This window comes from Delphinus delphis, chromosome 3, assembly GCF_949987515.2.
Source record: "Delphinus delphis chromosome 3, mDelDel1.2, whole genome shotgun sequence".
Lineage (NCBI taxonomy): Eukaryota > Metazoa > Chordata > Mammalia > Artiodactyla > Delphinidae > Delphinus > Delphinus delphis.
Window position 1 is genome coordinate 2,626,770 of NC_082685.1, and position 280,105 is coordinate 2,906,874.

Sequence of the window (280,105 nt, forward strand, 5' to 3'; positions counted from 1 at the left end):
TGGTCCCTTCCCATATCTCAGGCTCTTATCCCATTCCCAGCATCCTGGCCAGCTTCTAGCGTCTAATGAACAGAGATGGTGCGCCACATATGTTAGCTGAATCCAGTTGGTCAATTAAATTAAACACACATTCATTTAAAAAACAGAAATGTAAGCAAGTATCATTGAGAAAGCTTCAGTGAACGGATCCACGACTTCAAACAACAGGTGTTTTGGAACAGTGCAGTTACCTGACCTATATCTAGGGTTCTCGGTTAACACAAAACCTTGAACCGTCTAAAACACCCAGAAAGAAAAAGTTATGAGAATTAAACCGGCCCCAAAACCCACCTCATTTATTTCTGAAAAAAAATGAAAATAACCCAGGGTGTTAAGTGTGCATGCGTTTTAAGTAGGATAAAAATGAGTTAGGAGAACGCTTCTGGCAACTTTAACGCTAATTTACTAGGGAATTTCGCGTTACCCACCCTCGGTTTTTTCTCTCTTGAGGACATCAAGTTTAGTTCTGTTAATCTTCATTTTCGCTGTTTCCTGTACTTGGAGTGCTTTCCTTCCGTACTCCAAATCCACGTGTGAAAGAGAGGCCTTCCCTAATCATCCCAGCCAACTTACCCCCGCCCATCACAATCACAGCACCCCACTTTTTCTTCATAGCGCTTGCCATTAAGTAAAATTTGTTCATTTATGTACTAGTATACTAGTTTATAGTCCGTCTACCCCAATACAAGGTAATGAGAGCAAACATTTTGTTGGCCATCAGAGTTGGTGTGCAATAAATATTTTTCGACTATTAGACATCTGCTGTAAACAAATATCTCTATTACTTTACTCTTATGGATTGAATAAATGAAAGAACGCACTTGTAGGTGGATAGGTGGGTGAATAAATGAACAAATATGTTCAAAGAACGCCTGTAATTCTCTGGTCGCCAGATACCTAAACACAACTGCACCACGTGGTCGACTCCGCACCACATGACGGCTCCGCCAACCCACAAGAGTCCGCCACTGTCCCACCATGCACCGCTCCATTCCGGTCAGTTCTGATTTCCGCCCTCCTTTCGGTCGCAGAGGTCAGTTGCCCTAACGACTAGCTTGTCCCAGCCTCTAAATTGCGTCACTTCCCCCCCACGCCCGCCTAGATAATTGGTGCGCCTGCGCAAAATGAAAGCCCGCGGGTGCTGGCTCCTTCTGCGCAGGCGTCGCAGCTGGGGGGGGGCGGGACCGGGCGGGGCCGCGGTACGCAGGCGCAGCCGTCGGTGGGTCGGGGTTCGGCTGCCTGAGAGGTGAGTGGGGGGTGCTCGGCGCTGAGCTCGGCGGGCCTGAGGTCCGCGGTTCGGGGCTCTTGGGGCTCCCAGGGCTCCGGGCTCCCTAAGAGGACGTCGGTGTGGGGCCGGGGTTGCCGCGTCCGCGGGGTACTATGAGTGGGCGGCGCGGAGGGGAAACTGAGGCCGGACGGCGTCGGGCAGGCCCTCGCCGGCCCGAGTCTCCCTCCCGCAGACCCCAGGCCCGGGAAATGCGGGTTCGCAGGCCGGCGGGTGGACAGCGGGAGGCGAAGCGCTCCGCACATAGTGAGCGCTTGCTGGGTGTCCGCTGCTTTCCGGAAACACGGTCCTTTTGAATCGGGGCCCCCGTTCGTGGGGTTCAAGTCGGGGCTCCTGTCTCGGCGCCGCCACTCTCTACATGGGTGACCTTAGCCAGCCTCTTGGCTTCTCGGAGCCTCAGTTTCTCCTTCTGTAAAATGGGCGTCGTCTCCGCCACTGCCTGGGGTGGGAGGCTTCCGGGAGGATTAAAGTCCCAGGGCCCCCAGCGCGAAGTGAGAGCTCAAAGGGAGCAGCAGCGGTTAGTCTGATTTCACACGGAGGGCCTCTGCCTACTGTGCTGGAGGTGGGAGAAATCTGGGGTCGAGGACCAGCTCGTCCACCTCTCGCTGGCTGTGTAAGCTCAGGGAGATCGCTTCCACTCTCCACCAGCCCTTTTCTTCTACTAATAGGGGTTCTAGAAGTACATGCCTCTTACAGGCATTTTGAGGTTAAATACACGTGGAACATTCTTTACTTAGTTTCCCTCTCCTTGTCAAGAGCTTTCTAGAGGACAGCTAGTTTTGTTATTAGGTGCCAGGAAATGCGTGTGCACTCTGCATCCTCGCTGAGTGATGTTCCCATTTTCCTTTGTTTCTGCCTCACTGGTTATTTTTGTCTGCTTTTCCTCTCTGTAGACCAGGGATTTTGTCCTGTCAGGGGACCCGGGGCCGTGTCTGGGGACATCTGTGGCTTTCACGACCAGGGGCACTCCTGGCACCAAGTGGGTGGGGACCAGGGTTGTTGCTCCACACCCCTCAGTGCACAGGACGGCCCCCACAAAAAATGATCTGGCCCCAAATGTCCACAGTGCCAAAGTTAAATCCTACCCTAGACTAGTGATTCTTCGCCAGTGGGCTTCAGAGGGGGCAGAGGGTGTGAACCCCAAGAAATCACGTGCACGGTTTTGTGTGCATGCCCACTTTTGTGGGATGAGGAAAGTGTATTTTGGAGTTTAGGCTCTGGAATCAGCCCGCCCAGGTTCAAAACTGCCGATTTGCATCTTAGCTGGGTGCCCTTGGGGGGGTGCCCCCATCTCTCTAAGCCTCAGTTTTTTGTTCTGTACAATGGGAGTTAGATTAAACAAGCTGTAACCAGGGGGCCAAATCCCCCTGCAGCCTGTGTTTGTGAATGAGGTTTTGTGGGATCACAGCCCACTTGATTGCATACATGTTATCCATGGCCTGGGAAGCTGAACGTCCTCATTCTGACCCTCCTTTTCAGAAAATGTTTGCTGACCCCTGAAATAGGCCATTATGTGTACTCAGCTCAGGGCCTGGAAAGTCCTGGGCACTCCAAGGATTTCATTCAGGGGTTTATAATTCAGTCTTCCTGAAAGGGTTAGTGGTTCTAAATGGGGTTAAGCTCTGCCCCGGATTGAGAGCTATAGTCTTACTTGTTCCTCCTTTTTTTTGGGGGGCAAGACCCAATGCTGGCCTTGACGGCCCATGCACAGTGAGGGTGAAAGAGTAAAGAGGACGGTTGGTAGGTAGGCTTGTCATCCCCTCTGCTGATGAGGAAACCGAGACCCAAGAGAAACGACCTCCCAAAGGAACCTGGTCACGTGTCTCTGACCATGACAAGGATCCAAGGTTTCTCTGAGTCCATGTGGACCAAACGCCCCTGAGTGCTGGGGTCCCTGGGGGAAGGTGATCTGTCCAGTGGCTCACAGTCGGGTGCAGAGTGGGCAGGCCAGGAAAGAGTCGGAAGGCCTTGTAGGAGATGCTGGACCAGAGGCAGGACAAGTACTGGGCTTTGCTGGAAGAAGAGGGTGTCCAGCTCTGTCTGAGGAGGTGACCTTCTGGCTTGGTGTTGAAGGGGGAGTGAGTGGTTCCCAGATGGCAGGAGGGAAGGTGAGCATTGCGTTTGAGCAGAGCACAGGGGCTTTGGTGAGGGGCCACATGTGCCTGCTCAGGAGGTTTCGGGGGGCTGTGGAGAGTTTTTAGAGTGCAGGACATCCTGGCAGCCCCTCAGAGGAAAACAGGGCTGCGATGTGGGGCTCGGGCTGGAGCCTGAGTTCCAGCTCTTGGGACCGCCCTTTCCTGGGAACCCTAGGTGCCCTGGGAGGGGAGGGAGGAGCAGAGGACCAGCTTGCACACACTGGTGTTGGTAAGAAGAGCTGGATTCGGGGTGGAGGCGGGGCAGGGCACCCCCAGAAGGGGTGGGCAGTCTCAGAAAGAGGGTGCTTCTCCTTCCTGGTGTCCGGGGCTGGGTCACTCATTTTCCTGAGTGTACCCTTTTGCCTCTTCAAATGATCAGTTCTGAGCAGGGAAATAAAAGGAGTAGAGGCTGGGGTGTTTGGGCGTTTTTTGGCCGAGCTGCACAGCGTGTGAGATCTTAGTTCTCGGACCGCGGATCAAACCCATGTCCCTTGCACTGGAAGTGCGGAGTCCTAACCACTGGACCGCCAGGGAAGTCCCGAGGCTGGGGTGTTTTTAATGATAAAATGGAAAGGTGGACGGAGAGCCGGCAGGGGTTCTGAACGCACAGGGAGGAACTGGCACCGGGACCCCTGCTGCAGCCGCACCCCGGGGCCAGCGTCCGTCCCCCGGCCAGGCTTGCGCCTGAACCCCGCACCTGCAGCCAGCGCCCCGGGTGCCTTTGGAACCTCACAAAGCCCTCGCTGTTCGCAGAGAGAGCGGCCTGCCCCAAGAATTCTGTCCGGCAGCCAAAGCCCAACAAGTTGGGATTGTTCCCGAGACCCCAGTGCCCAGGGGCAGTCAAGGAAAAGAGCGTCCTGGCGTTCCTGGGCCTGCTTTGCAGGGAGCGGGAAGGCGAGCAAGGGCCGACAGCTGTTCCGCGCCCAAGAGGCAGGAGAGCGGCAGTCCTCACGGCGCGCCTGTCTTGGACATGTGCTGGGTCCCCGCTGTGGACCCACATCTGCTTTTCTGCAGTCCGGAAACCCCAAATACTCTGCAAACACAGGATTTGCTGAAAGTTTGCAGCCAAGTCGTTTGGCCAGAAACTCTGACCCGTGCTGACTTTTATTTTTCCCACTGAGTGTTTATCAGTGATTTTCAGCTGGTGGTGGTTTGGTGACGTCTGGAGACTTTTGTGATTGTTACCCCTGTGGGGGAGGGGGGCTGCTCCACACCCCATGGTGCCCAGGACAGCCCCCACAGAGAGTGACCCAGCTCCCATGTCAGCTGTGCTAAGGGGGAGGGGCCCTGCATTCATTATTTGGGGAAAAATCGAGTTTGATCCCTGTTCACACTGGACACCAGAATAAACTCCTGATGATCAGACAGTGTAAACCAGGGTGACCCCCAGCGTGTGTGGGTCACCTCCCCTCCCTCCCACTCAGGTGTGGATTTAAATGTGTGTAGCATCCCGGGACCTCAAAGGTCAGACAGTCATGGAACGTAACCTCCGGGGGTCTCGCCCCGAGTGATTCTGCCCCCAGGGGACACTGTTGGACGGATGCCGGGATGCTGTTAAATACCCTACAGTGCACACGCTCCACAAAAGGAGTGACCTCCCCCCGCGCCATGCGGATAGAGCCCGGGGGAGAAGCTCCGCGTGGGGCGCTGGAGTCTCACCACAGCCTCTGTCACCCTGTTTTATAGAAGAGGAAAGAGAGGGCATCGCGGGGGCTCCTTCAGCCGTGACACGAGCATCCCGGCTCAGGGGTGGGGAGGCGACGTGGAGCTGGCCTCGGGTGGAGACGGCTGGACCTCAGGTGCTAAGACTGCAGAGCCCGCTGTTACCCCCAGGGCGCCTCCGGGAGCCCTGGTCTCGGTGCTCACTGTGTCAACTTGGGGGGCCGGCCCTCGGGAGGAGGTCATGTCAGTAGACCAGGAGAAGCCGGGAACCAGGAAACCGGGTAGCGGTTGCCTCAAATGAGCCGTTTAGTCGGGGTGGGAGGGCTGGTAGCAGCATGTACAAAGGCCCTGAGGTACAAAGGGCTGGGGCCCTTGGAAGAACTGAAGCTGTGCCAGGAACGGGTGTGACTTCGTGTCTCAGTTCTCTGCACCCTGACGGTCCCCTCAGAGTCACCCCCTCCGTCCTCACAGCTCAGTCACGTAAAGATCAGATTGCCTCTTTATCCTACTCTTAAGCAAATGCTTGTCACCACAGGGCCTCCAGTAGTTCCCTGTGAGGAAAACAGATCCCCCCACGCACAGACCCTCGAGCCCAGTGTGAAGCCCAGTCACCCCGTACCAGCTCCCGTGGGTCTGGCAGGGGGGCCGTGCCCCTAAGTGCTGCCTGGAACACATCGGGGGAGCCCCAGCTGCCCAGCCTGTGACCTTCCCATGTGACCTGTCAACCTGTGACCCCCTCTGGGAGACCCTGGCACCCCTCCACCCTGTTCGGTGATCGAGAAGTCGGCTGGGAGGGGTTGGCAAACATGAAGGCCCAGGTGGTAAATTCTGTGGGCTTTGGGGCCCTTGAGGAAAACCAAGCATGCTCTGCAGACACTTCTATAACGTAGGGATGAAAAGACATCCTCAGCCAAACAGGCGGCTGCCAGGTGTGGCCCTTGACCCCTGATTAGAACAGAACGTACAGAAGGATCAGGGTCCTGGGGTCTCGGAGGGTCACATCCTAAGAGGGCCACTCTGGGCTTTGAAAACAGATTTTCTCCTAGTTACAGTAAAATAGATATACCGCGAAGTTTACCATCTTAACCATCTTTAAGCGCACGGCCCAGTGACATTAGGCACGTTCACATTGTCGTACAGCCATCCCCACCATCCATCTCCAGAACTTTCTCATCTTCCCAAACTGAAACTCTGTCCCCGTGAAACAGAGTCCCCCAGCCCCTGGCCGCCACCGTCTAGTTCCTGTCTCTATGGATTTGAGCCCTCTAGGGACCTCATGTGAATTGAATCAGACAGCGTTTGTCCTGTGTCTAGTTTATCTCACTGAGCAATCACGTCCTTAAGGTTCATCCAGGTTGTAGCAGGTGTCAGAACTTCCTTCCTTTTTAAGGCTGAATCATATTCCGCTGTGTGGATGGATCACATCTGTTGATCCATCCATGCATGGACATTGGGTTCTGTCTGCCTTTTGGCTGTGGTGAATGATGCCTCTGTTTGTCAAATGTCTGTAAAACCAGAACCTTGTTGATGTTTTGGGCAGCAGCTCGCTGGTTCGGCTGGGGAAGATGACTCACCTTTGGGGGTTTCACTGTCTTCAGAACGAGCGGGTTGTGCTGGCTGGTCTCCCTGGGCCCCTCTGTGTTGCCCCTGAGAGCCTGTGCATCTGGGGCTGGCCGTCTGTCCTCTGGGCTCTGGCGTCCTGATTCCAGACCTCCCAGTTCCTGGGACGCTCTTGGGCCAAAGGCGCTTGCTTGGTAAAGGCTCATTGTATCCAGAAATGGGGGAGGAGAAAGCTCATTACCATCCCCATAATGGGGGTGGCCAGAGTGCCCTGTCCAGCTGTACGATATAGCTGCTTTAAGTCCTTCCCTTTTTAAAATTTGAGATATAATTCACATACCGTAAAACTTAGTAGATTTTAGTATACTCACGGTGCTGTGCAACCATCACCACTAATTTCAGAACATTCCGTGACCCCCAAAGAAGCCCCACCCCCTCCCAGCCCCTGGCAACCACGAACCCGGTCTCTGTGTCTGTGGATTGGCCTCTCTTGGACGTTTCCCATCAGTGGGATCACACACTGTGTGGCCTTCTGTGTCTGGCTTCTCTCCCTTTTTTTAAGTTGTCGATGGATGTAGTTTTCTGTGAACCGGAAACGGCTCTGAGCGCGGCCAGCATCGCGTGTCTTGACTGCACTCACCCGGCGGCTCTGGGCCGGCAGCGCCCGGCCTGCTGTCGGCCAGTGTGCAAAGCCTGGGGGTTATAACTTGCTCTGTCCGGTTTGATTTAGCCGCCGCTGGCCAGTGGTGGGTTAATGATAACTCAGCCAGGAGGCCGCCTCTCGATTTCCAAGCCACACAGGCTGTTCACCCTGCGGGGGCGTGTTTGGGGGGCCAAGATGCTTCACACCATGGATCCCACCCTCCCGGGCGAGCCCTGCATGGCCTCGGGCAAGCGTGGGAGATGGGCCTGTGCAGGGGGCGAGGCTGTGTGTGAAGTGCCTGGCGCGCCACGGCCCACGGGGAACAGGCCCTTCCCACGCCCGTTCTCCAGGCTTCTCGCCTCAGCACTGTAGGGGGCCATCCGCCAAGTTGTGACGACCACAGCTGTCACCAGTGTCCCCTTGGGAGAGTCACACCTGGCCTAGGAATACAGCAGGTTGTAGAGGAACCCAGAGGAGGCCCTGAGGCGGCCTGGGAGGGGGTGTCAGTGCCCTCTGGGCCTTTGGTCTGCTCAGGCCCACCCAGGGGTCCTGTCTGACCCTCGTGGGCGGTGCGTGTCCCCCGGGTGTTCGGGGCCCGGAAACTGTTGGACCGTTTTCTTGTCCAGAGCGTGGAGTAGCAGCAGGTGGGACTGCAGCCTGCCCTCTGTGTCCCTGGGGAGCCCCACGCCCCCCGTCCAGCTGGTGAGGAGGGATGACCACCGTGCCCAGGGCCACATCACCCTGGGGTTAGAGTCAGGCAGGACGGCAAGGGGCTCTGGACCTACAGCCTCAGCGTCTCCTCTGTGAAATGTGGAGAATTCACATGTCTGCCTCACCGTTGTCAGGCAGACACAATTAGCCAGTGAGTTAAAGTGGCTCCTGCCGGGCAGGGCGGGTGCGTGAGGGCAGAGGGGCAAAGGCTCGCTCGGCTGTGCCCGCCGCCCATCCTGTCCTCACACTGTGGACCGCTGTCCGCAGATCCTGAAACCCCCAGACCTTGTCTGCTCCCATCTCAAGATGGATAACAAGAAGCGTCTGGCCTACGCCATCATCCGGTTCCTGCATGACCAGCTCCGGCACGGGGAGCTCTCCTCTGACGCCCAGGAGAGCTTGGAAGGTACGTGCTGTGGGCCACGCGCGCCTCCCAGGGCCTCGAGTCCCCTGCCCGACCCCCCACTTGCATCAGCGCCTAGAAGCTCCGCGGGGTGGGAGCAATAGGCTGGTCCCTGTCCTCGTTTCACAGGTAGGGACGCTGAGCCCCAGGCGGGTGCAGGGCTGCCCCCCGCCTCCCTCACTTTAGGCTGGGCCTCCCGCAGCTGTTCTCTTCTGGAGGGATGCAGTTCCCGAAGGTTTTCCATGTCCCCCGTTGTGCATGTGTCCCTACCGGTCAAAGGAGTGAGAGAGGCCAGGGGTGGGGAGCCCAGCCCAGACCCGGCCGCTAGCCTGCCTGGCAGGAGGTAGCTGTTCCATGCCCACCGGGCCGCACCGAACCCCCGAGGCCTCCCACCCGGGCAGCCCCCGCATTGTGACCCCACAGAGAGGCCTGGCGTCACCACCTGAGCCCTGTGGGGCAGGGACGGCGGCTCCCCCACTCCTCCCGGCCTCAGGGCTCGAGGGGCAGGTCCATCCTGCGCTGCCCGAGGAATCACAGCTGGCACCCATAGGGCCCCGCAGGGCACACGCAGCGCCTGGTACATCCGAGGCCTTAGCGAGCACGTCCGAGAAAGGAAGCGTGAGCGCTGCCCCCCAGAATCGTCAGCTTGGGGTTGGGTTCAGTAGAGCACACCTTTGTCCCCCTGACAGTTGCCATCCAATGCCTGGAGACCGCTTTCGGGGTGACGGTGGAGGATAGCGACCTCGCGCTCCCCCAGACTCTTCCCGAAATATTTGAAGCAGCTGCGGCGGGCAGGGTGAGCCTCGGGCACTGCGGGGCTGTGGTTCTGTCTCAGTTCGAGGGCCTGAGTTACCCCCCAGAGCTCAGCTGTCCTCGGGCGTCCCCTGGCTGGTTGGGGGAGGGGAGAGGGTGCTGGGCTTGGGGGAGGAGGTCAGCGGTTTCCTGCTGCCCCTCAAAGAGCTCATCGTGGCTTTGGGGCCAGGAGATACCACCTGATCTGAGGAGCCCCCAGCGAACCCCACCTTCGGAGGAGGACTCGGCCGAGGCAGAACGCCTCAAAACCGAAGGTAAGGAACGCCCCGCACAGCTGGCCTCCGGGTGCTACGGGCAGAGGCCGGCTGGTCCTGGGCTGTGGAGCGGATGGCAAACCAGCCTTTGGAGATGGGGCCGGAGGGCTTTTACACTGATGCAGAGATGCAGAGAAATCAGACCCTTGACCAGGAGGAATTAAAGGGTAAGGCCGCTGCGGAGGGCGGTCCGACAGCTTCCCAAATGGTTAGATAGAGTGACCATGTGACCCAGCAGTTCCACCCTAGGGTGTGCCCAGGAGGGGTGCAAACGCACATCCACAAAGACGCTTGTGCACGCGTGTTCATAGCGGCATAGGAGTGGAAGCCGCCCAGGTGCCCATCGGCTGATGAGCGGACACACACACGTGTCCCTCCACACACGGGGACGTCACCCAGCCACGCAGAGGAGAGAAGCCCCGACACTCGCTCCAGCGTGGATGGACCTTGAGAACAGGATTCTCAAGGGGAGAAGCCAGACGTAGAAGGACACACAGTGTCTGATTCCGTTGGTGGGACACATCCAGAACAGGCAGAGCCAGACAGAGAGTGGATGTGTAGTTGTCAGGGGCTGGGGGGCGCGGTGACAGCTAATGGGGACGGGGTTTATTTTGGCTAATGGAATGTTCTGGAATTAGTGCTAACGGTTGGACCAGTTTGAATATACTAAAAGTCGCTGAGTTATATACACTCTTAAAGGGTGAGTCTCACGGTATGTGAATTCTATCTCATTAAAACTGCGCTGTTTCTGAAGGAACGAGCAAAAGTGATGGTATCTGAGGCTTAGGTTCCCAAATACCACAACCATGACAGTGACAGCTGCTGCACCAAGGGCTGGCTCTGGCCAGGCCCTGCGCTGGACGCAGACCCGCCCTCCGCCTCGTGCCACCACCCTAGCCTGTGTCTAAGCGTTGCATCCTGGGCCCCCAAAGTCTCGAACTGCCACATGGAAGCCGGGCGAGCCGAGAACGCCATCTCAGAACTTCGGGGTCCGAGGGGAACAGCCGAGGGTACGTTTCCTTCCCTTTCTCTTCAGGGAACGAACAGATGAAAGTAGAAAACTTTGAGGCTGCCGTGCACTTCTATGGGAAAGCCATCGAGCTGAACCCCGCCAACGCCGTCTACTTCTGTAACAGGTACGGCGGGGACCGGTGGGGTCCTGGGCAGGCTGAGCGGAGTCCCCAGGGGAATGGGAGGGGCGGTCGATCTGTGGGTTAGTGATGGCTCAGCCGCTGTCCCAAATAACGAGCCCATGCCTGGTGGCCGGCCAGGCGCGGCCCAGTGTCAGTGGTGCTAGCGGCCGCACTCGTCTGCCCCCACAGCCTCGGTTTCCCTGGTGAACGGGGCGGCACCCAGATTGCTGTATCCTCCGGCGCCAGCCCCGGCGTCCAGCCCCACCGGGCCTCCCATCCTTGGCAACCCTGCCTCTGCCCCACCTGACAGACGGGGAAGCTGCAATCAGCTCCCCGACTGCCCTGGTTTGCCTTCTCCCAGAGCTGCGGCCCACAGCAAACTGGGGAACTACGCGGGGGCGGTTCAGGACTGCGAGCGGGCCATCTGCATAGACCCGTCCTACAGCAAGGCCTACGGCAGGATGGGGTGAGTGCCGCCCGCCCCGTACATGCTGTCTGCCTGGGGTCAGTGCGGCCCCGCACGTTAAGGCCCCAGCCCACTGGGCTGCCCCACCTCACACACCAATCCCGAGTCCAGGCCGTCAGCTGAGCTTCTGACCGACCAGCTGTAAGTCCGGGTTCCCACGACCCTCTCCTTGGGTTCAGCGATTCCCTCGAAGGCTCACAGGACTCAGGAAAACGTTTCACTTAACCTTCTCTGGCTTATCGTAAGGGATGCAGAGGAGCAGCAGGCGGAGGACCGCCAAGGGCGAGGTTGGGGAGGGTCCCGAGGCAGAGCTTCTGTCCTGCGCGGTTCGGGGCGCGCCTCCCACCCAGCACGCGGGGCGGTCACCAGTGGGGGTGGGTTTTATAGCCCGTCTCTAACGCCTCCCTCCCCGGGAGTTGGGGGTGAGTTTGGTCTTTGTGGCCAGCAGCACATCCGGAGGCTTCCTGGAAGCCCACCTCATTAGCATAAACAGGCCTCCTCGTTAGCATAAACTCCAGTGCAGTCCAAGGACACACCTGTGATTCAGCTTGCTGGAGGAGGGAGGAGCTCTGACCACGCCTGCCCCGCCTCCTCCCAGCCCTGGCGACCCCAGCAGTTGGGGCTGCTGGGCCTGGGCGGGCAGGCGGGTGGCCTCCCAGGCCCTCCACGCGCACTGTCCCTCCTGCAGCCTGGCTCTGTCCAGCCTGAACAAGCACACGGAGGCCGTGGCCTACTACAGGAAGGCCTTGGAGCTGGACCCCGACAACGAGACCTACAAGTCCAACCTCAAGGTGGCGGAGCTGAGGCTGAGAGAGGCACCCAGTCCCGTGAGTCCTCTGGGGACTGGCCGCGGGGGCAGGGCGGCTCGGGGTCGAGGGCTGGGCCTGACCCGTGTGGGAGGAACGTCTCTGGTGCCGGGGGTCCGGCATCTGTTTAACGGGGTCCTGTCGTGAGGGAAGAGGCTTATCCTCGCAGAGTCCCCGGAAATGGGAGGGCGTGGGTCACATGGGGAAGCCCCAGCTCGTCAGGAGGCAGAGGGCTGGGGGCCGTGTGGGCCTTGGGAAGGAGCTGGCAGGCTGGGTGAGCAGGCGCGGGATCGGGTAGTTTGAATGGCACCAGGGCAGGGGGGCTGCCCGGGGTGACCAAGGCAGGGGGACAGTGGCCCCAAGCCCCGAAGAGGCTGGTTTGCGCGTGAAAGGTGCACTCGCGGGCCATTTGTTTACCAGTTTCTAGGGATTGGCCACCCCTGGGAGGGGCCGTCCCGCCACATTCAGCATCACAAAGTGAAAGACACGGTTAATATACCGTGCTCTTCCGGGGGACCCACACCGTGGTGTGCGTCTTTCACGAAGCACCCCCGGCCGCAGGGCCTGGCCGCCCGGGTTGCTGGGACGCCCAGGATTCCAACAGGCCCCAGGTGGGACCTTACCCCTCAGTTCCCGGGGGGCCGGCTGTCGAGGTTCTGTGTCGAGGCCCCACTAACCAGGGCTTTTCTCACCCCACAGACGGGAGGTGTTGGCAGTTTTGACATCGCGGGCCTGCTGAACAACCCAAGCTTCATGAGCATGGTAACGGCCCCCGCCTGCCATGTCACCATGGGCCCCGGGCCAGGGCCGCCCCACTGCAGACACCATGGACACTGGGCGCCGTGGGGTGTGGAGCCGGACAAGCTGAACCCGCCTCTCCCAGCTGAATAACCTGGGGAATCTCCACGCCCCTTCTCCCCCAGTCCGGGCCCCCTTGCGGTGTGGCCACGGTGACAGCAGCATCGCTGCACCTGCTCCCTGAGGTGCAGACGAGACACCGCAGGGCGCGGGGGCCCCGCGGAGGAAGGGCCGACCACCTTCTGGTCCAGATGCGCGTGTTCTGCGCAGGGCCGTCCCCTGGAACAGGCACCCAGCGTATCCGGCACATGCCTGTCAGCCCCCGGGTGGTCTCACCGGTCCTCAGGCCACACCGCTGGCTCAAGGGGCCTCAGGGTGGGGGTCTCAGGTCGCCAGGGAGAGAGGAGCCTGGAGCCCCCCCATCAGAGAAACGTCCGCACCTGAGCGGGAAGCGTCTGGCCTTCCATGTCTCGGAGCCTGGGCTGCCGCTCTCGTCCAGGGTGGGACGGGCACGAGGCTGCCAGAGGACTCCTGGCGGCGGGGAGCGGCCTGACAGAGGCCGCTCCTTTAGCCTTGTCCGTCGGGGTCGGCGGTCTCGGTCCCCCTTACCTTCGTGCTGTGCTGTTGGCACCCATCCATGCCCGACACTTGCATGACCGTGGCCTGGACACCCAGCCATGCAGGGCAGTGGACTGGCCGAGGCCGGCTGGTAGCGCTCTCCAGCCCTTTTCGGAAAGAGCCACAGCCTGGAAGGTGCTTCCCTGGCTTCTGCTCATATGCACGTCTTAAAATCGGCCCTGAGGAGCTAATCCCGACGTGGCTGGGGGTGTCAGTGTAGGAGAGATGCCAGGATGATGTTCATCCACATAGCAGAGCTGGAACTGACTCCCAGGTGTCCCTGGTCGGGGAAGGATGACGAGGTTCCTGGAATCTTAAGATGAGAGTCCAGATGGGATCGAAGTGGGGAAAGGGCAGGGTCACAGTGTGTGGGGATGGGGTGGGGCCCGGGGAAGAGGCGGGCCTGGCGCTCTGGGTTCTGGGCTGGAGGCCCACGGTGCGTACGGGGAAACCTCGTCGATGAAATGCGTTTGGGAGCTTGCTTTTTCTGAGAAGTCTGTTTTTTTCTTCAGGCATCCAACCTCATGAACAATCCCCAAGTTCAACAGCTGTAAGTGACCACCGTTCTCCTTTGGGTCTTGTGGTTAAAATTACTGTGGTGCAAGGTACACAAAATGTACCATTTTAACCATTTTAAGGTTTGTGATTCCGTGGCATTAAGTATATTTATGGCGTCCTGTAGCTGTGGCCACCATCTAGTTCCAGACATTCATCACCTGAAAAAGAAACCCTGTCCCATTAGCACCATCCCCAGCCCCTGACCACCAGGAACCCACTCTCTGTCTCTGGATTTGCCTGTTCTGGACGTTTCCCATCGATGGACTCAGACTCTGTGGCCTTCTGTGTCACTGGCATCACCCGGTGTCCCTGAGGGACAGCATTGCCCCGTTAAGAGTCACTGTCTTTAAGCCAAAAAAGGGTGTTGCTGGGAAAGCTGATGGAATTGACAGGCTGCAGTCAGAGAGAAGCGTGGGCTGAGGGCAGGTTCGGGCCCCAGGAGATGTCCATTGCCAGCAGAGGGGAAGGGCCAAGTGGGGATCAGAGGAGGAGGGCTGAACCGTCTGCGAGTCAAGGGCTCTCTTTGCAGCATGTCCGGCATGATTTCGGGCGGCCACAACCCCTTGGGGACTCCCGGCACCAACCCCTCGCAGAACGACCTGGCCAGCCTCATCCAGGCGTGAGTGGACCTGCCAGGCGGGGCTCCTGGGCAGGCAGGGCGTGTCTCCACTCCCCCAGGAAGAGAGACCTGCTCTGTAGGGCCTGCGTCCTCCAGGGAGCGGTCCCCCTGCCCTCGAGGGGCACGTGGGGTGGGCACCCTGGGCCAGGCTGAGCCCGGGCGCACCTCCCCTCCCCGCAGGGGCCAGCAGTTCGCTCAGCAGATGCAGCAGCAGAACCCAGAGTTGATAGAACAGCTGCGCAGTCAAATCCGGAGTCGGACCCCCAGTGCCAGCAGCGACGACCCGCGGGAATGACTGCCCGGTGAGTCTGGGGCCGGGCCCGCGTCGCCGAGGCCACGCAGGGGCGTCTCTGGTCATCAGGCCCCTTGCCGGGGGTTCCCACCCGGATCCCCCACCCCTCTCAGTCCCGCTCAGTTGGGCTGTTTCTCTCTCCAGCCCCCCAGCGCCATCAGGTCCTTCCTGGCTGACCAGAAGCCTTCTCTCACTTTTCCGTCTCTCTTCCCATTGGACCGCCCATGAGAGGAAAAGGAATTGGACCTGCATGTTAAGATGGATTTTTATTATTTTTATTTTTTTGCCTCAGCCCTTCCCTCCCTTTTTGTACTCTCTCACGGCCCCCAGACCCTTCTCGAAACAGAGCCAGCAAGCTGTGAGCACAGACCAGCACCAGTCTCACTCCCAGCCCCCCCCAAAACCCAGTCTCTAAAGTATTTTCTAGAATAATTTGGGGGGGGTCCTTTCGCCGCTCTCAAGAAGCGCCCACGGGGAAGCCGTGGCACGAAGCCCCTTCCGCAGCCCCGCCCCCTCGGCCTGTCTTCAGGGGCCTCGCAGCCCACGAGAAGCTGCTCTCTGCGTCGACCTTGGCCACCCCAGCCACCCCTGCTCGGACGGGCTCCCTGCCAGCCAGCCCGGCCCTCGGACCCGGGTTCTCGCATGAGCAACTCCCGCTGCAGGTTCCCAGGAGCCGGTTCTGTTGCCCTGGGCCTGGGGGCGGCCCGGAGCGGACGTCCTGGGTGTGCAGGACCCATTTCTGGGACTTTTCTTCCAGTCGAGCATCTGGATGGACGTGGGTCTGATCCCAGCGCTCTCTTCCCAGTACTCAAGACTGACAGACCGTGAGGGGCCCTCTCACCACCTTCAGCCTGGCCCCCGAGCCCATCCCGGCCTGGCCATGTGTCCCAGCCACTGCCCTTCTGCCCACAGGTGGTCCCGCTGGCTCGGCGCCTCCTCCCATTGGGAGGGGGGGCTGCAGGGGGTCCTGGTGCCACCCGCCTTGGCCTGAGATTGCCAGGCAGCCACCGTGGATGCCCGGCGGCCCCAGGCGAGGCGGGACGGCGTGGGGAGGAGGGGTCGGCTGGCACCACCGCTCCGGCAGCAGTGTTGGCAGCTGGATCGTCGGAGGCTCCCTGGTGTTGTCGGGCCACGTGCGAGGTGACCCAGCACCGTGTGTGTAGGTAACTAGTAGGGAGACGGCCGCCAGCCACCCGCCGTCTGGCACACGTCCGTCGAGATGTGTCCTAACTCTTGCGTGCTAGCCATGGTGACAAGCATAACGTAACGTGTGGGGAATAAATAGACATCATGACCTCTGCCTGTCTCTGTGTTGACCTCTCAGCGCCGCCTCCCCTCCCTGCCCCTAGCTTCCAGGAACCCCCAGCCTGGACCCTGTGTGGGTCGCCTTGGAACCACTGAACCGGGTTGTGTGTGCATCTCCTGTCACCGCTGAGACAGTCCCACAGATTCAGTGGCTTTTAACCACACAGAGCATCTCAGTCCTGGAGGTCAGAAGTTGGACATGGCCCCTGCCCCCAGAGGCTAAATCCAGGTGTGGGCGGGTCTGCCTCCCTGCCAGGGCTCAAGGGGAGAAGTACCTCCTGCCTTTCCCAGCGTCTGGAGGCCGCCACAGATGGTGTAGGCAAAGGGGGGCGTCAGCACCTGCACTCGGCTCCCCACTGGCCACTGGGCTGTGGGAACACCTTTGGGCCATGCTCGCCTCCTTCAGCCGTGGCCTCTGTGGCTTCTGGGGGATTGTACTTCCAGCTTCCGGTGACCTTGAGCTGCCTTGTCCTGCAGAGATGACTTCCCCGTGTTCCCTGCCTCTTGGACGGTGGCCAACAGGGGATGAAGGAAGTTCAAGGAGGAGGAGGGGTCCGTCCCCGGTGGGTGCCGCTGGCGGGGTGTGGAAGCTCCCTGCCGTCCAGCCCTCCTGTTCCAGCTACCCAGTGCCACCGGGCAGCCTGGCCACCCGCGGAGCCGGCGAGGAAGGCGGGGTCCTGGCCGCCCCGAGTTCCCGATCTGCGTTTCCACAGAAGTTAATGCAGTAAACTGGCATTGACGTGGCTCCAGCTACCTGTCTGGGGAAATGGTTCCTTTAAAAAAAATTGAGATATAATTCACATGACATAGCATTTGCCATTTGAAAACGTACGGGGACTTCCCTGGTGGTCCATTGGTTAAGACTCCACGCTCCTAATGCAGGGGCCCCGGGTTCGATCCCTGGTTGGGGAACTAGATCCCACATGTGGCAGCTAAGAGTTTGCATGCCACAACTGAAAGATCCTGCACGTGGCAATGAAGATCCCACGTGCTACAACTAAGACCCGGTGCAGCCAAATAAATAACTATTAAATAGCTAAAAATAAAATTGTACAACTCAGTAGTTTTTAGTACATTCACCATGTTCTGCCACCATCACCACTGTCTAAACCCCCAAAAGAAGCCCCGTCCCCATCAGCAGTCCCCCCCAGCCCCTGACAACCAGGAACCCACTCTCTGTGTCTGTGGATCTGCCTGTTCTGGACGTTTCCCATCAATGGAATCACACCCGGTGTGTCCTGTGTCTGGCTTCTCTCACTGAGCATCGTGTTCTCAAGGTCCATCCACATGGCGTCATGTATCAAAACTTCATTCCCTTTCATGGCCTGATAACAGGAACCGGTTCTTAATCCTGACGCAACATTTTAATCATTGATGGAGCTTTAGAAAAAGTACCCATAAAAGTTAAGTGTTTATAAAATGTTGCATCTGGCGGGGAGGACATTGACAACCACATCTCCCTCACAGGAGTCACCAGTCGTCGAGCCCCTGCTGTGTGTCAGATGTGTGTAGCACCTCTTCTCCCATTCTTCAGAGGAGGGGTTTTTATCCTGAACCCACAGGCCCAGGTGCAGAGCGTGTTACCTGCCTGGCTCCAGGAAGCCTGTTTGCTTTCTGATACATGGGCCTTCTTCATCCTGCCAAACCCCATCAAAGGCTTGGTATCCGTTATGTATTTCTGCATAACAAAGCGCCACGAACTTAGAGGCTTAAAACAGTACACTGGTTACTTCCTAGTTTCTATGGGTCAGAAACCAGCAGGGCCTCTGCTCAGGATCTCAGCCAAGGCCACGTTCTCATCTGCCCACAGGTCGCTGGCAGACTTCAGTCCTTACGTTGTGGGTTGAGGCCTGGCCTCCCTCAGCTCTGCACCACCAAGGCCTCCTGTGTTCATTTCCTGGGGCTGCCATAACAAATTACTACAGACTCGGTGGCTTAAACGAGCACACATTGACTCTCTTGTAGTTCTAGAAGCCAGAAGCATGAAATCAGTTTGTCCAGTCCCAAAGCAAGGTGTCACAGGGCAGAGCTCCCACCAGAGGCTCCAGAGGGGGAGCCTTCCTGTCTCCCCCAGCTTATGGGGGCTGCGGTGTCCTGGGCTTGTGGCCGCATCACCCCAGTCTCTGCCTCTGTCTTCACGTGGCCTCTCCCCTTTTGTCTGTGTTGAATCTCCCTCTCCCTCCTTCTTATAACAGCCCCTGTGATGACACTGGACCACCCCCCTCGGGTGAGCCAGCATCATCCCCATCTCAAGGTCCTTAATTTAATCCCACCTGCAAAGTCCCTTTTGCCATATAAGGTACCATACTCACAGGTTCCAGAGATTAAGACATGGACATCTCTGGGGATCGATAGTTAGTCTTCCACAACCACACCCCTCCCCCCCATGGCCACTTGCTTCCTCAAAGCCAGCAGGGGAGAGAGAATCTAGAGGGAGTCAGCTAGCAGGACAGAATCTTAGGTACCATGATGGAATCTTGGGAATGGCAGTCATCGCCTATACTGTTGGTTAGAAGTGAGTCACAGGTCTCGTCCACACCTGACGGGAGGGGATTATGCAGGGCATGACCACCAGGAGGTGGGGGTTATTGGGGTGCCTTATAGCCTTCCACCACAGGCTTGAGCTTGGCCAAGTCTTCCAGCCAACCAGAGGGACCTGATTGCCTAGCCTCGCAGCCTCCATAAAGGGCTGTCACATTCAAAAGTGAATCAGCAGGTCCCGGGTCTGGCAGGAGTCCCGGCATCTTGGGTCTTCACTGACCCTCCCCCGTCCCCCAACCTGGCTCACCTCCACATGGGTCCCAATTTACATCAATCCATTTGAGCAAGAATTCTTCAGAAAGGAGAGAGAAAAATCCCAGCATCCTTCTAAGGCTTTACAAACCTTCTAGAACGTGCTTTTAGCAAAATCTTAAAGCTTCATGGTGCCAGTTAAGCCTGTTTCCTCCTTGTCTGTGATTAGTAAGGATTGGCTGGTGGCCCCCAGATCAGAGCGGAGGATTAAGTGGTCCCCACCCGGGCCAAAATCGTCTGAGAATCCTTATCACTGGTACCTGCATCCCGCCCCCATAAACTGACAATTCACCTAGGGTGGATTGTCCGCAGGGGTAACCCTGCCTTCCCAGGGGAAACTGGGCGATATCTGGAGATATTTTTGGATGTCAGGACTGAGGGATGCTCCTGGTATCAAGTGCGTAGGGACCAGGGATGCTGCTGAACGCCCCACAGAGTTTGAGAACTACTGGTCCAGTCTATGTAGTCTCCTGAATTTATTAAGCCAGCCCCCTACTGGTTCTGCTTTTTTTTTGTTGTTTTTTTTTTTTTTTGCGGTAGGCGGGCCTCTCACTGCTGTGGCCTCTCCCGTTGCAGAGCACAGGCTCCGGATGCGCAGGCCCAGCGGCCACGGCTCACGGGCCCAGCCGCTCCGCGCCATGCGGGAGCCTCCCGGACCGGGGCACGAACCCGTGTCCCCTGCATCGGCAGGCGGACTCCCAACCACTGCGCCACCAGGGAAGCCCTGGTTCTGCATTTTAAACAAGCATCTCAGGGGATTGGGACACACCTGTTTGGAGAAGCCCACGTTGAGAGGCACTGGTGAGCACAGGAATAGGAGCCGTATCTTCCAGGGGCATCTACCTATGCCCCTTAGGTCTCCCCAAACGATCTCTGTTCCTTCTCTCCCATCCTGTGTGTCCATCGCTGGGAGGCCCTACAGAGCCTCTTCCAAATTGACCCCACACCCAGTCTAAGTGTTCAGGAAAGATCCAGAAATTTTCTGTTTTGGAACCGCTGGAAGTGTGGGGAAGAGGGAAAGGAAAAAAAAAAACAACAAAAAAAGGAGTAATTGTCAACAACTCATCCCAGAAGCCCAGAAGCCAGCAGCTTCTCTATGTAACTTGATGAGTTGTGTATCACGGAGAATCACTGCTTGATCCCACACGAGCTAGAAATAGGATATTTCTGAATATTGCTGTCAGAAGTGCATTGAGTAAAAAAAAAAAAAAAGGCAATTAAACATAGATTTAGCATAAGTTGTGCCTTGGAGAAAGCTTCCAGGAATAGGTTGAGCCTTGAGATGTAAGGCAGCTGCTGCTACTGTTGACGGGGTTAGAAAGGCTCCGTTCTCTGCATTTCCACAGCCTTGGTGCATAATTCCTAGGAGCAAGACTGCAAATCTCACCCAGATTAAGTCCCGTGAAGCAACAAGATGGAAACAAAGTTTGTCTCTCTCTGTCACAGAAGCAGGGGGTATCACCCGGGGGGCAATTCTGCCCCCTAAAGACACCAGGTGAGGGACTCTCCTGGTGGTCCAGTGGTTAAGAATCCACCTTCCAGTGCAGGGGACATGGGTTCGATCCCTGGTCAGGGAACTAAGATCCCACATGCTGCGGGGCAACTAAACCCACGCACTGCAAATACTGAGCGCTGGAGCCACAGCTAGAGAGCCTGCCACAACTAGAGAGCCCATTCACTCTGGAGCCCGTGTGCCACAGTGAAAGATCCCGAGTGCCACAACTAAGACCTGACACAGCCAAGAATAAAATAAATAAATAAATAAATATTAAAAAAAGAAAAGACACCAGGTGATATCTGGGGGGACCTCTGTGGCTGTCACAGTGGGGACCAGGGGTACTGCTCCACTCCCCACAGGGTCCAGGACAGCACCCCCGCCCCAGAGAATGACCAGGCCTTGAAAATCAGCAGTGCCAAGGCTGAGAAGCCCTGTCCTGCAGTATTACCAACACACAGTAGGCCCTAGATAAATGTGTCAAAGAAACAAATATCCCAAACAATTTTGCCACCAGCAAAAATGTATAATTTATTCAGGGGAACTCTCTGGGGGTCCAATGGTTAGGACTCCCTGCTTACACTGAGGAGGGCCCGGGTTCAATCCCTGGTTGGGGAACCAAGATCCCTCAAGCTGGGCAGAGTGGCTAATAATAATTATAATTATTTGTTCACTGGCTTCAGAGTGCCCCTGTATCTTTTCAGCAAAGATTTCATCCCAACCTAGGTAACGTGGAAACCCCAAACTGAGTTGGCTTCCCCACCCGACCCGACCCCTCCCCCAAATCGACGCCAGCCCTGCAAAATCAGTTATTTCAAAGTCAGAACACACACCGAGCCCTCCGGACGTGACCCCCGTAGATGAGGAGCTGAGGCCACCAGGGGGCGCGCCGGCGCCGCTGCCTCCCCGACGGTGCCGCCTCCATCCCTGCGGGCCACGCGCAGCATCAGGACCAGAAAGAACAAGGCTGAGTTTAACCCTGAAACCACCGGGGCTTGAGCCTAGAAACGGCCCGCGTCCTAGAGACTGCGGTTGCGCGTTTAGAGCTGATTCCCCTTTCAGAATTTTAAGTTCTCCTCACCAGGGATGTTTTGTGAGGCTTTGTGCTGTGGTAGGGCTGCCATCCTGCATTGCATGATAGGATATGGGGTCAGAGATGGGCTCAGAGAATGTGAATCCCTCGGGGGTGAGGTTGAGGGTACTGACCACAAATTCTGCTCAGCTCACGGCTGTTCCCAGGTCTTTGTAAGCTCCTGAGGACTTAGGGTGTCATCCTTCTCTCTCGCTCTCATGACTGTGCTTCCTAAATTTTTTTTTTATCAAAGTGTAACATACAGGCACGAAAGTGCACACATTATAAGCAAAGAGCTCAATGAATTTTCACAAAGGGAGCAACCCCCCTTGTCATTGGCACCCAGACCAAGAACAGACCCCACGACCCCCAAAGGATAAGATCTCCACTCATGACCCCCAAGGGATAATGCTGCCCCAGTGTCTATGCCAGGGGTTAGTTTTGCTTGTTTTTGAAATGTAAACAGATGGAATCTATGAAAGGGAAAGCCAGAAAGATGGCAAAAGAAAATATAGAATATGGACTTCCCTGGTGGTCCAGTGGTTGACTCCACGCTTCCATTGTAGGGGGCATGGGTTCGATCCCTGGTCAGGGAACTAATATCCCACATGCTGCATGGCAAGACCAATATATGTATACACACACACACATATATATAAATATGATTTGAGGCAGGCAAAATTTTCTTGAAGAGAACACAAAAATGCACTGTGGTAGTTAATTTTGTGTGTGCACTTGGCTAGACCACAGCATCCAGACATTTGGTCAAATACCAGCCTACATGTTGCTGGGGAAGTATTTTTAGATGAGATTAACATTTAAATCGGTCAACTTTGGGTAGAAAATATAAGATGGATGGCTAGTGGGAAGCTGCTGCATAGCGCAGAGAGATCAGCTCGATGATTTGTGATGACCTAGAGGGGTGGGATAGGGAGGGTGGGAGGGAGGCTCAAGAGGGAGGGGATATGGGGATGTATGTATACATATAGCTGATTCACTTTGTTGTACAGCAGAAATTAACATAACATTGTAAAACAATTATGCTCCAATAAAGGTGTAAAGAAAAAAACTTTGGGTAGAGAGATAACCCTCTAGAAGGCGGGTGGGCCACATCTAATCAGTTGAAGGCCTTACGAGAAAAGACTGAGGTCTCCCCAGAGAAGAGGGAATTCGGCCTCCAGACACCCTTGGGACTCAAGCTGCAATGTCAACTCTTCCCTGGGTCTCCAGCCTGTCAGCCTGCCCTGCAGATTTCAGACATGCCAGCCCACATGATTGCATGACCCAATTCCATAAAGTAAATTCCTCTCTCTCTCTGTCTCTGCCTCTCTATCTCTGTCTCTGTCTCTGTCTCTCTCTCTATATATATATAGATAGATAGATAGATAGGCATCTTATATTGGTTCTATTTCTTTGGAGAACGCTAATACAAGCTCTAACCATACATTAAGCTCTAACCATACATTAAAAAAAAAAAATCAACAAATTGGACTGCCTTAAAAGAGAGAGGAAAGGTGAGCCATTGAATGGGTGAAGGCATTTGCAATATATACTTGACAAAAATATAAAGTACTCCTACGAATCAATAAGAAAAAGAGAAATAACCCAGTTTTTTAGATGGGCAAAACAGAAAGTCATTTCAAAAACCAGGATATGCAACTGACCAATAAACACATGAAAAGGGACTCAATTTCATTAGCCATGAGGGAACACTAATTAAAACCATAATGTGAGGGACTTCCCTGGCAGTCCAGTGGTTAAGACTCCGTGCTCCCAATGCAGGGGGCCCGGGTTCGATCCTTGGCCCGGGAACTAAGATCCCACATGCCGCAACTAAGCCTGCACAGCCGCAACTAGAGAAGTCCGAGCACCACACAGAAGAGCCCGTGCACCACCACAGAGACCCAGCACAGCCAAAATTAAAAAACAAAACAAAACAAAAACCATAATGTGAGATGATTGCACCCGAATAGCTAAAATGAAAAGACAAAAGCAAGGGTTATTCATCACAAAACTGCATTGGGGGTCTCCAAGACTCAGCAATGATCGTCCTCATGGCCATGGTTTACGAGAGGATATGAAGGAAAATCAGCAGAGGAAAAAGGCTTGGGGTGGGATCTGGGGGACCAGGCACAAGCCTTCAGATCTCTTTCCCAATGGAGTCCCACAGGATGCAATTAATTCCTGCAAAACGAGACGTGAAAGCACGAGTCGGGTGTGGTTCCCAAGGAGGCTCATGGAGACCTGGTGCCCGGGGTTCTCTCTGGGGGGTCTGTGCACTCAGGCACCTCTGCCCAGCACAGCCGAGGCCCCAGACTCTAGGAGGACAGCAGGTGTTCAGCGTAAACGACGTGTTTGCACAGACAGTGTAGGGACAGGGAGCCCCCTCCGCGATGACTGAGGGTGGCAGGTGCCTCCAGAGTCCAGTTGCAGACCCTGCTGAGGGCCTTTGCAAAGACAAAAATCTTAAGCCTGCTATGTTAACTCTTTTCTGCACCAAAAGGGACAAGCCGGCTGTATATGAAGTTCTAAAGCTGAGCGTTTAGATACCCTAGAAACCCTGGATGTACAATTTCCCGCCCCGTGGTTGTCTGCCCAACAGCAATGTGTATGAATCGCCACCCAGCGGCAGGCAGAGGAATGTTGGGAGCAGTGCCAACAGAAAGCCAACACTGGAAACTACCCTGTTGAGCAACCACGGCAGAATGGCGGTTGCTTGGGAGACGGGGCTGGGGAGGGGCAGGAGGACATTTTTTTCAGGGAGTGTAGTTTATGTTCACTATCTTGATTGTGAGGATGGTTTCACAGGTGTGTACATATATCAACACTTATCAAATTGTATACTTGGAATATCTATAGTTTATTGTACGTCAGTTACACCTCAATAAAGCTGTTCAGATGGTGGGTTTTTTTTTTTTTTGGCCGAGTCACGTGGCACACGAGATCTTAGTTCCCTGACTAGGGATGGAACCCGTTCCCCCTGCAGTGGAAGTACGGAGTGTTAACCACTGGACAGCCAGGGAAGTCCCTGTTCAGATGATTTTATTTCCTATTTCTGTGATTATCTGTATGGCTTGAGCATATTTTCCTATATGTATTCACCTCTTGCGCTTGTTCTCCTGAGAACTGTCTGTTCCTTCCCTTCCCTTCCCATTTTAATTTTTTATTTATTAAAAAAATTTATTTATTTTTGGCTGTGTTGGGTCTTCGTTGCTGCGCGCGGGATTTCTCTAGTTGCGGCGAGCGGGGGCTACTCTTCGTTGCGGTGCGCGGTCTTCTCACTGCGGTGGCTTCTCTTGTTGCGGAGCACAGGCTCTAGGCGTGCCGACTTCCGTAGTTGTGGCACGTGGGCTCAGTAGTTGTGGCACACGGGCTTAGTTGCTCCGCGGCATGTGGGATCTTCCCGGACCGGGGATCGAACCTGTGTCTCCTGCATTGGCACACGGATTCTCAACCACCGCGCCATCAGGGAAGTCCCTCCCTTCCTATTTTCATTTTAGGATGTTTGCTTGCTATCAAAAGCTCGGTCTCATCTATTATCAACATTTCCTCCTGGCGTATCACTTGTCTTTTTATCCCATTCATAAGAGTCTTTCACTATGGGAGATTTTTGAAGTATTCAATGTAGTCAGATTTGTCAGTATATATATTTTTTATTGTACTCTGACAGTACCTGCTCTTACGTAGGTCCTGGCGTCTAGGAAGCTTTCAAAAATGTGTCTGAATGAATAAAAGCCCGAAGCTTTGCAGCTTCTTCTCTGAGTAGTCTCATGTTCTAAAGAATTATGAATAAATATTGCACATTACGAATTCTCCTATAGGAGGGAGTCACCCTGTGGGCACTTACCTGGTGTGCTGTTACTATGAACGATCCTTTTAGTTATTGTTGTGAATTACAGAAAACAGAAAAAGAGTCAAGTCACTTTGTGTCTAATAAAAATAGCTACCACACAAAATACAATGGAACACTACTCAGCTGTAAAAAAGAACGAAATAATGCCATTTGCAGCAACATGGATGGACCTAGAGATTATCATACTAAGTGAAGTAAGTCGGACAGAGAAAGACAAATACCATATGATGTCACTTATATGTGGAATCTAAAATGTGAGTCCATTGAGCTTATCTACAAAACAGAAACAGACTTACAGACATAGAAAACAGATTTGTGGTTGCCAAGATGGGGAGAGGCAGGGGAGGGTTGGATTGGGAATTTGGGATTAGCAGATACAAACTATTATAGATAGGATGGATAAATGACAATGTCCTACCGTATAGAACAGGGAAATATATTCAGTATCCTCTGATAAACCATAATGGAAAAGAATATGAAGAAGAATATATATATATATATGTATAACTGCGTCACTTTGCTGTACAGCAGAAATTAACACAACACTGTAACTAATAAGAACCTACTGTATAGCACAGGGAACTCTACTCAATACTCTGTAATGACCTATATGGGAGTAGAATCTAAAAAAGAGTGGATGTATGTATATGTATAACTGAGTCACCTTGCTGTACAGCAGAAACTAACACAACATTGTAAATCAACTATACGCCAATAAAAACTAATTTGAAAAACATTGTAAATCAACTATACTTCAATTTAAAAAAATACCTACCATATATTGCGTGCTTATAATGAAGCAAGCTCTGTGAAGGCAGAAAGTGACATTAAATGTTAAGAACTCATAGACATTTCATACTTAACCTCTGCAAAGCCAGACTTAGACTCTTGACTCCTCCAATGTCTGTGCCTCCTCCAGTCTTTCCTATTTTAGTGAATAACACCAGGATCCATCTAGTGGCTCAAACTAGAAAGCTAGAAGTCATTCCCGACACCTCCTACTCCTACGGCCCACAGACAAACCAGGACCAAGTCCTGTCAATTCACCCAAGATATCTTTCAAATTCATCCACTCCCTTCCTCCTCCCACCTACACCTAAACTAGCATCAGTTCTTTTTCAAATGACCCAACTGGTCTCCCTGCCTTCATTCTCGCTCCCTTACAATCCTTTCTTTACACGGGACTCAGAATAACCTTGAAACATCAGTTGAATCACAACCTTCACCTTCTTAAAACTCTTCAATGAGTTTTCATCATTGACTCACATTGCATCGATGGGGAAATTCAGATGCCTTAAAATGGTCTCTGGGAATGTCCTTATCACTCACCAATATTCAGACAGCCTGGCTTTCCAGTTCCTCCAATATCACAAGCTCCTTTCTACTTTTGCATCAAACATCCTCTCTTCACCCCTTACTTCTCACTGTTCTTTATTTGATTAACACAGAACTGTCTCTCTCTCTCTCTCTTTTTTTCTTCATAACACTTAGTACAACCTACAGTTTTCCCTTTATATATATGTATTGGTTATCTTTTTTTTTGATATGGACCATTTTTAAAGTCTTTATTGAATTTGTTACAGTATTGCTTCTGGCATGTGGGATCTTAGCTCCCCAACCAGGGATCGAACCCGTACCCCCCGCACTGGAAGACAAAGTCTTAATCCTTGGACCAACAGGGAAGTCCCTGTATTGGTTATCTTTTGCTGCATAACAAATTTCCCCAAAACTTAGTGGCTTATGATAACAACGTTTATTATCTCATAGTGTCTGTGGGTCAGGAATCCAGGTTCACTTAGCTGAGTCCTCAGCTTCAGGGTCCCTCAGAGGCTTCAATCAAAGTGTCCACTGGGCATCAGTCCTCTGAATGCCCAATGGGAGCAGGACCCCCCTCCAAGATCACTCGTGGTCATTGGCAGGATTTACTTCCTTGTAGGCTCTTGTGCCAAGGTCTCAGCTGTTGGCTGGATGTCACCCTCACTTTCTTGCAGTGTGGGCATCTTCAGCATCTCAGCTTGCTTTATCAAAGCATGAAAGCAAAAAGGCAATAGAGAGAGTTGTCTAGGAAGACAGAAGTCAGTCTTCTGAAACCTAATCATGGAAATTATATCCTATCACTTGACAATATCCTATTTGTTGGAATCAAGTCGCTGGGTGCAGCCCAGGCTTAAGCAGAGGGGATTATACGAGGACATGAATCCTAAGATGTTGGGATCATTTGGAACCATCTTAGAAGTCTGCCTAATAATATGCTATTATTTCATTAATACTTGTCTCTCCCACTAGACTGTGAACTGTGAGGGCATGGGCTTTTTCACTCCATTTTATTAAAATTTTCAAAAATTGTGATGAGATATACATAACATTAAATTTACCATTTTAACCATTTTTAAGTGTACAGTTCAGTGGCATTAAGTACATTCACATTGTTGTGCAACCATCCCCATCACCCATCTCCAGAACTTTCTCATCTTCCCAAACTGAAACTCTGTCCCCAGGAAACACTGACTCCCCAGCCCCTCCCCCGGCCCCTGGCCCCACCATCTACTTTCTGTCTCTATGGATTTGACTAATCTAGGGACCTCTTATGAGTGCGATTACACAGTATTTATCCTTTTGTGACTGTCTTATTTCACTTAGCCTGATGCCTTCCAGGTTCATCCATATTGTAGCATTCTCCACTTTATTCTTAGCAACTTTCCCTATGCCTGGCTCATGGTAGGCTGACAATAAGATTTTGGTTAACAGATGAATACAGTCCTCTCTTTCATGAGTGTGGTTGCTTTTTTTTTTTTTTCTTTTGCGGTACGCGGGCCTCTCACTGTTGTAGCCTCTCCCTTTGCGGAGCACAGGCTCCGGACGCGCAGGCTCAGCGGCCATGGCTCACGGGCCCAGCCGCTCCGCGGCATGCGGGATCTTCCCGGACCGGGGCACGAAGCCGTGTCCCCTGCATCGGCAGGCGGACTCTCAACCACTGCGCCACCAGGGAAGCCCAGTCTGGTTGCTTTTATGGGGCAGTGGATCAACCCATTAAAAAAAAAAAAAGTCTCCTCCTCACCTAAAAACTATCCATTTGACCCAGCAATTCCACTCCTGGATACACATCCTTAAAAAACCTAAAATAGCAATCCACCACCCAGCACTCTTTTTTTAAAAAAATATATTTTAATTTTATTGGAGTATAGTTGATTTACAATGTGTTAATTTCAGGTGTACAGCAAAGTGATTCAGTTATACATATACATATATTCATTCTTTTTAAGATTCTTTTCTCATATAGGTTATCACAGAATATTGAGTAGAGTTCCCTGTGCTATACAGTAGGTCCTTATTGGTTATCTATCTTATGTATAGTAGTGTGTGTGTGTTCATCCCAAGCCACCTCCCAGCATTCTGATAACCCTTACTGGGCTCTATTATTCCAGAGCGCTTGTCACCTTCTGACATAATTTTATTATTTATTATGTTTGTCGATTATTTTCTGTCTTCTCCTAGCACGTAAGCTCCAAAAGAGGAGAGATCCTTGTTTTGTTGACAGATGTTCTCCTAGAAAAGGTCCTGGTACATAGGAGGCAGAGATGTTGAACGGATAAATCTACATCTTAAACCGACGGGAAGGGCATCAGCAGCGAGGACGCTCCGAGAGAGGCAGTCACCCGTAGCAAATCGTTTTCTGACAATGGCCAAACCTCGATCCGAACGGGATTCAGCACCAGGAACCCCTGGACAGCTCTGGAAGCCAGACGCTGGCGGAACCATTCCGCTAGGGTCGGAGTTTCCCACCGGAGCCGCCCGGTGGCTGTACCCGCCGCTCAGTGGGAGGAAACTACTTTCCCTTGCCGGTAGGAGAGGTGGAGTCGCGGAGTGAGTGGCAGCCGTAACAGCCAATGGAGTGGAGACATTGGCCCGCTGAGCTTGGGGCGGCCAATGGGCAGGGGCGTGGGTGGGGCGTGGGCAGCTGCGCGCCGAGCCGGGACTAGACCGGGAACGCTGCAGTGGGGTTGACACGGCGCGGCGGTTGAGCGGTGGGCGGCTCCGGCGGGCGGGAGAGGACCCGGCGGAGGTACGTGTGGGCCGGGGCGGGACTGGGGGCCGGGGCGGCCCGGGGCCTGGCGGGCTCTGCCGCCCGTAAGCCGAGGCCCCGCCTTTACTGGCGATCTGTGTGATTTGCGTCCGGCTCCCCCGGTGGAGCGCGACTTGTCCCCTCTCGAGCGGGGCGCCCAGTGCAGCGCGGGACACACAGAAGGCGCTCAATAAGTGCTGAGTGAAAGGATGAATGAATGAACCCGTCCCCGCTGCCCAGCCCCATCAGCCCCCGGTTTGAGGGCGTCCAGGTCACCCTCACCCCCACGCCACAGACTGGGGCATCCCGACGCTCGGCAGATATTTATTGGGCGCCTACTGTACCTGGCTCTGGGCTGAGGAAGACACACTCCCTGCTCCCGTGGAAGTCTCAGCCCAGGGCGAGTGATGACATTAAGAGACTTTAAATTATGTAGTTCCCTGTAGCACCAATGATGCCAGGGGACGGGGTAGGAGACCCCTCTCCACTGGTGGCATCTGAGCTGACATGGGGACGCGGGCAGTGAGAACTGGGAGGTTGGGGAGAAAGCCTAAGGACAGGGGAGCAGCCGCAGTCCCTCATTCTAATGGGAACATTTTCGGGTCTATCTAGGGCGAGATCTGCTTTCCTTTGGCTTATTGAGTCCCCGTAAAGAGGTCCACATGCTTCAGCTCATCCGTTTGTTCAGCCAGCGGTTACTGAGCATCTGTTCTGCGCCAGGCCTTGCGGTGGGTACAAGGGATGCCATTTAGGGCAGGGGGAGGCCCTCCTGAGGGCCTGAAAGACAAGCATCATTGGAAGGTCAGGGGAGAGAGGTGGTCCAGGCCAAGAGAACAACCGGTGCAAAGGCCCTGAGGTGGGAACGGGCTTGCCACCGTCAGGGACCACAAAGGCCAGTGAGGTGAGGTGGAGCCCGAGCTGATGGTGCAGAGCCTTTGCCTCAGGGTAAAGCCTTTGGATTTTATGTAAGGGCAGTGGGACCCAGAACATTCTGCAACAATGGAAATGTTCTCTGTCTGTGCTGTCCAGTAGGGCAGCTGCTAGACTCAAGTGGCTATGGAACACTTGAAATGTGGGTAGCGCAACTGAGGAAATGAATTCTACATTTTCTATAATTTTTTTTAATTAAAATAAATTTTTTTGGCCGTGCCACATAACAGGATCTTAGTTCCCCAACCAGGGATCGCACCTGTGCCCCCCGCAGTGGAAGCGTGGAGTCCTAACCACTGGACCGCCAGGGAATTGCCTACATTTTATTTAATTTTAATTAACTTACACAGACACACTCGGCTAGCGACTGCTGTGTTGGACAGTGCAGCCGTGGAGAATTTTCTGCAGGAGACAGGGACGTGTGCTAGGCCTGGAATGGGGTGAAGTACTGGGGGTGATGGGCTTGGTTGCTTTAGCTGGTCAGATAACCAATCCAATAGCTGACGCGGTTGCCCCTGACATTCACAGTGGCTGGACTGAGGCATGAGCCCCCGGCTGCCTGGCTGGGCCCCGTAACGCGTCGTGGGAGGGGAGTGTGCGCCCACACATGGTTTGGCCCTGCAGTGACCGGTGACCGGAGCAGCCCGGGCCGCCGCCATGGTGAAGTTGTTGGTAGCCAAAATCCTTTGCATGGTGGGCGTGTTCTTCTTCATGCTGCTGGGCTCCCTGCTCCCCGTGAAGATCATCGAGACGGATTTTGAGAAGGCCCATCGTTCGAAAAAGATCCTCTCACTCTGCAACACCTTTGGAGGCGGGGTCTTTCTGGCCACGTGCTTCAATGCTTTACTGCCGGCCGTGAGGGAAAAGGTAAGGCTCCCTGGGGTGGCAGCAGCAGCCCTTGGCACCTTATGGCCAGTCGTCTCTGGTGCCTTTTGTTTTTTCTTTCCTTTTTTTTTTTTTTTATAATTGAGATATAGTTGTTGTGTTTTTGTTTTTTTTGGCTGTGCTGCGTGGCTTGGAGGATCTTAGTTCTCTGACCACGGACTGAACCTGGGCTCTCAGCAGTGAAAGCACAGAGTCCTAACCACTGGAGAGCCAAGGAATTCCCTAATTGAGATATAGTTGATGTACAATATTGTATAAGTTACAGGTGTGCAACATAGTGATTCACAATTTTTAAAGGTTATACTCCATTTATAGTTATTATAAACTATTGGCTATATTTCCTGTGCTGTACAGTATATCATTGTAGCTTATTTATTTTGCACATAATAGTTTGTACTTCTTAATCCCCTACCCCTATCTTACCCCTCCCCATCTCTGGTGCTTTTCAACCCTGATACCAAGGTCGGGGCCTTGACACTATAAGGGTGATGGGAAGTAGAAAATGAATTTGCTGTGTGACCATGAGTTGGTTGCGTCTCTTCTCTGGGTCTTATCTGGTAAACAAGGGGTCTGAACTAGACCTAGGGTTCCCGGCTGGTGGGCTCATCAGCCATTACCTGACCAGACCACCTGCCCCAGACACATGCACTTTGTCCTGAAGCTGGCAACTGTGGCCTCTCTTCAACTCCTGTATCGGTTAGCTACTCCTGTGTAACAAATTATAACAAACTTAGCATCTTAAAACAACACGTGTTTATTCCTACACAGTTTCTGTGGGTCAGCAGTCTGGGCACCACTTGACTGGGTCCTCTGCTGCCGGCTCTCATGAGGCTGCAATCAAGGTATCCGGTGGGCTGTGGTCTCATCTCAAGGTTTGACTGGGGATGGATTGGCCTCTGAGCCCGTGTGGTTGTAAGGCGGGTTCAGTTCCTTCCTGGCTGTCAGACTGAGGGCCCAGTGTCTCCCTGGCTGTTGGTTGGGAGCCACCCTCAGTCCCTGGCCACACTGTGCCATTTGCTTTATCCACAAGCCCCATCCTGTGCCTGGACCCCTGACGTTGAGGGCTGGGAGGTGTTTTATGCTGCTAAGCTTGCATTCCTCTGTTACACAGCGTGGGAAACTTGTGCACTTGGCATCAGTGAGGCTGAGATCGGAGTCCTCTCTGACACCCTCTGCACCCTCCCCCCACCCCCCCACCCCCCGCCGTTTCCCACATTCCCGCAGTGCCACCCCTCAGGCCTGGACTGCTGCAATGGCCTTGCCCTTCCCCATCCCCCTTCAGTGCTCGGGGCCCTCTAACAGTCCTTCCCAAACCACTCCTGGGCCGCGCCCCTGCCCCAGACTCCCCACGCCTCAGTGAGCCAGGCCCCTCCTCCTGGCCACCTGCCCGCCTCAGCCAGAGTGTCTGCCTCACAGTCTGGTGTGGCTGCCACTCACCATTCTGGCTGGTCAGGTTTCAGTGAATTGAAGCCAAACACACTTCAACGTGCCAGTCCTCAGCCGCACCAGCCACATTTCAAGTCCTCGTGGGCCACGCGAGGCTAGCGGCTTCCATATCAGACAGCACAGATAGAGGACATTTCCACCATCCGGAACGTTCTATGGGACAGCGCTGACTCAAGGATCTGACGAGGATGGCTGGATGTGCCGGCGAGCCTCATGCTCGTTCTCAGCATGTTCACCCAGTGGGGTGGAGTGGTGGGGGCTCTGGAAACAGCCTCCGGGTTGTGTGGAAGCCAGCCCCGTGCAGGCATCAGGGCCAGAAGCCCTGGCTGATATCCCAGTCTGGAGGCCAGAAGTCCGAGACCAAGGTGTCGGTGGGCTGGGTCCTCCGGCTGTGAGAGAGGTCTATCCCGTGTCCCTCCCAGCTTGTGCGGATCGTCTGCGGTCCTTGGTCCCTTACCTTGTGGCTCCATCACCCCAGCTCTGCCTCTGTTGTCACATGGCCTCTCCCTGTGTGTCTGAGTGAGTTTCCTGGGGTGGCCATAACAGAAGACCAGAGACGGGGGGCTTAAACAGCAGACACTTATTCTCTCCCAGGGCTGGAGGCTGCAAGTCTGAGACCAAGGTGCTGGCAGGGTTTGGTCCTCCTGAGGCCTCTCTCCTTGCTTTGTAGATGGCCACCTCTTGCTGTCTCTTCAGATGATGGCTCTTCCTCTTCCTGTAAGGACAGCAGTCCTAGTGGATTAAGTCCACCCTCACAGCCTCCTTTTAACTGAATCACCTGTTTAAAAACCCTGTCTCCACGTATGGTTAGTTTTGAGGCACTAGGGGTTGGGAGACTTTTATATAGAAATTTCCTTTTGTTGGGGAGACACAATTCAGCCCATCACACCTCAGTTATATCTGCAAAGACCCTTCTGACAAATAAGGTCACATTCTGAGATTCCTGGTGGACATATCTTTTAGGGGTCATGATGCAGCCCACTACACTCTTTTTAAATTGGTTGACATAGTGGACATGACGTGAGGCCTAGTCCCTTTCTAATAGAGTTTTTATTTTTAAATATTTATTTATTTATTGACTGTGCTGGGTCTTAGTTGCGGCATGCAGACTTCTTAGTTGTGGCGTGCATGTGGGATCTAGTTCCTCGACTAGGGATTGAACCCAGGCCCCCTGCATTGGGAGCGCAGTCTTACCCACTGGACCACCGGGGAAGTCCCTTTATTTTTAAATCCGTCAAGGATGAGCCACCACCCCTCTTTAAGACCTGTATGATTTGGGTATTTCTGCTACTTGAAAGGTGACGTCTGAAGAACCTGTTGCGTGGGCAGCGGGGTCTCGGCGGTCGCGCCTCTGAACCTCTGCCCGTCTTTTCCCCCTCTCGCGCCCTCTGCTCCAGCTCCAGAAAGTCCTGAGTCTTGGGCACATCAGCACCGACTACCCGCTGGCCGAGACCATCATGCTGCTGGGCTTCTTCATGACCGTCTTCCTGGAGCAGCTTGTCCTGACCTTCCGCAAGGAGAGGCCGGCCTTTATCGACCTGGAGACGTTCAACGCCAGCTCGGACGTGGGCAGCGACTCAGAGTACGAGAGCCCCTTCATGGGTGGCTCGCGGGGCCACGCGCTCTACGGGGAGCCCCACATGCACAGCCACGGGCTGAGTGTCCAGGAGCTGTCGCGCTCCAGCCCGTTGCGGCTCCTCAGCCTGGTGTTCGCCCTGTCGGCCCACTCGGTCTTCGAGGGCCTGGCCCTGGGCCTGCAGGAGGAGGGGGAGAAGGTGGTGAGCCTGTTCTTGGGGGTGGCCATCCACGAGACGCTGGTGGCCGTGGCCCTGGGCATCAGCATGGCCAGGAGCGCCATGACCCTGAGGGATGCTGCCAAGCTGGCCGTCACCGTGAGCGCCATGATCCCCCTGGGCATCAGCCTCGGCCTGGGCATCGAGAGTGCCCAGGGCGTGCCCAGCAGCGTGGCCTCCGTGGTGCTGCAGGGCCTGGCAGGCGGTACGTTCCTCTTCGTCACTTTCTTTGAGATCCTGGCCAAGGAGCTGGAGGAGAAGAGCGACCGGCTGCTCAAGGTCCTCTTCCTGGTGCTGGGCTACGCCGTCCTGGCGGGCATGGTCTTCCTCAAGTGGTGACCATCCCGCGCCGGGTGCCCGCCCTGCCCCCACCCAGCTGGAGCCTCGCCTCCCCCGAGGGTCCGAGCTCAGCCCCCGGGCTGCGCCTGCGCACAGAGGGGCCGCCCGGGACTGCACTGAGCCCCAGATCCTACACCCCGAGCCTTGGGGCACCGCTACTACTTTTACAAATTCTTCTCTTAAAAGTATTCACCAAAGCTGTGTGGCCATGTCATCCGTGGGCGTGGGGGTCTGGTGACTCGCAGGGGAGGTGGCCCCGGGCGTCCAGGTGGGGTCAGACGCAGACCCTCCCCACCCCTAAACACCGCTGGCTGTAGACGAGTGCGGGAGAGGCCAGCCTCTGTCCTCCGCAGCCATGGCTACAGTGCCATCGCCGTAGCCACCCCCCACGCCTTCCCTGGAGCCCTGCAGCACGTGGCGGGCCTGTCCCCAGGGTGAGCAGAGGGTCCAGTCGCTGTCACGTGATGCCCTGAGGGGTTTCTGAAAGGAGTCCGCCAGCCAGGAGCCTCTGGCCAGGAGCCTCCGGTTCGTTCGTGGTTAGTGGGGGTGATGGGGCTATGATTCCTGCCACCTGAGGCTGTGCTTCTGGGGAGACGGAGGTTCCAGGGATCTCGGAGCCGCCCTCTTCTTCCCTGCTTTCTGGTGCGACCGCCCTGCCCGGAGAGGTTGCTCTCCAGGGGCTGGGGTTCCAGGCCGGGCTGAGCTGCTCGGCTCCCCGAGGCCACAGAGCCCCAGGGCTGCAGAGAGTGCGGGCAGGCCTGGGGCAGCTTGGCCACAGGGTCTCCAGAGCAAGACGACTCCCGCAGGCCAGGGTCAAGGGCCATGTGACTCAGCTCCCCCAGGCCAGACACGAAGCTAGGACCCCCCTCGGGGAGCGCAGGAGCCTAACAGCCCCGTGGGGCTGGCCCGAACCCTCCCCTCCGTGGCAACAAGCTCTGTTAGTGTAGTCATGGCAACCGTCTCCTGCTCGGGGCTGAGCCAGGGCTGAGGGCCCTTCGGGGGGACTTGACTGTGTCTGCCCCCAAGCCTGGAGGCGCGGCCTCGGCTTCCGCAGCCCATCCCATTACTTATACCCTTCCTGTCTTCTCACTTGTCCACTCGGCCATGGGGCCCAGGCTCCTTCCTAGCACCTCTGATTGCCTTCCTCTCACTTGCGGTTGCTGCCCAGACCCACACTGGGGAGACTGGCCGTGGCAGTGGGGCTGTCAAAGCTTCCCGGCGAGGACGGGCCCCTCTGCCCTGTGGCCCTGGGCGCGGCGGGGCCTCCAGCCCGTCACTCCAGCCCTGTGGGGTTCCAGGAGCCGCTACTTGCTTGTCCCAAGGGGCGTCCCAGGCGCCGGCCTGCTGCCACCTGCCCGGCTCCGCGGGCAGGAGAGCACACAACCTCCGCCACGGCCCCAGCCTCATTCGGTGTCGATATGGGTCTCAGGGGGCAGGGCCGTGTGTCCAAGGCCCCCCACCTCCACTCTGTTGGAAGTATTGGGCCCGTCTCCAGGCACTTCTGTCTGGCTTTTGCCAGGACCCACGTCTGAACCCCGCATGGCCTGACCCTGTCCCCATGCTGGGAAAGTGACCCCTGTGGGCATGGGACCATCACCTCCACCTTGTCCTAAACCCACCCTTGCTGGCGACCCCTGCCCCTACTTCACTCCACCTTTGCCCCGGGTGGGCGGGATGTCATGGAGTGGCCAGATTCCAGAGCCTGCCTTTAGAAGGGTGTGGCCCGTGGGACGGGGCTGGGCAGGGTCCCCCAGGGGCCCCGTCCCCCTGAATCCAGTAGGAAGCCCCCCAGTGGGTGCAGAGCAGCCTGCTCCAGGCTTCCCCCACTCCATACTCCTTCCCCTCCGTTAGCTAAAGCACACGCACAGCAGGGGCCCCGCCCTCCCGCCAGCCATCAGCTTCCTGGGATGCCTGGGGACACCACAGGCCTCTCCACCCATCAGTTGCATTTCCCCTTCCCTTCCCTGCACTGGAGGCTTCAGGGTCATATCATCCCCCCTCACTCTAAGCCAGCTTCCAGACCACGAAGGGCGCTGCCACACCAGTGAGGGGGGAAACCCCGGGGCGCCCCATCCGTCCCTCAGACACCGCCACCCCGGTCCCCGGCATCCTCGGATCCCCAGCCTGCCCAGCCTCTGTCTGCCAGGCTCTGGCCTCTCTCTATGGTCCTGCCAGACCCAGCAAAACTGCTTCCAGGTCCCCCAGGGATGGTGGGACCCCAAGAAGTTTGGGGGGAGCTGTGTGTCGTAGGAGAGGACACAGGCTGCCCCGCCAGCACCCCCAATGCCACCCCTCCCGTCTGCTGTGGTTGGAGGGGCCAGGGTCAGCCCTGGGGTCTGCCTCCTGGGGCCACAGGGATGATGGTGTCACTTGGTCATTTCCGGTCAGCTTTCCCTGCTTTGGCCAAGGATCAAAGTTGAAAGCTGAGGTAAGAAGAAAAATGGTCGTCCCATCTGACGGGGGCCCCGGAGAGGCCGACCTCACTCCTGAGGTCCCCCGGCTCATGGTGGCCGTGTCCAGCCTAGACCAGGGTCTTCTCGTCTAGGCCAGCTCAGTGGCTCCATCTCCCCCACACCCGCTCTGACACGACAGGTGCCGTGTGGTGACAGCTCTGGCTGAAGAAGCCTGTGGGTTGGTCACCCACCACCTGGGGCCCTGGACCAGCCCTGACATGGAACTGGACGTTGGCCACGAAAGCCTTCGTCTCTGTGCAACTTTGCGCCATCTAGGATGCGTCGCTTTGAGATCTGTGTGCGTGTCTCACGGAGGAGAGGGGGCACACGCCTGCTAATGACCTGTGTATTGCTTGGTGTCAACCAGGCACAGCCACCTTCACTTGGACACGAGCGTTCCCAAGCAGCACAAACGCCTTTCTGTTTAAAGAAACAAAACTCCCAGCACAAAACGCCACCTTTATCTGGATGTGCCTGGCTGGGTCAAGGCCACCCCTAGCCGCTTGGCTGTGACCAGACAGGCTCCTGGCAGCACGATTATGGGCGCCCAATGCGGGGGCTCAGCAAGCAGGAGGGTTGAGCCAGGACTCGGCTCTGGTCCTTGGTACAGCGTCACCCTCACCGGCCCCGCCGCCCCCGGGCCGAGTGGAGTCGGGGCTCCCAGTGCCAGCCACAGCTGGATGCAGTCAGCCGGGTCCCCCTCCTTGATCTGGAGACAAAAGAGTAGAAAGTTAGGAGGCGGCACCCAGGACTCGCGGATTGAATCAAGCGTAATAACAGTGTCGTGGCTTCTGTTGTCTGCTGTTTGCGTTTCTGGTGGAGAAGTTATTAGTGTGGAGCCGGGGAGGGGGTCGCCAGTTCCCAGCCAGTCTACATCTTCTGGGCCCTGAAAGACAGGCATCGGACGGGATGCTGTGTCCCTGCACGCGGCGCCTCCAGGCCTGCCCTGACCACCAGCTCTGGACCCTCAGCCTTGCCAGGAAGAGAGGGTCATGCAGCCCACATGTCCCAGCCCGTGTCCACCCTGAGCTGTCTGTCAGCTTTGGTACAGAGCCGGTGACCGACCCACCTGACATTTTGAGAGCCTCCTAGAGGCTGGGACTGGGCTGGGACTCCTGAGGGCAGAAGGGGGCTGCTGCAGGGCTTGGGGTGGTTCTGGGAAGACCCTAGAATTCTTCTCCTGGCTGTCAGTTGGCTGAGGCCAGATTGGGCTGCAGAAGGGAGACCCCGTCCCTCCCCGACCCTGACACCCTCCAGGCCTCTGCAGCTCCTGGGGCAAGGAAAGCTGACCTGGCAGACCGCAGTGTTCTCGCCGAGGGCCCAAGTGATTGCTGTGTGCCCGGCCTGGCAGGAGAGAGCCGGGATGGGCAGGTGGGCCGTTTAGAGCCCCCCCTCTCAGTGCCTGGGAGGCACAGCTGAGGTGGTGCGTTTAAAGCAAAGGAAAAGGCCGCCACGGTTCACATGCCCTCCCTTTGAGGGACCGGCTGGGCCTCCTGCCGAGCTAGTCTTGGCTGGGGCAGGGCCAGAGATTTTTCATTTCTTTCTCTTTTCTTTTTCTTTCGGCTGCGCCGCATGGCTTGTGGGATCTTAGTTCCTCCACCAGGGATCGAACCTGGGTCCATAGCAGTGAAAGCCGGCGTCCTAACCACTGGACCGCCAGGGAATTCCCAGATTTTGCATTTCTACCAAGCTCCCAGGGGATGCTGGTCTGGGGACACATTTGAGGTCCATTGCCCTACCCCAGGGTCCCCCCAGCACTGCTGACGTGGGGCTGGGTCATCCTCTGGGGGGCCGTCCTGGATGCCCTGGGGTGTGGAGCAGCCTCCCTGGCCCCACCCACTCAATGCCAAGAGCCCACCCTGGTCATGGCAACCACAAATGTCCCCAGACATCGCCCAGGGTCCCCTGGGGGCAGAATCACCCCCAGGGGAGACCCACTGTCCTGGAACCTAAGGCAGCTCACATTCTAGCAAGGGAGACAGATGATAGATGGACACAAAATGTGATAAGTGCCCTGAAGATAAGCAAGGTGGAGGGAGAGCCACGAAGGGAGACAAAGACTAATTTAGCAGTGTGGTCAGCGGGGAGTCTCTGAGGGCCTCACTGGAGTCAGAAGATGGGTGAAGAGCTTTTCTGGCAGAGGAAGTGGCCTGTGCAAAGGCCCTGAGGTCTCCCTGCATGTCATGGTCCTTTTCTCTGACTGATCAAAGCTGTCCGGCTCTCTGTTAAAGGATGCAAGTGTGGCAGGGGTTCATCCTGCTGATGGCTTAGGCCCCAGTGACCCCACTCCTTGGAGGTGTTGATGACAACACAGCCCCGTATGTGCAAGAGCCCCTCAGGCCACTCCCAGGGGCTAGGCAGGTGGCTTCAGTGAAGGACCAGCATCTTCCACCAGGGGCTGGGGTCCAGCTCCCACAGGAGCTGGTGGGCAGAATTTGGGCTCGAGACACCAGCCCATTCATTTTTTAAGGCAAACTGTGTTTTGACAAATGACCTTCTTGTTTTTAAATGTTGACACCAAAGTTAAAAACAAATAAAAACCTCTGTGGGCCAAACAGCATCGGTGAGAGGCCGTGGCGCCCAGCCTCAGCTTCGCCCACATAATTGCATTAATCCCGGGAGCACAGAAAGAACAGAGCATGAGACCCAGCCACCTTCCTCCCTGAACGGTGGGTCTGGAGAGCGGCCCCCACCCGGAGCAGCTGGCAGGAGGCCCATAGGCTGCAAGGCCAGGCGAGGAGCAGGGACCTCTCAGGTGAGTTGCTGTCCGTTTACATTTGAGAGGACTTCTGCAGATCAAGGACAGCCAAAGTCCAGGTGTGCGTCCCTGGGCCAGGCCCCCAGACAGCCTGGGACAGCAGAAAGGCTGGCTGTGGCTTCAGAACCTGATGGACCCGAGCTCCAGCCCCAGCCCTGTCTCTTCCCAGCTGGGCCACCCCAGGGGAGCCGATCCCGTTCTCTGAGCTGATAAAACCCAACCCTCTCTTGCACTGGTGCATGAAGGCCAGGGCTCTTCCGGCCGCCCACGGGAAAGGGGGCACTGCCGTCCTAGTTTGGGGTGCTCGGGTGGGCGTTGAGCCCCGTGCCTGGGAGAGCGAGGGGGAGACTCTGGGGCCTGTCCTCTCCTGGCTCATCCGGCCCGGAGCCTGGCCTGGGAGCTATAAGTAGCAGCTGCAGAGTGCAGCGTGCCCACACTCCTAGGCATGAGTCAGCCTGCCCCCGCCTGGGCTGGTGCCCGGAGGAGCAGAGGGCCGGCCCAAGGCTGGAGGCCCAGCCCAGTGCCCCTGGTCACTCAGAGACGGAAGCAGGCAGGCAGTCGGAGCCGGAGGGAGCAGGGCTGTCATCTCTGACCTCCTGTGTGCCCAGCAGCCCCAGGAGGGTGGACGTCATGCCCGATAGATCGCTCCCAGCAACGCTGGGAGGCAAGACAATGGTGATCCTCATTCACAGATGGGGAGACTGAGGCTCAGACGAGCGCTTGGCCGGGATGTGGAGATCCACAGGGCTGTCTCCATCGCTGGCTGAGAGCACTTGGAGATGTGGGGCTGGGGCCGGGCCACCCTCTGTGGTGCCCCACATGGCCTAGGACAGGGCAGGAGTGGGGTGTGTCCGGGGAACAGCTCCAGGCAGCCAGGGTTGGATGGGGAACCGGAGGGGAGCTTGGGTCAGGTCGGGAGCAGCTCGAACGCCAGGCTGAGAAGCTGGACCTTGACCCGGAAGTGAAGGAAGCCAGGGGTGGCATGAGAGCAGGGGAGTCTGTGTGGTGAAGGCCAGGGTAGAAGGAGGGCTGGAGGGGGCTGTGCTGGGAGGCCAGGAAGGAGGCGGGTGGGATGGTCCAGGTGCTAGAGGCCGGGAGGTGCAGTGGAGGGGCTGAATCAGGGAGAAATGGGGCCCTTCAAGCCCCCAAAGCAGGACGAACCTCAGAGGCCCGGCCTCTGGGGGAGCCAGATGGTCTTGGGGGCAGTGCCCACCTCTCCAAGGGAGCAGGAAGGGTCTGGCTCAGCCAGAGCCACAGACATGTTGGGTCAGCAAAACTCAAGTAGCCAAGAGCCAGAGGAGCCCTTGGGCTCCAGCCGACCATCTGCTCACACACCTCATGATGGGGAGCTCATCACCCTACAAAGAGCCTCTTTCACCCTCCGACTGCTCTGACCCCAGAAGGTCCCTCCTTGTGGGACCCTTAGTGTCAGCCTATCCATGGAGGAGTGCCTGCTTCTAACAGGCTTGGGCCCTGGGGCGTTCTCACACCCACCCCTGCCTGGTTCAGTTGCTGTTTCCCAAAGCCCAGTCTTCTCTGAGATGAGTCTCCACCCTCCCAGTCTTCAGGAGGGAGGGGTGATGGTACTCTGTTGGCTTAATCGTGGACACACAGAAGTCAACCGCACAGACACTTCCCAAAGGCAAACGTTTATTCTCAGAGACAACTCCTATTTGATGAAGATAACATTTTCCTACCAGAAAACTGCAAATCCATTTTCCTTGTCTCCCTTTGTTCACCCCCAGCTTCAAAAGCAACTGTCCTTCCACCCCACCCCCGCCCCCAGCTCAAGGGCCCAAATGCCATCTCTGCCTTGGTGGCCTGCCCTTAGGGGCACCCACCCAAACCAAGTCCCACCCTGCCAGGACAAATCCCCCCCCCCCCCGCCCCCCGGGATGGAGATTAGTCTCCAGGTACGTCCCCACTGCCCCGAGCCCCCTTGGGCCACCTCTGCCTTCTCATACATCTATTGATTGACTGATTGATTATTCATTCCATCAATGACCTCCCCGCTGGGGGGCCCTGCCCTGGACCCTCACCCCCACCAGCCCAAGGGTGTCCCGTTCTGTTCCCCCAGGCCCCTTGTCTGCAGTTCTGTCAACTGGCCCCTTCTCTTTGCTCCTGGGTGACCTCGGCTCTGCCCCCATCTTGCCCAGCGGCCGGCTGCTGGGTGGCCCTGGGGTGCGCCAGCTTCCTCCCGGGGAAGAAGACCCCACCCCTATGGCGTCCCTGGCAGGAGCCGGTGTTCACCGGGCGGGGGTCCAGATGGGGCGGCGGTGACCTTGCCCGGGGGCGCGGGGCCGGGGGGAGGGGCGGAGCGCGGCGCCCGGCGGCGGGCGGGGACGGGCGGGGACGGGCGCGGGCGCGGCGGCGGCAGCAGCTCCGGCGTGCGGGGGGCGGCGGCGCCCGAGCGGACACGGAGAAGGCCAGCAGCAGCCGCGGCGGCGCCGCAGGGACGAGCGCGCAGGTAGGAGGCCGGGGCGGGGGACCGGGGCGCCGGGGCCCGCTGCGTCCCCCCGCGAGGCCCGCAGGTCCTCTCCCCGCGCGCCCTCCTTTGTCCGAGCCCCACCCTCCCCGGCCGCGGGGCCGGGCCCTCCACCGGACCCCCCTCCCCGGTCCGGCTGGGCCCCGGCCGGGCCGCCCTCCTCGTGCCCACCTTGGACAGCTCCCTCCCGGCATCACCCCTCCCCCGCGGTACTGACGGGCAGCCTTTCGGCCGAGCCAGCCCCTCCTCCGGCCCACAGGAGCCCCCCTGGGTCCCGCTGTCAGGGCGCCACCAGGAGGAATCGAGTGGGCCCCGAGCCCGTCTCCCCGCACCGCCGCCCCGTTCAGCTCTCCTGCTCCCTCTCCCAGCCGAGGCCCTCATCCAGGAGCCCCTCCTCTGGTGGACGGCCCTCCCCCACCACTTAGATCCTCCTCGGGCCCAGGGGAGCCCCCTCTCCTCAAAGCCCTCACTGGTCACGTAGTCCCTATGTCAGACCCCCTTGGGGCAGGCAGCCCGAGCCCCCAGGCCCTCCCCTGGGTGGGGCCTGCTTTCTGCACCTGAGGTCGCTCCAACCTCCCAGAGCAGTGGGCTCCGGGGACCCAGGACCTGGCAGCTTCCCCTGGCCCGGGAGCCTCAGGGTGGGCTGCCTTGCACAGGGGAAGGACCCCAGGCTGTGTAGCCAGCCGGGGCCGGGTTCAAATCCTGCTCTGCTCTGCCACCTCTCTGCTGTGACCTTGAGCCCATGCCACCCCCTTTTGCGCCTTGGTGCCCACAGGCCCCTTCCCCCAACCCCAGCCCATGGGAGGTGCAGGTGGCTTTCAGATGGCACCAGGTGGATTCCTGGCATGGGTTTGCGGGTTATTGAATGGGGCTCCGAGTCAGGGATCCCAGGCCCCGGTGGGCCCCTCCCGGAGGACACCCCTGCTGACAGGCCTGGAGCACTGCCAGGGGGTCTGCACCCAGAGCGAGGCAAGGGCTGGGTCTGGGGTGGAAGAACGGACGGTCACCAGCCACCCCAAGTCCCTCGGCCAGTTGTGGTGGTGACCCCTGGCTGCATGCTGATGAGCTCACTTCTTGGGGTGCCCACCCAGGAGAGGGTAGCGACTGCAGAGCAGGCTGGCAGCCCTGCCAGCCCCCCACCCCCAAGTGCTACGCATGTCACCAAGATGCCTAAAAACAGTCCCCCACGAGTTAGAACCGCTAAAGCTCCTACAAGTTTGCCTGGCACGTAATTTGTGAGGTACGTGTCGGCTGTTACCTTCTCCGTATGTCTTTTTCTGACAAACTTGGTCCTTTTGATCACTGAGAATGTGCCTTCCCAACCCACGGCCAGCCGAGTGCTTTACACCCTGGGCATTTGTGATTGATAACCACGTCCGTCCATCTTTACTGAGGGCTCTGTGTGCCAGGCACCTGGCCAAGGGCTTTATCCAGCTTATGGCACTGCTTGTGCCAGCGGCTCCGTGGAGTGGGCACTGAGACTGCTCCCATTTCACAGATGAGAACATAGAGGCTCAGGAACATCAATTTACTTGCCCGGGTTTTCACCGCCAGGGTCTTTCACACCATTGGGTCTTGCTCCCCGCCCTGCCCTCCACCCCGCTCCCGCCCACCACACACACACCTGAGGGAAGTAGCATGGCCTGGGTGCAATCTTGCCATATCTTCTCTATCCCATTGTAGACTCCGCCCCGTGTTATGGGACCCTCAGAGATGGCTGAGAAGGAGGCAGGGAAGGGGTCTCTGCTGTTTCTATAAGTAAGGACACAGATGCTTGGAGACAGGCTTCCTGCCTTCCCACCCCCAGGTCACAGTTCTTCTCCCACCTCCATCATTTCAGGAATTGCTGTGCTGTGTGACCTCCCGAGGTCACTGGACCTCTCTGAGCACAGGGTAGCGGAGAGGGGTGAAGAGGACCCCCTCGCAGGGAGTTCTGTTCCTACGGACACATCAGACCTGAGCGGGAGGCCAGGGCAGGCCAGACCATAGTCTGGGTTTGGAGTTCAGGGAGAGAGGCTTTCTCTCTTTAGGCTAAGTTTTACTTTTCTCATCTACAGCCTGGGCTGCTGTGGGAAACCCGCTTCATGATTTGCAAATTCTTGAACCTCCAGCATCAGGATCACAGTTATGGGATGAGGGGAGGAGAAGAGCTTTAAAATGCAAGTTCCCAGGGCTGTGGCCCTGAACCAAAGGATTCACCACTTCCAGGGCTGAGGCCCTGCAATCTGCATTTTAAAGACGCCCTACCACACAGCTCCCACGAGGTTGACGAGCCTCTGGGCTGGGGTGAGAGCAGGGAGCCTGTGATGGCTGGAGAGAGGCACCCCTTTACTTATTTTGTGGAGGAGAAACCCGAGGCTCAGGGTGGCAAAGCAGCTTGCCCAGGTCACAAAGCCAGGGAAAAGCCAGTGCCACCTGGGGGCTGGGGGAGCATGCAGGTGGAGAAAGCAGTTGGTGTGCACCCCACGCTGGCATCTCCATGCCTCTTCCAGCCCAGAGACCACTCCCCACCCCCGGGGAAGGAGTTTAGGCCCCAGATTTCGTTGAGGGGAAGCAGACAGGCAGAGGGTCTGGCTCTGAGCCTGTGTGCAGGGCAGAATGGCAGAGTCGACCAAATCAACCGGGATGCAGGAGAAATGCCGCTCCTCTGAGAGGCCGACCTTCCCACCCCCTCCTAGTGGGTGGTCGCTCTTGTCTGACACTCCTCTCTGTGCAGGGTTGGTCTGGGGTTCTAGCAGCCGAAGCGAGCCCTCCCGGCCCCACCCCGCACCGCCGCGTGGAAGATGCCTGAACAGAGCAATGACTACCGGGTGGTGGTGTTCGGGGCGGGCGGCGTGGGCAAGAGCTCCCTAGTGCTGCGCTTCGTCAAGGGCACGTTCCGGGACACCTACATCCCCACCATCGAGGACACCTACCGGCAGGTCATCAGCTGCGACAAGAGCGTGTGCACGCTGCAGATCACCGACACCACGGGCAGCCACCAGTTCCCGGCCATGCAGCGGCTGTCCATCTCCAAGGGCCACGCCTTCATCCTGGTCTTCTCGGTCACCAGCAAGCAGTCGCTGGAGGAGCTGGGCCCCATCTACAAGCTCATCGTGCAGATCAAGGGCAGCGTGGAGGACATCCCCGTCATGCTGGTGGGCAACAAGTGCGACGAGACCCAGCGGGAGGTGGACACCCGCGAGGCCCAGGCCGTGGCCCAGGAGTGGAAGTGCGCCTTCATGGAGACATCGGCCAAGATGAACTACAACGTCAAGGAGCTCTTCCAGGAGCTGCTCACGCTGGAGACACGCCGGAACATGAGCCTGAACATCGACGGCAAGCGCTCCAGCAAACAGAAGAGGACAGACCGCATCAAGGGCAAATGCGTCCTCATGTGAGCCCAGAGCGCCCGCCGCTGGCGCCCTGCTGTCCTGGCCCCAGGCCTCTCCCCACGTCCTGTGCCCCCGCTGCCCCCCTCCGCCTCCTCTTCCCTCTCCTCTTCCTTCTTTCCCCTCCCCCCACCATCTCTTCCACTTCTTTCCCTCCAATGTCTCTGGCGACGAGGCCCTGCCGAGCCTGTGGCAGACCTGGGGCTCCAGCCCGGCTCTGTCACGCCACTCTGCCTTCCCCTCCCTCTTTGCCCCGCCCCCCATCCTGTCTGTACGCCCCGCCAAAGCCAAGCGCTGGAGGTGGCCCCCTTGATCTGCACATGGGAAAACGGGGGAAGCTGCCTGTCCCCACAGGGACTCAGGAAGCCGGTTTTTCCTCCATCTCCGTGTCTCCCAGGACTCCCACCTCTGACTCTGCCCCCTGGGTGCCCCCAGCCAGACCTGCACCCTGCCCCTACATTAGATCACTGTGACCTTGCCGGGGAGGAGGGAGTTGAAATGCACATGGACCTCAGATTTTCTTTTCTCCAACTTGGTGTTTGACATACACTCCCCTCCCCCTTCCATCCCTCATGACCTCTGGCCTGTGCCCCCCTCCCCAGGTCCCAGACCACCCCTCTTGCCCCCGTCCCCACGGATTGGTGGGGGGCCTTGTGGGCTGGGTCTCAGGCCGCCAGGCAATAACCACGGGGCTCACAGCAGTGCCCCGCCAGCCCGGAATCTCACTCCTCGCCCCGCCTGGGCTTGGGGTGCAGGCAGGGGAGGCCCGGGACCGGCTGATGGCCACGGCACAACTCCAGGGGACTGTCTGGAATGAATATGGAGGGACTTCCCGGACACAGCCCGCAGACAGAGATCGAGACAGTTTGTCGCCGCCAAGCCCAGGGCAGGGAACCCGGGGTGCTGGTGAGGGGTTGCCGGGCCCTGTCCAGAGGCAGGCATCCGGACCCAGCACTGGCAGGATCTGAGGGGCTGGACGCAGAGCTCTGCCCAGCCCGATTCCTCCCATCTACGGGGCCCTCCGGGGGGGCGCACCCAGGAAGGCGTGGGTCCCCGCCACCACTGTGAGATTCTGTTTCTGTGAGTGTCTAGATGACACCACACTCACGGGACCCAGTGAGGCCGTGTCGGACAGTATGAAGGTGACCTGTAGGCCTGGGGTGGGGTGGGGGGCACCCCTGGGATGATGCATTGGGCCCCTTAGTGCGCTGGGCGGATGGCTTGTGTCTAAGCGTGTGTGTGGGGCTCCTGTGTGTGTGATGGTCTGTCGTGTGATCCCAGTGTAGGGTGTAGGCAGGGGTGGGTCGTGTGGTTGCCAGGAGGACCAGACACCTGTGACGTGTGAGCCTTGGCACCTGCAAGAGTGTGACTGTGTGCAGCTGCGTTTTCGGGAGTGGGTTACGGGATTTAGCAGAGAGCATCTGTGGACCTGTGTGTCCTGACTGTCTGAGGAGCACCACGCCTGCTGCACTCTGTCGTAAGGGGGCTCTCAGCCCAACATCTGTATCCATCAGCTGTTGCTGGGGAACACAGGAGCGCAAACTCAGCAACTTGCAACAGCACACATTTGTGGTCTCAGCGTGAGGCCAGCTGGGCTGTGGTCTCATCCAAAGGCATGACCAGGGACAGAGCCACATCCAGCTCATGTGCTCCTGGGCAGCGTTCAGTTGCCTGTGGTCTCAGGACTGAGGGTCTCAGCTGCCTGCTGGCCATGGCTGGAGCTGCCCTCAGCTCCCTGCCTCCTGGGCCTCTCCCTGGGGCCACTCACAGCGCTGGTGTCATTAGGTGCAAGGAAGCAGCACGTGTGTGTGTACGTGCGCGTGTGCACCCGCAAAAGAGAGGTCATGTGACCACGTGGACTGTACGTGGGTAAGAGGGACTGTTTGTGTCCATCTTGGTAGCAGTGTGTTTTTTTCCTTCTGCATCTGTATGGCTGTTCACTCCGCAAATATTTACTGGGCCCACTGTGAGAAGGAGGGAGTGTGTGTGTGTGCACGTGTGTGTCACCGCCCGGCGTGTGGACAGGCCCACGGAAGAACAGGTAGCATCCTGTCTGAGCACTGCGGAACACCCCTGTCCTGTGGCGGGTCCAGGGCCCACCAGCAGCTGGTGTTGACCCCTCCCACTTGAAGGTGCCAGAGAAAGTGGGGCTGCGCAGGGGTCTGCAGCCCTTTCTCAGGGACACACCCTGATAGCACAATCTCCCTGGGGCTCTGCCTGCCTCCAGGCCTCTCCTGCCCCAGGCCCTGCCCGGACCCTGGGGTTCTCCAGCAGGAGGGGGCCCAGAGCCTGCCCCAGCTGCTGGCCCGTCCTGCCTCGGCACCGGTGGGTCTGGGGACCGTGCCAGGCCACGCTTGCTGTCTCCACCCCTGCCCCCTCGCCTCCTGCATGTGGGTGCCCCCCGACCCCACTGTGGGGTCTGTGTAGCATTCGCTCTACAAATAGTCTTCCTGCAATAAAGAAGTGGATTCCGCATTCCCCAAAAGTGCGCCTTTTTTGGGTTGGGGAGGTCAGCTCGCCACCTGTAAAGGATGAGAGAGACCAGAAAGATGGGGGTGAGGGATGGGTCTGTGGGAAGAGTTCCGACTTTTGTGACGAGGACTCTGGGGCATCCTGGGAACATTTCAGTGCTTCACCCCTGTGACCCCCACAAGAGATCACACCAGCCCCGCTGGACCCTGTACTTCCTGCAGCCATTGAGGTGATCGGGCAGGCACTATGATCCTCATATTACCTGGAGAACAACCTGCAGGATGTAAAGCAACTATACTCCAATAAAAATTAATTAAAAGAACAACAACAAACAAACCTGCAGGGCCTCAGTTTTCCCATCCACTAAATGGCTCAGGGCAGATTTCGTGAATTTATAAACACGGCCAGGACTAGGGTGAGAGAGCGAGGCACTCACCACGTGTGACAAAAAACTCAGCCATCTAGATACATATTTTACTGCAATATTTAATGTAAAGGAAGCCATGATGCACAGAACATCACTATTTTTGAAATAAAGACAGGATCTGACAGGGCTGGGGCTAGAGAGTAGCAAAGGAGGTGGTTTGCACCAGCGCAGAATCAAATCTTGTCTTTCTTTAAAATTTTAGTTATTTTGTTCATCATGGATTATTTCTGCATTTATTTTGACTTTTTAAAATATGGCATTTATACAGTATTTATCTGGATGGTGAGTGTTTTGGGGTGCCCCCTTAGGTTCAGGATTTGAGAAAAGTGCCTCACTTGCCTCACCCCAGCCCTGCCCTAATCTGTCTTTGGGGCTGCAAGAATCGCCAGACCTGACTTTTCAAGAATGCCTGGAAATCTGGATTTCTCTTTGTGAAACAACCTGATTTTTAAATGTTGGCAACGAATTTAGAATTTTACAGCATTTGCGGGCCACCAGTTTGCAACCCTTGTGCAGACAGTAATTCCTCCTGTGGGATGGAGCTGGGGAGTGAGATGCTGTCCCCAGGCACCTGGTTCTGCCTGTGCACTGCAGGGGGTGAGCAGGGAGGTTCCTGCAGGGATGACAGCAGCCGTGGGGGGGCCCAGCTGGGAGGCCAGCAGCTCAGATCACAGAGTAACAGTGTTGCACAAAGTTCTGGAAGTCCCAGAATACGGTGGCTCCATCCTCCTGTATAGGAAAGTCTCCCCTCCATGACCGCTGGGTACTTTTGGAGACAAACCAAATGTTTCCCAACATCAATGAGGGAGCATGTTAAAAATGCACATTCCAGGCGTTCAGTTCCTTTCAGGATTCTGGTTCATTCGATTTGGGTGGGGGCCCAGGAATCTGCATTTTACAATCAAGGCCCAGGAGTTAGGATATTAAGAAACCCTGGACAGGGTTGGGCGAATGACCTTGAGTTTAACCTCTCTGAGACTCAGTTTCCGCCCCTGTGAAACTGGGGGTAATATCGTCTCGCCTCCTAGCCTTATGCAGAGCGTTCAACGAGAGGAAGCAGTTATTATTATTGTCTTGAAGGTCAAGCGACCGATTAGGAGGGGATATTCTCCCCCCGCACGTGAGGTAGGATTCAGATTTGAAGCCGCGGCCCCACCCGGGATTCGAACTCACGAAACGCCTCGCGCCTCCTCGACGTCACTAAGTCACCTCTGAAACTCGGCTCGCCGCCCCGCTGCGGGGTGCCCCACACTGTACCTATTTGCGTATTAGCATAGCTCCTCCCCCCTGCGCGTTCTCCCCTTGCGGGTGGCCAGCAGCGGTGCCACTCAACGCTCCACCTCCCGGCCCCGCCCACGCCCCACGCCCCACCCCCTCTCCCTGGCGCAGCCTACCCCGCTGCCTGCCCTGCGCCCCGCCCCGAGCCCTGGCTCCCGCCGCCGGCGCCCGCGATTGGGCGCGTTGGGCGCCAATGCCCGCCCCGTGCGAGCCGCCCCCGCCCCCGCGGAGGGGAGCGAGCGCTCGCGGGCCCGTGGTGGGTTCGGCTGCGCTGCGTGAGGGGCTGAGGCGGTCGTGGTGGCGCGAGCGCAGGTAAGGGCGCGTGCGGCCGCGATTTGGGCCAGGGTCTGCCGCCACCGCCTCGAGTGCCGGGGGCAGGGCGCGGCCGGGGCGGATGGGAGGCCCGGGCGGCCGCGGGTGGCGAGTTCTGGAACGGCTGCGGACGGAATCGGGGGTCGGGGTCTGTGAGGAGGGGCCGGGGATCCGGCTTAGGGGTTGGGGTCGGGGTTCCTGAAGGGGATGCTGGGCTGGGGGTTTGGGGTGGAGTTGGAGGCTGGAGCTGGGGGTCGAGGTTAGCTGGGGAGGGGACTGCGATGGAGTTGGGGGTCCCGGTGGCCGAGGAGGGTGATAGAGGAACTCGGGCTCAGGGTGAGCTGGCACAGGGCCAGAGAGCTGAGTTGGGGGGAGCCGAGGGAAGAGGGGGCGTCAGGCTCCTTTCAGAAAGCTTCCGAGGGCTATCAGGAGAAATGGAGAGTTAGGAGTCTGTGAGTGATGAGAAAGGAGGGGTGGGGGAGGGAGGTGGGATAGAAGCTGAGAGACAACCCCCCCCCCCCCGGTTTTGCAGGAGGTTGATTATTCCGGAGGAAATGGGGGGATCTCGGTTAGAAGTCAGTTATGAGGATTGTGGAGGGGAATCCCCCCCACTTCGGCTAATCACCTGGCGTAGAAGGGGGCATGGGGCAGAAACCCCTTGGCAAGGCAGTGAGCTGCAGGAGATGGGCTTTGGACACACTTTGCAAGTTCGGTTTCTGGGAGGCAGGGTGCAAAGGGGAAGCAGAAAGGCTCGTGTTGGTGACCGAATTTTCCAGGAATTTGGGGGCTCAGGAGCCCGGAATCAAAGTGGGAGTTTTGTGGACAATGATATTGAGGGAAGTGGGTGGCGCTTTTATTTTTCCTGGGGAGCGGGGGTTGCTCAGGGCTGGAAGGTGGGCGGTAGAAGACAGGCGTGATGAGCAGCAAAGAGCCTTCCCCATTGCTAGGTGTCAGCGAGGCAAACGCCAAGTTCACAGACTTGTTCAGTCGCGTGCTGTGGTTTTGCACGGGTTGAGAGTGTAGCGGGCTCTGGAAGGTGGGCCTGTGTCCCCATGTCCACTCGGGCTGCTTGCTCGGCTGTGTCGCCTCTGGGGATTTAGTTTACTCCTCTGTAAAGTTGGGATAATAAAATAGGAGCAGGTACCTCACAGGATGGCCGCGAGGGTCAAATGAGGGGATGCGTGTACCTCGCACGCTCCTGGCACATGGCAAGGGTACATGTGCGTTGATAATAATGTTCTAAATTAAGGTTTTTTGGGGGGGAGGAAGGTGGGTGGGTAGAATTACTGGGTTGTCAGGGAGGGGAGAGAAGGAATCACTTGAAGCTTGACACCAGTCCCTCAATCTTGGGGTGCACATAAGAATCCCCTCTGGAGCTTTAAAAAAGAATCTGCAAAAACAATTGTTTCTTCATGTTATTAAAAATGAGAGGAAAACAACAACAACAAAAGCCAGGTCTGCGTGCACCTGCCTGGATTCTGAAACTTTATCGAGGAACAAGCACATCTACTTAAGAGAAAGCTTCTCGGGTGGTTTTGATTAAGTGTACCCCACAGGAGCCATTCGGATGTGTGCCCTGAAGGGGACCACTGGGCCACGACTATATGAGCTTTACAGCTTGGGTTCTCGTGATGGACCAGGGTCCTTCCCCTTGGCAGTGCTGACAAACATCGCACTGCTGGCATTGGGGCTGGGTCTGTGGGGGGCCGTCCTGGGCACTGGGGGGCGTGGAGTAGCATCCCTGGCCCCATCCACTCAATGCCAGGACTCCTCCCCCGCCAGTGTGACAATGACAGATGTCCCCAGACGTCACCCCCTGCCCCCAGGGAGCAGAATCACCCCTGGTGGAGACACCTTTCGGAAACAAAACTAAGTTATTTTCTCCTTTAAAGGTCACACCTCACCTTTGATCCTTAGGAAGTATGGCCATTCAGATTTGGGTTAGTTTTTATATCATCTCGTGTTCTGGTTTTGAGAGGAAAAAAAAATCACACCGCTTTTAGAGAATTTTAGAAATGCTGACTTCTTTCTAGGTGGGTCTTTTGTGTGGCTTTTGAACACCTATACTGATTTTGAATATAGGATTAATTGATTGGCCGCAGTCACTGGAAGACGCCTACATTTGCGATTTGTTTCCTTGGCTGTAACCTAGTGCAGGAGGCTTCTACAGGAGCTTGAGTTCTTCCAGTGGTTCTTGGTCGCCACCTGCAAATAATTGTGACGGAGGCCATTGTTTTCTGCTCCATGTTTCATAAAGCCTGGGGCCCTATAGTTTGAAGGGAAAGACAACTGAATATGAATTCCCTGACACACAGACAGTTCAGCTTCCTGAACTGAATGGAAGCATTTTTCTGGGTACACCCTGTTGTGGTGTAAAAAGTGCCTTCTTCTCACTTCTCAAAGTGTTATTACAGGTTTTCTCATTTGCATCTGGAAACAAATAGTCGTCTTTAAAATTGGATTTCCTATGGCATTTATGTTGTTTTCCTTTGGCTGTGCCGAGGGGCATGCAGGATCTTAGGTCCCCAGCCAGGGATTGAACCCGTGTCCCCTGCAGTGGAAGCGCAGTCTTAACCACTGGACCGCCAGGGAAGTCCCAGGCATTTGTGTTCTTGAAGCTCCTGTGTAATTTCTTAGGGAAGCGTGGTTGGGCCAGGCTTCCATGACTTTGGAACTTTCTGGAGCTTTCTAGAGAGGACGGTACCCAGGACAGTTGCGTGAATGCTGGGTGTTGACCCAAACTTCAACCCCTTGCATTGCTCCCTGCAGGCTGCTGTGTCTTCACAGCCCAAGGGAGATGGGCCGAGCCACGTCTTTGTTCTGGGAAGGTTTGTCTCCTGCAGGCCCCGTCCTTGACAATGTCAAGGTTTGCCATGTTCAATGCTCATTTCAACACCTCTGGACCTCGCTTTTCACTGCTTCTCTCTTGTGCTGCCCTTGGGCATGGCGTCTCCCTCCCTCTCTTCAGGGTCTAGAGAAAAGTGTTCATTCCGTATGTCACCCAGGAGACCTCAGAGACCTGACTGGGTCACTGAAAAGGTGGGTGACTTGTCCCAGGCACTCACATCCCGCCCTCTCCTCGTCCACGCTGTGACGTTGCATCTTGTCCTGCAAGCTGGTGGATAGGGGGGCTTGTGGGCAGCTCTGAGACTCTAACAGAAAGAGTACCAGTTCTCCCTGAGAACCTTGCAAAGGGCAAAAGTCTTACTTTTTTATTTTTTAAATTGAGGTACAATTGCCATTTCATAAAACTCAGCCACTTTAGCACACAGTTCAGTTTTTTCATACGTTTATCGAGTTGTGCAACAATCTCTAGAAACCCGTCTTAGAACCTTCCATCACCTCAGTAAGATCTCCATCCCCACGAGCAATCACCCTGATCCCCCCTCCCCAGTTGACAACCACGAATCCACTCTCTGTGTCTGTGGATCTGCCTGTGCTGGATGTTTCCCATCAGTGGAATCACACACTGTGTGTCCTTCTGTGTCTGGCTTCTCTCTCTGAGCATCGTGTTCTCAGGGTCCATCCACGTGGTAGCAAGTGTCAGGGCTTCTCTCCTTTCGTGGCTGAGTGACGTTCCCGTGTGTGGAGGGACACGTGTTTATCCGTTCACCTGTCGGTGGACATCTCGGCTGCTCCCACATTTTGGCGGTAAAGAATCGTGCTGCTATGTAAATGGTTTTTTTCCTGGGCATTTGACAGCCCACTAAACTGAAGCTCAGAGGTTGGGGGTGGTCATGCGGGCATCAGCACCCCCGGATCTGCCTTTCTCTCTCCCGTCTGTGTTTCTTCCCCCCTTGAGTTAAGTGTTTCCCCGTCTCTCGATCAGAACATCCCAGCTGGCAGATCAGCCTCTGGTCTCTCCTGCTCCGATGGGTTGACCCCCCCACCCATGACCAGAATCTTCTCTCTAAAGCTGAGATTGGTTCGTCATTTTCCCGCCACCTTCACCAGCTCATCACCCACTCGACAAAATCGAGATTGCTTCCTTGGGCCTTGGTGGCACCGGGGAGTTGGGCCCACCCCACCTTCGGAGTGACCTTCACTTGGCCTCCAGTTACCACCGCTCCCGGTCCTCCTGGCCTCCCGCCCAGCTCAGGCCCCCCGGCTTTCCTGGATGGTGCAGTGTGCTGTCTCCTTTGTCTGAAATCTTCCTTCCTTCCTTCCTTCCTCTCCCCAACAAAGGCTGGTTGTGTGCCTATTTTAAGCTTCAGACCGGGTGCCAGGCTCCGGGAGCACCACGTGAATGGGACGCTTGTGTGCGTGTGGGGCGCAGCGTAGAGACGGGGCCCCGGGGCCTTTCTGTCCCTGGCCCGGCTCTCTGAGTTGGGGTCCCTGGGGGTGGCGGAGATGGGGGCCCAGGCCTGTGTGTTCCGTGAGCTCCCCAGGTACGCGGCGACAGGAAGAAGTCTGTTGGGGGGCGGAGAGGTGGGGATGACACCTGTGCATAGGACGTCAGGGGCAGAGGCCAGAGAGAAGGTTTGCACCGAGAAGTTTGCCAGGGCCAGGGTCTCCCCTGTCCCTGGGCACGCTAGACCCTGGGGCTGGTCATCCTCTATCCGGGGCCCTCCTGGGCACCGTGGCTGTGGAGCAGCTCCCTGGCCTCCACCCTGTCGATGCCGGGATGCAGTGCCGAGGGGGAGAAACTGATTTGTAGAAGTTGCTCCCCTTTTTGGAGTTTCTGAAAATTAACTGTTTGGAGATGATAAAAGACAAAAAGATGACCCATCTTTGCAGTATGTCAATTAGTTTGCTTTCCATGACTGTGGGTGTGCATGGGAGTGTGCATGTGAGTTTCCGCAGCTCTTTGCTAACATGATGAGGTGCCGGGCAAGGGGCCAGGTGAATCTGGGGTGCGAATTAATTTGAAACCTGCCTGCCAGCTCTGCTTTGTGACAGTTACTAATGATCATATCTTTTGTCCTTGGTTGTCAAGACCGTGACCCCTGCCCCTGCCTTCTTAAGAAGCTCCTTAATTTGTTGGACAAAAAAGTCAAGAGAAATCAAAAACAGGAGATGAATCCAGCCAAGTCCGTGCAGCTCCCGTGCTGGAGCAGACAGGCTGTGGCTGGGAGGGTCAGAATAAGGCCCCGGCCCCACCAGCCCTGTCTTTGCCTACTTGTGTGACTTTCCTGGGGCCCCCGTAACAAAGCGCCACAGACCAGGTGGCCTGAAGCAACAGAAATCTGTCTTTTCCCAGTCCTGGAGGCCAGAAGTCTGAAATCAGTGTGGGTCGAGCCGCGCTTCCCCTGGGGGCTCCAGGGCAGGGTCCTTCCTGCCTCTTCTGGCTTCTGGAAGGTGGTAGTTTCCAGCAACTCTTGGTGCTCCGTGGCTTGTAGATGCATCTCTCTGGTCTCAGCCTCGGTCATCACGTGGCCATCACCCTGTGTGTCTGTCAAAGAAAACCCAGGGCTGGACGGTAGTTAGAACAGTAAAAACAGCCTTTACCCTGAAACGATTGCAACGGGGAAAAGAAACCTCAGTGTGGAACTAGGCTCCACTCTGAATACAGCACGGACAAGCGGGGACGCATAGCCGAGGAGCCGGTGGGGGTCCGTGGATGGAAAATGGCCAAGAGGAAGCATAAGGGAAGATTCTGGTTAAAGGGACCTCTGAAGATTCCGGCTGCAGGTGGCCGGATCAGACATCACCTGGGGGAGGGGCTGAGGAGCCGTAGCAGGTATTGGGAGTTATCAGATGTCGAGGCTGGGGGGGGTCTCAATCAACCAACTTAGCAGGATCCTTGTTAAAACTGGACGATGCAGAGATGAACACGGGAACCCAAACGTCGAGGTCCCATTGAAAAGTTCAAGGTAGCCTGAGTAGAATCGGGTCAACGAGAGCATCTTTATCAAGGCTCACGCGTGTCCACGTTTCCCTCTTCTGAGGACACCAGTCGTTGGCTTAGGGCCACCCTACTCTGTGTGACCTCACTTTAGCTCGATGACACCCACAAAGATGCCATTTCCAAATCAGGTCCCATTCCCAGCTACCGGGCCTAGGAAGCGCACGTATCTTTGGGGGGGACACTGCACCCCACGCCACCTAGAAAGGGGTCACCCTCATGGGGTGGGAGTCAGCTTTTGTGGGGCACTGTGGTCCTAGTTTCTAAATGCGCTTTTCCCCTCTCCCCCCGTTCCCTCTCTCTGAACACCAGAAAAGTCAACGTTGGCACCATCTGACAGAAAATGGAGAACTCGGGGCCTGACTGGGCCCCTGGGAGGAAGCGGGAGTTTTCAAGTTCTCGGGGACAGGAGCGTGGAGGAGGTCACAGGTTACCTTGCAGCCCCGGGGAAGCTCTTGGTTATTTGTCATCTGGAGGACGGGGCAGGAACACCCTCCTTGGCCACTTCCAGGTTGTGCAGATCCAGTGAGGCGCCTCTGGAGGAGCTGGTGGGAATTTTCTGCAAATATGAGGCGTTCTTGTTATTAACGTGATGGGTTTGTTTAAGGCAGGGTTTCTCCTCCTCAGCAGTGTGGACACTGGGCGTCCGTCCGGTCATCCTCTCTGGGGGGCTGTCCTGGGCACTGTGGGGTGTGGAGCAGCCTCCCTGGACCACACCCACTCGATGCCAGGAGCCCCCACTCCTGATAGCCATAGATGCCCGAGACATGGCCCAGTGTCCCCTGAGGGGGCAGAGTCACCCGCAGATGGGAACCATTGGGCTGAACTATGTCTAATAAGATTTTACAATTCTATGATTGCACTAAAGTAAAAAGATACTTTTTAAACATTTTTAATTTTAATTTTATTTATTTATCTTTGGTCGCATTGGGTCTTCGCTGCTGAGCACGGGCTTCAGTAGTTAGCTGCTCCACGGCATGTGGGATCTTCCCAAAGCAGGGCTTGAACCCGTGTCCCCTGCATTGGCAGGTGGATTCTTAATCAATGCGCCACCAGGGAAGTCCCCAAAGATACTTTTTTTAATAGACTTTTTTTTGCTTATTTCTTTTTGTTTTCTGTTTTTATTTTTTGGCTGTGCCGCACAGCATGTGGGATCTTCGTTTCCAGATCAGGGATCGAACCGGCACCCCCTGCACTGGAAGTGCGGAGTCGTAACCACTGGACCGCCAGGGAAGTCCTTTAATAGACTTTATTTTTTTTTAGAGCAGTTTTAGGTTCACAGCAAAACTGAGCAGAAAGTACAGAGGTTTCCCGTACGCCCCTGCCCCCCATGTGGACACAGCCTCCCCCATCATCACCGTCCCCCACCAGTGAGACTTTCGTTATAATCAAGAAACCTACGTGGACATGTCACTATCACCCAGTGTCTGTAGTTGACCTGAGGGTTCCCGCTTAGTCTTGTATGTTCTACGGGTTGAGACAGATATATACGGACATGTATCCACCTTGACAGTACCATGCGGAATAGTTTCACTGCCCTAAAAATCCTCTGTGCTCTGCCAGTTCATCCTCCCTCCCCATTATTTTGTTTTTATGGGCAAGGAGCTAAGAACAGCTTAGTAACCTTGAGTGCCCGTAGGGACAGGTTTAACTCTGTAGTGTACGGAGTTTTATATGAATTATTTCTCCACGGTCTCCACTCCAAAAAGCCATGCTGTCCAAACAGAAACAGGATTTGAGCCTCAGATGTAATTGTATTTTTAAATTTTTTTTTGGCTGCGTTGGGTCTTTGTTGCTCCACGTGGGCTTTCTCTAGTTGGTGGTGAGCGGGGGCTGCTCTTCATTGTGGTGTGTGAGCTTCTCATTGCTGTGGCTTCTCTTGTTGCAGAGCATGGGCTGTAAGCGTGCGGGCTTCAGTAGTTGTAGCACGTGGGCTCAGTAGTTGTGGCTCGCAGGCCCTAGAGCGCATGGGCTTCAGTAGTTGTGGCGCACGGGCTTAGTTGCTCCTCGGCATGTGGGATCTTCCCGGACCAGGGCTCGAACCCGTGTCCCCTCCATTGGCGGGTAGATTCTTAACCACTGCGCCACCAGGGAAGTCCCTATTTTTTAATATTTTAAAATTTTATTTTATTGAAGTATAGTTGATTTACAATGTGTTAATTTCTGCTGTACAGCAAAGTGAAAGTTATACACATATATACATTCTTTTTTTTTTTTTAATTTTGTTTTCTGTTACGATTTATCCCAGGAGTTTGGATATAGTTCCCTGTGCTCTACAGTAGGACCTTGTTGTTTATCCATTCTAAATGTAACAGTTTGCATCTACTAACCCCAAACTTCCATTCCATCCCTTTCTCTCCCCCACTCCCCCTTGGCAACCACAAGTCTGTCCTCTATGTCTGTGAATCTGTTTCTGTTTCATGGATAGGTTCATTTGTGCCGTATTTTAGATTCCACGTATAAGTGCTATCATACGGTATTTGTGTTCTTTTTCTAACTTACTTCACTTAGTATGATAATCTCTAGTATCAATGTTGCTGCAAATGGCATTATTTTGTCCTTTTTTATGGCTGAGTCATATTCCATTGTATCTATGTACCACATCTTTATCCGTTCATCTGTTGATGGACATTTAGGTTGTTTCCACGTCTTGGCTATTGTGAATAGTGCTGCTGTGAACATAGGGGTGCATGTATCTTTTTGAATTAGAGTTTTCTCCAGATATATGCCCATTTGGTGTGTCGTTTTTAGAGCTACTGAAGTATCTGCAGGTTGAAAATGGGGATTGAGAATCAGAGCATCTTGGAAAGTCAGTAGTGGAAGGGCCCCGAGATTGACCAGTCCAGGGGGCGGCATGGCTTATGGGCCAGATCCTCCATCGCCATCTATTTTTGTAAGGCCCCTGAGCTAAGAATGGTTTTTCTGTTTGTTTGTTGTTTTGGCCCTGCCTCACGGCTTGCGGGATCTTAGTTCCCCGACCAGGGATTGAACCCAGGCCCTCGGCAGTGAAAGCACCGAGCTCTAACCGCTGGGCCACCAGGGAATGGGCCACCAGGGAATTCCCAGAATGGTTTTTACCTTTTTCTTTTTCTTTTTAATTGGGATATAGTTGCTTTACAACGTTGTATTAGTTTCTGCTGTATAACGAAGTGAATCAGTTATATGTATGCATATATCCCCTCCCTCTTGGACCTCCTCTCACCCCCCATCCCACCCATCTAGGTCAGCACAGAGCACAGAGCTGAGCTTCCTGTGCTCTACAGCAGGTTCCAACTAGCTATCCGTTTTACACAGGGCAGTGCACATACGTCAATCCCAGTCTCCCAGTTCATCTCCCTCCCCCGGCCCCCCGCTGTGTCCACACGTCAGTTCTCTATGTCTGCGCCTCTATTCCTGCCCTTCAAACAGGTTCATCTGTACCATTTTTAAATGGTTGAAAAAAATCAAACGAAACCTGATATGTCATGACGCATGAAAATTACAGAGTTCACGTTTCAGTGTCCAGAAGCAAAGTCTTATTGGCACAGATCCACATGCATCCGTTCACGTGTTGCTCATGGCGGCTTTCCCACCACACACGAGACGCTAAGGCTCTCAAAGCAGAAAATATTGATTCTTTGGCCCCTTCCAGGAAAAGTCTGGCCGCCCCTCTAGTCCAGCTTGTGTGATTTACAGATGGCGAGACTGAGGCCCAGCGGTTTCCCGGGTTCATGGCAATGCTGGGACTTGAATTTGGGGTTTCATAGCTTTTATGGTTTCATTTAAGCTCTAGTATTGGGAGAGCAAATAATACTTGACTTCTGAGACGTTGCCTCTGATGCTGCCTAGTTAGGAGCTTGGATTCCCATAGCCTTCTGGGTGAGCGGGGGTTAATGATTTGGGAACAACTGTATGGAATGGTTATATTTCCCGTAGCATTGTGCCCTACTGAGATGGATCATTGATTTTCTGTAGTGTCATGAGACGTGAGGGACACGCGTCTTAGAAATAACAGGCTCTTAGATTTAAAGAACCGTGGCCTCTGATAGCTCAAAAATAGGTCTCATTATAAGACATCAATTATGTTTATTATAACGTTACTTAAAAATGTACAAACATCAAACTTTGTATATAAATGTCTGTGCTCGTAGCTTTTACATAATGAACAGAAGAAAAGCATGTAAAGTAAATGAAAACAAAATAGTAACACAGTGAAGTAATGGGCATCCAAATGCATATTCAGACGAACGCTTGTAATGTCAGGCGATGGGTGTTTTTTAGAAAGATGTTCCAAGAGCCACAGTTTGCCACGCATAGCGTCCCAGAGCATCCCAGGGCGAGCTTGGAAAAGGCCAGGTTGCGGTGAAAACTAGGCTCCCTTCCCTGGGCTGGGGCTCCTTGCTCAGCACCTGCTGAACTTAGCACTGCCTTTCTCTTTAGGTTGAGAAACTGACAGATTAGTTCTTCCAGGCTGACTTGTAAATATTTGAGGCAGGAGCCAGAAATGGAATTTTTTTCTCCTTCAAATTGCTACTTAATGAAATGCAGAGCTGTTCTTTTTTTTTTTTCAGAGTTGTTTTTGACTTGAATGATTGACAGCAGGAGGTGGTGGGAGGAAGCTGGGCTGGTGGGGCTTTGGGGAGGAGCTGGGCGGTTTTTATTGTTTAAAAAAATAGATTGGCTTCGTTCTGTCTCTCTGTCTCTGCCTCTCTCTCTGTCTCTCTTTGTCTCCTTCTGTCTCTGTCTTTCTGTCTCTCTTTCTCTCTGTCTCTCTTTTTCTGTCTCTCTGTCTCTCCCTCTGTCTCTGTCTCTCTGTCTTTGTCTCTGTCTCTCTCTGTCTCTTTCTATCTCTCTCTCTCTCTGACTGTCTCTTTTTCTCTGTCTCTCTCTCTCTGTCTCTCTTTCTCTCTCTCATCAGACGGTTCCAGGAGCTTCTCAGGGGCTGCGTAAAGAAAACAAAGCATGTCCAGTGATGTTCACAAACCTCACATGTGTGTGCAGTTTGGGGCCATGAAGGACAGGGGACCAGGGTTCTGGAACCTCAGGTTCCAGTTTCAGCTCCATTTCTTTCTTTTTTTTTTTTTTTTTTAAAAAATATTTATTTATTTATTTGTTGTGCCGGGTCTTAGTTGCTGTATGTGGGCTCCTTAGTTGTGGCATGAGAACTGTTAGTTGCGGCATGCATGTGGAATCTAGTTCCCTGGCCAGGGATTGAATCCGGAGCCCCTGCATTGGGAGCGCAGAGTCTTAGCCAGTGCGCCACCAGAGAAGTCCCTCAGCTCCATTTCTTATTTCCAAATTGTCAAAGTCCCCCGTCCTCTGGGCCTCCGCTTCCCTCACTGTGAAATGGGGCATAGGATAAGCTGATACTCATGCCCGTCGCTCTGGGTGCCACAGCCAGCACCCCACATGTCGTCTCTAAGAAGGATAGTGGGCTGCATTCTGAGATCTGCTTTTTAAAAAAAATTTTATTGAAGTATAGCTGATTTACAATGTTGTGTTAATTTCTGCTGTATAGCAAAGTGATTCAGTTATACATATATACTCCTTTTCATATTCTTTTCTATTATAGATTATTACAAGATATTGAATATAGTTCCCTGTGCTCTATAGTAGGACCTTGTTGTTTATCCATCCTATATATAATAGTTTCATCTGGCAATCCCAAACTCCCTGTTTCTTTTTAATTAACTTTTTTATTTTGGACTAATTTCAGGTGTCCAGAAAAGTCACAGAGGTAGTACAGAGAGTCCCGTGTGCCCCTCACCCAACCTCTACCACCACCAGCATCCTGCTTTCCAGGGGTGCCTTTGCCACCCTAGGAAATCAGCGTGGGTGCATCACCATTGACTCAAGCCCGTACTGAGTTTGGATTCCACTAGCTTCCCCTGATGTCCTTTTCTGCCCCAGGGCCCCATCCAGGATCCCACATGACATTTAGTCGTCACGTCTTCTCAGCCCCTCTGAGCGATGACAGTTTCTCTAACTTTCCTTGTCTTTCATGCCTGGACAGCTGTGAGGAGGACGGGTCAGGAGTTTTGCAAGATGCCCCTCGGTGTGGGTTAGTTTAATGTTTTTCTCGTGATTAGATCGAGGTTACAGATTTGGGGAAGAACCCACAGCTGAGTGCCTTCTCGTCCTGTCCCAGGGGTCCCTGACACCCACGTGGCATCACCCAGATGTTAACCTTGAACACCTGCCTCAGGTAGTATTTGCCCCCTCAGGTACGCAGAGGCCCGGATTAGTCTCCTCCCTGCCCCCTGCCCCCCCCCCCCCCCGCCACCAGAACTGTTCCCGTCTCCATCCTCTGTGCTGTGAACTTTGCCTTGCATCTTTGCAGTGTGATGTCAGCTTTCTCCTGGTTGGATCATACCCAACAAAGGCTGTGCTCCTGGAAGTGACTTCGGGGAGTTGAAAACTCATTGTCTTGCATGTTGTGGCCGCAGACACTGCTGGGTGTTGGGGAGAAGCGTCTTCATCCTACTGTGAGACACATGGGTCCCACCCGTCCCAAATCCATGCATTGGTGGGGGGCGGACTTGGACGGTCCCGCTGCTGGTGACTGAAATCCCAGCGGAAGCCAGCCCTTCCTGAGTGTTCTGGCCCAGCTTTGCATAGGTGCCATGTTCTGATCAAAGGAGGGGGAGCTTTGAACCCCAGGGTAGAGTTTTTTTTAAAATATGTATTTATTTATTTATTCATTTTGGCTGCGCTGGGTCTTAGTTGTGGCCTGTGTATCTTTAGTTGCTGCGTGCGGACTTCTTAGTTGCTGCATGCGGGATGTAGCTCCCCGACCAGGGATCAAACCGGGGTCCCCTGCGTTGGGAGCGTGGAGTCCCACCCCCTGGACCCCCAGGGACACCCCCGAAACCCCGGGGGAGAGTTTTGGCACAGACAGCCCGAGGCTGGGAGGCCTCCCGAGGGCGCTGCTGCCCCTGCCCTCCCGCCTGGGTCCCTGCCTCTGAGCAGCGCCCTGGGTGCTGGCTCACACTTTGGAGGAGCATCTGGCCAAAGCAGAGGGTTGCTGGAAAGCAGCCTGCTTTGTGGGGAGGTGTTTGGTGTGTCCTTTAAAAGTGAAACTGGGCACCCCTGGGAGATGTCTGGGAGAAAGCGGGCAGGAGTTGCCCCCGCTCTGGGACCTGGGATGGTGAATGGGACCCTTTGTTGCTCCGAAGCCTTTTTTTCAGTGGCCTCTTTACTCAGCCATCAACGTCGGATGGTGCCAGGGGCAGGTGTAGGGACCATCCCATGCATGTTTCCCGCCGCCCCAGGGGAGGGCCCTGCCAGTCATGGTAGTTTCTGGGAATCAATAAATCAGTGTATCACATGCCAGACACCATCCCCCTTCCTTCTCCCCTAGCCCCGCCCCCGCCCATCTCTGCTCAGCACAGTGTGAGCACCCTCACTCACCTCCCTGCATCCACTTCCGCCCACTCTGATTTGTTTTGTTTTTTCATCGTGGTGAGTTACACGTCGCTTTAAATTCACCACTTTAACCGTGTCTAGTGTACAGCTCAGCAGCATTAAGTACATTCACGCTGTTGTGCGACCACTGCCCCCCTCCCGCCCCCGCATCCATCCTGCACCTTTTCATCTTGTGAATTTGCAACTGTCCCCATTAAACACTCCCCTGTCCCCCTCCCCAGCCCCTGACAACCAGGAACGCACTCTGACTCTGTGGATCTGCCTGTCCTGGACGTTTCCCATCAGTGGAGGCACACCCTGTGTGTCCTTCTGCGTCTGGCTTCTCTCACTGAGCATCGTGTTCTCAGGGTCCGTCCACGTTCATATTTTACAGCAGAATAGTATTCCTTTGTACGCATCTGTCATGTTGTTTTGAGGCATTCATCGGTCGATGGGCGTTGAGGTGTTTCCACTTCTCGATTGCTGTGACTCGGGCTGCAGTGAACGTTTGTCCGGCTGTTTTCAGTCCTCTCGGGTGGATAACCAGGAGTGGCATCGCGGGGCCCATCATCTGTTTTTTTTTTTTTTTTTTTTTTTGCGGTACGTGGGCCTCTCACTGCTGTGGCCTCTCCCACTCCGGACGCGCAGGCTCAGCGGCCATGGTTCACGGGCGCAGCCGCTCCACGACATGTGGGATCCTCCCGGACCGGGGCACGAACCCGCGTCCCCTGCATCGGCAGGCGGACTCTCAACCACCGCGCCACCAGGGAAGCCCCCATCATCTGTTTTTAAACCTCTAGATTGTTTGTGCTTCTCTGCCTGGTGGGATTTTTATCCATTTGCTGCTTCTCTCGCAGCTCAGCCCTGGGGGACTCTGGCAGGATTTGAGTTCTTCTGGCTGATTCCATTCACCGGCTCCCCGCCTTCATTCTTGTTTCTGTACAGCCGGCCTGGGGCAGCTTTCTCTGCACTGTTGATTTGTCTCTCTCCTGCCTCTGGGGTCGCACTCCTGCTTCCTTCCCCTGGCCTGGAATGCCCTCTGCTCTCTGTTCTGACAAACGCCACCTCCTTGCTGCCAGCCTGACCCTCCTACGGCCCCCTGTTCCCCGTGCCTGGCTTCAACTTACTCCTGTGTCCAGTGATGCCACCCTGAACCCACCGGACTCCCAGCCACCTCTGCTCAGCAGTCGCCGGGGGACCTCACCCAGTTTTCTTTAGCCTGAGCTTCAGTGTTTGGTTGGTTGGTTGGTTTTCTCTCTAAAGGAGGCTCCTGCCTCAAGGGCGGTCAAGCAGACCACACAGAATGTTATGTCTAGTAGCCAGCAAGGATTAAATGTGCAGAAAAAAATGGGTTTTTTATTCAGACAAAAGCATGGAAGAGTGAAAAAAGCAGAAGAAGCTGTGATAAAGTGATGGCCCCAAGGACGTCCCGGTTCTGGTCCTGGGGCCTGTGGACATGTCACCTCACGGGGCAGAGGGGACTTTGCGGGTGGGATTAAGTTAAGGCCCCTGAGACGGGGAGGACCCTGGATTCCCGGTGGGCCCAGCGTCATCCCAGGATCCTTATAAGAGGGAGGCGGGAGGGTCAGACGCAGAGAGAGACGGGAGATGCTGCGCTGCTGGCTGTGAGGATGCAGGAGGGGCCGCGAGCCAGGGATGCGGCGCCTCTGGAAGCTGGAAAAGGCGGGAACCGATGCTCCCCTGGAGGCTCCGGCAGGACCAGCCCTGCCCACACCTGGATTTAGCCCCGTGAGGCCCAAGTCACACTCCTGACCCCCAGAACCATGAGAGAATCAATGTGTGTGTGTGTGGTTATTTTTTTAACATCTTTATTGGAGTATAATTGCCTTACATTGTTGTGTTAGTTGCTGCTGTATAACAAAGTGAATCAGCTATATGTATACGTATAATCCCATATCCCCTCCCTCTTGCGTCTCCCTCCCACCCTCCTTATCCCACCCCTCTAGTTGGTCACAAAGCATGAGTGGGTCTCCCTGTGCTATGCAGCTGCTTCCCACTAGCTATCTATTTTACATTTGGTAGTGTATATATGTCCATGCCACTCTCTCACTTCGTCCCAGCTTACCCTTCCCCCTTCCCGTGTCCTCAAGTCCATTCTCTACGTCTGCATCTTTATTGCTGACCTGCTCCTAGGTTCTCCAGAACCTTTTTTTTTTTTTAGATTCCATATACATGTGTTAGAATTACGGCATTTCTCTTTCTGACTTACTTCACTCTGTATGACAGTCTCTAGGTCCATCACCTCACTACAAATAACTCAATTTCGTTTCTTTTTATGGCTGAGTAATATTCCATTGTATATATGTGCCACATCTTCTTTATCCATTCATCTGTTGATGGACACTTAGGTTGCTTCCACGTCCTGGCTATTGTAAATAGAGCTGCAATGAACATTGTGGTACATGACTCTTTTGGAATTATGGTTTTCTCAGGGTATACGCCCAGTAGTGGGATTGCTGGGTCATATGGTAGTTCTATTTTTAGTTTCTTAAGGAACCTCCATACTGTTCTCCATAGTGGCTGTATCAATTTACATTCCCACCAACAGTGCAAGAGGGTTCCCTTTTCTCCACACCCTCTCCAGCATTTATTGTTTGTAGATTTTTTGATGATGGCCATTCTGACTGGTGTGAGGTGATACCTCATTGTAGTTTCGATTTGCATTTCTCTAATGAATAGTGATGTTGAGCATTCTTTCATGTGTTTGTTGGCAATCTGTATATCTTCTTTGGAGAAATGTCTATATAGGTCTTCTGCCCATTTTTGGATTGGGTTGTTTGTTTTTTTGTTATTGAGCTGCATGAGCTGCTTGTATATTTTGGAGATTAATCCTTTGTCAGTTGCTTCATTTGCAAATATTTTCTCCCATTCTGAGGGTTGTCTTTTCACCTTGTTTATGATTTCCTTTGCTATGGAAAAGCTTTTAAGTTTCATTAGGTCCCATTTGTTTATTTTTGTTTATATTTCCATTTCTTTAGGAGGTGGGTGAAAAAGGATCTTACTGTGATTTATGTCATAGAGTGTTCTGCCTGTGTTTTACTCTTAAGAGGTTTATAGTGTCTGGCCTTACATTTAGGTCTTTAATCCATTTTGAGTTTATTTTTGTGTGTGGTATTAGGGAGTGTTCTGATTTCATTCTTTTACGTGTAGCTGTCCAGTTTGCCCAGTACCACTTATTGAAGAGGCTGTCTTTTCTCCATTGTATATTCTTGCCTCCTTTATCGAAGATAAGGTGACCATATGTGCGTGGGTTTATCTCTGGGCTTTCTATCCTGTTCCATTGATCTGTACTTCTGTTTTTGTGCCAGTACCATACTGTCTTGATTACTGTAGCTTTGTAGTATAGTCTGAAGTCAGGGCGCCTGATCCTCCAGCTCCGTTTTTCTTTCTCAAGATTGCTTTGGCTATTTGGGGTCTTTCGTGTTTCCATAAAAATTGTGAAATTTTTGGTTCTAGTTCTGTGAAAAATGCCATTGGTAGTTTGATAGGGATTGCATTGAATCTGTAGATTGCTTTAGGTACTATAGTCATTTTCACAATGTTGATTCTTGCAATCCAAGAACATGGTATATGTCTCTATCTGTTTGTATCATCTTTAATTTCTTTCATCAGTGTCTTATAGTTTTCTGCATACAGGTCTTTTGTCTCCTTAGGTAGGTTTATTCCTAGGTATTTTATTCTTTTTGTTGCAGTGGTAAATGGGAGTGTTTCCTTAATTTCTCTTTCAGATTTTTCATCATTAGTGTATAGGAATGCCAGAGATTTCTGTGCATTAATTTTGTATCCTGCTACTCTACCAAATTCATTGATTAGCTGTAGTAGTTTTCTGGTAGCATCTTTAGGATTCTCTAGGTATAGTGTCATGTCATCTGCAAACAGTGACAGTTTTACTTCTTCTTTACTGATTTGGATTCCTTTTATTTCTTTTTCTTCTCTGATTGCTGTGGTTAAAACTTGCAAAATTATGTTGAATAATAATGGTGAGAGTGGGCAACCTTGTCTTATTCCTGATCTTAGTGGAAATGGTTTCAGTTTTTCACCATTGAGAACGATGTTGGCTGTGGGTTTGTCATATATGACCTTTATTATGTTGAGGTAAGTTCCCTCTATGCCTACTTTCTGGAAGGTTTTTATCATAAATGGGTGTTGAATTTTGTCAAAAGCTTTTTCTGCATCTATTGAGATGATCATATGGTTTTTATCCTTAAATTTGTTAATGTGGTGTCTCACAGTGATTGACTTGCGTATATTGAAGAATCCTTGCATTCCTGACATAGACCCCACTTGCTCATGGTGTATGGTCCTTTTAATGTGCTGCTGTATTCTGTTTGCTACTATTTTGTTGAGGATTTTTGCATCTATGTTCATCAGTGATATTGGCCCGTAGTTTTCTTTTTTTGTAACATCTTTGTCTGGTTTTGGTATCAGGGTGATGGTGGCTTCGTAGAATGTGTTTGGGAGTGTTCCTCCCTCTGCTATATTTTGGAAGAGTTTGAGAAGGATAGGTGTTAGCTCTTCTCTAAATGTTTGATAGAATTTGCCTGTGAAGCCATCTGGTCCTGGGCTTTTGTTTGTTGGAAGATTTTTAATCACAGTTTCAATTTCACTGCTTGTGATTGGTCTGTTTATATTTTCTATTTCTTCCTGCTTCAGTCTCAGAAGGTTGTGCTTTTCTAAGAATTTGTCCATTTCTTCCAGGTTGTCCATTTTATCGGCATAGAGTTGCTTGTAGTAATCTCTCATGATCCTTTGTATTTCTGCAGTGTCAGTTGTTACTTCTCCTTTTTCATTTCTAATTCTGTTGATTTGAGTCTTCTCCCTTTTTTTCTTGGTGAGTCTGGCTAATGGTTTATCAATTTTGTTTATCTTCTCAAAGAACCACCTTTTAGTTTTATTGATCTTTGCTATCGTTTCCTTTATTTCTTTTTCATTTATTTCTGATCTGATCTTTATGATTTCTTTCCTTCTGCTAACTTTGGGGTTTTTTTGTTCCTCTTTCTCTAATTGCTTTAGGTGTAAGGTTAGGTTTATTTGAGATTTTTCTTGTTTCTTGAGGTGGGATTGTATTGCTATAAACCTCCCTCTTAGAACTGCTTTTTGCTTCGTCCCATAGGTTTTGGGCTGTCGTGTTTTCATTGTCATTTGTTTCTAGGTATTTTTTGATTTCCTCTTTGATTTCTTCAGTGATCTCTTGGTTATTTAGTAGCATATTGTTTAGCCTCCATGTATTTGTATTCTTTACAGTTTTTTTTCCTGTGATTGATATCTAATCTCATAGCGTTGTGGTAGGAAAAGATACTTGATACGATTTCAATTTTCTTAAATTTACCAAGGCTTGATTTGTGACCCAAGATATGTTCTATCCTGGAGAATGTTCTATGAGCACTTGAGAAGAAAGTGTATTCTGTTGTTTTTGGATGGAATGTCCTATAAATATCAATTAAGTCCATCTTGTTTAATGTATCATTTAAAGCTTGTGTTTCCTTATTTTCATTTTGGTTGACCTTTCCATTGGTGAAAGTGGGGTGTTAAAGTCCCCTACTATTATTGTGTTACTGTTGATTTCCCCTTTTATGGCTGTTAGCATTTGCCTTATGTATTGGGGTGCTCCTATGTTGGGTGCATAAATATTTACGATTGTTATATCTTCTTCTTGGATTGATCTCTTGATCATTATGTATGTCCTTTGTCTCTTGTAATAGTCTTTATTTTACAGTCTATTTTGTCTGATATGAGAATTGCTACGCCAGCTTTCTTTTGATTTCTGTTTGCATGAAATATCTTTTTCTATCCCCTCACTTTCAGTCTGTATGTGTCCCTAGGTCTGAAGTGGGTCTCTTGTAGACAGCATATATACGGGTCTTGTTTTTATATCCATTCAGCCAGTCTGTGTCTTTTGGTTGGAGCATTTCATCCATTTACATTTAAGGTAATTATTGATATGTATGTTCCTATTACCATTTTCTTAATTGTTTTAGGTTTGTTTAGGTTTTAGGTTTGTTATTGTAGGTCTTTTTTTCCTTCTTTTGTGTTTCCTGCCTAGAGAAGTTCCTTTAGCATTTGTTGTAGAGCTGGTTTGGTGGTGCTGAATCTTCTTAGCTTTTGCTTGTCTGTAAAGGTTTTAATTTCTCTGTTGAATCTGAATGAGATCCTTGCTGGGTAGAGTAATCTTGGTTGTAGGTTTTTGCCTTTCATCACTTTGATTATGTCTTGCCACTCCCTTCTGGCTTGCAGAGTTTCTGCAATCCCCTTATGGGGATTCCCTTCTATGTTATTTGTTGCTTTTCCCTTGCTGCTTTTAGTATGTTTTCTTTGTATTTAATCTTTGACAGTTTGATTAATATGTGTCTTGGCGTGTTTCTCCTTGGATTTATCCTGTATGGGACTCTCTGTGCTTCCTGGACTTGATTGACTATTTCCTTCCCCATATTAGGGAAGTTTTCAACTATAATCCCTTCAAATATTTTCTCAGTCCCTTTCTTTTTTTCTTCTTCTTCTGGGACCCCTATAATTTGAATGTTGGTGCGTTAATGTTGTCCCAGAGGTCTCTGAGAGTGTCCTCAATTCTTTTCATTCTTTTTCTTTATTCTGCTCTGCTGTAGTTATTTCCACTATTTTATCTTCCAGGTCACGTATCCGTTCTTCTGCCTCAATTATTCTGTTATTGATTCCTTCTAGAGAATTTTAAATTTCATTTATTGTGTTGTTCATCATTGTTTGTTTGCTCTTTAGTTCTTCTAGGTCCTTGTTAAACGTTTCTTGTATCTTCTCCATTCTATTTCCAAGATTTTGGATCATCTTTACTATCATTACTCTGAATTCTTTTTCAGGTAGACTGCCTAATTCCTCTTCATTTGTTTGGTCTAGTGAGTTTTTACCTAGCTCCTTCATCTGATGCATATTTCTCTGTCTTCTCATTTTGCTTAACTTACTGTGTTTGGGGTCTCCTTTTCGCAGGCTGCAGGTTCGTAGTTCCTGTTGTTTTTGGTGTCTGCCCCCAGTGGGTAAGGTTGGTTCAGTGGGTTGTGTAGGCTTCCTGGTGGAGGGAACTGGTGCCTGTGTTCCGGTGGATGAGGTTGGACCTTGTCTTTCTGGTGGGCAGGACCGCGTCTGGTGGCGTGTTTTGGGCTGTCTGTGAACTTAGTATGATTTTAGGCACCCTCGCTGCTAATGGGTGGGGTTGTGTTCCTGTCTTGCTAGTTGTTTGGAATGGGGCATCCAGCACTAGAGCTTGCTGGTCGTTGAGTGGAGCTGGGTCTCAGCGTTGAGACGGAGATCTCTGGGAGAGCTCTCACCGATTGATATTACATGGGGGCCAGGAGGTCTCCGGTGGTCCAATGTCCTGAACTTGGATCTCCCACCTCGGAGGCTTAGGCCTGACACCCAACCAGAGCACCAAGACCCTGTCAGCCACACGGCTCAACTTGGTACGAGGGATGCTTGCCAGTGAATTAAGGTGCGAAAAAGACACAAGGCATAAATACCAAAGGTGTTGCATGTGGTGCCAACACTCTGGTTCCACGGAGTCCGATGTGTGTGGTTTTAAACCCTGAATTTGTGGCAGTTTGTTACAGCAACTGCAGGAAACTAATGTGGTTTAGGGAACTACAGCACGGATGAAGCTCTGTGTCCTCACAGCTTCTGGTCCGTGAGCTTCTGGTCTGTTTCTGGTCCGTGACGCGGATCACAGTTCCTCCCTGTCATGGGCTGCACTGCACCCTAAAGGGAGTGTGGAATTTCCAACCACACACTTTCCACCGTGTCTGTGGCTGAGCCCGCAATGCAGGATTCTCTCCTGGCGCCTCTTGGAGACGTGTTTCCCATTATAGTTAACGTCAGCTGCATGTCTTTAGAGGGGTTTTTATTCACTCAACCCAGGTTGAATCTTTCAGAATGTGCTAGAATGTGTGTTCTGGGGCTAATGTGCTGCCTTCCTGCCCACAGAGCTGCAGTTGCATCTCTTTCCCCCTCCCTCTGCCCCAGGTCAAGTTTCCAGTGATGTACTGGTCACTGTTGTCTTGCATTTAACTTTGTGCATGGTGGTTCTCACCCAGGGCTGCGTTGGTCCCACGAGCAACTTCTTGCGGTGCCCCTCTGAGGGTCTGTCTTCAGATATGGAAACTGAAGCTCAGAACAGGGGAGCCAACACCCCAATGTTCATAGCGGCACTATTTACAATAGCCAAGATGTGGAAGCAATGTAAATGTCCATCGACAGAGGAATGGATAAAGAAGGTGTGGCGCATATATACAATGGAATATTACTCAGCCATAAAAAATGAAATAATGCCATTTGCAGCAACATGAATGAACCTAGAGATTATCATACTAAGTGAAGTAAGTCAGACAAAGACATATTATGTGATATCACTTATATGTGGAATCTAAAAAATAGTACAAGTGAATTTATTTACAAAACAGAAACAGACTCACAGACTTAGAAAAAAAAACTTCTGGTTACCAAAGGGGAAAGGAGTGGGGTGGGATAAATTAGGAGTGTGGGGTTAACAGATACACACTATTATATATAAAACAGGTAAACAACAAGGATTTACTGTATCGCAGAGGGAACTTATATTCAATATCTTATAATAAACTATAATGGAAAAGAATAAAAATAAGAATACAGATATATTCACATCGTGTATAACTGAATCACTGCTGTATACCTGAAACTAACACAATATTGTAAATCAACTATACTTAAATTAGAAAAAAAAAAAAGAACTGGGGAGCCAAGTCAGGCGGGACCCCAACCCCAGGCTGTACCACCCTGTAGCTCTTTGGTGAGACAAAGCCAGTCATGCTGCCTACGTTTTGCACAGGATTTTTTGTCTTGTTGAGGGAACCAGCCACGCTTCCTTCTGGCTGTGGAATTGGGTGTGTGAAGCTGGCATTGGTGTACCTATCTCCTAGCATTGAAAACTGTGGTCTCATGTGAAAAGATGCTCCACGTCGGTAGCCCTCGGGGAAATGGAAATGAAAACCACAGTGAAATACCCCTTCACATCCATCAGGGTGGCTAGAATCAAAAGACAGACAATAACAAGTGTTGGTGAGGACGTGGAGAGGGTAGAACCTTGTGCCCTGCTGGCGGGAATAGAAAACGGGGCAGCTGACCGGAAAACAGTCTGGCAGCTCCTCAAAAGGTCAAACCTAGAGTTTCCATATGACCCAGCAATTCTACTCCTGGGTGTCTGCTTAAGAGAGATGACAATATATGTCCACACAAAAACCTGAACGTTAATGTTCACACAACGTGATTCACAGTGGCCAAAAATGTGAAAGCCACCCAAATGTCATTTCATCAGCAAACAAGCAGATACATGAAACTGTGGTCCATCTGCACACGGGAGCATCACTCAGCTGTGAAAAGGGGTGAAACCCTGACCCTCCCTACCATGTGGATGAACCCTGAGAACACGATGCTCAGTGAGAGAAGCCAGACACAGAAGGACACACAGGGTGTGATTCCATGGATGGGAAACGTCCGGAACAGGCAGATCCACAGACACAGAGAGTGGGTTCATGGTTGTCAGGGGCCGGGGAGGGGGAGGGGGGTGACTCCTGATGGGGACGGGGCTTCTCTTTGGGGTGATGGAAAGTTCTGGAACTAGACGGTGGTGATGATTTCACAGCTCTGTGGCTATATTAAGTGCAATTGAATTGTACACTTGAAAATGGTTAAAATTGTAAATTTTATATTATGTTTATGTTACCAAAAAAGCCCCCCACCTATTGGTCTGAGTGGTGACATTTCAGGGCGTGAGCCCACTGGCAGTCCTTGACGGGCTGTGGGGGACTCCCGTTTCCGGCTGAGGTCAAGCCCGTGGAGCCATGATCTTTGACACGTTCTCGTTTTAAGCCCCGTCCTTGAGGGTCTGGCACAGGGGCGTGAATTCCTCTGCGTCTGGGGCTGCTGAGCAGTCACAACTTGGACGTAGGTCCTGCCAACCCTGGGCCCTAACCGGCCATGCATGGGACTTAGAAGGACGGCAGATGCTCTGGGGTCCCTGGGAGAAAGCAGTGAGTGAGACAAGGCTGTGGGATTGTTGAAAGTCCTGCCCTCCTTTCAGGAAGGGGGACTCTGAGAGGGGGTAAGGTGTGGGGGAGGTGAGAGGTCAAGAATTATGGAACTTTCTGGAACCTTCTGGAACCTGGTGGAATGCAGGTGGCCTTGTGGCATAGTGAGACTTTGGGGTTGGAGTGATTGCTTAACCACTGGATGACTTTCTCCCTGCATGATTTTGGGCCAGAGGATGAGAGATTTTTGGATGGGGCAAGAGGGCCTTAGGGTGTCACAAGGATGGACTTGTCCTTTGAGCCAAAGGGACATTTGCACTGACATCTGTGGAAGGTTGGCAACGCACAGGCCACGCTCGGTCACTGCTAGGGCAGCGTCCAGTTACCCGGGAGTGGCTGGCGGGCCGGGGGAATATCTGCGCCGTAGACATCTGCGTTATTGTCTCGCAGGTGCAATCCCCGCCGTCTGCATTTCTCGCCCTCCACGCCGGATGTTCTCCAGGCTCGTTGCCTCTAAAGCAGGGTCCCCCCCTCGGCCCTGCTGACAGTGGGGCTGGGTCATCCTCTGGGGGGCCGTCCTGGGCACTGTGGGGTGTGGAGCAGCATCTCTGGCCCCGCCCACTCAATGCCAGGAGCACCCCCATCCAAGTCCTAATGACCACGGATGTCCCCGGACGTTGTCCAGTGTCCCTGGGGTGGGGTGGGGGAAGAACTGGTATGTAATGGGATCAAAGCCAAAGATAACGTGTTTGGAATTGTCGGCTGCTCTGTGATGCCTGTTGACATCAGAGCGAAGCTTGAAGCCCCACACTGACTCAGCACTGCCTGGAATGTTCTGTCTCCAGATGATGTTCCCAAACCGTCTTCCCTAGAAAAATTCTTGGTAGCACGTATGGAAATGTAATTAAGCGGCCGTTTTTCCTCTGCGGGGATGACACAGATTTGGGTCTGTAATAAAGATGAATGAGTCCCTCTAGCCCTGAGGGCCAGGCTGGGTAGGCTTCCTCAGCCTCCCCACAGCCGCTGCGGTGGAGCCGGGTTGTCCTCTGTGGGCCCGTCCTGGGCTCTGTGGGTGTGGAGCAGCATCCCCGGCCCCCACTTACTCGATGCCAGGAGCACCCCAGTTGTGATGACCACAGATGTCCCCAGACATGGCCCAGTGTCCGCTGGGGGCAAAATTGTTTCTCTTCTTCATTGAGAACCTCTATGCAATATATGTGAATGTAAGTTTTTCTTGGTATCCTACAGGATCTTGGGGAGCTGTTTCCCAGCTGTTCTCTGTGGGGCGAAGCCCACATATGAACCAATTTAGGTCATGGCTGTCCTTCAGAGCTGTCCTCAGGAGAGGGGCCACGCAAGCTGAGATTTGCAGTCTCTCACCAGCCTGGTTTGGTAAATAATGTTCCCTGCCTTTTTACCTCCGAGCGAGCGACCTCCTTCTCTCCTTGCTGGCCGGCATTTCCTGGTCTTTGCAGTCATGGGTTTTCAATGGATAACACTGAACTTGGCCATGGCATTCTCCCTTCCACTATTCCCTGAGCCTGGATGTCTCATAAAAGCCAGACTCCTGTTTCCTGTGATGGTCCGGGGGTTTGATGAGGCCCCCTCTGTGGCGGAGACACCCTTTAGTTCCACCATGCACCTGTCTCCAAGAATGTGATCTGTTTCAATTCATTTATGAATATGACCAACTGTCAGGGTGGTTGGCACAGTCAGGACATATTTGAAGAATATAAAGCAGTTTGCAACCCCATAGAATGTTCCATGTGTTAAAACATTGGCAGCCCCAAGTGTGTAAAAATCTGGACTTTTATCTATTCTGGTCTCAGCCAGAGGGGGAGGCGTTCTGGCAGTTCTGTTTTAAGAAAAGTAGTACGATATATATACATATATATAACATAAAGCATTGTTTTCTGAATCAGTTTTTATTTTTGGTGACACACAGCAGCACAGCTTTCAAACCTGGTAATGCAGAAAAACTGCCTGATGTAGTATTTGCTATTGAGTGTGAAAATCTGGTTATGATCATCAGCTAAGGATAATTCAGCACCCCCAGATTTCACATCGAAGCAGGTTGTCGTCTCCATCTTCAGTCACCTTGGGAGACCTTGTCCTTGGAACGTTGCATAGATGTGATTGCCTTCAAGAGCAGGCTGCACTGCTTTTATATTTCAAATATGCAAATTTGTATGTTTCAAATACATTTCGGAGTCTCATCTTCAGAGAGTAGATTTGAATTTGGAAACAGTCCATGTTAGCCTGCTAATGCTGCATAACAAGTCACCGCACACTTAGCGGCTTGAAACAGCACACGTTTATTGTCTCACAGTTTCCGTTTCCGTGGGTCAGGAACCCAGGTGCAGCTTAGCTGGGTCTTCTGCTCGGGGTCTCTCAGGCTGCAGTCGGATTGTCGGCCTGGGCTGCCGCCTTCTCTCAACTGGAGAAGGATTGCTTCCAAGCTCACTCCTGTGGCTGTTGGCATGGCTTAGTTTCTTGTTGGCTGTTGGCTGGAGGCTGTTCTCGGTTTTTTGGCTGTTGGCCAGTGGGCCTCCCCAGCATGGAAACCTGTTCATCACAGCAGCAAAGGAGAGAGTCTGCTAGCAGGGTGGAAGTTACATTCTCACACACGATAGTCATGGAAATGACATCCCCAGCCAATGCCGTATTCTAGCAGTTAGAAGCAAGTCACAGGCCCCGCTCACACTCACCGGGGGGGGGGGGGGCAGTGGTACAGGCACGGGGACCAGGAGTTGGGGGTCGCTGGGGGACCATCTTAGGGTGCCCTCCACCCAGCCAAAGGTCACTCAGTGGTGAGTAAGGTGGACGGCCCAACAGGAACAAGGTTGATTTTGCTTGAATGAGAGATATTATTATTGCCAAGTCACAGGAGTGTATTTCTTCGGTATAAGGTTTTTGCTTTGTCTCTGAAAATGATTTCTGAGGATGCATCCAGAAATGTCATGAGATGGCATATTGCTTGGAAATAGTTTCTCAAAGTGGCTGTTTGAAGAGAAGGATGCCTACTTAGTTCTTTCATGGTGGTTAATCACCCAGCTACTTGCCTTGGATCACCTCATGTGTTAATGGAGAATTAGAGACCAGCCTTTGCTTGTTTCAAGGGTGACTTAGGATGGGATGAGAGGGAGGGAGGCATGCTTGGAGTACTCCTGGATTTGGAGTCCTTCAGGTATGGGTTGCATCCAGGCTGTGCCACTCAGCAGCTCTGTGACTTTGGTAAGTCACTTAACTTCTCTGAACCTCCATCTTCCCATCAGCAAAATGGAGATGTAAGGGTGACACATAGAAGAGAGCCATTAGTGGGAAAACTAGTGAAATCTGAATAAACCGTGGAGCTTGGTTAATAGTAACATAGCAACGTTGATGTATGACAAATGCACCCTGGTTATGTGAGTTAACATTAGGGGAAGCTGGGTGAAGGATAAACAGGAGATATCTGTATTATCTTTGTAACTCTTCCGCAAATCTAAAATCATTCCAAAGTAAAAAATTTACTTAAAAAAAAAAGAAGACTCTACTTTTCACCTTTAAAATGGTGACTATTTTTTTTTCTTTTTTTTTTTTGGTCGCACCCGGTGGCATGTGGGATTTTAGTTCCTCAGCCAGGGATCGAACCCATGTCCCCTGCAATGGAAGCGGGGGTCCTAACCACTGGACCACCAGGGAATTCCCCTAAAATGGTGGCTATTAATAAAAGTAATACCCGTGTTGATGAGGGTGTGGACAGAAGGATAGTATAAGGTGGAAAAGTAATACCCGTGTTGATGAGGGTGTGGACAGAAGGATAGTATAAGGTGGCATAATCTTTCTCAACAATAATTTAGTAGTGTGTTTCCGGGAACCTTAAAAATATGTAACGGTCTCTGATCCCTCAATAACATCTCTAAAATATATATATTAAGAAATACATCAGTAATTAGAGATAATTACTCTAAAGTAATTAGAGTAAATAAATAATGCAGCAGCATTATTTATAAAGCAAAAAGTGGGAACAGTCTAAGTGGCCAATAGTAAGGAAATTAGTTCATCAATTATGATATATTAACTCAATGTTAATATATCATGGGCAGCCATGAAAAACTATGTCTTCAAAGAATACTTAGTGATGTGAGAAAATGCAGTGATAGAGTGTTAAGAGATGTTCTGTATGGTGCCTGTGTCTTGGGGCGCATAGGCTCCTAATGTGAATGACAGTAGATGGGGTTACCCGTGCATTGACTGCCTATGACAACACTGCCGTCTCTCGGAGTTAGATTTCCGGAGCCGAAATCCACACGGACTTCATCTCCACAGAGCAGTCTTTAAAGTACAAGTTGGGGGGCTTCCCCGACGGACCAGTGGTGAAGACTCCACGCTTCGATCCCCGGTTGGGGAACTAAGATCCTGCATACCGGGCGCGACGCAGCCCAAATTGGGAACTTTTATGATTAAAAACAACAACAACAGCCCTCCCAGCTTCTCAGGACACTTGGAGGAGCTGAGGTCATCGGGCCACTTCCCATGTGGTGGCAGCTGGGCCGGGAGCAGCGCCCCCTGCCAACAAGCCAGGTGTCGTGTCTCCAGGGACCCACATCGCCATCACCCGCCCGCCTGCCTCAAACTCGTGACCGTGGGTCGGGCACGGAGCTCAGCGCGCCGCCTCCTCGGGCCTCGAGGGGGAATGTTTCCGGGCGAGCTGCTTCCCAGCACACAGCCCTCCAGGAGACGTTGGGGAGTCAGGGGAGCGTGGCGGATGCCGAACCGGTTACCCGGGAGCACTTTCTGATCGGCGCGAAGGACGTGGTTCGGGGACCGGCATATGTGGGGGTCAGGAGAGCTGGGGCATGGGGTGAGGCTGGGAGAGCAGTAGGGAAGGCCAAAGAGGTGGTGCTGTGGGCTGAACTGTGTTCCCCCCAAAAGATATGTTCCAGTCCTAACCCCTGGTACCTGGACATCAGGCCTCATTTGGAATTAGGGTCTCTGCAGATGTAACTAGTTAAAATGAGTCATGCTGGGGGACTTCCCTGGTGGTCCAGTGGTTAAGACTTCGCCTTCCAATGCAGGGGGCATGGGTTTGATCCCTGGTTGGGGAACTAAGGCCCCGTAGGCTGGTGCAGCCAAAAAAAGAAAAAAAAAGTGTACTAAAAAAAAAAGAGCTATACAGATTTCAGTGGGCCCTACATCCAAAGGATGGTGTCCCTACAAGAAGGCCACGTGAAGACTCAGACACACAGAGAAGAAGGCTGTGTATGACAGAGGCAGAGATTGGGCTGATGTGTCTACAGGTCAAGAACTTGAAGAATTCTTTCAGAATCACCAGCGGCCCCAAAAGCCGGGAGAGAGCAGGAAGCACTTCCTCACAGCCTCCGAGGGAACCAGCCCTGTGGATACCTTGATCTCGGGCTTCTGGCCTCCGGCACTGGGAGAGGATACATTTCTGTGGTTTGAAGCCGCCCCGCCTGTGGTCATTTGCTGCGGCCAACCCCAGGAAATGAATACAGTTGGTGAGGGTCAGGTCATGAAGTAAACAAAGGTTGGAAAACCAAAACAGAACCCCTCAGCAAACCACATATTTGGAGCTTGTCAGGTGTGGAACATCTGGAGGTGCCTGGCGTGCTGCGGCCTGACTTTTGGTTTCACCTCATCTCTGCCTCCCCAGTTTGGTCTCTGAGTGACGGGTAGAGTCCAGCGCTTACTGCCAAGGAGTTACTTTCAACGGAGCAAGTGGTTTCCATATTTGCCACTGGGCCATGTCTGAGGACATCGGTGGTTGTCACGACCAGGGGCTCCTGGCATTGAGTGGGTGGGGCAGGAATACTGCTCCACACCCCACAGTGCCCAGGACGGCTCCACAGAGAATGATCTGGCCCCAGATGTCCACAGTGCCAAAGGGGAGAAATCCTGTGTTAGTTATTTGGAAAAACAATTGAGTTAGGTCCCTAGCTCTTACTAGACACCAGAATAAATCCCCGATGGTCAGATGGTGTAAGCCAGGGTCACCCCCACTGTCTTTGAGTCACCTCCTCTCCCTCCCACTCAGGTGTGGATTTAAATGTGTGCAGCATTCCAGACCTCAGACGGCAGATGGTCTCGGGGCGCACAGCTTCCTGGGGGTCTGTGGGATCCCTAACCCAGGGGGTCTCACTGAGGGTGATTCTGCCCCCCGGGGGACACTGGATGACATCTGGGGACGTCTCTGGTGGTCACGACTGGGGGTGCTCCTGGCATCGACGGGGTGGGGTCAGAGATGCTGCCCCACCCCAGAAAGTGACCGCAGTGCTGATGAGGAGAAAGCCTGGCCAAAGGTGACCTTCAGATGAAAGCGTATTCTGTGGGTCTCAGCACCGGGACCAGAGCTGCACCGAGGCAGCTGGGGCTCCGGGAAGATGAGCTGGGGCAGCTGTGCCCGTCCTCGCTCAGCACGTTCTACCCTCCAGAGGCTGCAGGGCTGACCTTGCAGGGTCAGGGAGACGCGGTTCCCGCCAACACCAGAGCACAGAGCAGAAGCCTGGCTCTATCCCACGTGAGAGCAAGGTTGAGATGACAGCGCAGCCCACGCACCGCAGCCTCAAAGGCAGACAGGCTGGGGGGCTGCCAGCCGCTTATCACCCCGACAGTCCCGCACGCCTACTGTGACACGCGCTCCCTGGGGCCGGGCTGGGGTGGGGTTGGTAGTCGGGGAGTGGGCAGACCCCCTTCTGGCCGAGGAGCGGATAGATCGTGGGGCAGGCCTCCTTGGCCAGAGCCAGGCAGAACCAGCCCGAACTCCTTTCACTTCCAGGGAGGCTGCCTCTGCTGTCTTCACGCCTCCAACAGAACCTTCAGTGAACACTTAGTCTGAGAAGAGAACCCTGCGGGGCTTTGAGGCGGTGAGAGAGGATCTTTGTGCAGAGCCAGTAAACACTATGAAGGGCCAGGGGGTAAATATTTTCAGCTTTATGGGCCAGCTGGTCCTTTGTAGGAGCGAATGTCATAGCTGATGTGTAAGTGAATGGTTGTGGCCGTGTTTCAACAAAACTGTATTTACAAACACAAGGGGCGGGCGGGATTTGGCCCACGCGCTGATAGATCAGCACTGCCCATCTCCTTCCGAGGCTTCCTCCCAACTTGGTGGCCGAAGACTGGCTTTATTGCCTCTCGGAGCCTCAGTTTCCCCATCTGGAGAGTGAGGATAATTACGCTCCTATGGACCCGTGTGTAGATTGTTAGCTCTTGTAGGTCAGTGGTTCTCATCTGGGATGTCCTGCCACAAGGGACACTGTCTGGGGACATCTGTGGTTGTCACGACTCGGGGTGATCCTGGCATCAAGGGGATGGGGGCCAGGGAGGCTGCTCTGCACCCCGCAGCACCCAGGACGCCCCTGACAGGGAATGACCCGGCCTTGAATGTCTGCAAGGCCAAGAGGAAGAAACCCTGATGTAGATAAAAGTGTCCAATAAGTCAACTTGCAAAGACCAGGATGCTGAGTCGTATTAGCTGTCTGTCTGTCTTTCTTTGGACTACAGCTTCACCCTCATGTTCCAGAACTCTCCATCCATAAAACCGCTGCCCTCCCCCAGGCCCAGGCGCTGGCTGCGTACTCAGCAGGCCTCGCTCCAGCACCGCCTGGGCGCCATGGCCTTTCGAGTGGATGCGCCACGTGGCCCGGATCCGCCTGGGATGTTCCAGAAGATTCCTCATGTGAAGCAGCCCCTGTGCCAGGGTCCACCATGGCTGTCGCAGGAGCCACTCAGTCACCTGTCTTTTCTCCCCCTCCTCACTCCTTTCCCGGGAGCAAACTTCCCCTGCTGATTGGCATATCCTGTTCTTAGCGTCTTTTCTTTTCTGGGCTTTATATAACCCTGTCATTATTGCATGCTGTCACGGGGACTTAATATTCCTTCAATCACATTTCAAAGCCTTCTTGAACATAAGTAGCTAATTGTCATCACTCCCTTCTTTCCTTTTTCTTCTTAAATGAACTTTTCATTTCAGACTAGTTCTAGATTCACAGGAGAACTGGGAAGACAGTACAGAGAGTTCCCACATACCCGCCCCCCCCACAACCAGTCCCCCCGCCCCGTTCTTAACATCTTACATCAAATCTGGTACATTTGTCCCAATTAAGAAACCAATACTGATATGTCATTATTAACTAAAGTCCATACTTCATTTGGATTTCTTTAATTTTCCCCTGATGCCCCTTTTCTGCCCCAGGACACATGCAGGATCCCCAGGACACTGAGTTGTCACATCCTCTAGAGGTTTTCTCAGACTCTCTGTCCCCAGGAACCATTTCTCCTTCTAGGGAAGGATTACTTGGGGCCGTTACCGGTGGCGATTTTGCAGACGGTAAACTGCCCTGTCCAGAATGATAAGAAAATATTTTGCTCACCAAGTCGAGCTATTTTGGTTGCCTTTTGCAGCCAAGGTTGATAGAGAGGAGGTATTTGCTAACAGAAGTCGGGTCATGAATTTTTTTCAAGGTGATGGGGAAGCAACAGCCCCTTCTCTGAGTCTAAGAGAAATGACGCCTCTGTGGCGGTGAGGTTTCGTGTTGCAGATGGCCTGGGATGATCTTGCTGGGTGATGGTGAGGGGCACCGGGGTCCTTCTGGTTAGGACCCGGGATCTAGTTTCCCTCTGCAGCGGTGCCTCCGTGTGAGCACCGGTGCCATCTCCTCATAGACCATCGTCCAGTCTGGGGGTCGCAAGCTACAGCCTCTGGGCCGGATCCAAGCCACCTGGGTTTGTAAACGTTTGTCAGCACAGAGCCTCACCCACTGGTCGATGACTGGCCAAGTCCAGTAGTAGCGACAGTGGCCAAAAGTATTTGCCACTGGCCCTTCACAGAAACACTTTGCTGAGCCCTGGCCTTGTCAACAAAGCAGTTAATAGATGTTCTAATGTTATGAAGAAGTCCTACTGATAAAGAAGTTATACGCTATTAACAATATACCAGCACTGATTTCTGCATTTTATAGATGTTCACTTATTTAATCTGAAAAAACCAACCTGCTCAGGTGTGGGGTGCTGATGTCATTGCCATGTCACAGATTTGGAAATTGAGGCACAGGCGGGCCTTAGTCAGTCATGAAGGTGGGTCTGAACGCCACCCATGCTGCCTCTCAGATGCAGGAATATCTATCCCCACCCACCCCCTTCCGGGGGACTGAGTGAAGCTATTTTAATTTTGAGTGGAAAACGAAATCTGTGTGTACATGGTTTTGTTTTTTTTTCTGTCGGAAATTGGTCCTCTTCCCAAAGCAGTCGCCCGTTCCCCCATACGGTACAGCGCCAGGTGGCGGGGGGGTCTGATGATTGCTGCCTAACACAGTGGGGTGATCCTGTCCCCAGGGGAACAGTGGCAGAGGTCTGGGGACGTCTGTGGTTGTCACACTGGGGATGCCCTGGGCCTCGAGTGGATGGGGGCAGGGATGCTGCTGTACCTCCACAGCACCCAGGACGGCCCCCCACAGAGGAGGACCCGCCCAGTGTCAGCAGGGCTGACAGGGGAGACCCTGTATTATTTGGGAAAATACTGAGTCTGTTCCCTGCTCACATCAAGAAGCAGAATCAACCCCCAGGGGTCAGACGGTAAAAAGCAAGGAGACCCCACCTTGTGTTACATGGAGGAGGGTTGGGAGTCTCTAAGGCACCAGGACACAGAGCTGAGGGCAGCAGCCTCCTTCCCCCCTTTCTGCTGAGCCCCCAGAGACCTTTAGCCCCTGGGTCAAGCATGCCAGGACCTTTTGTCCCGTCTGATTGGGGTGTGCTGGCCCTTGATCTCTTCAGTCCCGTGGCTTTGGAGCAGCGTGTCTGCCCCGGGTGCCTCCCTGCGAGTCTCTCCCGGGGCTCAGGAGCTCAGGTGGCGAGGCTCAGGCTGCCATCCCCCACCCCCCAGGCTTCTCCTCCCACTTCATGCAATCAGAGCTCCTCAGGGTGACACATTTAGATGGTTGCTGTGGTGATGAGTGAAGGCTGGGGTGATAACTGCAGTGCGTGTCTATATTGAGCCTCCAGTGAGGCAAGGTGCGCCTGCCACACGCTGGTGGGATGTCGCTGTGGGAAGGGAAGGGGGCTCAGACCTCCCGGGCCCACCCACTCGGTTCTCAGAAGGGGCCTGGGCCGGGGGGGGATCTGCCTGTCGCCAGGTGCTGGGTCCCTGCCATTCCTGCCCGTGAGGGGCATGCCAGAGCAGAGGATCTCCACAGGGGGCAGTCTCGCCTCCCAGGGGACACTGGGTCACGCCTGGGGACATCTGTGTTCATCACAACTGGTGGAGGGGCTCCTGGCATGAGTGTGTGGGGACCAAGAATGCTGCTGCACACCCCACAGTGCCCAGGACGGCCCCCCACAGAACGACAGGCCCCCATGTCAGGAGGGCCGAGGGCAAGACCCTGCTTTAGAGAGAAGCAGATCAAGGCAGTGGATTTGTTCAGTCTCAGAACCAGCTGCTGGTATTTCTTGATGATCTGTGAGACCCCGAAGGCTTCCTTTTCTTGCCTCAGTTGTTCTACTGCTCTCCCCTCGTTGAATTTACTGTGTCCCGTTAGTCTCTTGTGTCCCCCCCAGATGATCAGGTCTATAGATGGGAAAACCAGAAAATGAAAAATCCAATGCTGTTAGTTGCTTGCCGTTAGAAAATCATACTGGTTGAAAAAAATATACATGGAGCTGTCTGGTGAATCAGCCCAGATGGCAGGTGTATCAGTCATCTCTTGCTGTGTAACAAATTACCCTAAAAACTTAGTTTAGACAACCAACATTCACTCTCTCACAGTTTGTATGGGTCCGGAACTTGGAAACAGCTTAACTTGGTGGTTCTGGCTCGGGGTCCCTCGGGAGTCTATAAAGCACACATCAGCCAGGGCTGCCTTATCTGAAGGCTCGACGGGGCCAGAGGAGCTGCTTCCAGGATGGCCCCTTACATGGCTCCTGTCCACATGGGCCCCCATGGTGCTGCTTGAGCCTCCTCACTACATGGTGGCCGGCTCCCTGAGAGCAGACAGAAGCCACACGTCTTTTTTTTTTTTTTTTTAACATCTTTATTGGAGTATAATTGGTTTACAATGGTGTGTTAGTTTCTGCTTTGTAACAAAGTGAATCAGTTATATATATATACATATGTTCCCATATCTCTTCCCTCTTGCATCTCCCTGCCTCCCACCCTCCCTATCCCACCCCTCTAGGCGGTCACAAAGCACCAAGCTGATCTCCCTGTGCTATGCGGCTGCTTCCCATTAGCTATCTGCCTTACGTTTGGTAGTGTATAAATGTCCATGCCACTCTCTCGCTTTGTCACAGGTTACCCTTCCCCCTCCCCATATCCTCAAATCCATCATCTAGTAGGTCTGTGTCTTTATTCCCGTCTTACCCCTAGCACACATCTTTTATGACTGGTCTCAGAAGTGACCTGCTATCACGGTTGTCATGTGGAATTGGTCACGAAGACCCTGACACCAAGCGGGAGGAGACTGCAGGAAGGCCGTGAATCTCAGGAGGCTGGGAGCATTGGAGACGCTGCCACAGCAGGTGAACGTAGCTCTGGAAATCAGTCAGGATGGGAACATTAGTTGCCCAATGTCCCTAAAAAACTGAAGGAAATGAAAGGGCACACCACCTGCCACCACAGAGAGATGCTCTATGGAGTGACCGAGATTGTGATTTTATCAGGAATTAGGGGCACAGTCCATTCCCAGGGCAATCTGGGTGGAGTAGCAATTCCTGGAACCCTACTTGGGATGCCTTTTGTCCACTTATTTTAGCCACTTTCACCCTCCTCCCCGCAAAGCTTTGACGACAGCAACAGGGTGGGTGAAGAACAAGTTTGTATGGTCCCATCTCTGCGTTCCACGCAGTGTGGAGCAGAGGGGCCTCGCCGAAAGCTTCACGCCAGGAAGTGGAAGGGACTGACTCCCAGGCAGGGAGCGGTGATGGGAATGGGTGAGAGTCAGGCTGATGTGCGGAGTCTGTCCCGCGCAACGAGAGAAGGAAAGAGGTTGCCTGCTGCCCGGCGCGATCTTGTGGAAATCAGCTCAGCACTGGCCAGAATATGCTTTCCATCGGCCAAGTGAGATTTGGGAGTAATCCCAGGGCGTGATTCTATTAGGGCCCTTGTCTGATCCGCTTGTGGGGCTTCCATGGTCCCCGGGCCTGGGGATGGCTGCAGAGTAGGTTAATCCAGGCTGGAGTGGCCAGAAAATCTTGATCCTGTTGGTATGATCTTGTTATGATACTGGCAGGGGCTTTGGGGGAAACATAGAAAATCCATTTGGCCAGGATTGACCCAGCTTGTGTCTGGGTCCTGTTCACAACAGCCTGATGAATGGACTGGTCAAGTGTGAGCGCAGAGCTGTCATCTGGGCTATGATGGGCTCCCTCCTCCCTTCCTCCTTTTCTTTCTTTCTCTCATCAGAGTTCCTGGTTCTTGGTATAACCCTCCTAATTCGTCCCTCTTCCAATAGGCCACTTTTTAGAGTACTTTTATTTTTTTTTTAAATTTTTTGTTTATATATTTATTTATTTTATTTATTTTCAAAATTTTTGGCTGCGTTGGGTCTTCATTGCTGCACGTGGGCTTTTTCTAGTTGCGGTGAGCAGGGCTACTCTTCGTTGCGGTGCACGGGCTTCTTGATGGAATGGCTTCTCTTGTTGTGGAACATGGGCTCTAGGCGGGCGCGCTTCAGTAGTTGTGGCTCGCGGGCTCTAGAGCGCAGGCTCAGTAGTTGTGGTGCACGGGCTTAGTTGCTCCGTGGCATGTGGGATCTTTCTGGGCCAGGGATCGAACCCTTGTCCCCTGCATTGGTAGGTGGATTCTTAACCACTGCGCCACCAGGGAAGTCCTGGGGACCTGCTTTTAAATGCAATGTTCTAGGGCTAGATGCACTCACATCGTTGGGTGTTACAGTGTGCAGTAGGCAGAATGATGGACCCCCAAAGACATCCGTGTCCCGATCTCCAGAACCTGTGAATGTGTCACCTTATGTGGTGAAAGTGACTCTGCAGATGGGGATAAGTTAAGGCCCCTGAGACGGGGATGAACGTCTGGCCTCCAAGGCATTCACACCAGTGCGCCTCGCTGCGGCCGCATTGCGAAAGGTCCTGTGCTTTTCCATCCGGGTCCTGCTGAGATGCTTGAGGGTCCCCCCGCCACCCCGGGCTCAGCGAATCGGGAATTAAGAACCGCAGGTGGTTGGTCTCCAGCTCCTATTGCATTAGGTGCGAAGTGAAAAACAACAATTAAAAAAAGGAAAGCAAAAGCATTTTCCTGGAACACCCCACACGAGAGGTGGGGCTGCCACACCCATATGACCTTGGATGGGTGGAGGTCCCTGTCAGTGTCGGCCTCCTGGGTGTTCAAGCAGGAACCCACCCCGCATCGGGTGCAAACCTCTTCAAGTCAGAGAGCTCCGTCCGCTACAAAAACAGAGAGGGTTCCTGGTTCCTACCCTCCACTCCGTCAAAATTGCCCGATGGGTCATTACCTGACCTTCCAAGACTAGGCAGGCCAGACCCATACACACAATAATAATTAGAAAATGCAGTAGTAATAATAAAATAATAGTGAATTATTCCGATAAAACAAATAGAATAAGGAAAAAAATAAAATAATGAATAATTATGAAAGAAGATAAAAATAATTTTGGGGGGTTCATCAGTTTTGTGTTAATTAAGCACAGCTAATGAAGAAATACTTATTTATTCATGTCGAGGCAATTTTCTTTGCCAGATCAGTGAACAGTTTGTAAAGACAGAAAATCACCAGGCTATACCATGGAATCTGTGCAGTGAACAGAAATCACACTTTTGTAAATATGTTCTTCACACATACCAAATACTACTGTTGTTCTTTTTTTAAAAAATTTTACTTATTAAACTATAGTTGATTTACAATATTGTGTTAGTTTCAGGTGTACAGCTTCAGATTCTTTTCCATTGTACTTTATTACAAGATACTGAATATAGTTCCCTGTGCTATACAGTCGGTCCTTGTGTATCTATTTTATATGTAGTAGTATCTGCTAATTCCATACTGCTAAGTTATCCCTCCACCACCCCCCATCCCTTTTGGTAACCATAAGTTTGTTTCTGTGAGTCTGTTTCTGTTTTGTAAATATGTTCATTTGTATCATATTTTATGTAAGTGATATCATATAATATTAGTCTTTATCTGACTTACTTCACTTAGTATGATAATCTCTAGTTGCATCCATGTTGCTGCAAATGGCATTATTTCTTTCTTATTTTTTAAATATTTATGTATTTATTTTTTGCCTGCATCGGGTCTTAGTTGTGGCGTGCAGGCTTCTTTCTAGTTGTGCTGTGCAGGCTCCAGAGTGCGTGGGCTCTGTAGTTGTGGCACACGGGCTTAATTGCCTCATGGCCTGTGGGATCTTAGTTCCCAGCCAAGGGATCACACCTGCGTCCCCTGCATTGGAAGGCAGATGCTTAACCACTGGACCACCAGGGAAGTCCCTCATTCTTTTTTATGGCTGAATAGTATTCCATTGTATATATACACCGCATCTTCTTTATCCATTCATCTGTTGATGGACATTTAGGTTGTTTCCATGTTTTGGCTACTGTGTATAGTGCTGCTATGAACATTTTTAAATAATAAAAATAATACATAATGAAAGAAGGTAAAAATAATTTTTAAATACTAAAATAATGAGATAAGAATTAAAAATAAGTCATAAACATAAAGTAATAAAATAAAGATTTTAAACAAAGAAATAATTAACTAAAAGCAATGCTATGATGTTTGAGTACCTGGCCGAGAAGGGGCGAGAAGGAGAAATGGAGCAGCCACTTTGGAGAACAGTCCAGCAGTTCCTCAGAAAGTCCAGTGTGGACTTGCCAGATGACGCCGAGGTTCCACTGCTGGGATTGTGCCCGGAGAACGGGAAGCTCGCGTCCATCCACACAGAGATTAGCGGGAGAGACGTGCTGCAGTGGCCCCTTCCTGGCTGTGAGGTCTCCTGAGCTCCGGGGCGGCCACATGGCCGGTGGTGGTGGTGGTCCCGCCTGGCACCTGATGTGCTGCTCCCGTGACCCAACGCGACAGCGCTAGGGCGGTGTGCGCACACCAGGCCCCGGGCGGCGACCGCCAGCTTTCCTCATTGCCATCCCTCCTTCACCTGACCTTTCTTTTTTTTGTTGTTTGTTTTTTTTGTTTTTGTTTTGTTTTGTTGCGGTACGCGGGCCTCTCACTGCTGTGGCCTCTCCCGTTGCGGAGCACAGGCGCCGGACGCGCAGGCTCCGCGGCCACGACTCACGGGCCCAGCCGCTCCGCGGCATGTGGGATCCTCCCGGACCGGGGCACGAACCCGCGTTCCCTGCATCGGCAGGCGGACTCAACCACTGCGCCACCAGGGAAGCCCCTGACCTTTCTTGCAGAGTGGCCCGGAGGCTCTAGATTTTCCTAAAATGAGGCTCCAGAGAGAACTCAGTTCAAGAAAAGGGAGGTGTCTAAATGCACTGTGGGATCTGGATGGGATTCTGGGACCGGAGAAGGACATTTGTGGAGAAACCAGTGACATCTGGATAAAGTGTGGAGTTGGTAGTAGTGTACCAATGTTGGCTTCTTGGTGGTGACAAACGCATACCGTGGTGATGGACATCAGAGGTTGGCAAATGAGCCTGGGGGTCAAATCCAGCCTACATTGGCCTGTTTTTAAAATTGTATTAATTAGCTATTTAAATTATAATTAATTAATTTTTATTCTGTAAAATATACATAATATAAAATTTACCATCTTCACCGTTTTTAAGTGTGCAGCTCAGTGGCACTAAGCACATTCACACTGTCATGCAGCCATCCCCACCATCCATCTCCAGAACTTTCTCATCTTCCCAAACTGAAGCTCTGTCCCCATGAAACACTGACTCCCCAGCCCCTGGTCCCCACCATCTACTTCCTTTCTCTATGGATGTGACTCTAGGGACCTCAGGTGAGTGGAATCAGACAGCATTTGTCCTTCTGTGTCTGGCTTCTCTCACTGAGCGTCATGTCCTCAAGGTTCATCCGTGTTGTAGCAGATGTCAGAATCTCCTTCCTTTACAAGGCTGAATAATACTCCACTGTATGGATGCAGTATACTGTTTATCCTTGGCCTATTTCTTTACAGCTTAGGAGCTAAGTGCCTTTTCCATTTTTAAAGGGTTGAAACGAACAAACAGGAATATGCAGCAGAGAGCCTGGAGCTGACAAATCCTAAATAGTGAACATCTGGTCCTTTGTGGAAAGGTTGGCCGACCTCTGCTCTAAGGTGTTAACATGAGGGAAGCCGAGTTGGGGTGTTTGGGAACGCTCTGTACTAGCTTCGCAACTTTTCTCTAAATCCACAGTTATTCCAAAATGAAAGATTTTTAAAAGGAAAGTTTGGGGAATGAGGGAGGTCCATTTTTTAAAAAAATATTTATTTACTTATTTATTTGGTTGCACCAGGTCTTAATTGCGGCAGGCAGGCTCCTTAGTTGCAGGGAAGTCCTTCTGGAGCAAGACGTGAAATGCCGGAGTCGTGACTCAAAACCACCTAGGACTTTGCCTTGAAGCTGCGTGTGCCTTCTCCTCGTTTCTCTTTTTATTACGAGCGTTATTATTTTGTAACTTTGAAGATGATGATGAATCAGTTAGTGTGACACTGCTTCATGTTTGGGACCTCCCCGCTGGAGGATTCCAGGACATGAGATGCACCACCGTGGTTTTTGCAGTGTTTCTCTCTGCTCAGAAACTTTAGGGTTTCTCTGTTCCTGGCCTGCAGAGCCCTCTGGAATCTAACTCTGGTTCAGGGATTGTCAGACTAATTCTGTAAAGTCCCGAGTGTGTATATTTGGCTTTGCAGGCCTCGTACTCTCTGTGGCAACTACCCAATTCTGCAGTTGTAGCGTAGAAACAGGCTCAGACGATCCAGAAATGAAGAGGAGTGGCTGTGTGCCAATAAAACTTTATTTACAGAAGCAAGCAGTGGGCTGGATTTGGCCCATGGGCCAGAGCTTGGCAATCCCTCTTGTTTATCATTTCACCTTTATCTAATATTTCTCATCTGCCTGTCCAGTATTGGGAAATGATTAGGAATTCATGCCTGGGGTCTGTCCAACCTGCCTTTAAGGCCTGGCTGTGCTCACACGTGACCTTGAGCAACTTACTTTCTTCCTCTGTGACTCCTTTTCTTCCTTCATAAGAAGTGAATTATAGGGTCTTCCCTGGTGGCGCAGTGGTTGAGAGTCCGCCTGCTGATGCAGGGGACACGGGTTCGTGCCCCGGTCCAGGAAGATCCCACATGCCGCGGAGCGGCTGGGCCCGTGAGCCATGGCTGCTGAGCCTGCGCGTCTGGAGCCTGTGCTCCGCAACGGGAGAGGCCACAACAGTGAGAGGCCCGCGTACCGCGAAAAAAAAAAAAGAAGTGAATTATAATATTTGTTAGGATAATTAAATGAGCATATACATATATATATGTGTGTGTGTGTGTATATATATATAAAACTCAGCACAGAGACTGGCATGTATGTGTTCAGAAACTATTATTCTACTGTATGATTTATTTAAATAGTCTCCTATTGTATTAGCTAGTGCTGTGTAACAAATCACTACAAACTTAGTGACAAAACACTTTTATTATCTCACAGTTTCTGTGGGTCAGGAATCTGGGTTTGGTTTAGCTGGGTCCTCTGTTCAGGGCCTCTCTCTCACTGGTTACAGTCAAGGTGTTGGCTGGGGCTGGGGTCTCATACAAAGGCTCAACTGGAGAAGTTGCTGCTTCCAAGTTCATATGGTTGTAGGCAGGATTCAGCTCCTGTGGGGCCTTGGTTCTGGAGGCCACCCTCAGTCCCCTGCCACGTGGGCCTCTCCGACACAGCCGATGGCTTCACCAGAGCATGCACACTGAGACGGTGACAATCTGCTAGCAAGATGGAGGTTGATGGCCAAAAGGCACGTGAAATGATGCTCAAAGTTGCTAAATATTAGAGAAATGCAAATCAAGGCTACAATGAGGAATCACCTCACACCAGTCAGAATGGCCATCATCAGAAAATCTGCAAACAGGGCTTCCTGGTGGCGCAATGGTTGAGAGTCCGCCTGCCGATGCAGGGGACGCGGGTTCGTGGCCCGGTCCGGGAGGATCCCACATGCTGCGGAGCGGCTGGGCCTGTGCATCCGGAGCCTGTGCTGCGCAGCGGGAGAGGTCACAACAGTGAGAGGCCCGCATACCGCAAAAAAATAAATAAATAAATCTGCAAACAATAAATACTTGAGGGGGTGTGGAGAAAAGGGAACCCTCCTACACTGTTGGTGGGAATGTAAGTTGGTGCAGCCACTATGGAGAACAGTATGGAAGTTCCTTTAACAACTAAAAATAGAGTTACCATATGATCCAGCAATCCCACTTCTGGGCATATATCCAGAGAAAACCATTATTCAAAAAGACAGATGCACCCCAGTGTTCACAGCGGCACTATTTACAGTAGCCAAGACATGGAAGCAACCTAAATGTCCATCAGCAGAGGAATGGATAAAGAAGTTGTGGTACATATATACAATGGAGTATTAGTCATAAAAAACAGTGAAATAATGCAACATGTAACAACATGGATGAACCTAGAGATTATCATACTAAGTGAAATAAGCCAGACAGAGACAAATATCATGTGATATCACTTATGTGTGGAATCTAAAAAAAAAGGATGCAGAGGAACTTATTTCCAAAACAGGGTTACCAAAGAGGAAAGGTGGGTGGGGGAAAGGGTAAATTAGGAGGTTGGGATTGACATATACATACACTACTTACTATGCATAAAATAAATAACCAACAAGGACCTACTGTGTAGCACAGGGAACTCAATATTTTGTAATAACCTATAAGGGGAAGGAATCTGAAAAAGAATATATATATATGTCTGTGTGTATGTATAACTGAATCACGGTATGTATGTACTATGCTGTGTACCTGAAACTAACATGGTATTGTAAATCAAGTATACTTCAATTAAAGCAAAAAGAGTTACGAAACAATGCAGGTCACAGCCTCATGGAACTTGATGACAGGAGTGGGCCTCGCCTAACACCACCCAGCTGTGTGGGGCTGGCCCGCTCACCCCAGATCCATAGGGCTCTCCGGCCTGTGCCCTTGGCACCGACTGGATTGTGCAGAATCCCGAGAACTAGCGAGCACCTCCTGTGGGCCGGCGGTGGCAGCAGTGTGCGCTGCCGTGGTGAGCAGAGCACACGCTATTCCTGCAGTCTGGGATCTCGCCTCTCTCGGGGGAGACTCAGCTTTGAACCATGTGATGCTGGTGGGCACCAGGTGTCTTCAGGGGGGATGACAGTGTCCCGGGATTAGTGTGATGATGCCACAACCCTGTGAATCTCCTAAAAGACACTGAACTGGACACTTTATTTATTTATAAATTTATTTATTTATTTATTTTTGGCTGCATTGGGTCTTCGTTGCTGCGCACAGGCTTTCTCTAGTTGGGGCGAGCGGGGGCTACCCTTCGTTGCGGTGCGCGGGCTTCTCATTGCGGTGGCTTCTCGTTGCAGAGCACGGGCTCTAGGTAGTGTGACTCGCAGGCTCTAGAGCGCAGGCTCAGTAGCTGTGGCGCACAGACTTAGTTGCTCCGCAGCGTGTGGGATCTTCCCGGACCAGGGCTCGAACCCGTGTCCCCTGCATTGGCAGGCGGATTCTTAACCACTGCGCCATCGGGGAAGCCCGAACTGGACGCTTTAAAAGGGTGAATTTTATAGTAGGTGAATTCTTTCTCAATTTTTAAAAAAGGAAAAGAAAAGGAAAGAGCGTGGATGAGGTGGGGCTCACAGGTCATAAGAAGTGCTGCCCAGGGGCTTCCCTGGCGGTCCAGGGGTTAGGACTCTGTACTTCCACTGCCGGGGGCGCAGGTTCGATCCATGGTTGGGGAACTAAGATTTTGCAAACCGAGCGGCACAGCCAAAAAAAAAAAAGAAAAATAGTCCTGCCCATGACAAGAGTGGGCGAATGTCCTATCCATGCAGGCCTCTGATCACCACCCTTCTAAGTTCTGTCTGCTTCCCTCCAGTGATTTATTTCTCCCTCACAGTGCTGGGCACCTTGCACCTGGCGTTTTCGTTGTCTGTGTCTGAGACTTACCGACCCTGCCTCGTCGGCAGTTCTGAGGGCAGGGTGTGTGGGGGGTCAGCAGGCCCCGGCTTCATGCAACCCTGTCTGCACCCCAGGGCTCTGCTGTCACCGTCCTGAAATTTGTGATAGTTTTTGAACAAGGGGTCCCACATTCTCATTTTGCCGCCAGCTCTGCGGATTCTATAGCAGGTCCTCCTGATGGCCTCGATCCACTGCTGGCCCCTCACGGGGGGCTCGGGGTTCACCCTGATGGGAAAGTGAAATCCTAGCATCTTTGTCAATGAAGATCACAGGGACAGCCTGGCGCCAGCTGGTGCGCCTCGCAGCCTGCTGTCTGTGAGCCCCGGGGACGTGTTCCTGTGGGCACAAGTTTCGTCCTCGCCCTTCTCTGCTCCGGTCTAAGCCAGTCTGGACTGAGCACAGCCGGGGTGGAGGCTCTGTGGTGGTCACCTCACTGCCCAAGTCCAGCTCCAAGGACTAGAGGACAGCCGGCAGTGGGCATTAGAGGGCTGGGGCGTGGGGAGATTTGCAGATGGTAGATGTGAGGGCAGAGAGAGAGACACCATCTCAACAATGATTCATAAGCTGCCCGTGTTCACAGCAATGTGATTCACAGTAGCCAGAAGTGGAAACAGCCCGAACGTCCATCAATGGACGATGGATACACCCACTGTGCCCCTCCACACACGGGAGCATTACTCAGCCGTGAAAAGGACTGAAGCCCCAACACTCGCTACCACGTGGATGGACCCCGAGAACACGATGCTCAGTGAGAGAAGCCAGACACAGAAGGACACGCAGAATGTGATGCCATTGATGGAATCTGGGAAACGTCCAGAACAGGCAGATCCACAGACACAGACAGTGGATTCATACTTGTCAGGGGCTGGGGAGGGAGAGGGGGGTGACTGCTCATGAGGACGGGGTCTCCTCGTGGGGTGATGAGAATGTTCAAAGATTGATTGCGGTGATGGTCACACAACTTTGTGAATGTACAGAAAGACCAGTGAATTGTCCACTTTATGCAAATTGTGTGGCATGAGAATTATATCTCAATAAGACAAAAAAAAAAGGTGCCTGGTTTATCAGTCACCATCTCCAGGTTTGGCTAATGTCCCCTAGTTGCATAAGGAGCTGCCATTGGGGGAATGGGTGAAGGGTGCCCGGGACCCCTCTGTACTAGTTTCCAACTTGTCGTGAGTCTTTCATTGATTCAAAAAACAAAAAGTTGAAGGATCGGAGGCATAGACGGTCCCTGCAACGTTGAGGCGAGTCTCGGCCTCCGGGTCTGTGGGCATGTTGCTCTGGCCCTCGCATCTCTCATCCCTGCAGTCCACTGCTGCCTGGCCCTCCGCGCTCTCCAGGGCGCCCCTGTGGCCTCAGTGGCCAGAGCAGTTCCAATCCTAGGCGGCGGGCCCGGTAGAGCAGATCCTGCTGCTGGAGGAGATTCTAGCCACTCCACGAGCCCAGAGGGCGTTCCTGAGGCCACAGCGCCACCTGCAGGTGACGGTGGGGATGTCGGTTCTCCATCCTGGCCTTTGATTGGCAACAAATTAGCCTCAACTCAGAGAAAGGGAACCAGCATTTAAATTTTTATTTTTTAATCATTTTTAAAATTTTATTTATTTTTGGCTGTGTTGGGTCTTCGTTGCTGCACGCGGGCTTTCTCTAGTTGCAGCGAGCGGGGGCTACTCTTCATTGCGGTGGCATCTCTTGCTGTGGAGCATGGGCTCTAGGCACATGCAGGCTTCAGTAGTTGTGGCATGTGGGCTCAGTAATTGTGGCTCGCAGTCTCTAGAGCGCAGGCTCAGTACTTGTGGTGCATGGGCTTAGCTGCTTTGCGGTGTGCGGGATCTCCCGGACCAGGGATCGAACCTGTGTCCTTGCATTGGCAGACAGATTCTTATCCACTGTGCCACCAGGGAAGCCCTTTTTTTTTTTTTTTTATCATTTTTAACTTTAAATTTTCATATTGGGGTATAGTTGATTTACAATGTTGTGTTAGTTTCAGGTGTACAGCAAAGTGGTTCAGTTATACATATACATATATCTATTCTTTTTCAGATTCTTTTCCCATGTAGGTTATTACAGAGTATTAAGTAGAGTTCCCTGTGCTATACAGTAAGTCCTTGTTGGTTATCTATTTTATATATAGTAGTGTGTGTATGTTAATCCCAACCTCTTAATTTATCCCTCCTCCCCACCTTTCCCCTTTGTTAAACAAACCGAAAGTTTGTTTTCGAAATCTGAGTCTCTTTCTGTTTTGTAAATAAGTTCATTTGTGCCATATTTTAGATTCCACATATAAGTGACGTCATATGGTATTTTTCTCTTTCTGACTTACTTCACTTAGTATAATAATCTCTAGATCCATGCATGTTGCTGCAGATGGTATTATTTTGTTCTTTTTTATGGCTGAGTAGTATTCTATTGTATATATGTACCACATCTTCTTTATCCATTTATCTGTCGATGGACATGTAGGTTGTTTCCATGTCTTGGCTAATGTAAATAGTGCTGCTATGAATGCTGGGGTGCACGTATCTTTTCAAATTAGAGTTTTCTTCTGATAAATGCCCAGGAGTGGGATTCCTGGATCATATGACAACCCCATTTTTAATTGTTTGAGGAACCTCCACACTGTTCTCCATAGTGGTTGTACCAATTTACATTCCCACCAGCAGTGCAAGAGGGTTCCCTAAATTTTTATATATATTTTTAAATTTATTTATTTATTTTTTGGCCATGCCGCGAAGAATGTGGGATCTTAGTTCCCCGACCAGAGATTGAACCCGTGCCCCCTGCATTGGAAGTGTGGAGCCCTAACCACCAGACTGCCAGGGAATTCTCTCCCTAAAATTTTTTTTTTTTTTTTTTTTTTTTTGTGGTACGTGGGCCTCTCACTGTTGTGGCCTCTCCTGTTTGCGGAGCACAGGCTCCGGACGCGCAGGCTCAGCGGCCATGGCTCACGGGCCCAGCCGCTCTGCGGCATGTGGGATCTTCCCGGACCGGGGCACGAACCCGTGTCCCCTGCATCGGCAGGTGGACTCCCAACCACTGCGCCACCAGGGAAGCCCCTCTCTCCCTAAATTTTTTAACTGAGTTTTTTTTAAAATAAACGTTTTAGAATAATTTTTAGAATTTTAGAGGTGTTTCATTGAGAGTTCCTGTCTACCCATCACCTAATTTCTCCCAGTGGTCACGTCATTCATAAGCAGTGCGTTTGTGACAACCAAGAGGTGGACGTGGGTACATTTCTGCGACCTCAATCTACTCTTTATTCAGATTTCACTAGTGGTCACGTCATTCATAAGCAGTGCGTTTGTGACAACCAAGAGGTGGACGTGGGTACATTTCTGCGACCTCAATCTACTCTTTATTCAGATTTCACTAGTTTTCCCTAATGTCTTTTTTCTGTCCCAGGACCCCCTCCAGGATCCCACCTTGCATTTAGTTGGTCATATGCCTTAGGCAAACCCTGGGGCACCCTCGGTCAGGGGGTTGGCTCAGCCCCCTCCCCTTCCTCCCAGGGGACCTTGGGGGTCAAATGATACAGGTGAACATCTTTCATAAACTATCAAAGGTCATGTGAACATCCAACCCTTTCATCCAATTCAGTTTTGGAACATGTGGAAACCTCATCAGGGATAACATTGTAAATCACTAGCAAATCTTTCTGGCAAATTGCCTTTGTTACATTTACCCTCTCTGCATTTTGAAGCATCCTATCTGTGCCGTCCTCAACGTCTGGCAGAGTAACCAGAAGGCCAGGCTCCCAGAGCAATTTTTTTGTTTGTTTTTGTTTTTTTGTTTCTTGCGGTATGCGGGCCTCTCACTGTTGTGGCCTACTCCCGTTGCGGAGCACAGGCTCCGGACGCGCAGGCTCAGCGGCCATGGCTTACGGGCCCAGCCGCTCCGCGGCATGTGGAATCTTCCTGGACCGGGGCACGAACCCGTGTCCCCTGCATCGGCAGGCGGACTCTCAACCGCTGCGCCACCAGGGAGGCCCCCAGAGCAATTTTTATGTCTATTCACAAGCGCACGACTCTTCCATGTGGACACTGCTAACACCCACCCAGCATTTCAGCGCCAATCATGCTCAGCTAACGTGGTACGTTTTTCTTCCAGGGAGCGGACATTGGGTTCCTGAACCTCGGCGCTGAAGACAGCCAGGCCTCCAGCACAGGTCAGTGTCCTGAGGTTTTTCTTTTCTCCACGTTCAGTGTTTGCGCAGGCCTTTGATTGGCGGTTCGGAGCCAGGATGAGTTAAGAGGTTGGGGTTTGCTGACCAGGCGGCGTCCTCGCCGTGCACGCCTGAATCTTCCCAGCTCTGCTTGTTTCTGAGGACTCGTCTTATTCATCAAGAGGGCACGGCAGCCACAGGGAACGTCTTCTGCCCTTGGCTCTGGGAGCAGGGGCACAGAGCAGGGAGACTGGCAGGGTGGTCCGGCAGGGTGGGTCCTAGCGCACCCAGGATGGGCGCAGAGCGGCGCGGGCCTGTCAGTGCCACCTGCTTCCCAGCTCTTAGCTTCCTCCTCAAGAGGCTTAATTGGGGTCTACGGTGCTTCACTCCATTTCCCGTTGGCGTGGAGGGTGACCCTTCGATGGCCATCGGCCAGAGCAGAGCTAAGTCGTGGGCTGCGACAGATATCTGAACCCCGTCACCCACCGCAGTGGGACAGCAGGTCGGGAAATGTGGCGAAGGCCTCCGGAAGGTTAAGTCAGGAGCAAAATAAAGCTCAGTCCTGGTCCTTTAACTCTTGCTCGCTTGTTTGTTTCTGGTCTTATTCCCAAGAGGACTTTGAGTAGCTTTTGTGACATTTGAAGAGGAAATAGCATGAGAATGAATGAGGTTGCCCCATGGCCTGCCTGGTTCATTGACTGTAATTGTCAGGGACCACACTCCGTGCTCCTCTGATTCTGTCACAAAGGTCTTTGCTACTTCCGTGGAGTTTCCCCTTTCAGGCCGTCTTTGGAATAAACTTCCGGTTTCTAACAAAAATACAGATGGATCTTTGATTCAGGTTGTGTTCAATCTAGCAAGAAATTTGAGGGAGATCTGACATCTTTATAACGTATATTCTCATTCAGTGTGTGTGTGTGTGTTTGTATAAAAGAAAACATGTTAGACAAGAAGGCAGACACTAAATGATTCCATTCAGATGATATTTCCAGAAAAGGCAAGTCTGTAGGGACAGAAAGGTGACTCAGGGTTGCCAGGGGCTGGGGCGGGAATGGGGAAGAACTGTGCTTGGGCACCAGGCATCTTACAGGGCGAAGGGGAGGGTGCAGAACTGCGAGGGGTAGGGGTCGGGGTGGTCTCGTGACTTGGTGGACTGACTGCAGAATCTTTGAGTTGTGTCCTTCAAACTGGCCAATTTTATGCTGTGTAAAGTGAAGCTCAGTAACGTTAAAACGTATATATTTTAGCTCAGCTTGGGAGGGAGGCTGTGCCTGCAAAGACCAGAAGCTGAGATTGGAACCCTGGGGTCCGTCTGGCCTGGTTATGCTCCGCCAAGGCCCCAAACAGATTCACAGTGTTAACTCTGTTTCACAAAGTCGCCAAGTGGGAGGGGAGTTTGGAGAGCGGCCCGGAGCCAGGCGAGGTCGCGCAGGGGGTATGTGTCTGCGCAGCGTGCGGGACGAGCTAGCCCCGCTCAACCCTTCTGTGTAGTGTTAACATCTGACCAACTTCTTGTAAAAAGAAAGTGAATTTAGACAAGGACAAAGGAGAGGTAAGTCACCCCAAACCCCCCACCCATCGAGGACCACTGCTGACACCTCAGTGAGTGTCCTTCCGAATCTCTCTGTGAATTACTTCTCCCGCACGCACGGGGTTTTGGAGAAGTAGGATTTTCTGTTTGATGTACGCATTCCCTTGATGGGCATCTTCCCTCATCCATAAAACCTAGATTTCCATCTTCTTTCCTGAAGCCGGATGTTACAGATGAATTATAATTTATTTCATTAAAAAAATTTATTTATTGAAGCGTAGTTGATTTACAGTGTTGTGTTAATTTCTGCTGTACAGCAAAGTGATTCAGTTATACGTATATATATATTCTCTTTTCATATTTTTTTCCATTCTGGTTTATCACAAGATATTCCCTGTGCTATACAGTAGGACATTGTCGTTTGAATTATAATTTATTTCTTTTAAAATAATTTTATAATTGATTTAACTGGTCTTATTAGTAGGCTTTTTTGAGGGTGTTCATTTTCTTTTTCTGTTTTTCTTTTTTTCTCTCTCTCTTTTTAAATTTTGCTACGTTCTGGGGTGGATGTCCTTGTGCAGACTTCCTACATCCTTGGTTGCCCTTTGGGGTAAATTCCTGGAAGTAGGTTTGCCTTGTCTGTGAATTTAAGTCTGAGTGTTCTCATTTACATTTTTTTTTTTTTTTGCGGTACGCGGGCCTCTCACTGTTGTGGCCTCTCCCGTTGCGGAGCACAGGCTCCGGACACACAGGTTCAGCAGCCGTGGCTCACGGGCCCAGCCGCTCCGCGGCATGTGGGATCTTCCCGGACCGGGGCACGAACCCGTGTCCCCTGCATCGGCAGGCAGACTCTCAACCACTGCGCCACCAGGGAAACCCCCTACATTTTTTTAAAATCATATTTTATACATTTCCTATGCAACTTGAAATTCACTCTCTTTTTAAAAGAAATTTATTTATTTTTGGCTGCATTGGGTCCTGGTTGCTGTGCACGGGCTTTCTTTAGTTGCTGTGAAAGGGGGCTACTCTTCATTGTGGTGCGCGGGCTTCTCATTGTGGTGGCTTCTCTTGTTGTGGAGCACAGGCTCTAGGCACGCGGGCTTCAGTGGTTGTGGCTCACGGGCTCTAGAGCGCAGGCTCAGTAGTTGTGGCGCATGGGCCTAGCTGCTCTGCGGCATGTAGGATCTTCCTGGGCCAGGGCTTGAACCCGTGTCCCCTGCATTGGCAGGCAGATTCTTAACCACTATGCCACCAGGGAAGCCCTCATTTACATTTTGACCTTCAGCCGCAAAGACCTCCAGAAACGCACCATTTCCCATCCCAGGGTGCGTCTCCCTATCCTCCCAAGTTCAATTTTAGGTCCTGGCCAACCTGACAAGCCCAGGTGATTTCAGCTCTTGCGTCCGGGCGTCCTTTTCGTGAGCGCAGCCGTTTCTCTAAGGCGAATGGCCCAGCTGCGTCCTTTCTGTTGGGGTTTCTCTCCCAGCGATTTTTTTTTTTGGCCCCGCCACACGGCATGTGGGATCTCAGTTCCCTGACCAGGGACCAAACCCTTGCCCCCCTGCATTGGAAGTGCAGAGTCTTAACCACTGGACCACCAGGGAAGTCCCAGTGATGCGTTTAAATTCTATTTCTCTGTCTGTACGCTGTCCACTGCGAATTTTTTTCTGAGCGTGTCTTTGCACTTTGCTCATCGTGGGTTTTGTCATCGGGCATCTGAAACGTCTCTCGCACACCCACGTTCTCCTTTGTGTTTTGTGTGGCCTTCCTCCACATGTCAAGATTATAAAAAGACAATTCACCTGCGTTTTGTTCATCGTGTATTTTACCCTTAAATCCTTGCACCATTTGAAATTCAGCTGTGCTAGTGGGTCTCACGCAGGCATGATTCTGACCCCCTGCTCCCCACTCAGGGGACACTGGGCCATGTCAGGGGATATCTATGGTTGTCATGACTGGGGGGCTCCTGGCATTGAGGGGGTTGGGGGCAGGGATGCTGGTCCACACCTTGCAGTGCCCAGGACGCCCCCCACAGAGGAGGGCCAGCCTCCTTTTCAACAGTGCCCAGTGACCGCTGGGGGAGACAGAATTGTACCCTGAGCTGGTGCCCACCGCTGGCCTTGCAGGAGTTTTCTGTTCCAAGGAAGCCTACTGTCCTGTACGCGCTCCTGGAAGGGGGGAATCTGGGCTTTTCCTGATTGCTTTTTAGTCTCATAGTCACGATGAGCACATCCTGTTTGCCAGGCCTTGTGCTCAGCATCTGCAGGCGTCCTCACATCCAGTTCTCCACAGCACTGGGGGCGGGCAGGGGGAGTCTCCTGTTGCTGGGCCGCCGCCTTTCCAGGGAAGCCAGGGTGTCACCAAGCACCCCACCCATCCTGATGACAGCACGCTGATCCGCTGCACTCAATTTCTGCAGACACCAGGGCTGAAAGAGGAACCGGAGTTTGGGGTCCGGGGCTGGAGACATTCCCCAGAGTGCTGCAGTTCCCATTGGCGGCCACTAGGGGGCAGTGAAAGTCCACGGGATCTCTGGCGGGGCCGACCTTGAGCCAGGCAGGGATGTTGATGGAGGGGGTGCAGGGGGTGCAAGGGGGCGCCCAGCTGTCTTCAGTCAACCCCTCGGCCCTCCTGGAGACCCGTGACCACCCGTCCACGTTCTCCGAGACATTCTGGTTCAGCCCCCAGGGTCCCATGGTCACCCTGTTCTGGGCACACACACCACACCCCCCTGCCCCTGCTTGCAGACCTCTGTGGGTCCATTGGGTGTAAGAGGGAGGCACAAAACACGGGCTCTGTCACCTTGGCGGGCTCACGGAACCTGCACCCCCGAACCCACCCTGGCCCCAGCACCCTCCAGTGGCCGGAGCAGAGCCTGGACCAGGGAACGAAGGCCAAAGGGTGCGGGTGGGCAACCCCGCCGTGACGACTGGGTCTTGCTTCTGTGACTCTCTCCCCTGGCGCCTGGAGCCGGGTCAGCGGCTCTGGCCCCTGGGGGACTTCCCCAGGCAGCCACCCTCAAAGCCTCCTTGTTTGGAATCTGCCCAGTGTCCCCTGCGGCACCCTTGGGCGTGTGTCACCTCCCAGTACAGTCACCTGGGCAGTGGCTGCCCGGCCTGGCCAGGCACGGGGTGACCCTCCCAAAGATTTCCTCCATCCCCTCAGCAAGGATTTCCCATTGTCTGCCCAGGCCAGGCTCTGGGGGACGCCAGTGAGCAGGGCGGGCAAAAGCCCCAGCTCTCACAGGACTGATGTGTCAGTGAGAATCGTGGACCCGTTTGGGGTCTCTCCCTCTCAGGAGTGCTGACGTCAGGGCCTGGACACTGTGGGGTGTGGAGCAGCCTCCCTGAGCCCCCGGTTGTGACAACCACAGATGTCCCCAGGCATCACCCAGTGTTCCATGGGGGCAGGGTCACCCGGGTGAGACCCCTGCCTCACTGATCCCTCTCTCACTCTGTCTTTGGATGTGTTTAGGGCCCCACTGGGTGGATTTTCCTGTTGGTTTGGAAGCTCTGAGTGGCCGCGACCACAGCCGGTTGGTTCCTGCCTCATGGAAGGGCTTAGCAAGTGTCCCTACGGCGTGGCAGCTGTGCCAGGGCTCTGGTGTGGGCCATCGTGGTGCTGGCTTTCCTTATGGAGGTGCCGTCGTTCTTTGAGCAAGAGCTGGGCTTTCCAATATGGCAGCCGTGAGCCCCAGGTGGCCACTGAGCGCCTGCCTGAAAGGGGGCCAAGGTGGAAATGAGAAGATTTTGCACGGACTGGGGTGATTCTTGGTTGAGAACGATTTCTCAGGCACTTCTCCAGCCCTCCCGCCCATGGTGAGAATGCAGAACTCCATGACCTCCCAACAGCGGGGTGTTTTTCTGATAGCCCCTGTTCTCCCGGGAGTTTGCGAACATTTCTGCTGAAAGCGCCTATTGGAGCCCTTTATCTTGAGAGAGTGGCCCTGGTATGGGGAGCAAACTCCAACCCAGCGCGCAAGCCAGAGCGTGTTTCTTTCTCCTGGTTGGTTACCCACTTCTGATCTGTCCCGGGTGTGTTGAAATGCACATTATTATCAGTTCTCTCCATGGACAAGCTGTTCTCCTGAAAGAACTGCCAAGATAGACAGTTAAAAACCTTAAAACGTTCTGCTCACGGAAGGTCACGGCTTCTGCTGTCCCTGCCTTCCTGACAGCATATATGATACCTATGTAATTATGGGGTCCCGCGCAGAAACCGGCCAAGGGGGCCCCCGCTGCAGCCCACAGGGCTCGGAACCCTCTCCCTGCAGGCTGCAGCTCTGATTCTGGAGAGCAGGCCACGTGGTGCTTCCCATGGCAGCGGGGGCAGTTCAGACATGAGTTTGACCCCCTACAGCAGGGTCTCACCCTGCTGATCCTGCCCCCAGGGGACACCTGGCCGTGTCTGGGGACGTCTGTGGTCGTCATGACTGGGGAGTTCCTGGCGTGAGTGGGTGGGGGCCAGGGAGGCTGTTCCACACCCCACAGTGTCCAGGATGGCCCCCCAGAGGATACCCCAGCCCCACGTCAGCAGCACCCGGTGAGTGGGAGGAGAGACCCCTTCTCCACAAGATTCTTGCTCCCAGGATCAATCGAGATCACTCTCCTTATGCTCTACTGTGAGTTATTACCGTGGTTCCCATCCAGGCCCCACTCTTCCGACCCTGCGGGCTAATCCCCTTATGGACTGGTTAGTGCTGCCACCTGATTCTACCAGTCTGAGCATCAAGGCCCAGAGAGGCTCATGTCTGATACAGCAGAGCCAGGCTTCCTCCCGTGGGGCAGCGAGAACTGGCTCAGCCCAGGCGGCAGCCAAGGCACAGAGACCCCTGTATCCCCAGTCACGGGCGCGTTGCTAGGCAACCACTTGAACAGTCAGCCTCCCTCAGGGCAGGGATGATACACACATGCGGTCGTAGGTAGAGTCACAGATTCAAGGCCTCGTTTGACTCCAAACACGCACAGGGTGACAGTCACATATGATATGTCACATATGAGGCCCAGCCTCATGGTCTCCTCTGTGGGCCCCCTCTTTCCTCAGTCTCTCACTGCAGGAAGGGCCCTGCCCTTGACACCCACGTGATTTGTCCTTTTGATCAACTCAAAGTCAACTGACTCGGGGCTTTAAGTACACCCTCCGAATCCCTTCTGTACGAAGTCTCCTAATATGGGAAATGGTATCACGTTCACAGTCCTGCCCACACTTGGGGGTTGGTACACAGGGGGCAGGGGTTTGGGGACTTAGAATCCTTATGGCCACAAAGGGGGAGAAGGGGGCATGGTCATTCCAGACCCAGCCATGCTGAGCCTCCGCCAGGGCCATGCAGGGGGTCTCTTTACCCTCGCCTTCCTTGCTGAGGCACCGCGGGTGGGTCAGGGTTGGGGTAGAAAGGCGGTGCTTGGAGAAAGCATGCTTTGTCCTCGCCACAGCTAAACAAACCCATAGCTTCACCTGGTTTTATTTATTTGTTTATTTATTTATTTATTTATTTTTGCCACGCTGTGGGGCATGTGGAATCTTAGTTCCCCCGACCAGGGATCAAACCCGTGCCCCCTGCAGTGGAAGCTCAGAGTCTTAACCGCTGGACCGCCAGGGAAGTCCCCTCACCTGGTTTTTAAAAAAAAAAAAACCTTTAATTTGAAATAATTCCAGGTTCATAGGAAGTTGCAAAAACCGTGCAGAGCGATCCCATGCACCCTTCCCCCAGCTCCCCTCAGTGGCGGCATCTCGTGTAACTATTGCACAAAAATAGGAAGTTGGCGTAGGGACTGCGTGTGTGCAGAGTTCTGGGCCCTCTGTCACGTGCACGGATTCGGCTCTGTTTAATTTGTGGGTGTGTAGGACCGTCACATGTCTGCAGAGTGGAGAGAGCTCTTCCTGCTGTGTTTGGGGGGGCTGGGAAAAACAGATACGAACATCTAACCTTGGACGGCACAGTGCCCCACGCTCGTCGTGCAGGGCTGTGCCTCTCTTTTCCCACAATTCTGGGCATCTCGTCTGTTGCCTTATTAGGCAGCTAGCCCTTCCAGTGGGTTTATTCTCTTGGGGGGGGGGTGGTCTGCAATTCTGTGGAGGCTCCCAGCACCAGAAGGCTCAGGTTCAAATCCAGATGCACCCCTCACTCACACGGACACCCCAGGCGACTCACTTGCCCTTTCTGAGCATAGAGGGCGGGCCCGCTGTCACCACCGCGGTCCTGGCATCCACAGGAGGGCCGCCAGAGGGAGGAGTGACGGGGAGTGACGGGGAGGGCCGGGAGTTATAGTGAGGTACCCCAGTTCTCTCAGGGGTGAGAATCGTCCCTCATCCTCCCCTGGCCCTTCTGCCCAGGCTCCGAGGACTGCTGAGACATCCCGTTGTTGGAATCAAGGCTTCCTCAACTTCCCCAGAGTTCTCTGCCGTGTTCTCTGCGCCCTGAATGGCAGGCGCTCCCCAGGCGGTGGGGGCTTGTTGTGTGCTTCTTCCTCACGGGAGCCCATACAGTGGCAGCACCCCATGTCACTGCACCTCCCGTGGGAGGGGGAATTCCAAGATGGCACCAAAGACCCCCGCCCCCCTGGTGTCCACACACTGTCCTATCCCTGCTCCTCAGTGTGGGCAGAACCTGGAATGGATGGGATGCCACTCTGTGGTTAGGCTGATGTGATATGGCCCAAGGGACTTTATAACAAAGACCCCTGATCGGTGGACTTTTGAGTTCGTTCATCACAACGATTGTCTGGGTGGGCCTGACCTAATCAGATGAGCCCTTACAAGAGACCAGAAGCCTATCTAGACGGGTCACATCCACAGAGACAGGAAGTAGATGGTGGGGGCCAGGTGCTGGGGGAGGGGTGGGGAGTCAGTGTTTCATGGGGACAGAGCTTCAGTTTGGGAAGATGAGAAAGTTCTGGAGATGATGTTGGGGATGGTTGTCCAACAATATGAGTGTGCTTAATGCCACTGAGCTGTGTGCTTAAAAATGGTTAGGATGGTTATATGCTTTTTACCACAAGAAAGAGAGAGAGCGAGAGAAACCAGAGCAACAGCAGACACTCTCCTACTGGCTTTGGAAAAAGCAAACAGCCACACGCTGCCCGTGGAGGAGGCCATGGGAGCTGAGAGCAGCCGCCTCCCAACAGCCAGCAGGAAAATGGGGCCTCAGTCCTACACCTGCAGGGAAGTAGACTCTGCCAACCAGTCAGATGAGCTTGGAAGGGGACTCTTAAGTTCCTAGATGAGAGCTCAGCCCGGCCAATCCCTTGATTTCAGCCTTTTGAGAACCCGAGTTGAGGGCCCAGTTAAGCCACAGCCCCGTTTCCTGACACAGAAGCCAGGAGATGACAAACGTATTGTCTTAGACCCTAAGTTGGTGGTGATTTGTCATGCAGCAGTAGCTGATCAATACACCTACCCTGCTGACTTCCCACGCTCGCTCTGAAACTCACCTCAGCTCTGCCAATTAGAGGTAATCATCTCCACATCACAGAAGAGAAACTAGGAGCAGAGAGAAGCTGAGTGTTAACACGATAACTGTTCTGTGACATTCAAATTAGCTGCATCTGTCACCCAGGCCGGATCGTAAGCTCCTTCGGGTCAGGGATCTCTCCCAACTGCGGGCCCGATGTTTAGCGAGTGAAAGAAAGAATGAGGCTCAGGGAGGAATCCTCACCTGACCTCCTGAGCAGAGAGGTGAGCCTGTGACCAGGACCGGTGGCATGGTGGGGCCCGCGGAGAATGTACTCATCGTGCACCGGAAGGAGTGATGACCACACTCTGACTCCCTGGCTGAGTCAGCGGCCGGGGCCAAGGTCTGAGCTGGTGAGCCTCCTGGAATGGGACGCGCCGTCCCTGGGTCCCTGACTAACATCCCGGCCGATTCACAGCTCTGCGCGGATGAGAGGCGAGCTCGGAGCCAGGGCCCTCTGACTGCAGGACTCACAAAGCCAGGCAGCCCAGAGCCACAGAGAGCCAGGCTGCCAGCTGTGGGCGTCCTTGGCTCGAGCTGGGGCTGCGGAGTGAGGACAGGCATGCAGAGTAGGCGGGAGGAGAGGCAGCCGCACACGCACGTGCCCCCGGCAGACCAGCAACCAGGTCTCCCGCGTCCCAGGGCCGAGCAGCAGGGCCCGCTGGCCCCCTCGACACTGTGAACACTGAGGCCAGGTGGTTCTCTGTGCGGGGTCGTCCTGGGCTCTGTGGGGTGTGCTGGCCCCCACCCACTCGATACCAGGAGCCCCCTAGTCGTGACAATCACAGATGTCCCCAGACATTGCCCAACGTCCCCTGGGGGGTAGAATCACCCCAGTTGAAACCCTGGTTGAGTGAGTTGATGGTGACAGCACTGCTTGAGGTGCTGCCTCTGGGGCTTCAGGGAGGCCTTCTTGGAGGAAGTGACATCTTGAGTTGAGCATGCCAGTGCCCTGGAGCCGATTGGGGTGGGAGGGACCCTCCAGGTGGCGAGAGCAGTGTGTGCCTAGGAGTAGAGGCTGGTTCCAGGATGGCGGGCAGGGGTGCAAGGTGAGGCAGTGGGAGCGAGGGGGCCTCGGGCAGAGACCAGCTTATCCTCAGGGCAGTGAGGAGCCATAGAGGGTTCCAGCCCCACCCATGGCAACAACCAATTGACCTTGTTTTCCAGATTAGGAAACTGAGGCACAGAGAAGGTGAGGGTGCCCCAGTCGCCCCCAGCAGTGATGGGCAGAGGCCCAGGGGGTTGCAGGGCCGTTTCTACAATGCTTGGGGGTGGGGCTGGGCACTGGAGCCAGGCCCAAGAAGCAGCATCTGCCTCAGCACCTCCCAGCTCCGAGACCCCTGGTCAGGCGGGCATCTGCTCCCACCCTCGGTTTCCCTTTGGTAAAACTGGGGTGATAGCTGCCCTGGCCACCCTGGGCTGCTGCCTGAGGAGATGAGGTCATCAGCTCTGCAGTCCGTGTCCCTGGGCGGCACAGCGAGGGCTCTGGACGGATGGGAAGCGTGTCCTGTCACCCCACCGTCACTGGAGTTCTCTCACCCGAGCCCCACGCCCTTCCCCTTACTGGGCTCTACCTTCCTTCTTCCTGAAGGTTTCAGGGGTCTTCCAGCTTCTCTGGTATCCATGGAAACCTGGGCCTGAGTGAGGGACCCCCAGGCCCTTCAGCAGGTTGCTGGAGAGCCCTGGACCCCTGCTCTCCGTCCCAGGGCCCCTCCCCTTGACTGAGGGGGAGAAAGAAGTCGGGGAACCATGGGGACAGAACATGCCCCTGGCCCAGAGCCCACGCCCCTGGGAGGTGACCAGCAGGGGTCCACCCTCTGCGGGTCCCGGCCCCGCAGCCACCAGGAAGGACAACAGCCAGGGCAGTGCTTCCATGTCCTGAGCTGACCTTGTTTTCCTGATCTCGGGGCAGGAACAGTTTGGCCAGCAGAGTGGACACGTCTAAGCTCAGTAAACAGCCAGGGAGCCGGGGGTGGGAGCTGAGGTGCCGGGTCCCCATGCCTGTCCACCTGCCCTCCCCTCCGTCCTTGGGAATTATCAGGAAAGCTCAGTGGAGCAGGTCCCTGAAGCCTTCCCTTAGCACTCTAATGTGCTCAGCCACCTCCTGGAGGGTGGGGTGGGGTGGTGGATATGCCGCCTGGTGACGGTCACCTGTGTTGTGAGGCCACCAGGGTTGCCCTGTTTACGCATGGGCTGCGTTGCTGCACACACGCACACCCAGGACAGAGCCAGGCTCTTGTGAACATTTGGAGCATCTTCGTGTGTGTGTGTGTGTGTGTGTTGAAATACAAATGGCAATTAAATTCACCATTTTTAAGTGCACAGTTAAGTGGCATCAAATACGTTCACATTGTTGTGGAACCATCGCCACTATCCGTCTCTAGAACTTTCTCACCTTCCCAAATAGAAGCCGTCCCCAGGAAACACTGACTCCCCACCCCTCCCCCAGCCCCTGGCCCCCACCGTCTACTTCCTGTCTCTGTGGATGAGACTTCTCTAGGGACCTCCTGTGAGTGGAGTCAGACAGTACTTGTGCTTCTGTGTCTGGCTCTCTCACTGAGCATCCTGTCCTTGGGGTCCATCCACGCTGTAGCGAGCGTCAGAATCTCCTTCCTTTTCGAGGCCGAATCACTTTCCAGCGTGTGGATGGACCACGTTTGTTTATCCATCATCCGTCCATGGATACTTGGGTTCTTTCTACCTTTGAGTCCTGCTGCTGTGAACACAGGTGTACAGCTATCTGTTTGAGACCCCGCTTTCAATTCTTTGGAGTATGAGACATTTTTTGGTTCTGGTTTGACACCTTGGCCCCAGCGTGCGGGTCCCCTGTCCGCTCCCCCAGGACAGGGGGAGCCCAGTCCGAGCTGCAGAATCAGGGAGCTGGGCCAATACCTGGCTTTTCCCTCGCCTACCCTCACGCGGGCCCAGACACCCCTAGGAAGAAAAACTAAGTTTTTGCGTAAATAAATATGCCACGGTACAAGAATTCAAAAGGTGCAGATTGTGTCCTGTGAAAATGGTGTCTCCCCTCCCACCAGTGCTCCCAGCTCTCTGCCTCCCTTCCTGTAAACAAGTGACTTACTGGTTTCCGGGTCTTTCCCCAGACATGCTCTGCATCCCAGGCACCCTTTGTGGCCATTAACTTTTGCAGGGCAAAGCTGTGTGTTCCTCAAAAGCTTCCACTGACAGGAGTGGTTCAGAGGGAGGCCGGGGCTGGGGGCCAGAGGGAGCTGTTAGGTCGGCAGGCCTGTGGGGCGTGTCAGCTCTGGATGAGCTCCCCTGCCAGGCGCTATGGAGCCACGGGGGCCCCACCCATCCCTCGCCTGGCCCCCCGCCTGTACACAGTGGATTTTTTTTTTTGGCCATGCCGTACGGCATGTGGGATCTTAGTTCCCCAACCGGGGATCAAACCCGCACCCCCTGCAGTGGAAGCAGTTGTAACCACTGGACCGCCAGGGAAGTCCCACAGTGGATATTTAATAATCATAACCTACCCCCATGTTATGGACTGAATGTTTATGTCCCCCACATTCACATGCTGAAGCCCTAACCCTCAGTGGGATAGTGTTTGGAGGTGAGGCCCTTGGGAGTTGATTGGGGTCAGTGAGGTCATGGGGGTGGAGCCTCTAGGATGAGATTAGTGTCTTTATAAGGGGATGGAGAGAGCTCTGGTCTCTTATAAGGGGATGGAGAGAGCTCTGGCCACGTGAAGTCACAGCAGGAAGGCGGCTGTCTGCAGGCCAGGAAGTAGGCCCTCACCAGGAACCCGCCATGCCAGCAGCCTGATCATGGGCCTCCAGCCTCTGGGACAATAAGGAATCATGTCTGTGGTTTAAGCCCCCCAGTCTGCAGGGTTCTGTGATAACAGCCTGAATGGACTAATATATCCAGTCAAAAATAAAATTTTAAGTAGAAGCAGTCCCCTCAAGGCACTGTGAACGCTTTTGAGGACAAGAGTGGGTGAAGGAGACCCTCTGCTAACCAGAGGGGTGTTTGGAGGACGGACTCTTCCACAGGCTGTCAGAATGTGGGGAAGGGAAACCGCAGAGGGGTGACAGCGTCCTGAGACCACCGTAGCAGATGACCCCAGACTGGGCAGCTTAGAACAACAGAGACTTATTCTCCCACAGTCCTGGAGGCCAGAAGTCCGAGGTCAAGATGTCACAGAGGCTCAGGGGAGGGTCCTTCCTGCCTCTTCCAGCCTCTGGGGCTCCAGGCAGTTCTGGGCTTATGGACACATCAGCCCAGTCTCTGCCCCCATTGTCATGTGACCTTCCCTCTATCTCTGTGTGTCTCTCCTCTTCTTATAAGGACACCAGCATTGGGTTAGGGCCCATCCTATTCCAGCATGACCTCATCTTACTTCAACTAATTACATCTGCGAAGACCCTATTTCCAAATAAGGTCATCAAACTAGTCCGCTCAAGCTGCCACAACCAAATACCACAGGCCGGGGCCTTAAACAACAGACACTTATTCTCTCGCAGTGCTGGAGGCTGGACGTCCCAGATCGCGGTGTCGGCAGGGCTGGTCCCCTCTGAGGCCTCTTTGCTTGGTGTGAGGACGGCCGCCTTCTCCCCATGTCCTCACATGGTCTCCCCTCTGGGCATGTCTGTGTTCTAATCTGTCTTCTTATAAGGACCCCAGTCCCATTGGCTCAGGGCCCACCGTCAGGGCCTTATTTTACCTTAATCTCCTCTTTAAAGACCCCATCTCCAAATACAGTCACAGTCTGAGGTCCTGGGGGTCAGGGCTTCCACACAGGAATTTGGGGGACCAGAATTCAGTTCATATCAGTCACCATCTGAGATTTTGGGTAGACATGAATTTTGGGGGCACACTGCTCAACCCACCGTGTGGGAGCTGGGTGGAACTCAGTAAGGGACTGTGGCGCGGGGGCGGGGAGGGAGGGTAGGAGGGCGGGTCACAGGGGGAGGGGAGCCTGCAGCAGATAAAAGCCCAGTGGACCGGGCTCACTCTTGGCCAGAGCAAGTCATTTAGCCAAAATGTAACCTCTACCCAGAGCGCGATGCCAGGAGGGGAGCCTTTGTGCCTTTGTAAACGAGAGTGGAAACCAGGGCTGGAGGAGGTCACCCAAGGTCACAGCACAGCCTTGACTGGACAGCATCTCCACCACGCAAGTCCGTTCCGTGCACACTACCAGCTGTCCAGCTGGGGGTAATGATGCTGTGGAGACACCCAAGGGTCCCCCAGTGAGGCTGGCACCGTGACCCTAGAATCCCACCAATCGCTGGGACATTTCCTTGAAATCTCTTTTGCCTGTAATTGCTTAAACATGTTGAATTCTTGCCCGAGATCTTTCCCGTTTGCTTTGAGGGAAAACCACTTTGACTTTTTTCCTCTTTATAACATGCTGATCTTGCGGCACGAGCGCCCCCTGGGGGTGCCATGGGCCCTGCCCTGGGGTGCAGTCGGGGGATGGGGTGAGGGCTGTTACTATGTCTGAGGGGTGATTGCAAGGTGGGGCAGTGATTGGGACACCTCGCGTGTAGGACATGGAACAGGACAGTGTCCTGTAGCCAAAGCACAGGGCTGTGGGCTCTTTTTCTTTTATTGAGATATAGTTCACACAGCACACAGTTCATCCTTTAAAGTGTTCAATTCAGTGCATTGTAGTACCTAGTTGTGCAACAGCCACCACTAGCTAATTCTAGAACATTCCATCACCCCAAAAGACGCCCCGTCCCCACCAGCAGTCGCTCCCCCTATCCCCCTCCCCAGCCCCTGACAACCAGGAACCCACTCTCTGTGTCTGTGGATCTGCCTGTTCTGGACGTTTCCCATCAGTGGAATCACACCCTGTGTGTCCTTCTGTGTCTGGCCTCTCTCACTGAGCATCGTGTTCTCAGGGTCCAGCCACGTGGTAGCGAGTGTCAGGGCTTCCCCCCCTCTTCATGGCTGCGTAATGGTCCACGGTGGTGTTTGCTTTTGAAAGATGTAATGCGATGGACATTTCAATGGTACTGGTATTCTGATGTCTGTTGGGATCCCACACCCTGTAGGTTTTGGCCTGATTTTATTTATTTATTTTATTTTTTATTAAAAAAATTTTTTTGGCTGCTCACGGCATACAGAATCTTAGTTCCCCGACCAGGGATCAAACCCTCGCTCCCTGCGGTGGAAGTGCAGAGTCTTAACTACTGGACCACCAAGAAAGTCCCTGGCCTGATTTTAAACAAGCACTTGCTACAAACTTGCTATAATGGAGATCAACAGTAGCAGACTTTTTGGTAAAGGACCAGACCTTAAATATTTTCATTTGCAGGTCAGGCTGTCTCTGCTGAAACACTCAACTCTTGTATCTTGAAAGCACCAGAGACAATACCTGAGGGAAGGGGCGTGGCTATGTGCCGGTAAAACTTTACAAAAAATGTGCAGAGGGCCGGATGTGGCCCTCGGGCCAGAGCTCACCAACCACTCTTTAGGACAGAGGTTCTCCAGTGTTTTGGTCTTGAAGGCGCCAAAGAGCTTTTCTTTAATTCGGGTTATATTTATGAAAAGTCACTAGATTCAAAATTAAAACTGAGAAAAATCTTACGTATTTATTAATTCATTTACAAATAACAAGAATAAACCCTAAATAGCATTTTTAAATGGAAAGTAACTTTTTTTTTTTCCAAAACAAACAAAGAATTAGTGAGAAGATGGCCAGGAAAAGCCAGAGGCTTTCACTGCCCAGAGGTGACTGAGGACACGTGAGTGGCGACAGAACAGAGTGTCAGCATCCTGGGGCAGGACATTGGGGGGAAAAGTAGGGAAATCTGAATAAAGTGTCCCCATGTCACTTTCCCAGCTGTGACAAACGCGCCCCGGGGAAGGGTGGTTGGGTGAGGGCAGACGGCACTCTCTCTACTGTCTTTGTAACTTTTCTGTAAACCCCAGATTATTTCAAAGTACACGTTTGTTGAAAAAAAACAGGACAGGAGAAAACAACTGTGTGGTCAAGTGAGCACTCCACCGCAGTCAGTGGAGGATGAGGATAGCGTCGGGGAAAGTGGCTGGAGAAGCCGGGGAGGGGGTGATGGTGGCTGGAGAGTGAGTGGCAGGTCAGACCGTCAGTCAGAATACCGACCCGGCGCCCAGCACAGGCCGAGGGTGGTCGTAGGTGCCGGCCATGGTGGTGAATGAAGCCCTGCCCTCCAAGGACAGCGCTGGCACAGACACCCAAGCAAACAAGAAGGACAAAACAGGACTTCCCTGGCGGTCCAGTCCAATGGTTAAGACTCCACACTTCCAGTGCAGGAGACGCGGGTTCGATCCCTGATCGGGGAGCTAAGATCCTGCATGCCGCGCGGTGCGGCCATAGAAAAAAAAAGGGCAAGAGGAAGAAATCAGGAAATGTGCCTGGGGGAGCCGAGCAGAGAGATGAGAGCCCCGGGGTCCAGGGAGGTCTCGGAGGAGGTCTCGTCTACGTCCACGCCGGCTAGGGGGCTAGGGAGGGCATCCGATGCAGAAGGCAGGCGCCGAGGGTGAGGGAGCTCCAAGGGCTCCCTGGAGGCGGGGGCTTGCAGGGTGGGAGGTGGGAGGTGGTGGGCAGGGCATGGACAGTCGTGAGGCGTGACGGCCAGGCGTCCTGGAGAATGGCCCTCTGTCCAGGCTGGTCTCGTGCTTTTGATCAAACCGATGGGGGCCCAAGGCTCGCAGCCCCCGAGGCAGGGTCAGAGCTGCAGTGGCAAGTCGGGCTCAGCCCCGACGTGGCTTAGCCCAGCCTCCCCAGAAGAGACCAGTCCCTCGTCTAGGCCAGTGGGTCTCAACCAGGGGCGATTCTGCCCCCAGGGACACTGCACCATGTCCGGGGGATCTGTGGTTGTCACGATGGGGGACAGGGTCTGGCATCAAGTGGGTGGGAGGCCAGGACGGCTGCCCCACAGAGGACGACCCCACCCTGATGTCAGCAGCACCGGGGGGGGGGGGGTGGGGGGGGCGGGGACCCTGTGTTAACTATTTGGAAAAAGCATTGAGTTCGATCCCTGCTCACGCTGGGCACTTGGGTTTAGAGCCAGGCTTGCACGCAGGTGGACTCCAAATCGCTCTCTGCTTGGAAACTCAAATGCCTGTGACCCTGGGCTTCCCTACCCTCCCGCACCCCCATCCTGAGCGTCCCCCCAGGCGCTGGTGGCCCACATGGCGCTCAGAGGGACGAGGCCCTCAGAAACTCCTTCGTCTTGCAGCTGTGGGATCAGCGAGAGGCTCTTCAGGGCCAGGTATGAGATGAAAACCTGAGCCCCTTGCTCAGAAGTTTCCAGGAGATTCCAGACGGTGAGAGCAGAGCATTAAAGCAAGGGTGGGCCCTGGGCCGGCACTGGCTCAGCTCTGAGGTCCAGGCCAGGAGAGGGGAGGCTCTGGGCCCCAGGTCCCTCCCCCTTCCCCTGCCTCATCCCCTGCGGGTGCCCCGCCTACTGGCGAGGCCGAGCGTCTGTCCTTGGCGCCGGGCTGTGTTTACTTCACCCGCCCCAGTGTGTTGGGCCGGGCTAACCAGGAAGGGGCTGGGAAAGACGGTCCTGCTCACGGGGCGGACTCTAGGGCCCTGGCTGCTGACCCGGGGACAGCACGGGGCCCAGGCCGCCCCCGCTCCGACCCCAGCCGCGGGGCTGTGGCTTCTCTCCCCCCGCGTGTTGCTGACGTGCAGACGGGACACGCCACCTGAGTGGTGTGGGAAGGAGAGGAGGCTATTCAGAGACACTGGGCTCACCCGGGTTGTGCTGTCTGACTGTCAGCAGTTTATGCTGGTGTCCAGTGTGAGCAGGGAGCAGGCTCAGTTTTCTCCCAAGTAATTAACCCAGGGCCTCCCCCCTCGGCGCTGTGGGTGTGGGGCCGGGTCCTCCTCTGCAGGGGGCCGTCCTGGGCACCGCGGCATGTGGAGCATCCTCCCTGGTCCCCACGCACTGGATGCCAGGGGCACCCCCCGTCGTGACGACCACAGGTGTCCCCAGACTGTTCCCAGGGTGAGAGCCACCTCCAGTCCAGGCCCTCTGAGGGGCAGGCAGGGTGCAGAAGCCGAGGAGTCCCGCCCTCCCGGGGCAGCTGGGTCCCTTTCGCAGCACCTGCCGGGAACAAGCCTGGGGTCACGCAGAGCCGCCGCGGCCGCAATGCCAGGAACACAGCCCGGCCTCTGCTGGATTTCTTGGCTGTGATGCAGAAGGGCTGGGAACTGTGCTTTCCAGGGATTGGGCAACCAGAAATCTCAGCATCTGTGTTCTCTGTTTCAACACACAGCAGCCCAGCAACCAGCAGCTCCATAGGTTCCTCACTCTGCTCCTCAAATATGTCCGGTGTCCACACGGGGCCCTGGGCAGAGGGGCTGACCAGCTGCTTCCAAAGTCATTTCTATTATTGGACCCAGACGGGGGGGGGGGTCTCATTGGGGCTGATCCTGCCCCAGGGGACACTGGGCCATGTCTGGGGACGTCTGTGGTCATCTTGACTGGGGTGCTCCTGGCATCGAGGGGGTGGGGGCCAGGGGTGCTGCTGCACACCCTGCAGTGCCCGGGACGGCCCCCCAGAGGATGACCCGCCCTGTCTGAAAACGCGCCCTGTCTGAAGCTCCTGCACCCCCCGCACGCACGGCGCGCTGTCCTCTGTGGGACGCGGGGATCGGGGAGGTGGGATGTCGTCCTGACACCCTGTCTCCGATTCCTCAAAGCCCTTTTAGAGCAGCCCAGGGTCTTGACGGCCGCAGCCTTGCACAGTGATGTCAGCAGACAGCTCCGTGGCCGCTGGCCTGCGGCTTCCAAGAAGCTCACACCCGCTCCTGGGAAGGAGCTGTGGGGACCCGCCTGTTTCCAGCAAACTCTGTGTTGGGGAGCCGAGGGAGGTGGACGGGGAGTCAGGGCCCAGCCCAGGCAGCTCCTGCAAACCCCCTCCCAACCCAGATGGAGCTGCCAGGCTACCGTCTCCAGGCTGAGTCAGGGCTGCGTCACGTGGAGGAAAGAAACACCAGCTCAGCAGCCGCAGAGGCAGCCTTAGAAGCTTTGTCAGGTCATGTGACCTCCCTGCTCGGAGTACCCCCTCCCCAGTCTCCCAAGGGCTACAGCTCACCTCTTAGTGGCCACAGGGCCTGTCAGCTTTTGACCTCGCCGCCCGCTGCCCCAAAAGGCATCGTCTCGCCCCAGGACATTTGCACGAGCTGCACCCCCACTGCCACCACCTTTCCTCCAAATACCCACACGGCCGCCCCTCATCTCTTTAGGGTCTGTGCTCCAGTGTCCCCTTCCAGCGAGGGCTCTCCTCTCCAGCCCGTCCTTGAATCTCACCGACACCCACGGTCCTTCTGAACTGCCTCGCTTTTCTCCATGACGCCTCCAAGTAAAACTGTCTCTGTTTCATGTAGTTATTTGTATGCATGTTTCTCTCCCCCATCTAGAATGTTAGGTTCACCGGGCTTGCCCAGAGGCCAGCGGTCAGCACACTTTTTCCAGAAAGGGCCAGAGAGGGAATATTTTCGGCTTTGCAGGCTGACACTCTCCGTCAAGACGACTCAGTTCTGCTCTTGTATATTACCGGTTGTGCCCCGCGTGCCAATAAAACTTTGTTTAGGAGAATTTGTGTCAGATGATCACGGAACGGAACGTGTCTTGGGGAACGTCCCACCGAGGATGACCCGGCCCGGATGTCAGCAGTGCCGCCGGGAGACCCTGCCTCTACCCCACATGCGTTGGGTTGTGACCTCTGGAAGTTTCCACGGTGCACAAACATTGGGTGGCCCACCCCTGAGCCTCACTCTTGCCGCAGCCTTCCAAGTGACCACACGTCCTTCTTACGGTCACACTCGTGACCAGTGAGGCAGGCTGGGCTTATCCTGAGGCTCATCCCGTGCTGGTCCAGCGCTCTCATCTTCCTCACGGGGCACTGGTCGCCGGGCTTAGCCCGTGAGCACTCCTGCTTCGCTGAGTCCGCTCGGGTCGGCCCGGGAGCTGGTGCCGTGGGTCTTGCAGCAGTAACGTCAGCAGCCCCCCGTGGGGCTCTCTTTCTGCCCGGCCCTTGCCCCTGCTGGTGCAGGGAGACAACGACCCACAGAGGATGCGACGTGATCGCCCTGCAGCAGCCGCCTGGAAGGCATGCGGGGTTTGCTGCTGCCCAGCCTGTAACGACATTCTGGGGTGGCTGTCAGGACATGAGGGGACAGAAGTGCCCATTGCTTCAGGGCCACCCCTCAAGGCACATTGCAGGGCGCCCCGTGTCCTTGATCCCAGCAGACCCTCGAGTCACTGCAGAAATCACTGCTGCGAATTCCAGAAACGTTCAGAACAGGCAGATCCACAGAGACAGAGAGTGGGTTCGTGGTTGTCACGGCCTGGGGGAGGAGAGGTGACTGCTGATGGGGACGGCGTTTCATATGGGGGAGATGAGAATGTCCTGGAATTAGATAGAGGTGATGGCTGTACCAATGCCAATGAGCTGAACAGTGCAACGTGATTAAAATGGTAGCTTTTATGTTACGTGCGTTTTCACCCCCGCGCCCCAGGCCCAGATGTGCAGAGGCCCTGCACAGACCTGGTAGGCAGGGAGTGGATGGTGTTCGCGAAGCTCCTCCCTGCGTGAGCCTGCTCAGGCCACCAGGTAGGAGCTGTCCTCCCGCCCTCCCTCCATCCGTCTCTCCAGCTGATTTGGGCCCCAGACATGGCCCCTCAGGCCGCTGTGGCCTTCTCGGGCTGTGGGACCCGTGGTTCTGGCAGGAACGGGTCAGGCTCCCCGACATCCCTCGGAGCCCTGGGGCAGGCCCAGGGAGCATGGCTCCGTGGGGACCTTTTGTGTTGTATGTGCCCGTCCTTTGTGCTTGTGGGGTAGGTCACCCACAGCGTGACAACCACAGAGGTCTCCAGACGTGGCAGTGCCCAGGGGGCAGGACTGCCTGGATGGAGAACGGGTCTAGGGCAGTGCCCCAGGATCCGAAGTGAACATCCAGGAGCTGGGCCTGTGCAGAGGGGGCTGACCCAGCCTGGGCGAGGGGAGGGGAGGCCCCCGTGAGAAGCAACGTTTCAACCAAGGTGGTCCGGGCAGCGTGCTCGCCCCCGTCCATCACAGGAGGCCCGTGCCCAGGGCCCACCAAAGTGCTTTCACTTACGTTAAAATCGGTCAACCAAGAGTGAATGTCTTGAGGAATATATAATAACAACCGAGCCTGGTTTGTATTCATCTTCACACCTGTGCAGTTAATAAACTATAACTTTCCGGGTTGCTGTTTGGAGGCAGGGGCCTACCAAGGCAAACCTGTCTCGGGCTTGCGCCCCACAGGTACACCCCATAGTGCCTGGGAGGGCTGCCACAGAGAATGACCCCGCCTCAATGTCAGCAGTGCCGAGGGGGGGACCCCTGCATTTATTATTTGGAAAAATACTGAATATGATCCATAGCACAGCTTAGTCTCCAGAATAAATCCCCAACAGTCAGCCGGTATAAGCCAGGGTGACCCCCAGTGTCTGTGAGTCACCTCCTCTCCCTACCCCTCAGGTGTGTATTGAAGCGTGTGCAGTAGCATCCCAGGACCTCAGAGGTCACATGGTCATGGAACGAAGTCTCCTGAGGGTCCGTGGAATCCCTAACCCAGCGGGGGTCTCACCTGCCCTAAATCAATGCAGGTTTTGCAGGCCCTCCACCTTCATTCTCAGGCTCCTCGAGGGCTGGAACCCCTCCTTGTTCACCGCCGATACCCAACACCTGGGGTCCGCCTGCCACACTGCTGGGCGGACGTCGTGCTTCCCGTGCAGCCGTGGCCACCAGGTGGCAGCACAGCCCTCCCGCTGGCTGGCATTTCTGGCTCCCGGTTCCAGCATCCCAGAAACACCGCAGTCTAGACGCCCGCTGGCGGGATTCCTCTCCCCTGAAGTCAGTCTGCGGAGACCTTCGCGATCCTGATGTTCGGTCATCATCTCCCACGGTGCGTTTCCAGGCTGTCTCGCCAGGGGCCAGATCACTGGGCTGAGCGGCTTCATGATGATCTGGGCAGGGGCAGCCCCGGCACAGCACCAGGGGCCCCCCGCTTCTCGGAAAGCGGGTGGGGAAGGGAACCGGCCCCACAGCAGATTCACTGCAGACCGCCATCAGGGCCAGCGGGACCGGCTGAGCTGGGGGTGGTGGGAGTGACAGTTTCTGTGTACGACTATGGCCTTTCTCCCATCTGGCCCTCAGCCTGCCCTGGGTCTGTCTTTGAGTTTCTTCCCTTTGCTGCCTTTTGGGAACTGAGAGTCTCAAACTAAGTGATCAGAAGGCAGATGTGCGCACCCTAGGCCACACTGAAACCCAGCCAGCCAGGGAGAAGCATACCCGGCCCGGCTCCAAGCCCCTTCTGAAATGGGGCGGCATCTTGCAGAAGTTACAGCTGGTCTTTGTCACCCCTCCTTGGGCTGCCCAAGCTCACCCTCTGCGGCTGAGACCCTTGAAATGTCTTCATCCAACAATATGTGCCTCTGAAGGTTTGGGGGTGGAGACTGAGCAACGCTCCAGGCCAGGCAGGGCTGAGGGAAGTGCCCGCTGGTGCCACCTACAGAACAAATACTTTTCTAAGAAAGTGCTGACGTGCTTCCTTGAAGCCTGATAAGGTGGCAGTGTGGTGGAAAGTTTCCCGAGGGAAGCTCTGCTGACATGCGGAGAGGCCAGCGGCCTCCTCGCCCCCTCCCCAGCACACACACACCAGGATCGTCTTCAGGCCCTTCAGAAGGGCCTCACCAGCGTGGCACATCCGCGGCAGGTGCTTTGGGGTGGCACAGACCCGCACCTTGCCGCCTGCCCTGAGCCCTCTTCTCCTTCTTTGGGAAGTTTGTCCTAAGGGCCCTGGGGAATCAAGAGGGAGAGGGGCCTGGCATTCATGGAGAACCTGCCAAGTGCTGGCACTCTCATCCCCCAGCAACGCCAGTGATAGGGGCTTTATTCTGTCGACAAGGAAACTGGGACTTAGAAGACAACGCCAGCTGCCACTCCAGACCAACAGAAAACAAAAAATGAACCCTAGCTTGTACCCCATCTCCTGTAGGTCATTCTGCGTTGTGCTGGCCCCTTCCAGGTTCTGGCAGCTGGGCTGATGGATCCTTTAACAGGCAGGACCCTTCTGGGTACCTGGACAGGTACCAGGACATGCTGGGCAAGCGTCACTCCCACCCTCCAGCTCTTTTTGCACAACTGGGATTCTAGAAATGTCCAAAATGCGGCTCAGAGAAGGGAACCTGAGGACCACTAGCAAGTAGTCAGCTGCGCTGAGTTACTCACTCGGATCCATCAGTCCCAAATCAAAGGGCTGAGACCAGGGTGCAGAGAGCCAGGCACTGGAGAAAAATCTAAGGGGGCACCAGAAACCTCGGTGATCAAGATGAAGAATATTGAATGCAAAGTGAAAATTAACTAGTTCACCTTCATCTTAACTTATTTATTTAATCTAATTGGATTTCATTTAAAAGTAAACTGTTTTGACGTGACATTAGTATTTCTATTGAAAATCTAAAAGCAAAGCAAAAATCCATGATGAACTGAATTTCAAAATTTTAAACCAAGACAGGACCAGTCATTCTGATTTTTCCTCTTGACTGGGACTCCAAGATGGATCTCACGGCACCATTCACAATCCTGTCTTGATTTAAAAATGTCAATATCCGGGTTATGGTGGATTTTGTGCATTTGTTTTGACTTTTTTTGTGTGTGTGTGGTACGTGGGCCTCTCACTGCTGTGGCCTCTCCCGTTGCGGAGCACAGGCTCCGGACGCGCAGGCTCAGCGGCCATGGCTCACGGGCCCAGCCGCTCCGCGGCATGTGGGATCTTCCCGGACCGGGGCACGAACCCGCGTCCCCTGCATCGGCAGGCGGACTCTCAACCACTGCGCCACCAGGGAAGCCCTGTTTTGACTTTTTACAACAGCGCATTAAGATATTTATCTTGATCGTTGGGTTTTTGGAGGGTCCCCTTCTGAAGATCCTCACTCCCCATCATCCCAGGGCGTGTAGATGCCTATCGGATAGATGTGCACCCGCCGTTGTAAAGAGTTACACTTCCCAAAAGCCAGCTGCAGGCTGCAGAATGGGGAGGCCTGGTCTGGGGCATTTCAGGGATGGCAAAGGTGAAAAGGGAGTCAGGTGACCCAGTGAGTCCACTCCAAGAGAATCAAAGAGTTACTCAAGCATACACACCCAAGTGTATGTGGAACCCAAGTGTCCATCAGCAGATGATAGACAAACACAAGGTGGTCCATCCGCACATGGGGGCATCACTCAGCCGTGAAAAAGGGTGAAGCCCCGACACTCACTACCACGTGGATGGACCCTGAGAACACGATGCTCAGTGAGAGAAGCCAGACACAGAAGGACACACAGGGTGTGATTCCATTGATGGGAAACGTCCAGAACAGGCAGATCCGCAGACACAGAGAGTGGGTTCCTGGTTGTCAGGGGCTGGGGATGGGATGGGGTGACTGCTGATGGGGACGGGGCTTCCTTTGAGAATGTTTTGGAACCAGATAGAGGTCGAGGCTGCACAACACTGTGACTGCACATGATGCTGGTGGAATGTTCACTTTCAAATGCTTTACTTTGATTTTATGAAAACCTCATGTCAATTGTTTAAAAAGTTTGCAGAAGGAATTGTGGCTTTAGAGCAGGTCCGGGCTGTGTTCACAGGCCTGCAGGCATCTGATGGAGGCCGTGGTGCTGGCCGAGAGGGTGCCAGCAAACCACAGACCTGGGAGGCCCCCGGGGCCACGGTGTCCTGTGCTTCTGTCCACCGCACGGGGGAACTTGGGGACCCTCCCTCCGAGCTCTTTGCAGGGGGAGGAGGGGGGCCCTGAGCACCTCGGCCCGGGATGTCCGGTGGAAGCGAGGGAAGCTCTGCCAGAGTCCCCGCCTCGTGACTCTGGGCTGAGTCCCAGACGGCACACATGTGCCTGCATCGGGCCCACGTGAGCCAGCTGCCTGTGTCCCATCGCAAACCTGCGTCCCTCGGGGAGCTCGTGTGCTGTACCCTAGACTCCCACGGTGCTGGCTGCGCCGGCCACCTCTGTCAGAATATCCACGTGCCCCGCCCCCGGCCGGGTGTGTGTGTGTGTGTGTGTGTGTGTGTGTGTGTGTGCACACGCACACGCGCACAGAAAACCTCCCAGGTCCCGTGTGTCATCTCTGTTCGCAAGTCTGCCCTTGCATGGCATCGGGTTTCTATTTTTCACCGGGCGGATCCTGTGTAGGCAGAACCTTTGCTGAATCAGGTCTTACTCTCTCGTTTAGGCTTCGCTCCTCCTCTGTCCCTTCCCCGCCCCACCTCCCCTCCACCTACTCGCCACCTGCAAACCGTTCTGACTTTGAGGTGTCGAAACTAACGTGTTTTGCGCTGCACGGTGGCCCAGCAGCCAGCAGGCTCTGTCTCACCTTTCTCTCAAATGCCATCTGACCTCAGGAGCCCCTCGAGGGGCTGCCTGTGAGCTCCCGTGACCTTCCCGGCATCTCCTCCGCCGTGGCCCGCGTGCGTGCTCTCTGACAGCTGGCCAGGCAGGAACCTGTTTGCTGCCGTTGGCTGCAGCTGCAGGCCAGGCTCTCTCAGGCTGCTCCCTAGAAAGCCTCTCACTTGTTTTTAGTGGTGACCACGGGTTAATCCTGACACCCACCACGCCGTTTCCCGCAGCAGGTGGCGTCAGCCCCGCAGCTTAAGTGGGGATGGACGGGGCATGCCGCCAGGGTGGGTCCCAGTGCCAGGCTGAGCCCCGGCTGCAAAGCTGACCCCGGGGCGGATTTTATTTTCCAACTTCATTTTTCTTGTTTTTTCTTATTTATTCATTTTTGGCTGTGTTGGGTCTTCATTGCCACGTGCATGCTTTCTCTAGTTGCGACGAGCGGGGGCTACTCTTTGTTGCGATGCACGGGCTTCTCATTGTGGTGGCTTCTCTTGTGGTGGAGCACGGGCTCTAGGCAGGCAGGCTGCAGTAGTTGGGACGCACGGGCTTAGTTGCTCTGTGGCATGTGGGATCTTCCTGGACCAGGGCTCTAACCTGTGTCCCCTGCATTGGCAGGTGGATTCTTAACCACTGCGCCACCAAGGAAGTCCCTTCATTTTTCTTTTCCCTTTTTTTAAAGAAATATTTTGGGCCATACCCTGCAGCATGTGGGATCTTAGTTCCCCGACCAGGGTTGGAACCGACGCCCCCTACAGTGGAAGCGCGGAGTCTTAACCACTGGACCACCAGAGAAGTCCCCTCCCATCTTCATTTTTCAAAAAAAATTCCACCATTTTAATCTTTTTGAAGCAGATAATTCATTGGCATTTAGCACATGCACAATGTTGTGCAACCAGCACCACTGCCTGGTTCTGGAACTCTCTTGTCGGCCCAAATGGGAGGCTTACCAGCTCCGTGTGGAGGCATCCTCCAGGAAGACACCACTGCCTCGCCCGTTGCTTCAGCTGCCTTCTCTCCTGGGCAGGCCGCCTGGTGCTGGGCATGGGGACGTTCCTGTCAGCATGCACGTCGGCCCTGGAGAGAGACTTCGGGGTTGGCTGAAGAACGACTCCCCACCAAAGATATCAGGTCCTAAGTCCCAGGAACCTGTTACCGAGCAGGCGAAGATTTTGCAGGTGTGATTTAATGAAGGCTTTTGAGATGGGGAGCTTATCCTGGTGGGCCCTTAATGCAGTCATAGGAGGAGACAGAAGGACTTCCCTGGCGGTCCAGTGGTTAGGACTCTGAGCTTCCACTGCAGGGGGCGCGAGTTTAATCCCTGGTCCAGGAACTAAGATCCTGCATGCCACACGGTGCGGCCAAAGAATTTAAAAAGTAAAAAAAAAAAAAGGAGGAGACAGGAGGAGATTCTGCACAGACACAGAGGAGAGGCCACAGAAAGATAGAGGCAGAGACTGGAAGGCCACGACCACAAGCTCAGGACACCACGGCCTCCAGAGCTGCAGGAGGTGGGAAGGACCCTCCCCTGGAGCCTCCTGGGGAGGCGAGGGAGCGCATCCCTGCCGCACCTAGATTACAGCCCAGTGATGCTAATTTCAGACTTCCAGCCTCCAGAACTGCAGAGAATAAGTTTCTGCTGCCTTAAGCCACCAAATCAGTGTGGTTTGTTGCAGCAGGCCCAGGAAACTAACACAGACTGCACAAAGGTACCCAATCTACCCCCAGAATTCAATTGCTTTCCTGGGCCCTCCGGGCCGACTATTTCTTTTTTTAAAGAATAATTTTATTTATTTATTTATTTTTGGCTGCGTTGGGTCTTCGTTGCTGCGTGTGGGCTTTCTCTAGTTGCGGCAAGAGGGGGCTACTCTTTGTTGCGGTGCGCGGGCTTCTCATTGCAGTGGCTTCTCTTGTTGTGGAGCACAGGCTCTAGGCACCCGGGCTTCAGTAGTTACAACACGCGGGCTCAGTAGTTGTGGCTCGCAGTCCCTAGAGCACAGGTTCAGTAGATGCGGCGCACGGACTTAGCTGCTCCATGGCATGTGGGATCTTCCCGGACCAGGGCTCGAACCCGTATCCCCTGCATTGGCAGGCGGATTCTTAACCAGTGCGCCACCAGGGAAGCCCCTGGGCTGACTGTTTCTAAGGTGGGGGGAAGCCCCAGCTGGATTTTGCCCTTCCCACAACATCTGTCTCTGGGAAAAGCATTCCAACAGACCACACTCCATCCCTGAATGTGGGGAGGGGGAGATGCAGACTCTCGAGGTGAGAAGTGGAGAGCATGGGGAGAGGTCTTCTTGCCGTGGTTCAGAGGCATGGAGCAGAAAACGTCCAGTTCCTCAAAAAAGAAACATCCCTCCCGGGAATTCCAGTGGTCTTTTGGCGGTCCAGTGGTTAGAGCTCAGTGCTTTCACTGCCGAGGGTGCAGGTTCAGTCCCTGGTCGGGAACTAAGATCCTACAAGCCGAGCAGTGCGGCCAAAAAGAAAGAAGGAAAAAAAAAAAGGAACGCCCCTCCCTCTTGTGTTCAGGTCCCCTGTCTGTGAAATGAATCTCCGTGAGGCAAACTCTGAAATTCCTCCCAGCTCTAATGCCCTACAAAAAAACAAAAACAAAAACAATCTGTGAACAATGAATAAAAACAAGCTTAACGTTATCCTCCCAAATGCAGAAGCTGCATTCTCCAGATAGTTGGGTTTCCTATATTTAGCCGCCACCCAGTCAGCATGAGCCCTGCATAGTTTTGAGCAGTTTTGGGTCCAGGCTCCGCGAACACGGGCCTGAGTTTGCATTTCCCAGCCTGGGATGATTAGATTCCTTGGGCTTCTCCAGAGAGCTTCCACCGTCCCATCTGCAGCCTGGAGGGGTGGAAAGAACACAGCAGGTCGGCTCTTGGTAGCAGGATGCCCGCCCTGCCCCACCCTTTCACCCTCGCCAGCCCCCGACCTATGACCTCTGGACGCTTCCGTGCCCAGCGCCTGCCCCAGAGCCCAGGGTCTGGGTTCCAGCCTTGATCTGGCCTGTCCTCCCCGGCCTTACACTTCAGTGGTTGCTACTCTCACCCTCTGACCTCTTCTGGTTGTTAAATATCAACCTGGCTATAAAAGGCAATTCTGATGGAAGAAAAAGTGGAAAAGAGGAGAGGCGTGGCCTGCTGCCCGGGCTGAGACCGGCTTCTGCTTCGAGCCTGGCGTCTGGGACTCATTTGATTCCCAGAATACTGTCGGTGGTGGCTCATGCTGTTAGTGGCTCGTGCTCAGATGCTCCAGGGCCCTGGCCCCAGGTGTCCCCACAGTCCGCCCGCCAACCGCAATCTCCCTTCATCTGCTCGCCGAGTTGGGGGCTGGTGTGACCTGGGGCCCTCACACAGTCTGTTCTTTTCTGCTGATTGCTTCTACCCGAGGCCCAGAGGGAGTAGAGCGAAGCCAGAGCCTGTGGGTGGTTCAGCCTCGGTGAGAATCATGTCTGGGGCCCAGCAGGCTTCCTTCCGGGGGACGCCTCCAACACGCTACTCACAGCTTCTGGAAGGAGCGGGAAGGACCCTCTGGGATTCCCACCGCCTTTTCTTTTCCTGGCTGGCATCTCATGGGGGCAGGTGACATCCGCTCCCTTTCTGCAGGTGCCTCTCTTTTCCTGCTGCCCAGCAGTGGGGACACTGGCGGGAGGGCAGGGGTGACAGAGGCGTATACCACATGGAGGGCCGTGAACCTGCAAAACGGCATGGGCCTCAGCGGGACCCCTCCATCTCATCACCTTGGAAACACTGGGCAGTCAGCGGTTGGTCGGATTGAACTGAGGCACGGTGGGTCTGGGGCTACCTACCCACGGCCAGAGTCTTTGGAGACGCAGCGTCCCAGGTGTATCCCGGGACTTGAGCTGCATGTGGTGAACTTGGGCAGGTCTGGTGCCGACTTTGAGCTCGTTTTCCCAGCTGTAAAATGGAGAGGAGACCCTGCAGCAAGTTCTCCCTGGTAGCGTCCCAAGACTAAGCACTCCTGGCCTCTGTCACTTGCATTTTCTCACACGTGTGTGCAGTTTTCTAGCAGTTACGTGGGTCTCACGTCACAGCAGATTGAACGCAGAAGCTGGCATGAGAATCCAGCCGTCTTCTGTTCAGACACACACGGAACAGATTTGCAAAATGCAGCAAACAGCACTGTTCTCCCTAAAAAAAAACTTTTTTGAAAAGCTGCTACTTGTCATTTGAAAATGTAGTCCTGCTAAAATTTTAGAAATAGGTTTTTTGGGGTTTTTTAACACAAGCTGTCTGGGGTCCTCAATATTTTTTTAATAGACTATTTTTTAGAGTATTTTTAGGTTCACAGCAAAATTGAGAGGAAGTACAGCGTTCCCAAATACCCCCTGCACCACCACTCATGCACACTCTCCCCAAAACCTTTTTATCATCATAATGATGTACATATATGTGGTTTTTTGGACGAGTTCCTCATCCAGAGAGAGGATTTGCAAATATTTTCTCCCATTCTGTGGGTTGTCTGTTCACTTTCTTGCTGGTGTCCTTTGAAGCACAAATGCTTTTAACTTTGATGACGTTTCCCCATTTATCTATTTTTTTCTTGTGTCACTTGTGTTTTTGGTGTCATAGCTAAGAAGGTTTTACCTGTACGTACTTCTTTTTTTGTACTTTTTATTTGTGTTTAAACTAAGCATACTCTTTTTTTAAGTAATTTTATTTTATTTATTTATTAAAAAATGTTTTTGGCTACGTTGGGTCTTCGTTGCTGTGCACGGGCTTTCCCTAGTGGCGGCGAGAGGGGGCTACTCTTTGTTGTGGTGCACAGGCTTCTCATTGCAGTGGCTTCTCTTGTTGCGGAGCACAGGCTCTAGGCGCACAGGCTTCAACAGTTGTGGCACACGGGCTCAGTAATTGTGGCACACGGGCTCAGTAGTTGTGGTGTGCAGGCTCAGTAGTTGTGGCTTGCGGGTTCAGTAATTGTGGTGCATGGGCTGAGTAGTTGTGTCTCACGGGTTCAGTAGTTGTGGCATGCAAGCTCAGTAGTTGTGGCACGCAGGCTCAGTAGCTGTGGCTCACGGGCTCAGCAGTTGTGTTGCACGGGTTCAGTAGTTGTGGCTTGCAGGCTCAGTAGTTGTGGCACGAGGGATCAGTAGTTGTGGCTCGCGGGCCCTAGAGTGCAGGCTCAGTAGTTGTGGCACACAGGTTTAGTTGCTCTGCAGCATGTGGGATCTTCCCAGACCAGGGCTTGAACCTGTGTCCCCTACATTGGCAGGCAGATTCCCAACCACTGCATCACCAGGGAAGCCCACCTCATTTGCCTTTAAGGCAGATGCTACGGCGCATCTCATCCAGTTCAGTTTCCATGTCTCCCGTAGCCTCTGGACAGGAGAACTTGGATATGGGAACCAACCCTTCTGCCTCCAGAGTTGGTGTTGTTAGCTGCCATGAGTGTTCCTCTAATTATTATCTTTTAAAAGATTAAAGTTGAGATAAGTCAGAACCTCCCTGGGGGCTATCGCTCAGTGAGTCCAACACGGCCGTTTTCCCTCCAGTGTCAGAAAAATCTGGGGTACCTTCACCTATATACAGAAGCAGATGGCTGGCAGTTAGGGGTCGTGATATTAAAAATAATAGGAAGAGAAGCGGTAATCACACACCGCAAGTCTTTTCACCATGAGAGCATCTGGAACAGGAACTGAACGGGAGAGCTTAATTCGGCATCACCCATCTCACTCCGGGTGTGTCCTCTGTGGGTGCCTTTGCAGAATGGTGGGTGGACTTCCTTTCTGCTTGGTTTACAAAACTTTCCTCATGTTGTGTTTTCAGTCCAGCTCACAATCATTGAATTCATGATGCCAAATGCTCAGATAATGAGACTTACCTTAACACCCCCCCGCTAAACACAACAAGCCGCTCCCAACTGCAATAATGTGAATTTTTGCAGATTGCACTCTGTTATAAGTGCATTAGGAACATTCATTAAGGGGTCAGCCCAACCTGAAGTCCATGAAAAGGCTGGATGAGACCTTGGAAGGCCTGGAATTCCAAGGAGAAAACGCTGTTTTCAACCCTATTGTGGTTTTGGAGGCCACATTTCGGTTCACTTGTCACTCGTTTTTCTAAACTTCTTGCTTAAGTTTTTGCAAGTCATTTGGAGGCTGCATATGGAACTTTTTCAAGGGAGACAGAGATCGAGAAAAAGCGTGTAGTTTATGACTTCCGTGGGTGTCAGCTGGACTTCCCTGCATTGCCATGCCTTTTTTCCTGCTCTGTTCCTCTGTGCCTTCACCCACCCACGGCTCCAAGTAGCAAGCACCCCGTGGGGGCACTGACCGCACATCCCCAGGAGATGTGGGAGGGGTTGACTGACCTGCCCAGAGCCGTGCAGCCTGGGAGTAGGAATCCCCAGACCAACCTTCAGCAGATGCGCCACGGACGTTCCTTGAGCTGAATCAACAAAGGCCAGTTGCTTGTTCATGTGTTATGAGTTCTTCTAGATCAGGGCTCTCATCTGGGTGAACTGGCCCCCAGGGGACCCTGGGCGATGTCTGGGGTATCTGTGGTTTTCATGACCGGGGGGGGGCTCCTGGCACTGACTGGGCGGGGCCAGGGGTGCTGCTCCGCACCCCACAGTGCCCAGGACGCCCCTCAGAGGATGACCTGGCCCTGAATGTCCACGGTGCTGAGGGGGAGAACCCTGTTCCTACCCCATGGGCTCTGTGAACAAATGAAGTTCATTTGGCAAGGGATGGGCCCTTTTCTGTGAATTGACTGCCTGTGGAAATGTGACCAATTAGTGTGAAATGCATGTTGATCAAATGTTAGGTACTGTATTTGAACCAATAAATGTGAATCCTTCTGCAAAAAAATAAATAAATAAATAAAATGCAAGAGGCAAGGATCCCCGGGGAGTGGGAGCAGGGAGAGGGGAGACCACCACGTCCCTTCATTCAAGTGCTTCTGTGTTGCCTCTGAACTTTGACGTTCCAGACCAAACCTGGGTTGACAACCTACTTCACAACCTTAGAGAAATGCCCAGACTTCCCCGAATTTGGGGATTTTGGTACCCCCTGGCCTGCAGGGCTGCCAAGGGATGAGGGATCGTCCTCAAGCTCTGCATCCTGCATTCCGGAGGCCGGCAGGGCAGGGCTGTCTCTGCCAGCACCCCTTGAAACGCTCTCAGAAACCAGACTGGTTTGTTTGGATGAGCTGAGGAAGGGCTGGGCCAGTGCAGGATTTATTTTGGTGAAACTGAAACCTCAGATCCCAGCGTAGATTTTCAAAAAGGCAGATAATCCCCGAGTCAGCGAGGAAAAGTGCAGTGCTCCCGGGGTGAGCCCAGGACAGCAGGCCAGCCAGCAAAGCACCACGTGGTATTTATGCTTGCGGAGCGAAGAGCAGGGCGCCCTTCCTGCGAGCAGGACCCAGTGGCATTTGGCTTTTCCAGCCACACCTGGGGCACCCCGCTTCCTGCCTTGTCCTGCTCCCCAGCTCTCAGCCCCAATTCCTCACCAAAACTCAGTGGAACTGTTCCTTAGAAATTCAACTTCCCATTTTTGGAGATGTTTCTTAGAAACTAGACTTCTTTCCAGCTTGTAGTGAAGTGACCTTTTAGTTCAGCTTCAATCTTTTTTTCCTTCATGTAAAAATAAATTAATACAGAAGTGATACTGGCTCAGTAGAAATCAGCATTCTCTCAATCTTCTTTTTTCTTTTTTTCATGATCCTTTTTGGACTTTCTTGTCCTAATTGCCTATCAAAAAGAATAATGCTGGCAGTGGATGAAGACATACCATGTATCTAAACGCCATGAGTTCATAATGATACTTTTAAAAACCTCTTAATTGTTGAACCCTCCTACACTGTGTGGGAATGTACGTTGTGCAGCCATTATGGAGAACAGTATGGAGGTTCCTTAAAAAACTAAAAATACAGCTATCGTATGATCCAGCAATCCCACTCCTGGGCATATATCTGGTGAAAACTCTAATTTGAAAAGATACATGCACCCCAGTGTTCATTGCAGCACTGTTTACAGTAGCCAAGACATGGAAGCAACCTAAATGTCCATTGACAGATGAATGGACAAAGAAGATGTGGTACCTGTATACAATGAATATTACTCAGCCATAAAAAGAAATGAAATAACGCCATTTGCAGCAACACGGATGGACCTAGAGGTTATCATACTGAGTGAAGTAAGTCGGACAAAGACAAATGTCATATGCTCTCACTTATATGTGGAATCTAAAAAATAGTATAAGTGAACTTATTTACAAAACAGAAACAGACTCGTAGACATGGAAAACAAACTTACGGTTACCAAAGGGGAAGTGGTGGGAGGGATAAATTAGGAATATGGGATTAATAGATACACACCAATAAATATAAAATAAATAAACAACAAGGATTTACTATACAGCACAGGGAACTATATTCAATATCTGGTAATAACCTATAATGGAAGAGAATCTGAAAAAGAATATATATACATATATATAGCTGAATCACTTTGCTGTACGCCTGAGACTAACACAATATTGTAAATCAATTATAGTTCAATTAAAAAAACCCTTAATTGTCCACCTTTGGAGGTTGCTCATTTTTGGGAAAAATTCAAGTTCTGGTAATCAAAGAGTTGATGAGAAAAAATTCTCCTGTGGAAGACCCATAAAATACTAACAGCACGGGGGCTTCCCTGGTGGCACAGTGGTTAAGAATCCACCTGCCAACGCAGGGGACACGGGTTCGAGCCCTGGTCTGGGAAGATCCCGTATGCCGCGGAGCAACTAAGCCCGTGCGCCACAACTACTGAGCCTGCGCTCTAGAGCCCGCGGGCCACAACTACTGAGCCCATGAGCCACAACTACTGAAGCCCACCTGCCTAGAGCCCGTGATCCACAACAAGAGAAGCCACTGCAATGAGAAGCACCGCAATGAAGAGTAGCCCCTGCTCCCCGAAACTAGGGAAAGCCCGCACGCAGCAATGAAGACCCAACACAGCCATAAAAATAAATAAATAAATAAAAATTAAAAAAAAGGATGTTGGGGGTGTAATAAAGATCACCACAGTTAAAAAAAAATACTAACAGCGCAGGTACACTGTGTATCTGTTTATGTGTTGTCTGTACAGCTGTGCTTCATGCATAGAAAGAGTTAGATTTTTCTCGCCTCCCGGGGAATCGAGTTTCACTCCCTGTGGAGAATGTATTTATAAATAACACAGGCATGAGAAAGTGGAAATCTCCAATCGCAAGCCCTGCTCCCTGGTATTAACCCCCCGTCGAGAGTGTGGGATAGATGGGAATGGATGGTCGTTGACACAGGGACAGGAGGCCGAGTGTCCAGTCTAGATTTGCCCACAAATTTTAATTGTGAGTCGTGGGCAAGTTTCTCTGTTTTCCTACATTTCAGCTTCCTCATTTGTTTGGTGGAATAAAAACCATCACAGGAACGTTGTGAGCATGAAATTGGATAATTTATAGAAAAAGCCAAGTGCAAGCCCAGATGAGAGTAATGTGCTAACTAAATGCTCCCATTTCACCTCTGACCTTTCTTTCTAGACTTTTCCTGTGCACGCACCCATGGAAATGGGGATGTGTGACGATGCTGAGTGCATTGCACTTTTGCCAACCCAAGCCTTAGCTGGGAGGATCCCAGGTGGCCTGGGCTGAGAGCACGTCCCTTTGTAGTGACTGGGTTCTGGTAGGTTCCTCACATGTTTGGGACCACATTTTAGGTTGATTTCTTAACTCCAGGTTCTAAGCCACATGGGGTGAGAACAGGACTATGGCTGCCAATCCCCAGGGAAGCCCATAGGCTCAGACGGAGGTGGGCATCTTACTGCACTTCTGCACTGCCGGGTGGACTTTCTGTCTAGTCTCTCTTCCCCTAAGGATGCAGCCCTATGGGGGTCCTGGCCTTTTAAATATATATATATATAAATATAAATAAATTTTTTATTGTGGTAAAATACACATAACATCATCTTAACCATTTTAAGTATAAAGTTCAGTGGCATTAAGTTCATTCACACTGGGCTTCCCTGGTGGCACAGTGGTTAAGAATCCGCCTGCAATGCAGGGGACATGGGTTCAAGCCCTGGTCCAGGAAGATCCCACATGCCGCAGAGCAACTAAGCCCGCGAGCCACAGCTACTGAGCCTGTGCTCTAGAGCCCACGAGCCAGAACTACTGAGCCTGCGCACTACAACTACTGAAGCCCACGCACAATAACGAAGACCCAGTGCAGCCAAAAATAAATAAAATAAATAAAATTTAAAAACAAATTCATTTACACTGTTGGGCAACCATCCACACCATCCATCTCCAGAACTTTCTCATGTTCCCAAACCGATACTCTGTCCCTTTTACATTCCCTTTCTGATATTTCATTTTTAGAGTAAAGAAATTTTGATACAACCAGTTGCTGTATGTTAATCTTGCATCCTGCCTGCTACCTTGCTGAATTCGTTTATCAGCTCTAGTAGTTTTTGTATGGAGTCTTTAGGGTTTTCTATACATAGTATCATGTCATCCTCATATAATGACAATTTTACCTCTTCCCTTCCAGCGTGGATACCTTCTGTTTCTTTTTCGTGTCTGATTGCTAGGGAGGGCTTCCAATACTATATTGAATAGAGGTGGTGAGAGAGGGCATCCTTTGCTTGTTCCAGATTTTAGTGGGAAGGCTTTCAGCTTTTCACCGTTGAGTTTTATATTGGCTGTGGGTTTTCTGTCCCCTTTAAACACTGATTCTCCATCCCTTCCCCCAGCCCCTGGCCCCCACCATCTACTTCCTGTCTCTATGGATTTGACTTCTCTAGGGACCTCTTGTGAGTAGAATCAGACAGTATTTGTCCTTCTGTGTCTGGCTTATTTCACTCAGCATCATGTCCTCAAGTTTCATCCACATTGTAGTGTGTGTCAGAATTTCCTCCCCCCTTTTTTTTTTAAATTTATTTATTTATTTTTGGCTGCATTGGGTCTTCGTTACTGCACACGGGCTTTTCTCTAGTTGCAGTGAGCAGGGGCTACTCTTCGTTGCGGAGTGCAGGCTTCTCATTCCGGTGGCTTCTCTTGTTGTGGAGCATGGGCTCTAGGCACATGGGCTTCAGTAGTTGTGGCACGTGGGCTCAGTAGTTGTGGCACCCAGGCTTAGTTGCTCCAGGGCATGTGGGATCTTCCCGGACCAGGGCTCGAACCTGTGTCTCCTGCACTGGCAAGCAGATTCCTAACCACTGCCCCACCAGGGAAGCCCTTCCTCCCTTTTTAAGGCTGAATAATATTCCAGTGTTTGGATGGACCACGTTTTGTTTTTCTGTTCGTCTGTTGATGGACACTTGGGTTGTTTCCACCTTTTGGCTATTGTGAATAATGCTGCTATGAATATGGGTGTGCAAATCTATGTTTGGGTCCCTGCTGTCAGTACTTTCAGGCCTACACCCAGAAGTGGAATTGCTAGATCATAGGTAATTCTATGTTTAATTTTTCGAGGAAGCTTCATACTGTTTTCCATAGTGGCTGCACCATTCTACATCTCCCCACCAGCCATGCACAAGGGTTCCAGTATCTCCACGTCCTCACCAATCTTGTTCTTTTCTATTATTGCTTTTTAATGTTTATAACAGCCATCCTAATGGGTGCAAAGGGGTATTTCTTGTGGTTTTGACTGGCAGTTCTCTCATGGTTAATGCTGTTGAGCATCTTGTCACGTGCTTATTGGCCGTTTGTGTGTCTTCTTGGGAGAGATGGCCATTCAGGTGCCCTTTTTTTTTTTTTGCGGTACACGGGCCTCTCACTGCTGTGGCCTCTCCCGTTGCGGAGCACAGGCTCTGGACGCGCAGGCTCAGCGGCCATGGCTCACGGGCCCAGCCGCTCCGCGGCATGTGGGATCTTCCCGGACCGGGGCACGAACCCGCGTCCCCTGCATCGGCAGGCAGACTCTCAACCACTGCACCACCAGGGAAGCCCTGGGTGCCCATTTTTTAACCAGGTTGTTGTTGGTTTAGTAGGAGGAGTTCTTTATGTATTCTGGATATTAACCCCTTATTGGATATATGATTTGCAGATATTTCCCTCCACTCTGTGGTTTGCCTTTTACTCTATCGGTAATCTCCTCTGATGCACAAAGGGTTTTAATTTTGATGAGGTCCATTTTTTGTTGTTGTTACCTGTGCTTTTGGTGTCATATGTAACAAGTATGTACCCTTCATATACTGGGGTGGAAAGCACACTTTATCCCTGCAGCCTCTCTCCCCGGAATCCATCACCCCAGTCTAACTAGGAGGAAAACATCAGACAGTCCCTTGCAGCGGGACTATTTCACCAAGTATCTGGGCACCTGTGGCCTGCTCAGGCTGACACATAAAATTAACCATACAACGCCTAAATGTAGCATCTGGTCCTGGGTGGGATCCTATGACAGAGAAAGAACACTGGGGAAATGCTAAGGAAATCTGAATAAATGTGGATTTGAGTCAGTAATAATGTATCGATATTGGTTCATTAATTAAGGCAAATTGCCATATAATGCCAGAAATTAACAATAGGGGAAACTCAGTGTGGGGTGCGTGGAAACTCTGTACTATCTTCACAGTTCTTCTGTAAACCGAAAACTATAAATTAGAAAGAGAAAGACATTATAAACACAATAGCAACACCAAGGTGGCTGAGCCCAGCAGCCAGTCTCTCAGCCTGGCAGCCGATGCGCCCCTCCCACCGTGCGGGTGTGCAGCCCTCTGGCGTCTTGATTCTCTGCTAGTTTTCTTCCTTTTTGTGAGCCCGGAGTGTTAGTTTTCTTTAATCTGGTATTGCTTGGGCTTTACAGGAAGGGAGACATAGGCAATGCAGTCTGCCTTGTTGGTAGAAACAAGTCCTGTGACAGAAGGAGATCTTTTTCAAAACAAAACAAAAACATAACAACTATACTTTTCTGCCTTTAACAAAAACTGAACAGTGTATTTTGGCTATCACTTTTTGTCAGTACAATAAGTATGCTGTATTTAATTTCCCTAAATTTTAGTTTTACAACACCTGTAGGTTCATAGCAAAATTGAGGGGAAGGTGCAGAGATTCCGCATATGCCACCCCCCGACACATTTAAAATTTAGTCATTGACAAATGACCTTCCACAAAACTTATACCAATTTAAACTCCCTTCAGCGGCACCATTGGCCCCACAGCCTTACCATAATGGTTAGTAATTAAATGTAAAAGTTTTGCCAGTCAGTTGTGTGAAAAATGATGTTTCTTTGATGTATTAATCTTCACTTATTTGATCATTAGAGAGATTGATCACCTTTTCCCTCTTTCTTTCTTTCTCTTTTTCCTTTCTTCCTTCCCTCCTTCCTTCCTTTCTTTCTTTCTTTCGTTCTTTCTTTCTTTCTTTCTTTCTTTCAGCTGTTTGTATCTCTTAAAGTACCTTTATTTTTCCTGAGATTTTCTTCTTATTGATTTGTAGGTGCTCTTTACATGTGATGGGCACTAACACTTTGTCTATTGCATATGCTGTGAGTTATTTTTGCAGTTTGTTATCTGTCTTTTTATTGGCTTTATGGCTCTCACCCATCCTGAAGCTCCCAAGTGTAGAAGAGAGTTTCCTTTAGTCATTAGCCCTGGGAAAAACTTTTCCTCCACATTGGTTCTTTAGGTGAATAGCCTTGTCAAGGAGTTGGGAGTGAGAGGAACTCCGGGTCTCATGCTCAGTATGAGAGCATGAGAAAAAAAAAATTAACTTTTTTTTTTTCAAATGACAACACACTGAAAAATCTAGGAAATAAAAAAAGGCATAAAGAAGAAGCACAAATCATATTATATTTTTCCTCTTAAATGCCACCACTGCTTTTCAGTGTGGCTTCAGAAAAGCGAGGTTTGCCCTGAAGCTCTGCAGGCCTGTTCAGTACTTGGAGACACAGGTGGTGGGCAGCAGCCCCTTATTCCAGGGCGGTCTGTGGGGTCTGTGGAACGCCAAGATTGGATCCCACGTGCATCTCTGGCATCTTACAAGAGAGAGAGCGGGGCAGAGTGGAGACGGTGTAGAGTTTTGGCAAATAGCATGGGCACATAGGAGTATTCCTTACAAATCTTGTAAGAGGTGGCAAGGAGGGCTGATTATTTTTACCCTCCACATCATCGGTTCACAGAGCCTTCTGAGCGAGGAGCACTTGCTTGTGAGTAGAACATGCTGTGGGAGAATTTTCTGCCTTGTCCTCTGAGAGATGTTGCGTTGCTAGGTTATCAAGAGCATCAGGAATCCAGGGAACAGTGTACTAATAAGAATCATGTTTAGGGGTTTCCCTGGTGGTGCAGTGGTTGAGAGTCTGCCTGCCGATGCAGGGGACACGGGTTCGTGCCCCGGTCCGGGAAGATCCCACATGCCACGGAGCGGCTGGGCCCGTGAGCCATGGCCGCTGAGCCTGTGCGTGCGGAGCCTGTGCTCCGCAACGGGAGAGGCCACAGCGGTGAGAGGCCCGCGTACCGCAAAAAAAAAAAAAAAAAAAAAAAGAATCATGTTTAACTTTGAAAAATAAAATAGGTATTGACATTTTTAAAGGATAAGAATAGTATTGGATCATGGTTTGCAGCTCCTGAATTCTAGTTGCAGTTCTACCGTTTCAAGTGTGTGTGTGTGTGTGTGTGTGTGTGTGTGTATGGAGGGATGGACGGATGGATGGATAGATGGATGGATGGATGAATAGATGGATGGATGATGGATAGATGGATGGATAGATGGATGGATGCATGAATAAATGGATGGATGAACAGATGGATGGATGGACGGATAGATGGATAGAGAGAGAGGGAGTGACAGTTTTATTGACTAGTTCACATAATTCTACCATTTCTAAGCCTCAGTTTTCTCATCTATAAAATATGTGAAAATGATTATGCACTCAATAGAGTAAAATTGAAAACCACCCTCCTGTTCTCCCTCACCTGTTCTGTTTCTCCCATAGCACCTCTAATTTGTTTGTTTTTTTTTTTTTTGCAGTATGTGGGCCTCTCACTGCTGTGGCCTCTCCCATTGCGGAGCACAGGCTCCAGACGCGCAGGCCCAGCAGCCATGGCTCACGGGCCCAGCCGCCCCACGGCATGTGGGATCTTCCCGGACCGGGGCACGAACCCGTGTTCCCTGCATCGGCAGGCGGACTCCCAACCACTGCGCCACCAGGGAAGCCCTAATCTTTTTTTTTAAATGATACTCTTAAAAACCAATGTGTCCGAAGAATTCATTTGGATAAAGGGCCCGACCTCTTGATAATGTTGTTACTTATCATTTATTTTCTAACAGCTTTATGGAATTAAAATTTATATACTATAGGGAATTCCCTGGTGGTCCAGTGGTTAGGTCTCCTCGCCTCTACTGCAGGGGGCATGGGTTCAATCCCTGGTCGGAGAACTAAGATCCCACAAGCCGCATGGCCAAAAAAAAAAAAAAAAAAGAAAGAAAGAAATTGAAAAAAAAAAAAATGGACATTAAAAAATTTTTATATACTATAAACTTTACCATTTTAAGTGTACAATTCAACAGTTTTTAGTATATTTACAGAATTTACAACCATCACCACCATCTACTTCCAGAACATTCTCATCACCCCCAAAGGCGACCACGTCCCCATTATCACAAGATGTTGAATCTAGTTCCCTGTGCTAAATGGTCATAAGCATCATACAGCCGTCCATGCTCAGGACCCGGGGCACCAGATCAATGTTTTATTACCCTTCCTGCTCCCATGGCCTGGATACGGGAGGAGGGGACCAGATTAAGGCAGTAGAGGTGGGAAAGATGCAGGAAGGCCGAGAGGCAGGCGGGAGATTTGAGGAGCCGTGTGAGAAGAGGCCTGCCTGGGGGACAGCACGGGGGCCGCAGTGTCACACCTAAGTCACCAGGGAGAACGATGGTGCCACGCAGCCCAGCGGGGGAGCCTGGAGGAAAAGGGGACCAGCTGGAGGAGTTCGTGGGATGACCAGCCATCTGGGCCACCCTGGTTTGCCGGGGCTGAGGGGTTCCCAGGGTGCAGGACTTAGAACACTCAACCAGACAAGTTGGTCCCCCTGAGTTTGGGGTTCCCACGAAGCAGCCAAGGACAGATGCGTCAGCAGACAGTTGGGAGCGAAGGTGGGAGGAGGATGGAGAAGAAATACGGCCCCGACGGGACAACGTTCCCACAGGGCTGGCGTCCGGCTCCAGCTGCCCTCTGTCCCCACCCTGTTCCCGGCCAAGGAATCGGCCCTTTGACCTGCCCTGCCGGGCTCTGGGCCGCTGTTGACTTTCAAAACAAAAACCGAAAACCTCATGACGTGTTTTAAGAGGTCTGTTTACTACCTGTCCCTCTGCAGAGAGCCCGTCATGGGCTTATCTCAGTGGGACTTTCTAATCTGATGCCCTTCTAGTTGTCCCGAGGGAGTCAATGAGACCGTAAAGGCCAGTCGTAGTTCGGCAGGACCCCCGTGCCCCCCGCCCTGAGCCCTTGCCCCGTCCCCAGCAAGCTCAGGAGAGACTCGTGGCTCCAAGACTAGCTTGGTCTCTCAGCGACCTGCTGTGCGCTGCACTGCTGCCGTGCAGTTTATACCCAGATCTGTCATCTGCACGCAGAGACACGGTCTTCCTTCTTCCTCTCCAATCTGGATGCCTTTTATTTCATTTTCTTGCCCAACTGCCCTGACTGGAACTTCCAGTACACATTGAGTAGAAGCAGCGAGAGTGCACATCCTTGTGTACCCCCTGGTGACGGTGGAAAGGCGTGCAGTCTTTTACTGGGAGCATCCTGGTGACTGTGGGGTTTCTGGGATACCCTGGATCAGGTTGAGGAAATTCCCTTCTTTATTTCTTTATTTATTTGGTTGTGCCGGGTCTTAGTTGCAGCCGGCGGGCTCCTTCGTTGTGGCTTGCATGGAAGTTCCCTTCTATTCCTGGTTTGGTGAGTGTTTTTATGACAGAGGAGTGTAGAAAGACGTCACGTCTTCATCTGCATCATATTGAGATGGTCTTGTGGGTTCTGTCCTTTATTCTGTCAATGGGCTGTATTATGTGGACTGTCAGATGTTAAACCGACGTGTATTCCGCCACGTGGCCGTGGGGTAGAATCCTCTTCATATGTCGCTGGGTTCGGTTTGCTAGTATTTTGTGGAGGACCATGGACGTTTGATCGATGCACTGAAGAAGGGATTACGGAGGAGGAAAAGGAGGTGTGGCTGAAAGATGTAGCATGGGGGGGGGTTGCTCTTGGAACTGTCCTGTGTCTTGACTGTGGTGGGGGGCATGAATCTACACGTGCACTGAAGTTACATAGAATGACGCACACACATGCATGCACAGGACACCGCGGACATCTGACTAAGCTCTGTGGGTTGTGTCAGTATCAATTTCCTGGTTGTATTGGACTGAATGTCTGTGTCCCCAAAATCCATATGCTGAAGCCCTAACCCCCATGGGATGGTACTTGGAGGCAGGGCCTTTGGGAGAGGATTAGGGTTAGGTGAGGTCATGAGGGTGGGGCCCCCATGGTAGGGTTCGTGTCCTTGTAAGGAAAGGAAGAGACACCAGAACTCTCTCTGCCATGTGAGGTCACAGCAGGAAGGCAGCCGACTGCAGGTCAGGACGTGTACCCTCACCAGGAACCTGCCACGCCGGAACCCTGATCTCAGACTCCAGCCTCCAGAACCAGAGAAATGAATGTCTGTGCTTTAAGCCCCCCAGCCGGTGCTATTATTCCTACAGTCCAAGAGGACGAAGACACTGGTTATGATACTAACTATAGTTATGCAAGATGTTACAACTGGGGGAGGCCGGGGGAAGGGTCCACAGTATTTCCTGCACATGGTTTTTGCAACTTCCTGTGAATCTGTAATGACTACAAAAGTTTTAAAATTTACTTTTTAAAGCAGAAATTAAAAACAAAAAAGACACTGAGTGGAAGAGGGTGGCTAAACCCACACAGGCCAAGCAGCCCCCGAGGGTGGCCCTGGGCCCAGAAAGGGACCATGTGTGTGGAAGCTTCCACCCAGGACAGTGCAGGGCAGGGCCTCCAGCACGTCCTCTCTCTGAGCTCAGAGAGGCAGCACAAGCTTGGCAGTCCCCTTGTGAAAATGGAGCAGTAGAAGTGCCGGAAGCCTTCGAGCAGAAGAGGACTGGTGATGCTTTTAACGCCACCAAGAATTGCCAGGCACCCTGAGGTCAACAGACTTTTCCCATAAAAGGCCAGGGAGGAACTGATTTTGGCTTTGGAGATGAGGAGGTCTCTGTTGCAGCTATCCAACTCTGCCACGCAGCTCCAGAAGCTACTCGTAAAGGAATGTGGGCGGCTGTGTTCCAATAAAACTTTATTGACAAAAGCAAGCAGTGGACCAGATGGGGCCTGGGCCATGCTTTGCCCACCCGCCGGCTGAATCTGGGCGTGAGCACCTTGATGAGAGTCACCGTAGTCTCCCCTTTTGCCAGAAGTTGGTGAATAAGCAGCAAGAGCTTCTGCTTCCTTAAGTTCAATATCGCGGGCACGTGTCCAGGGACCGTTAAGTGGATGCAGAGAATGGCAGAGGCCTGCTGCTCCACGGCCGCAGAGATTGCCTTAGGGCCTGTGCTGTGAAGTGAAATACATCTCACAGGGACCATCAACCCTTTTGGGGACGGGCCCAGCTTCCTCGTGTGCCTTTGGTGTGTCATGGCTTCTACGTTGCTGGTTGTATCTACCTACCTGTCTACTTTCCTATCTATCTACCCATCTGTCATCTAAGAATCTATGATTGTATGTATGTTTCTGTCATCTCTATCTATCTATTTATCTATCTATCTATCATCTGTCTATTCATCCAAGTGTCATCTATCTAAGAATCTATGTATGTATATTTTTTCTATCATCTATCTAGCTAGCTAGCTACCTACCTACTAGAGAAGCCATGGGTTCACACTGAGATCCCAATTCCAAGCCCATCCCTCCACGTTCCTTGTCGCCTGCCCCTTTGCATGTTTGCAGATGCTTTCTCAAAGCACAAGAAACAAGTCTCTGAGCATCCCCAGTGTGTTTCCTTTTTTGCTCAAGGACACCACCTTCAGGATCTCACCAGTCTCTGCCCCCCAGTCTCTGCCCCCCTGCCCCCCACTGCCCAGCACCCCTGCCCTGCCCCGTGGTCCCAGGAAGCACCCTGCCAGCTCGGTGCCCTGGGTGCCAGCGTGGCTCCCCACCCCCTTCTCTGCTAGATGGGGGACCCCGACGCCTGTCCCGCCAAGCCAGGAAGCAAAGATGCAGGGCATGGCCTAGACTGTTTGTGCTTCCTAAACGTACGCTCAGGAAACAGAGTGAAGTTGCAGAGGAGAGTGGGGGAGTGTGGGCGTTGATAAGTGTCTGCCGAGCGGGGTGCCGCCACAGGGCTTGATGCTGAGAGCAGTGTGGGGCGGGCACCGAGAAGGAGTAGATGCAGATCTAACCAAGCTTCCCTTCCACGAAATCCTGCAGTGAGGGACCCCGTCCTTAGCTGGGGGTGGATCTGCACCTCAGTTTTCTGGGAAGGAAAACTCAGCAGCTAGCTTCCTGCAGAGAGAAGCCAGCCGGAGCCTGTGGGCAGAGTGCACCGCCCCCGCCAGCCACTCTCTCTGACTCATTGTGTCTTCATGACCTTGTTTCCTTCTGAGCCCAGAGCCCAGCATCAGGCCTCCTCCTTCCTCCCTCTGACCCTGGTGGGGTGGGGAAGGGTAGGGGGAGGCTGGCCATCACCTAGCAGGGGTCTTGCCCCACTCTGCACCCCGCAGGGGACACTGGGCCATGTCTGGGGACATCTGTGGTCATCACAACCGGGGGGCTCCCGGCACTGAAGGGGTGGGGGCCAGGGATGCTGCTCCACACCCCGCAGCACCCAGGACGGGCCCCCACAGAGAAGGAGCCCGCTGGTCAGCAGGGCTGGGGGTGGGGGGGACCCTGGCTAAGATGAATCCCCTTCCGCCGGGAGACCAGTCATGGGGCTTTCCTAGTATCTCTGAATTCTGTTTCATGAGTGTTGGCAGATGCTCCTCCTGAGAGCTCCTGGAGGCTGAGACAGCATCGTATTCCTTTCATGCTACAGTGGTTGGCACGATGCTCCTCAAGTTAATAACCTTCTTTTGAAATGTACAAGCCCCCAGATGACTCAGCAGCCCAGCTGTGCTCCCCTCCAGCCCCTGGCTGGTCAGTGATCATAGCCTGCGCAACCCGTTCCCCACAGGCCTGGCGCCCTGTTGTCATAACGACCAAAGCCCCTGGCGTTCCCAGGCCCAAGTGCTAGATCCAGCAGCTCCCCCGGGTCCCCGGGACTCTCCCAGACCTCAGCCTCGGCTCCGCTGCAGCTGGGATTCTCATCACAGAAATCACCCACCAAGGAGCGTCCATCCATCTGTCTGCCGAGGACCTGGGCAGCATGTCGGCCGTCAGAGGCCTCCCCAGGTAGACAGTGTAGCACAGGGGGGTGCAGATGAGATCTAGGGGGCAAGAGAGACCCTGGATCCCATCAAGAAGGGGTTTGGTCCACATCCAGACGCCCAGGGAGGGTCTGACTGCAGCACCTCCCCGATTTCTTCCTAGGTCTGTGAGTCAGCCGTGGTGAAGCCCCCAGCCCCATGCGGGCCTCACCTGGTGATCCCGAGGTGGCTGAGACAGCTTTGCTCATCACGACTGGGGGGCTCCTGGCATCCAGTAGGTGGGGGCCAGGCATGCTGCTCCACAGCCCACAGCGCCCCACAGAGAAGGACCCGCCCCGAATGTCCGCAGGGCCAAGGGGGAGACAGACAGGAACACAACAGAGATTTATGGGGTCAGGCTTTGGTCTCAGAAGGATGGCAGCATGTGGGGAGGACGCAGAGCGGCCAGACCAGAGGTGGGGAACGGCCCTGGAGAGCCTACGGGTGTTGCAGGACAGCAGCCGGCGGGGGCTGGCAGGACACGGCAACTGGTCTGCTGTGGACAGAGACCAGCGGCCAGGGGTGGGGGGCACGCAGAAAGGAGGGAAAGCTCTTGGAAACAAATACACGGAGGAGACGTGTGCATTTGTGTGGAATATATGTGTGTACGTGCATAAAGGTGTGGCGGGAAATCTGTAAATATCTATCACAATCCGTCTTATCTGTTTATCTATCTTATCTATCCTTTACCTATCATCTCTGTATCTTTTTTTTAATCTATTTTTGTTAACATCTTTATTGGAGTATAATTGCTTTACAATGGTGTGTTAGTTTCTGCTTTATAACAAAGTGAATCAGCTATACATACACATATATCCCCATATCCCCTCCCTCTTGCGTCTCCCTCCCTCCCACCCTCCCTATCCCACTCCTCTAGGTGGTCACAAAGCACCGAGCCGATCTCCCTGTGCTATGCGGCTGCTTCCCACTAGCTAGCTATTTTACATCTGGTAGTGTATATATGTCCGTGCCACTCTCTCACTTCGTCCCAGCTTACCCTTCCCCCTCCCCGTGTCCCCATCTATGTATCTTATCTATCATGTATTTATCATGTATTTATTTGTCATCTATCTGTAGATCATCCACGTATTGATTGATGTCACCTGTCTATCGTCTCTTTCTCGTCTGTATAAAATCTGTCTATTGATCTGTCATCTGTTGATGCGTAAACTACCTGTCATCTCTCTGCACAACACGTTTCTCAGGGGACCACTGGACAGTGATTCGCAGGCACCATGTCCGTGACCCTGCATGTCTCAGCGAGCACCTGCTGTGACACCCTCACACATCAGCACAAAACCAGAACCTTATAGCACCTGCTATCCAGCCCAACAGAATTTCCCACATCGCCCCTCGAGCGTGTTTTCGGGGCTGGTGGCTGCTGTTCTCTGGGCTCCAGAGCCCTGCCCCGATCCCACGCTGCCTCTGGTGACCACCCTGGCCTCCGTCCATCAGGGAATGGAGTCTTTCTTTCCCATGAAAGTGACCCCTTTTCTAGAGCCCAAGAATCTTATGGAACGTCCCACCTTCTGGATTTCCTATTCCTCCCGTAAAAGGAGAAGGCAGGACTTCCCTGGTGGCGCAGTGGTTGAGAGTCCGCCTGCCGAGGCAGGGGACGCGGGTTCGTGCCCCGGTCCGGGAAGATCCCACATGCCGCAGAGCGGCTGGGCCCGTGAGCCATGGCCGCTGAGCCTGTGCTCCGCAACGGGAGAGGCTACAACAGCGAGAGGCCCGCATACCGCAAAAAAAAAAAAAAAAAAAAAGGAGAGGGCGGAAGCTGCCCCTTTGTAACAAAGGCAGAAGGAAGGAAGGGCTCAGAAAACACCTTTCCCAGCCCCGACAGAGAACTGTGATGGCAAAGCTCGGCATCATCACACGCTGTGTGAGCTCCTGGACCGCGTGACAGTCACCACACTCGGGCAGCTTACACCAGAGATTTATGTTGTCTCGGTTCTGGAGGCCAGAAGTCAGAAATCAAGGTGTGGCACAGTCGCACTCCCTGCGGAGGCTCCAGGGCAGGGTTCTTCCTGCCTCTCCCAGCTCTGGGGTCCCTGACCATCCTCACATCCCTGGGCTTGTGGCCGTATCACTCCAGACTCTGCCCCCACCATCACATGGCCATCTCCCCGTGTGTCTCCGTGTCCCAAGTTCCCTCATCTTCTCAGGACACCAGGGCCACCCCACTCCATTATGACCTCTTGTTAACTTGATCACATCCTCAATCTTATTTCCGAATAAGGTCTCGCTCACAGATCTGGGGGGTCCAGGCATGAACATGCCTTTTTGGGGGGACACAGTTCAACCCGCACAGATGGTGACACCACTGGGGGAATGTGTAGGGGCACAGGAGGGTTACCCAAAGACCATCTATCAACTGCAGCGGGGAAGGACCCTCGGCAAAGACCCAGCCTCCCCCCGCGTCCCGCCTCACGTGGCTTAAGCTGCCACACAGCCGCCCAGGACCGTGTTACCGAACAAACGCGCTCTGGCTATCAGACCTTGTTGCAGGAAACGGGCGGGGTTATGGACCCACCAGGAAGCACTTGGCCGGCTCTGATCACCTTTTAAATAAACCTTCTCCTTCTTGGATGGTTTTAGATTCACAGACGAGCCACAGACAGGACAGAGTGTGCCCGTCACCCACCCACCCCCGTGTTGGCACCTGACACCTCCCGGCCATCCGTGTGCATCAGCCTTAATGGAACCCCGGCGTTTATTCGGTTGTCACCTTCCACTAGTGTCCCCTATCTGTCCCAGGACCCATGTGGTGACAGGCTCCTTGGGGCTGTGACCTTCTCGGACTTCCCTTGTTTTTGATGATTGGGACAGTTTTGAGGACTGGCTGGGAGTTTTGTAGAAAGTCCCTCTCTTAGGGTCTGTCTGGTGTCTTTCTCATGCTCAGGCTGGGGCAATAGCTTTGGGCAGAGAGACTGCGGAGGTGAAGGGCCCTCTCGCCAGCACATCCAGGCTTGCGCTGCCGTGTGACTTAGCGCTGTTTGTGACCCCGGCCAGGCCGTGTCCGCCTTCTCTGCCGTGGTGAGGACTTGAGGTCATGTTTGTTTGGACCCACTTGTAATATTTATTCTGCTTTCCCACTGGGGGGATGGTTGTGCATCCGTTCTCTCTTTTTTCACTTGAGGGAATCTTGGCTCAGCAAAAACCCGGCTCCAGGGTCTGTGTGTCCTTCCCGCCTGCCCCGTCCTCTGTCTTGGCTCACGGACCTGGCACCCCAGCTCACAGCTTCCCGGCCACACACGTCACCCCAGCCACCTCCCCGTGAGGCCCTTGCTCTGAATTTAGGGGCGGGCTGAGCAGATGGGAGGCTCGGCAGGGAGCTGGCAAGGTGCTCTGGACTGTGGGAAGCGTGAAGCCATGGCTTCTGCACCAACGGGGGTGGCACAGGGTGCAGGCTGCGCCCCCCAGGTCCTTCTCATGCCGTCACCGTGTCCCAGGACACCAGGCCCAACCAACACGTGGTCCACAGTTTGTAAAGTGGTGAAAGGTCGGGTATTTTTAAGTAGCTTTTCCCCCACTATCTATGAAAATGATACTTGTTCATTGTTTAAAATTTTTTTCAGAAAACACACAAAGGTTTACAGAAAAAGAGAGATACTGAGAGTCACTGAACTGTACACTTTAAGAGGGTGAATTTGACGTGCGTGAACATACCCCAATTGAAATTTAAATTTGTCAATTTAAAATCAGCAGAAGTTCACCACTGTTAAAATACCCTCCAGGCTGTCTTTTTCTAACCGTTTGTTTTCAATATAGTTTCAAATTTACCAAGAAGTTGTAAGAATAGGACAAGGAACTCCTTGTACCCTTGATATCCACGTTCGCCGACTGCGTACGTCTGCCTTATTATTCTGTTTATAATTCTCCTTCTCTCCCTGTGTGTGTACGTGTACGGAGACGTGTATATGTATACATCATACGTAGATAGGTGTGTGTGTGCATATGTGTACATACACAGTTATAGGATGTAAACTGTGGTACGTATAGTTATATGGTTATCCACACACATACAGTGGTATATATATGTAGTTACACATGTATGCAAATCAATTTTTCTGAGCCGTTTGGGGCTAAGTTGGAGACATCATGCCCCTTAACCCTTAAATCCCTCAGGGTATCTGTACTAAAAATAAGGGCATTCTCTTATGGGACTACAGGACTGTTATCAAAATCTGGAAATTTCACATTGACACGGGCTAAGCCACGGTCAAATTCTGTCACTGTCCCCACGTCATCTTTCACAGCCATCCCATCCCAGACCCCTCATTGCATCCAGGTGCCCCGGCTTGTCTGCCTCCTTGGATCAAAGGCCAAAAGTAACAGTTCCTTAGATTACCTATAATTTTTTGATGATGACGGTTTTAAATGTTTCATGATGGTTACAATTACAAAAAGCAATTGTACAATTACAAAAAGCAATTGTAATGCTTTTTGCGGATTGTCTGTGTGCATTGTTAACAGTTCATTTGGAAGGTTTTAAGGTCATTTGCAACTTAGAGAAGAGGTGCAGAAACAGTGCAGAATTCCCTAATACCCTTCACCCAGCTTCCCTTGGTCCATGTCTCTTCCATAATCACAGAACATTGATCAAAGCTGAGAAATCAGTCTTGCTGCAGTCCTACTGACTAAAGCATGGAACTGATTCGAATTTCAGCGGTTTTTCCATGAATGAACTTTTCCCATTGTCCGTCCTATCCACTATCGCACATTCATTAAGTTGCTTTGTTCATCTCTCATTGATTTGTTGGAAATCTTTATATATTAAGGACATCATACCTGTGACAAAATATATCCCATTTTGCCTTTTCATTTTGTTGTGGGGAATTAGGAATCCCATAGACCAAAGTCCTAATCCCAGCCAGAGACGGGGGGCAGGTCTCATAGGAACATGCCACGTCCTGCGTTAAGGAGAGTTATGGGAACGAACATCAGACACCCAGCAGGGCACAGGCCACACGCCAGGCCCTCCACAAACTGTTCCCACACCTTCCCATCCCCCCTAAACATTCGCCGTTCCCCTAGCATGTGTTGAACAAACAGCCACACATGATCGTGTGAAAAACCTCAGGATTTTACCCCACAGAGTTGTGCTGGCCATGAGCCAACGTCATCCATCTGAGCCAACATCTGTGGAGTGAGGAGGAATGAGTGGGACCTCACCAGGCACTTGGGGGTGGGGGTGGGGTGTCTTCTGGCCTCCCCCCCGAAGGAGAGAGGACGGTGCCCGGAAAATGCGGAGCAGGAAGCTCCATCCCTGCAGGGCAGGGCACAAAGGCCTGGGTGCAGCCGGCATCCAGGCCGCAGTCAAACTGCTCAGCGATTTGACTGCAGGTGTGACATTGCTGCCTATTCAGGACGCCAGGGATGAACACGCCAGAGAGAGATGAGCGCAGGGCCAGTTCTCACCCTCCTGCTGTTTGGGAACTCCGCTGATCCCTCCTGGGAGCCCTCCTGGGCAATTTGCAAGTGAGGAAATTGACACCTGGCATCCAGGCCGCCCCATCCCCATCATTCTGTCACCTAGACCATCCTTTTTTTTGTTGTTTTTTTTCCTCTAGTCTCATTATTGGGGACTTTCTGTCCTTAGGACAAACTCCTCTGGGGGCAGGGAGGGGCCAAACCACAGATTAATGACACATCAGGCTGGGATTGCTCAAGAAAGTACTTCTGACGCGGGGACACAGAGAGTGTTCTGCAAGTTTCATGTCAAATCTTCCTCACGGCCTGATACGGGGCTAAAGAGGGGAGAAGAAAGATGGACCCTCAAGAACTGGGGAGGGGACTTCCCTGGTGGTCCAGTGGTTAGGACTCCATGCTTCCACTGCAGGGGGCACGGGTTCGATTCCTGGTCGGGGAACTAGGATCCCATGTGCTGCGCGCGGTGCAGCCAATAAAAAAAAAAGGACTGGGGAGGGGCATGTGGGCCAGCGAGGGCTCTGCTGTGCAGACGGGGCAGAGGTCATGAGGACCTGGGCTGGGGGCGAGGCAGGGCGGGGCGGGGTGGATAACATCAGCTTCGGTTCTTGGGCCCTGATCACCCTGACATGTCCCTCCCACGGCTCCCTACATAGCTTGTCAGACATTTATTGGGTATCTGCTCGGGACCAGGTGCTGGGGATGCAAAGATCGCTTAAAGTCCTGATGTAGCCTAGCAGCATGGCTGAAGAGGAAATGGCCCTCAGGCAGAGTGCCCAGGGGAGAGCAAGGCCAGGAAGGCTTCCCGGAGGAGGCAGCTGAACTGAGTTTGAAAGAAGCGCAGCCTAGAGGCCATCAACAGGCCTGTGGGTGGGCCTGGGATGGGGAAGGGGAGTTCAAGAGAAGGCGGAGTCACCTAAGCCGGGAGCATGCCCCCCACCCTCCAAGTGCCGTGGGGATGAGCAACTTGGAAAGTTCTCTCTGTTTGATATTCCTCGTTTATAGAATAAAAATCGTGTTCTCTCTCCTGCCTCATGGTCCTCACCAGCTCTGAGGACGATACTTGCTGAGCTTCCTGGGGCCGCCTAGTGCTGCACCAGAAACCTGGGGGCTTAAACTGCAAGGATTTGTCCCCCGCAGTGCTGGAGGCTGAGTATCCAAGGTCAGGGTGGCTCCTTCTGAGGGAGGGACTGTTCTGTGCTCTCCCGGCTTCCGGGGGTGCCGGCAGTCCATGGCGTCTGTTGGTTTATAGAAGCGTCACCTCATCTCTGCCACTGTTGTCACATGGCCTCTCCTGTGTGCGAGTCTGTGCCCAGGTGTCCCCTTTTATAGGACACCATTCGTATTGGATTAGGCCCACCCTACTCCAGTGTGACTTCACCCTGAATAATTACACCTGCAGTGACCCTACTTCCAAGTGTCTTAGTCCAATCAGGCTGCTGTAACCGAGCGCCAGAGACTGGGGGCTTGTGCACAGCAGCGTTTATTCCTCACGGTACTGGAGGCTAGAAAGTCCAAGATCAAAGCACGGGCAGATTCCACATCTCTTGAGAGCTGGTTCCTGGTTCACAGTCAGCCGGCTTCTCGCTGTGTCCTCATGTAGCAGAAGGGGCAGGGCACTCTCTGGAGTCCCTTTATAAGGGCACTAATCTCATTTATGAGGGCCCCACCCTCATGACCTAGGCACCTCCCAAAGGCCCCACCTCCTGATACCATCACATTGGGGGTTAGGATTCAACATGGGAATTGGGGGAGGGGGACCCAATTCAACCCGTAACCCTGTCCTCACCCATGAGAGCATATAAGGAGCAGGAGCATTACAGCTCAGCAAGCCAGGACAGGTAGTGATGGACTCCAGGGCCTGGGCCCACAGGGCCAGTCGGCATTAGCACATCCTGGGACCCCAGGCTGCCCGGAGGTCTGAGGAGCACACCACCACCCCCCAGCCTCCCTGCAAACCACACCATTTATTAAAACGGCTTGATTTAAACATGGGCGATCGTCTTTTAAGAATTCTTTTAGAACAGTGTGTGTGGCCAGCAGAATAATGGTCCCCAAAGACATCCACGTCCTTATCACCAGAACCTGTGAACGTGTCACCTCACAGGGCAGAGGGAACTTTGCAGGTGGGGTTAAGGCCCCTGAGATGGGGGTGACCCTGGATTCCCTGGGAGGGCCCAGCATCATCACAAGGTCCTTATAAGAGGGAGGCGGGAGGGTCAGAGGCAGAGAGAGACGGGAGATGCTGCCCTGCTGGCTGTGAGGATGCAGGAGGGGCTGCGAGCCAGGGATTCGGCGCCTCTAGAAGCTGGAAAAGGCGGAACCGATGCTGCCCTGGAGCCTCCGGAAGGACCAGCCCTGCCCACGCCTGGATTTTAGGACTTCTGACCTCCAGAACCATGAGAAAATCAGCATGTGCGGCTTTAAGCCACTAACAGGTGGTATTTGTTATGGCTGCCCCAGGAAACTCACACACACGGTTACTGAGGAGTTGGGACTTACGACTGTCCTTTGCTTGTTTGGTGACTAGAAAAGCATCCTTTGCCCTCTCTCCTTGGTTCTGCGAGGCCCCTCAGATGGGTGGCCTGTCCTTGCCTGTCCCTGAGGAGGTGACCAGATGCCCGTCTCCCCTCTTGTCACCACAGACACTTCCAGACCTGCGGGCAAACGCTTCCAACACCCCCAGCGGAACCGCTCGTGTGCTCAGGTCCCAGCCCTGAGCCCCACTGTCCGGTTCCTGCCCCATGTCCACCCTGTGACTTTCCCACTTTCCCTTCTCCCTGGGCACCCGGCTCCCAGAACCAGCCCCCGCGGGGTCCCGGGTGAGTCACCAGCCAGAGCTCTGGGTGCCCACCTGGCCGCCCCTCTGCAGGATCGTGACCCAAGGCCCGGGAGGGCGGGAGGCCTGGGAGCCGCCTCCTTTGCTCTGGTTAACGTGACACGTGTCAGGTGCATCCGGGCGGCCACCTCCCAGGCCTCTGCCTCTGGACCTGTCCAGGAAGGGGCAGGACCCCAGGAGTAGGGGTCCCTCCAGAGTAGGCAGGCCGTGCGGGCCAGGGTTGGGGAAGAGGAGCGGTTTGCAACCTCGGGATGTTTGTCCGTTTCACCGTCCCTCCCAGCCATTTCCTGGCCCTTCGCAGACAAGCAGTGCTGGCGGCTGGCCAGGGCTGGTGGTTTTCCACGCAGAGGGGTCAGGTCAGTCTGGGTCCACACCCCTGACCCGGGAGGCAGCAGACAGGGGTTCCAGGCCTTGCTGTACCCCTTTCTACACCTAACACCGTGGACACGGGGGCCGGATGATTCCTGGGGGGTGGGGTGGGGACAGGGATGCTGACCCTTACCCGTGGCACCCTAACCCAGGACGGGTCCCCAACAGAGAAGGACCCGGCCCGGCTCAGCAGCACCAAGGGGTCCGAAGGCACAGCAAGCAGGTGCTTCTGCGTCCAGGTCCCCTGGATCCTGGAGCACGGTAGCCAAGGCTGCCCTTCACCAAGTGAGCAGTCCTCAGCCTGCAGGCTGGGAGTCTGTTACCCGCGCCCCGAGCACAGTTTCTTGAGTTATTCGTATTCTGCCTCGTTCCACAAAGAATTGAGGTGACCATCCAATCCAATAGAAAAACACAAACCTCTTTATGAAATCGAGCAGGGGGCGAGTCCCCACGGGGCCGCCGTCGGCGCTCCAGTTCTGGCACCGGCTTCTCCGAGGGTCCCGGGCTACGGAGGGGCTCGGGCCCAGCTGAATCTCAGTGAGTCTCAGAGCCTCATCTCTAAAAATCTTCTCTGTGCTGTGGTAATGCTGCTTATGAACACCATACACTTTGTGTGAGAACGCTCTACTTCTCCTTTTTGATTTGTTGATAAATATAAGTATATAGAGCTTCCCTGGTGGTGCAGTGATTGAGAGTCCGCCTGCCGATGCTGGGGACACAGGTTCGTGCCCCGGTCCGGGAAGATCCCACGTGCCGCGGAGCGGCTGGGCCCGTGAGCCATGGCCGCTGAGCCTGCGTGTCCGGAGCGTGTGCTCTGCAACAGGAGAGGCCACAGCAGTGAGAGGCCCGCGTACCGCAAAAAAAAAAAAAATATATATATATATATATAAAATATGCATGCATAAGTATATAATATATAAGTATAAATATATGACACATGCAGACAGTATATTACATACGTGTATATGTGTATGCGTGTGTGTGTATACGTGTGTTACATGTAATACGTGCAACAGCCAGATCCGCTGCTGGAAGGCCCCTCCCCGCTTTAGGGCGCACCCGGCAGGCATCTCCGCCTCGGAGCCCCAGCACAGCCGCCTCAGGCAACCTTGAACCTTCTCTCTGTCTTTTCTCAGCTCCGGGGCCCAGGGGGATGGTCTCAGGCAGGTGCTGACTTTATTCAGTGATCTCCACCCTCCCCTTCTGGCACCAGGCCTTGCATAATCCCCTCTGCCTGAGTGTGCGTGAGACCTGTGACTGCCTCTAGCCAGGAGAAGGTGGCAGAGGTGACAGACGTCACGGCCATGAGTGGGTTATGTCCCGTAAGACTCCCATTCAGCAGGCTCCCCTCGATGCCCTCCCTGGCCAGCCTCGAAGAGGTCAGTTGCCGCATATGAGAGGGTGTGTGGAGGGGGCCCACGTGGCCAGGACCCAAGGGCAGCCTGTGGGAGCCGAGCGCCGAAAGCAGGGACCCCAGTCCTGCAGCTGTGGGGAGGCCGGTGTAGCAACAGCCTGAGGGAGCTCGGAGGTGGGCCCTTCCCCAGTTGAGGTTCTGATGAGATGGCAGCCCCAGCCCTACCTGGATTACAGCCTCAGGGGCCCAGTCCCAGCTTAGCTGTGCCCTGAATCCTGACCCCCCAAACCCTGAGATACTAGATGGTGGTGATTTGCTGCTCAGCATAGAAAACAAATCTGCTGCCCTGGTGCCCCAGCCTGCGAGCCTGCAGAGGAAACACAGAACCTACAGAGCTTCGCACACGTGACGGGGGGCCCGGATGACTGTGCCCAGGCCGCCTGATTTCCAGATGTCCGAGGCTGGCTGGCCGCTGCTTTTAGCCCCTGCCCCTCCCATGCTGCTGACCCTGTCCCCCCCGCCCGGGCTCTGCACGTGTCTGGGAGCCACGGTGGCCTAGCAGGAAGGGGCCAACCCCACCCCGTGCAGACTCCCAGCACCCCACGTGCAGGCCGGGACGGAGCTCGCTGCTGGACGCGGCCCCGGCGTGTTTGTTTTTATTGCCGGGCTCCCAGGCCCTCCCGGGCCACACATCTGCACGTCATCTGAGGCGGCCCCACCGTGGGTTGGGAAACTCAGTCTTGGTGGCCGTCAGCCCCGCGACCCCTGCTCTGGGAACATGCGTGCATGCGATGTGGATCTGAGTGTCTGCGTGTGCGTGCGTGCATGAGGGCGGCGTCCCATCTCCTGGGCTGTTCATCTCCCAGCAGCTCTCCAGACGAATTCCCAGGGGTGGCAAACACGCGCGTGTGCGCGCACACACGCACAACAACCCAACCAGTGTTTCTTCACTGGTTCCCCGACAGCCCAGGGACAAACGTTGTCCCCCCCAAAGCAAAACAAAGCATGACATCCAAACACTGTCTTTCTTTCTTTCTTTCTTTTAAATATTTATTTATTTGGCCGTGCTGGGTCTTGGTTGCAGCACGCAGGCTCTTAGTTGCAGCACGCAGGCTCTTAGTTGCAGCATGCGAGATCTTACTTGCAGCATGCAGGATCTAGTTCCCTGACCAGGGATCGAACCGCGGCCCCCTGCATTGGAAACACAGAGTCCTAACCACTGGACCACCAGGGAAGTCCCCTAAATAGCGTCTTTCATGGGGTCACCCAGCAGGCCTGTGGGAGGAGCCATGAGCCCATTTAATAGATGGGGATAGTGAGGTTCAGATAAGAATGGGGCTTAGAACAGGTATTGATGTGGAGAAAGTGAAACGTTCACTGTTGATGGGAATGAGAATAGGGCAGCCGCTATGGAGAACAGTCTGGTGGTTCCTTAAAGAATTAAGCATACAGGGACTTCCCGGTGGTCCAGTGGTTAAGACTCCGCGCTGCCACTGCAGGGGGCACGGATTCCATCCCTGGTCAAGGAACTAAGATCCTGCATGCTTCACAGTGTGGCCAAAATTAATAATAATAATAATAATAAATTAAATAAAGTAAATAAAAATTTTTTAAAGGAATTAAGCATAGGGCTTCCCTGCTGGCGCAGTGGTTAAGAATCTGCCTGCCACTTCAGGGGACATGGGTTCAAGCCCTGGTCTGGGAAGATCCCACATACCACGGAGCAACTAAGCCCATGAGCCACAACTACTGAGCCCAGGCACCACAACTACTGAGCCCACGAGCCACAACTACTGAGGCCTGCGTGCCTAGAGCCCGTGCCCCACAGCAAGAGAAGCCACCGCAATGAGAAGCCTGCGCACCGCACGAAAAGTAGCCCCCGCTCGCTGCAACTAGAGAAAGCCCGCATGCAGCAACGAAGACCCAACACAGCCATTAATTAATTAATTAATTAATTGATTAATTCATTAATTTTAAAAAAAGGAAGGAGATTCTGACACCTGCTACGACCTGGATGAACCTCAAGGACATGATGCTCAGTGAAATAAGCCAGACACAGAAGGGCAAATACTGTCTGATTCCACTCACAGGAGGTCCTGGAGGAGTCATATCCACAGAGACAGGAAGTAGATGCTGGGGCCAGAGGCTGGGGGAGGGGCTGGGGAGTCAGTGTTTCATGGGGACAGAGTTTCCTTTTGGGAAGATGAGAAAGTTCTGGAGATGATGGTGGTGATGGCTTCACGACATTGTGAATGTACTTACTGCCACTGAGCTGCACACTTAAAAACAATGCAGATGGTGAATTTTATGTTAAGTGTATTTTACCACCGTTAAAAAAAGCAGAAGGTCTCACAGTGCACCTGCCCTCTGAGGCGCCCCTCTGCAGGAGGGCTGCTTTCCTCCCCAGCACCCGCGTCTCTCTGCACACTCCTAACCCTGAGCCTTTGCTTGAGCCCCTGGCCTCGCAGAATTAATTTTTAAAATTTAAACAGAAAGCAGACTTTCCTGGAGAGAACGCTCAGGCTCCGGCTTGGCAGACACCGACATACGTCCATCGTGGGCCATGCTGTTGAGCTTAGGGTGGGATGACCAGGTGCAGGTACATTGAGCATCCAAGACAGGTGGTGGGCGGACCACAGTGGGGGCAGGGTAGGGAGAAGCCAGGTGGGTTTACCTGGACTCTGCCCAACAGAGGTGTGACGGCTCCTGGAAGACCCAGGCGTGGAGGTGAGATGAGGCATCTTCAATCTCGGGCTGTCCCGGCTCCTCGGGGCTGAACTCGGGGCCTCAGCCTCTTTCAACAGCCGGTCTCTGGTCTCTGCCCCTCGAGGTCTGTCACATTCATGCAGTGTTTTTCCAGCTTCTTCGAGACACAACACCATGGGAGGTGAGGATCAATTCCGTTTTTAGATGTTTCTCTGCAGAGAGCAGAGAAGCAGCGTGACCAAGGACACGGGGCCCAGACAAGGTGTGTGTGTCTTCGGGTCATGTCCCTCTGACCCACCTGGCCTCCGTCAGCACATAACTGGTGGCAGAGGGGCACCCAGAGCTGTGGCCCACACAGTGTCCATTCAATCGAGGAAGTCCACTCCTTTTGACCCAACGTAATCCTCTACTGGAACTCTCCACATCAGTACCTGGAGACCTGCCTCATTCTTTTTCACAGACACGTAGTATTCCGCTGCTTGGCAAAGGCAGGGAGAACATGTTTTAGGCTTTGCAGAATGATGTTGGCTCAAGAACAGGCTTTCTGTATTTAACTGCCAAATTGGGTCATTGGCAGGAGCTGTACCGGTTTAAAGCTCCAGCAGAAATGACCACAACTGGCAAATCCACACAGACGGAAAACAGATTCGTGGTTGTCACGCTTGGGGTGCCCCTGGCATCAAAGGGGTGGGGCCGGGGAGGCTGCTCCACACCCCACGGAGCCCAGGACAGCCCCCCAGAGAAGAGGACCCGGCCCAGTGTCAACAGGGCCAAGGGGGTGACCCTGATCTAGTATCATATCAACAAACTATGGGACTTCCCTGGTCGTGCAGTGGTTAAGAATCCGCCTGCCAATGCAAGGGACATGGGTTCCAGCTCTGGTCCGGGAAGATCCCACGTGCTGCGGAGCAACAAAGCCTGTGAGCCACAACTACTGAGCCCACGCACCACAGCTACTGAAGCCCGTGCGCCTAGAGCCTGCGCTCTGCAACAAGAGAAGCCACCGCCATGAGAAACCCGTGCACTGCAACGAAGAGTAGCCCCCGCTCGCCGCAACTAGAGAAAGCCCACGCGCAGCAACGAAGACCCAATGCAGCCAAAAATAAATATTTTTTAAGAAACACACACACAAAAAAACTATGCATCATCGTACGTGCTTGTTCTTCAAGAATTTGGGCAATTACGATCTGTTTTGTAGCCATTATTATCCCCCAGTTAGTCAGACAGTTAGACTTCATTCTGTGTTTACTGGATTCTACCAGGCTTTTCAGTTTCTCCCACTGATGAGTTGTGTTTGTGTGTGTGTATTTGTATATACATATGAGTGTTTTGTGTATGTGTTATCTCTGTGTATTTGTATGTGTGTATATGTATTTTATTGTGTGTTTTTATGTGTATTTGTATGTATGTGTACATGTATATTTGTATGTGTGTTTATGTGTTTGTGTGTATTTGTGTGTGTGTGTGCGTATGTGTTTCTGTGTTTGAGGGTTGTGTATGTGCGTGGGTGTGTATTTGTATGTGCGTGCATGTGCATGTGCATGTGTGTATTTGTGTGTGCATGTGTGTATGTGGGGTTTGTGTGTGTGCATGTGGGGGTTGTGTGTGTGGTGTGTGTGTGTGTGTGCATGCGGGGTTTGTGTGTATGTGTGTGTGTGTATGTGGGTGGGTGTCTGCGTGGGTAAACCCACCATCCGCGCCTGCCCTGCGTCATGAGGGTGGTTCCCAGGCCGGCTCTGTGGATGCTGGTCCCCAGGTCCTTCCCTTCACTCTGCGCATCTGAGCGGCGTCCCGGAAAGGATGCGGGACTCTCCTGTCACCCGGGGCCAATGCTGGGCTCCACTCGCGCGGCGCTGCCTGGTGGTCTCCCCTCTGGGCCCCTTGCTCCTCTGCCTGGAGCTTGGAAGGTCTCCCCCTGGACCGGCGGCCACTGTAGCTCAGAAGCCACTGAAGACATGTAAACAAGACGAAACAGAAGACCCCAGAGGAGACACGGATCAGCTGATGGAAAAGGCGAATTGTGTCTCAGGGAAAATCTCCACAGACGGGATCACCATCAACATGTAACTTGAACAGATGGAGCTTCCAGACCAGGGGTCGCAAACCACAGCCCAGCGTGACGGCGTGTTTTGTAAATAAAATTGTGTTGGCACGCGGGCAGGTCCATCCATCTACACGTTGTCCGGCCGCTTTCCTGCTGCGGGGCGCAGTGAGCAGCTGGGACAGGACTGACTCCAGGGGCTTTACAGGAAAGGGTTGCCAGCTCTGCTTTACAACCTCCATTTAGACCTTTAGCAGTGGGCGGGCGAGGGTTTGGGGGAGGTCGCCGCAGGGGCAGGGGTTGCCGAGCCCCAAATTCTGGTCTCTTGTCGCCAGCCCTTCCCCACCGAGTCAGACCAAGCCAACAGCCGGGGGTGTGTGTGAGTTCCCAGGGCGGCTGTAACAAAGTTCCACACAACAGAAGTGTATCCTCTCCCAGCCCTGGAGGCCGAAGTCCAGGATCAAGGTGTCGGGAGGGCTGGTTACGTCTGAGGACGCGAGGGAGGGTCTGTCCCAGGCTCTCTCCTAGGCTCTCTCCCAGCTTCTGGTGTGGCCAGCCGCCCTCGGCCTGTACACGCCTCAGCCAGTCTCTGCCTCCGTCTTCACGTGGCCTTCTCCTTCTGTGCGTATTTGTGTCTAAGCGTCCCCTCTCATAAGGACACCAGTCATGTTGGATTAGGCGCCCCCGCTCTGGCGTGACCCCATCTTCACTAATTACCCCTGCAACAACCCTCTCTCCAAATCAGGTCGCATTCTGAGGCCTGGGGTTAGGGCTGCCACGTCTGAATTGGGGGAGACACGATGTGCCCCACGCCAGGGTGTGTGCGTCCTCCAAGTGTCTGCTCCGAATCCGGAGAGAAGTGCCCGGGCTCAGCAAGTGTCGGGCGATGGCGGTGGGGCCTGGGCAGGGGGACAGTGAAAGGCCGCAGAGGGTCACGGGAAAGCACCCACTCTCAAACCAAACACCTTCTGCAGGGGCTGGCGCCGATCTCCTCCTCACCAGGAGCCCCTGTCTCCGCGGCTCCCCCGTGCTCTCAGAAGCTGGACGTTGGGCCTCGGAGGCCGGCTGGGCCGAGTGCCAGGTCACAGAGAACGCATCCTGCTCGAAGGCCAGGCTCTGCTCCTCTGGCTTCAGTGACTTCTCGGAAAGATGGATGTGTCTGGTGCTGGCCTTGCTGCTGCTTGGAGAGCAGATACCCCCATCTCCCCAGTCTCAGGCCTGCCTCTTCCCTCCCCCACAGCCCGCTCTTTAGTTTGGGTGCAGAGGGCCCCCCTGAACCTCAGATCGTCCTCGATTCCTCCCCCACGTTCCCAACCACTTAAATTCCTCTTCATCCCCATCACATCCTCCGTCCACGCCCCTCAGGGTTCTCATCCGGGCTGTTTCCACCTGGTCTCCAGGTCTGTTTATCCATGAAGCCCACGAGAATGCTTTAGTTTAACATCAGAAGAAAACCATGAATATACTGATCCAGGCTGGATGGTGTCCATCTTTACACCAATGTGGTCGTAAAGTATGTTCAATATTTTTTTATGGAGAGGGACCTTGAAAGTCATAGTGAGGCCCTGCTTTTGTTCCTTCCACCCTGGACCCATCACTGCCTGTGTGGAAACTTCCTTTGGCCCCAGGAAAAGGCCCAAACTCTCCACACAGCACGCACGTCCATTTTGGACCACACCTGCCTGGCTCTGGCTGCTGGCCCCCCATCCACTCTGCTCTGACCTCCCACATCCTGGCCTGAACTCGGGGTATCATCCAGCCGGGGCCTCCCACCGGGGTTTACCCAACCTTAAGCTCTGGGCCTGGACACTGTCTCCTGTAGGAAGCTTGTTGTACTTAACTCCTTTTTTTAAAAAAAAAAAAAAGATTGAGCTATAATTCACATGCCATAAAATTCACCTATTTAAAATATGCAATTCAGTGTTTCTGGTACATTCATAAGGTTGTACAATTACGGCCACTACCTAATTCCAGAATATTTTCATCACCCCCCCGCAAATAACCCTATACCCCATTCAGTCTTCCCCAGCCCCAGGCAACTATGAATTCACCTTCTATGTCTGCGAATCTGCCTGTTCCGGACGTTTCCCATCAGTGGAGTCACACACTGTGTGTCCTTCTGTGTCTGGCTTCTCTCACTGAGCATCGTGTTCTCAGGGTCCGTCCATGTTGTAGCGAGGGTCAAGGCTTCACCCCTTTGCGTGGCTGAGTTTATCCATCACCCAGTGATGGACATTTGGGTCATGTCCAGTTTTTGCCTATTATAGATGATGCTGCTTTGGACATTAGTGCACACTTTTCTGTGTGGACATGTGTTTTCATGTCCCTTGGGTACATACGTAGGAGTGGAACTGCAGGGTCAGAGGGTAATTCTTTTAACCTTTGGAGGAGCTGCCATTCCTTAACCTCAGAGGCTGTTCATCCCTCCAGCTCAGGGTTCTGCAAACTACAGCCAAGGGGGTGGGATCTGGCCCTCTGCCTGTTGTTGCAAATAAAGTTTTACTGGCATACAGCACGCCCATGACATGTCTACGGCGGCTACTGAGTTGAATCTTTGCCACAGAGACTGAAATATTTACAATCTGGCCTTTTATAGAAAAAAGTGTGTTGATGTGTGGCACTTAAATGACACACTGTGATCGTCTATTTATGCATCTTGAGAACCCCTCCCTCTACTTTCCTCCTGCGGAACAGAAAGTTCCCCACTGGCGGGAATGTGATCTTCTATTTCTGTTTCCTACCATCATTAAACATGTGGACTCATTACCCCACCCTCGCCTTCCGGGAGCATTGAACCCGTGGAAAGCCTGGGCCTCCCTTTCCTGTGGGTGCGGGCCGGCCTCACCCGGGGGTCCCGCCCTGGCTGCCCGGTGGAGTCACCAGGGCCCTCTGCAACCGGCCACACCCAGGCCAGCTGCCACAGTTCCCCGCCCCCCGCCCCAGGCAGACCGCAGTGGCCCCTCCAGAGGGTTCCAAAGCTTGGGAACCCCGGGTAACTGGTTCCTAATCCCAGATGTCTGCGGTTCCCATGGATATAGTCCCAGAGGCAGGGAATCCACAGACCATTTCTCCCATGCAAACAGCCTGGATGTATCAACCCTGCAAGGTGCAGGCATCTCAAGGGGGTTTGGCGTGCCTTCTCTGTCCTCCCCCAAATGCCCAGAGCCAGTCAGTCCAGCGGTGGGAGGGGAGCCCTTGTCACTCAAGGTCCCAGCTCTCACAGCTGCAGGGACGTGCATCTAGAGACTTTTTTTTTTTTTAATTTCCTGAGACTGCTGTTAACAAAGGGCCTCAAACTGCATGGCTCAAACCAGACATTTATTCTCACACATTCTGCAGGCCTGAAGTCCAAGCTCAGGGTGTCACAGGGCTGTGCTCCCTCCAGAGGCTCCAGAGGGGGACCCTTCCTGCCTCTTCCAGCTTCTGGGGCTGCATCGTCCTCAGCTCGTGGCCGCATCACCCCAGTCTCTGCGTCCATCTTCACGAGGCCTCTCCCTGTGTGTCTGAGTATCAAATCCCACCCCCACTCCACTTTCTCCGATAAAGACACCAGCTATTGGGTGTAAGGCCCACCCTGAATCCAGGAAGCTCTGGCGGGGGGTGGGGGGACGGGACGCGGGGGGCACGACATGGATATTTGAGGGGCAGTATCGGACCCACTATAACCAGTGGACATTATTTTTGTTTAGGCAAAAAGTACCCAAACTAAAAACGAACACCAGACGATCTTTCCAGAGAACGGTCACCCCACTTTGCAACCTTTCCTTTTATTTCTTCCTGCCATTTCCCCTCCCACGCCAGCTACCACCATCATTGCCTCGATGACTTGTCGTTTGCCCTTGTGGAAGCGCCTCAAATCCTTCTTGGTCCAGGGAAGGATGGGAGGGTAGGTAGAAACGTTTAACTCAGTGGACAGTTAAGGTGGTAATCGTGTTGCAATAAATAAATGTATCAGACTGACACAGGAACACCTGAAGCTCACACAGGGTTGTGTGTCAATTATGTCTCAATACAAATACGTTTTTTTAACATCTTTATTGGAGTATAATTGCTTTACAATGTTGCGTTAGTTTCTGCTGTATAACAAAGTGAATCAGCTATATGTACACCTACGTTCAATACAAATACATTTTTAAAAAGTAAGTTGAGGGCTTCCCTGGTGGCACAGTGGTTGAGAGTCCGCCTGCCGATGCAGGGGACACGGGTTCGTGCCCCGGTCCAGGAAGATCCCACATGCCGTGGAGCAGCTGGGCCCGTGAGCCATGGCCGCTGAGCCTGCGCGTCTGGAGCCTGTGCTCCGCAATGGGAGAGGCCACAACAGTAAGAGACCCGCGTACCACACACACAAAAAAAGTAAGTTGAGAGTAAACAGTTGTATTAAAAATTCCTACTTGAGGGAATTCCCTGGCGGTCCAGTGGTTAGGACTCCAAGCTTCCACTGCAGGGGGCACGGGTTCGATCCCTGGTCGGGGAGCTAAGATCCCAAAAGCTGTGCGGCACAGCAAATGAAATGAAATGAAATAAAAATTCTTACTTGAAATGAATCCACTGAAGGGATTTAAAGACGTTAACTCAATAATCCTAGAGCAGGAACTTTGCTCAGTGGAGCTCTCTGCCCCCCAGGGGACACTGGGCCATGTCTCGGGACATCTGTGGTTTTCATGACTGGGGGGCTCCTGGCATCGAGGGGGTGGGAGCAGGGATGCTGCTGAGCCCCCCACAGTGCCCGGGACAGCCCCCCACAGAGTGACCCGGGGCCCCAACGTCAGCAGGGCCGATGGAGAGAATCCCTGTTGTAAATACTGAAGGTGAGGATAGCTTTCAACTGAAAAAATATATATAATGTTTATTGGTCATTTAAAAAAAATCAGCTGTAGGTGTGTCTCCCTGCAGCTGTGACAAGCTGGGCCCCCCCTTTTGGGCCAAGGACTGGCTGAGGGCACAAGGGGGCCATGGCAGCTGCTCAGGGGCATCGCGGGCCCCCAGGGTACCTGGTCTGATGTGAACCTTCCAAATCCGTCGGATTTTTGCTTCAAAGCCCCGAGTGGGTGGAGGGCATGAGTGCTTGCCCGGGAGCCCAGTTTCCTTCTGAGAAGCAGAATGCAGAGTAACTTCTAAGAGAAGTGCCTGAGGAAGGGGATTACCCTACAGTCTCCCCAGAAGAGCTGGTGAAAATCAACAAGAAGCACTTCTGGTTTCTTTCACTGCCTAGGCGGCTTCCTCTGCCGGGCGCTGTGCTCTCAGGCATCTCTGAGATTTAAAAAAAAAAAAAAAAAAGTAGATGATCTATTTTTGAATCCTTCTCGGAGAAGCCCTTGGCAGTTGAACAGCTGAGCTGAGACCAGCAAGGACAAGAGCTTGGGCAAAGGCACCCAGAGGTGGAGCCGGGAGTCCTGGGCAAGGACAGGGTTGTGCAGAGAACAGGATTCGGTCCCCCACCGACCCCCCCCCGCATCCAGCCCTGCTGACATCAGCCGGGCATCCTCTGGGGGGGCCGTCCTGGGCACTGCGGGGTGTGGAGCAGCGTCCCTGCCCCCATCCACTCGATGCCAGGAGCCCCCCAGAGTACCAACCACAGATGTCCCCAGGCACCGCCCAGTGTCCCCTGGGGGCAGAACTACCCTAGGAGAGACCCCTGCCCTAGTGACCCACTCCCCCAACTACACACACACACACACACACACACACACACACACACGCACGCACGCACGTGAAGACCTCCCCCGTGTCCTGCATGTAAAGCAGGGCCTTGCTAATGAAAAAGCACAGAGTCAGAGGTTCTGGAATTTTCCTCCCTCTGTCTCATGGGTGAGCCACGGAGCTGCATGTATCTCCAGAAGCACCAGGGACCCTGCCAGGCGGGTCTGCAAAGCAGCCGTTAACACCTTTCTCAGGAGAAAGAAGGGAAATTCAACTTCTGACCCATAATAAACACTCAGCGAGTGTGATGACCCCAGCCCAGCCCCATCCCCCCACCCAGGCTCCGCCCTCCAGGAAATGAGGATAAAATCAGAAGGGACCTAGGGATCCAGGCCTCCTCAGCTGTACCCGTGTCAGCCCAGGACCCAAGGCCTTTCCACTCGACCCAGGCCACTCAGCCCTTGATCCTGGAGCCACAGCTGCTACATCTAATAATTCGGGTTTCGTTCAGTTAAAAAATACTTTGGGGACTTCCCTGGCGGTCCAATGGTTAAGACTCCGTGCTTTCAGTGCAGGGGGCCCAGGTTCCATCCCTGGTCGAGGAACTAAGATCCACCTGACGTGTGATGCGGCCAAAAAATTTAAAAATAAAAAAATATCATTAAAGAAATATTTTATTGCTAAAAAAAAAACCCCGCTAACCATCATCTGAGCCTTCAGCGAGTCATAACCTTTTTGCTGGTGGCAGGTCCTGCCCCCATGCTGTGGACAGGGCGGCCGTGGCCATTTCTTAAAATGAGGTAAGAATGAAGTCTGCCGAATCGGTGGCCTCTTCCTTTCATGAACGGTTTCCCCGTAGCGTCCGATACGGTTTGAAGGCATTTTACCCGCAGGAGAACGTCCTTCACAGTTGGAGTCGATGCCCTCAAACCCTTTGTCAGCTAAGTCTATGTCCTATCCTCAGTCCTTTGTTGTCATTTCAACAGTCTCCCCAGCATCCTCACCAGGAGGAGATTCTTCCATCTCCAAACCCGTTTCTTTGGACTCAGCACACTCTTTATTCCTTGCGGGAACGTGTTGCCCCAAACCTGCAATTTGTAAAGAACGCGATATCCGTGAAGCGCGATAAAACGAGGTGTGCCCGTGTATCACGTGTCATATCTGTCGGGTTATTTTTATCATCGTTGCCTTAGTTCGCACCTCCTGCAGTGCTGGGCACCGTCTTTGTCTCATTTCGTCATCACCATGACCCCGAGAGCGGTGCCGTGGGTCCTTATGTTACAGACAGGGCATCAGGGTTCAGAGAGCCAGTGGGCCGACGTCCAGACCAACGCCCCGAGCCAGGGCCGGAGCTCGCTCAAAATCCCCTCCCTGCACCTCAGCTGGGCCAGAAAGACCAACTCCTCACCCCCTCTGAGCAGATGCTGGCTGGCTGTCTTCTAGAACATTCTAAAATCTTCTAGGAAGTTCTTCTCACCTAAACAGCTCATCCTGCAATCGGAATCTGTACCCTCTTTCCCATCCTCACGAGTGAAAGTCAGGATGACCATGATCATGAAAATGATGATAATAAAAATAAATCATTCCATCGGAATAGTGATTCACTGCAGGAGGAGGCCCTGGGATGCCTTCGGGGGTCTTGGAAATGTTCTACGTCTTGATGCAGGTCATGGTGACTCAGGTGCACACACTTTTTAAATGCATGGTCTGTACGTGAGCAAACTGTACACTCTTCTGTAGGCATGTCCTACATGTCCTACTGTCAACCGCTGTGCCACCAGGGAAGCCCTGCAGTCTTTTTGAAGGTCAAGTTGGAAGGTGGATCAAGTCCTCTCTACCTTTAAACTCAGGGTTTACACATAAGAATTCATCCTCAGGGGCTTCCCTGGTGACGCAGTGGTTGGGAGTCCACCTGCCGATGCAGGGGACACGGGTTCGTGCCCCGGTCCGGGAAGATCCCACATGCCGCGGAGCGGCTGGGCCCGTGAGCCATGGCCGCTGAGCCTGCGCGTCCGGAGTCTGTGCTCCACAACGGGAGAGGCCACGACAGTGAGAGGCCCGCGTACCGCAAAAAAAAAAGAGAGGCACACACAGAATTCCCTGTGCTTTGATATTTGCCTCATGTGCACTGATTCTCATGGTACAATGATTTAAGAAGAGGAAAGAATCAGAAACAACCCAAACATCCAATAATGGGCAAGAATAGATATACATAGTACTACTACTAATCATAGATTTTGGTACATCCACAAAGGTCCTGTTGGTAAATGCAGCATTAGTATCCTGGACGGGACCCCGGAACAGAACAGACATTGTTTGATGGGGTGGAGTAATGGTGAAACCCAGATAAAGCCTGGAGTTGAATTCAGAGTAAGGCGCCTGGGTCCATTTCTTCATTTTGATGAGATGCCGACCTTAAGAGGAGCTGGCTGAGGGCACGTGCAAACTCTCTGTGCTGTTTTTGTCACTTTTCTGTCCATCTAAAATCATTCCAAAATCAGAAGAATTTGTGATGGCATGGGAAAAGAGTGGTTCCCCTCACAATGTGATAGACAGTAAGCAAATTAAGAAAAATTGTAAAGGCAGGTGATCAAATGGCATGTAGGACCTGAATTTGTAAAAACGGAGGCATATATATATATGTAAAAACGGAGGCATATATATGTAAAAACGGAGGCATATATGTGTATATGCCGTGAAAAATCCAGGCGGTGGGATTATGGTTGATTTTTTGTTATTTCATGTGATTTCTAGATTTGGGAAAATGCAGTTGTGTTCCTTTCATGGTCATAAAGAAGAGAAAATATGTATACAGTTGATTCTTGTCATTGGCAGCGGTTCTGGGCCATAAAGTCGCCGCAAACGCTGAATTAGTGAACACCGCACCACCGCTCCTGGGGACACACAGGGCCAGGATCCCGTGAGCCTCCGTCACCCCATTGTCACGCCCGATTCCCACGCACACTCGTGTGATGTGCGTTTCTGTTTAAAGGCGCCTAGTCTGATAGCAGTTGTTGATTCATTCACGGCGGGGCTGTAACCCTGGCCTGAACAAAGCTCATCTAACACACGCACTGTCCCCGTGAGCACGTCACCGTCCTCCTGCACGTGGGACACCGGCCAGCAAGCACTTCGGCTCTACACCGGGGGGCCATTTTAGAGGCAGAGTCACCCGCCAAAATCCCCAAAATGCCCAAAACGTAGCCCTAAATGGTGAAAAGGACCCTGGTTACCACCCGGTTCCACTTCAGCTGGGAAGATGGTTGTCGGTGACTCGAATGTTTCACTGCTCTTCCCGTGTCCTCTAATGACTGCACACACCCACCCCCAAGTATCAATCTGGGGGTTACAATCTAGCGAGTAGGTGAATTCCCAAGTACAGAATCTGAAGGTATCGAGGCTTGACCCTATAGAACACCTCCCGTGGCCCGTTCCCACGCAGGCCTGCTGGCATCCACACAGCAGGCGGGCCCAGCCCTCGCCGGGAGCATGGGCTGGTCCTGAGGCGCCCCGACACCCCGGTGCCCCAGCACACTCAGCCCAGCAGAGGTGTGTCTCCCCCTCTAAGCCCCGGGAGCCCAGTGTTGACCTTTAGCAGGAGCTGGGGTTCCCCCGCCTCAAGGGACCGGGGCAGGAGCGCCCCCTGCCAGATGCCTTACTCTGTGTCTGTGTGTCTCACCCAGCACTTCCTTAAGACAGGGGTCTCACCTGGGGGTGACTCTGCCTCCAGAGGACACTGGGCCCTGTCTGGGGACATCTGTGGCTATCAGGACTGGGGGGCTGCTGGCATCGAGGGGGTGGGGGTCAGGGACACTGCTTCACACCCCACGGTGCCCAGGACGCGCCGATGTCAACAGTGCCGGGGGTCAGAAGCCCTGCTTTAGAGAAAGCTGCCCCAGGGACTTCCCTGGAGGCCCAGTGGTTAGGACTCCGAGCTTCCACGGCAGGGGGTGAAGGTTCGATCCCTCGTCAGGGAACTAAGATCCCGCGTGCCACGCGGTGTGGCCAAAAGAAATAGTGAAACTGCCCCAGCCAGCTCCTTCCTGTGGCTGAGACTCGGCTGGGTCTCCCCCCTGCCCCCCCCCCGCCCTGCCCCGTGGTCTCTGATGCCAGCCCCCTGGGGCCCAGGGCCACTGAGAAAGGCTCGGTGGCCCTCGGCGCTGGCCCTGGAGTGGCAGCAGCAGCATGTCCCTTTGTGTAGGTGGAAAAAACCCCTGTAGGTTTGTGGAAAGAGCTAATGTTTGTGAAGGAAGAGGGGCCGGCTCTCCGAGACCGAAGGGGACCTGGAGGGAAACAGCCTCGCCCGAGGCAGGCCCCGCAGCTCAGGAAGCCTGGCCTGCGCTGGGCAGGGGCTTCTGTTGACCTCCCCACAGCAAGCCCACAGTGGAATGGGCCCCAAGCAAGGGCCTGCCTAGAGCTCGAGGGTGGTCAAGCTGCTGGCTTGTGAACTGTGGTCAGTGGCCCGGCAGCTGCCGGGGGTCCCTGCCCCCGGAGCAGAGGCTGAGGCATCCTTCTGGCCGAGCAGGACGCGTAGCCCCGCAGCAGAGGACAGGCCTCCGTAGCCACAAACGGGAGGCTGGTGCTGGCCGCCTGGAGGGGACGGGGTTACCGCTCACCTCTCCCTCCTGGCCTTGGTGGGTGCCTCCCCAGGCGCTGCAGTGTGGAGAGTGGGGTGGAGGCTGGCGTCCAGCCTCAGGGTCACCCTGACAGCTGGACGTGGCGGCCCCAGGGCCCCTCATTGCTGTGTGCATCAATCATCAGAAAGAGACTGGACTCCGTCCAGGGTTCCGCTTGGAGCAGTGGGTCCCATCCCCCGGAAGGCCAGCGGCTCCAAAGTACCAGAGCCCACCCCGCCCCCGGGGTCCGATCACGGGGACTTCCATACTTTCCCGGTGACCTCCTGGCCCCAGGCGGCCAGCCTCAGATCCCTCGCCTTCCTGGCCCCGTATACCTGTCACCTCTTCCACCCGGGGTTAATTGCTTTGCCCCGAGATCGCTTTTTCCACCTCTCCCTTTTTGGCCCCGGCAAGTGGCTTCCATCAAAACCGAAAACCAGACGTGGAAAAACCCCAAGCGTGACACATCAAGGCTCGGTTCCATTTCAAGGCTTGGGGTCCCCGTGTCCTGAGATGGAATAATACAAGTTCCAGACAAAAACTCAACTCCCCCCTCCCCAGAGAAACACAGTTGTCTCTCCTGAATGGATCGGTGTAAATCTCCAGAGGCACCCCCGTTCCTTCTCTGGAGGACACGGCCGGTTCCAAACCAAATGCCACATTTTCAGTGACAGCCAAGTATCTCTCTGAGAAAAGCTGGAGCTAATTACGTTAAAAATATTTAACCGTGATTTTTTTTTTTTCCTCTCTCTCTCTCTAAACAGGGTCAAACAGTGCTGCTTCTTGGAAAAACTGAAAAAGGTAGGTAGCGTTTTCTCTTACTTCACGAGCTTGGAATCCCTTGTTTTTGAGCAAAGGAACAAACAAGCCAGAGTGTTTCGTGCGCACATGACACACTGGGAATTGTGTCACCGTGAAACGAGCTCTGGGCTCCCAGCCAGGAAACCCGAGTTCAAATCCCAGGTCCACCTCTGAGAGGCTCTGCCGTGTCTGGGCGGGTTCCTTTCATCTCCCTGCAGAGGAAATAACACGCTGTGACTTCCCAAGCGTGGTGCCGGCAGTTTGCGAAGGGGGCCGTCCAGCAGGTTGGAAATGTGCGCCTTTCCAGGAAGTGGTCCATTTTGTGTAGATGACCTAATCCGCTGGCAACCTTGGTCCCCAGCACCCTCCTACAGCCCTTCCCACTTCCAGGAGCTCAGTGGTCACGCCTGGCTCTGGTCCCCCGGCGTCTTCCCCCTTTTTCTCCCCATCAGTCTGGCTAAAGGCCAGGATCGCCCCTCTTCTCAAAGGACCAGTTTCAGTTTCTCAGGCCGCCCTCTGGTTTCTCTGGTCTGTTTCATTTATCTCCGGCTCTGTCATTTCCATCCTCCTGTGGGCTTTGGGTTTCGCTTGCCCTTCCTGTCCTCGTTCCTTCAGGTGTCAAGTCGGGTCGTGGATCTGGGACCTTCCCCGATGCGCCCTCTGCAGCTGTCACTCCCTGCCCCCAGCGCCCGCATCCCTCAGGTTTCAGCAGGTCGCGTTCTCAGGCCAGGCGCTTTCCACCTTCTCCTCAGCCCCACTGCTCGTCTGAGCGCGTGTGGTTTAATTTCCACGGGTTCCGTGACCGCTCTGGGAAGGAAAGGGCATCGGGACGCCTTTCTCGGTGACTGGACGTTGTTGGGAGTATGGCTGAAATGGGATTCTCTTGGGACCCTTCGTGGGGCTAGCTGAGAACATGGAGGGAGGGCTGGTTTGAGGCGGGGGGCTCTTCGCTCTGGACCCCCGGCTTCACTGCTTCGTCCCTGAGCCTCTCTGAACGCCTGCTTCATACAGCTGGAGGGGGGTGGGGTGTGAGGCCCGAGGACACGGGGCTTGATCGGCTGTGAGGTTTGGGGGTCCGGGGTGGAGGTGGCTAGAGCAGAGGCTGAGACAGAATCCCCTGAAGTCGCTCGCTGGGGCCGCCATCACAAAGTACCACCGACTGGGGGGCTTGCAACTGCAGAAACGCGTCCTCACACGGTTCCGGAGGCCGGAAGTCCGAGATCCAGGTGCGGCAGACCCCCCACACACACACAGGCTCCGGGGAGGGTCCTCCCTGCCTCTTCTGGCCTCTGGTGGTTTCCAGCATCCCTGGAGGCCTTGGCTTGTGGCTGCATCCCCCCAGCCGCTGCCTCCTCTTCACATGGCCTCCCCCGTGTGTGCGCATGTCCCGTTCTCGTGCAGACACCAGTCACTGCGTTTAGGGCCCCACCCCACCCCAGTACAATCTCATCTTAACTAGTTACATCTGCAGTGACCCTATTTCCAAATGAGGCCCCAGGTATCAGGACTTAGGACTTGAATGTGTCTTTGGGGACGCACTTTAGCCCACAGCCCTCTTGGCTCTGTGTGCCCTTTGCAGCCAGGAGGTCCCAGAGGGTACCCAGTGCCCATGGCACTGGGATGGCAGCGCCCTGGGCCACAGAGAAGCCAGAGGGCGCTGGGGCTCCCTCCCCGTCTCTGAGGGACTGTGTGCTCTCCCTCCCTCTAGGATCTTCCTTCGGGGCTTCCCCTCAAGGCCTCTGGTTTGGCCAGTGCCGCCCTGGGCCCCCCCACCCCCAGCAGCGGCCCCGGTAGGGGAGACAGGCTTTCATCTGCAGCCCCCACGCGGCTCCATGAGCAGAGCTAACGCCCCCCCTTCGGCCCCGAGCCCCCGTGTCAGCCACGCCTGAGCAGGGTCAGAGTCTCCAGCAACCACCCCCGCCAGCACCCTCAGCCCAGGCTTTCATGCTTCCAGGCACGGGGTGCTCGCTCCCTGAGTCCCAAAGGGCTTTGAGCGGTGGCCGCTGATCGGGGTGGCGGCCCGGCTGAGTCCCTGGGACCCGGGTCCCTGCCGCAGCCCAGGGTGTGGCTTGGAGCGCTCATTTCACGTCCCATACCTGCGAGATGGGGATGAGAACTCCCAGGGGGCCTAAGGAGGACTGTAGACGCTGACGCAGGCCTGGCCGACGCAGGGCTCCTCGTTAACTGTAGTGCTCACACGTGGAGGCTCACCTCCCTCTTGCCTGCACTCCTCGGGCCCTTTTGCCCCTGAGGATGCCACACCTCTCTGCTTTGTGTGGCCTGCAAGCGGCCCAGGCAGAGCCGGCCCAGGGTGAGGAAAGCCGAGCACCCGCCCCGAGCGCAGAACTTAAGGGGGCATTGAAAAATGCAGTCATCGCTATGCTGTATCTTAACATAGCAATATGTCCTAAAAGTCAAAATGAATGCCCCCCAAAAAATCCATGGTCAAGATTTAAAAAAATTTATTTTTTTGGCCGTGCCACACGGCTTGTGGGATCTTGGCTCCCCAACCAGGGATCGAACCCTCGCCCCCTGCAGTGGAAGCTCAGAGTCCTAACCACTGAACTGCCAGGGAACTCCGAAGATTAGAATTTCAATTAAAGAGGGGATTGCTGGGCTTCCCTGGTGGCGCAGTGGTTGAGAGTCCGCCTGCCGATGCAGGGGACATGGGTTCGTGCCCCGGTCTGGGAAGAGCCCACATGCCGCGGAGCGGCTGGGCCCGTGAGCCATGGCCGCTGAGCCTGCGCGTCCGGAGCCTGTGCTCCGCAACGGGAAAGGCCACAACAGTGAGAGGCCCGCGTACCATCAAAAAAATAATAATAATAAAGAGGGGATTGCTCTGCCCTAATCCCAGCCCCATCAGATCCTGTCCCTAATGAAAACCTTGACATGTGATTCATCATGGATATTTTGCATTCATTTTGACTTCTTAAAAAAAATATTGCATGAAAGTATGTGATCACGGTGACCGACTTTTCGGTGCCCCTTAGATTCTGTGCCTGGGGCGGATGCCTTGCCATCCTCACCCCAGCCCGGCTGGCGAGAACGGCGGTGACAAAGATGATGACTTGAAACGCAGGTACTCCCCAGTGGTCACCAGATACCCTCATCTTGGTCTTTTCACGCTCTCCATCAGTGGACCCCAGGTCCGCAGCCCCTTTTCCTGATAGGGAGGCCAGTGCTCAGTTGCTTCTGGTCCCCGGGGACACACATGTGTACAGGCATCACAGCAGAGCCACCCTCCGCCAGGCTCAGGTGTCAGGAGAGCGGCTGGGACCGCGGCCGCGTGGCCTCGTGCTGCAGGGTTAGGCCCACACACTACAGCACCTGCCAGCGGGGAGGACACCAAGCTCCAGCCCATGACTTCGGCCGGCTCCACCCGGGCCCCAGCCCACTCCCAGGCACCTGGCCGGCCCACTGCTGACGGCCCCCCCACCACTTCCTCATCCCCCACTGCAGACCCCACTCGGCAGCCCGGCTGGTGTCTGTCAGGTGCCTCCTGTGAGCCAGACCCGGCTGCTTGGTCTCATTTTGTCCTGGTAGAAGCCTTGGGGAGCGGGTTTTCTCATCCCCATTTTATAGGTGAGGAAACTGAGGCTTAGCAGCAGGGAGACTCAACAAGGCCCCAGGCTGGTGGACCATGGGGCCAGGGTTCCAGCTCCTTTCCCTCCACCCACAAGGCACCTGGCAGTCCGTATTAGTCAGGGTTCTCCAGAGAAACAGAACCAACAGGATGTGTGTACACAGAGAGAGTTATTTTAAGGAATTGATTGTGGAGGCTGCAGGGTGGAGACCCAAGAGCCGACGCCAAAGGCAGTCACTGGAGAATTCCCTTCCGCTCAGGAGAGGCCCTCCACCTCCGCATGCCCCGCAGTCTCATCCAGAGACACCCTCACAGAAGTATCCAAAAGAACAACTGGCCACAGGCATATCTGGGCATCTCGTGGCCCAGCCAAATTGACACGTAAAATTAACCATCCCATAGTCTTTTTACTTTTTTTTTTTTTTTTTTTGCGGTACGCGGGCCTCTCACTGCTGTGGCCTCTCCGGTTGCGGAGCACAGGCTCCGGATGCGCAGGCCCAGCGGCCATGGCTCATGGGCCCAGCCGCTCTGCGGCATGTGGGATCTTCCCGGACCGGGGCACGAACCCGTGTCCCCTGCATTGGCAGGTGGACTCTCAACCACTGTGCCACCAGGGAAGCCCCTTTTTACTTTTCTTTTAAAGACCAGGTTCTATTTTTTATTTTATTTTATTTACTTAAATACTTATTTATTTATTTATTTATTGGCTGCATCGGGTCTTAGTTGCGGCACTCAGGATCTTTCGTTGTGCCTCACGGGCTTCAATCTAATTGTGGCGAGTGGGCTCTGTAGTTGTGGCATGCAGGCTTAGTTGCCCCGCAGCATGTGGGATCCTAGTTCCCTGACCAGGGATTGAACCAGTGTCCCCTGCATTGGAAGACGCTTTTTTTTTTTTTATTTCATTTATTTTATTTATTTATTTATATTTGGCTGCATTGGGTCTTCATTGCTGCGTGAGGGTTTTTCTCTAGTTGCGGCCAGTGGGCTTCTCTTGTTGCAGAGCATGGGCTCTAGGCACGCAGGCTTCAGTAGCTGTGGCTCACAGGCTCAGTAATTGTGGCTCACGGGCTCTAGAGCGCAGACTCAGTAGTTGTGGCGCATGGACTTAGTTGCTCCGCGGCATGTGGGATCTTCCCGGACCAGGGCTCGAACCCGTGTCCCTTGCATCGGCAGGCGGATTCTTAACCACTGCGCCACCAGGGAAGCCCTGAAGACGGATTCTTAACCACTGGACCACCAAGGAAGTCCCAGTCTTTTTTCTTTTTTAAATTTGTTAATGACAAAGTCACAACTTGGCACCAGGTCTATTGACCGCAAGCCCAAGTTCCCTCCCATCCACCCACCCACCAGGTTTGTATTGGTGATGTGTTCTGAGGAAATGGAATTCTGCTTGGTTGAATTCTTTAATTCAAAGATAAACTCAGCACAGTTCATCTCTTTTCCAATTATTGGGTTTGGGAGAATTTGAGCAGTGGTGATTTTGCCAACTTTTCTCTTAGAGACAAAAAGATGGGACTTCCCTGGTGGTGCAGTGGTTAAGAATCCGCCTGCCAATGCAGGGGACACGGGTTCAAGCCCTGGTCCCAGAAGATCCCACAGGCCGTGGAGCAACTAAGCCCGTGCGCCACAACTACTTAGCCCACGTGCCGTAACTACTGAAGCCTGCGTGCCTAGATCCCGTGCTCCACAACAAGAGAAGCCACTGCAACGAGAAGCCCACACACCTCAACGAAGAGTAGCCCCCGCTTGCTGCAAGTAGAGAAAGCCCGCGTGTAGCCAAAAAATAAATAATTAAATAAACAAATTTAGTTTAAAAAAAATAAAAGATGTCATTTGACCAGTTTCCTGCTGAACAGAGACTAGAATTATCAGAATTTTCTTGGCCGTATAATGCAATGAAAAAATGGTAAAGAAGTCTCCACACATATCTGGGCATCCTATGGCCCAGCCAAGCTGACATGTAAAATTAACCATCGCATAGTCTCCCAGGCTGCATGGCCCCTTGCCCACCTGGATAGGACCCCTCAGAGCCCTCGGGGGCCATCGCCACTTTCCCTGAGAGTCAGGATAGGGCCAGAAGTGGGAGTTCAGTGAAAAGCTACAAGCTCAGATATTTGTACAGAAATGTGCACAGCAGCACGATTCACAGCAGCCGAAGGTGGACACAACCCCACTGTCCATCAGTAGATGATGGATACACCCACCGTGTCCCTCCCCACACGGGAGCATCACTCAGTCACGAAAAGGGGAAGGTGCAGCCCTGACACTCACTACCACGTGGACGGACCCTGAGAACACGATGCTCAGTGAGAGAAGCCAGACACAGGATACACAGTGTGTGATTCCATTGATTGGAAATGTCCAGAACAGGCAGATCCACAGACACAGAGAGTTGGTGGTTAGTGGTTGTCAGGGGCTGGGGAGGGGGTGGGAGTAACTGCTGATGGGGATGGGGCTTCTTTTTGGGGTGATGGAATGTTCTGGAATCAGAAAGAGGTGATGGTTGCACAGTAACGTGAATGCACTAAATGCCACTGAATTTTTTTTGTACACTTAAAAATGGTTAAAATAGCAAATGTTGTGTCACGTATATATATTTTTACAATCTTTAAAATTTAATAATGTAATATACCAGAAAACCATTGAGTGAGTGAACACTTTCAGTGGTGAACTGTTTGTTTTCTGACTTTCTGTCTCAGCAAAGCTGTCAACAGGGAAAAGAGGAGGAAGCACAGAGCATGCTGAGGGGTCGGGGGTGGGCCGTCAGAGCTGCTGAATCACAGCGATTTGTTTTCTTTCCCGTGTCCCCAGCATCTCGTGGCTACGCCGGGGTAACGGGGACAGACGTTGGGAAATGTTCCGCAGGGCAGGCGTGAGCGGTGAAACACAGGAACAGAATTCTAGTCCTGCCGGGCTCGGTCCCGGCAGGTGCTTGGCATGACAGAGCCCCCATCCCCGCCGTGCCTGGTGCGGTACCCATCTGGGTGCAAGTGAGACCCTCCGGCACATCTGCAGGGAGTGCTGGCGGGACAGACAGCAAGGGAGGAGGCAGGGCTGTGATTTCCCAGGTGGGAAATCCTGGACTTTAGCAGCAGGGTTCCAGGTGATTTGTTTTAAAAGGCAGCAAGGAGTGACGAACGGTTTTCTTTCAACATGGCTCTTTGGCTTGGAATTGATGGATCAGCAAACTTCTCTCTTCACTGGTGTGGTTCCTTCCCCGCCACAACCTTGGGAGTCACAGTTGGCCACGGCCTGGGACTGGCTTCTCAAAGCAGGACACACAGCGGTACCTTCCTAGGGCAGTCATTTCAGTCAAAGGCTTTGGGGTCGGGAGGGAGACGTTATTATTTTTTTTATGTTAGTTTTGTATTTTCTATTTGTATTATTTTTACAGTCACATAGATTAATTTAGGAGTGGCAGGCCCAACTGACATGGCATCGTAGGAAAAAATGAGGGAACGTCGACAGGCCACATCAGGCCACATCCCCTTCCATCTCCTCCGGACCTGGGTCCTCTCTGCAGGTTGTGCTTCTCTGCTGTATTAGTTAGCGATGCTGCATGACAAATACCCCCAAGCTCCACCCACTTATCATCTCACAGTGAGTCAGGGGTCCAGGCACAGCCTAACGGGGTCCTCTGCTCAGGGTCCCAGCAGGCCACCATCCAGGTGCCAACTGGGCTTCATTCTTACCCAGAGGCTTGACTGGGGGAGAATCTGCTCCAGGGTCCCTCGGGGTGTTGGCAGAATTTGTGGCCTGCAGCTGCAGGACTGTCGACAGCTCCTAGGGGTCACCCACCGCTCCTGGCCACATGCACTTTTTTTTTTAGATTTATTTTTATTTATTTATTTGGCTGTGCCAGCTCTTAGTTGCAGCATGTGGGATCCTCGTTGCGGCATGCAGGACCCTTTAGTTGCAGCATGTGGACTCCCACTTGGGGCATTCAGGATCTAGTTCCCCGACCAGGGATTGAACCTGGGCCCCTGGCCTTGGGAGGGCAGAGTCTTACCCGCTGGACCACCAGGGAAGTCCCCATGTGCACTTTTTTTATCTTTTTAAATAGATTTATTGATTTATTTATTTATGGCTGCGTTGGGTCCTCATTGCTGCGCGCAGGCTTTCTCTAGTTGCGGCGAGTGGGGGCTACACTTCGCTGCGGTGCGTGGGCCTCTCACTGTGGTGCCTTCTCCTGTTGTGGAACACAGGCTCTGGGGGCACAGGCTTCAGTAGTTGTGGCACGCAGTCTCAGTAGTTGTGGCTTGCGGGCTCTAGAGCACAGGCTCAGTAGTTGTGGCGCTCGCGCCTAGTTGCTCCACGGCATGTGGGATCTTCCCGGACCAGGGCTTGAACCCGTGTCCCCTGCATTGGCAGGCGGATTCCCAACCACTGAGCCACCAGGGAAGCCCCCCACGTGCACTTCTTAAACACAGTCGCCTGCCTCATCAGGCCAGCAAGGAGGGTCTCTAGGGGCGAGGGCAGAAGTCCGAGCAGCTCTGCCTGGCCTTCTCTGAGAACACACCCACTGGCTGCCCTGCACCAGTCCCTGAGGATCCCATGAGGTCACGTCCGTGCCTTCTGTGCACCTTCTCCACTTCCTGTGTGCAGTGTGGCCCAAGCCACCTCTCCCAAGTCCTGCAGAGACCCTGAGAGCCCCCAAGGCAGCCACGGTTCCCCTTTCCAGTGAGAGCCGCAGGAGACCTCAGCGCTTCCTGGGCAGCCCTGCACTTGGCCGCATTTCTGCATTAACGAGAAAAGGCGTCATGGAATTTGGACAGGCGAGAAACGGGATGTCAATGTGAACAGAACCAGACACTTCATCTCATTGTTAGAAATTCCACGCAGGTCATCGAAACCTCGTCTTGGGGCAGAGACCGCCGGGAAGCCGAGATTAACTCCCTCTCGCCAGGCGCGTTCTACAGACCCAGTGCTGGTCCCTGCACCCCTGCTGCCTCCTGTGGGTACCTGGGCCCCGAGATCCCTCCTTCCCTCCCTCCTGCTCACTGGGGCTCCTTGGACGCTGGGCTGTCAATGGGGTAGCTGTGATTGGCCCTCTCTGGAAGGTTCCGCGGTGCTCCCCAGCCGTGTCCCCAGATGAGAACACAGCCCAGCAACACCTCCGTTGGGGCCGAAATTTGCATCCCAGACCAAGACTGCTGCTTCTCTGCCCCACCCCCCCGGGTGCTGCGTTTGAAGGTCAAGCTTCCAGCCAAGACACACAGGGGTCAGCACCCGAGTAGGGGGTTCCGTCCAGATGTCCTAATGCTTTGTTTTAGTGCCGGGCAGCCTGAGCTTTGACCCCAAGCCCCTGTGTCCGCACCTCATGGGCACCTGGGTCCCCTCGGGAGTTTGGACACCGAGGATGCATGGCGGGCCCGGAGGAGGTGCCCAGGAGCCACGTTGGTGGCCTCAGCCCACCCGGGCTCCTCAAGTGAACCCGGCGGGACCAAAATAATGTATGCATTTCACAGGAAAGAGGCTCCCAGGCAGGCACACTCCTAGCCCATTCGTCCAGGGGTCTCCCCCTGACCCCCAGTCCACCCAGCACTGCTGCCGTAGCCCAGCCATTCTCCGTGGGGGGCCGTCCTGGGCGCTGCGGGATGTGGAGCAGCGTCCCTGACCCCACCCACTCGATGCCGGGAGCCCCCCAGAGGGAAGACCAGAGATGTCTCTAGACATCCCCCGTGTCCCCTGGGGGCAGGAGCGCCCCGGTGAGACCCCTTGTTCTAGGGCCTGGCGCCTCACACAGGCACATCTCTGAAACCGTTCGAGTAATCTCACCATTGGCCCTTTTTTTTTTTTTTTTAAACATGAAAAATGTCCCTAACTACAGCTAGCCCTTAGGGAGAGCCTCTGTGGGTCTGTTTGGTTCCGGCACTTTCCAACCACATCAGAGGTGGAGTAACCTGCTCAGTAACCACTGGTCATTCTGATGCTGGGGTGTTGAGGCTTCAATGCCCTGGGTGTTGGCCGTCAACCCAGAACCCAGAGCAAAGAGCCAGAGGCCATGACCCGGGCCCGAGGTCCGTCCGCAGCAGCACGTGTGCCCCGGGCAGGCCATCCCCACTCTGCAGGGTGGGCCATCCTGGGCACGTGCCCGCGAGTGGCATCCACTACGGACTTCAGGTGCGGCCAGTGCTCTGCCCCTGGCAGCCTGATCCTGGAGGCCTGTCCTGGGACAGAGATTGGCCCTGGGGACAGAGTGAGTTCCTGGAAGGAGCCTCCTTGGTAAATGCCCTGCGCTGCAGCCACCAGTCCCTTCCATCCAGATGGTCCTTTGGTGCCCAGCTTCAGCCACGGACCCCAAAGATGTCCCTGTCCTAGTCCCGGGACCTGTGGATGTGTCACTTCACATGGCAGAGGGGACTTTGCAGGCAGGGTTAAGTTAAGGCAGCTGAGATGGGGATGACCCTGGATTCCCTGGGGGGCCTAGCGTCATCCCAGGGTCCCTATAAGAGGGAGGCGGGGGCTTCCCTGGTGGCGCAGTGGTTGAGAGTTCGCCTGCCGATGCAGGGGACATGGGTTCGTGCCCTGGTCCGGGAAGATGCCACATGTCGCGGAGCGGCTGGGCCCGTGAGCCATGGCCGCTGAGCCTGCGCGTCCAGAGCCTGTGCTCCGCAATGGGAGAGGCCACAACAGTGAGAGGCCCGAGTACCGCAAAAAAAAAAAAAAGAGGGAGGCGGGAGGGTCAGAGGCAGAGAGAGACGGGAGATGCCGCGCTGCTGGCTGTGAGGATGCAGGAGGGGCCGCGAGCCAGGGATGCGGCGCCTCTAGAAGCTGGAAAAGGCGGGAACAGATGCTGCCCTGGAGCCTCTGGAGGAACCAGCCCTGCCCACGTGTAGATTTTGACCCAGAGGACCTAGTCAGACTTCTGACCTGCAGAACCGTGAGATAATCAATGTGTATGTTTTTAAGCCACCAAATTTGTGGCAATTTGTGACAGCAGCCACAGGAAGTGCAATGCCAAGGAATGTCCAGGGAGCTGTGTATACCCCAAGAAGGGGTTCTGGTGCAGCCTTGTGCGCGGACAGCAGACCAGGGGCTTCTCAGAGAGGGTGACACTTCATGGGGTTTTGCAGAATGTGTAGGAGTTTGTCCAGGCTCAGGTGGGAAGGCCTGGACCTGCCCTCCCCTCTCTCCCAGCCTCCTGCCCTTTGGCTCCAAGCTGCACCCTCACGGGGCCAGGGTGACAGCATTTCCTCAGTGCCGGGAAGCCGAGAATGGGGGTGACACCCTCCACGGGCGCTTGGCGTGCTGGCCCAGCCCAGTGCCTGGCTTGCACACCCTCACATGACTGCAGTCATCCTCCGGGTGCACAGAGAGGGCCCTTTCTTCTGCTCCCGCATTAGCCACACCGTCACCCTCTGTCATTGTCCGCCCACCTCCCGGCTTGGGCCAAGGGTGGCCGTTTGCCCTGCAGCTCTGTTTTTCCCTCGCTTGTGGGCACCTCATTCATTCCCCTTTTTCTAGCCTTTTCTAAATATAGCTGCCAAGGGACCCGATTTAGCCTGTGCATAAAAGGACCGGCTGACAGGGAGTCACAAGACGCTGGTCTTGGAGGGGGGGGTGGGGCAAGCCTCCTGCTGGGAAGCATCTGCCTGGCAAAGACCCAGCTGGTCTTTTGCGGCCCCCACGTCCCACCAAAGGTCATGATGCCCAAGGTCACAGAAGCCATCACGTGGCCAGCCCTCCCCACGCCAGGCCAGGGTGACCTCGACCCTGGAGAATCTCGGGCCCAGCAGGGAGGCCCGGATCCCGGAGCCCAGAGCCAGCCCTGGCTTGGGGGGGGGGGGGGGTGCGGGGATGCCTGCTCGGCTCCTGGTTGTTGGGGGGTTCAAAGAGGTTTTGTCTCCTCACTCGTAGTAAAGTCCAAATGCCAGTGTGGCACCCGTGGCCCTCCGCAGGTCCCCTCTGTCTGTGACCCCTCTTGGAGCCAGGGGCGAGGCCAGGAGGCCACCGCATCCCGGATGCTGGGGACACCGCGAGGCACCTGCCCCTCCCTCTGACTTTCTAATGGCGTGTGCACGTTTCTGTAGGGTCTAGGGCAGGTCTTTCCACCTCGGCACTGCTGACGTCAGAGCTGGGTCATTCTCTGGGGGGTGCGGCGTCCCTGGCACAGTGGGGTGTGGAGCAGCCTCCCTGGTCCCACCCCCTCAATACCAGGAGCCCCCCAGTCGTGACAACCACAGATGCCCTCGACATCGCCCCTGATGGAGACCCCCTGTTCCAGGGGCTTCCATGCCATGGACTGTGACGCAAGGGTACCCCCTGGAGGCGTGCAGGTCCGAGGCCTCGTGCACACAGTGGGTGTGTAAGACGTGCACGGTAATCAACCTGCACGTGGGCACAGCCCTCGGTCAGCCAGCTCCCCGGGCCCTGCAGGAGGGCAGCTTGTTCAAAGAAGCCCAGAGACTGTTCTCTCAAACCTCATGCCTTTCTGTTTTGCTTTGGGATTGATTTTCCTCTTTCAGCACAGCAGCCCGCCTCCTCTTCTTCTGAACACCGTGTACCGGGGGGCGGTTATCCCCGGGGTGGGGGAGAGCCTGCTTTCTCACCCGCGTCTCGTTTGTACTCCTGTCGAATCTCGCTGGAGGTTTGTGTTTTGGGGCGGGGGGTTGTTTTGTTACCTTCCTGTTTAATGGCAGGTGGGGATGGGGGTCAGGCTGCCGGGCCCTGGGAGGAAGGAATTCAGAAGCTTGGTGAGCTGTAAAGCTACCGGTTCCGGAAGTTTTAAAGCAAAATGAAGGCTGTTTCTGTTCTCTCTGAGGACAAGGAATTACTGCCCTCCGCCTGCCTCCCCTCTCTTCCCCTCCCCTCCCGAGAGCAGAGCTCCGTGGGCTGGGGACGAGGCCAGGGACGCAGGCTCCCGCTGCCAGCTGCCCCCCTCCCTCTGCAAGGCCACCTTCTTGGGGCTCTGACTCACCCAGCTCGCCGGCCACACAAGCCCCATCCGCCTGGATGAGGAGGCTATAGAGGAGGGTTTCAGAACGCCTGGAAGCAGCAGGCTTTCTCTGAGCTGAGTCCCAGGGAGCAGGAACCACGGGGAGCAGGTTGGCTGCTAATGGAGAAGCTGCCAGAAACTCCTCTGGCTTTAATGCTTTACCTGCGTCTCAGGGCTGTTAACAAAGAGAATGAGTGCCCTGTCCATGCTCAGCGGAAGGAGTGGGTGCCAGCTGGAATTGTCCCCGGCCCCATGGCCAGCGTCTAGCATGTAGAGTGCTGGGAAGAAGCCAGCCCAACAGTCAGGAGACCCCACTCAGGCCTCCCCTGGCCATTGTATCAGCTATCCGTGCTGCGTAACAAGCTATCACAGACCCAGCAGCTTCCAGCTCTCAGTTCTGGAGGTCAGCAGTCGGGCCATGGTGTGGCTGCCCTCTCTGCTCAGGGTCTCACCAGGCTGCAGTCGAAATGCCTCATCTGGAGCTCATTCAGATTGTCCCAGAATTTGGTTCCTTGCAGATATAGCAGCGGGGTCCCCCCCACTCTTGCAGCCACCCCCATTTCTTGCCACCTGGCCATCTCCAGCTTCAAAGCCAGCAACACAGGGTCTCCCTTGCATGGAATCCCTTTCACACTCACTCCCCTGATTAGAGTAGGCCCACCAAGGGTACCCCCTCTCTGTCACCTGTGCCACACGACACGGCCCGGCCCAGAGCTAAATCCCTTCCTATCCTCGGGTCCTGCCCACACTCTAGGGGAGGGTATTGTACAAGGTCACTGGGGGTCATCGTAGATGTGGGTACAGCCCCAAGGATCCCTTGCTAGATTGCTGGTGAAGGTCGGGTGTGACAAATGCCTTGTCATTGCAAGTGGGCCCCCCAGAGGACGTAGGCCCTCCTGTGCATGGCCTAGGGGGGTCACTCCAGGCCACAGGTGAGATCAAGCGCGTTAGCCCTGACTCAGGATGGGCCCTGAAACCAACACCACACAACAAAAAGGAAACCCTCATTCCTGTTTCCCGTGATTCTCCTTATTGTCTTTAACTGTAAAATTCAGGGCAGAAGCATTGCTGTGAGGGGTTCTGACCCAGTACTTCGAAACTGAGGGGGCGGTCCTCCCCCGCCCCCCGGGGACACGGGGCCATGTCTGGGGACACCTGTGGTGGTCATGACTGGGGGGCTTCTGGCATCAAGTGGGTGGGGGCAGAAATGCTGCTCAGGACGGTACCAGTGTCAGCAGTGCCTGGGGGACAGACCCTGAACTAGTCTGTCCTCCTCAGGACATTACGTGGCCTTTGAGGGACACTCTGTCTCTGAGAGCCAGGGCCTCCCAGCCCACCTCATCCCAGGCCTATGGGCTCGTGCTGCTTCTGGAAGTGGCGGCCGCAGCTCCCAGGGGAGCAGTTCGTCTCACACTGAGCCCCCAGGGCTGCGGGTCCACGTTCAGTGCACAGAACTGAGAGCCGGGCCGGGACTGTGCCTGGGTATCCGCCTGCCACAGGCAGACCCCTCGGCCAGGGAGGGGTCCCCAGTGGCCCCCTGGCTGCACCGCCTCTTGGGCCACCAGAACCAGGAGCCGCTCCTCAAAGGCCCTGCTCACCTCGCCAGCCGCATTTTTCACATTCTTTTCCCTTTACGCAGCCCAACCAGCCAACTTTCTCAGAAGCCTCTGTGGCATCCCATTCTTTCTCTTCTGGTAAGAAAGCAGCCTTGGCGGCTCGGGTGTCAGTTTATCGAGTGGGCTGGGAGTGGCACTCTTCCCAGCTATGAGAGCTATGTGTGGAATTCACAGGGATCGCTGGCATTTTTGTGTCTTGCTGTCACTGCTTCCTGTGCAGCTGGAAAACACCTCTGAGGGTGGAGATGGCATCACAGGCTGAGCAGGGGGGCACGTCTGCTCTCTCCGGCCTCTAAGTCTGCCTGCCAGAGACACGCCCGGCAGGTTGGGGCTTCCCTAGATGCCCAGGGTGTGTGTCTGATCCACTTTCCCCTGAGCCCCGCTGCTCAGGGCTCGGAGCTCCAGGGTTCCGGCAGGGGCTGGGGCCCCCCAGGCCTGCTGTCTCCTTCTTGGCTTTGCCCATGAGGACACGAGGCTCAGCCCACCCACGCCCAACGAGGTCTCGGGTACCTATCTGCCACACATTCCCCCCCGCCCCGCAGCCATGAGTGATCTGGACACAGTCACGCCAAGTATCTTGGCAAGACACAGAGGCTAAAAGACATCTTAGAGGTCCTGCATCCGAGCCCGTCCTGCCGCCTTAGAGAGCGCCCGTTACTCCGTCTGACTCGCCCAGGTGGAAGGAAGCAGGCTCGGCCGCCAGGAAACACCAAGCCCACGTCACCAGGAGCAAGGGGACAGAAACGTATCTTGAGAAGGCCTGGGGGGGGGGCGGTCCTCTGCGGGGTGCAGAGGTGATGATGCAAAGGTCTCCCAGGCCCACACGTGCAGCCCTGTCGTAAGCTGGCAGGACAGTCTGCTCAAGTCCTTGGGGAAAAGCGTCCAGGACTTCGAGAGCCCCAGAGTCACTTACAAACCACCAGACGGGAGGCGCAAAGCTGGGAGTCTGCTGTTTCATCTCACTCGGGGTTTTCTCTGACCCTGGTGGCCGCACAGGCCTGCCCCAGTGTTGTCGATGTCCCCAGCGTTCTGCCCCAGTCTTTCTCCAAAGCAAAAAGCCGTGTGAGGGTCCTGGCACCATCCCTCGTGTGTGGAGGCCCTCAGCCCTGGGACCACTGTATGTCTAAACCCTTCGCCAAAGGCACTGGGCCATGGAGGATGCAGAGACCGTGCCCCTCACCCTCTGAAGCTTGCCTCTGGGTGCAGGGGGGACAGAGCTATGTGCTGGGACCCACCCGACTGCCCCTAGATCTGGTCTCCCAGTGAGCCCTGGTTTGGGAATTAGATTCAAACCCTGGCCCGACCTCCACCCGCTGCGTGGTCTCGGGAAGGTTATTAACATACGAACGTCTTCAAGCCTCAGTCTCCTCATCTGTAAAAAATGGGCACAGAAGTCCCTTCACGATGCCCGACATCGTGGTCCTCCCCGGTAACAGAGACTATGAATGCACTCCGTCACCTGCAGAGTACACATGAAGCTTGGCACTCCAGTGCTCTTGTCCACAAGCCAAAGACACACAGCCTATATATTTCTTGGTCCAAGTCAAACAAACCACTGATTTTTCCCATTTTCCACTTTCCTCCTGATTAGGAAAATATATGGCTACCCTTCAACAACAGCAAGATGAGGGCTTTTCTTTATCTTCCTTTTCTTTTAAAAAATGTTTGCTTAAAAAAAAAGTTTGCTTAAAAATGTTATTCCGTACACACGATGAAATATTACTCGTGAAAAGGAGCGAAGCACTGACACTCACTACAACGTGGATGGACCTTGAGAACGCGATGCTCAGTGAGAGAAGCCAGACACAGAAGGACACACAGGGTGTGATTCCATTGATGGGAAATGTCTTGTTTCTCTTTAAAATTTCACCCTGGGATGGTTTTAAGCAGAGAAGTCGCACTGTGATAAAGAAGTCACACTTTTACCCGGGGGGCCAGGGTAAAAGATATTTCTGAGAAAGACATCCTGAGAGAAAGACATCAACCCAGTCCCCAAGGAACCGCCAGGCCTTGGGAGAGACAGGCAGACAGGTGTACCAATCACCTGGATGTAACGCAGGTCCCCACACAAGATGTGAACCCACACAGGGAGGCCCAGGATGGCACGTTGCATTACCTTGGGAGCACCCACACCCAGAGAATGGAGTCAGATGGTGGAAAAGGAGAAGTCTGGTCCCTTCAGCCCCTTATGAGGGCACCAATCCCATTCACGAGGGCCCCACCCTCAAGACCTAGGCACCTCCCAAAGGCCCCACCTCTTGATACCGAACAGGGCTTCAACATGCATTTTGGGGGGGTGGGGGGCAAAATATTCGATCCATAGCAGGCAGGATAGGGGGTGGGGGAAGAATTCCTGGCAGAGGGAAGTGAGTGACAAGCTTTGACTTTGTACTTGGTTTGTGAGGCCGCAGGGGCCCCAGGTGGTTTCTGAGTAGGGCAGGGACAGACTCAGGTGCATTTTCAGAAGTCACTCTGGCTGTTAGGAGGAGGGATGGAGGAGGTGGGTGGACGCCCCTGGCTGGGGATGGGGGGAGGGCACAGGAGTCTGCCTGGGGCTGCTGAGGGCTGGACCAAGGAGAAGTCTCCAGGGACAGCTGGCCTGGTCCCCCATCACTCTGGCCTTGGACCAGTTGCAGCAGATGGAGAAGTATACATGTTTTTTCAGATACCGACTTTATTTTTTTTTTCTGTGTGTAAAAATCACACAGTTCAAATGAGTGACCTCCTGAATTAGTACTGAGGACTCCAATCCCTGAAACCCAGTAACCAAAATAGCATAATTTAAACTAGCATCATACAATGTTCAAGGCAGAACCTTAGAGCATCTTCTGTTGATGGACTAGGTGGAGGTAAATATCGAATTAATGGCTCTTGTGATTCTTGTGTGTTTTCAGGGCTGTTCACTTCCTGTTTATTTTTCCATGGGGACTTTAGAATTATTTTATCAAGTTCTTTCCCTTCTTCAACATTTTGGTTTTGTTTTGTTTTTTGCATCTTCTTACATTTCCCGCCTTCTATCTGAGGTCATTTTTCTCTAATATCTTTTTATTTTACCTTTAATAAGGCAGGTCATCTGGAGACAGTCTTCCTGTTTGTCTGAAAATGTCTTTATTTTACCCTAATTCTTTTTTTTTTTAATTAATTATTTTTGGTTGTATCAGGTCTTAGTTGTGGCACACGGGCTCTTTAGTTGTGGCGCTTGGGCTTAGTTGCCTCGCGGCATGTGGGATCTTAGCTCCACGACCAGGGATCAAACCTGCATCCCCTGCATTGGATTCTCAACCACTGGGCCACCAGGGAAGTCTCATTTTTACTCGAATTCTTGAAGTTGATTTTCACCAGGTCTAGAATTTTCACTGGATCCATGAAATTGTTGGTCCTTATTCCTCAGGCAGATTATGTTTGTTTGTTTTGTAATTAAGTGACTTTATTAAGGTATAATTCCTTTTCAGTAAAATGAACAGAGCTTACATATGTAGTTTGATGAATTTTGACAAGTCTATACACCTGTGTACACTAGCACCTCAGTTGAGATAGAGAATACCTCTAATGTCTGTCTTCTTTCACCCTTTGAGAGTCCCACATGTGGCTTCATCTGTCAGTAGGTTCTTCTTTCCCTTGTGCAGTAGTATTCCATGGTATGAATTACCGCAGTTTGTTTATCCATCCTCCTGTTGGCAGGCATTTGGGTTACTTCCAATTTTTGCTGTTACAAATACAGATGTATGAACATCTTGTACAAGTCCTTTTGTGGAAATATGTTTTTATGTATCTTGGGTAAATTCCTAGGAGTGGAATTGCTGGGTCATGGGTTAAGTATGTGTTTAGCCTTATAAGAGTCTGCTAACCCACTTTCCAGGGTGGTTGTACTATCCTATGCTCCCATCAGTAACGTGTGAAAATTCTGATGTTTGTACATCCTCCCCAATACATGGTATTGTCGGTCTTTTAGATTTTTGCCAACTCTAAGGGCTGTGAAGCAGTCTCCCACGATGGTTTTCATTTATACTTGCCCTGATGACTAATCATTGAGCACATTTTCAGGTGCTCATTGGTCATTTCTCTGTCAATTTCTAAAATGTTTTTCCTGCCTGAGGTTCTAGGGCTTCTTGAATCTGTGGCTTAGAGTCCTTTTTTTTTTTTAATCAGTTTTAGGAAATTATCCATCACTATCTCTTCCAAGATTGCTTCTGCCCCTTTCTCTCTCTCCTCCTTCCAGAGCTCCAATTACACGTGTGTCAGAACTTACTGCATCCTCTGTGTCTTATACCTTGTCTCATGTGGTCCATGCTTCATTCTGGATATTTCCTATCTTCTAGTTCACTAATTTTCTCTTTAGTTATCTTTAATGATACTGCTTCTTCCATTGTGTTCGTTTCAGATATTGTCAGTTTCCAACACATCCGTTCAGTCTTTTTCTTTAGTTTCCAATTCGCTGCCAAAATTCCAACCTCACATATTTAACATAATTAATATAGTTATTTTAAAGTCTGTCAATTCCAGTGTATCGAACCCCTGGGAGCCTGTTTGTATAGTCTGTTATTTCTGCTGATTTTTGTTCATGTGGTCCTGTCTTCTTCTGTGCCTGGTCATTTCTGATTGTGTGCTAGACATTGTGACTGCTGACTTGTTTGTAGAAATAATTTGAAGCCTAAGATGATGTTGTTTTCCACCAGAAAGGATTCATTTTTACGTCTGTCCAGCATCTAGGGCTGCTAGCAATCTAAGTTCACCTCAATCCAGTATCGGGAACTGAGGTTATTCAGAACTCAGCTACAGTCACTGTGAGGGCCTGTCTGCTTCCTGCGGACCCTTTTCTTAGAAGGCAGGACTCTTTTGTCCTAGCTCATACCAAGGAGGAGTTCCCCAGTCTCTCTCCCCTTAGGAGGCCCTGGATCTCAACCTCTGAGCCCCTAGCCTTGTGAGGGCAATAGCCACTTGGCCTCTTAGCAAACCCTCCACCCCAGTAAAAAGCAGCCCCAAAGCCAGACTCCTGGGTTTCCATCCTCCCCAGATCCTGGATGGAAATCTTCACTATCTTAATAGTGAAGTCCTCCAGTCCTCCAGTCCCTTCAAGCTTCTCTATTCCATGAAGCTTTGCCAGTTGCCCTCGTCAGGAGAGCGTCCGCACGAGCTGGCCCACCGTCATTGGAGTGAAATCTGCAGATAGAGGGTTTTTTGGTTGTTGTTTTGTTTTTTATTTATTTATTTATTTTTGGCTGCGCTGGGTCTTCGTTGATGCGTGCAGGCCCTCTCCAGCTGTGGCGAGCGGGGGCCGCTCCTCGTTGGGGTGCGTGGACTTCTCATTGCGGTGGCGCCTTCTGCTGCAGAGCACAGGCTCCAGGCACGCGGGCTCAGCAGCCGTGGTGCACGGGCTCAGCTGCTCCGCGGCACGTGGGATCCTCCCGGACCAGGGCTCAAACCCGTGTCCCCTGCACTGGCAGGTGAATTCTCAACCACTGCGCCACCAGGGAAGCCCCAGATAGAGGTTTTAGTCCAAAGTCCAGGTGGCTGAGGAGGAGGCCATGAATGTATCAGTAGATCAGCGTGATCTTAGAGCCACAGAACGACAGAAGAGGATCCGTGCTCAGCTTTTTTTTTTAAATTAATTTATTTATTTATGTATTTTTGCCTGTGTAGGGTCTTTGTTGCTGTGCATGGGCTTTCTCTAGTTGTGGTGAGCGGGGGCTACTCTTCGTTGTGATGTGCGGGCTTCTCATTGCAGTGGCTTCTCTTGTTGAAGAGCACGGGCTCTAGGCATGCCGGCTTCAGTAGTTGTGACTTGCGGGCTTGGTAGTTGTGGCACGTGGGCTCAGTAGTTGTGGCTCGCGGGCTCTAGAGCACAGGCTCAGTAGTTGTGTCGCACGGGCTTAGTTGCTCCTCGGCACGTGGTATCTTCCCGGACCAGGGCTCAAACCCGTGTCCCCTGCATTGGCAGGCGGATTCTTAACCACCACTCCACTAGGGAAGTCCCTCCACTCCTAGTTTTAATACAATCCCCTTCAGATCTGCCCCGCTTTCCCCCAGGCCAGGTGGGCTTTGTGACGCCCTGCCCCACCCGGCCCCTGGGCAGATGAGTGGTGTGGCCACTGCGGGGCCAGCAAAGTCCGAGGGCAGGGAGATTTCCTAGTAGCCTCCAGCAAACCGGCCAGTGCACACTCACTGTGCAGAGGAGGTCCAGGCACCTCGTCTCTCGTCCCTCCTCCCCCGCCGTTGTGTTTATGTGGCAGTTGCCACAAGTTCCTGAAGGAGGGCCCTCCCCGTGGCTGCCAGCCTCTGGGGCCCCCGTCCCCCAACATAGGAACTTGCGGACCTGGAGGTTGGCCAGGCCCTGCGCCGAGAGGGAGTGTCACTCTGAGCATTGAGCAGAGCTCACTGGAGCTCAGAGCGGGGAGGTAACTTTCCCCAAACCACACAGCTTTGGGAGCTGGGACAGAATGCAGGTCTGCCACTTTCCACAGGGGCTCTGCCTCCCCCTCTCTCCCCCCAGGGCTGTGCTCTTTTCTCCTTCAAATGTGTTCTTGGTTGAGTTTGAGGGAAACTCTGAAACTCTGGCCCCGTGTGACTTCTCCCAGCCACAGAGGTTGTTGGATGCTAAGAAATTCTTTTTTTTTTTTTTTTCTGGCCAGGCCAAGCAGCTTGAGGGATCTTAGTTTCCCTGACCAGGGATTGAACCCGCGCCCTCAGTAGTGACAGCACAGAGTTCTAACCACTGGACCGCCATGGAATTCTCAGATGCTAAGAAATTTAAACCCTCTTTGAAACAAACTTCTGTTCCATTCAGTACCATTTCACTTCAAACTGGACCATTTCAATTCCAAAAAACTTTGCATTTTGCCTAAATGAACCTCTTTCAGCTGCTGGGTTTCTTCTGATAAGAGAGTTCCACAAAAGCCTTAGATTCTGCCCCCTGGGGACACTGGGCGATGTCTGGGGACATCTGTGGCTGTCACAACTGGGGGAGCTCCTGACATTGAGTGGGTGGGGGCCAGGGATGCTGCTCAAACCCCTACAGTGCTCAGGACGGCGCCCCAGAAAATGATCCAGCCACAAATGTCAATGGGGGTGCTCACGGTGGCGTGGGGGCAGGTCTGCAGGCAGGTGTCCTGGCTGGGTGAGGGATGCAGGAGAAAGGGACTTGGATCTCAGTCAGGGATAGCGGCCAGGACAGGCGACATTTAGACCAGACCTTCCTGGAGGGGTGAGTGGTGACAAACGTCCCGTCTGCACACATATGAGTCGTGGGAGGGCTGGCAGAACCTGAGGCCGGTGAGCATCGGGCCAGCAGCAGTGTCCCAGTTTGATATTGTCCCACAGTCACATAAGATGTCACCATCGGGGGAATCGGGGGAAAAGGGTGCATGGCACCTTGTACAATTTTTGCAACTGCCTGTCAGTCTGTGATTATTTCAAAATACAAAACAGCGCAGTTTTTTACTTGTGTGTGTATATTAGGATCTTTGCAAGTGTATCCCCTGCAGTGACTTTGGAAACTGTTTGAAAATGTTTAACCTGTAAAGTTAAACATACACCTGTCCTAGGAGCCAGAAATCCCATGCCCAGGCATTTCCCCAGGAGAAACAGAAACTTAGGTTCCCACAAAAACCTGGACATGAATGTTCACCACGGCTTTACTCACAATTGGTATTGGCTACGGGGCTGTATGCATTTCTAAGTTCTCATCGACTGCATGCCCCAAAGCACGGATTTTACTGGATGCAAGTTGTACCTTAATGGAAACCACTTCATTAAAGGAAATCATAAAAACAGTTATTAACCAGACTGTCAATTTGAGGTTCCCTTTCTGCCTTTATCCACATATGTTTTAATACAGTGGTAAGTAGCCACACATCCTCACTTTATCCATCTCCCTGTTTTTTCATGAAACACCTCCTCTGGGCTCCCCATCTTTGGGTACCATTTATAACAGTTGCTCCACTAGGAAAACACCCCACTGCATTAGCCATTCCCCCGTTGCAGGACACATGGTTTCATTCAATTTCTCACTATTATAAATAACACCGTTGTAAACACCTTTCTATATATAGCTTTTTATTTCTCTTGATTTTTGTTCCCTCGGGATAAATGCCCCAGCAAGGGATTTGAGAGGACAGCCTTGTAAGCTCCTGATGTCCAGTTTACGAGGCTGAGATGGGCCAACAGTACCAGAGAGTCGGGGACGAGCATATCCCTACCTGCGTCAGGTGTCGCTCTTCCTGCAGCCTTCCTGGTGTCCTGGGTGAATGAAGTGCTGGCAGCCCATGATCCCTCCAACCTACTTTCGTCAATTGCTAATGAGGCCAGCTTTGTTCACTTTGTGTTTTACCGGTTAAGTTACTTTCCACATGAATTCCTCGAGTGAGTCCTCTCCCGATATAAAATACCCAGCTAAGGTATTATTAACATGACAAAGAGGTCACTTTCCAGGGTATCGTTGCCATGGTTCTTCCTAGGTCGCTGGTCTTGGGTTTTAGTTTTATAGGTTTGCCGTGAAGAAGTTCTGAATAGTTTTATACAATCCTAGCTGTTAATCTCCACTCGTTCTGTTGCTTCAGTTGCTAGGGGGTAACTTCTCTGGGACAGAAAATCAACATTCTGTACATTTTCACTAATCTGTGTATATCTTCTTTTTCATCCCATGACTTGTTTTGTTTTGTTTTTTTACTTTGTGGCCACGCCGCACGGCATGTGGGATCTTAGTTCCCCAACCAGGGATTGAACCTGCGCCCCCTGCAGTGGAAGCGCAGAGTCTCAACCGCTGGACCACCAGGGAAGTACCCATTCTATGACTTTTTATATGGAATCTCTTTGGTTGGGAAAATGAGGCCTAATATAATCCAGAGGTTTCCCCCCTCCAATCCCCGGGGGAGGTGGCTCTGCCCCTGGGCCACACGGGGCCATGTCTGGGGACGTCTGTGGCTGTCACGACTGGGGGCCTCCTGGCATCGAGTGGGTGGGTCCAGGGTGACTGCTCTGCACCCCGCAGCGCCCGGGACGGCCCCCCACAGAGAGTGACATGGTCCCAGTGTCAGCAGGGCCTTGGGGGAGGGACCCCGTTCTAACTCGGTGTCCCCCATCCTGCCATCCCCCAGCTCGCCATCGAGAAACACCACCCTCCCCCAGTTGTGTTTAATCCTCATGTGCATTTGAGCCTGGCATCTGGGCTCAGGTCTGTAACACTCCGGTGATGACCCTCCCTCTGTAATCAGCGCAGCCTCACAATGCATCCTGGCGTGCTCAGGGCCTTCACGGTCCTTGCCTTGCAGCCACGCACCCGCGATGCTTCTGTGGGATCCAGCCTGACCCTGGTGACTTCCTAGCCCTTTACTGGGAGGCCAGCCAGGGCCTGCTGTCGTCTGTTAAGTTTCTATTTTTAGGCAAACCTCACCCCAGGTCATGCCCCCAGCCTTGCCACGCTAGAACCGGCCACTCCAGGCGGAATCTGACCGCTACCTGCAGCCCCAACCGCCTAACCCCTCCCTCCTGCTTCCCAAGGCCCTGCCCGGCTTCCAGGGCCTTCCAAGGCTCCACGGGCCAGGCAGGACTGGCCAGGTCAGGTGCCTGGAGCCGTCACGTGTCTCTGGCAGGGAGGCAGCTGGTGAGGAATGTTCCCGGGCTGACTCACGGCCACTGCCTGTCCTGCGAGAGGTGACCTAACCCCGGGGGGCACGCGGTGAGGCAGTGACTGACCGTGACACCGCCAGGACCAGGACGTCGGTCTGCTGTCTGGGCTGCCGTGATGCAACTACGTCTGGTCTCAGCTGCTCATGCACACACACCCGTGCACACACATAGATACAAACTGACACACGTGCATGCACACGCATGCAGGCTCACACACGCACATACATGTAAACAAATGCACACACACACGTGCATGCACACACACAAGCACACCCCCCCCCCCAATGCAGCCCACTCCGGCCGTCCCGGGGGGTCCAGGTTATAACCCAGCCTGGAGGGAGCCTCTCAGGGCATCGTGCCCGGAACAGCAAGCCAGCAGCACCGAGGGGCTTAGAGCTGACGAGGGAGGCCATGGTTTGGGGTGCCCCACGGGGTAGCCGGGCCTCCTAGGGTCCTGGTGGACACTCTGAGTGTGGGTGCTGAGCAGGACTCCCCGGCCTTCCAAGGAAAACATGCTGTGAAGCCACCCCATTTGTTCTCTGTCAGCATCTATATTTAGCGCTGAGTAATTTAGGTATTTTTAAGTCGAACCAAGGGCGGTTTTCCCTGAATTGGATGTTTTGTGGCCGCTTTGAAGCTCTCTGCTGAATCAGAGCCCTCTGGAAGCCCACATGTGGGCCCTGTATGCCCAGAGCAGACACATTCGGGCCTTTTCTGACCCAGAAAGGGGCCTGGGTGTCTGGCGGGAAGGCAGGCAGCCAGTAGTGTGGAAGGGATTTTTTTTTTTTAATGGAACTTGGATGGAGATCACTGTAGGTTCACACGCAGTCGTACCAGATCGCAGAGAGAAAGTCCCTGCATCACCTACCGAACACAGATTCCTGCAGTTTTACTTGTGTGTGTGTATTAGGATCTTTGCAAGTTTATCCCCTGTGCAGACACGTGAACCCCACACACACAGTCTAGATCTCCAGCACTTCACACAGCATGAGGACCCGGTGTCCGCCTGTCCACCCAGACCCCTCCCCAGGCCGCCGCCCCCCTGCAGCCACAAGCCTCTGGTCCATCTCCACGACCCTGTGGTCTCAGGGGTGTTCTGTACATGGAACCGCACAGCATGTGGCTCTGGGGACTGGCCTCCTCACTCCGCGCGATCCCCTGGAGGGCCATCCGAGACGTGCACGTCCGCGGTCCGTTCCTGTTTATTTCCGAAAGGGAAATTTCTTGAGAACCTGAACTCTGCCTTTACTTTTCTGCAGCCGCCCCTCTGGGAAACAGACAGAGGTACAATGTATGATGACAGAAGCACATGGTGCTACTGAAAGGCCTGGGTAAAAGCCAGCCCAGTCGGGCGGCTCCCCAGGACTCCTGAACTTGGGCTCTGCACCCCACCATCCTGAACGAACACTGCGTGGACACACTGGGAGCGTCTTCAACCCGGGCCATGCGCACACTGGGGCCAGGTCATTCTCTGATCCCATCTCAATGCCAGGAGCCCCTCTCCCTGTCGTGATGACCACAGACGTCCCCAGGTGTCGCCCAGTGTCCCCTGAGGACAGGATCTCCCCAGGTGAAACCCCTGGGTTACGGATTCCATGGACGCCCCCGGGGCAATGTGACCTCTGAGGTCCTGGATGCCGCACACATTTAAGTCCACACCTGAGTGGGAAGGAGAGGAGGAGGTGACTCTCAGATGCTGGGGCCCCCCCTGGTTTACACCAGCTGACCATCGGGGATTTATCCCGGTGTCCAGTGTGACCAGGGATCAGACTCGATTTCTCAGCCTTGGCATTATCATCATTTGGGGCTGGGCCGTCCTCTGTGGGGGGCCGCCCTGGGCACTGGGGTTGGGGGGTGTTGAGCAACAACTGTGGTTGAAAACCACAAATGTCCCCAGGCATTACCAAGTGTCCCCTGGGGGCAGGATGGCCCCAGTTGAGAACCAGTGTCCCAGGGCTCACTAAAATGTAGATTGGATGGAAAAAGTAGAATTTTCACCACCTTAAGGGACAGAAAAATTGTGCATAACTGAATTATAAAAAATAAATTTACATCACTCGTACATGGCTGGTGGGAATGTAGAATTGTGTAGCCACTCTGGAAAGCAGGCCGGTGTTCTCTTAAAAAATTAAACAAGCAGTCGCACTCCTCAGCATTTATCTCTGAGAAATAAAGGCTTATATTCACGCAGAAGCCTGCACACGGACGCCTGGGGCAGCTCTGTTGCTGACACAGCCAGAACCGGGAGCCAGCCCAGGTGTTCTCGGACAGGCAAAGGGTTACGGGGCACCTCCACACCGTGGTCCTTTACTGCAAAGGAATGAACTGTGGATAAGCACAGCCGCAGGGTGGATCTCCAGACAATTAGGTCGAGTGGGAAAAAACAGCCAATCCCGAAAGGCTCCTTACCGAGTGGTTCCATTTAAACAGTATTCTCCGGACTTCCCTGGTGGTCCAGTGGCTAAGACTCTGCGTTCCCAACGCAGAGGGCCCGGGTTCGATCCCTGGTCGGGGAACTAGATCCCACATGCCTCAACTAAGACCCGGCGCAGCCAAATAAATAAATATTGAAAAAATAAATAAATCGCATTCTCATCATTAATTGAATATGGATGTAAGTCAGGTTAAGATGGTTTTATCATTTTTTTTTCTACATTGCGTACTTTGACTTTTTATTTGAACAACAGTGAAACTTTGACTTTTTAACCGAAGTTGAATGGCATTTGTCTTAATCCTGCCCAGTTATAGACCAAATCATACCTAGAAGATGTTTGTGTTAATTTTACTTACACGAGCCATTTCCTGTTTAAGTGGCCTCACTCTGTCTATTGCATTGTTCTTGCCAAGTCTAAGCTCTGTCGTGTTGGGATTCTTCTAACACTGAATTTGTGGGGTAGAAACGTATCATGCGCTATACATTTTATTCATAATAACCTAAGTTAGAGCCTATTGCAACCTAAAATAAAGAAATAAATAAACAGCATTCTCAAGGCCATGGTACTAAAGTTTAAAAGGTGAACAATAGCCATGGCCTGGCCACCTGCTGTGGCCCCTGAAGGGAGGCATGAGGACCCTAGGGGTGGAAGTGCCCCCCATCTCCCCTGTGTCAAGGTCAGCATCCTGGTTATGACGTCACTACAGCTTTGCAAGATGCGGCCGCTGGGGGAAACCAGGCAGCGGGCGCACGGGCTGTCTCTACTGTTTTCTACAAATGCATGTGAATCTATGGGCATCGCAACATTTTAAATTTAATTAAATTTTAATTTGCCGGACAATTGACCAAATGAAGGAAGGAAACAGGCCCAGGCCCTGCAGAGAAGGGGTGGGGTACCCAGGACCCACGGGTGCAGGCTTCCCACGTGATCTGCCTTGGTCCAGAGCCAGGGGTCTCGCCCCTGGGCGACTCTGCCCCCAGAGGACACTGGGTCATGTCTGGGGACATCTGTGGTTGTCACACTGGGGGTGCTCCTGGTATCAGGTGGGTGGGGGCCAGGGAGGCTGCTCGACACCCCACAGGGCCCAGGACGGCCCCCAAGGAGAATGATCGGCCCCAGTGCCAACAGTATGGGGGGAGGGGACCCAATGCAGGAGCAGGAATCAGAGAAAACTCCCCTCGTTCTGAGCCAACCAGGAGCCGATGCAATGGTTTTGTGAGCTCTCCTGGGACCCTCAGTGGTCATGTCCAGTGAGCACTTACCCCCGACCAGCCTCAGGAGGGAACTGTAGGAGAAGATGTGCTTGGCCGGGCCTCTCACTGTGACCCAGGGGCACAGGCGTCATGGCTGCAGGGTGGCGGGGATTCAGGGCCCCCTGAGGTTTCCGGAAGTGGGGCATCCCTCCTCGACGTCCTCCACCTGCAGTCCTGGGGTGTCACAAGCCAGCTCACATCTGTCTACTTCTCCCCACAGCTCTCTGGACGACAGAGGCCCAGAGCTGATGGCAGACAATGTCAGCCACTAACAACATAGCCCAGGCTCGGAAGCTCGTGGAACAGCTCCGCATCGAAGCCGGGATCGAGCGCATCAAGGTGAGCAGGGGAGAGAGACCCCCGGGCGCGGCCTCAGCAAACGGTGGGCACGGAGGCTAGCAGGACGGTAGGGGTTTGCACTCGGCTCTGCCTCTCGCTGTGTGACCTTGGGCCACTCAACCTCTCTGAGCCTCAGTTTTCTCAGCAGAAAGACGCAGCTGATGTAAACCTACCTCATGGGTTGTTGTGACGATTGATGTGCCAGCATGCTTTGTAAACAGAGTGGGACCAGAGGCAGGCCTCGAGTGCTGCTGTGAGCCTGCCCCAGCCCTTGGGGTCCGTCCCTGGACAGCCCCAGAGAAGGCCAAATCAGGCCCCTCCAAAAGGGTCAGCGTGAGACAGTCACTTTCTCTTCTATCCCCTCATCCTCAGAGCTCTGTCCAGCTCCCCTTTTGTGACAGATGCAAAGAGAAGTCAGAGGCCTGGCCCCAGGGAAGAGAGGACACAGGGCCTTTCACTGTTTACTTTCGCCACTTCTGCGTTGATTGCATTTTTTGAAATAAGCATGTTTGGTTTTTAGCTAAAAAGAGAAAAAGGACAAGCAGCTCCTCCTAGCAAACGCTTAACCCATCAGGGACCAGGAACGTGCAAAGCAAAATAAGATAGTGCGTAATCGGGCAGTCAGCTCTGCGGGCTTTTTTTCTTTTTTTTAATTTGCGTAAAGTTAACTGTTTTTAAAGTGCGCGATTCAGTGGCATTTGGTGAACTCAAAATGTGCAACCATCATGACTAATTCCAGCACATTCCATCACCCCCAAAAAGAAGCCCGTCCCCATTAGCAATCACCCCACATCCCCTCCCCAGCCCCTGACAACCAGGAACCGACTGTCTGTCTGTAGATTTGCCTGTTCTGGACGTTTCCCATCAATGGAATCACACTGTGGGTCCTTCTGTGTCAGGCTTCTCTCACTGAGCATCATATCCTCAAGGTCCGTCCACGTTGTAGTGAGTGTCAGGGCTTCACTCCTTTGCATGGCTGACTGATGCTCCCGTGTGTGGAGGGACCGTATTTGTTTATATAGCTGAATCTTAAGTCCACGAGTGGACATCAGGATGACATCCAGGACTTTCAAAGGATATAGACCCACGGGCCAGTCATGGCCTCCTACACGAGAAAGCTGTCTGACACTGTTCGAAATCACCTTCTCACCAAACCCATGTCCACTTTGCAAAGGACGGTGAGCCACCTCCGAGAAGCTGATTCCTGCCCCAGACCCCAGCTTGTGGGTGGCTGGGTGAGGACCAGGGAGTGTCCATCCAGGGAAGACACGGGTCATTTATGCTTCCACATTAGCCGTGCTCTAGCTACCCACTGGATTAGTCAGGGATATATGACTATATGTTAGAGACAGAGAGGGAGCATGAGAGGTAGTTTAAGGCATTGGCTCACGCAGTCGTGGGGCTGGCAGGTCTCAGGGTGGCAGGGCTGAACCACAGGCTGGAGACCCAGGGAAGAGCTGATGCAACTTGAGTCTGAAGGCCGTCGGGAGGCAGAATTCCTTCCTCTTCGAGGGACCTCAGTCTTTTCTCTGAAGGCCTTCAACTGATTAGATGCGGCCCACCCACATTATGGAGCGTCACCAGTTTTCCTCAAAGTCCATCGATTTAAATGTTAATCTCACCTTAAAAAGACCTTCGTAGAGACATCTAGGCTGGCATTTGGCCACACACCCAGGTACCTGGCCTAGCTAAGCGGACACAGAGAATCAGCCGTTACTCCACGCATCTGCTCAGGCCTTGCTTCCCTCAGCACGGTCATCCCCCAGTCACTGCTGGTCGCGGGTTAGGAACGGAGGGCCCGGCAGTGCGGACACGGGACCCCATGTGGCCATGGGGCCAACCCCTGTCGTCGCCTTGCACCTCCAGCCCAGCCAGGTGGGAAGGAGGCTGCAGCACCCCCCGGGTGGTGTCGTGGGGGGCGCCTCCCACGAGGCGTCTGAATGTTCCAGGACTCTGAGCATTCAAAGCATTCCTTGGGGCTGAAGGCAGAGCAGCCCCGGTTGAAGTGGTTTCCTCTCAGCGCCGAGCCAGCCCCGGCCCTGGCGGAGGCCGCTGACTCAGGAGGCCGCTGACTCACCCGCCCGTTTGATGTCGGGAGGGCTCCCCCCGCGGGCGGCCTTTGAACGTGGGGAGGAGCAGAGTCGGGCGTGACCGGTCTCCCTCCTGTCCCGCCTGAGGTTTTGAGGCCCCAAGACGGCGACTGGGAGCGCAGGGCCGGCCTGAGTGAGAGGCCGGCGAGGCGAGGCAGAGGGCGCGCAGCATCCAGGGGCCCCCGGGGGCTTGTCTTCCAGGCGGAGCAGTGGAATCCGAGCCTGGGGCCCTGGCGCCCGGGGCCACAGCTCTGGGGCGCAGAAGACCCTCCGCAAACTTTCCCTGCCCGCCGCTCTTCCGGGTGGGAAGGGGACTGCTGAGGGGTCAAGGCCGCAGAGATGCACCCGGGACTCGAGGAGCCCCCCAGGCCCCACAACGCAGCCGCGGTGCTGCCAGCAGGGTGGGGCACCCCCCGGACACTAGGCACCACTTTACCCACGCCAGCTTCCCCAGGGCTGCGGTGGGCCCTCCCTGCATCTCCTCCCTCCTCTTTTGGGGACCCTGACGCAGGGGGTCCTAAGTGTCAGCCCCCTCACTATGGTCACCGACACCCCGACAGCTCACACAGCACAAGAATCAAATGCCGAAGGCCTTGTCCCGCCTCTCGGGCGATGTACCTGCAGGGTTCTGCCCGTCAGGTCCTTTCTTCGACTGATTCCTCCCCTGACCCTTCCCTTCAAACTCCACACAACCCCCTCTGGAGAAGGTTCAGTTCTTCTGCTTATTCAATCTTAAATTTCCGGTAAAATACATATACGTGACATAAAATTTACCATTAGTGATACTGAGTACCTTGACATTGTTGTGCAACCTGATGCACCACTGCCTAATTCCAGAATATTCCATCACCCCAGAAGGAGGCCCATCCCCATGAGCAGTCACTCCCCAGCCCCTGACAACTGCCCTCGGTGTCTGTGCATCTGCCTGTTCTGGACGTTTCCCATCAATGGAATCACACCCTGTGGGTCCTTCTGCGTCTGGCTTCTCTCACTGAGCATCGTGTTCTCAGGGTCCATCCACGTGGTAGCGAGTGTCCGTGCTTCTCTCCTTTTCGTGGCTGAGAGATGCTCCCGTGTGTGGAGGGACACGGTGTGTGTCTTCAGGTGACGGGCACTGGGGTTATCTCCACCTTTGTGCTGCCGTGGGCACGGCGCTTCTTATCTTTCCTCTCTTGTCCTTGTGCCCACACACAGGTCTCCAAAGCCTCCTCCGAACTCATGAGCTATTGTGAGCAGCACGCCCGGAACGACCCCCTGCTGGTGGGAGTCCCCGCCTCGGAGAACCCCTTTAAGGACAAGAAGCCTTGTATTATCCTATAGCTCTATCTTCCCTCAGCTCCTCCCTAACCCCCGCCCCCCCCACCCCGGCCAAGGCATCATTCAGTACACAGTCAAACAAAACTCTTCATTCCAAAAGAAATGCAAAAAGTTGCCGTCACCCAGGTGGGGTAAAATGTATCCTCTGGGTTCAGATGGATTTTCAGACCCCATATCGCAGCCCTGTCAGGGGCCGGGCTCCACCACCACTTCTCATGGGAAATAGCTGAAATGCCCAGGCAACGCGGTAACGATTTTTGAAAACGGCCTTGCCATTTGAGTCATGGTCTAGAGCCGAGCTGGGCGGGGAGACGGGAAGGAGGTGGGTGAATTAGCCGCTGGCGCGGCTGACCCGGCCGGGTGGCGAGTCTCACACAGTTGGCCATTTGTGAGGACTTCAGCCAGGTTGATGACGTGATGCCTTTGGCCAGGGTGTGTGAAGTGGACAAAAATTGGGTGGAGTTGGGAGGAGGGACATAACGAACTTTTTTCAGAAATCTTTCTCCTTTTCATTTAAAACCTCGTAATTCCGTACCGCTAAAATCGGGTGTCATTGGCTGAACTTGTAGCTAAGCTGGGTTGTGTGACTTGGATTTCAGGGGCCGGGAGGGGGGCTTTGCCTGTGAAACGCACCCCTGTCACCCAGGGTCACCCAGCTGTGTGGCTTTTGTGTGGCATGTGTCATCCGACAGCCATGCTGAGGCCCCCTCCCTTTCCTGGGGACCCCGCCCATCCCAGAAACGGATTTTCAGCCCATGGCTCTGGCCACTGCAACGGCCAGCTGTGCTTTCTTTAGTTTTAAGCACGAGACATCAGCGTGGGCAGTTAGAGGCTATGGTCATATTTGGCTCTTCCGTGTTTTGTTCTGTTTTTTTCCCACTTTCTGCATCTCCATGGCCATTTTTCAGACAGAAATGCAGCCTGGGGAGGCCAGCCCGGGGCCCCCTGGTGCTTCGGGGTATAAAATGTTGCGAGGGAATTCCCCGGTGGTCCAGTAGTTAGGACTCCGCGCTTCCACTGCAGGGGGCACGGTTTCCATCCCGGGGAACTAAGATCCCGCAAGCCGGGTGGGCGGCTGGCCAAAAAAATAGGTGTGAAATTGTCTGGAAGTAGCTGCAGAGGCCCTGGAGATGGGATCCTTTGCCCAGAAATGGAGAGGCACTGACAGTACTCCCCTCTGCGCTCACACCCAGCCGCCCGGAGCATCTGTAAGGTGTCGCGTAGTTGATGGTGAGGGCGGGCTGGGGGGCTCTTTGACAATTGCTGTTTCCTCTGTTACAACAAAAACATTTAAAGAGGTGGAGGCAGAAGGACAGGTCAGATGCACACCTGCTTTCGGCCGCCTGATCCCCGGTGGCCCACCTGCCCGTGCGGCCCTGCGGGGGCGGGGTGGGAAGTCAGGATCCCAGGGTCCCCCGAGCAGAAAGGCCCTAGGCAGCCGGCACAAGGCACGCGGGCTGGTGGGACCCGGAGCCTTGAGCTCCTCTCCCGACGCCTCTGCTCCCCTCGCGCCCCTGGGGCTCAGACCGTGCACAGCTGCGAAGGCTGGCGGGATGCCCGGCACCCCCATGGCCGGCTCCCGCGGGGTGCAGACCCAGGGCCAAGCTTCTCCCCAGCACCCAGCTCTCTCCGGCCGGTCCGGGAGCATCTGGGGCTTCGGGGAGCCCACTCCCCCACCCATGCAGGTGGAGGGGGGAAGCCACAAAGCCCCCCACCCCACGCTGCTGCCCCCGTACGCTGCGCAGGCAGCCAGCGGCCCAGGGGCGCCTGGCCTGCCCACGCCTGGCAGCACAGCAGGACAGAACAAAGCCTGTTCCAGAAACCCCGGGCGCACCCCACGGCTGGGGGTTGGGGAAGCCAGGGCACAGCGGGGCTTAGCCCGAGGGTCAGAGGGGCAGCTGGCAGAGCGAGTCTGCTGGCGAGGACAGCCCACCAGCCATCTGCCGACTGGTCACCCTTTGCTCCGTCCGTGACAGAAGCCTTAATCCCTTCAGCCTGAGCTCGGTCTGCGCACACCCAGCCGTCCTCCTGCGCCCCTACTGTCCCGGCCTCCCGCTGCCAGGCCCCGAAGAGGACAAGGGGTCCCGGTGCTGAGGTCACAGGTCCCCGGGCCCAGGCCTGCCCTCTCTCTCGGGCCCCTGCCCTGCCAGCTGTGCCAAGTCTATCCCCACCACGTGTCCCCGCCGACTGACCCTGGAGAAGCCAGTGGGAAGCCAAGCCCAGGACCCCTGGCCGATGGGGTGGAGGGACCCGAGTTTGGCAGCCCCATCGCTGGCGGCCGATGGCCGCCCCACCCCACCCCCACAAGCCCTGAAGCAAAATCGCACCGGGCCAGAGGCCCCCGAGTCAAGACCCCAGGGACCCAGCGGTCTGGGTAAACTGAGGCCCAAAGAGGGGGAGGACCACCGTCCCCCAGCCCCGCCCCATGGCCACACCTGCCCCGCTGCCTCCCCAGGTGCCCGCAGCCTCGGAGCCCAGGGAGGAGGCAGTGGGCAAAAGCCCCACCGTGGGTTTCTTTCCAGCGGAGGAAAAAGCGCTCTTTTCCTTTTTTTTTCTTCTTCAACATCAGGGTCCCCAGCATAGGCCTGAAGCATCACACAAGCATCACACAAGCTTGTGCTCTCCTGGTGCAAGTGTCAGTGTGAAACCATGGTTTTCAGGGCGTTGGGAGACTGTAAGTGCCCCGCGAGGCCGGGAGCCGGCAGTGGCAGCGCGGGCCTCGGGGGAAACCGGCGCCTCGCAACCACATCCCGGGGGGAATTAAGGACACAGGCGCCCAAAAAAGGCAGCCCTGGGCGACGCGGGGTTTCTGTCTGCAGCCTGCAGTGTTTCCTGTGGGCCTGGCCCGGCCCGGCCCCTCCCCCATCCTCCCTAAAGGTCACCCCCCAGGCCAAGAATTAAGTGACTCGGTTGTGACCTCCAGCCCCCTTGGACGGATGGGGACGCAGAAGGTGCTCTTTCTCCCTTTGATGTCCCGGCCACCCTGTCCTGTCGTCGCTGGGCCTCCAGGCAGCTCATCCATCTCGAGCCCGGGGCGGGCAGGAAGAGGCCATCGGACCCCCGCCCCAAGCATGAGTGACCGGGGGCAGTTTCCGGGCCACGGTGAGGCCACCACAGGTCGCTCGTCCTTCAAGAACCTGCCGCGGGGCGCCTTGAAAAGAAGCCATATGTCGACACCACTCCCCCGCTCCCCTCCCCGCCCCCCGCCCCGTTTCCTTCTGTCCTCAGAGACCATTGCCAAACATTGTAAAGACCGGTTCCCGGTTCTCAGAAAGCAATCCGTGGTTCTAGTGGGTTCTACCCCATCTGCGTTTGGATGTCCAGTGCTTTTTATTTCTGATTTTTAAAAACTTCCAGGTGTGCCACACCCACTTTCCTGCAGTGTTTGAATATTGTGTGGAATTGTTAATACCAAGTGAATTAATGCACAATAAAAAGTCTCACTGTTCCTTTCCTCCGGGCTCCGACCCTTCCTTGGCTCCCTGGCCGCTGCGTGCGGGGGGGGGGGGGGGGGGGGGGGGGGACGGACAGGGCGGGGTCTTGGCTCCGGCGGGACGGCTTCCCCTCCACCCCCCACTGACCCAGCTGCCCCGGGAAGAGGCAGAGTGGATAGAACCAGAGGCAGCGTGGATAGAACCGGGCTTCAGGCAGCAGCACAGACAAGGGAGCTTCAGCTTCTGATCTACAGTGGGAGAATTTCGGGGGACGCTATCTGAGGATCTCCACGCGCGTAAGCCGTGGGTCCCACGGTTTGGAGGGCCGTGGGAAAGCGCCACGCTCCTCCGGGAGCTTGGAGCCTGTGAAGATCTTGATCTTGCCCCGTCCTGCTCTGCGTCACCCAGAGACCACCCTCGACCACCAGACGCCCAGGAAAAAGTGGAGGGAATCTTGGCCCTGCCCCATAGCACACCACGAAGAGTTAAATCTTTAGTAATGGATCTGTAAGTGGGGGATTCTGGCCCCTGAGCGGAGAACCTTCTCTGTATAAGCTAAGATCCTACGTGCCGTGCTGCGCAGAAGGAAAGAGAGGGAGGGAGGGAGACATGGATGTAGCACTGTTTATTTTTTTAAAAACTACTAAAACATTTATAGATTCAGCTGCATTAAAAATTGTCCCCTGTGTATCAAATGTATAAGATTAGGGAAAGGAGGGGGGAGGGATAAATTAGGAGTATGGGATTAACAGATACAAACTACATAAAATAGGTAAGCAACAAGGATTTACTGTATCGCACAGGGAACTCTATTCAATATCTTATAATAAATCAGAATGGAAAATAATCTGAAAAAATATATATATGAAGCTGAAAAAAATTTTTTTTCTCCTGGAAAAAATAAGTATAAGATTAGAAAGCCGTTCTGCTGTACCCCTGAAACTAACACAACTTTGCCAATCAACTATACTCCAATATAAAATAAAAACTTAAAAAAAAAAAGATTAGGGCTTCCCTGGTGGCGCAGTGGTTAAGAATCCACCTGCCAATGCAGGGGACACAGGTTCGAGCCCTGGTCCGGGAAGATCCCACATGCCGCGGAGCAGCTAAGCCCGTGCACCACAACTACTGAGCCTGCATTCTAGAGCCCGCAAGCCACAACTGCTGAAGCCTGCGCGCCTAGAGCCCGTGGTCCACAACAAGAGAAGCGTGTCCACCCATGGATGATGGATAAACAAGACATGGTCCATCCACACAGTGGAATATATTATTCAGCCATAAAAAAGAAGTAAATTCTGACACATGCTATGACATGGGTGAACCTTGAGGACATTGTACTTAGAGGAGCCAGACGCAAAAAGGACAGATACTGTCTGATTCCACTCACATGAGGTTCCCCAGAGGAGTCACATCCACAAAGACAGGAAGCAGATGGTGGGGGCCAGGGGCTGGGGGAGGAGGTGGGGAGTCAGTGTTTCATGGGGACAGAGCTTCAGTTTGGGGAGATGGGAAAGCTCTGGCGATGATGGTGGGGACGGTTGCCCGACAATGTGAACGTGCTCAATGCCACCGAGCTGTGCACTTAAAAATGGTTAAGATGGTACATTTCATGTTCTGTTTTACCACAAAAAGAAAACCTTACCCAACGTCCACCTGAATGGCTACAATGTAACAGATGAGCGTTGCCGAGGACACAGAGCAACCAGAACCCCCAGGGCTCACTGGTGGGGTGTGAAGGGCTACAGCCAGTTTGGGAAAAGTTCCTGCGCTTCCCTATAAAACTGAACACACACGTACGCTCTGACCCGGCGATTCCACTCCTAAGTGTTTTTACCTAACAGAAACCAAAACACATGTCCGCAAAAAGTCTTGGAAGGAATGTCAGAGCAGCTCTTCTCCCCATAGTCAAAACCGAAAACATCTCATCTTGGTCCCCTATTCAGCAACAGGGGATCGAGCCACTCCTACCCCGGAAGCCCCTCAGCCATGTGAGGGACAAACCACCCACCACCAGGGACAGCCTGGGTGGCTCACAAGTCCACAGTCAACAAGTAGCCTTACACAGAAGGATGGCCTGCATGATTGCGTTTATAGGAGGCTCTGGACCAGGCAAGCCTGTGCACAGGACCCCAAGGATGTCCACATCCTAACGGCCAGAACCTGTGCTCACGTCCCCTCATGGGGCAGAAGGGACTTTGCAGGTGGGATTAAGTTAGGGCCCCTGGATTCCCCGGGGGCCTCAGTGTCATCACAAGGTCCTTATAAGAGGGAGGCGGGAGGGTCAGAGGCAGAGAGAGACAGGAGATGCTGCGCCGCCGGCTGTGAGGATGCAGGAGGGGCCTCGAGCCAGGGAGGCGGCGCCTCTAGAAGCTGGAAGAGGTGGGAAAGAAGTCAGTCTGCAAAGGCTACACGCTGTATGATCCCAATTTGATGACATTCTGGAAAAGGCAGGACCATGGAGCTGGTGAAAGGATCACTGGCTGCAGGGGTTGGAGCGGGGGAAAGCAGGATGAACAGGTGGGTCACAGGGAGGTTTTTAGGGCAGGGACACTTCTGTAGGACAAGATCCTGCTGGACACAGGATGACATACGTTTGGCAAAACCCACAGAATGTACCCCGAGAGTGACCTTGAGGGTCACCCCTGGGCTGGGCAGGGTACAGTGCAGATGCAGACCCCGGCCCCATGGCAGGAGGGAAGCTGGCTCTGCTGGGTGGGAGGCCAGGCCCAGGGGACGCCTGTGGCCTCCAGCATCCAAAGAGGCCCATTGGGGACTTGCCTGGCGGTCCAGTGGGTAAGACTCTGCGCTCCCAATGCAGGGAGCCCGGGTTCGATCCCTCGTCGGGGCTCTAGGTCCCTCATGCATGCCTCAGCAAAGATCCGGTGCAGCCCAATAAATAAATATTCAACAACAACAACAACAGAAGCCCATTAGGCATTGTGCCGCCAAAGAGGAAGGAGGGCTGGAGACCACGGCTCACCCTTCACCCTAGACTGTCCCCAGGGCTGGAAGGCCCCCCATTCTCGTGGGACTCCTTTCCCACCCTCCTACATGCAAATATCTTCCCGACATTCTGGAGGTTCAGGGCAGGGTCCCTGCTGCCTTCTCCAGCTCTGGTGGCTCCTGGCCATCCTTGGTCCTCAACTGGTCCCGCATCTCCCCAGTCTCTGCCTCTGTCATCACAAGGCCTTCTCTGTGTCTGTGTGGTCACTCCTGTCCCTATAAGGACACCCGCCATTGGATTCAGGGCCCACCCTACTCCAGCGTGACCCCATCGGATCTATTCCATCTGCAAAACTCTGTTTCCTATTTATTTTCTTTTTTGGGGGGCCACACTATGAGGCATGTGGGATCTTAATTCTCCAACCAGGGATGGAACCCGCGCCCCCTGCAGTGGAAGCGCGGAGTCCTAACCACTGGACCGCCAGGGAAGTCCCAAGACCCTGTTTCCAAGTGAGGTCACATTGTGAGTTTCTAAGTGGGTAGGAATTTGGGGGAGACATGTATCAACCCAGTACTACAGATACTTCCAAATTCTTTCCTTTGGCTGAGGAAACATCTCACTGTGTTCTCACCAAGCACACTTCCTGCTTTTATTTACTGAGGGCCTATCCCGTGGCATACAGTCCAGGGACACAGAGTGAGATCCACAGATTCTACAGTCATCACTCCCAAAGGATCTCCTCTGAGACACGGGGAGAGGGCTTTAGAGCCGGCCTAAGGCATTGGGTTGAGTTGCATCCCTCCCCAAAAATCTATGTTTGAGTCCTAACCCCAGTACCTGTGAGTGTGACCTTGTACAAAAAGGGATGTGCAGCTGAAATCAAGTTAACAAGGTCACACTGGATACGAGTGGACCCTAAATCCAATGACTGGTGTCTGCACAAGAGAAAGGGCAGGGAGATCTGGGTACAGAGACACAGGGAGACACACAGCGGGAAGGAGACCCTGTGGCGTCAGGCACGGATCCAGTGATGCAGCCACGAGCCAAGGATCGCTGGCAGCGCCAGAAGCTGGAGGAGAGGCCTGGCGTGGTTTTGCCCTCAGAGCCTCCAGGGAAAAATCAGCCCTCCCAACACCTTGATCTCAGACTTCCGGCCTCCAGAACTGAGAGAGAATACATCTCTGTTGTCTTTTTTTTTTTTTTCCTGTTATCTTAAACTAGGAATGTCACATAGCCAGGAACGTCTGGGCGTTTACCTGGAGCTGGGAGATGGATAGAAGTGACAGCTCAGGCTCCGGATGGAAAGAGCTGCCCTGGCCAAGGCAGGGGGACCTGACACGGGAAACTGGGAGGAGCTGGGTGTGCTGGAGCGGGGGAGGGGGAGTGGCAGGACCCGAGGCTGGAGCGACAGAGGGCAGAAAACGGAGGGCCTTAGGGGCCGTGCTAAGGAGTCTGGAATGTTTCTAAGCAGCTCTGGGAACCCAATAAACAGGACAACAGCCAGCCAGAAAGGGCTGCCACAGGGACCCCTGAGTGGAGTGGGCCATCTGGTAAACAAGAAATGAGAATGACCATCAGTCACTACACAAACCCAAGACACCAGTATCGTTTTCAGAATCTGCCCCTTCCACCCAGGAGTTCACTGAAACCAAGAGGGGAGAAATGGCAAATTCTGAGTCACAAAGCTTCTCAGTGGGACCAGCTTCATAATTTGAGGGCCCCTTGTTCAAAAATTACAAATGTCAAGATGGTAACAGCAGAGCATTTAATTTTCTGAGTGCGTGGGCAGGGGGTTGGGTGCCGACGCCCACAGAGCCCGCCTGCCTCTCAGCAGAGAAGCTTGCAAGGTGGTTTGTTCAGAAGACAGGAACCTGTAACCGTTCTTGCATTTGCAGCCAACACTTCTCTTTTTTTGCCCGTGCCGTGCGGTATGTGGGATCTTAGTTCCCGGACCAGGGATTGAACCCACACCCCCTGCAGTGGAAAGCGCGGAGTCTTAACCGCTGGAAAGCCTGGGAAGTCCCTGCAACCAGTCTTTCAAGAAATTCGACGCAAAAGTGTTCACTGACCTCGAGTTCTACTTCACAAAAACTTTGTTCAGGAGATGGCGTAAATTAGGAGAAAAAAAATCTCTATGTCCCTTCCAAATCAAAATGACAGCATCTTATTTACGAAATGAAGAGGCTCATCTTTAACTGGGATGTTCAGAGACAGAGCCATCACATCACAGCAGCCTCTGTAGCCAGGTCCGTCGCACAAGGGCCGTTCAAGCACGACATGCTCATTCGCTCTTTTGATCTATCAACACAAAATGCTGAGCAGTGCAGAATGGGGACGTGAATATGGTGGCGAGAACAGGGAATTAACACTCCAGATCTGTATCCACCTCCGTAGCTGCCCGTAGAGCCTCCTTAGATTCTGATGCTGTCTCCAAAAGGAGCTGAGAGGCATAGACTGACAGTATTGAAAGACCAGATCCATCACACAATTTTAAATCTGCAGCCTGTCACCCGACCACACCTCCCACGGTGCGCAATGAATTCCCGTGTCTATAAATCCTGTCGTCGCTTTGCGAATCCTGTATTCTATTTTCTCCACCACAATCTATATATCTTTTCTTCTGCAATTTCTTTAGCCTGTTTTTACATTTCTTCATCTTTTCAATACATTTAAAGACCTCAACGAGTGGAACCTGCCCGGCCTTCCCTGGGACCTTGGGCAAGTCACTCGAACCCACGGGCGCTTAGTTTCAGAGTTGAGAGCAAGGCCAAATCACCAGATGAGACCTTCAGGGGTTCATCATGCTGGTAAGAGACACAACCCACAACCGAGATGAAATTCACACAGATACCACTAGGTCAAAACATCAAAAGTAAGAACTGTAGGGATGCTTCAATCGTTCTGGAAGACTAGTCCTACCATTCTTTCACCGTTTTTTTTTTTTTTTTTTTTGGTCTTTTCAAGTAGGAAAGTAAGTTTTTTAAAAATTTGATTTAAGTATAGTTGATTTATAATGTGTTAATTTCTGCTGTACAGCAAAGGGATTCAGTTATGCATCTATATTTTTTTCATATTCTTTTCCATTCTTGGTTTATCATAGGATACTGAATATAGTTCCTTGTGCTATATAGTAGGACCTTGTTGTTTATCCATCCTATACATAACAGTTTGCATCTGCTAATCCCAAACTCCCGATCCTTCCCTCCCCACCTCCCTGCCCCTTGGGAACCCCAAGGCCGTTCTCAGTGTCTGTTTTCACCATTTCTGTAACTTCAGGTTCGCTGCCCTACAGAAGGAGATGCAGCACATGCACACACACACACACACACACACACACACACACACACAGAGGCACAGTCGTCCCAGTGTTAGACGGGCACATTGGGTTCTTGGGGAAGCAGAATGCCTTGTGTTCAGGTTGCTTATTAGAAAGGACTTCTGGGATCACCAGATGTGGAGGAGAGAGGAAGGGGCCTCAGGCTACCCCAGGGGAGCTCTGGAGCTGGACCAGCCTTGCAGAATTGTCCCCTGTTGGGCCCAAAGACAGGACTCTCTACCTCCATGTTGATCAGCCATTGGATGGGCTGCCTCCAGGACGCTGGGACCCGGGGCTGGGCAGCTGTCTGCAGCCGAAGCATTTCCTGAAGGGGCTGACAGCTGAAGGGTGTCCACTGACAACACCCCCAGAAGCTGGAGCAACTCGTCCCTCCCTCCGTGAAGGGACGTGGCAGGTGTATCTGCACGCCCACCAGCCCCAGACATCCTGAGCTTTCATATCCAACATGCTTCTATGCATAAACGTCTGCCACCAACAGACGCTGATGAAGAGAAACCTTTGGAAATTGGCTGACATCAACAAGAGAAGGATAACGCGTCCCACCAGCCAAACTTCACGTCGCACACATTTTATTTACGATTAGAAAGTTTGTTTTTGTACTCAGGAAAGGGTAAGCAAGACTTTTAAGAGGCTGTGGTGCAGAAGCAAAAGTGCTTATCTAAGCGATGACTTGAATCCTGTTTATCAGCACTTCTGCCTTTGACCCGCAGCCAGCCTCAAACCCTGCCCCCTGGGATGGTCCCTCCTCCGAAGCCCGCCCACTCACTGGTTCCCACCCCTGCCGAGTGGTCTGTGAGATTCCTTCGCAAGCAGCGGCTGGGCTGTGGAGCCCGGGCAGCCAATGAGGCGGGCTCAGGATTCAGTCTCCCCCAGAGATCCAGAGATGAGGGACAAGAATCCCACACGAGAGGGCTTTGGCGGCAGCGGCAAAGCCTCCTGGATGAGCGGGTTCCCCCTGGGTGGCCACATGCGGCTCAGCCCTATCTGCGGGCCACGTGTGGCTGACCTGGAGAAGCCAGCGCAGAGTTTACAGTGGCAAGAGGGATGCAAGGCCTCACTGGAGAGCCGGCGCTAAGAACGCGGGGCTCTTTCTCACCAGAATTTATCACTCTGGGAAGAACTCCAAGCCCAAGCTTGAGAAAGCCATCTTCCCTCTAGTCAGAGCCCAGTCTGCGTCCTGCCCCGAAGCAGAGTGGTGGGCTGGAGGCTGGACCAGCCAGCAGGTGGCCAGGGTCACATCCTTCTCATACCTTCCCTTTCCACAGCCAATCTCAGCAATGTCTGCAAACTCCCCTCCTATCAGTGAGAAAATGAATAATCAGATAGGACAGCATTAGGATTCTGGAACAAGTACTTGTGACACACCCCCTTCTGGAGTCTCAAGTCCTAGGTAGGAGGTCGGCTTTAAGCAGGAGAAAGGCGAGTTTCTACTCTACAGAACATTGAGGAAAAGCTCTGCTTGCATCGCCCCCAACCCACTCCCCACGTGTCAGGAGAATCTAGATGATTTGGGTTTGGCAAACCCTCACGTCCCCATCCTCACAGCCACGAGGAGCTGTCCAGGTGGAGAGGAGGAATTTCCAGACCAGGGTCTCAAAGTTTCATGGGACAATCTGGGCACACCTATGGGATCAGAGCTACAGTCCCCCACGTGTGAAAGGCTTAGGGGTAAAAGAAAGCAGTTCCCTTGGGTCGTGGAACTGCTCTCCCAGCTACGTCCCCGCACCGGGAGGAAGTAGTGGAAGCTGCCCTACTGCCGACATTCCTGCTGCTCTTGACTCTCTGCCAGCCTCGTCCTGGCCACCTTTGGAGCAGAGAGGAAGTGCCCTTCACGTCTGGTCTCCTTCCTGGCCAGCACACTTTGAGACATTCCCTCTGGAGGCCCTCTGACTTCAGAAAGCACCTCAGATCCGGAGGGCCCAGGATCCTGGAACCCACTGTCTTCCTTTGACTGTCCGGGAGGGTGGGAACAGGGGGACGGCTGGACAGTGGGTCTGCACGGCCTCTGAGAGCAGTCCAACAAGAGGCAGCGCTGTGAGATGAAAAAAGAACGAGCAGGGCAGGTTCCGCCACCAACTCAGCTGGGGGACTTCAGCAACTCAACTCTCTGCGTCTCAGTTTCCTCGTTTCACTAGTAGCACCAAGGCTGTTGTGAAGATATTTAATAGGCGTAAGGTACATAAGAAGTATCCAACACGTAAAACTGGCTGAGGGTTTAAGATGCTGTAATGCCCTTGACATTCCCCTGGCCTAAGGGACAAAGCAGGCAGGCTGGGACCTGGGACGCTTTGCTGCAGTGCTTGCACCTGGACAAACATCTCCTCAAGCAACCGAATAGGAAGAAACTATAAGGGACTAAAAATAAGTGCACGCATGCGCAGTTGGGACAAATTAGGAACAATAAGATACAAAAAGGGCAAAACCCAACTGCCACTTCTGAGGTGCCGGAGCAAAGGCAGGGTCCTGTGCATGACCCCCGCACACAGCACCACCAAGGGTGTGGCCAGACCATCTAAGTCACCTGTCTGGCCTGACCCCTGTATCCACCGCTATCCTCACCCCACTTAAGGGACCAGCTCACCCCTCTTCGGGGATCCAGCAATGGAAGCTGTTACTCGTTTTCCCTCCCTCAGGCTGCAGCACAAGTACCAGTAAAGCCTTGCCTCCTCTGGCCTCTTATCAATTTCTATTGATCAATGAATCCCAGGTCGGTATCACAAATAAGTGACAACTGTCTCTTTCAACTCCCCTCGGGGCACTTCCACCCAAACGTTGAGCCCGAGTTTACTCTCTGTTCCTGGGCCTTATCTCCCCCGCCAAACTGCCCTCTCTTGGACAGACTCAAGAGGCCTGCAAGAAATCACCCCGCACTACGGGAAAGGTAAAAAATAAACTTAGAGAGGACATCGCCCGCTGTCATGGCTGCTGTGACCCAGGGCAATGCTCAGAAGGGCGAGCCTAGGCGGCTCCTCCTTCCATCCCGGCACTGAGGTCTGCCAGCCGGGCTGACTTCCCCCTTGGCCGGCCGCCATTTCCTCTCCGTTTCCTGCCCATTTCTCCGAAGATGGGAGGCCCCGGAGGAGGAGCCGGCCCGCTTCTCGGAAGGGGCGTCCCGCCTTCGCCCTGCTTCCTGGGCTGGCCTGGGGGACCGGGGACTGGCCTGCGGGGCCGAGGCCTCCGGCCCGAGTCCTGAGAGGGGCCGCTGCGGGCTACTACAAGCTGCACCCCCAGCTCGGGCAGCACCTGCGCCGCCCCCAGCGCTTCTGCGCCGCCCCCGCCCCTGCCCCTGCCCTTCGTGCCGGGAAGCCAGCGCGAGGCCCCGCCCACCACCAGGCTCCGCCTCCGCGAGGCTGCGCAGAAGGCACCAGAGCGAGGGAACGCGCATCCTCAGACCCTGACCCTAAGGCTCGGCTTCTGATTGGTCGACCGTCTCAGCGAGCCAAGGAGGGATGCGCCTGTGCAGGCACGAGAGGCGGAGCCTTCAGCACAGGGCCCGCCCACTCCGAGGCGTAAAACAGGGTGAGAAGCCTTTGGAAAAGCGATAAGTGGGCTCCTAGGCGCAAAACGTGCCTGTGGACGTGAGCCCGTTCTCCACACCAAGGCCAGTGTCATCCTAACACACGTATTGGCTTATTTGTTGCCTCTGAGTAAAACCCTTCCCTGTTCCAATAAAGATGTTTAAAAAAAAAAAACCTTTCCCTGGTAAGTTATAACTTGTGGTCTAGTCACGCGTGGGAGTACTATACATCTATTCCTTTTTTTTAGTGTATGACTCAAATATTATATACCTATATACTTTTTAAAAAACTGATTTTTTAGGGACTTCCCTGGTGGCGCAATGGTTAAGAATCTGCCTGCCAATGCAGGGGAGACGGGTTCGAGCCCTGGTCCTGGAGGATCCCACATGCCACGGAGCAACTAAGCCCATGTGCCACACTACTGATTCCACATGCCATAACTACTGAATCCCGTGCGCCTGGAGCCCGTGCTCTGCAACAAGAGAAGCCACCGCAATGAGAAGCCCGCGCACTGCAACGAAGAGTAACCCCCACTCCCCGCAACTAGAGAAAGCCCAGGCGCAGCAATGAAGACCCAACACAGCCAATAAAATAAATAAGTGAATAAAAAATATTTTTAAAAATTCTTTTTTAACTGTAAATATGTCCCAAGTATCGTATTAAATATAATAGTATTCTACTAAAAAAAGTATTTGTTGTTTTTCAAAAATTTCACCAGGTGTCTTGAATTTCATCTAGCAACCTTATTTATAATCATGTGTTCATCATTGTGACCACCTGGTGGACGTGGCCACGGACCCCTGTGCTCCACGAGGGCAAGCACCTGTCAGCTTCTGTGCCTCATTTGTCGGGCGCTCAGCAGGGTCTGGCCAGAGAAGGTGCCTGTGGTAGGCTGAATAAGCCCCGCCCCGCCCCGCAAAGATGTCCGTCCTAATGCCTGGAACCTGTGAATATTTTCCAGACTTTGCTGATGGGAAAGTAAAGTAAAGATCTTGAGATGAGGATGATCCTGGATTCTCCCTGGCAAACCCAATTCGTCACAAGGTCCTTGAGAGAGAGACAGAGACAGAGAGACAGAGACTGGAGACTCATCAGAAAGAGAAGACGATATGATGCCCAAAGCAATAGAAAAGGCCACGTGATGTGGGGCCGTGAACCAAGGGCTGCGGGCGCCTCGAGAAACTGGAAAAGGCAAGGAAATGGATTCTTCCTCAGAGCCTCCAGAAGGAGCTTGGATGGCCTTGCGGAAACCTTGATTTTAGCCCAGTAATACGGACTTCCAACTCCTGACCTCCAGAACTGTAAGATAATAAATCTGTGTTCTTTGTGGTGACTTATTACAGCAGCAATAGGAAACTCATACAATGCCCCACAAATATTTGCTGAGTGAGTGAAGGAACGGATGGAAAGAATGCAAAAGGCAGCTTTGGAACACGGCACGTCAGAGCCAGCAGCGTGAGGAGTCATCTGGCCTCCCGTGTGTCACCAGTCATGAGACCCTTGGTCCGTGAAGTTATCCCAGGGCCTCGGTGGCCTGATCTATAGCACGGGGTCACTCCTGTGAGCCCCAAGGACTGTAAGGAGTACGGAGGTGGCTGGAGCATCGTCGCGAAGTGTGGAGCGGGAACCCAAAATGTTCCCCTCGGCTCCAGGCAACCATCGCAGCATCCTTTCTGGGGCCACCTGCTCCATCACCTGCCAGGACCCTGTTCTAAGATCTCTAATCCTTTCACTCACTTTTTTTTTTTTTTTTTTTTTCCGGTACGCCGGCCTCTCACTGTTGTGGCCTCTCCCGTTGCGGAGCACAGGCCCCGGACGCGCAGGCTCGGCGGCCATGGCTCACGGGCCCAGCCCCTCTGCGGCATGTGGGATCTTCCCGGACCAGGGCACGAACCCGCGTCCCCTGCATCGGCAGGCGGACTCTCAACCACTGCGCCACCAGGGAAGCCCCTCACTCACATTTTTACAGTAACGCTATTGTGGTTATTACCCCATTTTCCTGAAGGAGGTGGCTGAGGCACAGAGAGGTGGAGTCACTACCCCAAGGTTAAGCCCAGCTGTTAAGCTGTAAAGTGTGGATGGAGATGAAACCATCAGGGAATGAGCCTCAGATGGGTCCCACTCCTGCCCTGGGTTCTGTGTGCCTCGGTTTCCCCTCACCAAGCAGATGTTCCTCTTGGGGATGAGAGCCCCAGCCAAAGAGTGTGGAACTCAAGATCCATTCTCCGCAGAGCAGACGTGTCACAACCCTGAAAGGAGGTGAAAGGTGAGTCTGGGGAGCCCCACCCTGTCCTGGAGGTGGAATGCAGATGTAGTAGGTCAAGGATTCCGAGAGGCCAGAAGGTCTGGCTCACCTGGGACGTGGGAACGCCCTTGAGAGGCCCCTCCCCCCGCAACCAGGAAACATGGGGGTCTCCCCCCTCCAGGTCTGCCCCAAGGGAAACCCCCCACTCCTGCGGGCTGTGTGTCCTTGTCTACCCTTTTTGATCCAGGCAAGCCTTGGGTCAGCCAGGAGGAGAGGCGGACGGCCAGCCTGGGTGGAGGAATCCCCAAACCGGCTAAAAATAGCGGTGGAATTTATTCCAACACCTTCCCAAAATAGAAACCAGCCTCCCCGCCCAACAAAAGGCCCGGGCAGCTAGAGAAGGGGGTGGGGTTTCAGGAAAGGTGGCCTCGGGCCACCCCTCCCCGCCCCCAGGTCCTTTCTCCCCAACCGTCCACCCCAGGGCTGGCTGTGCGCAAAAGGGCAGCGGGGTGATCCGGGCACCCAGGTGGGTCGGGACGACCAGGAGGGGGAAGGGACCTTGGAAAGTGGAGCCCCTTCCCTCTCCTCACTGCCCTGGCCCCGTGGGCTGCTGACCCGGGAACTGGGAGGGCCAGAGCCACGTGGGCTAAAAATAGCGCCTCCTCCCAGACTATTTTTAAAGTCCATTCGCCCCGGCCTCAGCACTAAGGCAGCCAGCCGGTGGGCACACCCCGCCGGGCAGCCAGGGCTCAGACGCGGGCACCGCCTCTGGCCACCGCAGGGGCCAGGGCTGGAGACAGACCAACAGGGTAGACAGATCTGGCTTGAGTGCCCGACTTGCTGGGTGGCGCCAGGGCAACCCAGGCCCTCTCTGAGCCCGCTTGCTACGGAAGACAGAGGGAGACAATCACGTAGGGGGGTCCGGACCCCAGAAGGCGCTGGGCGAAGGGGGCTTCCGGCCCCGGCCCCTCACTCGGGACTGGGTGACGACTCTCTGAGAACCCCGAGATGAGGACTGAGCAACGGCCTATGCGCCAGGCATGCAAGCCTCACAGATGAGGGCCCAGGGGCCTCAGTTTCCGCATCTGGAAATTGGGGACACTGGCACCGCCTGGCTCAGGGCCGAGCAGGTACAAAGCGCAGCGCACGTGTCGGCAGCCTGAGTCACTTTCGCTTCTCCGGTTTCCCGCTCCCGCCCACCCACCCTGGCCCTCCCCGCCCAGGCCGGCTCCAGAAACGCTGGGGCTGATGTCATCCCAGTCGGGTCCAGCCTCCCCGCGCGGCCGACTTAGGCCGGCGCCGCCGTCACAGGCGTTCCTGCGCCAGGGAATCCCGGCCTCCGCGCGGGGGGCCCAGTGGAAACCCGTGACGCCAGCGCCCGCCGTCGCCGGTTTTCCGGCCGCGGCGGCAGGGCGGGGCGGGGCGTGCTCCCGCGGCCCCCCACGCCCAAAGCCGGACCCGGGAGAGCGCGCGCACGCTCCCCGAGCGCCGAGTGCCCCGGCGCCCGCAGGGACACGCACTTGCGCGCCTGGGGGGCGCGGGCGTGCACAAGTTCATGGACGAGACCGCGCGGGGAAGGCACCGTGGGCCTGCGTGCGGGGCCCCGGCTGGCTCTAGGGAGGGCGTGTCTGTGATATGCCCAGCCTGGACACACACACACACGCATATACACACACACGCGCGCATGCATGCACACGCACGCACACTAATGGGTGCCGGTGGCCTGTGGGCGTGGGGCCGCGGCGATGACTCTGGGCCTGTTCACCGTCTCCCCGCCAGTCTGGGAGCTAATTACTGTCAGGTCGAGACGGCTTGGCTGGAATGATGAACAAATCGCAGTGTGTCTGCAGCACGTCTGGTTCTGCAGGCCCCATCGGCGTCTGTTCCGGGGGTGTGGGGCGTGACAACCGCGCTGCTTGCGTGCACCGTGGGGAGCCTTGGGCGTGTGCGTGGGTCCTGGCGGGCTTCGGGTGGGTGGTAGAGGCAAGAGCTGTGTGTGTGTGTGAGAGAGATCTGTGGAAGGGTTTACTCTCCTTATGTATAAAATGCGTTAATTATAGTACTCACCTCCTTGATTATGAGGACTAAATCAGTTAATAGATGTGAGGTGTTTATGCACCGTGGAGCCCAGTAACCCCACTCCTAGGTATTACCCAAGAGAAATGAAAACGCAGGTGCACACGCAGACCCCGCCATGAATGTCTGAAGCGGCTTTATCCCTAATCACCAGAAACTGCAAACAGCCCCGCTATCCATCCCCAGGTGAACAGGTAAACTGAGGTCGGGCCATACCATGCAATACGTAGCCAGCAATAAAGAGGAACCAACTAACTTTGAAATATTGACACTCGGTGAGAGAAGCCAGACACAGAAGGCCACACAGGGTGTGATTCCATTGATGGGAAACGTCCAGAACAGGCAGATCCACGGAGAGTGGGTTCCTGGTTGTCAGGGGCTGGGGAAGTGGGGGGGGGGGAGTGACTGCTTACAGGGCGGGGCTTGTTTTGGGGGGTGATAAAAATATTTTGGAATTAGAGATGTTGGTTGCACAAGTCCGAATACACTAAAAACCACTGAATTATGTCTTTCAAAAGAGTGAATTTTATGGTATGTGAATTGTATCTTTTTTTTGAGGAACAAACTGCTTACACATGCAATAAAGTCTATGCGTCTCAATTGCATTGTGCTGAGATCAAGGACCAGACTCAGAAGGCCGGGTACTGTGTGATCCTACTTATGTGACTTCCTGAAAAAAGCCAAACCGTAGGGACAGAGCAGATGGATGGTGGCAGGGGCTGGTAGTGGGGGAGGGGATTGACTACACAAAGGGACACCTGGATGGTGGCCTGCTCTCAGTCTTGATTGTTAAGGGTTACACAACTGTATGCATTTGTCAGGACTCACCAAATTGTACACCTAGAAAGTACGAACTTGCTGTTTGCGAATTAGACCGAATTAGACCCCTAAACATCTGGCTTCAAAAAAAAAAGTAAGGTGTTTAGAAAAGTGCCCAGTACTTAGTAAAGCAACAGTAGACGCTAGCTGTTACTATTATTGTTATTGGTGGTGGTGGGGTGTGTGTGTGTGTGTGTGTGTGCGCGTGCGCACGTGCAAGTAGCCCCAAACCCGTGAAGCTAGATCCCCGAATATGAAACTTGGATTCTGGGGACACCTGGAGCCCCCCTCCAACACACACACACACACTCATCTGTGAGCACACACACAACACACAAACACATAAGCACATACATGCAAAAATACATTGCACAGGGACTTCCCTGGCGGTCCAGTGGTTAAGACTCTGCGCTTCAGCTGCAGGGGGCACAGGTTCGATCCCTGGTCAGGGAACAAGGATTCCACATTGGGGGGGTGGGGGGGAAAGCATGTGCATAGAAGCACACACAAAACACATCCACACGAACACATGCACACACACTTATAAAATACACACGTGTTTACATACACACAAATACATGTGCATGCACACGCAGGCACCCACAGAAACTCACACACACCTACACAAATACCCAAGTACACACAATTACAAAAAACAAACACGCATGCACACTCATACACACAAAAACGTCCACACAAATGCATGTCACCTACACATACACACAGGCCAAACACACACAGGCACACACACGCACACACAGGCACACACACACACACACTCCAGCAGGGCAGGAGCCCCATCTGGAAGCTGGGCTGGGAGCCTCTGGGACAGGACAGGAACAGGACGTGTGTCTGTGTGTTCCAGATTGGGTCGCTGTGAGCTGTGTGTGTGTGTCTGCCGAGGTGGGCGTTTCTGGGCCACCAGCCTCACTCTCTGTCTCCAGGACACAGACAGGCCCCCTCCCCCCACAGGCCTCCTCCTCCCGGCTGGTCCCCACCTTCCTGTCCCCACCCTGGCTGCAGACCGTGGGAACCTACTGTTTGGGCTGCAAGAGTATGAGAAAGAAGAGGGCCCGGGCCAGGGCGGCTGTTTCTCACAGTGCCTCTCCCTTCTGGGCCTCAGTTTGCTAGGCTGTAAAATGGAACGATGGTTTCTGGGGGTATCTAGGAGCCGCCTCTCCAAGCCCCCCGTCCTGCACAGCTGTGACCCCGCCAACTCTGGCTGCATGTTAGTCTGAAGCCTTCTGCAGAAATAGCCTAAGACTGAGGAGAAGCTCAAACGGAAATCCCAGGCCACAGGGCCACCTGGTAACAGAAGTTCAGAGGGTCGGGGGTGGAGTTCATTGCACCCTGAGGAGCCCCTCCAAACCCAGCTGTGGACACCCAGTGGCCTTGGGAGGGGAGGCCAGGAGCCAGGTGGCGGGTGGAGAGCCCAGGCAGAGAAGGGGGGAAATTGTGTGCACAGGAATGTGTGTTTATCCTCAAGGCCTGTGTGTGCACACCTGACTCTGGTTTCTGCAGGTAAATGAATTGAGGTGGCCTCAGGTGTTTCCTGGTCAGTGCGCATGGTACCCACAGGTGTGTGCAGGTGTGAGCTTGTTCACACCCCTGCACACATGCCTAGAATGTCTGTCCAAGGATCTTTCTGTTGTTTCCGGATGTGCAAGTGCCCACCACGTGGTGAACACTTGGCACGTATTTGCAAACTGATGCGTCCACTTATTCACTGGTTCACTCCACAAATACTTAGCAAGAACCACCCACTTGGGTGCTAGAGACACACCAGGAGCCTAAGGGCGAACATGGACCCTGGGGCCATCGCCTGTGTTGTATGGTTAGCGCGCAGCCCACAAGGGCAAGCCTCTGTGTGTGCACGGCACACACACTGGTGTGTGCGCTGCAGGGTTCGCACACGCAGACACACGGGGTGTGTGCGCGTCCCCAGTGGTTCCCATGCGGGCATGTGCAGGCTGGGCCCGGCTCCTCCTTGGCACTGCCCCCCCCCGCCCCCCCCACCCCTCTGCCGAGAGTGCCCCAGGGCCGGGTGGGGCCCGGCAGGCCCGGAAACCTCTCGCAGCTGCTGTGCTCAGTTTCAGGGAAGCCACCCCCTGCCAGCGTGCTGCCCGCAGAGCCCACCTGCCTTTGCACCTGCCCCCTGGGCTTCCAGGAAGGCTCGGGGCGGGGGGGGGGGGGGGGAGGCCCTGCCCCCAGCCTTGCATGCCTGAGTCCACGGCCCAGACTCACCTGGTGGAGGGGGTGTGCAACCCGCTTTCTCTCGAACCTCCAGAGCCCCTCACAGCTGGGACGAGCAGAAGAGACTCAAGCAGAGGAGGGTCCCTCTCCAGGAGGGGAAACTGAGGCACACACAAAGGCTCCTTGCAGAGGGTCCCGGCTCTCAGTGGGTGCCCTCCACGCTGCTCCCACCCCAAATCTGCTGGCGTCAGGGGTCTGCACAGCAAGCATTTGAACTTCGAAAGAGTTTGCAGTCCTGGTGACCACACATGGTGCTGGCCAATGCAGGTGTGCTGGTCTGAGGGTTTTTATCTGCTCGTGGTACCTGCACAGACGCGGGTATCTGAGGGTACAGACGTCTCCACTAACGGGCATCGGTGAGCGTGCATGTACCTCTGTACAGAACGATGCGGGCACACGCTCTGGTGCCACACACGGGTGTTTAATGTCAGCGTCTGCGTGCCCTGCGCGCTGGCACGCACGAAGGGATCCACTCTCTGCAGGTGTTTGTAGGCAGGTGAGTGTCTGCACACAGTAGGCCTTGGCGCGCATACAGGGGTCGGCCCACAGTAGCCTTTGCAGGGAGGAGAGGGGTCGGCCCTGCACGCAGATCAGACCCGGGCTGACCCAGTGGGCGTCTGCAGCCGGAGAGGAGCTCCCCACCGTAGGCCTCGTGCGCGCAGACCCGCGCCGCTGCGGCCGGCTCCCCCCACCCCCCGCGCCTGGCCGGGCAGGTCAGGCGGCTCCGGCGGGGCGTGGGGCGGCCGGCGGGGCGGGGAGGCTATTCCGGGCGCTGGCGCGGCGCCCGGGCCCTGCGCGCCAGGCCGCCCGGGGAAGGCGCCTCTCACAAAAGGAGGGTCTGTGCAGACGCCCCGCCCTCGGCCCGGCCGCCCGCCGCCAGGGGCTGGGAGCGGGGAGACGCCGCCGGGGCCGCCGCCGGCCTGGACACCACCCCTCCATGCCGGGGCGGCCGCAGACAGCGCGCCTGGCGGGCACCGCAGGGAGGCTGGCACCGCGGGGCACGGGAGGGGTTCGGCGGCCGGCGATGGGGGCTCCGATCGCGCACGGGCTGCGCGCCCAGGGCGCACCCTCGGGGGCGCCGGTGGGGGTCGGGATGTGGGGAAACGAGGGGGATAGGCCCCTGCATTTCGCCCACTCGGGGATTTCTGTCTCTCACACACCCGCCTCTGTCTCCAGTTACCCAATTTAAGGAACGAGGAAGCCGGGACTCCTGCCTGCTGGGGAGGGAGGGGCGTCTGGGGCCTGCGTCGGCGCCCCCCACCCCACCCCGAGTGGCTGGTGGGAGGGTGAGGTGGAGGGAAGGGGTAATAAGGGTCGCCCAGGCCCTGCGTTTTGCGAAGTGCTTTGGTGCATTATGTTTTCGCCTCGCCACGTGGGAGGGCAGTTAGCTTTTCCCTTTTGCGAAGGGGGAAACTGAGTCAAGCTTGCACGCGCCGGTAGCCAGTTAACCGTTGAGACTAGATTCGAATCCAAAGCTCCGCGGCTGCCCCCTCCGCCACCCTGCCAGCCATCCCGGGGGCATTTCTGGCGCAGCGGCACAAACGCCGCTCCGCGCCTGCACGCCGGCGATTGCGCGCTCACGCCTGGGGCGGGCGCGCGCACGTGTGCAAAAGGGTCTTCGGCTGCCCCGCGATGCGCCTCACCCGCCCCAGCCCAGCACAGCCCCGGACCTTGGGAACCCGGCGCCCGGGAGCAGGGGGTGGGTGGGAACCAGGAGGAACAACAGGGCAGGAAAGAATGGGGAGGTGCTGCGAAGGGACCCCCCCCCACAGATGCAGGTGTGTGTATGTGTGTGTGTGTGTGTGTGTGTGTGTGTTTGCGTGCGCCCGCTACTCCCCGGGCATCCTCGGCGGGGGTGTCACTCGGGTTGTGTGTCACTCTGGGTCTCTGGAGGTGGTCGCCGTGGGCCCGTGGGTATCTGTGTGCAAGGCTGTGGGTGACTGGCGAACTTGTCCATCTGGTGCTCCCTCTCCACACTGGGGTGTGGGCTCGGGGGCGGTGGCAGGCAGGCCTCCCAGAATCTTTCGTGCACAACTCCAGGGGGCATCATTCGCAGACTTTTCCCTTCCAGCAAAGACATGCTCCTCCAGCACTCCCCACCCGCCTGTGCCCAGGGCACCACTTCGACCCTGAAGATCTAGCCGGGAGGCCACGGCCTCTGCCCGGCCCCTGAGGTCAGGGAGAGAAAAAAAAGAGCAGGCGAGGCAATGGGGGAACGGGGCGGTGGGGCACCGCCGGCGAAGGGACCACGGGCTGGTTTGCAGAGGGAAGGGGAGAGCTAAGGACAAGAGGGACAGGGCCAGAGGTCCCACCCTGACCCCGGGGAGTAAGCAGGGAAGCATTATGTAGAAGCCCGGCCCAACGCTCTTCCCAGAAAGCACGTGGTTTCCTTCTGCAGCTTCCTAGAAAGGGGGAGCCCCCGCTCCGGCAGACGTGGGTACCCCCAGGGGCGCCATCTTACCTACTGAATGGGAGGAGCCAGAGGTGTGAAGCTGAGGCGGGGGCTCCCGTGCACCCTGAGGTCTGAGAGCCACTCTTCCGAGATGCTAGCTACCCACGTCTCCTTAGCCACCCGAGGGGACAAGCCCCAACACCACACAGCTGTCCTGGGGCCTTTCCTGGACCCACTGTGGGCAGGCAGGAAGTACCAGGGAGTCGAAGCCCCCAGGAACAGCCTGGAACAGGAAAGGTGAGGTTGGTGGATAAATAAATCCCGCCCACCACTTCCTCTCTGGCCCGTGTGTGCACGCTGGGGGCTGCGTGGTTCTTTATCTGTGTGTCTAAGGGCAGTGGCCCAGGTGTGTGTTTTCGTTCGTTCAGGGTTACTTGGGCCGCCGCTGGGGCTAAGTTGGGAAACCAGAGTAGACAAGACACAGAGAGAGGTGTCAGTTGCATGTGAGCCTAGGGGTCTCACGTGTCCAGATGTGTGACTGGGAATTCAGGTTTGGGTAATATTGGGGGCTTATGGGTTGAATTGTGTCCCCTGGAAAGATGCGCAAGTCCCGACCCCCGGTACCCGGGAATGGGAACTAATCTGAAAATAGGATCGTCGCAGATGATCAGGTTAGGATGAGGTCCTCAGCGTGGCCCTGATCCATCGTGACTGGTTTCCTTATAAGAAGGGGACATTTTTGGGGAATTCCCTGGCAGTCCAGTGGGTAGGACTTTGTGCTTTCACTGCCGAGGGCGCGGGTTCGATCCCTGGTCAGGGAACTAAGATCTCGCAAGCCACGTGGCACGGCCAAAAATTAAAAAAAAATAAAATTTAAAAAGAAGGGGACATTTGGACACAGAGACACACATAGAAGGAAGAGATGTGAAGATACAGGAGAAAAACATCTAAGAGGCAAGGAACACCTGAGGCCACCAGAAGCAAGGGGAGCCTGGAGAGATCCGCCCCACAGCCCCAGAAGGAACCAGCCCGGCTGACACCTTTTCTCAGATTTCTGGCCTCAGGAACTGGGAGCCAATAAATCATGCAATAATCATGGCACCCCAGTTGGTGACCCCAACAGTCACCTCTTTCTGTGGAACAGACTGTTTTGTCCCTAAGGGACACACTGACCAGCCAAGTGCTGGGTCCTGGCCAGACACAGATCCAACCACCCAAACACGTAGCCACACAGTTTCAGAGACCAAGCCCTACTCACAGGGACACAGGCAGAGAGGCCAATGCTGCCATGCACAGGTAGAAGGAATCAAATAGTCACATACCAACCAACCCTTCTGGAAGGCTCTCCCTTCTGCTCTAAGTGCCTTACCTATCTTCACTCAGTTAATGCTCAGGACGCCTGAGAGATGGGCACTCCGATCAGTATGCCCATTGTACAGATAAGGAAACTGAGCCCAAAGAGGTGAAGCAATCTGCCTAAGAGCGCAGGGCCGGCAGCCTCCACATCAGGTTCCAGCTTCCCCGGAGAGGTGGTGTCACTGCGTCTGGCCAGGACCCAGCACTTGGCTGGTCAGTGTGTCCCTTAGGGACAAAACAGTCCGTTCCACGGAAAGAGGTGACTGATGGGTCAATCTCTGGTTATATGTAACTCCGGATCCGGGCTTGAATCTTCGGGCCACAGCACTGAGGAAGTGCCAAGTGGGTCCCACGAAGGGCTTGGCCACAAGGGGCCTGGAGGCTGAGAAAAACACATTTCTCCCAACCCTCTTGAATCTGCAGCCTAACACAGGAGACGGATAAGGAGCAAAGGATGACAGGATGAAGTTTTCATTCCAAACACAGCGGGGCAGGGGAAGTGGGCAGAGCCAGGAGGCAGGCTCTCAGGGGTCTCATCTGGAGGGTTCCCTGAGGAGGACATCTCAGGTGAGGACAAGAGGGTGCTGGGTGTTAGCTTGCGGAAAGGGAGGGACGAAGGGTTCTGGGCAGAGGTTAGAGGGCCAGGTGTGCAAGCAGCGTCTAGGCCCAGGGTGTGTGTGCCACGCCGCATGCCAGGGGTGGGGTGGGATGAGGGTGCGGTGCCTTCCCAGATCCTGGGCTACGGGGAAGTGCTAGTGCTGGGGCCCACAGACGCAGGGCGGGCACTACGAGTCCAAACTTTGGTAGTGACACATCCTGCAAAGTGGATGAGCCCCCAGATGTCATGCAGGTGAGAAAAGCCAGACACAGAAGGCCGCAGAGTGTGTGCTTCCACCTGCGTGAAACGTCCAGAACGTTTTATTTCCAGGGAAATCCACAGAGATAGAGAGTGGATGCGTGGTCGTCAGAGGCTGGGAGAGGATGGGGGTGACTGCTCATGGGCTCATGGGGACGGGGCTTCTTTTTGGGGTGATGGAATGTTCTGGAACTAGATCATGGTGATGATTGCACAACTGTGTGAATATACTAAAAACCACTGAATTATACTTTAAAGGGGGTGAATTTTATGATATGTGAATTATATCCCATATATATGCACATATACATATATATATATATATATATACACACATATAAAGTTCTAACTCTGAATTACTACCTGTAAGAAGCAGAGAATAACAGTACCTATCGTGGCGTTGTTTTCAGAAGGATAAGTGATGGCAGGGCTGAGGGGCTGGCCCAGTGCAACGTCAGCTACTATCATATCACCTCTCCCAGTATCGCTGCCCTATGTGACTGTCTCACTCCTGGCCCCCCAGCCCGGTCCCCAAGTCCAGGGGGACATTATGGGCTTCATGACGTGCTCACAAGGCCAGTCCCCTTTCCCCGGGCAGGGAGGGTTCAAGGAAATAGCGGGAAGTGTACGCACCATTGAGGCCTCGGGACAGGGAGCACATCTGTATTTACACATGTCGACACGCGTGTGATTCTGTGGTCGTGTCCACTGTGGCGTGTGTGTGCACAGGTGCACGTGGGGACAGACGCTTGATGGAGCCAGCGTGTTTAGGGGACAGACTTGGAAATGGAGCTCAGAGAAGCCACGTGCCTAAGGGGATGGGGTGAAGCTGGAGTCTGAGCTCTCCACCCAGAAGTGCTGGGGGGACCCACGTGGGCAACAGTGTGTATGAGGTCTGGGGGGCTGTGTGTGCGTGTCCAGGTGTGCCTGCGTGTGTGAGTGTGTGTCTCAGGCCCGAAGGTGCAGGTGTGGATGGAGGTGAGCGTGGGTGCCCACCCAGCTGGGGAATAGCGTCTTCCTGCACTGTCCTGCTCCTGGCACCCAGCCCCCAGCAGTGGCAGCCCCGGGGAGGCGGCACCTGCAACAGTGACCGAGCCTTTGTGACCTGTGGCCACTCCTCCCTGAACTCTGGTGGGGGGGGGAGTGTATTGGGGTGCAGCCTGCCCCCTCTCCCTGTCCCCCTGGGTTTTCAAGACTCCTGACCAAGCCGTGGCTCCTCCAGTCTGGACCTCAGGCTCCTCTTCTGGAAAATGGGACAACGGCATCGTCCTCAGTGGACAGTGGTCAAGTTCAGGGTGTCTGCACCCAGAGACGACCGAATCAGCCGAGCTGCTGTTAATACCTCCTCCGAACAGCCGTTGGATTCTGGGTTCGGTCAGGAAGACTCAATGCTTTTATTAACGACAGCAACAACAACAGCAAGAGTAGTAATAACATTAATGAGAATAATGGGAGAACTGGTATCAGAACGTAAGAGCCATGACCCTGCAAGTTCGCACGTTCGCGTGGTGGCAGCGGAGAGAGCTGGGGTTCACCTCTCCTGGGAAGCCACGCCCCCTCTGAGAAGCCACGCCCCCTCTGCGTCGTCAGTTAACCCCTAACCCTAACCTGCAAAGTAACTGAGCCAAATATCGAAGTTGAAATCAAGGCAGGGTCAGGAACGGTGCCCGCAGAGAGGCAAAGGGACCAATCGGCTAATCCTATCTTGATTTACAGTTTTGGTCCCCAAGGGATATTCTCTCTCTCTCTCTCTCTCGTTTTTTTTTTTTTGTTTGCATTCGAGTTAGAAATATATTGCTTGAAAATATTCTTTATCTTGCCCACCGAGTTTTTGGTCTCCTGCTGTCTTAAATTTTGCACGGAAGGCGTGTGCCGCTCGCCTCACCCTAGTCTCGGCTCTGCTAATTCGCAGGGTGGCTGTGAGAGGATTAAAGGAGATGCTTCTGGAAATGCAGGGGACAGTAAGTGTGCTGATAATAGTCATAGTCGTAATAATGGCTAATCCTTTTTATACATTCTGAGTCAGAGGAGCTAACCTAAGGAATATATGTTTCATTTGACCTCAACAATCTATGAGGTAGGTAGCATTATTATCCCTATTTTTTGGAAGGAGCAACTGAAGGCACAGAAAGGTTAAGGTACCAGCTCAGGGTCACACAGCTGGGGTCCCACCCATGCCCTGTATCTCCTTGGACCCCAGGGGCCTGGGGTCTTGCTCCCACTGCACCGGGGACTTAGGGAGGAGAGAGTCAGAGGTCATGCGGCCCTTTTGTCTGGCCAAGGTCAGGATGGGGACAGAGCAGCCCACACCCGCGGGCGGAGCCGGCCGGGAGCTTCTCCTGGGTGCCCCGCCTGCCTCGACAGGGGGAAGTCCAGGTCACCGTTGGAGCAATGAGCCCAGCCCTGTCCACCTCAGTCCTTCCCCATTGATGCCCCCCACTGAGGTCCCTCAGCCTCTGCTCCCCTTCCACTCTCTGGGCCCCATCTCAGGGATCCTCCCCATCTCCCCCCTAGCCCCTCGCAGTCCCTTCTCCACCCCTCGGGGCTTCAGGCCCCTCACCTCCCAACTCCAGCAGGATCCCCTCTCTCCCCTCAGACTCCTTCCTCCTCTCCTGGAGCTCAAGTCTCCTCACTCCCTTTTCCCCCACCCCTACAGGGATTCCTTCGGCCCTTCTCCCCCTCCCGCTGTGGGTTCCCCCTCGCCCCACCCCCATCCCTAAACCCCTCCTCTTCAAACTCCTACCTCCACCCCTCAGGGCTCGGGTCTCTCCACTTAGAATCTCCCCTCCCCCAAATCCCTGCAGAGATTCCTTCCAACCCCCTTTAGACCCGCTGAGTTCCCCTTTCCCCCCTCCACCCCGCGGGGCTCGGTTATCTCCTCTTAGCATCTCCCCTCCCCCACCCCCAGAGGGATTCCGCTCCCCGGGGCTGGCGGGGGCGTTGTCCCTACTCCGGGCTGCATCTCATTTTCCTCCCTCCCCACTCCCGATCTCCCCTCTGGAGGGATTCCCGCCCCTCCCCCCTCGTCTCCCTCTGGGATTTCCCCCTTTCTCCTTCCCTCCCCCATCCTCCCCCGGCGGGGCTCCCCCCAGCCCCGTGACTCCCCGGGGCCGTTGGGGTTTTCCTCACTCGCCCACGTGGGGCTCCGTGGAAAGGTCGCGGCCTACGTCTGGCCCCTGGGTTACTTCCCCACCCGGTTCCCAGGCCCCGGGGTGCGGGGCAGAGGTGAGAAGGTGTTGCACGGGCTCCGCGAGCCCACCCCGCAGACTCGGCGCGGGAAGACTGAGGCTGGAGTTCAGGCTGGGCCGCGCTCCCAGTTCCCTGCCCCGGGCCAGGGGAGTCACCGCGCCTGCGAGTTCAGGGGAAAAGGAGGTGGCCGGCCAGGCCTCACAGTTTCGGTTTAGAGGCAAAATGCAGCAGCGTGCCAAGCCCAGCTGGGCCGGGAGCACGACTTCCTGGGGTATTTTTCTGCTTGTTGATTTTAGTTTGGGGAAAGAAAAAAAAAAATCTTTTTTTCTTTAGTGCAGTGCAGAGGCCCACCCTGGGAGGGAGAAGGCCTGGGTGGGTGGGGGTTGCTCTCTGGGGGATCCCCGAAGCTCTTCCTGCAACGCCCAAGCCCAGGGGCAGCTCTGAGCTCCAAGCCCACCTCGCTGTGTGGTCGAGGTGGCCCATTGACCTCTCTGGACCTGGGCTGCGGTGGCAGCCGGGCGGGCAGGGGCTGCAGCCAGCCCCCAGGGGTGCGTCTATTATGTGCCCAGAGTTTGGGGTTGGCTCAGCGAGTAACAGCGGCGGCACGACGGCCAGGTTTCGTAATAAACCGGTCTTTTAATTGCTCGGGGGCAGGAGGAGGGGAGAAGAAAAAAAAAGAGGCAAAGATTTGTTGGACTTGGGTGGCGCCGGTTGCAGAGAGAAGAGGCACTGTTTTTGCAAGGAGCCTGGAGCAGCTAACTCGGACTTAAGTAACACTTCCTGGTGAGCCTGCAGGAGGTGGCGTGGGCGGCGCCAGTGCTGTTGGAGCGCAGGGGAGGTGGAGGTCCTGGTCCCGCACTGAGGCCGGCGGTAAATACACAAGAACCCAGAAGCTTTAACAATTTATTACAAGGCCATCATAGTAGAAGTAAAAATATATGTATCTGTAAGCTTCCCATCTTTCTTTCACCGATTCAAGTAACAAGTGCAAGTAACAAAATAGATTGTCTATTTAGTTTGCAGACTGGGAGTTCGCCGGTAGAGAGCAACATAGCCCTGTCTCCCAAGTCCCAAAGTACTGTCCTGGCCAGGGTGCGGACCCTCGGCCCACCAAGGCCCGTTTGCACATGTCAGCTCTGGTCTCAAGGAGGGGGGCGGGTACTATCAGTCCCACCCCACCCCTGAAGTGTGGAGTCTCGGCCCTCCTGTGGGGGGGGGCACAGCTCCCCCACTCCAGCTTCTGCTCTGTCGCCAGGCCTGAGCTCCAGGGTCCCCTCTCTTGCTGGCCTGGGTCCCATCTTCTCCTCACACGGTGGCCGCTGCTGGCGCTGCTCCAGCCCCGGCGCCCTGGGGTGGCCGCGCACTCCCTCTCCTGTCTTCAGCCTCCAACGATCCTGCCCCCGACGGTCTCATAGGTTGGGTTGTTTGGGGGGGTTCTGGGAGGGAGGGGGAATCAAATATTTATTTTATCGTGTTTTTTGGCAGCAACAGGTTCTGACGCCGGGCAGGGTCTCAGCGCTCCTGGAGGGGGATGTAGGGGACCCACTGGTTGTTCTCCCTGCTCTCTTCGCAGTAACTGGCAACCTCCACCAGGCCGTGGCTTTTCCAGGCGTCTGTGTGAGGGTTCTGTGGGAAGGCGAGGAGACGGGGTTCAGCGGGAGCCCCAGGAGTGGCTGGGGAGCCCCCCTCTCCCAGGGCCCCTTTGGGGAAAGCAGGCTGGCTCAAAATAGCTCGCTGGGTGACTAAGGCCCCGAGACCCGGCCGGCTGCCCACGGGGACATGCCGAGCATGGCTGAGCGCTGAGCTGGTGCAGACCGGCCAGCTCGACTTTGTTGACAAACACGGGCCCAGGTGCCGGGGTAGGGAGGGGGCGGGGCGGGGCCGAGGCCCAGCTCACCGTGACCAGGAGGCAGTGCAGGTCCCGGGCCTCGGTGGTGCCCTGGGTCTCGGCCGGCTCGCCCAGCAGCTGTGCCAGGCGCTGCATTCCTGACACCCGCACGATGTCAATGTCGTTGTCACAGCAAAAAGACTGGATGAGCGTGAAGTGGATCTGCAGGGCGATGTCGTCCTCCTCCTCCTCGTCAATAGCCAGGAGGCACAGGACCACGCTGTCAGGGTCCCTGGGGAGCCGGAGTGGGATGGTGGGTCAGCTGGGGACTGGGAGGGGCCACCGTTACGGCGGGGAGTTTGCAAAAGCAAAGAGAAACCGCAGGTGCGCAAGGGATCGCGTCTGCATGCAGATAAATGGTGGGGGAGAAGACATTCGGTTCAAAGGATGGCGGGGTAAGGCAGGGGCACAGACGCGGTGACTGCCTGCAGATGATGCCGCACCGGGATACTGCAGCCTCCACCCCTCAAAAAAAATAAGGCAGAAAGACCCTCGACCCACAGCAGTAGGGACACTTGGGGGTGTCCCAGCCCCATGCAAGAGAGGGATGCAGCAAGGAGCGTGCGGAGCGGAGATCCCCACTCGCGCCCAGCCCGGTGCCGGGGTCTCACTCACACATTCATCAGCTTGGCCGACTCGTACACCCCCACGGTGAGGCGGTCCTGGCGCTGCGCAGCCACCAGCAGCTCCTCCACCGCGGCGCTCACCGTCTGCATCCTGGGGCCAAGGGAGACGGGGGTCACGCCGGGCCGGCCACGGGGCGCTCCGGTCCCCGCCCGGCCCGGCCGACCTCAGGCGGCGGGGGCCCTGCTACTTACTTCTGCGCCGCGTTGTCGCACGCCACGAGCTCTTCCAGTGTCATGTTGCAGTTATAATCCACAGTGGAAAACAGCCCCACGACAGTTCCAAGGGAGAAAATGCAAAGTCCGAGGCCGGAGAGCCCAAAGCCTTCCTACGGAACCCAATCGTTCGTCAAGACCTTCGGAAGGCAGCGAAATCCTCCCCAAATAAGGCGGAAAAAAATTGCAAGTGCCTCAGCAAGGATAATCCAGGGAACTGCAAAGTCTGACGTCCTCGGCTTCAGCGACCTTAGCGCGCGGCTGCCGGCGCCGCCATTTATAGACTTGTACAAACAGGGGCGTGGCCCCGGTGGTTCATCCGCCCCTCCTATTGGAGAAAAAACAAAGGCGAGAGAAACCCGCGCTGCAGTTGGCCGGCGGCGGGGAGGGGGCGGAGCGCCGCGAGGGGGCGCCCCACGTGGGGGCGAGAGCCGGGAGGAGGGCGCGGGGCGGGGGGGGAGGGAGCCGGGGGAGCTTGAGTGCCAGAAAAGAAAAAAAAAAGCAGAAGTTTTCTCCTGATTTCCCGGCAGCCGCGCCGCGTTTCGGGGCGCGCGCGGGATTTCCAGCGCGCGAGGCGGCCCGGATTTTCGGGGGGGCCTGGAAACCCCGGAGAGTCCCCGGCCCGCGCCTTTCCAGGTTCTGCTGGGGTTTTGCACGGAGATGGAGTACGGTTTGCAGCCTGATCCTTTCTAGGTGGTGGTGGCGGGAGTCTCCCCAGGCTTCAGGGACCCCAGACCCTGGGTGGCTTTACTTTCTGGGCCTCTGTGTCCCTATCTGTCCAATGGGAATGCAGCGCTGGCCCCTTTGGATTGCAGTGAGTCCTAACTAAAATGAGGGGTGCACGGTAAGCGTTTAACAAGAGGTGGTGGTCGCTGGAGGCCGCCTCGAGGTACCCAGAAACGGGGGCTGCAAAGCCTAGGGCCGGGACCGGTCGCCCCTCCCCACCCGCCGCGAGTTTCAGGGTGGGGCGCGCGTGGGAGGCGCAGGTGGCTCGGCCTCGTGGGCTCCGCGCCCCCTGCAGGCGCCTCGCGTTGCAAGGTTCTGACCGCACGTCCGCCTCGCACCTGACCGTGGGGGGAAATCGAGGCCCGGGAGAAGCGAGGGGAACCGGTTCCTGCGTGCGTCGCGCGCTGCCACCTGGGCGCGCTTGCAATGGTGGTCGCCGCCTTTATTTCCTCCCTCCGGAGCGGGCGCTGAACGTACCTAGCGCCCACTGGGCACCAGGCTCCCCGTTATCACGGTTCATTTAACCCCCAAGGACGCGGGAAGCAGGGGCTACTCTCATCTGCAGGATGCAAAAGGGGAAACTGAGGCTTGGTGAGGCCTCCACTCTCTCAAGCCCCCGGTTATTTCGTGCTGGAGCCACACGTGTGCGCCAGCCACGGCCGCACGCTGGGACGGCCGCCAGCCTCGCCATCTCCCCTGGTAAGCAGTTCACGAGCCAGGCGGGCAGGCCCGCGTGGGACTGGCTACCACGGCCGAACGGGGGCTCCCGATGACTCACAGCTGCGCCCCCTCCCCCGCCAGCCTGGGGTCTGGCCTCCGCCCCGCGGCTCAGTTCCCCCAGCTCCCGGGCTCGCTGTCCCGCTGACGCATCGCGCCGCCTCCGCGCCGCCCACCGTGGGGGCGCGAAATGTCCCGGGGACTGCGGGGCGCAGCGGCGCCACCTGGTGGCCGCGCGAGGTCCCTGCGCCCGCAGCGCCGGAAGGGACAGACCGGCGAGGGCGGGGTGAGGAGGAGAAGGACAGGGACTGGGGTGGCAATTGCAATATTTTAAATACGCAATATTTTATATGTGAAACATGTATTTAATAACTTTATAGTTGCAATATTTTTTTAAAATCAACTAAACTACTTCCCAGGGGTGCCTGCTTTTGTTTTTTTAATTTGGTTGTGCTGGGTCTTAGTTGCAGCTCAAGGGCTACTTAGTTGCGGCTCCAGGGCTCCCTAGTTGCCGCACGTGGTCTCCCCAGTTGCTGCATGCGACCTCTTAGCTGCAGCATGCACGTGGGATCCAGTTCCCTGACCAGGGATTGAATCCGGGCGCCCTGCATTGAGAGCGTGGAGACCCAGCCACTGTGCCACCAGGGAAGTCCCCTGGTTTTTTTTTTAATGATAAAATATACACGATATTCATCATTTCGATCACTTGTAAGTATACCGGTCAGTGGAATTAAATACGTTCACGATGCTGGGTAACAATCATCGTGATCCTGACCCAAACCTTTTCTATCATCCCCAGAGTAAACTCTTGGGAATTAGACATGAATTGCCCCCAACTCCTGACACCCACCATTCTACTTTCTGTCTCTATAAATTTGATCCTTTAGAGACCTCCTGTAAATGAAATCATACTGTATTCATCCTTTGGCGTGTTATTTTACTGAACATAGTGTCCTCAAGCTTCATCCATGTTGTTCATCCATGTGTGTGTCTGCATTGACTTCTTTCTGAGGCTGAATAATATTAGGCTGTAGGGAGGAGCCACATTTAGTTTATCCATTCATCCGTTGATGGACACATGGGTTGTTTCCACCATTTGGCTGTTGTGGATGCCGTTTTTGTCAACAAAGTTTTATTGGAGCAAAGGACAGGGTGTAGGGTGAGGGGAGTGAGGTATTCACCGCTGACACACATTTTAAGGGAATGCCACAAAACTCAGTCATCAAGATAAACAGTATTATAGGGACTTCCCTGGTGGTCCAGTGGTTAGGGCTCTGAGCTTCCACTGCAGGGGGCACGGGTTTGATCCCTGGTCGGGGAACTAAGATACCACAAGCTGCATGGTGTGGCCAAAAAAATAAAAAGATATTTTTTATTTTAAAAATTTATGCCAAAAGAGCCCCACCCATGATGAGCAAAAATGAAGGTTTTATATACAGACACCATCTGACAGGATTGGGGGTGGAGGGCAGGGAGGTGAGTTGTGCACAGGCAAGGTCAGATCCTGTCTTTATTTGCAGTTTTGATCTTTTATTCATCATGGATTTTTTGGTATTGATTTTGACTTTTGAAAATATTGCATTAAAATATTTATCTTGAGGATTGAGTTCTGGGCACCCCCTTAAATTTTGCTCCTAAGGTGAGTGCAGCCCTAAGAATGTCCCTGTCTGCTCCTAGGAGAGAGAGGTGACCCTGTTTACCGGGGAACCCTCACCACCCTCATGGAGAACATGTGAGTTGGCAACTTCCCCAGCCAAGAAACCGGACATATCTGCACCCGCGTTGCAAATGAGATCCCTTGTCTTTATTTTTTATTTATTTATTTATTTTTTTGTGGTACGCGGGCCGCTCACTGTTGTGGCCTCTCCCGTTGCGGAGCACAGGCTCCGGACGCGCGGGCTCAGCAGCCATGGCTCACGGGCCCAGCCGCTCCGCGGTATGTGGGATCTTCCCGGACCGGGGCACGAACCCGTGTCTCCTGCATCGGCAGGCGGACTCTCAACCACTGCGCCACCAGGGAAGCCCGTTCCCTTGTCTTTAGAATTGATAAACCTAAGCGCTTTAAAATTTAATTTTGCATTGCATTCAAGATACGCATAACAGCAAACTTTTCTTGAGCATTTACTACGTGCTTAGCCTTTTGTAAGCAGTTTCTCCTTTGATGCCCATGAAGCAGCACTTGTGTGATGGTTGCAAGTTTATAGGGGGTGGAATAGAGACTCAGGAAGATGGTGCTGTTCATCCAAAGGCATGGAGCTCAGAGTTGTCCAAGGATATTCCAAGATACTCCAGCTATTCCAAAAGGCAGGGGTTAGGACGGGATGTTTGGAGTCTAGAGGGAAAGAGAGGGAAATTGGGGGTCGCAAAATTTAAAGGGGCACCAAAACCTTGCTCATCAAGATAATCTTTTTCTCTCATTTTTTATCAAGTTAGAAATCACATACCATAAAATCCACCTTTTTCCAAAAAATATATTTATTTACTTATGGCTGCATCGGGCCCTTGTCGCCGCGCGCAGATGCTCTCCAGTTGTGGCGAGCAGGGGCCACTCTTAGCCGCGGTGCGCGGGCCTCTCACTGCAGTGGCCTCCCCCGTTGCAGAGCACCAGCTCCAGGTGCTCAGGCCTCAGTAGTTGTGGCATGCGGGCTCAGTAGCTGTGGCTTGCAGGCTCTAGAGCGCAGGCTCAGTCGTTGTGGCACACAGGCCCAGTTGCCCTGCGGCACACGGGATCCTCCTGGACGAGGGCTCGAACCCATGTCCCCTGCATTGGCAGGCGGACTCCCAACCACTGTGCCCCAACCACTAGAGCCTCTAAAAGGTGTGTCCACCCTTTTAGAGGCTCTAGTTCAGTGGGTTTCTGTAGAGTCACAAGTTTGTGCAATCATCACCACTAATCCAGAATGAGATAAATATATTTTTTCCTTTTCTTTTTCTGGCTGAGCCATGTGGCTGGTGGGCTCTTAGTTCCCCGACCAGGGATTGAACCTGGGCCCTCAGCAGTGAAAGCACAGAGTCCTAACCACTGGACCGCCAGGGAATTCCCGAGGTAAATTTTTTTTAATGTGATAGTTTAAATCATAATGCACGCCAAAACACCCATGATGAATGGAATATTAAAATTTCCCATCAAGACAGGGTCAGTGACAGTCCCTTACCAAGCCATATTGGAGCCCCAGACGAAAGGAAAACAGTATGATTGATCCTGTCTTGATTTCAAATTTTGATAATGTAGTCAGCATGGATTTTTTTGCATTAAAAAAATTTTTTTTAAATATTGCATTGAAATATGATTTTTCATTGTGACTGAGCTTTGACCTCACCCTCGTTCTGGCCCTGCTTCTTGGGACCCGGCCTTTAACCCCCCACCACAAGCAAACCCGGGAGACAGGAGTGATGTTACCAGGGGACAGAGGGGAAACCAAGTGTCTAGGAGGTTGGGGCATTGGTTTTGCCTTGGGGGGTGGGTCAGGGTTCTCTCCCAGCATGGCAGCTGGAATGCTGCAGGGTTAGGAGTCCCAGGACTGGGGAAGGACATTTGAGAGGTGAGTGCAGAGCTGGAGGCCCCTTTGCATCATAGGAGGTGTTATGGACCAAAAGTTTATGTCCCCAAAATCCATATGCTGAGGCCCTAACCCCCATGGGATGGTGTTTGGAGGCAGGCCCTTTGGGAGGGGATGAGGGTTAGGTGAGGTCGTGAGGGTGCCCCCCCGCCCCCCTGGTAGGATTTGTGCCCTTGTAAGGAGAGCAAGAGAGACCAGAGCTCTCCCTGCCATATGAGCTCACAGTGAGACCAGGAAGCAGGCCCTCACCAGGAACTGGCCACGCCGGCACCCTGATCGTGGGCCTCCCGCTTCCAGGGCAGTGAGGAATCATGTCTGTGGTTTAAGCCCCAGACTGTGGTGTTCTGTTATGGTTACTCAAGCCAGCTAAGACAGGAGGGGTGTGAGGGGCAGGGATGAGGAAAACGGGGGCTCAGGCCAGGGGTCGGGGGTGACCAAGGAGACTTCTGACTGCCTGGCTTTGAATCCCCTCCTGACCAGCTACATGAACTCGGGCATGGCATCCCGCGCACGAGACCCCTGTGCCTCAGTTTCCCCCTCTGCAAAATGGAAATAACAGCGTTATCTAGGAATGCCCTGAGCACAAAATGCATTCAATCTGGTCCACACTTAGGAGAGGGCTCTGTGCGTGGTAACTGCCCTCTGAATGGGGGAATTAGGGACTTCCCTGGCAGTCCATTGGTTAAGACTCTGAGCTCCCAATGCAGGGGGCACAGGTTTGATTCCTAGCTGGGGGACTAAGATCCTGCATGCCGCATGGCATGGCCAAAAGATAAAATAAAACAAAACTTTAAAAATAAATAAATGGGGGATTCAGGAGTTGATTGAAGGCCTACTGGGTGCTGATTCAGCGCTGGGGGGGGTGGTAACGCAACTACTTCAGGTGGAGTAGTCAGGGTGGGCTTCTCTGAGGACGTGACATTTGAGCTGAGACCTGAGTGATATAAAGAAGCCAGACCGGGGAGGCTGTGAAGGGAGAGGGCTCTGGGCACAGCACATGCAAAGGCCCTGAGGTGGGGCCACACCTGGCACAGGCGAGGATCCCTGAGGAGTTCCGGATGGCTGGAGCAGAGTGACTGGGGGGAGGAGAGAGGAGATCAGGATGGTGGGCTTTGGGGGCTGCAGGTGGGGTCTGTATTCGACCTGGGGTCAAAATAGCAAAGGAAGCCTTTGGCAAGCTTGAAGCAGGGGAGGGACTGGCCTCTGACATCATTTTTTTTTTTTTTTTTTCAAAGATGAACAAGACATGATTCTGGTCCCCAAGGAGAGGCTTCTGGGTGGAGGTGAGTCATCATGTGAACTTCTAGACGTTGGGAAGACAGGATGTGCTGGGAGGAGGTGGAAACAACACACACCAGGTGGCAGAGATGTCAAGGGCAAAGCTGAGGAGGCGGGGAGGCCGGGGTCACTTATGGGGATACTGAGGAGGACGGAGGTGGGGCAGGAGTGGGGGAAGCAGCCACAGCAGGAGGAGGCCGGGATGTCTGTGACTGTGACGTCCGGGGGAGGGGCTTGGTAGAGGCATCTCTGCTCTGAGGTCAAGCTTGCCTGATTCAAATCCCACTCCATCCCTCATAAGCTGTGTGTCCTTGGGTTGGTGACCTAACCTCTCTGAAACTCCCTCCTTTCCTGGGAAAATCAGGTTGTCAAAAGGCTTACAAAAACCCACGTACAGCACTCACCTTGAAAGCCACTTGAAGCCACGCCCTCCCTCCCCGGACGTCAGTGCCCCCCATAGCCGGCTCTCCCTGCAGTACCCAGAGGGATCCCTCCAAAACCATCTGCTCACCCTCCGAACAAAGCCCCAGTGGAAACCCATTCCCGCTGTTCTCTGAATGTGCCCGCATGGTCTTACCCCAAGGCCTTTGCCCTTGCCAGTTCCTCTCCCTGAGCACCCTCCCCTGCCCGTGCCAGCTTGCCATGTCCCCCTCTCAGTGCCACTTCCCCTGGCCACCTGTGAAATGTTTCACGCCCCCACCCACATTTCGACTCCCCCTTTTTTCCTTAGCACACAACACTGTCTAACATACTATGCCTATTCTTATTCATCCGAATCATTCCGTGCCTTCACTCAAGTGTTGGCTTCACCAAGCAGGAGTTGCCATCTGTTTTGCTCGGCATGGTGTTCATAGTATACAGTAGGTGCTCAATAAATAGGTTCTGGTCGAATGACTGAATGAGACCCCAGCAACCGGCTGAGGGGCTCGGCATTACGTTAAAAGATGCATTTTGGGGAGTTCCCTGGTGGTCTAGTGGTTAGGATTCCAGGCTCTCACTGCCATGGCCCGGGTTCAATCCCTGGTTGGGAAACAGATCCCTCAAGCCGCGCAGAGCAGCCCAAAAAAAATGCATTTTTTAAAAAAGGAAAAAGCATGATTCTCACGTGAATATCCCATCGATGTGCGTCAGAGAGTGCATGGAACTCGTAAATAATGAAGGGACATGTAAGATGTCTTCTAGGCCATCCGGTGGCTGAAATGAATTTGTTTAGTCAATGCAAAATGGATACAGGACACCACCTAGAGGGGTGGGATAGGGAGGGTGGGAGGGAGACGCCACAGGGAGGGGATATGGGGATATATGTATATGTATAGCTGATTCACTTTGTTATACAGCAGAAACTAACACACAATTGTAAAGCAGTTATACTCCAATAAAGATGTTAAAAAAAAACAAAAACAAAACAAAACAAAATGATACAGGGCGATCATCATTTTTCCATCAGATAATTTACAGTTCTATGGATGCATGGAGTTTAGCCCATTATTTGCTTAGAAGACATGCTTCCCATAAGACAAGCCCCACTTCAGACACCATCTGTCAGCTGGGGCCCTTGGGACCACCTTCACTTGGACCAGCTGACTACAGATTTGGGGTCCCCATAACTATCCTCGCGTTCCATAATTCACCAAAATGACTCAGAACCAGCAAAGCGCTCAATGTACGGTTAGAGTGTAATAGTCTCCTAACGAACATGTTGGCAGGGCTGTTTCCTCCTGGAGGTTCTGAGGGGGAATCTGTCTCAGGCCCCTCTGGTGGCTGCCTGTGGACCTTGGCTTGTGGACACATCCCTCCAGCCCCTGCCTCCATCTTTACCTGGCCTTCTCACATGGCCTCACCTCTCTGTATCCAAATCTCCCTCTTCTTACAAGGACACCAGGCATTGGACGAGGGCCCACTCTGATCCAGGATGACCTCACCTTTTTTTTGACTGTGCCACCTAGCTTGTGGGATCTTAGTTCCTGGACCAGGGATTGAACCCGTGTCCCCTGCAGTGGAAGCACAGAGTCCTAACTACTGGACTGCCTGGGAAGTCCCCAGGATGACCTCATCTCAATTGAACCAATTATACCTGCAAAGACCCAGTTTCCAAACAAGGTCCCATTGACAGGTTCCAGGTGGGGTGTGAATTTGGGGGGACACTATTCACCCCAATACAGACAGTGAAGATTTGGGGCTCCCAGATTGGAGGGGTACAAGACGTGCAGCCAGGTCAGCCACCTAGAGTGAAGGGCTGTGAGTTGCCCTGCATGGGGTGCAGAAGGGGTCGGAGGTGGGACTAACTTCACACCCTCTCTCTTCCCCGATAACTAATTCATCAACTTAGGCCCCCAGACAGATCTCAAATCGATCCCCCCGCTCCATCCCTTGGTGCACCACCAGCAAGCCCACCCCTAGTATTTTTGGGACCCATTACAAGAATTCAAGAGGGCTGCACAACCCATGGCTAAGGGCTCAACAATTATACACCAAGTAACACACTGCCGAGCAAAATAGAACTATCCTCCCACCTGACAAAGTCTCCAGTGGATTAAAGATGGCAGCATCAGGACCACAGTGAGATACTGCTTCACACACACTGGGATGGTTACGGTCAAAAGACAGATAAAAACACACGTTGGGAGGATGTGGAGATACTGGAAGCCGTGTGCACTGCTGGTCGGAACGAAAAACGGTGCAGCCACTTCCCTCCCCTTTATCTGGGCTGGGTCTGTGATGGCCTTGACCCGTGCAGTGTGAGGGAGGTGACACTGCCAGCCACGTCACTTAGCTTCAGGAGGACGGCAGGTACTGTCCTGCTCTCAGGGAGTCCTGAGATATCTCATAGGAAGTTTGTGCTGCATCAGTGGGCCCTGGAGAGACCCTGAGTCTACACAGAAAGGGAGAGGGGCTGGCGAGGCACCAGACCGACCACAGAAAGAACCCAGAGCCCCTAGCACCGTTGCCAGCTGGACACCAAGCAGGGCCCCCTGTCAACCCCACATGGGACAGAAGAACCGCCCTTCTGAGCCCCACCTGCATTCCCAACCCATGAAATCATGAGACGTAGTAAAGTTTGGGGGTAGTTTGTTACACAGCAACAGATTAGAATTGAAACCTGCAAAGCCTCCTGGCAAGTCCGGTTCACATGTAGAACTCTCAGACTCCTGGCAGTTCTGCCCTGGAATGTGGCAGTGTGGGCAGAGCTGGCCCCAAGCTGGTGGCCTGCTGCCTCTGTTTTGAGGGTCTCAACATCCCAGGGTTGGTCCTGTATTGTGAAGGTCCTCACCTGCACACGGAGGGCACCTCAGCTCACAGATCCACACCCCACAAAACAGCTGCCTTCTGCCACCCCTGGGTCCTGGGAGTGTACAGACTGGGGGCACTGCCTGCCTTGGGGGGAAGCACCCGGGCTTGGAAACAGGGGATTCCTGAGTGCTGGGTACTGGAGCGAGGCCTGGAAAAGGAGGTGTGGGGAGAGGTCCAGAAAGGGGACAGGCGGGCTCTAAGTGAGGCACTGACCCCAGCCCAGGCCACTGCAGTCCCTCACCTCAGTGACTTCTCAGCATCCTCTCCACCTGTGCTGGCCAGGCAACTACAGCAGCCTGAGGCTACTGCACCCTTGAAATGTAGCCAGCGCCACTGAGTAACCGAATTTCGAATTGAATTTCATTTTAATTAATTAAAACCCACAAACAGAAGTGATGTAAAATACTTTTTCGTTAAAAACAACTTTATTTTTTCCTTAAACCACTGAAAATTTAGCACCCAAGTTGTGATAGGCTGTGAGTGTGAAAAACACACTGGACTTGGTGTGGAAAAAAGAGTGGAAAATATCTCCTCAATAATTTGGTTAATTATTGGAAAAGAATATGAAAAAGAGGGAATTCCCAGGGCTTCCCTGGTGGCACAGTGGTTGGAAGTCCGCCTGCCGAGGCAGGGGACGCGGGTTCGTGCCCCAGTCCGGGAAGATCCCACATTCCGCGGAGCGGCTGGGCCCGTGAGCCATGGCCACTGAGCCTGCGCGTCCGGAGCCTGTGCTCCGCAACGGGAGAGGCCACAACAGTGAGAGGCCCGCGTACTGCAACAAAAAAAAAAAAAAAAAAAGAAGGAATTCCCTGGGGGTCCAGTGGTTAGGACTCGGTGCTTTCACTGCCGAGGGCCTGGGTTCGATACCTGGTACCTGGTCGGGGAACTAAGATCCCACAAGCCTCGCACTGCAGCCAAAAAAAAAAAAAGAATATATATATTTATAACTGAGGGACTTCCCTGGTGGCGCAGTGGTTAATAATCCGCCTGCCAGTGCAGGGGACACGGGTTCGAGTCCTGGTCCGGGAAGATCCCACATGCCGTGGAGCAACTAAGCCCGTGTGCCACAACTACTGAGCCTGTGCTCTAGAGCCCACGAGCCACAACTACTGAGCACGTGCGCCACAGCTACTGAAGCCCGCACGCCTAGAGCCGGTGCCCGTCAACAAGAGAAGCCACCGCAGTGAGAAGCCTGCGCACCGCAACGAAGAGTAGCCCCCGCTCGCCGCAGCTAGAGAAAGCCCACACGCAGCAACGAAGACCCAATGCAGCCAAAATAAATAAAAATAAATTAATTATATAACTGAATAACTTTGTTGTAAAGCAGAAATTAACACAACATTGTAAACTAACTATACTTCAATAAAATAAAAAAGTAATTTGTGTATGTCGATTACAATATTGGTTAGAATATTTTGGGTATGTCAGGTTAAGTAAAACATTAAAAATTAGGGACTTCCCTGGTGGTCCAGTGGTTAAGACTCCACGCTGCCAATGCAGGGGGCACGGGTTCCATCGCACATGCTGAGCGCGGCCAAAAGATTAAAAAAAAAAAAAAATTGAGATATAATTGACATATAACCTTGTGTAAGTTTCACATGTTGATTTGATACATTTATATGTTGCAACGTGATTACCATGAGCAGTTAATACCTCTATCCGGTCACATAATTATTGCGTAATTATCGTTTCTTTTTTGTGGTGGGCTATTCTGTTTCTATTGGAACCATGTTGTTCTACACAGCAGTCTGAGGGAGGTTGTTTTTTTCACTTTTGAAACACAAAATACATCAAACACACAAAGGGCATCCATAATTTATGCGTGCAGCTAAGAATAGAGACATTCACAACCGCCCAGCTTTCAAAACACAACCACTATGCTGACTTCTGGGTTAATCACGTCCCCACTCTTCCCTTCAATTCTCTAACATTTGTAGCATACTGAAATAACGTATCAGCTGGTTTAGCTGGGTTTCGAATTTTATAAAAACGGAAGCACACTGTAGATATTCTTCTGCACTTCGGTTTTTTTGCATGATCTTATGTTTGGGAGGTCATTCTGTGTGTTAGTTTTCCACTGCTGTATAATATTCCACTGTGTGAGTCTATACAAAGGTGTCGGTGTGTCCTTTCTTTTGTGTGTGTCCTTTTTTTTTTTACATCTTTATTGGAGTATCATTGCTTTACAATGGTGTGTTAGTTTCTGCTTGTGTCCTTTTTTATTTAAAAAAATTTTTTTTGTTGAACTACAGTTAATTGACAATGTTGTGTTAGTCTCAAGTGTACAGCAGAGTGATTCAGTTATACATATATATATTCTTTTTCAGATTCTTTTGCATTATAGGTTACTACAAGATACTGAGTATAGTTCCCACTGGTCTATATGGGATATCTGGGCCATTTTCATTTTTTGTTTCCCTATTACAACAAACAGTGAGGGTTTCAAAACCAAAATCAAATCCTCTCTTACATGATAGGGAACCAAGACAGCCCCTGGATAATGGCCAGCAAGGACATGAATCCTTCCAAGATCAGTACAAATGCCCTTGGGAGTCGACCCTGCCCCAGGGACGCCTTGTCTGCAGCATCATAAAGCCTGGAGCCAGCCCACCCAGCTAAGCCCCACCCCACTTCCCAACCTGTGGAAACTGAGATAAGAAACATGAGTGGCTTTAAGCTACTGTGTTTTGTTACCCAGCACTAGATGACTAATACACGGGTGTTACATGTGTTTCCTTCTCTAATACTGTACTTGTCTCCACCCACTGGAAATTCTTATTCCTTGCCATGTCCACCATCCTGGAGTGTGATTTTGTGCTGGCTGGTCCCTCTCCCTGGGAGGCTTCTCCCCACCTGTTCACCTGGTTGGTCCCCTCCTTCTCTTCGAGTCCTTGCTCAAATGCCACCTTCTCCAAGAGGCCCACCCTGTTTAAATATGCACTCCCCCTCGGGCTTCCCTGGTGGCGCAGTGGTTGAGAGTCCGCCTGCCGATGCAGGGGACACAGGTTCGTGCCCCGGTCCGGGAAGATCCCACATGCCGCGGAGCGGCTGGGCCCCTGAGCCATGGCCGCTGAGCCTGCGCGTCCAGAGCCTGTGCTCTGCAACGGGAGAGGCCACAGCAGTGAGAGGCCCACGTACCGCAAGAAAAAAAAAATGCACCCCCTAGCTCACATGCTCCCAAGCCCCTCACCCAGCTTTTTCCATCCCCCTCCCACCTTATTATATTCTAACATGCCATAAAATTCACTTATTCATTAGGTATCTGTTTCCTCTGTCTTCCTAGTTCATCCTTGTCAGCTTCCCAAGCGCAGGGATCTTTGTTTTGGACATTGATACAGCCCCAGTGCCTGACAGGCGGAGATGGCAATCCGTATTTGTTTCTTTGGTCACACCACGGGGCATCTGGAACTTCCCTGACTAGGGATCGAACCCGTGCCCCCTGCAGTGGAAGCGGGGAGTCTTAACCACTGGACGACCAGGGAAGTCCCAATATTTGTTGATTTCATTATTCCGGAACCCATTTAACAAACAGCTGTCCCTCCGGCCCCAGCTCTCTCCTTGCCCCCAGATTTCAGTTGGGATTTCAGGGTTCCAGCCCCAGATTCCTGAGTTCTGATCCTAGATTCCAGGTTTAGCCTCCAGGCTCAGGAACTGGGGTTCCAGAACCCGCCCTCCTCCGGGCTCTGGAATCAGTGCCCTCCAGATCCAGGGTCCGGAATCCCAGCTCCCCAAAACAGGCTCCCGAATCAGGGTGCCCAAAATTCAGGCTCTGGAATCTCTGCCCTCCCCAGATCTGGAATCCACAGCCCCCCAGATCCAGGCTCTGGAATGAGCCCTCCCCCACCCAGTCCAGACTCCAGAATCCGCGGTCGCTCAGATCCAGGCGCCGGAATTCAGGATCAAGGCTCGCGATCCGGGCTGGGAGCCGTTTCGCTGAGATTTTGAAAAATCTGGCGCCAAACTCCGGCGCGGAGCTTGGGCGGCGGCGCAAAGCGGGAGGGATAGGGGAATGGGGAAGGGATGGGGGAGGGAGAGGGGACAGGGCCTGGCCGGACCTTCTCGGGTTCGGTGATTTCTCGCCCACCGCCCGCACCCTCCACCCTCAAAGCAGGCAGCAATTAGCCATTAACTTTTCTAGCGCCCTGGGATCAGAGGGTCGTGGGTTCGAACCCCGTTTCGTCCCGCCCCTGCAGGGGTTCCCGGGACAGGTCCCCGGATCGCCCCGTGCCTCAGTTTCCCGTCCTGGAAACGGGCCAAGCGCCACCCCTCGCCGCCGCGTGTCGCGCCTGGGGAGCCCGCGGAGTGCCCAGGCCTCGGGCTCCGGCGTGGGGAGGGGGTCTGGCCGCAGCTGTCGCCGCCCCGCCCGTTCAGCGCCAAAATTTGAAAATTGCCAACGCCTCCCAAACTGAACAAGGGGAGTGGACACTCCGGCCGCACCCACGGGAAGCGCAGGGCTTTCTGGGAGTTGGAGTCCGGCCCCCGGGGGGGTCCGCGATTGGGGGGGTGCGGAGGGCTCGCGGCACAGGTTAGGGCGGAGAGTAGGGGAGCAGCCGCGGAAAGGGGGGTTGGGGAGGATGGGGCGCGGGGAACAGCATTCCTGGAGGAGGGAACAGCACAGGCAAAGACCTGGAGACGGATGGGGCACCCACGTGCCAAGAGGGGCCAGCTCGGTGGGCGGCCTGTGGGACCCTGCAGGGTCTTGAATGGCAGGCTACTGGGTGGCCCGGGGCGGTCGTCAGCGGGACCTGTGATGAGGAGGGGGTTGCAGCTAAGCCTGGGGGTGGAGGGGAGGAAAGGTGACCCCATGCCACCCCCAAACCCAAACCCCCATCATTTTTCTCCCCTCGGGCCCCCACCTCCTGTAGTACCACTTATCCCTATTTTGCTTTAAACGCCCTCACGTTGTACCAACTGTGTTTCGCATTCGGTGTTCCTACTGTTATGAGGGAAAGGCGACGACATACGGTCCCCAAGTACAAGCTAGTTTTTGAGAGGCTAGTCACAGCCTAGCCAGGGACTCGTGCCTGCCTGGGTGCTGGGGCAGGGCAGGGGGCTTTGCTTCTGGTAAGAGGGGAATGTGCGTGAGTATCAGGATTCAAGACAGAAGAAAAAAAGAAAAAGGCTTCCCTGGTGGCGCAGTGGTTAAGAATCCCCCTGCCAATGCAGGGGACACGGGTTCGAGCCCTGGTCCGGGAAGATCCCACATGCCGCTGAGCAACTAAGCCCATGCGCCACAACTACTGAGCCTGTGCTCTAGAGCCCGCCACAACTACTGAGCCGGCGCGCCACAACTACTGAAGCCCGCGCACCTAGAGCCCGTGCTCCGCAACAAGAGAAGCCACCGCAGTGAGAAGCCCGCGCACCGCAACGAAGGGTAGCCCCTGCTTGCCGCAACTAGAGAAAGCCCGCGCGCAGCGGGGAGGCCGTCCCACCCCACACCCCAGAGGGCTGGTAAAGGAATCCAAGTTCTCAGTGTGTGATTTGCTGGGGTCCCCGAGGAAGGCTGTTTGCACCAAGTCCCCCGAAGTGAGATGTATGGGGGGGTGGCGGTTCTCAGGGCAGAAAGAACAGCGGTGCAAGTTCCAGGGTTAGAGGAAGGAAGTGGTTCTCCACTGAGGGTGATTTTGTCCCCTCGGTGACATGTGGCAACATCTGGGGACATTTTTGATTGTCTGGATCGGAGGGTGTGATGGTGCTGCTGGCATCAGGTGGCCGGGGTGAGGGGAGCCCAGTGATGCCACCTGACACCCTACAATGAACAGGATGGTCCTCCCACAGAGAGTGATGGGGCCCAAATGTCCACAGAGCCGAGTTGGACAGACCCTGCTGTATCATTTTGCCTCTTCTAGGCATTTTATATGAGTGGACTCATACGCTGTGTGACCTTTTGTGTCTGGCTTTTTTTTTTTTTCCGGGTGAAGTAGAAAAGAAAGCTTTATTGCTTTGCTAGGCAAAGGGGGACACAGTGGGCTTGCACCCGCCAAAAACTGTGTGTCCCAACCTGGGGAAATTTGGTGAGGAGTTTTTATAGCAATAGTTCAAGGGGGGGTGCTGCTGATAAGGATTAGGGTGTGTGAAGGGCCTGTGCTCCTTTAATCTGGGCTCAGGTGGTCCCTTGATGAGCTTCTCAAGGTTACCAAACTGTGACCTTCTCTCTGGAACATCTTCCATCTGGTGGGGGGTTTTGTGCTGGTCTCAGGACTTAAAGAAGCTCAGGTTCTTGATGTCTTGTCACAGAAAGAATTCAGTGAGGGACAAAACGATAGGTAAGAAGTGGATTTATTTAGAGAGAAACACACTCCACAGACGGAGTGTGGGCCATCTCGAAGGCAAGAGAGGCCTGTGTCTGCCTCCTTTCACTGAACATTTTTTTTAAAAAATGGAGGTATAGGGCTTCCCTGGTGGCGCAGTGGTTGAGAGTCCGCCTGCCGTTGCAGGGGACGCGGGTTCGTGCCCCGGTCCGGGAAGATCCCACATGCCGCGGAGCGGTTGGGCCCGTGAGCCATGGCTGCTGAGCCTGCGCGTCCGGAGCCTGTGCTCCGCAACGGGAGAGGCCGCAACAGTGAGAGGCCCGCGTACCCCTGCCCCCCCCAAAAAAATGGAGGTATAATTGACATAACATTATATTAGTTTCAGGTGTACAAACTAATGATTCGATATTTGTATATCCTGGGAAACGATCACCACCATAAGTCTAGGTGACATCCGTCACCACAAATAGTTACAGGGTTTTTTCTCATATGATGAGAATTTTTAAGATCTACTCTTTTAGCAACTTTCAAATATGCAATATAGTATTATTAACTACAGTCACCATGCTGCCCATTACATCCCCATGATATTTATTTTATAACTGGAAATGTGTACTCTTTGAACCCCTTCACCCACTTCATACCCCACACCCACAGACACCAATCTGTTCTCTGTTCATATGAGCTTGGGCTGTACGCATGAAACTAACACAACATTGTAAATCAACTATACCTCAAAACAAAACAAAAACAAAAACAAAAACACACATACACAAAAGAAAATGGCAAAACTTTGCTTATGGACATAAAAAGAAATTCAAATAAATAAAATAATTTAAAAGATGATTCAGGGCTTCCCTCTTGGCGCAGTGGTTAAGAATCCGCCTGCCAATGCAGGGGACACGGGTTCAAGCCCTGGTCCGGGAAGATCCTACATGCCGCGGAGCAACTAAGCCCGTGCACCACAACTACTGAGCCTGTGCTCTAGAGCCCGCAAGCCACGACTACTGAAGCCTGCGCACCTAGAGCCCGTGCTCCAGAACAAGAGAAGCCACCGCAATGAGAAGCCTGCGCACCGCAACAAAGAGTAGCCCGCGCTCGCCGCAACTAGAGAAAGCCCGCGCAGCAACGAAGACCCAACACAGCGAAAAATAAATAAAATAAAATAAATAATAAATTAAAAAAATAAATAAAATAAAAGATGATTCAGGGTTGACAGCAATTCAGGAAAACAGATAATCTCATACATTGTTGCAAAAGTGTAAACTGGTAAACCTCTTCAGAGGACAACTTGACAGTATCTACATGAGCCTGGGGTATTTTTGATTTTTTTTTTTTAATTCCACATATCGGTGAGATCACCGAACATATTTCTGAGGTTCCTTCACCACCCCACCTTTAATTTTAATGAATCTCCAAAGAGGTAGGTAGGTAGGTTATACAAGAGGGGAAACTGAATCCCGGAAAGAAACCCGGTTTCACGCATTGGCCCAGCTGGGATTTGGAGCCCGGAGGTTTGGCTCCAGGACAGCGCGGGAAACTGAGCGGGAGACTACAGCTCCCGCCATGCCGCGCGCGGCGCCGGCCGGACTACAAGTTCCAGGCTGCCCCGCGGCGGCGGCGGCGGCGGGCTGCGGGCGCCATCTTGGTCGGCGGGTCGGATTGAATGAGCCCGCCGAGCCGCGGCCGCCGTTCCGAGCCGCGCGGACCCCGAGCCGCCGCCGCCGCCGCCTCCGCCGCCGCAGCCGCCATGGCCACACCGCCGCCCGGCCGCGCGGGCGGGCCCGCCACGCCGCTGTCGCCCACGCGCCTGTCGCGGCTGCAGGAGAAGGAGGAGCTGCGCGAGCTCAATGACCGCTTGGCGCACTACATCGACCGCGTCCGCGCGCTCGAGCTGGAGAACGACCGGCTCCAGCTCAAGATTTCCGAGCGGGAGGAGGTGACCACGCGCGAGGTGGGCGCTGCGCCGGGGGCTCTCGCTGGGGCGGGCTGGGCTCTCAAGGTCCCCGGGGGGCTTCGGGGACGCCCCTGCGAGAGGGGGAGACTGGGGCGGGCCCTGCCCACCGAGGCGTCCCCAGGGGGCTTCGGGGGCCCCGGCGAGGGTCGCACGCTTGGTTGGGCCCCGGCCTGTGAGTGTCCCCGGCAGGTTTCGGGGACCCCTCCAGTGCGAGAGGTGGAGACTGTTTCCTGCCCCGCCCATCGAGGAGTGTGGGGAGATCTCGGGGTCCCTCGAGTGAGGGGTGCACGCCGGGGCGGGCTTCTGTCTCTGAGAGTCCCCGGGGAGGTTCGGGGGGCCTGAGTGAGGGGTAGAGGCCAGAACGGACGCTCACGAGGGATTCCCCGGGGGTTTCTACCCCCCCTCCCCGTACGAGAGGTGGAGACTGGCGCCGGCCCCGCCCCCCGAGTGATCCCCTGAGAAACGTGCAGACTAGGGCGAGTCCCGTCCTCTGGTGGGTCCCCAGGGTATCTGGGGGGCCCCGAGTGAGAGTGCACCCTGGAGCAGGTCCCCACCCACCGGGGGTCTCCTGGGTGTTTCACGGATCCCATGAGTCTGGGGCTGACCAGTCCCCTGAGGGGGGTTGACCTGAGTGAGGGGTGCAGACTGGGCAGGTCCCCTCCTCTGAGGGATCCCCAGGGGACCTTGGGGGTGTTGTGCCTGGGGAAGTGAAGGGGGGGCCTGCCTGGGCAGGGGGAGATGGGGCAGGCTCTGCCCACCAAGGGATTCGGGGAGTTCTAGGGGGCCCCTGAGTGATGGGGTGTGAGCCAGGGTGGACCCCACCCCTAAGGGAGTTGTGGGGAGTCTTGAGGGATGTGTCTGGGTGTTCGGGTGTCCTAGGAGAAAACGGGGGAGGTTCTCGGGTCTCTGGGGAGACTGGGAGGCTCAGACCCTCTGAGGGGGTCCTGAGGAGGGGTGGGGGGTCTCAGGGGGGTCTCTGGGGTGAGTCAGTGGTCTCAGTTCTCCTTGGAACTTTGCAGGGGTCCTGTAATGAATCCTGGGGAGTTCGGTGATTGGGGTGGGGTTAGGCAGGAGGTTCGGTCTTTTACCGGGGCCTGGGGTGGGCGGGGGTCAGAGGGGGGGAATCTGATGTCTCCCAGGTCCCATGGGAAATTTGGGAGGCCCTTAGTTGGGCCCTGGGACCCCTTGGCTGGTTAGCAGGAGCCTAGTAGTCTGGTAGCCCCTGCCCCGTCCTGGGGGAATGTGAGGGGAGGGGGAGGCATGAGTTCTAGGGGAACCAGCGGGAAGTTTTGGTGCAGACTGAGGGAGAAGGGGCTGGACAAGCCCTGTCCCCTAAGGGGATGTGAGGGCTGGTGTCTGGGGGTCCTGGGTGGGGTGTGTCCGGACTGGCTGCCAACCTAGTGCCCTCCTTTTCTCCCAGTGGCGCCCCCCCCAACCCCAGGGCAGGTCCTCAGAATAAGGGGGAGGGATGCCCGCCATGTGGTTCCCCTGTGGGCCCCGTGCAAGAGTCATGGTCTGAAGTTGGCACTTAGCGCTCTGAGCCTTGGCCTCCCACTCCGGAGAATGGGCCCAGTGACTGACTTCTGGGAGGAGAGCCTCAGGGGGCTGGGGAGGTGGGGGGGTCATTTCTGGGAGCCACGTACCCTCTGTGATCTTGGGCAAATCACTTAACTTCTCTGGGCTCAGTGCCTCTTCTGTAAATTGGAAATAATAATAAATACCTACTTTGGGGGCTTGTTTGTGGGGCCACAATGAGTTCACATTTGTTTTGTAGAATAAAAGCGATGAAGTGAAGGATCCCGTGGGTTCTGTTGTCCCTGTGATGGTCTCTAGGGTAGGGATGGTCCCAGAAGGTGTGGCTTGGGCATCCAGGGGGGTAGAAGCTTGGTGGCTGGTGGGGCTGTATCAGGTTGCCTGAGATTGGATTAAGGCTCGGGATCCAAACCTGCTTTTAATTTGTGACCTTGGGCAGGTCACTCAGCCTCCCAGAGCCTTGGTTTTGTTGTCTGTGCAATGGGGCTGGAGTGGTCCGACTCAGAGCGCGGCCACCTGCTTCAGCAGTACGTGCACATCGTCGGGATGCAGGCCCAGGTCCCCCCTGCCAGGCTGGTCAGCGCCCGGGATCATTCCCCCCAGCCTCTTGTCCCACCTGCGGGCTGAACCACCGTGCTGACCTTTGGGGGTGGCAGCCTAGTGGGCCTGATGGACGTGGGGTGCTGGACCCCGCTGGATGGATGTTGTGCTCGAGAGTGCATGCAGGGGCAGGGCCTGGGGAACTGGATGTGTCTGGGCAGCTGCCGAGGCTGGTTGGGATGCAGGGGAGCCCAGCCCCACGGTGAGCATCCCCCAGGGCTGTGCTCAAGATACGGGGCCACCCAGGTGACAGGAGTGTTTGCAGCGGGAGTGGGGAGTTCCCACTAGCTTGCTGTCCTAGAGCTTGGGGGTGAGATGACAAATGCCTCTCTCAGCTGGACAGTGGAGAGAGCCGGTAACCTGCTGGAGCAAGAGGTGGTGTGGTCATGTGGGTGGCGCGAGTGACCTGCAAGTGGCCTGGGTTACGGAGGGGCGGGGCTTGATGGGCGGGCCAGGCAGGTTCAGGGAGCCGCCAGGGCTCAGGCTGGAGCGGGCGGGATGAGGCACGGAGGGCGTGGGGGGCGTGGTGTGTCAGGCCTCCCAGAGGGCACTTTACCTGTTCCGCAGCTCCTCACCTGGAAGGAATCTGCCCCCAGGGGACACTGGGTGATGGCTTGGGACATCTGTGGTTGTCACACTTGGGGGGGGGGCAGGGATGCTGCTCCACACCCCGCAGAGCCCAGGAGGGTCCCCCACAGAGGATGATCTGGCCCCAAATGCCATTAGTGTCAAGGCTGAGAAGCCACTTAAGGAATCCTGTGATGATGCAGTTTAAAATGTTGTGAGCACACTGTGTGCTTGTAATCAATGCGAAGGGTCCAGGGGCACAAGGTAAAAAGTCAGATTCCCATCCACGAGCCTGGGCTGGCCGCTTGTAGACTCTGGCCTTTCCCATCGGAGGTCAGATGATGCATCTTCTGGCCGGGTGAGCGGTAATGGGGCGAATGCCACGTGCAGATGTCACTGGAGGGTTTCTGGGAGGCTGGGGGCTGGCCAGATTTCTGTTTGAGAAGGATCATGGGTGCTGAGGGGGCAGGAGTGGGCCAGGGAGGGAGGGGGGTTCTCCAGGGAGCCTCCGCATCGGATGTTGAGTTCCTCTGGGCTTCGCTTTCTTCCCCCTTGCTGCCCAGGTGTCCCATTGCTGCGGGGGTCGGAGGGTGCTCCCCAGGTGGACCCCGGGAGCAAGAGCTGAGCTGGGCTCTGGGAGTTTGGGGAGGGCCGGTGTTTGGCTGTGGTTCTCAATCCCTGGGACGCAGGCGGGTCCTCACAGGGTAAGTCTGGGGCCCCAGGAAAAGACCACGTCGGGTGACGCGAGCCCTGCTGCTCCACGGCTGCACACTTGCTGGGATTCCTCAAGCTCGGCGATCGTTCCGCACCAGCCGGAAAAGACAGAACTAAAGGCCCAAGCTGTGCCCGGGGCTCCCACAGGACTGTCCCAAGTGTCACAGTGCAGGGAGGCACAGGCCTGCCCGGAGAACCCCTGTTCACTGGTTGAAAGAGGCTTTGTGACATTGGCCATCTGCGCGTCCTCCTCTAGATAGAATTTTCTCCATCGTCCCAGTGCTGTCGATTGCGTTCGGCAGATGTTTTCTGGAAAGGGCTGGAGTTGTTCTCAGCTTTGTGGGCTGATGGTTTCAGGCTTGAGCACTCAGCTCGGCCTTTGTGGTGGGGAAGCTGCCCCGGGCAGTACATGGAGGAATGCTCAGATTGCCTGACAATAAAGCTTTATGTATACACACTGAAATGTGCACTTCATATGGGTGCCTGTGTCATGAGATACCTTTTTCTTTTTTTTCACCCAGCCAATTTGAAAACATAAAAACCATTTTAGTCCCACAGGCTGGACAAAAACAGCTGGTGGGCTGGAATTTTGGCGCCTGGGCCTGAGTTTGCAGTCCTGGCTGTAGAGGATTGCCTTACTAAGACACACAGATGGGTGTGCACATGCGCGCCCAAAACGCTGTGAGAACCGAGCACAGACACATCTCGGGTCATTGCGCTGCACAGACACTGCCTTTTTACAAATTGAAGGTCTGTGGCAACACTGCCTTGGGCAAGTCTGTTCCCTTCAGGTCTCTGTGTCACGTTTTGATCTTTCTCCAGATATTTCCAGTTTCTTCATTTGTGTTATTTGTTATGGTGATCTGTGATCAGTGACCTTTGATGTTACTACTGCAAAAAGATTACAACTTGCTGAGGCTCAGGTGACAGCATTTTTTAGCAATAAAGTATTTTTATTTTTTTAATTTAAAAAATTAAAAAAAATTTTTTATTTATATATTTTTTTGGCTGTGTTGGGTCTTCGTTGCTGCGCACAGGCTTTCTCTAGTTGCAGCGAGCAGGGGCTACTCTTCGCTGCAGTGTGTGGGCTTCTTGCTGCGGTGGCTTCTCTTGTTGCGGAGCACGGGCTCTAGGCGCGCGGGCTTCAGTAGTTGTGGCTCACAGGTTTAGTTGCTCCACGGCATGTGGGATCTTCCTGGCCCAGGGATCAAACCCATGTCCCTGCATTGGCAGGTGGATTCTTATCCACTGCGCCACTAGGGAAGTCCTAATAGGGTATTTTTAAATAAGGGCTGTGCATTGTTTTTTTTGCCACAAGGCTATTGCACAGTCAATAGACTGCAGGATAGTGTGAGCATAAATTTTTTTTTTTAGCTGAGCCATGCGGCTTGTGGGATAAAGATCCATTCCCAGGGATCAAACCCACGTCCTTGGCAGTGAAAGTGCAGAGTCCTAACCACTGAACCGCCAGGGAATTCCCTGGGCATAACTTTTTTTTAAAAAAAATTTATTTATTTATTTGGTTGTGCCGGGTCTTAGTTGCAGCAGGCAGGCTCCTTAGTTGCAGCTTGCCTGCTCCTTAGTTGTGGCATGTCGGTTCTTTAGTTGCGGCAGGCGGGCTCCTTAGTTGTGGCATATGAACTCTTAGTTGCAACATACATGTGGGATCTGGTTCCCTGACCAGGGATCAAACCTGGGCCCCCTGCATTGGGAGCACAGTCTTAACCACTGTGCCACCAGGGAAGTCCTTTTGTGTATAACTTTTATATCTACTGGGAAACCAAACAATTCGTATGACTCGCTTTATTGTGATACTCGCTTTATTGCAGGGGTCTGGAATGGGACCCTCTGTGTCCCTGAGGTCTGCCTGCTCTTTAACAAGACCCCCGAGAGTCACCCAAGATGGCCTAGGACAAGTGAGGCCCTCGCCTTGGGCACGGAGTCTAGTGGGACGCCCACGTTCTCGCTCACAGAGATGAACGCACGATGTATTTTGAATTGCTTGAGCTTACTTCTTTTTTTTAAAAATTAATTAATTAATTATTTTTGGCTGTGTTGGGTCTTCGTTTCTGTGCGAGAACTTTCTCTAGTTGCGGCGAGCGGGGGCCACTCCTCATCGCAGTACGCAGGCCTCTCACTGTCGCGGCCTCTCCCGTTGCGGAGCACAGGCTCCAGACGCGCAGGCTCAGTAGTTGTGACGCACGGGCTTCGTCGCTCCGCGGCATGTGGGATCTTCCCGGACCAGGGCTTGAACCCCTGTCCCCTGCATTGGCAGGCAGATTCCTAACCACTGCGCCACCAGGGAAGCCCCTCGAGCTTACTTCTTGGGTCAGTGTTAGGTGTATAGACAAAGGTTGAGGGCGGTACTGGGTGCCCATCAGCATCTCACGTCAGTGTGTCTCACAGCTTGCTCTCCGACAGTGCTGCATCACTTTAGCTTTGCTCAGATCTCCTGAGCTGACCCACCATCCTCTCTGCCCCAGGACCCCTCAGGACCCCTGTGACATCCAGGTCTCCCATCTCCTGGGCCCCTGTGGGATGTGCTGGTTCCCCACCTTTCCTGGTTCCTGGGGCCCTGGCAGCTGTGAGGTGGGGACAGGAGTGTCCCCATTGGGGTTCATCTGGTGTTTTCTCATGGGCAGGCCGGGTTAGGGGTGTGAGTGGTACCTTTTTTTTTTTTTGGCCGCCCCGCGTGGTACATGGAACTTCCCCAACCAGGGATCGAACCCACACCCACTGCAGTAGAAGCACAGAGTCCTAACCGCTGGACCACCAGGGAAGTCCCCATGAGTGGTATCTTAATGGGATATTTCAAAAGTCGAAATTAATGCTGACGTCCACTGTGGATAAGCATCAGGCGTACAGGCAGGATCTCGTGCTGGGTTTCCTGCCCCCTGAGCCCCAACAGTTTGTTCTGATCTCACCTTGATGTTCTGTCGTGTTGGTCCATCTGCGCCCCTCGTGCCATGAGGGGAGGCTGGAGAGACAGGTCCCCAGTAGGAACCCAGCCTGTGGGGCCGGAGAGCTTGTCTGAGATCCCTGTCTAGGTGCCAGGCCCTCCACTGGGGTTAGGAAAGTTCTGGAAGGTGACTGGATGGGCGGGGAGAGAGGGCAGAGACACATGCCCTGCATGTCCTCCTCTCGGAATTGCCCCCAGCGGACTGCTCTGCCCCGTACCTTGACAGGTCAGGAGAGGGCAGTGTGCTGTCCTGTGCCTCAGCTTCCCCATTTGTGAAATGGGGCTAAGAGCCCATACCCCCCCTACCTGTGGGATGAAATGACCAGGAGTGCTGGATTGAGGTGGGAGAGCCAGGCCCCAGCCGGAGAGGGTGGGAGTCTGAGATCAGACTGGCTATTAAATCCCACCTCTTCTGGATTTGTTCTGACCTGCCTGGGACATTCCGGTTTGAACCCTCAAAAATCCCACATCCTGGAATCCCCTCGGTCCCAGGCAAACGGGGATGGTGGTCACCCAACAAAGTGGCAGGTCCTTGGCAGCTCCCCTGAGCCTCGTCAGCTCAGGGGCCTTTCCTGTGCAAGGGAGGGGAGTGACCCTCCCAGGCCTTAAGTTGACCTCTGACCCCTGGCACAGACACTCACTGCTCTGTTGTAGTTTTGTGGGAAATGGTGCCACTTTCAAAGCCAGCTGCCTTGTCACCCTCTGCCTTCTGTGTCAGCCCCCAAAAGTGTTTTAACCACTTTATTGAGGTATAATTCCCGTCTCATGCAGTTCACCCAGTTAAACTCTGCTCTAAGTTCAGGAGTGGTTAATATATTTAGAGCTGTGCAGCCATCTCCCCAAAGGAAACCCCTTCTTGGGGAGGGGCAAGATAGGGTAGGGGATTAAGAGGAACAGACCGTTATGTATGAAGTAAATAAGCTACAAGGATATATTGTACAACACAGGGAGTATAGTCAATATTTTTTAGTAACTATGAATAGAGTATAACCCTTAAAAATTGCGAATCACTGTCATATACCTGAAACTTATATAATATCGTACATCAACTATATCTCAAAAAAAACATAACAAAACAGAATTGCACTAAAAAAAAAAAAAAAAGGAGCCCCGGCCCCATTAGTGGTCACCCCCTCACCCTCATCCAGTCGCTTGACATGAACCCACTGTCTGTCCCTGGGGATTTGCCTGTTCTGGACGTTTCCCATCGATGGAATCACACACCGTGTGTCCTCCTGTGTCTGGCTTCTCTCACTGAGCATCGTGTTCTCAGGGTCTGTCCACGTTGGAGTGAGTGTCAGGGCGTCACCCTTTCTCACAACTGAGTGGTGCTCCCATGTGTGGAGGGACCACATTCTGTTTATCTGTCATCTGCTGATGGGCATTTGGGTTGTTCCCACATTGGGGCCATGAGGAGTGATGGGGCTGTGAACGCATGCGCCTGGGTCTTGTGTAAGATGTGTGTTATTTCTCCCGGGTAGATTCCTGGGGGTGGAATTGCTGGGTTGGTGGTTGCTCTGTTTGTCCATCTGAGGAAATGCCAGATTGTCTGCCGTGGTGGCTGTACCGTTTTAATTCCCTGGCCGTGCGTGGAGGTGCCGATTCCTCCCTAACCTCACCAGCACTTGTTATCGACTGTCATTTCCACGGTAGCCATCCTCGTGGGGAGGTGGTGTCTCACTGTCCTGTTGGTTCCAGATATTTGTAAACACGCTCACGGCCCTGTGCCCCTTGGCGCGGGGCAGGGAGGCTGATGGGAGACCTGAGGTGTGTGCCCAGCTGGCAGGTGCGACCTAGCGGCGGGCAGTGATGGGGACCAATGACCTGGACAGGCTGGTGTGGCCCGGGGCAGGTGGGGCAGTGTCGGGGTGAGCGGGAGCCGTGTTGGTGGGGAAGGGTGGGCTTCACCTCGACCTGGCTGTCCCCCCAGGTGAGCGGCATCAAGACACTGTATGAGGCGGAGCTGGCTGATGCCCGCCGGGTGCTGGACGAGACGGCCCGGGACCGAGCCCGGCTGCAGATCGAAACTGGGAAGCTGAGGGCCGACCTGGAGGAAGCCAACAAGAGGTGGGGCTGCAGCCGGCACGATGTCACCTGATTCTGGGGCGCACAGGGGCCCGTGGCAGGGGTTGTCGCCCTGTGCGAGGTGGCGGCTCCCGTCTGAGCGGGGCCCCCGGCTCGGGCAGCCCTCCTGGGAGCGGGCCGTGTGGGTTCTGGGGGCCGCTGGGTGGGTGGGTGCGGCCTCTGTGGCCTGGCCCTCTGGCCGCCCCGTCTAGAGCCTTTATCCCCCAATATAATTTGGCCCCAGGAAGAGTTAAAACCCAGCAGCTCTCCTAGGACTGAATCCCTGGTAGCTGGTAGCCCTGTGCCTTTCCCCTTCCCCAGAGGAGGGGTGCCCCAGGTCACAGAGCCCAGCCGGGGAAGCCGGGGGCGGCGGGTGACCTTCTCTTCCCGTTCTTGAGCACCGTCTCCCACCTGCTCCCGAGTAGAAGGCTCAGGAAATTTGGAGGACAAGGCGGTGCTGGTGGTGATGGTAGCAGAAGGAATAAAGTGATGTAAACTCGTGGAGTGTTTAGATAAAGGACTCCGTGAGGGACACCAGATCTCCTCCCTGCTGACGGCGACCCCAGCAGGTCCTGGCTGGCATCAACTCCGGTTAGAGGGGAAGCCGAGGATGAGGTGTGGGGAGGAGTCATCCATGGTCCCTTGGCGTGGCAGGGACCAGGACTGAGGCCTGGACCCGGGCTCCAGTCCCCATTCATAGTCCCAGCAGCAGCTGACTGCCACCTTCACGTTTGCAGGGTTCTTTTTCATTTTTTTCTAATTAGTAGACTTCTAAATTATTATTGATAGAGATTTTTTTTGTTTTTGTTTTTGAACAGTTTTAGGTTTACAGGAAAATGAGTGGAAAGTACAGGTTTCCCCAAATCCCTCTCCAGGGTCCCCGATGATGACCACCTTGCAGTAATGGGTGTGCCGCCTTGTCACGATTGAAGAGCCAATTTTTTTTTTTTTTTTTTGCTGTACGCGGGCCTCTCACTGTTGTGGTCTCTCCCGTTGCGGAGCACAGGCTCTGGACGTGCAGGCTCAGCGGCCATGGTTCACAGGCCAGCCACTCCACGACATGTGGGATCTTCCCGGACCGGGGCGCGAACCCGTGTCCCCTGCATTGGCAGGTGGACTCTCAACCACTGCGCCACCAGGGAAGCCCGAAGAGCCAATATTAATACATTCTTCTTAGCTGAAGTCTGTAGTTGACATAGGGGTTCTCCGTTGGTGTCCTGCAGTCTCTGGGTTTGGGCAAATGTACACTGACACGCGTCCACCATCACAGTATCACACAGAGTAGTTTCACTGCCCTGAAAATCCCCTGTGCTCCTCTGACTCATGCTTTCTCCCAACCCCTGGAAACCAAGGATCCTTTTTTTTTTTCCCAAGGATCCTTTTACTGTCCCCACATAGCTCTGCCTTTTCCAGAATGTCCTGGAGTTAGAATCACTGTGTGTTGCCTTCTCAGACTGTCTTCTGTCACTTGGTGATGTGTTTCTGGTTCCTCCGTGGAAGAGAACAGAGAGCCCAGAGACAGACCCGCACAGTATAGTCACCTGGTCTTTGATGAGCAGCAAAGGCAATCTGTATACTTTTAAAACAGCCAGGTAAACTGGATATCCCCTCAATTTATTACTTTTTTTTTTTTTCCCTTTTGGCTACACCTCCCGGCTTGCGGGATCTTGGTTCCCCGACCAAGGATTGAACCCACGCCCTCGGCAGTGAAAGCGCGGAGTCCTAACCACTGGACCACTAGGGAATTCCTAATTTATTACATTTTTTAATTAAAAAGGGACTTGAGCTTCTTGGAGAAGATTAGGAGAATTCTGGAATTCCCCCGGCCCCTCTCAGGCCCTGAACCTCCCAGACACCTTTAACCTGCGTGTTGCTCCTTGTCTGGGCCGAGAGGTCACGTTTCTTTCTGCTTATCAGAGTCATAGATACTCCCTGGCGAGAAAGCAGATAATGCATTTAATTTCAAGAGAAAAATGAAAGTCTCCATGAGCCTCTGCCCAGACAGAATCTCCGAGGCCAACCTGGTGCATTTCTTTTCCACCTTTTTAAATTTAAACTCAAGGTGGACGCCGTCAGACAACACAAGGCTTTCCTGACCTCGAGCCTGGTCATCGATGGCACCTGTGTCGTGATGCCGTCCCAGCCCCTCGGCCGTGTTCCAGGCTCCTGCGACAGCTTAGGGTAGCAGCTGTGTCCGCCGTTGGGCACCCGGGCTGGTGGCTTTTGCTTTGGCCCCTGCTCTGGGAGGAAAGCTTCCCGGGCTGTGGGCACTCACATCCACAGGTGCTTTGCCCAACAGCCTCGCTTCCTGCTCTTCGGCTCGCAGCCCTCACAGACAGGTGTGGGTGGCACGTGACAGCGAGCAAGGTGAACCTCCTGACAGGTTACAGCACTGCTTTTCTTTTCCTACCAAATATATCGCGAAAACTGTGATGATGGAAACGCAGGTGGTCAAGTGGAGGACTGACAGGCCGGGTGCTCCTGCCTAATCCTCCCGGAATTAGGGCTCCAGGGGAGGAATCTGCTTTCGCGCCTGGAAGCTGTTAAGAAGCAGGCACGTAAGCCAGTGAGGGCTGCTGGCACCCCTGCTTTCTGGACCATTCTGTGTTGTTCTGCAGAGCCCTAGCATGGGGTGAAGACGTCTAGAAATCTGTCACGTTTCCTGATCCCTCTGCTGCTGTCGCCCTCGCCTTGTGGCTGACCTTGACCTGCCTGCGCGCCTCACCTCACTGCTCTGCACTCTGCTCTGCCCGACGCCCCGATCCTGCCAAAGACGAGGCCCAGCCCCTGGCTTCACGGCTCCGGCTCAAGGGCCACGCCCAGCAGCTCCTGCCCCGCACACACCCGTCCCCTCCTGCTTCATCCAGCCTCGGACCGCGCCGGTCTCGGCTGAGGGCAGCACGTTGCACTGCTGTCTGCACCTATGAGAAAGTTCTCCACGGAGACAGGGGTGTTGGCAGATGTATCTCTAGTGTGAGGACGGTCTTTTCATGAAGCTGGTCTTCAGGAATGATGTGTCAGATGGTTCTAGTTTCCCCAAACCCTCCAGGGATGTGGGGTTTGCAGCCCCACGCCGTGAGTGGAAGAACCGGGACTGTGTGGCTTAAGCTCAGGAATGTGGGCTGCAAGCCCCCAGACCCTCATAGAGGCCATCGTGCAACACCCGCACAGAGCTCCTGTGAGGACGGGGTCGGCCTGGAGGCCGAAGTCACCGGACTTTATGCCCCGTCCCCTCGAACTGGTGTGGTGTTGCCAGTGGTTGTCACCCAGGGTGGTCCGGCCCCCAGGGGACACCGGGCATGGTCCTGGGGACGTCTGTGGTTGTCAGGACCAGGGAAGGGGGTGGGCTGCCAGGGCTGCTGCTCCACCTCTTGCAGTGCCCACTGGGAGAGACCCTGGCTGTCCCCCCTGCTGCCAGGCAGTTTCAGTTCCTTGGTGGGGAAGTGGGCAAGCTGTCAACCCCAAGGAGATTTAGAGCAGCGTTCAGAAATGTTCCCCCTTTTTTAAGAGTTGTGTGTTAGAAAAGTCTGTTTGGCATCTTAAATATTTCATGTTGGAGATAATTGTCTGTTAGAAGCTGGGCAAGCCCGCCTAAAATAGCTTAAGTTTACAAATGAGATCGACTTTTCAAAGACCGAGGTTTTTTGGTTTTTTTTTTTGCGGTACACGGGCCTCTCACTGTTGTGGCCTCTCCCGTTGTGGAGCACAGGCTCCGGACGCGCAGGCTCAGCGGCCATGGCTCACAGGCCCAGCCACTCTGCGGCATGTGGGATCTTCCCGGACCGGGGCACGAACCTGTGTCCCCTGCATCGGCAGGCGGACTCTCAACCACTGCGCCACCAGGGAAGCCCCAGGCCGAGGTTTTAATTTGTTACTTTAATAAATTATACACAGGGAATTCCCTGGTCGTCCAGTGGTTAGGACTTGACACTTTCACTGTCAAGGGTGCGGGTTCGATCCCTGGTCAGGGAACTAAGATCCTGCAAGTCGCACGGCGTGGCCAAAAAAAAAAAAAAGTAAATAAATAATACATTAAAAAAAAAATCAGAGTTCTCCTCTAAATGACCCTTCCTGTGCCCAAAAGTCTTGGAAAAGGACATGAAAACCCACGTCTTGAGGGTTATTTTGAGCGGCTGGCGGGGTCCCCCTGATACAGAGTGTGTTTGAAGATGGGGCACCTTTGGTGCCAAGAGGTGAGGCCGTGCTACTGAGAGGGATGCTAGGTCGGGACCCGGGGCCCAGAGGCAGACGTGAAGTTGGTCTTGGGCATCGGGGCTGCCTGCTAACTTCTGCCCCTGACTTTCAGCGCAAAGAAGAGGGAGGGCGAGCTGACGGTGGCCCAGGGCCGCGTCAAGGACCTGGAGTCCGTGTTCCACCAGAGTGAGGCAGAGCTGGCCGCTGCTCTCAGCGACAAGCGCGCCCTGGAGAACGACGTGGTGGAGCTGAGGGCCCAGCTGGCCAAGGTAGCTGTGGGTGGGCTACAGGCCCCCAAGGACCGCCTGCTGAGGCAGACAGCATCACCAGCTGCTTGTCCCACGTCTTCAGGCGGAGGATGGGCACGCAGTGGCCAAAAAGCAGCTGGAGAAGGAGACGCTGATGCGCGTGGACCTGGAGAACCGCTGCCAGAGCCTGCAGGAGGAGCTGGCCTTCCGCAAGGACGTCTTTGAGGAGGTGGGGCCCCACCCGGCGGAACCGGGGTGCTCCCTCCTTCCCACGTCACCCTGATGCCCACCTCTGTCGTCACGTGGCCGTCACTCTCTGTCTCTCCCCTGCTCATCTGTGTCTTCCGAGGACACTCGTCCTCAGACTTAGGGCCACCCCGATAATCCAGGATGGTCTTGAGACCCTTAATCACATCTGCAAAGACCCTTTGTCCAGGAAGGTCACACTCACAGGTTCTGGGGACCAGGACATGGGCACACCTTTTGGGAGGGCCGCAATTCAGTCCCCTGCAGACCCTCCCCCGCCTCCTCATCGCTGGGCCTCGGGGCTCCCTGGGCCCTCCCACCTCATCACAGCCCATTGTGCTGTCGTGGTGCAGAACAGAACCCTGGGGGCTGGGCCACTTCCCACGCTCACTGCTCTGGAAGAGTGCTGGCGGGAAGGGTGCCCATGCAGCCACAGAGCGGCTTCCAGCTCCAGCCAGGCCCCGCTCTAGCCAGAGCGGCCAGGGGCGCCAAGAAGAAGCTCACATCTGTCAGGGATCCCGTGAGGAGGCCACGTGGGGGGGGGGGGGGCGGGGGGGAGGGTCCCTGAGGCGGGCCTGGGGGCGGGGTGGGCATTCTGCTGAGGGTCCACCACACTCCTTTGTAAATGCTTGGCTTTCTTTAGAAACAATTCCTATTGTTCCACAAACCGGTACCAGAGATGAGTGACTGAGGTCTGTGGAGTGAGCTTCGTCTGAGGCCCTGAGCTCTGGGGCTGCCCCCTCTGCCCTTGACTCCACTGCTGTCTGGTCAACTCCTGGCACATGTGGCTGGGGCATCTGTCAGCTGGTCACTGTCTCGACCCACTGCTGTCCTGTCTCGGACCTCAGACACCCGGGATGGGCTCCATCAGGAATCTTTTTTTTAATAACAGCTTTATTGAAACATTCCCATACCAGAAATCTTTCAAAGTTTACAATTTAGACTGGATTTTTAGTCCATTCACAGAACTGTGCAGCCATCACTGCTTAATTCCAGAACATTCTGTCACCCCCCAAAAGAAACTGTACCCGTTACCATTAGCGTTCCAGTTTTTTTTAATATAACAAAACTGTTTTAAAGTATACAATTAATTTAATGAAATTTAGCACATTCACAGTATTGTGTAACCATCACCTCTAATTCCAGAACATTCCATCACCCCAATAGAAGCCCCGTCCCCATCAGCAGTCACTGCATCCCCCTCCCCAGTCCTTGACAACCACGAACCCACTCTCTGTGTCTGTGGATCTGCCTGTTCTGGACGTTTCCGTCAGTGGAATCACACGCTGCGTGTCCTGTGTCTGGCTTCTCTCACTTCTCTCGTGTTCTCAGGGTCCATCCACGTTGTAGCGAGTGTCAGGGCTTCACCCCTTTTCATTACTGAGTGTTGCTCCCATGTGTGGAGGGGCACGTGTGTTGATTGGCCGTCAGCTGGGAGACCGCTGGGCAGCCGCTCTTCAGTGGTGAACCGTGTCCTCAGTCCAGCCCCTGGTGGGTCCAGGACGCTGGTGAGCAGGCCTGGGCGGTGAGCGCGCGGCTGTGTCCCCAGGAGGTGCGGGAGACGCGACGGCGACACGAGCGGCGCCTGGTGGAGGTGGACAGCAGCCGGCAGCAGGAGTATGACTTCAAGATGGCCCAGGCACTGGAGGAGCTGCGGGCGCAGCACGATGAGCAAGTGCGGCTGTACCGCCTGGAGCTGGAGCAGACCTACCAGGCCAAGGTGCGCGTGTGCCCCGCCCTGCCCCGCCCAGCGCCGCGTCCAGCCCCGCCCAGCCCCACCCAGCCCCGCGCGGGCTTTCCCGGGCTCTCACGCACTCTCGTGTCCCCGCAGCTGGACAACGCCAAGCTGAGCTCCGACCAGAACGACAAGGCCGCCAGCGCCGCTCGGGAGGAGCTTAAGGAGGCCCGCATGCGGGTTGAGTCCCTCAGCTACCAGCTCTCCGGCCTCCAGAAGCAGGTGACTGGCCAGAGCCCCCTGACCCCTCCTCAGGCCCCGTCCCGTCGTCCCTACCGCTGTCGTCGGTGCGGGGAAGAGGCCCGGAGGTGGCCGGGCTTCCCCCTGTGACGCGCGTGGACCCTGCCCCAGGCGAATGCGGCCGAGGACCGGATCCGGGAGCTGGAGGAGACCGTGGCCGGGGAGCGGGACAAGTTCCGTAAGATGCTGGACGCCAAGGAGCGGGAGATGACGGAGATGCGGGACGTGATGCAGCAGCAGCTGAACGAGTACCAGGAGCTGCTGGACGTCAAGCTGGCCCTGGACATGGAGATCAGCGCCTACCGCAAGCTCCTGGAGGGCGAGGAGGAGAGGTGGGCGCGGCGCGGCGGGGGTGGGGGTGAGGCGAGCGTGTTGTCCCGGGCCGGGCGGGTTGAGTCACCAGGCACCCCGCGACCCCGCCCCCCAGGCTGAAGCTGTCCCCCAGCCCGTCATCGCGCATCACCATCTCGCGGGCCACATCGAGCAGCAGCGGCAGCAGCGTGTCCGTGTCCGGGCGCCTGGGCCGCAGCAAGCGGAAGCGGCTGGAGGTGGAGGAGCCGCTGGGCACGGGCTCCAGCGGCACCGGCTCCAGCAGCAGCAGCTTCCGCCTGGCCCAGCAGGCCTCGGCCTCGGGCAGCATCAGCATCGAGGAGATCGACCTGGAGGGCAAGTTCGTGCAGCTGAAGAACAGCTCGGACAAGGTGAGGCCCCCACCCAGCCCGTGGGGAGCCCGCTGGGTCTTCTCGGAGACGTGGGCCAACGCCCGTCCCCTTTGCCAGGATCAGTCTCTGGGCAACTGGAGGATCAAGAGGCAGATCCTAGAAGGGGAGGAGATCGCCTACAAGTTCACGCCGAAGTATGTGCTGCGGGCCGGCCAGACGGTCACGGTAGGTGGCTGCGGAGAGGGAGCGGGCAGGATGTGAGGTGCGACTGGGATGCGGTGGGGGGACCGGGGTGCGGGGGGAGAGCATTACAGGGATGGAGCCCCGGCGCTGAGAACAGCAGCCTGCTGTCACAGATCACCTGTGTGCCAGTGTTTCTTCATCCGGGCTTCCCTGGAGCCCTTGGGAGGGCCTAAGTGATGTGCTGGGCGTCCATGGTGGAGGTGGGGCTGAGTCCAGGCTGTCTGGGCTGTCTGTCCAGGCACTGGTGAGACACATGACAGCCAATAGGCATGGACTCTAGGGCTTCCGATTCCAGCCTGGCCCGTTTGCCCTGGTCACTGTGAACCTCAGTCTCTTCTACCATACCCTGGTGACTGTCATCTCTAGCCAGGACCCAGTAGGGCCAGGAGGATTAAACACCCAGGGCATCGAGGGAGCCTGTGATAGAGGGCCGGCTGGTGGTACACGCCACTGGGACCGGAGCTGACATTAACCGGGAGGCCCTCCTGTGTCCCCAGGTATGGGCAGCTGGTGCAGGGGTGGCTCACAGCCCCCCATCAACGCTCGTGTGGAAGAGCCAGAACAGCTGGGGCACGGGCGAGAGCTTCCGGACCATCCTGGTCAATGCTGACGGGGAGGTGAGCACCTCCCTCTGCCTCGGTCCTGGCGTCCCTCCTGGGGCGGGGACTTGGCCAGCAGGGCACGTGAGCGCAGCTTGGGCCGGGTCCTGGGCATCCGAGCATCCTGACCACCTCGCCTGTGGGCTGGGCCCCCAGCACCTGGGGTGGCCGTCTGCAGCTGCTGTGTCGTCTTGCACAGGAAGTGGCCATGAGAACCGTGAAGCAGTCCTCGGTGGCGCGGGAGGCCGAGGACGGGGAGGAGGGCGAGGACGAGGCGGCCGAGTTTGGAGAGGAGGATCTTTTCCATCAGCAGGTAGAGGCTCCCAGGCGGCACGCGCACACTCGCACGTGCACACGCTTGTGGGCCCTGTTTACGTGGCTGCTCTGGGCACCTCCCAGGTCTCGCCCTGGCTCGGCCAGGCCGCAGAGCTCACAGCCAGAGGCAGGCCATGGAGCCAGCTGCCCTCGCCTCCCGGGCTTGCTTGTTGTGTGGACCTTAGGGTACTGGCCCGGGCACCCTGGGAGTGGGGTGTTCAAAGCCTGTTGCATCTCAAAGTGACTCTGGTGGAGCCCCGAGGGTTCTCAGCGAACCCCCTGTTACCACGTTTCCTCCAGAGTGGGGTGCTGGTGGCTTAATAATGGCTTTGGGGGGAAGGTGGGGAGCCAAGGAACCACACTGAATGAGATATAAGTGCAAGACCCTCCGGGGTCTGAAACAATTGTACCGTGTTCTGTAGCTCAGAACAGAGGTGAGGGAGACATGGAAGGTTCTGGAACAGGGACCATTGAGGCTGGGGTCATCTTGCTGGGAGCTGAGCTTCTCATGGTGGCTCAGGCCCTGCCCCGCTCCAGCCCCTCCTGAAGGGGGCTGGGGCCACCAGCCACCTTCCTGGCCTCCTCACTGGTGCCGTCCTTCCTTGCAGGGGGATCCGAGGACCACCTCTCGAGGCTGCCGCGTCATGTGAACCGAACATGCCTCGTCACACGTCTTTCTTTATCCAGGGCCACTGAAAACTATTTTTATATCGTTGGCTTCTTTAGTCCTTGGTACATTTCTAGAGAGTTTTTAAGTGAACTGCCAGAGCGTGGGGGTGGGTCTCTGCTGAACTTTCCTGTCGCTGGGTTTCCCTGGGCCCTTCATCACCACTGTCCAGAGTGTTAAGTGCCCCGTTCTCACCTTTCAGTTGAGTTTGGGGCCCAGGAGCCGAGTGGCTAGCGGGCTTTGGGCTGGGAGTCCAGGGGGCCCGTCCACCGCTTCGGTCTCAGCTGCAGCCTGGGGTCAGAGCGGGAGAGGAGGCCTGAGGTGGACAGAGCAGAACTGCACGTAGGAATCCAATAGTTGTTTGTTTTATTAAGCTTTTAAAAAAACCAGATTCAGAATCCAGGTTCTGACCTGGTGGGGGGAAGGGGCACCCTGTGGAAGTTTGGTGGCTCAGCCAGCCGAGCGCCCGAACAAGGGAATCGCAGGCTTTTGCCGTCAGGCCTGGGCTTGGGGTTTGTCACAGTTTCTGCTCTGCTCTCAGGAATGGGGTGCGTGGGGTCGGCCTCCTGGCTCCCTCTCTGGCCGCTGGAGCCTCACGCTTCTGGGGCTCTCTGCAGCTGAGTTCCTCACCTTACGGGGATCCGTTATAAGACTTGTCCTCAGGTAAGCCTTGAGGGGACAGGTGTGACGAATTCGGAAACAAATGCCTTGGGCTCCAGCACGATGTCCACCTGTAACCACCGCTTCCCACCCTCCCGTCGGAGGAGGGTGACTTCAGGGCGAGACGCTGGACTCCCCGTGCTCCGACTCCGTGCCTTGTGCACAGGGCACGCTGACTCACGTGTATTCTTGGGCATGTACTCATATCGCGGCTTCCTCTGTAACTTCTTGCTGAAATGGTGTTCCTGAGACAGACCTGCCCGGGCCAGTTGACCCCTACGGGATGGCTCCATGTCACGGTCCAGCTTCTGGCTGCCTGGCCGCCCCCTCCCTGCATCAGCTTACCTTCGACGCCTCTGCCACGTAGATACACAGAAGTTATTTTTTTAACGGATATTTATTTTTTTACATCGGTCAGTACACACATTGCCTGGATCCCACCTCAGGGGCTCATGTATGCCAGGGTCACCAGGACAGTCCCCCGAGGGGGTGGCATTGGGGCGCCTGTCTCTGTGGGCTCTGAGGCCCCAGACGGCAAACTTCTTTCAGTAAGCGCAGCTCAAGTCTTAAAAGACGCAATACTGAGCCATGGAGGTGGCCTGCCCCCACCCCAGGCCGAGAGCAGCCCGCCTGCCTCCTTTCCCTGGGAATCGATCATGGCGACGAGGGCCCGAGGCCTGAGCCCCAGGCCGGGAAGGTGCCAGTGGCCGACAAAACTAAGCTGCTTCTGAGTCTAGAATCCCCTGCAGACTCTGGCTTTAAGTCCGAGCACCTTTCCGTGGCCACCTGAGTCCCTGGACCGCGGGCTGTCTTCCTTCTCCCAGAAGTAGCAGGAGCTGAGGGAGCGTGAGGGTCTGGGGAGCCTGATGAGATGCTGGGAGGGTGGGGCTGGGTGGCACTCAAGCAAGTGGGAACTGCACTGGCTACATCCTTCAAGGTATTTTGAGAGTCTCTGGGGATCAGAGGTCTGTCCTGGAATTTGGGGTCTGAATTGCTGAAGCAGTTTTGCAGGCTGGGCTCGAGGACAGGAAGGAAGGGAGAGGGCCCCACCCTCCCTGCAGGCCCAGAGGTCCTGAAAAACAGCCCAAGGGCTGCCCTAGTGCCTGCAGAGCCCCCAGGCTCACTGGTAGGGGTTGTTCCCAGCAGATGAATTTTCTTGCCTGCTTGAGATCTTGGGTGGAGCCTGGAAGTGGCCCAGACAGGCGCTGGGATGCCCTTGGCTGGTGGGGGGAGGGTGCACTGGACTGGTGGCCACTTGTGGCTGGAGGCTGGTGACCGTCATTGGTAATCAAGTATTTGAAAACACGGAGCAGAGTCCAATGTTACAATGTCAGCCAGGGCCTGGGAAATCGAATTTGCATTTGTCCTTAAACATACTTAACATTAAGCCACTTAAAATGATGCAGAAGCGATTCGTTTTTCTAAGCCCCCGTCATGTGATGAGGAGCACCCTTCCGGAGAAAACCCACTCTTCCCAGCCCTGGGGAGGGACGGCCTCCGGGGATGTGGCCGGCAGGAATCAACCCCTGGGAGACACCAGTGCCTCCCCCCGTTCCCCGCCCGCGGTCTGGGCGCTCAGCTGTTGCCACAGCAGCCAAGCTCAGACTTGGGCTCGTTTTTACCCACACCGTCTACCCAGCAGTTCTATTTATATCAGTATATCCGAGCTGGGACTGACATTCCTCAAGGACATTAAAGCTACTGGAAAGGTCTTAATTCTGAGCCCGAAAGGGATCATCAGCACTACACGCTAGTGGGCTCGGTTTCAAGAACTCGGCTGTTTGGACACGTTTCAGAGATCTGTTGGTGGTTTTTACGATGCATGCCAAACGTGTGGTCTTTTGTTTTCTCCGATTTGTAATACACGTTTTATGACTGGAAACTTTTTTATACAACACTCCAATAAACATTTTGGTTTTAAATTCTCCCTCTGAGTCTACTCCCACGCCAGGCTGCTGAAGCAGGAGCCCCAGCCCCTAGTGAAGCGGGTGTCTTAGGATCCTACCCTCTGACCCCACGGCCCCCTAGTTTTCTGCATTCTTTTCCCACCTGATGCACTGCCACTCCGCAGTGCTTTTGGTCACGTGACGCCCTGGTTTAACACCCCGCCCCAGAGCCCAAGGCACAGTGTAGACGCTCCCACCGCCCCGTGCGCAAGTGCGGAGGGACCCTTGGCGGGGCGGAGCCTGAGCGCGGAGGGGCGGGCCTCAGGCCCCGTGTCCCTCCCTTCTCCCCGGAGTCCTACACGGGAAACCGACTCTGGTCCGCCCTTGTCTGCGCATGCGCGGGAGGCCCCGCGCGGCCTTATTGGAGCTGTAGTCCCGCCCCCCAGCGCATTCGGACGCCATTTCCCGTGGGGCCCTGCGGTGTCCGACTTCCGGCGTGGGTGCAGGTGGGCACACGCTGCCGCTGTCCGGTTGACTTTGCGGAGCCATGGAGGGTGGCTTCGGCTCGGATTTCGGGAGCTCCGGCGGCGGGAAGCTGGACCCTGGGCTTATCATGGAGCAGGTGAAAGTGCAGATCGCCGTGGCCAACGCGCAAGAGCTGCTGCAGGTCCGGGGCGGGGGCGGGGGGCCGAGGGTGGCGGGGGCCGCCGGGGGCCGCCGGGGGCCGGCGTCGCAACTGAGGGCTCGCGTGTCCCCACAGAGGATGACGGACAAGTGCTTCCGGAAGTGCATCGGGAAGCCGGGGGGCTCCCTGGACAATTCGGAGCAGGTAAACGCGGGGGGCCGGCGGGGTCGCGGGCCCGGACCCGGCGGGGAGGTCTCTGCGCATGCACGCGGACTAACTGGGCGACGCGATGGGGCCGCGACGCGTGCGCAATCCGCTGCCGGGGTGGGGGCGCTGGCCGCGGTCCAGACCTGAGCCGTGCGCCCTCCCCGTCCCCAGAAGTGCATCGCCATGTGCATGGACCGCTACATGGACGCCTGGAACACCGTGTCCCGTGCCTATAACTCGCGGCTGCAGCGGGAACGAGCCAACATGTGACCGCGACGCGCCAGCAGGCCACCCCCCAGCCTTGCCCTAGTCCCGGACCCATTTCCGTAAATGCTGTTTGTGAGGCGGGGGCCAGCCTGTGCGTACTGCCTGCCAGAAGTTTATGAGAACAGGATTGGTGCTGGGACAATTGGGACTCTTCCCGGCCCCTCCGCCTACATGCACACGTGTTAGTGGGTGTAGCTTGGGTCTTGGGAAAGTCCTGGCCCCGCTGCCACCTCCCCTTGTGCGCCTGTTACCGAATTAAGTCCTGTGGACCCTGCTGGGGCCGCAGCAGAGTTGACATAGCACAAGTATTATTCAGTGGCCGAATAAATGGAACAGCGGGAGCTAAGTTCACAGCTGAACTTCTCACCCACCTGGCGAGGGGGATTTAATTTTAAAGGGAGGAGTGAGGTTAATGATTGGGAGGTACACGCATTAGCCTACTGGGGAAGGGGCAAGGCTTTTTTGAGGGAGTTGGGGGGTAGGACACCGTTTTTATCCTGTTTCGGTCTTTAATGTACTGGCCTCTGGTAGGTGTGTCATTTAATATGTTAATATAGTAAAATCAACACATAATGAGGTTCAGGGTCTGTTGGAGGTTGGATTTGCCGCCATCTTGGTCCCAGCTGGCTCCACTTGTTTTTTCCTTTGTGCGTGTGGCTTCGTCTCTTTGGACCCTTTAACTTACAGATTTATGTTCACTCCTGCTGAAGGTGTGGCGGGGAGGGTGGCAGGTTTTGAGCAAAGACCTGGCTTAGATCTGGCAACAAAATGCCCCCTTCCCTTGTTGCTGCTGCTCGTTCTTGAGGGGGCACTGAAGGGCGGAGGTTTGATTGCTGAAGCTGCTTTTTGCCGAACGTGGGTGTAGTTTTTTTCTGGATTTCTGACTAACCTAAAATAAGTTTGATTGTCACCAAGATGCAGTCCCAGTTGCTTGTATTCTTGCGTTAGTATCATCTGAAGTTTGATGGTTTCAAGCCATTTACTAACGAAGTTGACAAGGCAGTCAAGAAGACAAGGCCCGAAGGTGAGCCGGAGTATGATAGCAGTTAGTGGGCCAAGCAGCGGAAGAAACCAGTTCAGCTGTGGGGGCTCTGCGTGACTATATCCCAGATGGAGCCTGGTTCTTGACCTTGTGGGTTTTTTTTTTTTTTTCTTTGCGGTCCACGGGCCTCTCACTGCTGTGGCCTCTCCCATTGCGGAGCACAGGCTCCGGACGCGCAGGCTCAGCGGCCATGGCTTACGGGGCCAGCCGCTCCGCGGCATGAGGGATCTTCCCGGACCGGGCCACGAACCCGTGTCCCCTGCATCGGCAGGCGGACTCTAAACCACTGCGCCACCAGGGAAACCCTAATTTTCCTTTTTTATTTTTTTAAAATTTTTTTCGCAGTACGTGGGCCTCTCCCTGTTGTGGCCTCTCCCTTTGCAGAGCACAGGCTCCGGACGCGCAGGCCCAGCGGCCATGGTTCACGGGCCCAGCCGCTCCACGGCATGTGGGATCTTCCCAGACCGGGGCACCAACCCGTGTCCCCCGCGTGACCTTGTGTGTTACATCTGTGTAACCACTGAGCTTGTTCATAGATCTCTCTTATGTTGACTTTAGTCTGACCAGAGTTATCGACGTACATGCAGCAGGTTTCATTCAAAACTGCGCAGACTCCCCTTTGCTCAGCCAGGAGATAGTCAAGGGCTAGCCTATCGTCGAGAACAACGTTTGCTAGTGAGTCTAGAGGAGTACAGGGTCCTTATAAGGCAACCTCCGTGATTTTAGACGAATTCTCAAGGGCCGGTGTAAGATCTTTTTTTTTTTTTTTTTAATTTATTTATTTTTGGCTGAGTTGGGTCTTCATTGCAGTGCGTGGGCTTCTCATCTTGGTGGTTTCTCTTGTTGTGGAGCACGGGCTCAGTAGTTGTGGCGCACGGGCTTAGTTGCTCCACGGCATGTGGGATCTTCCCGGACCAGGGATCGAACCCGGGTACCCTGCATTGGTAGGCGGAATATTAACCACTGCGCCACCAGGGTAGTCCCCCGGTGTGAGATCTTGTAGAGTGATTTCATGGTATGTGAGACCTCCCCAGGGGGCCACGAGTCGGAGAGCTATCCCTGCTCCTGCCAGAATGAGTCCCATTGTCCTTTGATCTCAGGGCTAGGTGATACCGATGTTATGAATGGTTATACCTAGGTTCCTAGAACTTGGCCGGCCTAGTGTGCATTGTTTCATAAATTGGGCATTATTTAAGCAAGGAGAGGCTAGAGCCCACCCCAGAGAAGGGAAGGAGTTGGGGTTGTTCTGATGGGGCAATTGGTTTATTCTCGGGCCACAAAGGAACCAGGTACCCAGGGGGAGCGCATGCCTAGCACACTTCTGAGGAATTGAACCACCTCCCTAAGTGGCTAGCCCAAGAGGGGGTTCCCTTGCAGTGTGAGGGGAGAGGCCCACCTGCATAGCAGGGGTCATCGGGGGGTTCTTGACTAGTGGCTTTTCCCCAGGCCTCAGCAGGGCCCCACACTAAACCCGAGACAACTGGCGTCTTCCCTCCCCCATAAGTGCATCTCCCGTCTGGTCCCTGTGTGTATTCGTTGAGTGGGTGCAGAGGGCACCAGTGGGTGAGATTTCCATAGGAGTCAATCCCGGGGCACTGAAATTGTGGGGTAATGGAAGAAGCAGTGCTCAGAGTCCGGAGCAGCCCCAGGGCATTACTGCAAGCTCCTCCCTTTGGTGGGGGCTGCTGACATGGGCAGTGGCCGCAGGACCGCACTTTAGAGTGAGGGCTTTGTATTTGCTGGAGATGTTAATTTCAGGGATGAGCGCCAAGCAGGAAAGCCGCGTTCAAGAGGGATAGGTTTAGCAGGTCCGTGAGCCAAGGTGAGAGTGGTGCTGTCATTCTTAGGGGCAAAATGCAACACCTTTGATCCACAGGCATCACCCTGTGGGTGGGGGTGACAAACCAGCACTGGGATAGAGTCTGTCCACAGGCTGTAATCCCCGAGAAATGGACTACTGCGTTAAGCTCTCGTTTCATGTGGACAGTTATAAGGGACAGGCTTAGCCAGCTGCTAAGCCTGTCCACCACATTACTTATCTACCCGTAAGTTCTTCCTTTTGAAAAGTAACTTAAGGGCTATAACGGGTTCACAGGTGTATGGAGTGGGTGGCTCAGTAACTTCTTCCTCAGGTGTGGGTGCTGCCTTCACTCTGGTATGGTGGGTCCACGGGGCTGTGCCGTGTAATTGTCAGGCAGTCTGAGTGGTCAAGATCACTAGCTAAGGTCCTGTCCACTTGGGGTCTAACTGGTCTTGTGGTTTTCCAGCCTTCTGGGTTCGCAAATAAACCCAATCCCCAGGGGAGAAACGGTGGAAAATGATGTCAGAAAGGGAAGGCAGTTCCGGATCCCTGTAGGCGTGTAAAGCTTTGCTTATTTCCCCTTTCTGCAAGGCGTATTTCAGTCGCTCCATATCCCCCACGTTGGTCTTGGAGCCAGGTCCTTCAGGAATGGGCCTCCAGTACATGAGCTCATACGGACTCAACCTGAGCTTTCCTTTGGGGGCTATTTGCATTCTTTTTTTTTTTTTTTTTAATTTATAAATTCATTTATTTTGGGCTGCGTTGGGTCCTCATTGCTGCGTGCGGGCTTTCTCTAGTTCTGGGGAGCGGGGGCTGCTCTTCATCACTGTGTGCGAGCTTCTCATTGCGGTGGCTTCTCTTGTTGCAGAGCACAGGTTCTAGGCGCACGGGCTTCAGTAGTTGTGGCACGTGGGCTCAGTAGTTGTGGCTCTTGGGCTCTAGAGCGCGGGCTCAGTAGTTGTGGCGCACGGGCTTAGTTGCTTCGTGGCATGTGGGATCTTCCCGGACTAGGGCTCAAACCCGTGTCCCCTGCATTGGCAGGCGGGTTCTTAACCACTGTGCCACCAGGGAAGTCCGCTATTTGCGTTCTGAAAGGTGCTGTGGGGAGAAGGGACATCCAGGGTTGATAAGTGTCTGAGCCTAGTTTCTCTAAGTTTCTTTTTCTTTTTTTTTTTTTTGCGGTACGCGGGCCTCTCACTGTTGTGGCCTCTCCCGTTGCGGAGCTCAGGCTCCGGACGCGCAGGCTCAGCGGCCATGGCTCATGGGCCCAGCCGCTCCACGGCACGTGGGATCTTCCTGGACCAGGGCACGAACCCGCGTCCCCTGCATTGGCAGGCAGACTCTCAACCACTGCGCCACCAGGGAAGCCCTCTAAGTTTCTTTTGAGGGTTTGATTTGTTCTACTTTTCTTGAGGACTCTGGTGTCCAAGTGGAGTATAAACCCCATGTAATTCCTAGAGCTCTAGAGAGTCCCTTAGTAATTTGGGAAACAAAGGCAGGCACACTGTCACTCTGGATGGACTTGGGGAGCCCAAACCGAGGGATTATTTCCTTGAGCAGGGCCTAGGAGACCTCCAGGGCAGTCTTGGTTCAGGTGGGAAACGCCTCGATCCCCCGGGGAAGGTGGCAGTCACAGCCGGTAGGAGTCTGGAATTTCCTCGTGCCTGGGGCGTTACTATAAAACCGGCTGGCCAGTCCTGACCTGGACACGTGCCTTCATATTGGGTGGCGGTCGCTGCCTAAGTGTTGGGCTTATTCCGGAGGCAGATAGGGCACGCTTCGTCCCCCTGTTTAAGGAGATGGTGGAGATTGGGGGTAGTCATGGACTTGATGAGCCATTGATACAGGCCTCCTGCCCATAACGTGTGCTGGGGCCAGCTTCCCTGGTGGCCTGCAGCGCAGAGGCCGGCGGGAGGAGCCGTCACCCCGGGTATCCTGGGCTTTTAAAGCAGCCGCATCCCAAAGCCTTTTCCCTCTCCTTCGGGGGGCGGATGGGAGTTAGCGCCTGGGGGCCCCGGCAGGAGTGGCATCAGAGCTGTCCCCAGCCTCTGCTGCTCGTTTAGCTGCCCTGTCTGCCCCGTTGTCTCCTCTTGTATTCCTGCTTCTGTCTTTTGACGGCTTCTGCGGTGAATGCCTGCTGCTTCCACAGGCAGGAGTGTAGTCTCCAGCGGCTACATCATGTCTCCCTCATTCTTCATCTGTTTGTGCCCTGAGGTCAGCGTTCCCCTCCCCCTCCACATGGCCCCATGAGCGTGTAGGCGTTGACGGCTTTCCTTTCCCCGGCTCTAGTGCCCCGATTAGGACAGTTGATCCGGGCAGTTGACGGGGCCTCTGGGCAGAGCGGCCAGAGGGCAGAGCTTTAGCCTGCACCCCTTGAGCGATGGAAACCACCACGTCCTGCCTTTCGTGTCCCATCTTTCATGAAGCTCCTCCCGTGGGTGAGCCACTCTGAGTCTGCATTCTCTCTAGGGGAGCTCTTCAGGTCAGGCCGACGGGGGTAACCCTGTTCCATAGCTTTCTCACGACCACGGGTTAATCTGGGGCCTGGCTGAGGTAGCAGGGGGGCAGGGTGAGGACGCGACAGGGCCTCAGTCACAGACGTGTTGTCTAGAAGTGCGGCTTGGACTTGCAGGGTTATGAGGGGCTGGAGGGAGTACCAGATGGTCAGGGCCCGTCCAAAGGTTAATTTGTCAGCCTCTCTGAAGAGCTGAGAAGTACCAGCTCCAGCCCGTGAGCATGGGGGACACCCTTTAGCTACGACCTGGAGTCAGAGGTCCCAGTTTTGTGAAAGCTCCCCTGGGGCAGTTCCTCCTCTCTCATGTACATACAGATGGAGGGGACGGCCGCGGGGAAGGCGGGTGTGGCTCTCACGAGACAGCTTTTCAGTTCCAGGAGTGCCCGGTCACGATTGGGGGTCCACCCCAAAAGTCAGGGTTCTTCCCTTTTAATTGTTCACGCAAGGGCTTAGCAGTTAAGCCAAAGCTGGGAATCCCTATAGAAGCATCCCCAGGAAACCCCGGAGCTGCTTTCCCTTACTAGGGGTGCCTGCCGTCTGGCACATCAGCCCCTTCCTCTCCTTAGATGGCGCCCTGTGCCCCTTTTCTACTATAAATCTTAAGTGTTCTACCAGCTGGAGGGGGAGCTGGGCTCTTTCCTTTGAAACTTCCTGTCCTCTCTCCGCCAGATGATTGAAGGCGTTAGCTGTGTTACAGGCTGTTCGGTGGGGCTGGTGATAGGAGTGTCGTCCGCATGCTGAAGTACAGTTCCCTGTTCTAACTCGAGCTCACCACGATCTTCAGGGCGGAGCCACCCAGCACAGTTGTTTCCTCGTGCTGTCAGGGTTCCTGCCTTTTGATTGCAAAATCTTAATGAGATTTTGGGGTTAGGGGCACACAGAGAAGGCATCTGTTAAGTCTAACAGAGTACCAGGTCCTCTCAGGGTTTAGGGTAGAGTAATGGGTACGGCTTTCGCACCACAGGGTGAATCTCCTCCGTAGCTTCATTTATGGCCCAGGGGTCCTGAACTGGCTGGTATCTCCCATTCGGCTCCTTTACCGGCAGAATAGAAGGGTTGCTAGGGCACTGGCAGGGTCTGAGAAGCCCTTGCTTGAGTGGGCTTTGTGCCCACCAGCGCTTCTTTGCTTAAGTGGTGTTGCTCTGGGTGATTGTGGCCGGGTCGCACCTTGATTAGGACCAAGCGGTGCCCTCCTGGCTCTGCCCACAGTGTTGCAGGACCCTACAGAGGGATTAACCCCCTTAAGGATAATGGGGCCATTTAAAAAAAATAATTAATTAATTTATTTATTTGGCTGCACCGGGTCTTAGTTGTGGCACGCAGGATCCTCCTTGCGGCACGCGGGATCTTTCATGGTGGTGCATGGGCTCAGTAGTTGCGGCGCACGGGCTTAGTTGCCCCATGGCACGTGGGATCTTAGTTCCCCGACCGGGGATGGAACCCAGGCCCCCTGCATTGGAGCGTGGAGCCTTACCCCCTGGGCCATTATTTTTGGCCGAGAGCAGTAACACTAGGGCTGCAGAACAGAAGCGGGTCTTAGGTGTTTCAGTGGTAAGGTTTTTGTCTCAGATAAAGTGTAGCTGCCAATCTGTATAGTAGGTCTCTTCCTGTTAGAGGAATTGGGCGTTTCGGGACATAGAAAAATGAGATAACGTTCTCTCTTCCAAACCACACTCAAAAGAGCTCTATAAAATTACGTTCCTGTGACTCCCCTTCCACTCCCATCCTTGTACATTTTTCTTTGGTCATCCTGCCTTGTTGGATGTTCAGGACTGAGTAGGTAGCCCGTGTGTGACTAGAATGTCAACTGTTCTACCCGCGACGGTCAGGGTCAGCCGAGGCTCCTTCAGGGAGCCCCTGGGCCCCTTCAGCCCTCTTCTTCTTCCCCTTGTGGAACCAGTGAGGGTGGGCCAGGACACCGTGGTCCCCTTGGCTTCCTTCCGAGACCTTTGGGGCACCCCCTTCCAGTGGCTCTGCTCCAGGCACTGTGCACCCTGATTGGCCCTGAGCCCCGCTCTCCACTGTGGGTGTGGTCTTCGAAACCCTGGCGACTCCTGGATGTCACGGGGTCCCTTCGGTGGTGGGGAGGAGGGAGCACCATCACAGGGCGGCTGGTGACCCTGAGTCACGGAAGCCAGAATACTGCCAGTTGGTTCTGCTCGTCTGCCTGCCTCAGCATCCGCCCGCAGATCCCAGTTCTTGAAGCCCCGAAATGCTGGCTCCAGCCCTGGGAAGGGGGCCTGGGGGCCTTGTCTCCAACTTCTGTCGTCTTCTCCTCGTGTCTGGGCGCTCTGGGAAGTGGAATGGGCCTTGAGAACGGCCTGCCCTGCCCCTGACCCCAGGCTCACGTCCGTGTACACGCCGGCACTCCTGAGGCATTCCAGGAAAGCCGGGGGGTGGGGGGTGGGGGTGGGGTCTCCCTTCTGCCCCGGATGATCCCTGAACCCTAGTCCCGTTTATGGGTTTCTTCTTTGCCAGATGAACGCCCTTCACAGTCACACCCCTGAAACGCGTGAGGTGCTGCCGGCCGTTTTCCTCTCAGCAGCCCCACCCAGGGTCCGTGCTGGGAATGGCCTGGATTCCAGGCTGGTGTAGAGCGTGTCCTGCATTGTTTTGATGGGCCTCATCAGCTTCCTCCCTTGCACTAGTTATAATCAGTGCCCTTTCTTCCCCGGAGAATAAGATGTTCAGGAGGGTTTGGACAGCCGCCAAGTGGGGAAGTGGGTGTGAATATTCCCTGGACTAAATTAAGGACTCCCTCGGGGTATCCTTCAAACCCTTGGATCTATCCTTCCAGTTATGTAGATCTGGGAAGACAAGGGTACGTACATATGGTCATACTGCCCCCTCCTCTGGGGACCTCCTGAGGGGGGAATAGCCCACTGATTCCAAAGGGCTGGTACTGAACGCGGCTACGGGTGTGCAGTGGACTGATCCGCGAGGGAGCTGTGGAGAGATGGAGGTGGGAGAGTCAGGGAGGGGGCAGCAGGTAGGGGGTGGTGGATTGGGGGGAGTAGAAGGCATCAGGGAACCAGGAGAGGTAGGGGTAGATGACTCAGGAGTCTCAGGTGAACTGTCAGACGGGGAGTAGCTGCCCTTGGTGGAGGGAGGAGGTCACGAGGACCCTCAGGCTGAGACTCCAATACCAGGAGAGAGATTAGAAGTAACCTCGCGTTTTGGGGTGTTTTTTAATTAATTTATTTATTTTTGGTCGTGTTGGGTCTTCGTTGCTGTGCCTGGGCTTTCTCTAGTTGCGACGAGTGGGCTTCTCATTGCAGTGGCTTCTCGTTGCGGAGCACGGGCTCTACGCGCACAGCTTCAGTAGTTGTGGCACATGGGCTCAGTAGTTGTGGCTCGCGGGCTCTAGAGCGCAGGCTCGGTAGTTGTGGCGCACGGGTTTAGTTGCTCCGCGGCATGTGGCATCCCCCTGGACCAGGGCTCGAATCCGTGTCCCCTGCCTTGGCAGGCGGATTCTTAACCACTGCGCCACCAGGGAAGTCTGCTATTTGCATTTTGAAAAGTGCTGTGGGGAGAAGGGAGTTCCAGGGTTGGTAAGTGTATGGATCCCACACCAAGAGGTCTCGGTGCTCTAACTGAAACCTGAACCAGTATGCTTAGGGGCTGGAAGGGGAGGCGCCCTCTGAGAGGGCCTTGGTTACAAGGCCTCCTTTTAATTCAGCGACTTGACATTCCCAGACCCATTGTGGGGCTGTGGGAGATACTCAGTGTAGGTGGGTGCTTTCAGCCACCAGTCCCTGGAGATGGGGTGAAGGCGGAGTAGGAAATAAGGGTTCTCTCTCCAATCAGGCGAATTGCCCGCAGGGCCTCCCTGGCAGGCAAGGAGGTCTGTTCAAAGAGGGCGTGTCCCTGCTCGGTGACAGGTAACCAGGCAGGGAGGCCGAGTGCCCATCTGGCATGTATCCAGTTTTCTCTACTCTCAGCTACAAGAACCCAAGGCC

General features: G+C 54.4%; 7 protein-coding genes and 1 long non-coding RNA gene across 14 annotated transcripts; 6 read left to right on the forward strand and 2 right to left on the reverse strand.

The window, feature by feature from the left end:
* The first annotated feature begins 1,166 nt into the window (after positions 1 to 1,166).
* On the forward strand, positions 1,167 to 16,146 carry SGTA (small glutamine rich tetratricopeptide repeat co-chaperone alpha). Of its 2 annotated transcripts, none has more exons than XM_060007318.1 (12): positions 1,167 to 1,285; positions 8,303 to 8,441; positions 9,128 to 9,234; positions 9,397 to 9,505; positions 10,542 to 10,641; positions 11,000 to 11,104; positions 11,793 to 11,931; positions 12,610 to 12,672; positions 13,839 to 13,876; positions 14,414 to 14,503; positions 14,684 to 14,805; positions 14,940 to 16,146. In XM_060007318.1, the coding sequence occupies exons 2-11, from the start codon at positions 8,342 to 8,344 to the stop codon at positions 14,796 to 14,798; spliced, it is 966 nt and encodes a 321-aa protein (XP_059863301.1). In that variant the 5' UTR covers positions 1,167 to 1,285; positions 8,303 to 8,341; the 3' UTR covers positions 14,799 to 14,805; positions 14,940 to 16,146. The 2 variants fall into 2 exon arrangements, with proteins under 2 accessions (XP_059863301.1, XP_059863302.1); XM_060007319.1 differs by having other exon boundaries at positions 9,421 to 9,505; positions 14,940 to 16,145.
* Positions 16,147 to 29,272: 13,126 nt separating this feature from the next.
* On the forward strand, positions 29,273 to 34,960 carry SLC39A3 (solute carrier family 39 member 3). 2 transcript variants are annotated; one of them, XM_060006518.1, is made up of 4 exons: positions 29,273 to 29,376; positions 29,989 to 30,104; positions 30,835 to 31,173; positions 34,035 to 34,960. In XM_060006518.1, the coding sequence occupies exons 3-4, from the start codon at positions 30,964 to 30,966 to the stop codon at positions 34,767 to 34,769; spliced, it is 945 nt and encodes a 314-aa protein (XP_059862501.1). In that variant the 5' UTR covers positions 29,273 to 29,376; positions 29,989 to 30,104; positions 30,835 to 30,963; the 3' UTR covers positions 34,770 to 34,960. The 2 variants fall into 2 exon arrangements, with proteins under 2 accessions (XP_059862501.1, XP_059862503.1); XM_060006520.1 differs by lacking the exon at positions 29,989 to 30,104 and having other exon boundaries at positions 29,283 to 29,376; positions 30,931 to 31,173.
* Positions 34,961 to 42,367: 7,407 nt separating this feature from the next.
* Positions 42,368 to 48,313, forward strand: DIRAS1 (DIRAS family GTPase 1). The gene is made up of 2 exons (XM_060006521.1): positions 42,368 to 42,447; positions 45,182 to 48,313. Exon 2 carries the CDS (start codon positions 45,249 to 45,251, stop codon positions 45,843 to 45,845), a length of 597 nt encoding a protein of 198 aa, XP_059862504.1. The 5' UTR covers positions 42,368 to 42,447; positions 45,182 to 45,248; the 3' UTR covers positions 45,846 to 48,313.
* Positions 48,314 to 50,235: 1,922 nt separating this feature from the next.
* GNG7 (G protein subunit gamma 7) lies at positions 50,236 to 204,085 on the forward strand. 3 transcript variants are annotated; one of them, XM_060007321.1, is made up of 6 exons: positions 50,283 to 50,325; positions 74,845 to 74,988; positions 97,821 to 97,878; positions 169,400 to 169,436; positions 197,106 to 197,224; positions 200,509 to 204,085. In XM_060007321.1, exons 5-6 carry the CDS (start codon positions 197,144 to 197,146, stop codon positions 200,632 to 200,634), a joined length of 207 nt encoding a protein of 68 aa, XP_059863304.1. In that variant the 5' UTR covers positions 50,283 to 50,325; positions 74,845 to 74,988; positions 97,821 to 97,878; positions 169,400 to 169,436; positions 197,106 to 197,143; the 3' UTR covers positions 200,635 to 204,085. The 3 variants fall into 3 exon arrangements, with proteins under 3 accessions (XP_059863303.1, XP_059863304.1, XP_059863305.1); XM_060007320.1 differs by lacking the exon at positions 74,845 to 74,988 and having other exon boundaries at positions 50,236 to 50,325; XM_060007322.1 differs by lacking the exons at positions 50,283 to 50,325; positions 74,845 to 74,988 and adding an exon at positions 85,092 to 85,107.
* On the reverse strand, positions 104,961 to 108,581 carry LOC132421716 (uncharacterized). Its single transcript, XR_009518763.1, has 4 exons — positions 108,431 to 108,581; positions 107,061 to 107,276; positions 106,837 to 106,885; positions 104,961 to 105,016 (listed from the first exon to the last, which is right to left on the reverse strand). It is a non-coding gene; the product is annotated as an uncharacterized lncRNA (long non-coding RNA).
* Positions 204,086 to 229,939: 25,854 nt separating the features above from the next.
* On the reverse strand, positions 229,940 to 232,023 carry GADD45B (growth arrest and DNA damage inducible beta). 2 transcript variants are annotated; one of them, XM_060007324.1, is made up of 4 exons: positions 231,757 to 232,023; positions 231,554 to 231,655; positions 230,948 to 231,170; positions 229,940 to 230,486 (listed from the first exon to the last, which is right to left on the reverse strand). In XM_060007324.1, exons 1-4 carry the CDS (start codon positions 231,798 to 231,800, stop codon positions 230,460 to 230,462), a joined length of 396 nt encoding a protein of 131 aa, XP_059863307.1. In that variant the 5' UTR covers positions 231,801 to 232,023; the 3' UTR covers positions 229,940 to 230,459. The 2 variants fall into 2 exon arrangements, with proteins under 2 accessions (XP_059863307.1, XP_059863306.1); XM_060007323.1 differs by having other exon boundaries at positions 229,940 to 230,676.
* Positions 232,024 to 249,240: 17,217 nt separating this feature from the next.
* On the forward strand, positions 249,241 to 269,719 carry LMNB2 (lamin B2). 2 transcript variants are annotated; one of them, XM_060007326.1, is made up of 12 exons: positions 249,241 to 249,554; positions 257,861 to 257,997; positions 262,301 to 262,457; positions 262,540 to 262,665; positions 264,232 to 264,402; positions 264,514 to 264,639; positions 264,769 to 264,989; positions 265,085 to 265,358; positions 265,437 to 265,544; positions 266,060 to 266,179; positions 266,361 to 266,474; positions 267,085 to 269,719. In XM_060007326.1, exons 1-12 carry the CDS (start codon positions 249,267 to 249,269, stop codon positions 267,124 to 267,126), a joined length of 1,884 nt encoding a protein of 627 aa, XP_059863309.1. In that variant the 5' UTR covers positions 249,241 to 249,266; the 3' UTR covers positions 267,127 to 269,719. The 2 variants fall into 2 exon arrangements, with proteins under 2 accessions (XP_059863309.1, XP_059863308.1); XM_060007325.1 differs by having other exon boundaries at positions 265,085 to 265,544.
* Positions 269,720 to 270,163: 444 nt separating this feature from the next.
* On the forward strand, positions 270,164 to 276,401 carry TIMM13 (translocase of inner mitochondrial membrane 13). Its single transcript, XM_060007327.1, has 3 exons — positions 270,164 to 270,356; positions 270,450 to 270,518; positions 270,693 to 276,401. The coding sequence occupies exons 1-3, from the start codon at positions 270,237 to 270,239 to the stop codon at positions 270,789 to 270,791; spliced, it is 288 nt and encodes a 95-aa protein (XP_059863310.1). The 5' UTR covers positions 270,164 to 270,236; the 3' UTR covers positions 270,792 to 276,401.
* Positions 276,402 to 280,105: the final 3,704 nt, after the last annotated feature.

Excerpts from the sequence above, each read along its gene's own strand:
- SLC39A3 (XM_060006518.1), top strand. The coding sequence starts at position 30,964 with ATGGTGAAGTTGTTGGTAGCCAAAATCCTTTGCATGGTGGGCGTGTTC. Across the intron at positions 31,174-34,034 it reads TGCCGGCCGTGAGGGAAAAG|CTCCAGAAAGTCCTGAGTCT; the intron begins GTAAGGCTCCCT and ends CCTCTGCTCCAG.
- SGTA (XM_060007318.1), top strand. The coding sequence starts at position 8,342 with ATGGATAACAAGAAGCGTCTGGCCTACGCCATCATCCGGTTCCTGCAT. Across the intron at positions 11,932-12,609 it reads TGAGAGAGGCACCCAGTCCC|ACGGGAGGTGTTGGCAGTTT; the intron begins GTGAGTCCTCTG and ends CTCACCCCACAG. Across the intron at positions 13,877-14,413 it reads AATCCCCAAGTTCAACAGCT|CATGTCCGGCATGATTTCGG; the intron begins GTAAGTGACCAC and ends CTCTCTTTGCAG.
- GADD45B (XM_060007323.1), bottom strand. The coding sequence starts at position 231,800 with ATGACACTGGAAGAGCTCGTGGCGTGCGACAACGCGGCGCAGAA. Across the intron at positions 231,656-231,756 it reads TGCGACAACGCGGCGCAGAA|GATGCAGACGGTGAGCGCCG; the intron begins GTAAGTAGCAGG and ends CCTTGGCCCCAG. Across the intron at positions 231,171-231,553 it reads TCGGCCAAGCTGATGAATGT|GGACCCTGACAGCGTGGTCC; the intron begins GTGAGTGAGACC and ends CCGGCTCCCCAG.
- DIRAS1 (XM_060006521.1), top strand. The coding sequence starts at position 45,249 with ATGCCTGAACAGAGCAATGACTACCGGGTGGTGGTGTTCGGGGCGGGC.
- GNG7 (XM_060007320.1), top strand. The coding sequence starts at position 197,144 with ATGTCAGCCACTAACAACATAGCCCAGGCTCGGAAGCTCGTGGAACAG. Across the intron at positions 197,225-200,508 it reads CCGGGATCGAGCGCATCAAG|GTCTCCAAAGCCTCCTCCGA; the intron begins GTGAGCAGGGGA and ends GCCCACACACAG.
- TIMM13 (XM_060007327.1), top strand. The coding sequence starts at position 270,237 with ATGGAGGGTGGCTTCGGCTCGGATTTCGGGAGCTCCGGCGGCGGGAAG. Across the intron at positions 270,357-270,449 it reads ACGCGCAAGAGCTGCTGCAG|AGGATGACGGACAAGTGCTT; the intron begins GTCCGGGGCGGG and ends GTGTCCCCACAG. Across the intron at positions 270,519-270,692 it reads CCCTGGACAATTCGGAGCAG|AAGTGCATCGCCATGTGCAT; the intron begins GTAAACGCGGGG and ends CCCCGTCCCCAG.
- LMNB2 (XM_060007325.1), top strand. The coding sequence starts at position 249,267 with ATGAGCCCGCCGAGCCGCGGCCGCCGTTCCGAGCCGCGCGGACCCCGA. Across the intron at positions 262,666-264,231 it reads GCAAGGACGTCTTTGAGGAG|GAGGTGCGGGAGACGCGACG; the intron begins GTGGGGCCCCAC and ends CTGTGTCCCCAG. Across the intron at positions 266,475-267,084 it reads AGGATCTTTTCCATCAGCAG|GGGGATCCGAGGACCACCTC; the intron begins GTAGAGGCTCCC and ends CCTTCCTTGCAG.